Source organism: Pseudorca crassidens, chromosome 9 (genome assembly GCF_039906515.1).
Source record: "Pseudorca crassidens isolate mPseCra1 chromosome 9, mPseCra1.hap1, whole genome shotgun sequence".
Taxonomy (NCBI): domain Eukaryota; kingdom Metazoa; phylum Chordata; class Mammalia; order Artiodactyla; family Delphinidae; genus Pseudorca; species Pseudorca crassidens.
In genome coordinates, this window is record NC_090304.1 from 87,603,584 (window position 1) to 87,891,941 (window position 288,358).

At 37.9% G+C, this 288,358-nt stretch overlaps 2 protein-coding genes across 8 annotated transcripts; one reads left to right on the forward strand and one right to left on the reverse strand.

The window, feature by feature from the left end:
- The first annotated feature begins 39,804 nt into the window (after window positions 1-39,804).
- ZC3H12C (zinc finger CCCH-type containing 12C) lies at window positions 39,805-110,043 on the forward strand. 4 transcript variants are annotated; one of them, XM_067750962.1, is made up of 7 exons: window positions 39,805-40,259; window positions 45,029-45,111; window positions 73,699-74,447; window positions 92,773-92,912; window positions 99,262-99,496; window positions 102,003-102,109; window positions 102,747-110,043. In XM_067750962.1, the coding sequence occupies exons 2-7, from the start codon at window positions 45,079-45,081 to the stop codon at window positions 104,141-104,143; spliced, it is 2,661 nt and encodes an 886-aa protein (XP_067607063.1). In that variant the 5' UTR covers window positions 39,805-40,259; window positions 45,029-45,078; the 3' UTR covers window positions 104,144-110,043. The 4 variants fall into 4 exon arrangements, with proteins under 4 accessions (XP_067607063.1, XP_067607065.1, XP_067607066.1 ...); XM_067750961.1 differs by lacking the exon at window positions 39,805-40,259 and adding an exon at window positions 40,429-40,486; XM_067750964.1 differs by lacking the exon at window positions 45,029-45,111.
- A 14,120-nt stretch (window positions 110,044-124,163) lies between these two features.
- On the reverse strand, window positions 124,164-226,466 carry RDX (radixin). Of its 4 annotated transcripts, none has more exons than XM_067750967.1 (17): window positions 226,228-226,466; window positions 212,684-212,754; window positions 198,410-198,493; window positions 186,483-186,578; window positions 185,687-185,961; window positions 180,122-180,205; window positions 179,768-179,914; window positions 178,527-178,623; window positions 177,505-177,668; window positions 172,021-172,151; window positions 159,935-160,095; window positions 158,190-158,282; window positions 154,459-154,701; window positions 153,350-153,510; window positions 145,365-145,566; window positions 127,522-127,619; window positions 124,164-124,550 (listed from the first exon to the last, which is right to left on the reverse strand). In XM_067750967.1, the coding sequence occupies exons 2-17, from the start codon at window positions 212,693-212,695 to the stop codon at window positions 124,538-124,540; spliced, it is 2,061 nt and encodes a 686-aa protein (XP_067607068.1). In that variant the 5' UTR covers window positions 212,696-212,754; window positions 226,228-226,466; the 3' UTR covers window positions 124,164-124,537. The 4 variants fall into 4 exon arrangements, with proteins under 4 accessions (XP_067607068.1, XP_067607067.1, XP_067607070.1 ...); XM_067750966.1 differs by having other exon boundaries at window positions 124,164-124,785; XM_067750969.1 differs by lacking the exon at window positions 145,365-145,566 and having other exon boundaries at window positions 226,228-226,460.
- Between the last annotated feature and the right edge of the window lie 61,892 nt (window positions 226,467-288,358).

Below are 288,358 nucleotides of genomic sequence, written 5' to 3' on the forward strand. Positions count from 1 at the left end.
ACAATAGTAAAGATCAATAAAACTAAAAGCTCGTTCTTTGAGAAGATAAACAAAATTGATAAACCATTAGCCAGATTCATCATGAAAAAAAGAGAGAAGACTCCAATCAATAGATTTAGAAATAAAAAAGGAGAATTAACAATGGACACTGCAGAAATACAAAGGATCATGAGAGATTACTACAAGCAACTATATGCCAATAAAACGGACAACCTGGAAGAAATGGACACATTCTTAGAAAAGCACAACCTTCCTAGACTGAACCAGGAAGAAATAGAAAATATAAACAGACCAATCACAAGCAGTGAAATTGAGACTGTGATTGAAAATCTTCCAACAAACAAAAGTCCAGGACCAGATGGCTTCACAGGCGAAATCTATCAAATGTATAGAGAAGAGCTATCCTTCTCAAACTCTTCCAAAATATAGCAGAGGGAGGAACACTCCCAAACTCATTTACGAGGCCACCATCACCCTGATACCAAAACCAGACAAAGATGTCACAAAGAACGAAAATCACAGGCCAATATCACTGATGAACATAGTTGGAAAAATCCTCAGCAAAATACTAGCAAACAGAATCCAAAAGCACAATTAAAAGGATCATACACCATGATCAAGTGGAGTTTATCTCAAGAAGCAAGGAATCTTCAATATATGCAAATCAATCAATGTGATACACCATATTAACAAAAGAATAAAAATCATATGATCATCTCAATAGATGCAGAAAAAGCTTTCGACAAAATTCAACACCCATTTATGATAAAAATTTTAGGATAAAAATCCTCCAGAAAGTAGGCATAGAGGGAAGTTACCTCAACATAATAAAGGCCATATATGACAAGCCCACAGCCAAGAAAGAAAAAACACCAAAAGCAACCTTTTATAAGAATACTTACAGAAACCCTATTTATAGTAGCCAAATAGTGGTAACCCTCTCAAATGTCCATCTACAGGTGACTGGATAAAAAAATTGTGGTATATTTATACAATGGACTATTAGTCAGAAATAAAAAGGAACCACCACCTTCACAAGCAGCAACATGTGCAAATCTCACAGATATTATATTGAGTGAAATAACTTAGACACAACAGAATACATGTGGAGTGTTTCCACTTAAATGAAGTCCAAGAACAGGCAAAGCTAATCAACAGTGCCAAAGTCAGAAAGCAGTTGCCCCTGATCAGGAGAGGAATTGACTAGAAAGGGGTATGAGGGAATCTTCTGAGGTCACAGTCTTATATCTTATTTTGGGTGATGGTTAAATGGGTAAATGCAATTGTCAAATGTACTGAACACTTAAGATTTGTGCATCTCAAGATTAGTGTGGGTACATCATACAGCAATTTTTTTAATGTGACTTTCTAAAAAAAAAATGTATTAGAAAACTAGAAAAAAAACTGGAAGGAAACTTCTTTTACTTGATAGAGTATCTTCCTGAAATAAACATCATAAATAATAGGGAAACATTAGAAACAGTCCCATTAAAGTCAGAGGTGAAACAAGGATTCTTAACACCACTGCTATTCAACATTATCCTGGAAATGCTTGTCAAATAATACTACAAAAAAAGAAATAAGAGGTAAATAAAATGGAAAAGAAGACAAATTTCCCATTTGCCAATGATTGTCTACCTAAAAATTTGAAAAGAGTCAATTGAAAACATATTAGAACTAATAGGAACTTTAGAGATGATCAGACATAAGATCAATATACAAAAATCAATTTCATTTCTGTTTCCTTAATCTTTTCAAAGCACAATGAAAAACTATTCCATTCACAACAGAATCAAAACTACAAAACAGCTATGAGTAAACCTGTCAAGAAGAGTAAAAGAAAACAACAAAGAAAGCAATAATAAGAAGTAAGGATTTTTTTTTTTAAAGACCAAACTAAATACAAAATTTGTAAAGTTTCTGGATGGAAAAACTCAAAATTGTAAAAATATCCATCTTTCCCAATTAATCCCTTAGCTGATGCTAAGTTTCATATGATAAAGAAAATATGAGTTAATAGCCAAGATTTAAAAACAAAAATTATAAGAAGAAAGCACTCTTCCAAGATAGTCTTTAAAATATTTTGAAGCTACAGTAATAAGATTAATGTGATATGGATTTAGAAATATATAGATAAATAAAACAGAATACAAAGTCTAGAAACAGACTCATATGTAAATAGGACTTCAGTATATTCCATAAAAGTGGCATCATAATCAGTTAGGAAATGATGTACTCATTGAAAAAATAGTATTAGAATAAACATCTATTTGGAAAAAATAAAACAAACCGGACCTTCACTTTAACTTACATAAATACAAAATGGCAAATGTAATAGAAAGCTAAAGGTGAAAAACAAATTTAAAAATTAGAATTAGAAAAACAAAAAAATCAATTTTGAAATCTTAAAATTGAAAAGGCTTTCTTAAATTATAAAACTCCATAATTCGAAATGGGATAGATTGATGGATTTAATTAAATAAAACTAAAAACTTCTTAATATGAGGTTTGCCATAAAGTTAAAACACAATACCAGTAGAAAATAATAGAACATAAAACAAATAGAGAATTAATATTCAATCCACATACAAATCAAAGGTTGTATAAAGGTAATTGTCAGAAGAAATCTAAGTGTCCCATAAAAACCTATCAAAAGTTGTCTGGCCTCTCTAGTAATCAAGGAAATACATTTTAAGATAATATATTTTAAAAGATAATATTATATTCCTCCCATCAGACTAATAAGAATTTAAAAGATTTATAATACCTAGTATAAGCAAGGAGGATGTGGGAAAATAGTTACTGCTAGTAGATAAATTGGTAAACTCTTTTTGGAAGGGATTTGGCAGTACTTAATGAAATTTTAAATGCATATACCTCTGGTCCAGCTATTTCATTCCTAGGAACTTAATTTACAAAAATTTTGTACATGTGTACAATAAATACACATTAGGATCTTCATTTAGTACTATCCAAAACATTTAAAAATATAGCTACATATTAAAAAGGAAATTAATAAGCAAATACTGTAGTTAAAAAAACCATGAAATAGTCATGTGGAATGTATTACTATTACTCTAATGAGGCAGACCCGATATTCTGACATGCAAAAATCTCACATGCATAGTGCAATTTGTAAAGCAATGCATATAGAATGAGCCCACTTACACATTTTAAATATATATATCTAGGGCTTCCCTGGTGGCGCAGTGGTTGAGAGTCCGCCTGCCGATGCAGGGGACACAGGTTCGTGCCCCGGTCCGGGAAGATCGCACATGCCACAGAGCGACTAGGCCCGTGAGACATGGCCGCTGAGCCTGCACGTCCCGAGCCTGTGCTCCGCAATGGGAGAGGCCACAACAGTGAGAGGCCTGCGTACCGGAAAAAAAAATATATATATATATATATATATATATGGTGTAAATATTCAGAAAAAGACTGAAGGATATACTTCCAAAAGTTATAGAGGTTATTTCTGGGAAAGGAAGTGTGATAAGTAAGGAGAGACAGCTTCTAACATTTGGTTCTGTGTATTTTCTATTGTTTGACTCTTTTTTTGTTATACCTCTTTTATTAGATTGGACTATTTGAAATTGCTTATTTGGCCATTTTAACCTACAGAAATATAAACTTCATAAGATTCAGTTTAATAGAGTAAGAATTTTTGGTGTATTGCCTGTGTAACTAAAATAAATGGATAAGAAAAGAAAAGAGAAAACTAGAATATGTATACACTCCCTCAGGACTGAGTTAAATGAGCAGCATTAGCCAGGACTCTAAGAATTTATGAGAAGCTGTCCGAGAGAAGGGCCACCGTCGGTCACTTCTCATTTAAAATGGCTGCCCATTCATCATGTTGTCCTTCCGGCTGTTTGTCCAGGAGTTTTATAACCTTTTCAGCTTTGGAGAGACATGCCCTCTTGCCTCCTCCCAGACCCTGGGACGCTGCCTATTGAGTGTGACAGTGGTTCCAGAACAACGTGTTCCTCTTTGAACACATCTTGACATTTTTGTGTGCGGGAAATAAAAATACCACATTTTACAAGAAGCATTGAGAAATGTGATAGTCACTATTTCTACACCTCCATTAGTAATTTTCTAAAATAATCCTGAATTCAGTGGCGTGTTACTGTAAAAACAGTGACCCAGGCATCTTTTTTTTTAAGCCATTACCGAAAACCCCATTAGCAATCTTATTTGAATAGATTCAGCCTTTTCCTGTAACCACTACAAACAATTTTAAACCAATCCACCTTTCTTCTTAATTGAATATAGAATTGTTAAAAGCTTCATTTATTTTTTAAACCATGCTTTTTTATGATCTTTGCACTGATTTACAGAGAATATATCATCTTAGTTAAGAAAAGAATTTCTCCTAGTCTATTGAAAGATGACAGGTATAATCACTTTTAAAATTTTTACCAAAGTAAATTTGAATAAGGTCTGTAGGTTAGATAGTAGTATTAGATTGATGTTAATTTCCTGATTTTAAAAATTACTCTGTGGTTATATAAAAACATATTCTTGTTTTTAAGAAATACACACTGAAGTATTTAAATGTAAAGGAGTCAATATATCTCAATTCTAAAACATATCAGAAAAAAATTATACACTCACTTATAGAGAGAACTATAAAATAAATAATAAAACACGTGTGGTATGATGTGAACATCTGGGTAAATATGGATAAAAAGTAAACAGGAATTTTTGTACTATTTTGCAACTTTTTAAAGTCTGAAATGATATTGGAATAAAGACTTTTTTAATCTATATTTTCTCCCAAAGTGATCCATGGATTCAATAATGATAACAATTTCTACTGCCTCTCAGTGCCTCTGTGTGCCAGGCATTGGGGTAGGCCTTTACAATTCCAGTCCCTGGGAAGTGACACTATTATCCTCACACTCCTGAACTTGTGAGGGCCTTGGCTAGGAGTTCAGCAATGCTGTCCTGGGCCTGTGGTCAGCCCCCGATCTATGGCTTTAGAGGCTGTTCTAAGCCTGCACCACTCTCTTCAAGCCTCCTTCCTCCCTCACTGCCCTAACACCCTCCACTCCCTCAACACATTAATTCATTTCTTTGCTCATTATGCAATTATTTCATTTCTCTTCTGTGTATTCTGAATCTCTTCCTCTCAGCTGACCCCCCTCAAGCCATACACTCACAGTGCAGTTACTCCCATCCTATTTAAAAAGTCCATCCCTAACTCAGTTGTGCTTCTCTGGCTTCCACCCTCTTGTCTTCCTTTCACAATCAGGCTTTTGAAAAGAATAATCTGTATCTCCAGCCCTTCTTCATTCACAACAGTGGAAAGAATCTATATCCTACACTGATTGATTTTTGCCAGTTTTTTTGGTATAGGCTTCTAATAAACAGGGAATATTTTAATTGAAAAAGATAGTGACAGTGTCTTCAGGAAGAAAAAGACAGACTTTCTCCTAGGTATGCAAAACACACAATGAATCGAACAAATATCTCCTGGGTACCTATGTACAAAGTGCTCTGTGAGGGATTAGCTACTGGATGTTTAAGAGAAGAGTCTTGTTCATAATCTATTTCTGGCTATAAATATAAATCTCACCACCAGAAACAAAATAGATGCTAAATACAAAGATTCTTAAAGTCGTGGGATACTATCAAATAATCTCAATTTTTCTAGGTCAAATAAGCTACTGGCAACCAAGGACAAGGAAAAAAACCTGCTGCCAGATGAATCTGAGCTCTAATTCTTTCATCACCAAAGGATAGTCAAGTATTGTTCTCACTTAGTCCTAACCATACCCAGAGAAAACCATAATTCAAAAAGACACATGTACCCCAATGTTCATAGCAGCACTATTTACAATAGCCAGGACATGGAATCAGCCTAAATGTCCATCAACAGAAGAATGGATAAAGAAGATGTGATACATATATACAATGGAATATTACTCAGCCATAAAAAGGAACGAAATTGGATCATTTGTAGAGATATGGATGGACCTAGAGAGTGTCATACAGAGTGAAGTAAGTCAGAAAGAGAAAAACAAATATTGTGTATCAACACATATATGTGGAATCTAGAAAAATGGTATAGATGATCTTATTTACAAAGCAGAAATAGAGACACAGACGTAGAGAACAAATGTATGGACACCAAGGGGGAAAGGGGTGGGGGGATGAATTGGGAGATTGGGATTGACACATATACACTATTGATACTATGTATAAAATAGCTAGCTAATGAGAACCTACTGTATAGTACAGGGAACTCTACTTAATGCTCTGTGGTGACCTAAATGGGAAGGGAAATCCAAAAAAGAGGGGATATATGTATATGTATAGCTGATTCATTTTGCTGTGCAGTAGAAACTAACACAACATTGTAAAGCAACTATACTCCAATAAAAATCAATTTAAAAAAAAAGAATGCTTAAAATCCAGGACAGTTTGAGGCTTTGCTTGTTCCTTTGGGTTCAAAGTATCCAGTAGACCCCAATCTTGAGTTGAATGAGCCCCTCCCCATTGCCTTCTCCCTCCAGGAGGGGACTGTAGTTAGTTTCTTCACCATTCCCTGAGGGTAAGGCTTCATTCCCTGAATCTGGACACTTATCACTATACAAAGACAACTTGGAGCTGCAGGAACAGGGGGCAACATTCAGCATTGTTAAATGAAAGGATGAATGAATGAATTGTATCTCTAGTATCCAGCACATAGATGAAATTTTAGGAGTATTTCTTGAATGAGTAAGTAAACTCAACCCAACAGATAAAAGTCAAGGCAGAATTCCTGGCCTTGCAATTATAATCCCAACCTTTCCCCACTGCCCTCCCCCATTCCCAAGCTCACCCCATTACTTGGAAATATTTGAGGAATCAGCAGAGGCTGAAGACCAATTGATCATGTTTCAACTAGGATCATTTCTAAGCTAAATGCAGGTAAAAGCAAAGAACTTGCATAGCCAGCTCAGAGGTGTGGGTGATGGGGAGCTAAATGCCATGAGACAGTCCTGCACAGTTTTTCTCAGTTTTTAGTTTTATTTACCCATTCATTCAACAAATAGTTACTGAAAAATCATTGTAAGCCGGACAGTTTTCTAGCCACTGGGGGCAGAGCAATGGACAAGCCAACAAGGTTCTTCTTTCATGGAGTTACCGTTTCATTCATCCAAATGACAAATAATGACTGTGCCAAGCCGTCTATAGGGCAGTGGATATACATTCCTGCCTCCAAGAGCTTTACATACATATATATATGTGTGTATGCCCAGAAATTAACAAACACTGATATATTGGAAAGTAGTAAATCCTGGGGCTTTGGGCGCAGATACTGAAACAGGAAAGGGGATGGGAGTGTGGATAGAGCATGCGGTTTTAAATAAGGTGCTCAAGGTTGAACTCACTGAGAAAGTGATACTGGAGCAAGTCCTGTAGGAAGTAAGGGAGCAGGATGTCCAGGGAACAGCATTCCAGGCAGATGAAAGCAAATGTAAAGGCGCCAAGTTGGGAACACTCTTGGTTTGTTCAAGAAACGGCAAGGAGCCTAATATGACTGAAGCAGAGTAAATAAGGAGGAGAAATGAGGTGGGGGCAGAGGGAATTATGTTGGGTCTTGTTGGCCATTTTAAAGATTTTTCCCTTTCCTCTGAGACAGGAAGCCATCAGATGATTTTTAACAGAGGAATAACATGATGTGACTCAGGTTTTAGCAGGATCACTCTGGCTGTTCAGCTAAGAACAGGCTCTAGTGTGGCAGGGAAACGTTGTGATATCTGTGGGATTTTGTAAGCTGATAGTGAAAATATAAGAAATGATGCTCCAAGGAGAAGAAGGGATAATTTCTGGGAAATGTCCTTGAGTGGGCAAGAGGGGGATGGCTCTGGTACCCAAGTGGAGGAGCTCCCAACACAGGTTTCACCAATAGTCATGGGGGGAAGCCAGAGTTTATGGGCATAGATGCATGTAAGTGGGTAAATGTGATGGTGAGAGCTTGTGTTATTTGTCTCACATTTTCCTCAATTTTTCAGTGAAGTGGGAAGCAAGACCATCAACTGAGAATGAAGATGGAGTAGGCGGTATTACAAATTTGAAGAGAAAAGAATCATCGCTACACGAATGCATTTTAAAATAATCCCTTAAAAAAACTCATAATACACGTAATACTAAAATTTTGGCTATAGATGTGGTTCCAGAAAGAAAAGATGAAAATGTTTTTACACACACACCATATGTAAAGCCATCTGAGTGCAACAACATGTACAAACCAAGTGACATGACTTGGCACATTTCCATGAAACAATGAAAACGGTAAGTCAATTCCCTAATTCTATTGAGATTTGAATCAGGTAAACATCTCTTTATTACTGAAGTCTTTTAAATTTAGGTCATTGCATAGGAGTGAAATACTGGAGTGTAAAACACGTGTCCAGAGTTAAGCAAGTGAGAAACACTGGTTTAGGAGCAAGATTGCAGGGTCTGTCTCACACCCCACACTGAATTTCAGCCACCAACTTCCTTTCGAACTGATTTCTGTGTTGTACCTCCCCCAGAGGTGAGGAACCTGGAATTTCCAGGGTTGTTTCACCCCTCCAGTCCCACTACAGGAAAACATGCTTAGAGTACACTCAGTGCCACTGCTGCATTTTACCAACTGGGTAAGACAACTTTGTGGTGTACCATGCAAAAAATTAAGGTGAAGTACAAAGCCAAACACACCTGTCTATTAAACATTTTTAAACCCAGAACATTTTAAAGCATGAGACACTCTCTTGGTATCTTGGGAGACTGTCTTCCAGCTGAACTTTTGACAACATTGTCCAACGTCCAAGACTGCTTGTTGGTGCACCAAACTGGGCTGTCGTACTGCTATGGCCTAGGGTAGGGACTCAACTGTCCCACAGCACAGAGAGCATTTAGCCAAGAGGACACGTGGGCATGGTGAGAACCAGCAGTGAAAGGGGAGGGCAGAGGCCACAGGTCCTTGCTCTGGGTCATCAGCAATCTGCAGACTTACCTTGGAAGTAAGTGGTCTCATCCTGGAAGCTTTGAAGGTTTGTCCCCACATGGAGATCTTAGCCCTAGAATTGTTATCTGTTTTGCATTTTCACTTTCATTTTTAACCCATTGGATTTAAATTTTTTAAATTTCTCAATCTCTTGGCTTAATTGCATTATTTTAACATTATTATATTTATTTTTGAAATATCTTCTTGGCATATGATGGTTTTCTTTTGCTTTAATTATATTTAGTCTGTTTTACCTTCCTTACTATTCAATTTTTGCCTTTTAATATTTTTAACAATATTCAAAAGCCTATATTTTATCTAGTTTTCTAGTCACTTTTAATTCTCTTACTACTTTTTATAATAGCTATATTTCTGTTTGTCTCTTTTCTTAACTAGTTGCAGGATTGCTTCTGATTTCTTAGCATTGCCTGGGGGTTCCCCTATTTCTTCCAGTTTTAACAGCCACTTTCCACCCACTCTACACACGCCCAAACGCCCAGCTGAAACCTTTAACACAGACAATTCAGAAGACCCAGCAGCCACGATTCCTTCCTCAGACAATAAAGTTCCTATTCTAGCTGCACATACTAGCACATTTGGAATGATGGTTGCTTCTCACACTGTGCTCTGTGATGTCCTTCTACCATGCATGGTCTCTGCTGTACAAATCAATGGATGGGAGCCAGACCTGTGGAGGATCACTACACAGCAGAAGGGAGAGGAAGGTGCCAGGTTTCTTCCAGAGAGGTACCACAACATGCTGTCCTCAAGCTTATTTTAACAAGGGGGAGTCTCAAAACTTAAAACAACTCTGCTAAGAAGTCACATTATGGACCAACAGAACCTTCAAAATATACTCCCTCAACTTGTTATAAGTAATATAATTAATCTAGACAGGGTGGGATGATAAGTGTCCATGATAAAAACAATATATGATATGATGCTGTTCATGTATGAATTTATATTTTTATATATACTCCTATAAAGATACACAAAAACAGTGATCACCAAAAGTTAATGATGGTTATATCAGGGTAGTGGAATTTTAGATGAACCTGACTTTCTTTTTTTTCTTTGTATGTTGCTTGAATTCTTTAAGAAGAGCATGTGCTACTTTTATTTTATATAAATTTATTTATATATTATATCTGTGGAAATAAAGACCAACCAAATGAGTAAAGCAAAGCCTATTTATTCAGAGCTTGCTATAGCAAAGGCGTGAACTACATCACTTGTGTTAGGCTCAGAGAGACTCAAAGGCCGGCAGAGGAGTGGGAAATGTTATAGCGGCGAAAAGAGAAGGCTTCAGGTGTGCCCTGACTGAAGGCTGTGGGCACAGGGAAGCTGTGGCTGGGCTAACTAAGACTGGGGCATCCTTTGAGATTGGTTAGGGGTGCACATTTGGCTTTCTCAGGTTGGTCCTCAGCTGGACGCAGGGACAGAAATCAGGGAAGCCATTAGTTATTCATCAAGTTCTGATCATTTTGGAGTGATTGTTAGGCAAGTTATTGTTTAGCTTCCTGGATTACCACTAGAGATAGCAAGCTGGCTTCCTGCAAGACTGATTTACAGTGGGCTGGCTTCCTAGGCTCATTATTGTAGATAACGGGGTTGGTATCATGGGCAGGTTGCTGCAGGTAGTGAGTCAGAGTTCTATTTGTATTTATGGTCTGGCCATTGGCTGTTTGTATATTCAGTCTCTCATACTTTACTATATGTATAGATAAATATAGTTATACTTATTGACAAACATATTTTATATAATACATTTTATATAAAAATAAAGCTATCTAACTGTGAAAAAGGTAACAAAATTATCTTTAAATAAAGTAGACAAATGAATGGTATAAAGGAGAAAATGCCTCCTCTTCTTAGCCCTTACCTTAATGTAGTATTGGTTCCAAAAACTATTTATACACATCATCACACTATCAAAAATAGGAGTTTATTAAACTGAAATGGGAAGGACATTCCTACTTCTATAGGAATCTTTTTTAACTAGAAGGACTTCTAAATTCCATTTCCAATTGCACTAAGTACATCCTGCTGATAGATTGATAACCCCATCACCCTTCTACAGGTGTTTGCTGAGGACTATTAGGCAGCAGGAATGAACCTGGCTTGGTTAGCTAGGTAAAGGGCAGGCAGTGTGCTGAACTGGCCTGGAAGCACCGTGATCAACCATCCTAGTCACTTGCCCCAGGTCCTCTCATTGAGGAAGTTAAAGGTGAAAAACACCCCAGATGAGGGTAGTTGGGGCAAGGGAGTTAGCAAACAAGTAAGCCAAACACTACGGCAGAGCTGCGCAGAGCTCCTTAAATAATCCTAGGGTCACTGGGACATGTCTTTTCTTTGCAACTGAAAAGAGCAAAGCTAACACTTAACCACTCAAGAAATAGATGATACTTAAAATTTTTGAAAGTATTTCATTAAAAAATGTAAAATAGGGCTTCTCTGGTGGCACAGTGGTTGGGAGTCCTCCTGCCAATGCAGGGGACATGGGTTCGTGCCCCGGTCCGGGAGGATCCCGCATGCCGCGGAGCGGCTGGGCCCATGAGCCATGGCCGCTGAGCCTGTGCGTCCGGAGCCTGTGCTCCGCAACGGGAGAGGCCACAGCAGTGAGAGGCCCGCGTACCGCAAAAAAAAAAAAAAAAAAAAAAAAAGTAAAATATCAAGATAGGAGGCCCTATGTTTAGTTTGATTAACCAATGACAAAGATGTGTTTATTGACAGTTTTCCACCGTACCTCTTTCAAAAAAAGATACTGGAAGCACAAATAAAAACTGTCTGAAAGGCCTATATCTTCCAGCTTTATAATTCTAAAGGGACCTTGTATGTCTCGGGTTCCTCAAGTGTCATAGACTCTAAGCTGTTCTCAAACTGAACCTGGTCACTGGTTTTGCAATTCATCTGAATATACCTCTTAAATTGAAGTTTAGGGTGACCCTGCTTTGTCACAGAGCCATTTAGTACTTACTCCACTACTGACTATGTAACATTCTCATCTCATAGAGAAATCAGAAAAGAAAAATTTAAGACTGTGGAGTGAATGTCTGCTTGAGAATAAGTTTGCATTGTTTTCCTTCTGTTCGCCCTGAAGACACCTCTTAAGAAGGGGTGGGTAGAGATTTAGTACAGCCACACTTAGGTCAGGGCAGGACTGTAGGGATTAAAATTAGGCAGCCTACACATATATACAATGGAATATTACTCAGCCATAAAAAGAAACGACATTGAGGGCTTCCCTCAATGGGTGGCGCAGTTGTTGGGAGTCTGCCTGCCGATGCAGGGGATGCGGGTTCGTGCCCTGGTCCGGGAAGATTCCACACGCCGCGGAGCAGCTGGGCCCGTGGGCTATGGCAGCTGAGCCTGCGCATCCGGAGCCTGTGCTCCGCAATGGGAGAGGCCACAATGGTGAGAAGCCCGCGTACCGGAAAAAAAAAAAAAAAAAGAAACGACATTGAGTTATTTGTAGTGAGGTGGATGGACCTAGAGTCTGTCATACAGAGTGAGGTAAGTCAGAAAGAGAAAAACAAATACCGTATGCTAACACATATATGTGGAATCTAAAAAAAAACAAAAAACAAAAAAATGGTCATGAAGAACCTAGGGGGCAGGACAGAAGTAAAGACGCAGACCTACTAGAGAATGGACTTGAGGACACGGGGAGAGGGAAGGGTAAGCTGGGACAAAGTGAGAGAGTGGCATGGACATATTTACACTACCAAATGTATAACCGATAGCTAGTGGGAAGCAGCCGCATAGCACAGGGAGATGAGCTCGGTGCTATGTGACCACCTAGAGGGGTGGAATAGGGAGGGTGGGAGGGAGGGAGACACAAGAGGGAAGAGATATGGGGATATATGTATATGTATAACTGATTCACTTTGTTATAAAGCAGAAACTAACACAGCATTGTAAAGCATCTTTATACTTCAATAAAATGTTAAAATAAATAAATAAATAATAAATAAATAAAATAAATAAAATTAAGTTAGGCAGCCTGGAAAGGAGGTTGTTAGGATTTAGGGCAACTACCTTTCCAAGGGGTACATGGGTAGTTAGAGTGGCCATCCTTAGAAAGGAGAGTAGAGCCCCACTGACTGGTAAAGAAGGTTAGAGAGCAAAGCGGTGAGGTCACTGGGGACAAGGAGAAGGACAGGACGAAAGAGTTGTGTCATAGAGAAGAGCAGGCACCTCCATTACTACTGCTTACAACTCTCAGTGCCCTGTCATTGCCCTTTCCTTTGGGCAGCTTGCCTCTGGACCAAGCTACATGAGCTCAATATAGGCTGTGGTTATTTATGTTCACACAAAATGAGGGTAGGCACAAGTGGTCTTCTGAGAAGTCAGATGATAACCTTCAGTAGTATGTGTTCTGACCCCACTTCTTTATAATTTATACATTCATAGCTTGAAATTACACTTTAGATGGCCTAGAGAATGTCCCCTTCCATATATAATAAGAAGACAGGTATCTTCCTACATGCTATTAACAAGGTTTTATTATGAACAGGGAATGGATTCATAATCAATTGGTCCTTGAGTCTATTGCCAGAAAGAGAGGCTTGGTATTAGTTATGTGAAAGCTAAAACACATTGTCTTTGATAGTCTCCAAAATTAACTCCAAAGTTTAACATAAAATAAACACCATAAATTAATTTGATTCGTTATCTAGTGATACATTTTGTTGTTAATTTATCTTAAAAAATATCACAAGAAAGCAACTGAAAAGCTCTAAAATCCATCTCTTCCTCTTTATCAGCTCTGCCACTCATTCTTCATGTTTCTTGACTGGACAACCATAAATGAGTTCTAACAAGTATCCTTGCTTCTGGTCTGCCTCATCCTGGCTACTTTCAATGAACTCATTCTGCCCATACAGATGTGTGAAAATATAAAAGTCCCACCACTTAACAGTCCCAGTGTAGGTTCCCACTTCCATCCTCGGAATTCACTCAAGCTGCCTCCTGCTCCATGTATTCCAATCTGGTACCCTTTGCTCTTGTCTCTTCTGGATTTCTGACCCCAGCTATAATGGTTTCCTTTGGACAATTCTACTCCAACTCAACTCCAGTATCTCTCTCAGACAGAATCCTGATATTCACCTCATATCATTCTCCACTTAGCACTTGGGTAAGAGATACCTCTAACCCTCCCCACACCAGTCTTTTAGCACCTATGCCAAGGGAAATTGAAAAGTTTCTAGTCTTAATTTCTTCATTATCTATCCTCTAAACTGAAGCCAGATTCATCTCTCTAAAATTAAACATGATGTTTCCTCCCTGCTTAAAATGCTTCAGCGGCTCCCTGTGGCCTGACTTCAAGAGATAGTACAAATTCCCCGTGGCAAACATGGTGGACAAAGTCCTTTGTGATGTTGCCCCAACCACATAATTGTGGTGCACAGACTTAGTTGCTCCATGGCATGTGGGATCTTCCCGGACCAGGGCTCGAACCCATGTCCCCTGCATTGGCAGGCGGATTCTTAACCACTGTGCCACCAGGGAAGCCCTAATCATTTGTTTTTAATATTTGTCTTCTCACTAATTGTCTTTGAATCTCTAGTTCCTTGGATAGTACCTGACCCGTAATTATCATTGAGTGAAGGAACTAATAAATGAATTAATGAATGTTAGTGTAGATCCAAAACACATTCTTAGAAAAAATGTAACATTACTTTTAGATGTATAACTCTACCAGAGTTGAGTAATATCACTGATTTTTTTATGGTGAAAGAGAAGAAAAAGAAGTAGGCATTCTCCAGTTTGAACAATATTTTGTGAGAGTTTCTCTTGGGACCCTGGTGATTCCTGCACATTCTCCAGGAATTCTGAAATAAAAGAGGTTGTAATGGAAAAGAACAGAAGGAAATTGAAAGAAACTCAAAATGATAGCAGCTGACGGTTTTGCCAGGTAAAAACATTAAAATTTTTCTTTGATAACAATTCCAAATATATGAGTTACTAAGAAAAACATATTAACCAACCAATATTATACAAGTTAGGAGGGAAGGAAAATTTGCATCCAGTGATGTAAGTCTGTAGATGATGCTATGAGGAAACATCATGCTGGCAGGCAGGCAGGACATCAGCCAGGAAAAGATGACACTGTAGTATTGTTATTATTAGTTGAGTTTTTCAAGGGGTTCATAATTTTGCTGCTGTTGTTGTTGTTGTTTTCTATCGTAATGAAGGAAAAAGAAGATATTTTTGTGTGGCATGAGAAGATAAATAGAACCTGAGACCTGTTTTACAATGTACATAGCTGATTATATATGCTTTCGATGGGTCTACTGAATTTTTTCTTTTTTTAATTCTGAAAAGTTGGATGGGAGGAAGAAGTTTCCTCCCCTCCCCTACATGTCTCAGATGCTTTTGATTCTCTGATCTATTTCCATGTAGAGATAGAAATGATTATCCAAGAGTGTACTGAAAGAGCTTATATATTAATAATAGGATAACAATATGACCTCTATTGTTTTTATTTTCAAAGCACATATCGATCTCAACCAGCCACAGAGACCACTAGCATATCAGGCACTGGACAGAGAAGGCAACCTCAGCATTATCTACCTCCTACTCAGCTCCTATCAAGAGCCTCTCTGAGAGTGGTATGATTTAGAAATTATCTTTCATGATATACAATCCCTCTGTTCTTCTATGGTAGAAGATATGTTACTTTGTTACTGCATTGAATCAAATCAGACTGTCAGATGAGATGTTTATCAACAAAACCTGCAAGAAATAGTGATATTAAATCCCCTATTTGATTTCCCATAAAAAAATAAAATCACTGGAATCATTAATGACCATCCTTAACAGAAACTTTCATGTGCAACATTTCTTAAGATAAAAAGAAAAAGTAATAGGACTAAGAAAATCTCAGTTACTCTGAGAGATATTGTGTATGATTCCTCCTTCCTACTAAGTGAAGTCAAAATTTCAGCCCAGTAGCTTACTTCTCCAGGTCCTCTGAGCCCAGTTTGCAGTAAAAGCTCTGCTAGTCATTATCAGGTAATATGGCCACTCCAGCCATAATTTGTTATCTCTTGAGTTTACAAGCCACCTTCTCCATTTATTCTTGCTTTTCCTCTATTTGCTTTAGGCTTAAGCCTTTTTTAGTGGTAATTTCTTAGTCTTATTCTTTTATTCACTCATTCAACAAAATGTATTGCCGTGTATTGAGAGCCCACTATGTGCCAAGTCTGGGAGCTCGTGATTAAGACAGAAGCAGTCATGGAGTTTACAATCTAAGCTAGGAATCAACTCACACTAAGTTATTTTGGGCTCTTTTACAAACTTATGATCTCTCTGTCAAAAATTCCAGGCTCTTTGCAACTGTCTCATCCCCCATGTTGGTCTCTCTGAACCAGAGGGCTCTGCAGACACTACCAGACGCATGGCCATCAAGGACCTGCGTAGCAGAGTAATACAAATTTCCATTCTACCCGTGTGCAGCCCCTGACCCCAAGTTCATAATGGCCTTCTAGAAAGAAGCAATTTAACATAGGTGCAGATTCTGCCAGAGGCTACTGACTTTTGAGGATATTCTAATTCCCATGATACGATCCTTGTCTAAACCTTCCCGACTTCCATTCCTTGCACACTAAGCTTAATCAACACAAAACTACCCCAGTTCCCTGAACACATCATGTCTTTCAATTCTCCACATCTTTGCAAATGTTCCCTCTCACCCTTCCTTTGCCAACTTGTCTATCTGACATAGTGCCATCTGTCATTCAGATCACTGCTTAAGGAATGCCTCCTCCATGATGCCAGCTGTCCTCCCTCCTCCCTTTCTCTTCTCCTTTCCCAAAGTAATTCCTCCCTCTTCTGTGCTGGATAGTTACAGTGCAATGGTTTCTAGCTTAGTCTCTGAATTCAAATTAACCTGAGTTCATCTCCTGGCTCCACCACTTAGCAACTACGTGATCTTGGGCAATTTATTTAACCTTACTAGGCCTCAGTTTCCTGATCTGCAAAAGGGGACAATAATAGTATCTATCTCATAGGGTTGTTAGAATTAAATAATATAAGAAATTAAAAGTATTTAGGTTCTGACATATAATAAGCACTTTTACCATTGATCATATCACATTGGGTTGTAGTTATTTATTTCAGTTTCACTCCACCCAACTAGACTAGAAGCTTCTTAAGAGCAAGAATCATGTCTTATTCATCACAGGGCCTGACATACAGTAAATGCACAATAAGTGGGTTTTTAACTGAACCTAAAAGTGGCATAAAATGTGCATAATTCTTTGTAATTTAATGCAATTCAGATGAAGGACTTTTAAATAACTCCTACTGTACTAACTGCAGTTAGAGAGCATCCTTCTCCCACACCCTCTTTAAAATTTCCTACTCCTTTATGGCTTAACATCAGTCACTCAACAGTTATCTATCTAGTGCCGACCATGTGCCAAGCAATGTGATAGGCAGTGGAACTTTCTTAGTGAACATGAAGCAGTTCCAAGCCTCTAGAGAAGAGACAGACAAGTAAACCAGCTTACACAATAAAGTCCCGTGGGAGTCACAGTGGGATAACATACAAAATGCCATGGGAAAACTTAAGAAGAAGCAACTATGCAAATTTTGGAGTCAGAGAAATGAAACCTGGCTGAAATTCAGAGTGCAGGGTCTTTGGGAGGTATACTCTTTACCCACTAAGTTAATAGTTGACCAACCAGCTGCCCAGGGGCACCCCTGGTCCAGAGGCACCCTTCTCTTAATATTAATGACAGGTTCTAGGGTACTCGGGAGAGCAGTACCTTAGGATCTTGGGCAACCCTAACTTCCTTGCAACATTACTGCCTAAAGGATATTCAGCCTTTAGATGGTGATATAGTTAAATGCAAATACATTGTGAAAAACACGAGATGCCTGGGCCAGTATCATCTGGAGCCTCCCAGGCCTCATAGAATTCACTGCAATAAGTCTTCCTGTTTTAAACAACAACATGTCTCTTCTTGGAAAGATCCAGGTTTTTTCAAAACACCTGTTAAAATTATACATGCATAAATTATTTTACTATGGTCAGAAAGATCTTAATTCTTTTTGCCTGTAATCTGTGCTCTACATACAAAACATTCTGTGACAATCTCTAAGTTCTTTCATTAAATAAAACATTTATTGAGGTACTATGATTATTATCATTACCCCAAGGGTTAGCATAGCTTGAGTTTTTAATTCTTTGTTTCCTGACTCAATTATCACACACTCAGTTTTCCCACACCTGTGGGTTTATTTATGCAGTGAAGTAATTTGGGGGAAGTGTAAATACACCGAAGAACATAAAAGTCAACAGAATCCCTCATCAAAGATTAAAACGGCTTTTGGCTGTAGCTTAAGGGACTCCATTCTGGAACTTCCAATCTGTTTAGCAATGGTCCCTTCCTTTGTCTGAGAAGCCCACTGGGGCAGTTCTCTTTAATGAACGCTTTTTCCTTTCCACGTGAAGTATACCACTCCCCCCCCCCACTCCATTTCCAACAGAATATAATTCTAGATGTTGAATTTGAGTTAACTGAAAGGTTGAGTTCTAGATGTCGGGCAGAACTGGATTTGAATTCTGCCTCCAAATCATTAACTAGCGGTGTGACTTTGGATAAGTTACTTAACATCTCTGAATCTAGTTTTCTTATCTGAATAGAACTATTATAAAGATTAAGTGAAATAACATTTATAAAAAGTTTAACTACACATTGTTCTAAGTGCTTTATATGTATTAACTAATTTACCCTTTACCAGGTGTCCATCCCATAGGAGGCTTAGGGATAAATATCATGTGACCACTTTACTGTGAGTTCTACCAAGCCCACATCTCTCCTACATGCCATATTCTGTACCTGCCAGTCACAAAATAAAGGCAGTTTTTCCTGCCGTGGCCAGCCTTGACATGTTACTAACCCTAGGCATCCAGCCCTGACCCCTTCTGAACAGGGCCTTCAATGTGCGCAGTGTGTCTGCTTGGCTCAGATAGGCAGCCTGCAGCCCTTCGCACTAGCTGCTAATGCATCTCTGCATTTTAATCCAGCAGAGCTGGCTTTGCTGACATTAGGGACATGATGCAAAGCACAGCTCTTTAGTTTCCAAATGAATGAAAAAATGGCACATTGGAAGAGAGGCTGGCCACAGCATCTAGCTAGAAAACAATAATGACTCACAGGAAAGACAAAGACTGAGTAAGCACCAACGACAGGCCACTCATCCCTTCAACATCACTCTGGGAAAATATGGTCTCACTATGGAACAACCAAAAACATATAGACAAGATCTCCCAGGCTTCTGAGGATAGTCTAATTCCTACCTGGCTTATACACTGCATAACTTCTAAATTAGCTACACTAGGAGTTGGGAGAAGATGTACAGGGACCATGGATATTAGAAATATTTACATGTGGCATGTATCTGCATCATGACTGGCACTGCTAATCAATTATGAAATGACTATTAGACAGCTTTGATAAGAGAACTTGTTTACAGTCTGGATGTTGGACCACAAAATATTCCACTGGTGACAAAAAGAGATTGAAGCTAGTTTCTGTATGTATACACTCTCAGAGGTCTGGGCAGAAATCTAAAAAAAAAATCTGAGAATACATAAAATATTTAGTGTGATACCCTTTCCTTAATGATGTTGATGATGATTATCACCACATAATGCTACCTAATCATGGCATACTTTAAGTAAGAAAGTATCTTATTAATACATAAGCTTTTCTTTTAACCTATTCATTATTTTTATGGGTGATTATTCAATATATTAACAATTATCTTTGTGCAACAAAAAACACGTCATAATTTTTAATACTAGTAAATGTTCAAAATTTTGAACTAAGCAAATGTTTACATAATATCCCACAGGGGAAACATTACTTTGGTAAAAGGGTCTAATGAATCAGTATTGCCTTCACTTTCTTTGGGATTTCTCAGGAATTGCCAACAAGTACTGGGAACAAAAAGGGTATGTCTAGAAGACTGCTTGTGGTATGCTAAAATATCTTGAATTAACTAAATCAAGAATTTGTTGACCAAAACCAAGCATTCTTAGAAAACAAACCTTGTATACACTTTTAATGTTTTTGGCTCCCCAGCATCTAAACCTCTTTGCTATGCATGAGAAACCTTATGAGACAGAACCCACCTTCCACTACAGAAGCTCAGCACTCCAGGTATTGGCTTGGCCAGCTAGACTGCTGCTGGCACATGGTCTAGATTCCTCTGATTGGATGCACCCACCTCAGATTTTGAACCAGGACCAAAGAAGGAGGAAGCTCAGAGTCCATTCTGAATAGATTAATAATAGCAGGGACAGAAGCTGCATTCGTTTTCCAAAGCGCAGCGATTCCAGGCCACCTCCAGTGCCAGCATCAGGTTGAAAGCAGGGCAAGCTGTGGCGTCTGAGCCTATCATAGGGACAGTGATATCTTACTGGGATGCTTCTGAGATGTAATGTTGGACATGGTTCCTGGTTCTATCACTTATAAGCCCGGTTTTCAAGCCCTTCTGGAGGTTATATCAAATACCAAACATTTTAAAATAATTTTTTTTGTGTAAGAATCCTGACTATTTTGTTATATTTATTTTTAAATATTTTAAAATATCGAACTCATTACTCCAGCTATATGTGGTAGCTTGAGAAGGGGGTGGGCAGTTGGTAGCCATTGCAAAAACATTTGCTGGTAGTCGGGAGCATTATCACTTTGAATTCCAGAATGTACCTTCCAGGTGGCAATGACTGTGCACAAACATGTGATGTGAATCAGCATTTAACTGTTTTCTCTTACCTGTTCTAGAGCCCTCACACCACACTATGGCTCCCAGTCTGCTCTTTCTCTACCCCCAAATGGCCCACTCAGGGTGCTCGACTGGGAGTAATTCCCATTCCCATTCACTGAGAACAGCATTGAAATCCTAGGTCCACCTTTTGTTCCGCTGGACTTTCCCTCATTTAGTTCATTCTCTTTCCCCTTTCTTGTCAGAGTTCCTTAGTACAATATTCTGCTTCTTTGAAGAAGAGCTTTAACTAGCTCTTCTACCCCATTTCATTCTACTTCTTAGGAGGTAAATTCATAGCAGTCAGTTGTGCATGTGGAGACTGTCCTTGTTGGCGTTACCCTATTATCTCTCATTAGCATTAAAGAATGTCTTCTCTCCGTACCTCTGAAAGATGAGAGAATCTTTTGTGGGAATTTTACCTTTGTTCTATTCTCAGAGAGTGGTGTCACTTTAAGTAGTATCTTAACAAAATTTTCAGCAAATAACTTAACTATTCAATTGAAACCATCTCTCCTTCTAAGCAAAAAAATGTTATTTGGGACCTAGCTGATTCAAGGTGGTGACAGTTCACATAGAGCTTTCCAAAGCTAGCATCTGTGAAATCATGAGCATATCCACTTGATGAAGGAGAAGTTAGATGTTAAAGAAAGTTACTAACTTGCTCAAAGCACAGAGCTGGTTCAAAGTGGAACTGAATTGCTGGGACTCAAAACCCAAGCTTCAAACACCCTACTTTTCCTCTACATAACTGTACTTCTCAACTATTAGTCTCATTTGTGGTGCCTGCCACACCCAGAACCCAGAACCACTTCTAGGGGAAATTGCCCATCTTGAGTCCCTACTGACAGGGCAGCCCACAGCCACGGTGGTTTGATCATACCCCTCTCTGGCCTCCACTAATTGAACAGGGCTGGGCAGCTGACGCAAAGAAAGCCAATTCAACAGACTGATCGGCAGTCTATGAGGTTGCCTGAGACAAAAAGTTTTGACTCAACAGAGGTGACCTGAGTCAACCAGATCCTAGCTGAGTCTTACTCCTTTTAACTAAGAAGCCTAATTGACTCAACCTTACTGTAGATAATTATTGTATACATTATTCTAATTAACACATTGTGTGGAACAATCTTGTTCAATTTTCTTTTTCACCACTCTCATGTAAACATGTCCTAATGGAACAGGACATCACATGTTGGAAGTTCCCAATCTTTTATCCTCTGATAATTGCTTTTTTCTAGGAACTTATGTTCTGTGGATTCCTTGACCCCACAGTATTGGTCCTCTCTCTACTTTTTGGTCTGTCCTTCTTCTATGTGCTAGGCAGCATTCCTAGTGCTTGACACAAATTTTCTTATTTAAGGTTCATAACAACCCCATAAGGTAAGCACTATCAGTATTTACATTTTACAGATGAAGGAAGCGAGACACAGAGGTGGTGGTTTGGATCAGGGTGGCAGCAGAGGAGAAAAGAGAGCAGATTAACAGATATAGTTTGAAAGTGGGACCAACAAGGCCTGGCCACTGGCTTACATGTGGAAGTGAGGGAAGGGGAGAATCAAGAATGATACTGAAGCAACAGGGTGAATTATGCAGCCATTTGTTCAGCCTCTTTGTCATCTCTAATTGGATGTTCCAGAAGCCCTTCCAGAAGACAAGGTCAACATGTCTAAAACTGAATTTTATTAATAATTCTTTCCATAAGACCTGCTCCTATTTTTAATATTTTCTTTTTCAAAGAGTGTCACCATCACTGTTATTAAATGACAAGTACTTTATAGAAAGTGATGCCAATGAGAGAAGCAGTTAAAAGTACAGTTTTAGATCCTACTATAGTGAAGATCCTTCTAGTGTTCAAACTGTTTTCTCCAACTTACTAATATATTTACTAGACTTTTAGCTCCCTCATTTGATCGTAAGCTTCTCAAGGGCAGAGATTATGTCTGTAATTAGAGCTAACATTTACTGAGTATTTTCCAAAGGTCAGAGCTGTGTTAAGCATTTGGCATGCATCATCCCATGTAGTTCTCCCAACGGCCTTATAGGCAGGGAATAGAGCACAGTGGTTAAGAACGGGGGCTAGACTGCCTGGGTTCAAATCCTGACCTTGTCACGTGATTTGGGGGAAGCTACTCAACTTTTCCATGCATTGGTTGTCACACTGGACTCTGGGAGAACAGAGGAGGGACATGTAACTCAGATAGATGAGATCAAAGACAACTTTCTAGCATGAAATGAATCGCTGAGCTGAATCTTTGTTCACAAGGGTCAGAGTGTTGCAGGCGGAGAGAGCAGCCTATGTGGAGGCCCAGAAGTAAACAAAAGCATGGAACCTGACTGTTTTAAACTGTCAATGCAGTTTCCCAAGGACAAGGAAGGGTCACAAACTCAAATACCTACAAGAACCAGGCAAGTAAGGTAAGTAAAGAGACTGGCCAGGGGTAAGATAACAGTAAGGTGTGAGATCTGGGCAAACAGGAGAGCACAGGACTCACCTATAGGGGCCCAGCCTCTGCTCCTGCCAAACTCCTTCCTGCTCACCAAGCTCCACTACACTGCCCTTCATTCTCTGCCGTGGGAACCACCGAGCTTATACTGCCTCCAAGCTCCTTCACTTTCTGTTTCCTGTAACTGAACGTCCGTTCTTTGCATAGCTGGCTCTTTTTGCATCATTTCAGTTCAAATGTGATTTAAAAGAGGTCTTCCCTGATGCCCACCCACAAGCCAGTCCCAGACCTTCTAGTGATTCATTCTAATTTATTTTTTTCAGAGCACTTGCTACTATGTGAAATTATTATACTCCTTTGCTTATTTGTGGATTTTGTGTATTTGTTTAATTATATACTGGGTAAGTAATATAAGTTCTCCTGGAGCAGGAAACCTTTCCAGCACCTAAAACAATAGCTAACACAACAGTAAGAGCCAAAAAAAAAAGGCCATTTATTCATTTTGAATACATAAAAAGTGCTTTTATTGTGCACCTACTCAGTGCCAGGTCCTATAGGCTGCAGAGATTGAACAAACATCAGAATGTAGGTAGTAGTTAATGCCAGAGGAATGGGTGATAAAACCCAGGACGTGGGTCAGACAGGAATTCTTTGTAGGAGTAGACAGAAGAAGAAATATCCCGAAGATACTGATCAGGGGAGATAAGGGGGAAGCAGGAGAGAAATGGTATCACAGAAGCTAAAGGAAAACAGAGTTCACAATGTAAATCACAACTTGATTAGATGATTTGCTGTTGGCTGATTATGATGTACAGTAGATACCTAGATAGCTAAGACTCCTCTCATTACATTGTCTCATTATTGTGCCCATCTGGGGACTTCTGAAGCCTCACTTACTTATCTACTGTCTGTCTAGTTTTCCTGTAATATATCTCAGTAGTGATGCCATGTCTGTTCTCCTTTTACCTATTCAAAAACACTTTCCTGCATTCTCATCTTCAAATAAATAAATTTCCATTTATATATTCATCCTACCTGGAGATACTGAAATACATATATATATATATATATATATATATATATATATATATATGTACTAAAAAAATAGGCAAGGTTAGGGATGAATAGTGACCAGAATGTATATGAATGAAGGATATATGTGATATTCTAGATAAGGTGTTATGGAATGGCTTCTCTAATAATTAGATGGCATTTGAGCAGAAATCTTAAGGACATTAGTGAATGAGCCTTGTATATATTTGGGGAAGAATGTTCTAGAGAGAGGGAACAACAAAAACAGAAAGAAGTCCAGTGTGGCTGGTGGAGAATGAGTGGGGGTGGGGGTGGGTGGAAGAAGACAAGGGGTTGGTAGTGAACAGGATAGACTGAAGGAAGCAGCAACTGCTTTCATCTTAGGGACTCTCCAAGTCTGCCTTAGGAAGTAGGGTGCAACCAGCGCCCAGCACACAGTAAGTGCCCAATAAACATTTGGTGAATGAATGAATCCCTCAGGTGGCAGAGAATTATTTGAGATCTGCATCGTGGAGAACACAGCTGACTGAATGAGCCCCTAACTCAGGCAAGTTTGTCACTTAATTATATTTATATTAGTGTTTTCTCTAGAATTTTTTCAAATGTATGTCTTACCTTTCCGAGAAAATATATATATTTTTTTAAGTTATGGACCATGTCTTTTCTGATTCCAACTTCAGTGCTGGAACTCAAAAAAATAAATCAGGAAAGGCAGTGGAATGTAGATATATAATGGAAGAAAAAGAAAAAATTATAAAGGGTGGTTGGTTATATCTGGATGATGGGATGAGAGATGATTTGTATCTTTGAAACCTTATGTTTTTATGTGTCTTAAAACTTTCTACCATATACATGTATTCTTGTTATAACTTAAAATGATACATTAGAATACTACAAGGTACTAGCTATTAAAGCCAGTGAAATCCACCTCCATTAACCCTTGTTCAAGATCCATACAGCTGAAGTATTTGAATCTCAATTTCCCTATTAGTCAGCTACATATATTTAAAAAGTCTTGGAGAGAGAGACCTTCAAGATGGTGGAGGAGTAAGATGTGGAGATCACCTTCCTCCCCACAAATACATCAGAAATACATCTACTGATGTGGAACAACTCCTACAGAACACCTACGGAACTCTGGCAGAAGACCTCAGACCTCCCAAAAGGCAAGAAACTCCCCATGTACCTGGGTAGGGCAAAAGAAAAAAGAATAAACAGAGACAAAAGAATAGGGACGGGACCGGCACCAGTGGGAGGGAGCCGTGAAGGAGGAAAGGTTTCCACACACTAGAAACCCATTCGCGGGCGGAGACTGCAGGGGGCAGAGGAGGGAAGCTTCAGAGCCGCGGAGGAGAGCGCAGCAACAGGGGTGCGGAGGGCAAAGCGGAGATATTTCCGCACAGAGGATCAGTGCCGACCGGCACTCACCAGCCCGAGAGGCTTGTCTGCTCACCCGCCGGGGCGGGCGGGGCTGGGAGCTGAGGCTCGGGCTTCAGAGGTCAGATCCCAGGGAGAGGACTGGGGTTGGCGGCGTGAACACAGCCTGAAGGGGTTAGTGCACCACGGCTAGCCGGGAGGGAATCTGGTAAAAAGACTGGACCTGCCGAAGAGGCAAGAGACTTTTTCTTGCCTCTTTGTTTCCTGGTGCGCGAGGAGAGGGAATTAAGAGCGCTGCTTAAAGGAGCTCCAGAGACTTGGCGCGAGCCGCGGCTATCAGCATGGACCCCAGAGACGGGCATGAGACACTAAGGCTGCTGCTGCCGCCACCAAGAAGCCTGTGTGCAAGCACAGGTCACTCTCCACACCACCCCTCCTGGGAGCCTGTGCAGCCCGCCACTGCCAGGGTCCTGTGATCCAGGGACAACTTCCCTGGGAGAACACACAGCGTGCTTCAGGCTGTTGCAATGTCACGCTGGCTTCTGCCGCCACAGGCTCGCCCCGCATCCGTACCCCTCCCTTCCCTCCGGCTTGAGTGAGCCAGAGCCCCCGAATCAGCTGCTCCTTTAACCCCGTCCTGTCTGAGCGAAGAACAGATGCCCTCAGGCGACTTACACGCAGAGGCGGTGCTGGATCCAAAGCTCAACCCCAGGATCTGTGTCAACAAACAAGAGAAAGGGAAATCACTCTCAGCAGCCTCAGGAGCAGCGGATTAAATCTCCACAACCAACTAAATGTACCCTGCATCTGTGGAATACCTGAATAGACAACGAATCATCCCAAAAGGAGGTGGACTTTGAGAGCAACTGTAGACTTGGGGTTTGTTTTCTACATCTAATTTGTTTCTGGTTTTAGGTTTATCTTAGTTTAGTATTTAGAGTTTATTATCATTGGTACAATTGTTTATTGATTTGGTTGCTCTCTTCCTTTTTATATATATATATAGATAGATTTTTTTTCCTTTTTCTCTTTTTCTGAGCATGTGTATGCTTCTTTGTGTGATTTTGTCTGTATAGCTTTGCTTTTACCATTTGTCCTAGGGTTCTGTCTGTCCTTTTTTTTTTTTAGTATAGTTTTAGCACCTGTTATCACTGATCATAGGTGGATTTCTTTTTTGATTTGGTTGCTCTCTTCTTTCTTTTTCTTTTTCTATTACTTTTTATTTTTTTATTTATTTTATATTATTTTTTATTTTAATAATTTTATTTTTCTTTCTTTCTTTCTTTCTTTCTCCTTTTCTTCAGAGCCATGTGGCTGAGAGGGTCTTTGTGCTCTAGCCAGGTGTAAGGCTGGTGCCTCTGAAGTTGGAGAGCTGAGTTCAGGACATTTGTCCACCTGAGACCTAATGACTCCATGTACTATCAAACAGCAAAAGCTCTCCCAGAGATCTCCATCTCAACACTAAGACCCAGCTCCACTCAACAACCAGCAAGCTACAGTGCTGGACACCCTATGCCAAACAACTAGCAAGACAGGAACACAACCCCACCCATTAGCAGAGACACTGCCTAAAATCAAAATAAGGTCAGAGACACCCCAAAACACAGTCCTGCCCACCAGAAAGACAAGATCAGCCTCATCCATCAGCAAACAGGCACCAGTCCCCTACACCAGGAAGTTTACACAACCCACTGAAAAAACCTTAGCCACTAGGGGCAGACAGCAAAAACAACGGGAACTACAAACCTGCAGCCTGTGAAAAGGAGACCCCAAACAGTAAGTTAAGCAAAATGAGAAGACAGAGAAACACACAGCAGACGAAGGAACAAGGCAGAAACCCACCAGACCAAACAAATGAAGAGGAAATAGGCAGTCTACCTGAAAAAGAATTAAGAGTAATAATAGTAAAGATCATCCAAAATCTTGGAAATAGAATGGAGAAAATACAAGAAATGTTTAACAAGGACCTAGAAGACCTAAAGAGCCAACAAACAAAGATGAACAACAAAATAAATGAAATTAAAAATTCTCTAGAAGGAATCAATAGTAGAATAACTGAGGCAGAAGAACAGATAAGTGACCTGGAAGATAAAATAGTGGAAATAACTACTGCAGAGCAGAATAAAGAAAAAAGAATAAATAGAATTGAGGAAAGTCTCAGAGACCTCTGGAACAACATTAAACGCACCAACATTCGAATTATATGGGTCCCAGAAGAAGAAGAGAAAAGGAAAGGGACTGAGAAAACATTGGAAGAGTTTATAGTTGAAAACTTCCCTAATATGGGAAAGGAAATAGTCAACCAAGTCCAAAAAGTGCAGAGAGTCCCATACAGGATAAATCCCAGGAGAAACATGCCAAGACACACATCAATCAAACTATCAAAAATTAAATATAAAGAAAAAATATTAAAAGCATCAAGGGAAAAGCAATAAATGATATACAATGGAATCTCCATAAGGTTAACAGCTGATCTTTCAGCAGAAACTCTGCAAGCCAGAAGGGAGTGGCAGGACATATTTAAAACGATTACAGGGAAATACCTACAACCAAGATTACTCTACCCAGCAAGGTTCTCATTCAGATTTGATGGAGAAATTAAAACCTTTACAGACAAGCAAAAGCTAAGACAATTCAGCACCACCAAACCAGCTCTAAAACAAATGCTAACAGAACTACTCTAGACAGGAAACACAAGAGAAGGAAAATACCTGCAATAACAAACCCAAAACAATTAAGAAAATGGTAATAGGAATATAAATATCAATAACTACCTTAAATGTAAATGGATTAAATGATCCAACCGAAAGGCATGGACTGGCTGAATGGGTACGGAAACAAGACCTGTATATATACTGTCTACAAGAGACCCACTTCAGACCTAGGGACACATACAGACTGAAAGTGAAGGGATGGAAAAAGATATTCCATGCAAATGGAAATCAAAAGAAAGCTGGAGTAACAATTCTCATATCACACAAAATAGTCTTTAAAATAAAGACTATTACAAGAGACCAAGAAGGACACTACATAATGATCAAGGGATCAATCCAAGAAGAGGATATAAAAATTGTAAATATTTATTCACCGAACATAGGAGCACCCGAATACCTAAGGCAAATGCTAACAGCCATAAATGGGGAAATCGACAGTAACACAAAAATAGTAGGGAACCTTAACACCCCACTTTCACCAATGGAAAGATCATCCAAAATGAAAATAAATAAGGAAACAAAAGCTTTAAATGATACATTAAACAAGATGAACTTAACTGATATTTATAGGCCATTCCATCCAAAAACAACAGAATACACTTTCTTCTCAGGTGCTCATGGAACATTCTCCAGGACAGATCATATCTTGGGTCACAAATCAAGCCTTGGTCAATTTAAGAAAATTGAAATTGTATCAAGTATCTTTTCCAACCACAACGCTATGAGACTAGATATGAATTACAGGGAAAAATCGGTAAAAAATACAAACACATGGAGGCTAAACAATACACTAAGAAACAACCAAGAGATCACTGAAGAAATCAAAGAGGAAATCAGAAAATACCTAGAAACAAATGACAATGAAAACACGATGACTCAAAGCCTGTGGGATGCAGCAAAAGCAGTTCTAAGAGGGGAGTTTATAGCAATACAATCCTACCTCAAGAAACAAGAAATGTCTCAAATAAACAACCTAACCTTACACATAAAGCAATTAGAGAAAGAAGAACAACAACAACAAAAAACACCCAAAGTTAGCAGAAGGAAAGAAATCATAAAGATCAGATCAGAAATAAATGAAAAAGAAATGAAGGAAACAATAGCAAATAGCAATAAACCTAAAAGCTGGTTCTTTGAGAAGATAAACCAAATTGATAAACCATTAGCCAGACTCATCAAGAAAAAAAGGAGGAAGACTCACATCAATAGAATTAGAAATGAAAAAGGAGAAGTAACAACTGACACTGAAGAAATAAGAAGGATCATGAGAGATTACTACAAGCAACTATATGCCAATAAAATGGACAACCTGGAAGAAATGGACACATTCTTAGGAAAGCACAACCTTCCTAGACTGAACCAGGAAGAAATAGAACATATAAACAGATCAATTGCAAGCACTGAAATTGAGACTGTGATTAAAACTCTTCCAACAAACAAAAGCCCAGGACCAGACGGCTTCACAGGCAAATTCTATCAAACATTTAGAGAAGAGCTAACACCTATAGTTCTCAAACTCTTCCAAAATACAGCAGAGGAAGGATCACTCCCAAACTCATTCTGTGAGGCCACCATCACCCTTATTCCAAAAACAGACAAAGATGTCACAAAGAAAGAAAATTACAGGCCAATAACACTGATGAATATAGATGCAAAAATCCTCAACAAAATACTAGCAAACAGAGTCCAACAGCACATTAAAAGGATCATACACCATGATAAGTGGGGTTTATCCCAGGAATGCAAGGATTCTTCAATATAAGGAAATCAATCAATGTGATATACCATATTAACAAATTGAAGGAGAAAAACCATATGATCATCTCAATAGATGCAGAAAAAGCTTTCAACAAAATTCAACAACGATTTATGATAAAAAAAGAAACCCAGAAAGTAGGCATAGAGGGAACTTACATCATACAATAAAGGCCATATATGACAAACCCACAGCCAACATCATTCTCAGTGGTTCTCAATGGTTCTCATCATTTTCAACAGTGAAAAACTGAAACCATTTCCTCTAAGATCAGGAAGATGACAAGGTTGTCCACTCTCACCACTATGATTCCACATAGATTTGGAAGTTTTAGCCACAGCAATCAGAGAAGAAAAAGATATAAAAAGAATCCAAATCAGAGAAGAAGAAGTAAAGCTATCATTGTTTGCAGATGACATGATACTACACATAGAGAATCCTAAAGATGCTCCCAGAAAACTACTAGAGCTAATCAATGAATTTGGTAAAGTAACAGGATACAAAATTAATTCACAGAAATCTCTCGCATTCCTATACACTAATGATGAAAAATCTGAAAGAGAAATTAAAGAAACACTCCTATTTACCACTGCAACAAAAAGAATAAAATACCTAGGAATAAACCTACCTAAGGAGACAAAAGACCTGTATGCAGAAATCTATAAGACACTGTTGAAAGAAATTAAATATGATACAAACAGATGGAGAGATATACCGTGTTCTTGGATTGCAAGAATCAACATTGTGAAAATGACTATACTACCCAAAGCAATCTACAGATTCAGTGCAATCCCTAACAAACTACCAATGGCATTTTTCTCAGAACTAGAACAAAAAATTTCACAATTTGTATGGAAACACAAAAGACCCTGAACAACCAAAACATCTTGAGAAAGAAAAATGGAGCTGGAAGAATCAGGCTCAACCTATACTACAAAGCTACAGTAATCAAGACAGTATGGTACTGGCATAAAAACAGAAATATAGATCAATAGAACAGGAGAGAAAGCCCAGAGATAAACCCATGCACATATGGTCACCTTATCTTTGATAAAGCAGGCAAGAATATACAATGGAGAAAAGACAGCCTCTTCTATAAGTGGTGCTGGGAAAACTGGACAACCACATGTAAAACAATGAATTCAGAACACTCCCTAACACCATACACAAAAATAAACTCAAAATGGATTAAAAACCTAAATGTAAGGCCAGACACTATAACACTCTTAGAGGAAAACATAGGCAGAACACTCTGTGACATAAATCACCACTAGATCCTTTATGACCCACCTCCTAGAGAAATGAAAAAATAAAATAAACAAATGAGACCTAATGAATCTTAAAATCTTTTGCCCAACAAAGGAATACATGAACAAGATGAAAAGACAACCCTCAGAATGGGAGAAAATATTTGCAAATGAAGCAACTGACAATGGATTAATCTCCAAAATTTATAAGCAGCTCATGCAGCTCAATATCAAAAAAACAAACAACCCAATCCAAAAAATGGGCAGAAGACCTAAATAGACATATCTCCAAAGAAGATATACAGATTGCCAACAAACACATGAAAGAATGTTCAACATCACTAATCATTAGAGAAATTCAAATCAAAACTACAATGAGATATCTGCTCATACCAGTCAGAATGGCCATCATCAAAAAATCTAAAAATAATAAATGCTGGAGAGGGTGTGGAGAAAAGGGAACACTCTTGCACTGTTGCTGGGAATGTAAATTGATACAGCCACTATGGAGAACAGCATGGAGGTTCCTTGAAAAACTAAAAATAGAGCTACCATACGACCCAGCAATCCCACTACTGGGCATATACCCGGAGAAAACCATATTTCAAAAAGAGTCATGTACCACAATGTTCATTGCAGCTCTATTTACAATAGTCAGGACATGGAAGCAAACTAAGTGTCCATTGACAGATGAATGGATAAAGATGTAGTACATATATATAATGGAATATTACTCAGCCATAAAAAGAAATGAAATTGAGTTATTTGTAGTGAGGTGGATGGGCCTAGAGTCTGTCATACAGAGTGAAGTAAGCCAGAAAGGGAAAAACAAATACTGTATGCTAACACATACATATGGAATAAAAAAAAAATGGTTATATAGAACCTAGGGGCAGGACAGGAATAAAGACGCAGACGTAGAGAATGGACTTGAGGACACAGGGAGGGGGAAGGGTAAGCTGGGACAAAGAGAGAGAGTGGCATGGACATATATACTACCAAATGTAAAATAGATAGCTAGTGGGAAGCAGCCACATAGCACAGGGAGATCAGCTCAGTGCTTTGTGACCACCTAGCGGGGTGGGATAGGGAGGGTAGGAGGGAGATGTAAGAGGGAGGAGATATGGGGATATATGTATATGTATAGCTGATTCACTTTGTTATAAAGCAGAAACTAACACAACATTGTAAAGCAATTTTACTCCAATAAAGATGTTAAATAAAATAAAAATAAAAAACCTTGGAAAATGCCAGCTCCTGCTTTTGTACGTAAAGAGTTGACCACCAAGACAATACAAGTAATTGTTTAGACTCAAACCTACCAACTCTCTAAAATGTTCTTGCAAACACATATTTTAGCAAAGGAAACACAGAAGGTAGCAATAATACATTCATCAGGAAAGTGTCTTCTAGTAAACAAGTTGTCCTTGCCAAAGTTTACAGAACATTTAGCTGCCTCCTGTAGTTTTCCAAAATAAAGTGACAAGTTCCTGAATTTCTCTAGCAAGATTGCCATTAAAAAGCAGAAACTGCCAAAGACAAATAATTCTCACTTTTTAAAATAGATGCTTGTAAAAACAACCCAGAAGTCCTAGCCCTTCTCAGTAAAACAGGGGTCTGTGTATGAAACTAAAAAAAGCAGAGGAAGTCACATAATAACTGAAGAGTTAGAGAAACATTTCAGGGGAATACTGACGTTTCAAATTAGGTAAATATTTGGACGAAAATGAAGGGCCGTGAGACATAGTAATAGATAAATGGGGACTTCCCTGGTGATCCAGTGGTTATGACTCCAAGCTCCCAATGCAGGGGGCATAGGTTCGATCCCTGGTGAGGGAACTAAGATTCTGCATGCTACATGGCACAGCCAAAAAAAAAAAAAAAAGAAACAAAGGAAGACAGAAACAGATAAATGGCTGTACTATATCCAAAACTGTTAAAAGGCATCAGATAGTTCCAGTCTATTTATCTCTTCAGCCTAGATCATCTCCTGCCTGGGCCTGTGGCACTCGCTTGTGGGTCCCATCGCTGCCTGGCTGGACTCCTCATTTCTGACTCCTGGATGATCTTTGGCTGAATATCCCCTGGAATGTCCACGTTCAAACAAAAATAGCTGACAGTGTAAATGTCCCATTGATTTCTACTCTACGGATGGAAGGGAGTACCTGGAACCACCTAGGTTACCCATTTCCTCTGTATTCCTCAGACCTTAGCGTCTAGGCTCACTCACCCCTATCCTAGACTCTGAAGCCACTGTAGACTCTAAATCAAGGTGACTCTCCCACCTCAGCCACCCAACTCTCCAGCATACAGTGACTCAGCAGCAAACTTGCTCTGTTTATAGTTCTGCTCTTCCAGTAAACTGCAGCCCTAATTATGCAGCTATCTCTTCTATTTTATTGTTATGATATTTTGTTATGATATTTGTTATGATATTTGGGGAGATTCCTTCATTTTAATTTGTTTTCTGGTTGGTTATTTTTCTTTTTTCCTTCCTTTTGTTTTTAAGCCAACCCCTACCTTGTTCTGCTACTTCAGTAGTTGGTTCCTTGCCTTGTTTCTCCATGCTTAAGTAGTTTTCTAATTCCCCAGTTGCTTTGAGGTTTGAATTCTGCTTTGCTTGCTCTTTCAGATACTAAGGCATAAAACTTGGTTCCCCTGGCCATGTCTTTACTATGTCCTAACAGATTAAGGCCTAAATAAGTAGCCACAGGCTGGAGAGTCACTGGGTGTTATGGTCCCCAGTTTCAGTAGTCTAGAACCAACCCAAGTGCCTTCTACATGTCAGGTGCAGGAGAACTGAGGACACTGCAGGGAACAAGACAGACAGAGTTCCTGCCTTTGTGGAGCTTACGTTCTGATGTGAGGATACACAGTAAAATAAATAAGCAAATACAATCCTAGGTGATGAGTATCATGAAAAAAACAAAAAAAAAAAACAAAACCTGCTTCATCTGCCCAGGCCTACTGCTGACTTGTGATGCCTGCAGCTTATAGGAACTTCTCCTGCATCTGCTGATGAGAATGTCCCTGAATGTTTCCCTTAGTTAAAGCAGTTCCCATCAGAAATCTTCACAGAATCTGAGTTTGGAGCTTTTGACAATTACTTGTTATAAAAAAAAAAAAAAGTGACCCGTCCCACTAACGCTGGCTGGGAATCCTTTAGCAATTATGGGATCTCCCCTTCCACACGATCACAGGACTCTTCCCCTAGCCTGGGAAGCCCCGGACTCCACACGTGCAACTCACAGGGCTCCCTCAACTTCTTCTTCTCTTTCTCTTCCTTTTCAACTATTAAAAAAAATAATATCTGCTTATTTATAGAATCAAATAGAAAGGTGTGGACGATAGTACCCATCACCAATGAGTAGACTTAAAAGACTTTTTTTTCAAATAGCTAATTCAAGTATCCAATTTAAAATTCAAAAGCCATTATTGGGTATAGACTAAAAAGTGAATCTCTCTTCCGCCATTTCTTCCAAATCATCCAGTTTCCCTGCCCAAGACAACACTTAGCAGTTTCTTGTGTGCCCACCCAGAGATGTTATATGCATGTATAAGCAAACACAGAGACATTCTTTGTCTTTCTCACAAATGGTAGCATACTATATATACTGTACCTTACTTTTCCAATAAACAATGCGTCTTGAAGTTTATTCCATACCCATAGAGCCACTTTACTCTCTTTAATAGGTGAATGGCATCCTAATATATGGCAACACTGCAACTTATTTAAATAGTTTCCTATTAATGGACTTTTAAATTGATTCTAATTTTTTGACTTTGTAAGTAATACTGCAATTAATAGTCTTGGATATAGCCTTTTAACATAAGATGTACTCTAACCTGAAATTTCCATAATTATGTTTCCAACTACCATCTCAGTTTTGTACATTTGTAATTCTATATATCAATTTCCTTATAAAACAACAGATGCTTTCGGAGGTGATGAGGATGTTTTTGGTACACTTAAAATTCCATGCTGAAACAAAAATTTTTAAACTTCTGGGCAGGGTGAACTACAATGACAGGTGTGATCCTTGTCAAGATGGCAAAATGTCACCTAAGGAGCATTTCTTATTTTAAGTGTTTACTGTTTACAAAATTTCTACATTGGTCAAATATGGTGAAATTAGGGCAGCCACACTGTCTGGCTCAGGTAGAAGAACAAGCACACAACTGTATGACACAAGCGTATTGAAAACCTTGCTGCCTGGATTCCCACATGCTGAAAACCAGAGTCATGCTGCTAGTATGGAATCCTGTGGTAACTCATCAAAAGAAAGAAGCCCTGGGATTGGCCAACAGCCTGTTATCTCGTGCCGTCTAGTTCCTTTCCCCAAGAACTCAGTACTGAAAAGCAACTCTAACCAATCACTGAAGCACATGGGCAAGAGTGTGTTGTATCCTTCCATGTCCGTCTATATAGATCATGTGCTTGGGAAGTGGTCATTTAGGGTAATAATATTAAGGAAACATTACATTTCATGGGCTGTTGGAATTAACCAGAACTTCTCTGAAAGACAAAAGAAACTGTGAATGAAAAATCACAGTAGTCACCTGGCTATGTGTGTGAAGCTCTTCAATCAGAGGAAATCAAGTGCTGGACAAAGAGCTGGAGAGGAAGGTGCATCCAAGGGACTATTGACATCGCTTTAACTAAGGTAAGTGTTTTGGCATAAATGATAAAGTGGGAGACGTGAAAACAAGAGAAATAATTCTCTTGCATCACCAAGTGTAACCAGTGGGTCCACACATTTTTCAATCAGAAAATTCCTAAGGACACCACTAGCTCTGGATAGAACTAGAAGTAGTTTCCAGGGTTGTGTGCCAGTTTTGAACCTGAGGGTGACTTACGGGCCATCACTTTTGAAGCTCCGAGAGGTCTTAGATAAGGTGGCTGAGCAGTTGGAAAATCCAGACTGAGGCAGCCAAGTAAGGGGTGATGGGCACCTGAAACTCTGTCTTTTAAGGTTCAAATGTGAATCTCAGTGTGAGGTGGTCTACTTGGGAGCTACATTTTAGAAAGAAGTGCTGACATTGCAACCATTCTCCCTCCCACCTTCTGCTCACAGCCCGTCCTTTCCAAAGCATTTGCTTTTAACTAGTGAGGCTATTCCAGGGCTTTGCCTGTTATGGCTCCATAGCCACTCAAATTGTTTAATTATGTGCAACTCGAAGTCACAATTCTAGGTCCAGACTTGAGTTTACAACTAAAATACAAACAGGCTATCCAGAATTGGTAATAGCAAATGTGCCATACTTGCCTAAAGCCTATTTCGAAGTTTTAGTATCAGACATTCAAAAATTTGATCCTCATTTTCACCATTCCCAAACTGAAAAGTGGGGTCAGATTCAATGATCTCTTAAGTTTTCTTTCATCAGTCTGACATTCTCTGAAGCATGAAATTTCTTTCCTATACATTTTCTTTTCCTTTGAGTAAATAGAACTTGGAGTAAAGAGAAGAGGAATTCCCTAATGCTCATTTATCTGAGATTGAAATTTTCTTTCAACTCTGGTTTACTTAAGATGAAAACCATAGTTGGTTATTGTTATAACAGCGACCATTTAAAGTGTTCATACTTACTCTCTCAGTAGCAGATAAAAGCCTCATTTACCCAACTCCCTGCCTTTTCTAGATAATACTATGAAACATTTCCACAAGCATATCCCCACTATTACCACAAATACATGCCTAAAACCAAATTCCTCTAAACATTTTCTCAAAACAGTAATTCTTCTATCCCTAACTTCCCTTTTTTCCCAGTTGGTGATATTACAGGTTTCATATTCACACCCCCAAGTCATTTTGGACTTCTCCCTTTTCTTAGCTTCATCTCCATCAAATGTATCCAATCATTTACAAAGCCTCAGTGATTTTTTTTAAGTCACAATGTCTCACTAACTGGTCCCTTCCTCACTTCCCTCATGATTTCTTCATTATTCCCTGTCAGTGCTCCCATAATGGCCTTCAAACTTGTTTCCCTGCTTCAAGCCTTGCCTTTTCCAAACTATCCAATAACCAATACAATATTGGGTTTACTAAATTGGGATATTCTCCATGTTACCTTCTGTTCAAAACCTTCACAGACTTCCCAGTGTATATAGGATACATTGAGCTCAAACTCTGTCTCTGTCTGTCTGCCTGTCTCTGTCTGTCTCTCTCCCTCTCTTATTTGCAAATCTGTGTAATTTCCTAATTTTCCTTTCCAGCTTCTTTTATCCCTATTTCCCAGATTTCCCTGGCATTCTATTTTTGTTTATGCTGTGCCACTCAAATGCCCTTCCTTATCCTCTCTGCTTATCAAAGTACTATTCATCTTCATTATCTAGCTTAAATTTCCCCTTTTTGAAACCCAGAATAATCTTCTATGTCTTTCCAACCATTCCAACCTAAAGTGATTCCTCTGTCCTCTGAAACTTCATTGCATTTATTACCCGTGACACATATTTAACAGTTAAGAATTCTCTTGCCTTCTTAGTTTTCTTTTAACTTTCATATGTTTTTATCTCCCAACTACATAGTAAGGTAATTAAGGGCAGTTACTGTATCATTCACATAATGAGTCCTGAATTGTAGGGTTAGAATGCCTGTGTTTTAATCCTTGCACTGTTATTTACTGACCTTAACCTTGGTCTCAGTTTTCTCATTTGTGAAATGGAAACAGTGATAGTTATTTCCTTGTAGGGGTTTTGTGGGTGTTATGTGAGAGAATATAAAAGTGCTCAGAATAGTACCTGGAACATGATAAGCACTCACTAAATGTTAGCAACTATGATAGTTATTCATACTTCTCACTTCCAAAGTTCCTAGTATAGTGCCTTGGCCCATAACCATGCTTTATCAATATTGAGTGGAATTCAGCTGAGTCAACTGAGGGAAATAAGTAGACTGTGTGGGTGGTACATTGTGGAATAGGGGAACTTCCTGGTCTCACTAAAATCATGCCATAGATTCCGTCACGTATTGTTGTCAGCAAGCCAGCCTCTTTCTAAGTCCCTGCCACTCCCTAATACTGCTCAAGAGGCTTCTGAGGGTTTGGCTCAGTGAACAGGGAATTCTTTCCCGAGCATCCCTCCCTTCCTGCCAATTCAAACTGACCTGGCTGCAGACAGAAGGTTGCCAAACTTCCTAAGGTGGTACTAAAAATGTGGACCAGAGAATTCTCATATGTCCCCCAAAAAACCTACCAGTCTACTATTTCATTTACTAGGCTCCAAGACTGGCCTGCTGTAGTGGAAAGCAGGCTCAGTGAGATGCTCTCCTTTCATCTCGCAGTGTCAGCATGCCATGGACACCAGCCAGCAGGATGCTCTCAGCTGGGACCCCATATCATCCATAGCTAAAGAGCAACAGATGCTGGCCAATGAGGCGGGGACATCTATGCTGCTCAACTGAGCCATAAAAGCAGGGTTTTTTAAAATAGAGAAACTATAAAGTTTAAACCCCAGTAAGCATCACGGATATCACTACCATTAAGCAGTCCAATCAGATTCAACTGATCCATGCTTAAAGCAAGTATGCCCTCATTAAAAACAATTCAGAGAGGCAAGAAATAACTTTGTTAAGGGTGAAAAGTGTGATCAAAGGTGTGAACTCAGGTCCAGTGAAACAAATATGTGCTTTGGATGCAGACAGACCTGGGTCCTTCCTATGCAAGCTGTATACTTTTGGGAAATTTTTCTAATCTCAATATTCTGTGGGATAAAGGGGATTATAACACCTAGCTCAGTTGGCCGTGGTGACACTTAAACGAGTTAATGCACTTAAAGCAGCTGCCAGGTCTGTGGCACGTGGTAGAGGCACAATCCAGGGACGGAGATGTTCCTTTCCCTCTCACTCCAAAAGCAGATGCATCCTGCCCAAGGCTACGAGTGACGCGCCTGGTGACAATTCCACAGGCAGGTGAGTGAGATGATTTGAACATTTCTGAAATGTTGGCCTAGATTGTGCTGGGTGTTGGACAATTCACAAAGTAGAAGGGCCCGCTGCTCTCAGTGCTTTCACACTTGCAACTCAGGAGCCCACCTCCGTGCAGAGGGCTCTCCTCCCAACCTCCCGAAGGAGATCTGGATTCAACTTGACTTTCACCTCAATTTGGACATGTTGCCACTTCCAACAAGGCCAGTTTCCTTACTGAAAGAAGTCCTTCCCCTGGGTAAAATCCCAACAGCTTCATTTGTTTAAATTCCCTTATTGGTCTTGCTAATGCCGGGTGTGGTTTTTCCTCATTACGGAATACTGATAACAAGCAAACTAGCACGGGAAAGGAAGGCAGCCGCTCGATTCCCTTGCTGCCCAGGGAATGATCCGTGGTACTGCCGGGTGGAGGAGGCGTAGCTGAGCCGAGAGGCGCCGCCGGCCCGGGCAGGGGGAGCGGAGTGGGGAGGTCGGGACCCCTGGGCTGGGCCCGAGGAGAGGCGGAGCGGGAACCTCCCGCGGCCGCAGTGGCCCGGCCAAGCCCGACAGGTTCCAGCAGCTCCCCTCACCCCTCCCCACGCCTCCCGGGTTTTCCCCTGGGTTCGGGGTTTCCTGTTTCAGTTCTCGGTGATCTCCAGCAGCAGGTGCTGGTTTGCCAACCTCAGCTCCAGACGAGGCGAAGGAGGAGAAGGAAAAGAGGAAAGGGGAGGAGGAACCGGCGCAGCGGCTGCGGCTGCCGCTGCGGGCGGGCGAGGGGCTAGGGGCGAGGCGACAGCGGGAGATCCAGGCTCGCTCTCCCCGCGGAGCAGCGGCGCGGGCGGCGGGCCGAGCCGGGGCCCCGGCGTGTGGCCGGTGTGCGCGCAGGCGGCATGGGGGAGCCTCCCACTCGCCCCGCGCTCTAGCGGCGGCCAGAGGCTGAAGGAGAGGCGGCCGCCCGCCGGAGGGTCCCGGGGCGGCCCCGCTTCCAGGGCATGTGGTGATGGCTGATGAGAAGAGACTGAAAGTAGGTTGAGCAACAGATCCGGGTGCGCGCGCGTGGGGGTCGGGGGGGCGAGTGGTGCCAGCTGGGGGAGGGGGAGCCGGGGCTGCGGCCGGCGCGGAGGGCGCGCGGGCTGGGCGGGCGGGCGCGGCGCCGAGCGGGGAGGGCCGAAGTGGCTGCTGTCGCTGCGGGCCCCGCCGCCGGCTCGCCGCTTCCTCGCGGGGCCGGCCATGCCGGGTAGCGGCCCCCAGGTTTGTCGCTCGGGAAGGGGGTGGAGGGGCGGACAGCGGCGACAATGGCCCTGAGGGAGCTGGGCGAGGGGAGGGCCGCGGGCCGGGAGGCCGCGCCCGAGCGCCGGGCGGAGGGGCCGTGGCTGGGGCGGCCGCGCCGGCGGATCTCCAGGCCCAGGCAGGTCGGGCCGCTGGAAGTCGAGTCCCTGAGCCCCGGCTGCTCCCGGGGCTCGGGCGGGGTCGAGCGAAAGCCCAGCGCATCCTCCCGGGCGGCAAAGCCGGCCCCACCGGGGATCTCGGGCGAGGGGAGGCCGGTCTCTCCGGCCCCGCGGCCTAGGGCTTCGGTCCACTCCCGGCCGCCCCAGGGCACGGCCGCCGAACATGGAGGCGGACCCGGGCGCCCCGGATGGAAACGGACCCACAGTCCCTCTCCTGAGGCTCAGACCTCGCGCGCTGGGAGGCGGGGGGGGGCGGCGGGGGGGTGAGGCAGCATCCGACAGCTCGGATACAGCCCCAACCATTAGCTTTTATTATCCATCCCTCCAGCCAAACCCCCAGGCGGGCCGTGGCGAAAACCCCCCTCTGCTCCCGCGTCCCTCCTGCAACCCTCACCCCTCAGTGTCCAGCCAAATTCCCATTTTCACCCTGCGTTCATTTAGCCGGACCGGTCCCCATGTTTAACTCCCTACAAAGAGGTGTTACAAATGTAACTTGGAGAAATGAATCCCGCATTTCCTCCCTTAACTGTCTCGTCCTTCACCCCTTCAAGACCTTAAAACCAGCCTAAGCTTCCAAGTACTGATCACCCTAACTGGATTTCTTGCTGTTTGGGTAACCGTTAACAATCCTGGTCTGTGCTCTGTGTTTTGTGATAAAGAGAAGAAATACTAATCCAGATTTAGGGAAAGTTTTCCTGTTGGTTGCAAGAATGTGTTGGAATATCCCCAGGCCCATGAGGCGCTTATTGATTCAGATTTTTTTTTTTTTTTTAACCATCTTAGAATAGTTGCAGAGATACTTGGGGCTCAGTATATTTAGAAATTTGGGAAAATTCATCAGTTCTTCACTTATTTCCTCATGTAGTTTTTCTAATGTATATTATAAACAGAAAACAGTGGATATGCCTAATACAAGTTTTTGGACCTTGGAGAACCACAAGAAGTGGGAATGTAATGTGTTATATATTTTTTAAAGTCTTAATATATTTAGGGTATGAGGGTATGACTTCCATTTATTTAATCACATATGCAATTAATTTTAGTCGCAATTTCTCAATTTTGGTGTTATCTGTTGTTCGAATATAAGGATAACTTCACCAAGTATTTGTAAAATTGTCTTACTGTTGATAACCCCAGGAAGATGCTTATTTCAGACTTGCCTCTCTATTCACCTGCTTTCTTCCAATTTGGCATTTGGATTTTAAGTTACCTTAATCTGTCTACTTGAAGATACCCTAAACATCAGAATCGTTTGGTAACTGTGTATCTATGATTTGAAATGTTTGAGTATTTTTACTTAGTTTAACAATGGATTTTGCTTTCAAAGTAGGTTACATTTCTACCTCTAGCATCTGGTCATCACACAAGTACTTAAACTCTATATGTAAAGTAAAATGAACTTTTAAACAAAACAACAGCAAAAAAGAGGCCACTATTTTTTTAACCTGCTTTTAATAATGGAAGTCTAATGAACTAGTTTATTATAATGGAAAATATTATAGGAAACAGAAACGTTTGTATGCTGATGGAAGTTTTTATTAGTCATTTCCTTTTACTACATTTTTGTTTTAATTACTATACTAATAAAATTATCCTATTTTATATTACTGGTTTCTCTGGAGCTATGTTTTCATGGATTACATCTGCCAAATTGAACCCCAAGTGTTCAATAGATATAGTGTTTTTTAAGTATTTTTCTCATTCTACAACTGGGTTACCTTGTCTTCATTCTAGCACATCACAGTGTTCTCTACATTAATTTTAATTACTGTAACAGATGTAAAAGTGTTGCTATCATTTTATAGTTTTTAATACCATTTTTATATCATTTTATACCCTTTTAGTGCTTTCAATTGCTTTTCTACATATATTCAAAAGAATTCTACTTTCATTCTTATTTGATAGCAGTTTTAAAGAAGTAAACGTAAGATTTTAAGTAGGAGGGTTTTTTTTTTATCATTTTAGTATTAGAATTAGAATGTAGGATTGTAAACTAATTGACAGTTATTGCTCATGTGAGACTGGTAAACTTCTATTACCTCAGCAAATAATTATTTAGTATCAATCTAGGTGCTGTATAAGGACCCTGACCTCTAAAAGAAGAGAGATTATTAACAGAGAGCACATAAAGCTAGATGGAATATTCTACGTGCCATAAGCAAAGAAGTAGGAAATTCAGGCACTGAGAAAGGTGGCATGCCAGGCCTTAAAGATGGGAGTCATTTCCAAATGGATACCCTGAGTCAAGGAAAGCAGGGAGTAGGTGATCCAGTGTGTCTGGAGCATTCCCCGGATGATAGGAGTAGTGGATGATTAAGGTGGCAAAGATGGTTTCAAGGGTATAGTTTTATTGGAAAGAAAAATATTAAGTAAGAAGGTCAGTGAATAACAGAAGCATATTAAATCAGGAATTCAAATTTAAGCCTAAAATATCGTGATTCTGGGGTTCAAAAATACCAAATGTTCTTAAAAAAATTTGTGTTTTAAGTGCTGATATGCCTCCTGTATGATCATCTCTAGGTCCATCCATGTTGCTGCAAATGGCATTATTTCATTCTTGTTTTATGGCTGAGTAATATTCCATTGTATAAACATACCAGATCTTTTTTATCCATTCATCTGTTGATGGACATTTAGATTGCTTCCATGTCTTGGCTATTGTAAATAGTGCTGTAAGAACCATTGGGGGTGCATGTATTGCTTTGAATTATGGTTTTCTCCAGATATATGCCCAGGAGTGGGATTGTAGGATCATACGGTAGCTCTTTTTTTAGGTTTTTAAGGAACCTCCATACTGTTCTCCATAGTGGCTCTACCAATTTACATTCCCACCATCAGTGTAGGAGGGTTCCTTTTTCTCCACACCCTCTCCAGCATTTATTATTTGTAGACTTTTTGATGATGGCCATTCTGACGGGTGTGAGGTGATACCTCATTGTAGCTTTGATTTGCATTTCTCTAATAATTAGTGATGTTCAGCATCTTTTCATGTGTCTTTTGGCCATTTGTTTGTCTTCTTTGGATCTTCTGCCCATTTTTTGATTGGGTTGTTTTTTTGATATTGAGCTGTATGAGCTGTTTATATATTTTGGAGATTAATCCCTTGTCGGTTACATAATTTGCAAATATTTTCTCCCATTCTGTAGGTTGTCTTTTCATTTGCTTCATGGTTTCCTTTGCTGTGGCACACTGTATTTTGGATCCAGTGGCATAAAGATAACTTTCAGATCTGTGATGTGGAGATATCAATTCCATCTTTGGTTTTTATAGCTGACATAATAATAGTTATTGTGTATTGTGCACTGATGTGCTAATGTCATGCTTATGCTTGCTTTTATTATCTTCATTCTATAGATGAGGAAACTGAGACACAGAAAGTTTAAATAACTTGTCCAAAGTCACACATCTAGTAAATTGCAGAGGGAGTTTGAACCCCTGAGTCTGACTTTAAAACTCATGCCCTTAACCACTGGGCAGTTCTGCCTTCCTGTGATACTATTTTTAGTTCTGTAAAAAGTGTGTCATTGTGTGTATGTTTGTATGTTGATACACATTGTTTCAAAATTAAGAGATGCATGATGATTCTTATGCCCAGTGAACTGGCATAAAGTAAAGCCCATAAGCAGATGTCTGAACACTCAAAGCATTCTGCCTTTAAGATAAATTATCAGATCTCTAAAGGTAGATAGCAAATAAAAATCCCAAGTTCTTCCTGCTTGCCTGGACATTATTCCCCTATACCGCCTCATCTTTTGCCTGGCTCACACCTCATTATTCAGGCCTCAGCTTAGATCTCACTGGGTTTACTCCATTGTAGGTTAAGATTGATAATAGAGGTGACACTTACTGTGCCAAGCACTGTTCTAAGTGCTCTACATATATTAATGCATCTAATACTTACTGTACTCCTGTAAAGAAGTATTTCAATACTTTTTTTTTTTCTGATGAGGAAACCAAACTACAGTGTGGTTAAATAACTTGCTAGAGGTTTCACAGTTAATGGCAGAGCAGGTGTCCCAACTTAGGCTAAGTATGAAATATTAAGGTCTCTTTAACCTAATACATGTTAATATATTATTGTGAGATTTAAACTATATAATAGAATCATCTCTCTTGGGAGTTTATAGAGCTTGGTGCCCCACCTTTCCATCCCCATTTAACATTCACTAAGGATTTTCTCATGACATTAAAAATATTTCAAACATTTTCTTCCTAAGAACATATCATTTTACTTAATCATTCTCCTATTTCAGTTAGACATTTGTTTTCCCCCAGTATTTCAAAATCATAATGCTTTAGTTGAACATCCCAGTAATTTTTCTTTTTTCTGCATCTGTGTTCTTAGGATGGATTCCTAGAAGTAATGATCAAAGAGAATAAGCTTTAAGGTCTTTGATGGCCAAAAAGTTTTCCAGAAAAGCTGTATTGGTATGTACACTTGTCAGAAAAGCGTGACAGAGCTGATTTCATTCCATGTTTGAATTAACTATTAACTGTAAAATTTTTTGACAGTTTGTTAAATGAACATTAATATCTAATTTTAATGCTGACTTTTTTCTACTTATATTTTAAGATATTAAAGTAGGCAGGTTGATTAAGAAGAAGCAAAGAGAAAAGTAAAACCACCTGGAATCTTCTTACCGATAAATAACTTCTGTAAATATTTTGATAAACACTCTCCTATTTTTTCTTCCTGTAGTTATACTTTACAGAGTTTTTACTTGAGTTTTAAATTTAAAATACAAGCATTTTCTAATTACCCATCTTTAGGCAAAATTATTTGTTTACTCCCCTGTGTTTTCAAAATACTTTAAATCCCTCTATAACACTTGTATATTTGGTGATAGTTAACTGTTTCTTCTTTATTTCTTTTTTGCTTTCTGTGTCTCTGCTCTTCATCTATATAACAGAAAAAAAAGTACTAGCTAGGGCATAGATTTGTCATAAGGATTAACTGATAATACAAAATACAGTGCCTAGGATCTTCTTTATCTCGTTTGTAGTCTTTAGGCAAGGACTTTGGTTTACACTGTTTTATCCCAAGTCTTCTACAGTGTTTAATACCTAGTAGATACTTCATGGATGTGTTTTTATTGTTAAAGGCCATAGAGTATGTTCTTTAAATGGACCTGCTGATGTGGTAGGGTGAACAAAAGTCAGTAGATGGCTATGAGATGATTGCAGTAATCAGTAGAGCAAATAACACAATTTGTGTACCCAAACATTTTAAAATTAACTTAGTATGTATGATGTGATTTCTTGAGTGGTCACATGCATTTACCCTTATCTACCCCACTTAGCTGGGGAAGGATATTATAAAGGCAAATTTCTAGAAGTTAGTCTTAAAGTCTTTCAAGAACAAAACATTTTAACTATTTTAAATGGAAAAATTTAAATACATGGATTATATTTTTCTACCTTCAAGTAACATGTAGCCTATAACTTCACTTATTATGAAGCATAATAATAGCTAACATTTATGGGGCACTAACTTTATGCCAGGTACAGTATTAAGCACTTTACTTACATTATCTAATTTAGTTTTACAACAATTGTATAAAGTTTATACTGTTGTTTTGCCTATCTTCCAGGTGATAGAACAGGGGTTATCAAGATTTCTTATTTATCCTATCTAAATAACAATGCTTGTTTTGCTTTTTTTTTTAAAAAAAAAAAAGATGGTGAGGACAGCAGAACTCAATGATTTCTGTTGATGTATATTAATGATTTTTGGTCTTCTTTCCTTGCTGTTAGCTGTTCCTTGCTGATGTTGTCACTTCTTCCCTCTAATTTGAAGAAGATAACTGCTATGGACTGTGAAACTGAATGACAACAGCTAGTATTATGGCTAACATAAAAGTATTTAGGCAGCAATTAAAGGCCTTTAGGACTCGCAGATTGTCTAGGTTGGAGAACTGAGAAATTGCACTTTCAGAGAGTAGTTGGGGCCTCTAACAATCAAATAGACCTGGGTTTGAATCCCAGCTCTGTCCTTTACTGGCTGTGACCTTAGACAAAACTCAGTTTCTCTTTGATTTCTTGTACTTTGCAAGTTGTTTTTAGTGATTTAAGCTAATGAGTATAAAAAGTGCCTGGCACATAGAAGGCAGTGAATGTTATTATAAAGTGACTTAGCAGTATTCACTGAATTGATTAGACAGAGATTTTGTTTGTTTGTTTTATTTTTCTGTCTACTTATTCACTGGCTCTTAATTGTGTTCTGGGTAATTGGGCTTACCAGATGAAAAATACCTAAAAAATCAAGTTTACTTTTATTGCTTTTAATATGTAAGTTTATATTTTAGATTTTTCAAAGGGCTTTTAAATTTATTACTTCATGTCATTTAGGGTGAAGCTAAAATTAGTTTCTGTTCTTTGTTCTTAGTCATCTACTCATTTCCTATTCAAAATTACATGGGCTTAATTTTATCCTTTATTCTGTGACTTAGTCTGTTTCACATCTTGGCTTTTACTTTATAATTTATTTTTATTATTTTGTATACTTATAGGGAGCAGTTCTCCCATATAATTGAGGCTGCCTCCTCATTGTTGACTTAGACGTTTTTTAAGTCATCGTTTCTTTGAATTGCCCCACTGAGTTGGCGATTTTATGTATTAGATACTTCTTGGAATTTTGCTGTAATTGTAAATGATTAGTACAGATCTAAAATGCTGGAAGTGTGCAATAAATTATCTATTTTGATAAAGTAGGCATTATTTCTATTTTTGCTAAGATAGAAAAATGCCTTAAGTAACATAAAAATTGTGTTCATAACGTTATGTTAAAATTAGCAATATCATGCATAGGAAAAAATAATTTTAAATAGGAGAGATGTTTTCCAAAGTGCATTTCTATTATTTTGACTACTTCGTTTTATCTTTTAAAATTAAATTTTGAGTTAAATATTTTAACATTTATTTTATCACATTTTTAAAATAGAGAAAAAGTTAAAGTGATAGTGAAAAATCATATATAATTCTCCCGTAGAGAGAACTTAAAGTTTTGGTAATGTTTTCATTTTTTTTTAATCTCCTAGTCAATATAAACACATCCTTTAAAAAATTTGTATGCATATGTAGTTTTGTTTCTTGCTGTTCTTTCAATATACGATGTTTTCCTGTATCATTAAATATCCTTTTAAAAGATTATTTTTATTGGGCTTCCCTGGTGGCGCAGTGGTTGAGAGTCCACCTGCCGATACAGGGGACACGGGTTCGTGCCCTGGTCCGGGAAGATCCCACATGCCGCGGAGCTGCTGGGCCCGTGAGCCATGGCCGCTGGGCCTGCACGTCCGGAGCCTGTGCTCCGCAGCGGTAGAGGCCGCAGCAGTGAGAGGCCCGCGTACCACAAAAAAAAAAAAAGATTATTTTTATTGGCTGAATGCATTCAACACATTCAAATACTGCAATTTAATCAAGCTCATATTGTTGAGTATTTAGAGTATGACCAATATTTTTATTGTTATAGTGAACATGATAAATGTCCATGTATATAGATCTTTGTACACATTGATGAATATATTTTAAACAAATTCCTAGATGTGATCATGCAAATTGCCCTCTAGAAAAGTGGCACCAATTTATATTCTTAGAAATGCATGTGTGTCGCTCTCTGCACCCATCACAGTTTCCCTTCACAGCCTGTCTTTGTTAATTTGATAAACAAGAATGACATAATAGTGCTAAGAAGCTCCTTCAGTAGAGTCAGAGAGATTGAGTTTGAGTTCCTGTTCTGACGCTTGTGTGATCGTGGGCAAATTTCCTATATTTTCCTAAGCCGCAGTTTCTTTGTGAAATTGTGATGATAGTACCTATTATCATGGTAATATCATATAATATCATGGTTGTGGCTATTAACCAATAATGTACATTGAAGTATAAGCCCTTGAGAGATGTTAGCTGTCATTATTAATTATGAATGAGATTTCACCTCATTATATTCTATACTTGGTATGCCTATATTTTATACCTTGTAGTGGGTGGTATAAAGGAAAGTTAGTCAATTTTAAATAACCATCTTTTATGTACCGTTAGTTATATTGTAGTACTTAGTTCCAATACTTTTTCAGTTGACTGTCTTGATTTTCAGGATATATTATAAGTGACCCCCAAATAATATAAATTTTAAAAAATATTTCAACTTTTTTTTCTTGTCTTATTGCATTGGTTGAAACCATAGAACAGTGATAGTAGGCATTTGAGCTTATTTCTTATTTTACTGGGTCTTTCTCCCTGTTATTTCATTTTTTAAATGCCAATGGCTATTGTTTCCTGACATAGGTGTCCCCTGCTTATATACACATATTCCTGCAAATATCTATAAAAGCTAAATGTGAGAAACTTGAAAATAGATTTATATATTATGGGAGAATTCCTTTAAATTGTTAAATTCCTAAGTATCTTTTAGGCACATCTTCAAAACTATATTTTCAGCATTTGACTCATGTTCTCTTCTTTTTAAATTGAACATACAGTCAGTCAGTTTAAATAAGGCTAAATGTCAGTAAGGCTGAAATTTTGCTGCTTTCAACCCACTTAATGATTCCATCCTTGTCTCAATGATACAGACTTTGAGACCCACTTTACTTTTCAGCATTGTCTGCTATTACATTATATTTATAAAATACTAGTTAAAGTAAATGAAACAAATTTGCCCCTTGGAATAAAACCCTTATTCAAATAAAGTCTTAGGGTCATAGTCCCAGAGCCCTCCTTACTCAGCTTCTGAGGCATCTTTCAGAAAACTGTTTAAAAATGACTACCCCCCAAAAAAGATTCAAATAATTTACAAATCACAAATATGACAGTGCTACTGAAACTGAAGTTTTCAGGGGCTAGCAGGAAACCCACCCTGTGATATCGTAAGGTTTTTGTTAAATAATTTTTGTACCAAAGTCCTGATTTAGCATGTTTTAAAAAATGATTAAGTATAGCAACATATACTGTATGAAGATATGGTATTCACAGATCTAGGTAGTGTCTTTCTATTGTTGGGTTACTAAAATTTGAATCCTGGACTCTCTTCTTTTTTGTACAGTTTTCCATCCATGCAAACTATATTTTTAAATACCATCTGCATGCTAATGACTACCAAATTTTTATCTCCAATACTGACTTCTCTCTTTTACCCAGCTGTCTTGGGACAGCTCTACTTGGATAGCTATTAGTATCTGAAACAAAATTATCTAAAACAGAATTTTTGTCCTTCCAAATCTGTCCCTTTCCAAGTCTTCCCCACTTTAATAAATGTTACTACCATCTTCTCAGCTGCTCACACCATAGATCTAGAAGTTCTTGATTCTTCATGTCTCTTTCATCTTCCACACCCATCCAAGTACCCATAAGTACCCATCAGTACTTATGATTAAATGAACTGAATTAACAGTGTTCAATATTAGAAAAATCTATTATCATAGAATGAAATCTACTGGTTAAATGTGTATTGTTATAATTTGAATATACTATATAACTTACCTTTCTTATATTTAGAACTCTGTATAAAGTATAAGTAAGATTATACATATATTTGATTAGTTTTGGTGCCATCTTTGTTAGGTTTGGTCATAATTAGGCCAGCCTCATAAACCAGTTGGGATGCTTTCCATGTTCTTAGGTGCCCTAGAATAATCTCAGTAACAAAGGATTTTGCCAGAACACACCTACAGAAAAAATGGGTATAGCATTCTTTGTCAGGAATGGAATAGAGGGTATAAATCTTTAACAAAGTTTTTATTTCTTCCATGGTTATTCACTTACAACCTTTTCTTAAGTCGGCTTCAATTATGGATTCTTATTTATTGGCATAAAGATTTATGCAAAGAAACCCTTCCATTTCATTGAACATTATATTTGTATTGTTAATTTGTAGAGTTCCTTAACCTCTTGGTCACATTTTTAGGAAGTTATTCACTTATTCATTTATTCATTCATTCATATTTAGAACCAGCTCTCCATTATATTAACCATTTCTACATTTTTTTGCTTCCTAATTTACTTATTTATGCTTTTAATTTTATTACTTTGCCTACCTTTATTTTGGCTTGTTTGCTTATTTTAACCTTTCTAATTTAAATGTTTAATTCATTTATTTCTTTTTTCTATTAAATACATTTACACCATTAATTTTTTCATTGAGTATTAATTTGGCCACATCCCATAGGTTATAATTCTATTGTCATCCATTTTTAATGTCCGTAATTTTATTTTTTATTTTTCTTTAACTGCAGGGTTATCTGGAAGAGAGTTTTAATGTACAGATATTGGGAGTTTTAGGGTTTAAAAAAATTTTTGTTATCAGATGCTGACTTCTCATTTTTGTGTCTCATAGTCAGAGTATACTTCCATTCTCTATGTTTGAGTTTTTCCTAAATGCCTTGAAAAAGTTGGTCTGTCTAGTGCAAATGTCCTCTGTATCTTATCTTTGAAGTCAAGAAATCCCTAGTAGGGTTTCCCTGGTGGTGCAGTGGTTGAGAGTGCGCCTGCCGATGCAGGGGACACGGGTTCATGCCCTGGTCTGGGAAGATCCCACGTGCCGCAGAGCGGCTGGGCCCGTGAGCCATGGCTGCTGAGCCTGCGCGTTCGGAGCCTGTGCTCCGCAACGGCAGAGGCCACAACAGTGAGAGGCAAAAAATAAAAAATTAAAATAAAATAAAAAAAAAAGAAGTCCCTGGCAATTACTCTGTGAGTACTTCAGATAAGGGCCATTTTAATTGTTGTTGCTGTTGTTGATTAAATACACATATACCCTGGAGTTTAATGCCATCATCATCATTTAAGGCCTGTGGATAAAAGAAGTAAATCTAAAGCTTTAGATTGTCAGGGCTTTTTGTCATCTTTGTGTAAGGATAGGATGGTGTAACTTTCAAAATAAGCTGATCTCTAAGTTTGTTTGAAAAGTATTTGTGTTCCTTAAATGGGGCATCTCTGCCTGCAGATCTCTACATCTCCTTGGCCCTTGTGTGCTCCCTTCTGTGTGTGTTCTAGGATTTCCTGGAGTTGGAAGTTGAGCCAGCAGCTCTGTTTTTCCATGGGCCCCACTATGCTCTTTACCAGTTTATAGTATTTCAGGGTGCATCTTTCAAATACTCTCACCCCCAAAATTGTAAAGCTTTGGAAATAAAAATTAGTTCTTCTTTCCTGACCTGTTTATGGATGGGATGAATACATTGGCCAAGAGAAATGACAGAATTTTAGAAAATACTCCACATTCTTTAAAATGGATGGTGGACAATTCTAGTGATCCCTATAAGTAAGAAAAACAAAATGCTTTAAATTGCTGCTCCTTTATTTCCCATTAAGTTCTCTATTTTTCAGTGTTCTTTCAGGTCTTTTGATTATATTAAATAGAGGCTCTGCTAGGTCCTAAGGTCTTTAATCCCTCCCTTTTAAATAAGAACCTCAGTAGGGAATCAGAGGCAGCTAATGTTTGAAGTCAAATACTGATCCACAAATTAGAAAAATTTTCTGTACTAGGAGAGAGACTAGGTTTAGAGTATAGGTAGTGTAAGTGTGATTTTGAAAAAAAAAATCAGGAGTTGGCTTATAAGAAAAAAATTCACAAAATTAATTCTGTGAGTTTGGTTGATGTAGAAAATTTTACTGCTAGCCTAGGTGGCTGGGAAGCATGTGCCAGGTTGACAGCTGCAACTTAGCTTCTAGACCATCCCATGCTGGGAAAGCACCTGAGTGAAGATGTGGCAGGTAGAGAAAACACTTTGGAATTCCTGAGTGATAGCCAGAAGCCAGAATGCCAATTTGGCAAGAGTGCTACCAGGTGCTGAGTCTTGGGCCTGAGCATTCCTCAAAATAACACGTAGATCATAAATGTTTATTTCCCACTTTGAGAGCAAATGAGTACTTAAGTCTTATGTGCATTTTAATAGATTGAATACTATTTTATGATAAACACCTAATATAAGCTAATCCAGTTCAACATGGATTTATATTTGATCAAAATCCTGAAATAATTTTCTTCTCAATGTGTGCTAACCTCTTCCGCAACTTTTTGTATTATCTCTTAAAAAATAATCAGAATTAGAAGATAAAATAAAACAATCAGTTATTTATTTTAGAAATACTGGGTCTAGGGACTTCCCTGGTGGTCCAGTGGTTAAGACTTTGTGCTTCCACTGCAGGGGGCATGGCTTAATCCCTGGTTGGGGAACTAAGATCCCACATGCCAGCATGGCATGGCCAAAGAAAAAAAAAGAAAAAAATAGAAATACTGGGTCTGAAGACTGATTAATTTGTTTTATTGCTAAATCTTTGCTTTCCAATAATGTAGCTTTTTGCTTACTAAACCCAAAGGCTTAAGAATCTCTTCCAAGAGTCAGAAATGCGGTAAGTTGGTTCTGTCCTCCCTGCACCCCCTTCTCTCCATGCACACGTGTGCATATGCACACACAAGTGCAGAGGAGGAAAGGTGCCGACAAGGAAGGAGGTCCAGAGACCAGGATTACACTAAGATTCTTATATTTAAAAATCTTTCATCAATCGTTTTATCTAAATAAATAGTCACTTGGTTTAACAAGCCATCCTTAGAGCATCCATTGTACTTATGCCCCTTCCTCAAGAATCTTTCATACTTAAATATTTAATAATTACTTTTATCATATAAACATCACAGTACCCTCAATGATCTTTCTTTTGGAGTTTTGATTTTTGCGGGAAGGGAGACTGGATGGAGCAGCTAGGATGGGAGTATCTAGACGGCCAAATGGCAGCATTAAGCCTCTAGGTATCTTGAGAGCTGGGAAAGAAGACTGGAGATGCGTTAGAAAAGGAGGCAGAAGAGCAACAAGAACGCACTTCCTGCTCCTGAACATGGGCAGTTCCCTGCCAGCTGTGCTTGTCCTCGCCTTTCACTCTTCACCCCAGTCAGTCCTGGCCCTCTGGGTCTTGTGGAGGCTGGGAAAGGACTGCAGGGTTGAGGGTGGTAGGCTGGTTAATTTTGACCGAGAATTAGAGGCTAAAGTAGAGCCAACATTTGCCTCATTGAACCAACTCTGTTTTCCCAATTCACTGCTATTCCTTCTTTTTTTTCCTCTAAGTTATTGTCCTTTTATTTATTCCCAGTCTTTCATTCATACATAGGTGGGCATACCTTTTTTCTCTCCTGCCCCATTAAATCCATTCTCCTGGTTTAAAGTTCTTAAAAGAAAGAAAAAAAAAACCCTTAGCCTCCCTACCCACCAAAATATCTTTCTATATCTTATTCCTTTCCTGCCAAACTTATTAAAAGAATACATATGCTGTCATCTCTTCTTCAGCACACACTTACTCCTTAACTGGGAGTTTTTAGCCTGTGTTCTGTGGTTCCCCAAAGGGTCCATGGATAGAATTTGGGCATTCTGTGATGTTGGATGGGAAAAAATTTATGTATTTATATTCATATCCTCTGATTGAAATTTACCATTTCCCTCAATTATGAATGTAAGCAACAAGTCCAATTTTAATAACAGCATATATGACTGTGTCATCCATAGAAATCATAAATGTTTCCCTATCATGTTACAGTTGAAGTAAATACTCTGAAATATCATTTTTACTTTTAACTACTTCAAAATCATGGTAGTTATTAGGTCTGCTGCTATATCTTATTTAAATGTGTTAATAAAAGACATATTTTACTATATCACATTTTTACATATTTTGATGACTATTTTAATATAATTGGCTTCTTTGTAATGCAGTCTCTGCTTTTGCTTTGTGCATTTAAAAGCATTACTTCGAAAAGAGGTGTATAGCCTTCATTAGACTGAGAAAAGATCTATGGCATAAAAACTTGTTTAGGAGCAGCTGCCTGTTCACCCCACCTGTCTTCATATCTCCAAAACAGCTCCCTCAGTGGTCACTAATCACCTTTACCCAATGTCCTCAGTCATTCTGCAGTGTATCTGTATCATTTGGTGCCATCAGTTATTTTTTGTTACTCCTTCCTCTTTTGTCTTTAGTATCAAATCCTTACTGGACCCATTGGCTCATCTTAGAAAATATCTCATATTTGTTTCTTTTTTTCTGCATAACTTTAGATACCAGTCACCTTTTGCTTAGACCATTATGTATTATAATACCTTCCTAACTTGTCTTTGAGTTTCTTGCCCCCTCAAACCTAATAGAGCTGGAATTACCATCCTAAAATGTAGTTAGAAACACATCATTCACATTCTCAGAAACTTTCAGTGGTTCCCCATTACCTTTCTTTTTTTTAAATCAATAATTCTAATTTTATATTAGTTTTATATTTAATTTTATATTGATTTAATTTATATATAAATTAATTATTATTTAATTTATTTTAAATTTATATTAATTTTATATTTAATTTTATATTGATTTAATTACCTTTCTAAAATGTGGGTAGAAATACACTATTCCCTTTTTCAGAAACCTTCAGTAGTTTCCCAATAACAAAGTTGAAACACTAGTATGGCATTCAAGACTTTCCATGAACTAAGTACATCCTAACTTTCTAGCCTCTTCTACAGCAGTATTAATCTCACAGTATTCTGTATATTTTATCATCTTTCACGTCTCTGGCCTTTGATCCTGTTTTCTCAAAAATCCTTTCTTTCCGTACCTTACCCCACTCCCCATCTTGCCCTACCACAGACACATACACCATAGTATATATAGGAATGTGTCATCATCATCATTCTGTTCTCAGCTTATATGTTGCCTCTCAGAACCTTCTCCAATCTGAGCCAATGTCTTTGTCTCTTGTATTCTATGATATATCACTATTAATAGCATTAATTTTGACATGCGCTATATTTTATAGGTATTCATCTATTTGGTTTCTTTAGTAAATTTATATTCCTTAGGGTAGCAACCGTATTCATGTTTGTACCCTCTCTCATCTTCTTCACTTAATGTCACTTTCTCATAGTAGGCATTCAAATAAATGTTTCTTGAGTGAATACATTAATTCATTGAATACTGGCTTAACCTCTGATTTAGCTTGATTGGGTGACCATGGACCAGGCTGCTGTTGTCCTGCGTTTCATCAGAGTATTACTTTCAAAATGTATTAGTTGTACACATTTTAAAATAGAATTTGATCACCTAGCTAACATCTGTAAAAGTGCCATAAGAACTAAATTACTCTGTATTTAATGATATTACTATCAAGAAAATAGATTCCTAAGTCATAGGATTTTTTTCCATAAAAGATTTGTTAAATAACAATTATTTAAAGGAGAAAATTATTATGGCTTTAATTTTTTGATAGTAACTTACAGATCTTAAGAGAAAGCTAATTCTGAAAAGTATACTAATTTATTACTTTATTAAAAGTTAATGAGATTATGAGAGAGGTGGGAGCCGATGGCTGATCTTTGTCTACAGCCATTTATTTTAAAATAAATTTGCACAGTCCACAATTTATATTGTTAAACTGAAAGAAGTATTTTCTCATTTTCCATAAGAAAAACCTTTGTTTCCTTTCAGGTGCTTGTTATAATTTCTTCTAATTTTACTTCCATTTTCTCCCACATCCCTTCACTTCTGCCCATCATCAGATCAATGTATTTCTTCTAAATTACTGATTCCCAGCCATTTTTATACTCATGTTCCTTACTAAGCTTTCTACCATTATCTTCTTTTTTGAATATTTTTTCCTCCACTTTTATCAAGATATAATTGAGATAAAGCATTGTATATATTTAAGGCCACAGCATAGAGATTCAACTTACATACATCAAGAAATGCTTATCACAGGGCTTCCCTGGTGGCGCAGTGGTTGAGAGTCCGCCTGCCGATGCAGGGGACACGGGTTCGTGCCCCGGTCCGGGAAGATCCCACATGCCGCGGAGCGGCTGGGCCCGTGAGCCATGGCCGCTGAGCCTACGCGTAATGCTTATCACAGTAAGTTTAGTGAACATCCATTATCTCATATATATACAAAATTTAAATAATAGAAAAAAAAAATCTTTCCTTGTGATGAGAACTCTTAGCACTTACTCTCTTAACAACTTTCACACATAATGTGCCGCAGTGTTCATTATCTGTATCATGTTGTACATATTACATCCCTAGTACTTATTTCTCTTATAACTGGGAGTCTGTGCCTTTTGACCACCTTCATCCAATTCCCCCTCACCCCACCCCCTGCCTCTAGTAACCACAAGTCTGATCTCTTTCTATTTTTTGTTTGTTTGTTCTTGAAGTATAATTGACCTACAACACAATGTTAGTTCTTGTTATACAACATTGTGATTTGATATTTCTGTACTTTTCAAAACAATCACCAGGGTAAGTCTAGTTATGATGTGTCACCGTACAAAGATACTCATAGTTATTGATACTATTGTCTTCTAATTATCCTTATTAGCCAAAGTATTCCATGACACTTAAATCTTGAGTAGTTTTTCTTACAAAAAAGGATAGGTATGTTTGGCTTTTCCAAACTAAATGTCATTCCCCTTTCCCTCTGAGAAACATTGTTCTAAATTATTTTATTAATTTAACAAAATTCATGTTCTGAGATCAGGAACAAAGGCAGAACTTTAGAATTATATTAATGAGAACATAAAATAATGAAAATCAGATTTTCTATTGTTTTGTACTGAAATTTCACTTTTAGTATAAACTTTTAAGATAATAATATTTACTATGTGCCAAACACTGTTCTAAGTTATTATATATATTACAACCCTGTGCTGTTGGTGTTGTTATTATCCCCATTTTATGGTTGAAGAAACTGAAACACAGCAGTTGTGTAATTTGTCCAGGATATTTGGATACTTTTTGGGAGAGGGTGTGTTGTGGTGTTGGTTCTTATATCCATAAATTATAAGATCTCTCTCTTGCTCATCCTCTTTTCTTTGGACCCCATGCTGGAGTAAACTCTACCCTAGAACTTATAGTAAGGGGTCAGGTACACGTTTCAGAATACCAGTAAATCAGATATTAGAAATAGTGCTGCCTGTATAGGAACACGTGGCCCAGTCTAGTCTAATTCCCTTTGGTACGTGGGGCAATTGGTTTGTCATTGAGAAAAAGTTTGGATGGAATACCATACCCCTTTTCTAACATCAGCAAAATAGTAGTACCCAAATGTGGCAAAGCAGATAAAGAAAATGACAAGCCAGTCTTATGATTATTGATGTAAAAATTCCTAAGGAAATACCAGCATATATAGTATAATCCTCCAAAATGTAATAATGTTTCTATATTAGTAAATCTGTTAATGTAGTTCACAATATTAGTAACTCAAAGAAGAAATTATGATCATCTTAATATATCATTTTAATGCAATACACATTTTTAATTTTTTTCTTAAATCTTTCATGAGGAGGAAAACATATTTCTATAAGTGACTTTTTAAAGGCTACATATTGTGTTGTGTGTAAATGTATAGTTGTATATAAACTTATAATTACATACAGCTAACACACACTGAGTGCGTACTGTGTGCCTGGCACTGTTCCAGGTGTCAAGTGTTTTACATGTATTAGCTCATTAAATTTCAAAACAACTATTTATATGTGTGTGTGTATTTTATTTTTTAACAGATGAGGCATGAGGAGGTAAATTTGCCCAACGTGATAGATGTGTATGTTTTATATGTATATGTATGTACAACCTAACCAGCCATCAATATAATGCTTAATAATAAAACACTAGACGCATTCCCATTAATATCAGGAATGACACAAAATAACCATTGTTAACATTACAATGTAATTGACAGAAGTATGAAGCAAGAGATGTAAAAATTGGTAAGGAAGAGTCAATCTGATGATTTTACATTATTATATATGCCTGGAAAACCCAAGAGCCTCAGTGAAACACTAATAGAAACATTGAGTTCACTGAGATACCTAGTTCACTAAAGTTTTATGTACAAGAATAAAATAATTATTTTTTAGACACCAACAATAACTAGTTAGAAAATATAAGGGAAGAAAAAAACCTCCATTCACAGCAAGAACAAAAGCAAAATATTTTAAGACAAGTTTAAAAAGAAATTTATAAGCCCCCTACAAAGAAATCTAGGAACTGTATTGAAAGAGGAAATTTCAATCAATTATTCTTGATTAAACAATATAGTAAATCAGTAGTGCTTTTTAAGCAAGGATTACTACAACACAATCTCCATCGAACTCCCAACAGCAGCTTTTCTATTAAAACTTGTCAAACTAATTCTTAAGTAGCTGGAAGCATATACATGCAAAAGATTCTTGTATGATTCCCACGCTGTGTAAAGTTTTGAGGTGCGTTGCCCTTCAAAGCTCTGCATGACATGGCTGGTCTTGACCTTGACCTTTCTGACCTCATTTGCTGACTCCTCCCCTTGCTCACCTGCCACCAGACATACTGGCCACCTTGCTGTCCTGTGGACGTCTCTCATCTCTGGGCTTTGTACTTAACCCTCCCTCCTCCTGTTACACATTCCTTTCACTTCATTTAGGTATCTGCACAAATACCACCCTATCATAAAGGCCTTCCCTGATTAAAAGTTTCTCTATAGCATTTACCATCACCTGACGTGTATTTACTGTTTACATTCTCTCCCTCTGTGAGTTTGGTGAGAGAAGAGACTTGCTTTGTTCTTGCTGTATCCCCAGCACCTGGCACCTAGGAGGTGCCCATTTGCTGAATGAAACTGGCATTAAAAATTACAGGTAAGATCACTAAGAGTTCTGAAGAGAGGATGAAATTACAGTCAATCTTGTTTTTCTTGAACAGTTTACCCTTGAACATCACAGGCATTAGGGGCACCGACCCTCTGTGCAGTCAGAAATCCGAGTATAACTTCACAGTTGGCCCTCCTTATCCAGGGTTCTGCATCCCCAGATCACCAGCCAAGAATCACATAGTCCTTATGTATCTGTTGAAATAAATCCACATTTAACTGGACCCATGCAGTTCAAACCCACTGTTGTTCAAGGGGCAACTGTAGTTATGTTCTATGAAGTCACTGCAAATACTGAACCATTGCTTCTAGAGGAAATACGGGATTAGGTTCCTGCAAGCCTCCGGTCAGAACATTTTCATGGACCAATCAATACATAACCTTGTTGTACATGCAGTACTGTTTAGAGACACTTTATTAAATATGTACTGTTGATTCATTAACACTGAACTCACAGCCAACAGCACTGTAACTCGTGCCTGAACAAAGCTTACCTAACACGCATATTTCTCCACAAGGCACATCACAGACTTCTTGCACTTAGATAACACTTCAGCACTAGACTTGGGGGCCATTTAAACAGCAAATTCACCAACAGAAAGCACAAAAATGCAAAAATCATAGCACTAACAAGCCCTTTTTAAGACACTTGTTTCAGCATGAGGGCTTTGTTCAGCCTCCGCTGGAATGCCTGTCTGGCAACTCAAATGTTCCGCCTCTCTGCACATGCACGTTGCCGTGGGGCGACTGTAAAGCACCGCGAGGATTTATTGGGGTTACAAATAAATTTTAGTGAGTAGGCAAATTTGCAAGTACAGAATCCACAGATAACAGGGGCCAACTATACATCATTTTTTCAATAAATATTTACTGTGTTTCTGCTATGTGCCATGCTCCCAGAGTTATTTACCACTCAGACATTTATCAAGTCCTAACCTTATGCCAGGCCCTGTGCAAAACTCAAATAATCCAAAGATAGGTTTAACAGTGTTCCGGGGAAGGTTTCATGGCAGAGTTGGGGTTTTAGCTGAATCTTCAATACTAATAGATAAGATTTTAACCCGTGAAACTATGGAGAAAGTTATTTTAGAAGAAAGAATCTTAAACTTGGCTATACATTAGAATCACCCAGACCAAAAAATAAATAAATAAATAAATAAACATCTCTAGGGATGAAACTCTTACACCAGTATATTTTAAATCTCCCCAGAGGATTCCAGTGTGCAACCAAATTAAGAGAACCACTGCTTTAAATCCTTGTGTTTGGCTGGAGTGTAGGTTATGTGAAGGGATGTAAAGAACAAATAAATCTGGAAAAGAGATTTTGGCCCAGTTATTGGAATGCTATCATTTAGCACATATTTATTAAGCACCTGCTGTTTGCCAGGCACTCTGCTAGTTGCTGGAGATACAGCAGAAAACAAAACACAAGAATCTCTGGCCTGTTAGAGTTTATAGTTGAATTGTTTTGGCAGCTGTTTAGGATGATTCATAGTCTAGATTTAACTTATAGTATATGATGATTTGCATTTAGAAGGAATCTTATCCTAAATGCTCAGAATTCTAAATTTAATGTCTAAATTACTATATCATCCTCTGATATGAATAGAACTCTGTAAAGAAAAATTGTGTTGTGAACTTCTGTGCTAATTTGACTGAGCGTTTTCTAACACAACCATTCGTTTTGTTAGCCTCTCAAAGTTTTTCAGTTTCTTGCACACTGGGACAATTGTCTAAACCAGTAGAATGAGGACCATTGGAAGTACTAACTCAAGCATTTCATTTTCTCATCTTATAGGAGCTGGTATGTAAGGAACTATTATCTGTCTTGATTATTAGCAAGAATTTATACTTAGATCAAACTTATAATTAACAAAGAACTTTTATTGGGTCATAATTTGCTGTATACCATGTTTTATATATTTTTTCTTGAGTTCCTTTACATTTAATGTACCATTACACTGTCTTCTAGACCATTAGCAAGAACAGAGACCTCTAATAATAGAGTCCTCTTTTAATTCTGTCTGATACAATTATTCTTTATCGCCTGAATCTGTCAATGTCACTTAAACTTTTGGTCAAGAAGTTTTGAGTTAGTTTGCTAAATAGAGTTATTTAATACCCGAAGAAGAATAAGACATGCACCGTCCTCAGCTGGTACACTCAGCCTGAGATGAAATGATGTGCACACATGAGCACGTGCAGGTGGGAAGTGAGGGGTGCTGTCAGGAGTGAGAGGTACAGTACTGTGGCATCAAAAGGAGAGATGGGTTGAGTTCTGACTAGGCTTGGAGAATGATGTTGTAAATCTTATCATTATTGTCAGAGACAAAGTGCCATTTAACTACCATCCAGTTGTGTTATAATGCAGAGAATGTGTCTTACATATATTTTATATAAAATTACACAGTTTGGGGGCTTCCCTGGTAGCGCAGTGGTTGAGAGTCCGCTTGCCGACGCAGGGGACACGGGTTCGTGCCCCGGTCCGGGAAGATCCCACATGCCACGGAGCGGCTGGGCCTGTGAGCCATGGCCGCTGAGCCTGCGCGTCCGGAGCCTGTGCTCCGCAACAAGAGAGTCCACAACAGTGAGAGGCCCGCGTATCAAAAAAAAATTACAGAGGTTTGGTCAGCTTTTCCTCAGTTTCAGTTGTACTTAATATAACTGTGTTTTGTTAACGTGGATGATATCATGTGCTTTATACTTCTTTTAAGATCATCTATGTCCTTTTTTCCTCACGAATTTTCTCTATCCTGCTCTGCCACACATTAGCTGCTTTAGCAACCTAGTACATCAGCATTTTGGATGTCATTTGTATTCTCTGAGCTTTTCTAAAATTTCTCATTCCTTGAGTATTTACAAGTTTTATAGGAATTGAAGATCATCTTTTTAAAAGACTTGCTTGTTTATTTGAACTTTTAAAAATACTAAATGGGGGGAATTTCCTGGCAGTCCACTGGTTAGGACTTGACACTTTCACTGCTGTGCGCCCCCATTTGATCCCTGGTCAGGGAACTTAAATCCCGCAAGCTGCCAAAAAAAAAAAAAAATACTAAATGGGAAGCTAATCATTGGGAAATATTTGAAAATATAACCCAAATAATGATATGGGTTATATTGTCACTTAAAGTGACTATAGAAAAGTTTCTTTGTTTTTAGACCACTGAGAAGAAATGCCGTTTTTGTGGATTTCCTATTTGCCTCTGAACCCTGGAGAGAATTGAAAGATATCTGCTCTTAGTGATATGACACTGAAATATTTTTATAATCAAACCCTAAGAATTTTGACTTGAAGAAGCATTATCTTCTTTCTTTGTCACAGAATTGTTTTTTTTTTTAACTTTATCCCTTTATATGTATTTTTAAAGTGGTCTGTTGAGTTAATTTATGTAAGTCTTTTCATCACCTTTTTTTCCTTAATAGTTCTTTATATCAAAACTTATTATTATTGAATATTGTTTGAGGGGGTCTTTTTCCTGCCTTAGTTCTGAACCAATTGAGAAATAAACAAAGGAGCCAGGTAGATGGACATCAAAATAGCAGCTCTTTTTTTGATGGAGCTATTGCAGAACATGACAGCATAAAGGATTTAGCAACATTGAACCCCCAAATTAGAAAGATGTAGTCATCCAATCTCAGGCAGTGCTGGAGAGCAAAGCAACTGTGTGCTGTCTGCACCTGGGCAGATCCCAAGAGAAATGTGCAGAGGAAGGGGCTGCACTTTGCTTACACAACTCCTCTTCCCAGACTTACCCCTCAGATAAGTCATCCTCAAGTGAGGCGGAAGAGGCCAGAGCATTACTCCTAGGGATGCCACTCTAGTTAGAAAACTGAAGCCAGAGAAGGAGACTGCAGGAAAAGACCTCTCATCCCTGCCAGGCTTGAGCTCACTCAATTTCACAGCTGCCTTGGATGTTGAAAGCAGCCCCAGTGGCAGAGCCAGGGCTACAGGAACATTGCAAATCACTGCAGGCTCTTTGATAAGCTCACCCTGTCACAAAGAGAAATAAAAACTAGCAGGGAGCATTTTGTTCATATGAATGCCTGCATTCAAATTTGCTGGAGCCTGTTTTTTACTGGTCCTGTTTTTCACTCAGATGTCTTCTAGATAGCAACACACTGCTGGGTACCATATAGGCTTTTTTTGCTGTGTGGATTATCAAAGATTAAATGGATCTGCCCTCAAGAAGCTTACAGCCTGGTTCATAAATAAGTGCTATATTGTGCAGTACAGACTATTAATGTTATAGAAGTTCAATAAAAACCAGACTGGTCCAAGAAGATTTTTATGGAAAAATAAGCCTTGAGCTGGGCTTAGAACAACAGATATGATCTGGGTAGGTGAGGCTGTGCAAGAGAACACTTGGGTGAAGGGACAGTTGTTTCAGCATCTGTGACTTCACTTTTGCTATTCCTTCACCTTAATTGAAGTGGAAAATAAGAATACAGGGCTAGAGGAGCCCCGGTTGTAAGAATCTTGAAAACAAAGCAGAGGACCAGAGATGTGATCTGCGGAGATTTTTTTTAAACCTAAGCATGGTGTCATTGAAAATTACTTTGGCAGGGATGTACTTAGGGGGTATTCAAGGAAGGAGATAAATTAAGAAATGAAAGTAATCTAAGCCTAAGGAAATGAAATATATTAAAGCTCTCATGCCCATCTGATTTACTAAATATAATAACTTTCAGAGGTTAGAGTTAGTGCCTGATTGATTTTGCTCCATTCTTTTACACCATGTGTATAAATTAGGTTTTTGGTTGGTTGTTTTTTTTTTTTTAATCAAAAATAATGAGAGCTTTTGGTTAAAAATTTAACCTTTCAATCTTCTGGGGACAAATGGGAAAATTTGATTTAATAATCTTACTTCTATGGAGGTGTTTTAGGATGAAAAGAATTGTAGATTGAAGGAGAATGAATCCATATTAGGAGAAAGGTACCGGGAAAATTTGATTTAATGATCTTACTTCTATGGAGGTGTTTTAGGATGAAAAGAATTGTAGATTGAAGGAGAACAAATCCATATTAGGAGAAAGGTACCGGGAAGGCAGCTTGGATCACTGCTGACAAAGAGAATTGATTCCAACACTAGCATCAAAACCCACGTGTGTCACATTCATACCTCAGCAAACAGTTGAATTTTCAAATGTTAGAAAAGCCCTTGACATTGACAGATATTAGTGTTATCACTAAAACCACACTGTCATAACTGTGCCCTGTGCTCAGTCATTTATTGCAGTGACCCAGACAGCCCAGTACAGCTGTTTGCATTTTCTCTGCAGTGGGAAGTGGACCAGGGCCATGTGATTAAGAAAGGCAGGCAAGGGCCTCTTTTCACCTACAGATGTTTTAATGTGCTTAACGTTATCCAATACTAGCAACCAAGATAGTCTAAATACCACAGCAGGATCTGATTAGCTTTTTCAGATCACTGCCTTTATTTGCTGTTTGCAAAAAAGCTTAATCCAGTGCTAGGGATCAGGCTTCCTGCTGAGCTCTTGGGTAGTTTTCTCTCATTCTTTGTGTTCACAGTGGCAGGAATTAGTGAGAAGATTCCTCCTCCTCCTGAATTAAAGCTATAAAGTAGTAACTATAGTAGCAAAGGGGTAAAAAGAAGAAAGAAAGCCCAAGGGAAAGAGGGACTGTCTATTCATACTAAAGAGTGTCTTTTTTATATACAAAAGGGAAAATATTTTAATGTAAATTCATAAATATTGACCTCGCTATCTCTAGTCAGTACATAACTTAAGTTTTATTAAGTTTTAGTTGTAACTACTTTGCATGAATATGTCATATTTTTCATCTTAATCTTATTTAATCAAACTCAGTTTTACCAGAAGTACATTTACTAACCATACTAGTGGACTTGATTTATCTTTCTTACTTTTTTCAGAGTTGATGATACCTTTTTACTCATGAAATTAAAAAAAAAAGAAATGACTACCACACCAACAAAAAAATAATTTCTAACTTGATTTTTGTGATGTTCATATGCTTACTCAAGACATAAAATTTGAACTCTATGTAATTCACATTATACTTTGCAATAAACTATAATATTAGAAATGCTTTATCTTGATCTTTTGTGGGCTTATGGAATTAGGCTATGGGTGTAACTATTGCAAAAAACATTACTGTAACCCTTGGCAGAAAAAGAATAGTTCTTCCTTTAGAAATTAGTTTGGCATTCAGAATCTACTAATTACATTTAGTTTAAAAATACTTTCACAGATTTTTAAATTTTCTAACATTTTTGGAATAACATACTTTCATGGAATATTAAGCTCTTTTTGAGGAAAAATATCTATAGACAAATGGTGATCTACAAATACCATACTTTGTATTTTAGTTTTCTTTCTGGAAACAGCAATAATTTTTAGGCTTTTAGTAGGCATAAGGAATGTTTTTGGTGAGGTAGCTGAAAAATTTTAACCATTTAGAGTAGATTTCTCTCTTATTTTGTAAATAGAGTACCTCTCATTTACATTTGACTGGGCACAATAAGGACATGCCCAAGAGTCCCCACCAATATTAACTTTTTTTCTAAGTATTGTCACATGGTCCTAAATGTGAGTAGCCTCTGTTTTTGTGTGTGAGAAGAGAGACTGATTTAGATTGTTTGAGATTGTTTGGGGTGCTTTAACCAAATTTTATACCTTTAGGGTACTTGATTATATAATGGGAAAGCCCAGGCTCTGCATAAATCAGCCTATCTCAGAAAATTGTATTTTAAGAGGAGCTTTTTCCTTCACTCTTTTAATTTGCACTGGAATGAAAAGGGGAGACGTGTGTGTGTGTGTGTGTGTGTGTGTTTGTGTGTGTGTGTGTGTTCTACATCACATAAGTAGGTAGTGAACCACTTTAGATTGCCTTTTTCTTTAGTAAGGAATTAGTCTCACAACACCTGATGGTGTTTAAATTTTGATTGAATTTCCGTAATCAGAGGTCACTCAAGATACAATTTATGCAGCTCTCAAAAGCAAGTAGTCCATAACATTATAAATACTGTAGTCTGGAACTTTGAAATAAATCAGGGATGACAAGCTTCCTCACTGACAGAGCTGATTTTTGTATACTCATATCCTTTAAAAATATTACAATGTTTCTTCTTTGTAAAGTTAACCTGTTCCTGAACTGAAATTTGAGTATTACATCTTACAAATTTTATGAAATATAAATATAACAAATAACGTGTTGTATATTAAAACATAATGAACGATTTTGCTTTTATTTAACTACATGATTAACTGGTATCCATAATAAAATAATTTTACACTGTTATTTGGCATAAATAAAGTGGGTCGTTCTGGTGATTTTAGGTTGAAGTTAAGTAGTTTTGTCTAAATATTAAGTTTAGATGACTCATTTGGCACAAAGTTGGCCAAGCTTGTTTTATCTTATGAACTTTAAAAAAATCAGTTCTGTTTGTACGCTTTTAAACCTTTTTCTTTTGCAATCTTATTTTCATCATCTCTTTTTTTGTTTGTTTTATTCTCTTGCCACAAATGAACCAATACTTACAAATATTTTATATTTCCCAGTATTTCCAGGGAAGTAGCTTTGCTATAATCTGTCTCATTTCACCAGTAAATCATTTATTAAAGAAAAGGGATTGCTGCAGTAGTTAATTGCTACTTTGACACACCTCGTTTTCTTTATTTCTCAGAAACAAAAAGCTAATAGACTAGAGGATAGCCTTGACTTTTTGGAAACATGCAACTTTTACTACTTTATAATATAATTGGTTTCTTTGTTTTGTTTAAAACCAAGGAGGAAAAGCTGGTCTGCCCAAGCCAGGTGTTTTCTTGTTGGCAGCCTGCTCCCTCATGGCTCTGCTCTCAAAGAGCAGCTGCCTACTACAGCTTTGTATGGCCTATTGTTGCCGCACACCCCTCGTTAATACACATGCTGCCCGGGGCAGACCCGAGAATGACATCAACTTGCTTATCTTAGAAACCTGCGAACCTGACGCAGGGTGCTGAGGTTGGCTTGCATCTGCCTGGCCGACTAATTGTGAGCTTTCTGGCCTATGATTGGTTGTTATTCCACTCGGTAATAGGTTAAGCAAAGACATTGCCATTCCATCTGTTCACCCATTCATTGTTCTTCTTGCTTGCCTGGAAGTCTGCAGCTAAAATTGTGTTAAGGAGTTACTGCTGAAGCTGCTACAGAAACCAATGTCTTTGTATTTTCCTGCGAACGTGAGTATATGTGCTACTTAATGCCTTGGAAGTTAAACTTTGCCAAGTATTCAGGATATTAATTTGAACTCTGTTAAGGATAGAATGCACCTCAAATGAAAGCCTACAAATTATTACATAGTGCCAAAATACCAGAAAGTTAAATTCTTTCTGTAAAATATGTCTGTGAAGCAGATTTTTTACATTTTTATATTCTGGAGTTATATAAATAATTACAGTTTCATAAACATTCACAAGGCATTAAGCATGCCATGTAATCATTTGTACTTAAAGATAAGTTATAGTGTGTTCTGATATTTTGATAAACAATGAATTTAGATTTTATCTTCTTGTCACATTCTTAGGTTTCTTAAGGTGTCACTGTCAGACCTAGGTGCTGTAAAATGATAGTAAGATTTAATAGATTTTTCCATTGTTTTAAAAATCTAGCTTGGGGAGATGGATTGCTATTAGATGTTTCAGCTTGTTTTAATTATGATGATTAAGTATTCAACTGCTTTGTCAGCAGTTTCAATACTCATGTATAGTTTACAATTTCTTCTCTCCCATCTTTATTTTTTATTTTTTATTTTTTGCTTGCATTAGTTTCAGATATTAGATTGAAGATGTCACTTGGAGAACTGTTGCTTTCAAGAGATCTGTAATGGGGAAGGGAGGAGACAAAGACTTTCATCTATCAGTTGGGAGGAAAAGAAAGAGCATAAAGGGTTAAAAAGAGGTTTTCATTTCTACCACATGCCCTATTGTGTGAACATATGCATAAGTCTATTGAAAGTTTTCAGAAGATGGGCAGGCCACCAGTTGCTGGTCTCCTGCAGTTCCAGTAGACATCTGTTGCCCCAGAGCATTAACCAATCTGTTCAAAGGGACATCCTTCTTTTGTTAGCTAGAGGGATGCAGACAACAGCACTCACTAAAATACAGTGGTAATTAAATACACAGAGACTACAGCAGTAGGTATTTATTACATATTCATTATTTTATTTTCATTGTTCTCATACTATTACCATTTGGATAACAATCAGAACCCACTTTATGGCATTGTAACTTGATGTTACAAACAAACATTGATTTAACAAGTTTATGGTCTAATATTCTTGATAATATGATGCTTTTTAGAATATAAAAAAAATTTTACTGGATTTGAGATGAAGGATTAAGTTATCTAATGAGAGCTTTCAGAAAATCTCACTAAATGGGGGAATGTTTGTGTATGCAACAAATTTCTAGTAAATAGCCTTTATATAATAAAATCTGCTTTCAGCTAGTATAAAGCTTTTTGGCAATTAAAATAATTGGTTACACTTTATCATCTATAAATGTCATCTATAGCATGACATTTTAGTTCTTTTTCAACATATAGTATTATTTGATTTTTTACTTATTAGACCTTCAATAAGAAAAATTGTTTTAGTTTCTACAATATTTGGAGGAAATCTAAAGCTCTGTAAGTACAGAAATCTGTTTTCAGACCAATATATGTTTGCTCAGTACCTTTTGTGTTCATGAATATAGTGTAAAGGCCAGTTATAATAGGTCTCTGATAACCTAAAAGTTAAGCCGTATTCTTGGAGTTTTTTGATAACTATGGGAATATAAACATTGACCTACTTTGTGTGTGAAACTTTGTCTAGGCTGCTTCATGAAATGAGGAAAATTACTCTTGTTAATAGTTGATTAATTTAAAGATTATTTATATGCGTTTGTATTTCAGTAAATGGCAAAACTTAAAAGTCTAATTTAAAAATTTAAGAAGAAAAGTGTTTTCTCCCTTGCATGTAATAGTAAATTTTGTGTTGTTATTGTAGTCTTTGCTAATCATTTTCAAAGTTATATTGATCATTTTTTTATATTGTTCATTTTTAAGGCACTGAACAAAAATAAAGATCACATACCATTCTTTGTTCTAAGATGTAATAATTCCTTGTAAGTTTTACACATTACATTAAGTAGTACTGCAGCCTATGAAGATATTTTTGTCAGCTTTTATATCTTAAGACTTTTGTCAGCTTTTAAATTTAATTTTTTGGTTGAATGATTGCAAAATATTGACTTTTTTTTAGTGCCATATTAATTCAGGGCAATCTTTTTTTTTTTAACATCTTTATTGAGTATAATTGCTTTACAATGGTGTGTTAGTTTCTGCTTTATAACAAAGTGAATCAGCTATACATATACATATATCCCCATATCTCTTCCCTCTTGTGTCTCCCTCCCTCCCACCCTCCCTATCCCACCCCTCTAGGTGGTCACAAAGCACCAAGCTGAGCTGATCTCCCTGTGCTATGCGGCTGCTTCCCACTAGCTATTGGTTTTACATTTGGTAGTGTAAATATGTCCATGCCACTCTCTCACTTTGTCACAGCTTACCCTTCCCCCTCCCCATGTCCTCAAGTCCATTCTCTAGTAGGTCTTCGTCTTTATTCCCATCCTGCCCCTAGGTTCTTCATGACCAATTTTTTTTTTTTTTTTAGATACCATATATATGTGTTAGCATACAGTATTTGTTTTTCTCTTTCTGACTTATTTCAGTCTGTATGACAGACTCTAGGTCCATCCACCTCACTACAAATAACTCAATTTCGTTTCTTTTTATGGCTGAGTAATATTCCATTGTATATATGTGAAGGGTGATCTTTTACAAATTACAAGTGAATAAGGAAGCACTTTAGAGATTAAAGTTTTAAAAACCAAATCTTTACCATTTGAGTCAATAAAAGTAAGTTATTTCAAATTTATATTATGTAGTGGAGAAAATATATGCAGCTTATAGGCCTGGTAATTGAACTTATTTGTCCTTATAGTCTGTTGGTTTATAGGAACTAAAAATTATTTAACTGCTTGTTTAGTACAAGATGACATTGGTTACCTCAAAGAAAGTTATCCAGTGAAATCTGGAAAATGAAGAGAGGCCTGTCAGTATGAAAAAAAAGTTCAACCAAAATATTTTAAAAGAAAAGTTATTTTGGGCTTCCCTGGTGGCGCAGTGGTTGAGAGTCTGCCTGCCGATGCAGGGGACATGGGTTCATGCCCCAGTCCAGGAAGATCCCACATGCTGCAGAGCGGCTGGGCCCGTGAGCCATGGCTGCTGAGCCTGCGCGTCCGGAGCCTGTGCTCCACAACGGGAGAGGCCACAACAGTGAGAGGCCCGTGTAACGCGAAAAAAAAAAAAAAAAGGAAAAGAAAAGTTATTTTGCCTAACAAAATTAGGTGTACATTTTTTGAAGTAGTGTAAATCAAGCTTACACTTATACCTAATATTAGCTCACTTGGAAACATTATATTTAAATAGTATATATAAATTATATGAATTATCACAAGTTCAAGGTGTGTGGTATTCACTAAATACATTTGAATACAAATGAGTTTTATCTAGTTTAATATTATAAAAAGCAAACAATGGATAATCCCATTTTTCTCCCTATTTAATCATTATAGCCATATAATAAAATTACATAGAAAAGCAGATTTACATAGTGTCACCATCACTTTTTTAATATTAGAGTGAAAGTGATACTGAAAGATTTAAATATTGGGTTGGCCAAAAAGTTTGTTCAGTTTTAGGTAAAAATAGGAGACATTTTTCATGTTCATGAAGAACTTTATTGAACAGCGTATTCACTAACTGAACGAACTTTTTGACCAACCCAATACGTTTTTAGGGTGGATAATTTTCAGTTTAAAAACTTTATAATATCTGGTTTTGCTTCTTTGAAAAATGTGAAAATTAAGAATTCACTATTCTTTAAACATAACATTTCATTCTAATGTTCCCCACCGGCTGTATGTTTCAAAAAGTATTAATCTTGTTTAAAACAGTCCAAAAGAAAAACACTACAGCTCAATATTAAAATAATATTTCTTAGTTCAATTCAGGGGTTTGGTCAGTGAAAAATTATCTCACAACAGCACTTATGCAAAATCCAAACTTTTCAGGGGAGATCAAAAATGTTGCCCGTTAAATACACTTCCTGCAGTCAGAGCAGATTGTGGGGTTTACAGAACAATGATGTCGGAGCTTCCAGATTGGTTTGGCAGCTGCATTGTTCTCAGAGGGTAAACCAGACGCACTTAAGTCCCAGTCTCTTTTATAGGCTTTTGTTCATACCAAATTATTCTTTTACTGTGCTAGCATTCATGATGGCACGTTAAAAGAGTGCCGCTTAGCAACCAGCTCTGGTTGCCAGGCAGCCCAGCTTCCAATAGGTTTTCCTTGTTTAAGATACTTTTGGTGGGAGCTCTACCAAGGCCACAGTGCAGATTTTTCTTTTTAACTGTATCCCTTTATTAGGATGCTGTTGTGATTTGTTGCTTGCATTATGGTGTCAGTATATTACAGTAGTTAATAAATCACTGAGTATTAAGATTTGCTTTCAAAACTGCTTCCTTTAATTCTAATAATTGGGCTCATGCATATCCATATTAATAGAAAAAAAATTGAAATGGTTACAGCTTCATAATGGAGCAGATGGATATAGAGGTCTCCCAAGGAAAATCTCTTTTTATCAGTTGTGCAGTCAGGAGCCAGGAGAGTGTGATGTTTCTTTAAAACTAATGAATGCTATATTAGTAGAACAATGATGTTAAATTTATCTGTCTTCTCAAGGGATAAAACTGAAGAAACTCCTGTAGAAGTGTGTAGGATTTCTACACTGAAGGAATTTTAAGTGTACTGTTATCAAGTTAAAGATTCCATGGTCTCTTCTCTATTATTTACCATAGTTAATACAATTTATTTCATTGTATAGAAATGCTGCACTCTCTAATAAGTTCACTCTAATGCATTCAAATGTGCAACTTCTTAGAAAATCACTTAGCATTTTCTCTTAACATTTATATAATAGCTCCTTTCTAGTGTAAATAAGATGTTGAGGAACTGTAGAATAAAATGTTTTTCCAATTTTCTTTTTTAGGTTATTTAAATAGGTGTTCTATGACAGTCTCATATTCAGCTACCACTGGCTTACCAATGTTATCCATGCGTAGAACACTGGAATTGCCTTAATAAGTAAACTACTGATGTGCATGTAGTCCTTACAATGAAGCACAAGAGAAAATAATTTTATTTTGCTAACCTATTCCTGGTAGAGAAATAACAATTATTCCCAGTAGACTTTTAGGAAAACAGTAAAACAGCCAAAGCCTTTTAAACAGTAAAAGCATTCTGTAGGGGGAAAGTAGAATAAAAGATGACTTTTTAACCAAATGCAGATAATAATTAGCTAATCACCTAATATAATACAGAAGTATTTTCTGCCATAAAATTCAAGAAATTAAGATAACATTTATTCAGTGTACTTAATTATTTGCTGCTAATTTTATTTAGCAGCAAATATAATTATAGGAATATTCCATTCCTATGCTTTCTATAAATGTGCATAGAATAAGAGCCGTTTCCCCTGGAATGAAATAGACTGTAGTCCCTGGCACTTAATAAGGGTAGCACAGTGTTGTATTCTGTTACTGTGTTCAGGATTTACAAAATAAAGATTATTAGGGCAAAACTATTCATCTCTTAAGTGGAATATAATTCACTTTGTAATTATTTCATTCTTTGTTGGCTGTTGTAGAATGTGTGCTCTTTCATCGCAGTAGTACTCTAAATCATTTTTGAAAGTCTTTAAATTGTTGTTACGCTTGATCCAAATTAATAACTTTTAAATTACAATAAGTTAATGTTTTCCTTTTCACATGGCTTTCTCTTTAAAATAATTTTTGCAAATTTTTGTGAATTATTTTAGAGAAAATGTACATAACCTGTCATAGCACATCTAAAACAGGGTTTTTTTAAATAATATTCTGTGTGTCACTATAGAAACATAGGCCTTCTAACTGTGGGAAAATCTCTTCCATCAGGATTGAGAAGCAGCATGATATAGTGGGGAAAGCATGGGTTTCGGAGTCAGACAAAACTGGGTAAAAAATCCAGTTCCCCTACTTATTTACTTTGTTGCCTTGGAGGGAATACTTAATTTTTCTAATTCCAAACTTTGTCATCTGAAAAACAGGACATGATACTATCTTGGAAGGGTGTTATAAGGGATGAGAGGATGTAGACAAAACAAAGTTGATATTCAATAGTTTGGTAATTCTCTCCCAACTTCTTTATTGAAATAGAAATGATACTGAAATATCATTCAGTAGACATGAAATTCTAAATATTTTACATTTTTCTCTAGGAATACGGGGTGCTTTGCATTCAAGAATACAGAAAAAACAGCAAAGTGGAGTCAAGTACACATAACAGCTTCATGGGCTTGAAGGATCATCTGGGGCATGACCTAGGCCACCTTTATGTGGAGAGCACTGACCCACATTTAAGTACATCTGTACCTTGGTCAATGGTAGAAAAACCAACAATGGATAAAGTTAATTCCGGGAAGGAAGAAAAAGAGGTGTCTGAAGAGAATGCGAGCTCTGGTGACTCTGAAGAAAGCACAAATTCTGATAATGAGTCAGAACAATTGAGTAGCATTTCGGTAGAGCCATGCTTATTAACCAAGACTCACAGACAACTATGTAGGTCTCCGTGTTTAGAGCCTCACATACTCAAACGCAGTGAAATTTTGCAAGACTTTAAACCTGAAGAGTCTCAGCCAACCAAGGAAGTGAGGAAACCCCCTGATGTGGTGCGAGAGTACCAAACAAAACTGGAGTTTGCACTGAAGTTAGGTTATTCTGAAGAACAGGTTCAGCTTGTGCTAAACAAACTTGGTACCGATGCTTTAATCAATGATATTTTGGGAGAACTTGTCAAACTTGGAAATAAAAGTGAGGCTGAACAAACGGTTAGTACAATTAACAGTATAATGAGGGAAACGTCTTCCCTGGAATCTCAGCGGTCTGAATCTCCGATGCAAGAGATTGTAACAGATGATGGGGAAAATCTGAGACCAATAGTTATCGATGGCAGCAATGTGGCGATGAGGTAAGTGGGGAAATCTTCACTCATTATTACCAAACAATCTTTAAAACGTATTTCTAATTTTGTGACTGTTTCTTTTCTAACAGTCATTAACGTCAAGGTTGTTCTGCATCCCAACATTAGCTTCCATATTTCTAATTGTGTCTCTCTTAGTTCTCTCTCTACTTCCAGAGCGGTCAACCACTCTTACCTCATTTGTCCCTAAATAAAAGACCTCCTTTTCCCTAGTTATGTCTTTTTTTTCCCCCTCATCTGGTAAATTACTATGGTATAAAAATTAGCATATATTCCCGGTATAGTGTTAAACATTAGTTTTAATTGAAGAACTTGAGTATGATCATATTGAATAACTTTGGAACCTAGAGAGATAAATGGCCTTTTTCTATACAAAGTCAAATAACCATAAGATAAAATCCCAGTTCTTTGAGAAAATTATTTTTATTGGTTTCAGGAACAAATCAAAGCCATAATTTCAGGAGGTTTTTTGTTCCATTTAAGAAATGTAATTCAAAAATAATTTTTTAGGAACTAGGGGGGAAAAAAAAAGCAAAGCTTCCAGAGAAATTTTTTTATGGATTTTGATGGCTAAAAACGTAAAGTGCATCTAAATTCAATTAGTATATAGTTAACTGCCCACAGTGTTCAGAATACTGTGGGGATATAAAGATATGGAAAGGCATCAGTTCTTCTTTCAGAAAGCTTAACATTTCATATATTGTTTCTCAAGGTGACCTGAGGATAGCTATCAAAGAATCATCTGGGGAACTTGTTCTAACTAGTGTACATTCTAGAGCAGTGCTGTTCAATGGAAACGTGATGTGAGGCACATATGTCATTTAAAATTTTCTGGCACCTACATTAAAAAATTAAAAGAAACAAGTGAAATTAATATGAATAATATATTTTATTTAGGTTAATATAGCCAAAATATTATTTCGATGTGTGTTCAATAAGAAAATTGTTAATGAGATATTTTTGCATTATTTCTTTCATATTAAGTCTTAAAATCAGATATCTTACACTTATAGCACATCGCTATTCAGACTAGCCATACTACAAGTGCTTAATAGCCACATGTAGCTTGTGGCTACATATTAGACAGTATAGTTCTAGAAACCTACCAAGTCCACACACAGACCTACCAAGTCTAGATCAAGGTGTAGCCCAGCCATCTCCTTTTGTAACAAATACCCCCACTAATAATGATGCCTACTAAAATTTGAGAACCACTGTTTTTTAGGTGATAGCAGCATTTCTGCATAGAGTATGAGAAGGACCAACTTGTAATCCTCAAAATAATACTGCTTCCACCTGATGGAAAGGTTATCTTTCTTTCATTTATAAGCAAATGAGATTTGCAGTATTTAAATTACTTGTCCAAAGTAAAACATAATTCAAACCCAAATATGTCTGACTTCAAAGTCTATACACTTTTCCTCATAATGAAAGGTTAAAAACAAACTGAAAATGTTCAGGCCAGATCTTCCAGGGCCTTCAATGCCAAGCTAGAGAATTTAAACTTGGCTCCAATCCAAAGGTAATTGAAGATTTTTGAGGAGGGTAATGTCAAGAGTAGAGCTGTGCCTTAAACTGATAATCTGGCCATGATATTTAAAGTGGACTACAGGAGATAGGAGATAAATTTGAATGCAAACAACCCTTTCTAAGGGAGTAAAAAGGGCCTTAAGTGTCATAGAGGTATGAAGTGTACATACAACCTTGAGAAGTCCTTCAGTAAAATAACCTCTCTGTTGTCTAATCTTTCCCAAATTTAGCCATGAAATGATTTTTTTTTCTTGCAATAATCCAGAACTAGTGAACAGTTACCTTAGAGTGATAATGAGTAAAGCCAAAACACCATGGAATCGCCAAGCAAGAGAGTAATGAAGGAAGGTAATAGGTCCTGGAGAAACACCTACAACCATAGCCATATACCAAAAGCACCAGAGAGGTTCTTAAAGGGCTCAACTCTTGAAGAATCTGATTCAGCGGGGTATAGTAGAGCCCAAATAACTATATAGTATTTTTAAAGTGCCAAGGTATTTCTGATGCATAGCCAGTGTTAAGAACAATTCAACATGGAAGGTGTGGATATCAATAGGTCGGGAGGTAGAAGAAACTGATGATCCAGGGAAAGAGTAGTGTGAAAAATACCAGTCTTGGAAAAAAGTTTAGTGCTAGTAAAACCAAGAGACATACAAATGCCATCAACTCAAGGAAGCGGAGGCTTTAAGGAGAGAGTATCCTGTGGGTAGAACTGAAAAAAAGATACAGGGACATGACAGCCAGGAAATCATTGTCTTCAAGAATGCCATATGGTGTTAAAGATAGAAACCCAGTTACAAGATGTCAAGAAATGAAGGAATAGAGCTAGACTGTTATTCTCAAAAGTTGACAGAGGAAGGGAAGAAAGAGGAGTGAGTTGAGAAAGGATTTTTAGTTTTATATAGAACAGAACTATATAAGCTGAGGGGATGGGGAAAAAGTCTCCACAACAGCAATAATATGAGAGTTTAATTTTTGAAGCAAAGTTCTCTGAAGGAGGAGACAATCAAAATACAAATAGAGAATTTGGCATTGGAGGTAAATACACTTTGGGGTAGTCAGAAGAACACCTTGGAGGGGAAAAACAGCATCAGACTTATAAAACTTAGAGCCCATAGAAGTGAATTTTTTTAATGGATATCATTTAGATAAATGATGTCATAGTTGGAGCAACTCACATGACTGAAACCTAGTTCCCAGTGGCAATTGAAAAGTACTTGGATAACTGAAAATTTGCATAAAACTCTAAACTTTACTTATCCCACATGATGAGATACAAAAATAAATGGCATAATTAAGGCATTTCAAACAATCTACTATATGTAATTAGAAAACACTTCCACCCCCACGCTATTTTGGCCCCAGTCTGTTTCTTTTGCTGTAAAGACGGGACAATGCACATCGTATGTTTTAATCTGACATGTAACCTGAGATGCTTCAGGCATTGCAGGAGAGAACGAGTTGACAGGAAATTTTATTATAGCAGCGTTATACTGTCAGTCACAATGAAATGTCGTACCATGTCCATAACTTTGAAAGTGCCAGAACTCATGGAAATGCATAGTAAACTTTTACATTCTGCCACTTACGAGATCTACGTAAAGTAATAAAAGTCAGTTAGAAATGCATATCTACTTCAGATTCAAAATCTTAATTTAACAAAATGCAGAGAGATTTTACCCACTTCCTGTTGCATAAAATATAGCAAACATGCTTTTACTTTTTTTTTTTTTTTTTTTTTTTTTTTGCGGTACGCGGGCCTCTCACTGTTGTGGCCTCTCCCGTTGCAGAACATAGGCTCCGGAGGCGCAGGCTCAGCGGCCATGGCTCACGGGCCTAGCTGCTCCGCGGCATGTGAGATCCTCCCGTACCGGGGCACGAACCCGTATCCCCTACATCGGCAGGCGGACTCTCAACCACTGCGCCACCAGGGAAGCCCCATGCTTTTACTTTTAAGTTAACGTCGTACTCATGTTACTTTAGCAAACCTATTATATAATAAATTTATATACATCATAATAAATTATAATAGGTAAATGCGAGGATGAGTTAAGAATAGAGTACTATTTTATTTCCTTTCTGATTTCTCAGGCAGATATATTCCACATATAAGAAGAATATATTTTAGTTTCATTTAAATGCTAGCAGTGGAACTGATATAAATGATTCTTTAGACGTAAATTAAAAGTAGGAAAGAAAGGCATTTTAGTAAAATTACCAAAATGGACTTTAAAAAACAATTAATTCTCTACACACTACCTTTGTGATTCTGAGTAACTTGTTTAAACTCTCCAATCTCAGTTTTCAGGATTGTAAAAAGAGGAACTCACCTTGCAGGCTTGTTATTAGAATTAAAGATAATTAATACCAAGTGCCTGGCATGTAGTAGGTGCTCAGTAAATTACAGTTATTATTACATTAAAGAGCTAGATTCTGTATTTTAATCCAGAACATAATAACTAATGTAATGAAAACTTAGTTCTTCAGATTTTTTAAAATAAATTTATTTTTATTTTTGGCTGCGTTGGGTCTTCATTGCTGATAGTTGTGGTGAGCGGGGGCTGCTCTTCGTTGCAGTACACGGGCTTCTCATTGCGGTGAGCAGGGGCTGCTCTTCATTGCAGTGCACGGGCTTCTCATTACTGTGGCTTTCCTTGTTGCAGGGCATGGACTCTAGGTGTGCGGGCTTCCGTAGTTGTGGCTCACGGGCTCTAGAGCACAGGCTCAGTAGCTGTGGCACATGGGCTTAGTTGCTCCGCGGCACATGGGATCTTTCCAGACCAGGGATCGAACCTGTGTCCCCTGAATTGGCAGGCAGATTCTTAACCACTGCGCCACCAAGAAGTCCCAGCTTTTCAGTTTTTTTATTCAACATTTAACAAACAGCAGTTTAGCAGTCCATCCTATGATCTATAGGTATATTTTAATTCTTTATGTTTATATCATCGATTGTTTTCAATGATTTCTATGGTTTCATAAAGAAGACTTGGGCTCTTAGATCTGGGTGATGCCAAAATTGCCCAGGGACAAGCCATGTAACCGTAATATACAGCATAGATCCCAAAACTGCAGGAATCCTGTGTTGCTTTGCAGGAAGCATGCTTCTACTTTCAGCTTATTAATATCTCTTAAAAATGTGCCACATTGATAGAAGTTCTGGGTAAGTTCGTTGAATAAGCAATTCATTCAAAATTGACAAATACCTAGACTGTAGTCTAGCATAATTTGTGATAGCATTTCAATGTGAGGTATAAGAGTAAAGAGGACATAAGTATTCAAAAATAGAAAACAGCAAACTAATAAGTTTAGATAAAGCCCTAAACTTTTGCACAAAACTACTTGGTTTTTGAAATATGAAACAGAATAAATTTATATTTAGTGGAACTGGACTAACTAACAAGTACTGACAAGAAGCTGCAGTTAACTTTAATTCTTAAAAAAGCAAAAACAAAAAAAAACTCTCAGTAATTTAGCAAATTGGTCATTCAACAAATAGGCTTCTTTCCATACTAGGGCAGATACTTCATAATATAATTATACTGTGAAATGTATACTCCAGATATAGAAACAGAAACAAAGCATAAGTAATACTTATCATATTTCTGAAATGAAATTCTCATGATATTGTGATTTTTATTTCCTCCAAGTAGCTTTACAATTCTTCAAAATCTGATTCTATTAAACCTGAGGTAGTTTAGCAATGGAGTATAGAATTATTCTCTATCCACATGTATCCAATAGTTTAAATTCATTTTTCCTTAAGAAATTCCAGTGTTTTAATTTACCCATGGTTTTAGGTTCAGATGACTTGTTCTGCCATTAACAAAGTACCATCTTGTGAGCCATCAGGGATGGGAGTGTAAGTTGGATGTTGTTGCTCTTGGTTTCCTAAACGTCCTTGATTTCTTCAGTATGCTTCCATAACATAGTCACCTGACTTCATAAAATTATATCTCCATATTTCTACTTCAGCTTCTACCAAATATGTGAAATAAGAGTGGTGAACAAGAGAAAACCCAGAGCCTCATCACTACCTCTACACTATGTGTAGCACAAATTCTCCAGTTTCATGGGATGGAAGCTAGGCACACCAGCCTTCTCTTTTTGATATGAACAAACTATTGAGATCCTCCTCACCCTGACTCCCCTGTCATTGCAAGTCCTCTCTCGGTCAGTGAATCCAGGCTTTTGGTTTTAGATAAAATCTCCTAACTGGTGGGTAGGCTTTATTGCTGCATGTTTGAGCAGAGTATTAGGATAGATATTTTGTTTGCTAAAAATCTCAGGTGGACCACTTTTGACCAATAGGATCCATGCTTGTATTGCCTCTGTGTTAATGATGGGGGACCACGAAAAGAATTTAAGCAAGGGAAGAGTGGCATATCATATTTACCTTTAAGAAAGTTCACTCTGTAGAGAAATTTAGAGAAGGATTTGAGCACTAAGACTGCAGACAAGGAGACCTACTTATATTTGAAAATATATGCAAAAGTTAAATTGTGGACAACTCCTGGAAAAAGAAGAATATTGCCTTTGTATACCAGTCTAATGGCAGAGAGTACATAAATAAAACAACCATCTGCTCGACCCCTACCCCTCAAAAAGACTCATGTTGGAAACCAGCTGGTGTTGTATAAATCTGAATCTTAACTGGGGTGTAGAAAAGCACTCCAGGTAAATCACTGAAGTCATTTTCTTAAAGTTTGAACAGAAATCATATATAGTCAGATTATAGAGTCAAAATATGAACAGAAAAATGCCCAAGTTGTAACAACTTTTCTTTATATCAAGAATTGTGGGCTAAGCCTATATATTTATAAAATATTAGCAGAATTTAGCAGTCTGTATAAATAGGATTTATTTATCTAGATTAATCTTTTTGAAGGTACAAAGGCTTTTATGTATCTAATCTGGTTTGTGAAGTTGTATGGACTTGAGAACTGTTTTCAGTGTGAATTAGAATATTGAAGACCATCTTGCCTGGGCTCCAAAACTTGCCTTCAATTGTTTGATGGGTTTGCTGTTCTGTTGCCTGTTTACCATTTTAGTACAGCCCTGTCTCACAGTTAATAAAATCCTCCAGGACACCTAGTCCAAGTTTTTGGTTTAGATTACAGGTGTGAGACTACAGCTTGCCAGGGTTCATTCAAATTTGGTTTTGGCTCTCAACAAAAATGTATCAAAATTATGTGCAGTAGATCTGCATGGTCCAGTACGGTGACCACTGGCCACATGTGGCTGTTGAGATTTTCAAATGTGTCTAATCCAAATTAAGATATTCTGTAAATGTAAAATACATACAAGATTTTGAAAACTTAGTACAAAAATATATGAAATAAAACAACTTTTATGCTGAATATGTATAAAAATGATCAGTTTTGATACATTAAGTTAAATGAAATATATTACTAAAATTAATTTCACCTACTTTTTAATTTTTAAGATGTGCTATTCTAGGTCATTTTAAATTATATTTGTGGTTCACATTATACTTCTATTGGGTAACCTCTCAGTGAAATGTTTTTTAAGTTCCAACTTAGTGGGGGCTTAACATCAATTAAAAGACAGCCTGATTTCCCTCTAGATGAGTGTCAGTGTCATAGGTACTACTTACAGGTTAGTTGGCAGTGTCCCATTTCTCATTGTTTTAAAGAAAATCCTTAGGTAATATGAAAGGAATCAGAGAATCAGAACTAGTTTTTTCTGTTGTTTGAATATATCAGTGTGGAGTCTGACAAAGACAGATGTTAGTTCTGTTCCACTGCATCTCTTTATAACCCTAAGTATATACTTCTACCTGTCATCATTAATGAATTTTCGTAGACCAATGGTCAATAAACTTTCCTGTTATCTCAAATATGCTTATTTAAACCCTAACCTAGGAAATAGCAACATTAATAATCCTATTACATAATGAATAAAGTTAATTATAAATCACCTAACTAGTGATTGTAAGAAATGGGAAAAGTCACCCAATTATAATAGGAAAAAAGTGATTCGAGTTTTACGTTTCCTACCTGTCTTAATATTGAAGACATTATTACATCTACTTAACAGGTATGTTCTGTTCAGCATCTTTAGACTAATGACCCACTTGGATCTAGATTAGCTAGATGTGCTTCCTATTATTGATTTTGGCTTCAAATTATGGACCTTATAAGGTGAGGACATCTTTCTACTTTCCTTTTTCCTTATCCTTTCCCATTCTCAAAATTCTCTTGGCCACACTGCTCTTGTGTCTGTACCAACTGGAGGGTAATAATGAACTTTCATGTTAAGACTTCGACTGTAATTTTGGTGTTGAAATTTTCATTGTCCTAAATCAGTAATTTTCAGACTTTTATTTTCCTTTGAAGCAGTACAATCCTGCAAATCTTAAAAGGAAGCCCAGTATTTAAAACAAACAAAAACATAGTATCGTTTGAATTGGAGGGTATAAGTGAGGGCTGTGTTTCCCAGTTAAAAATTCCCTTCATTGTTCCCTAGAAGGGCCTCTGGGATTTCTGTTTGGAACACAACTTGATAGACCTGATTAAATTATCTGTAAGAAGGGAGTTTATCTGTAACAAGGGATTTAGTTTTCTGGGTATATTGCATCCTGACCACTAGGTTTAGTTTCAAAGTGATCTTGGTGTAGTGGGAAAGAGATCAGAGATTAAAAGTTCAGTAGCTATAAGAGTAACAAAATAGACATAAATCACTCATTATGAGCCTTCAATATAAAAGAAAAAGTTCTAGATGCCCATGAGTCAGCACATGGAATTATAGATTCTTAAATACGATATGAAATTTAATTAGACTACAATAATAGGAAGGAAAATATTCTCTTATTTCCATATTGAAGATGATATCCAGCTGTACTCCTGTTTCCTTGCTTAAGGGAAATGGGATAGATGTAGGAGAGTTTCTTCTTAACAATCATTAAACGTTGCTAATGCATTAGTATTTGAAAGAGTTCTTTAAAATTAAAATCTATTTTCATGTATACGACATGGGTTATGTACAGTCAGGCCTAAAAATTGAAAAACTAAGTCATCAAGTATTTGAAGAGCACCTAGGTGTATTAATAATTTAGTGTTCGATAAATATTATTATTATTATATTAATATAATATAATTATATAAGCTAACTATATCTAAGCTTAAAGGACTTTGGTACTAAAGATTCAAATACGGTTTTCTAGTTTAAAATTATACATTTGGGCTTCCCTGGTGGCGCAGTGGTTGAGAGTCCGCCTGCCGTTGCAGGAGACGCGGTTTCATGCCTGAGTCCGGGAGGATCCCAACTTGCCGCGGAGCGGCTGGGCCCGTGAGCCATGGCCGCTGAGCCTGCTCGTCCGGAGCCTGTGCTTCGCAACGGGAGAGGCTACAACAGTGAGAGGCCCGCGTACCGCAAAAAAAAAATTTAAGAAAGTATACATTTTACTCATACTGTTCACTCTAGGCACTTCACTGACAAACTTGTATCCTTATCATTATATGCAGTTTGATATAATGACCCATTAAAGTCACAGAAGTTTTATAATCATACTTGAATCTTCCAGTGAAGGGTGTAGCAAACTTGTAGGTCAAGTTTTTGATTTAAATAAAAGATGATATATCAAAGGTTATAAAAAAGCAATGGATTGTTTTTTTGAGTCCCCTGATACCTTGATCTCTTTCTGTTTTTTTAAAAAAAAACTAAAACTGTTTAGTGATCTCCACATATCAAACACATTGATCTAAAAAATCACAGTTTACCATCAGTAGTGAGATTAAAGCTATTAAAGATTTACTGGTTTCATTTTCATTCCAAAGCAAGCTCTTTTCCATTTTCTAAAAATTAGGACCAAAGGGACATGAGAAAGTGAAGGCACTAATATTTATTGAAGTCTTCTATGTGCCAGGCACTCTGCTCAGTGGATGTTACCTTGTTCAGTTCTCACAACCCTGTAATGTAGGTGGGATTATCTCCATTTTAAATATGAGAAGATTGAGGTTGAAAATAAGTAACTTGCCAAGGTCACACAGAAATGTACTAAAGAAAATACTTAAACTCATGTCTAATTCCAGACACTGTTATTTTCACTGTGCTGGCCTACTCATGAAAAGCCATCTCTGTTTAGTAGTAATGCTAGTAGTAGTATAATAGTACTAATACTGTCATAATAATTAGTAGTGCTAATTTACTATTAGTAGTACTAAACATGCCATTCTAGGTATGATTGTTACAATTAGATTTTAGATGAGCTATGGAAAAACTTTTTAAGAATGGCTTTCCTTTGATCATATAAGGGATAGACTTATTACATAAATATAAGAAAATAAAAATCATTTATGATTTCCAAGGTTCTTTGCAAGCATTATAAGTAATATGTTAATTCAAAGCAAATACTCAAAGTTGAGCAAAATCAAATTTGAGGAAATAAAGATAATTGACAAAAGACTCATTTCTCTTTTTTTTTTTTCAATGCCATGAAAAGAATTAAAAAGAAGTAGTCCCCTTTAATAGATGCCTTCATTCCCTTGTTAGATTTCTCCATGTTTTTCAATTTGCTCCTGTCTACCACAGGAATATAACAGTTATAATTCTAAAATAACCCTTTCTATCCTGTGGTTAACCTAGTTAATGATATGTGTGTATATAACTTAACAAAGTATATAATACATGAAATTATGTTTCCTAGACACAGCAAATGGAATGGTTCGCCCATTATCCCTCTCTTCTAGGTCCTGTATTGAGGCAAGCTACATTAAAGTGTGTGGTTCCCTGAATTTTTCTCTGCATTACAAAATACACCTTTGTAAATCCGTTAACCATCACAGGTGACTAATTTAATGGCACATAATAAGCAAGTGTACTTCAGTTCTCTCGTGGGAAGTATATATGATGTTTTTATAAGATTTAGCAAATATCATATGAGTTTGAGTGCTTATGGAATTGCCCTTCTGTTGAAGACAGAAAAGTAGAACTGAGGGGTTTTCAAATTTGTTGCAGTAGTATATATGAAGAGATTAAAGATAATCCCATTAGATACAAGACAAAGTGAATTTACAGAATAATAAAGTTATGATAGTGAAAATCTTATGAAGAATATGTTTGTCAAGAAAATTTGTGTTCATTTTAGCTCCCTTAGTTTCCAATTTCTAGTTCACTAGAAGGTGCATATGTCTGAAACTCCGAGTAGGAGTCCCTGCATAAAAGAAATGGGGCTTCAGTTACCCCAGTCCAGACCTTAGTAGCCCTTTTCACAGCTTGCAAATTAATTTCATCTTATTGTCTGGAATAAGCTCTGCAATGAATTACAGAAATCTGTTTGGGAAGTTGCAATGACTAATAAATCAGCAATTAGTTTTGCACGTGGCATATTAGTTGTGGGATATTAGAAAACCTCTCATTCAAAATTTGCCCCTTAGCATGGCAGACCTCTAGCACATATTTACTCTCAGTATAGATAAGCACATATTCACTAACTCAGGTGGCTTGTCTCCCAGGAGCTTCAAAAATCCTCTACCTGGAGTCCAGAATATGGTAGCCTTTAGTTTATACAGGAGATCTCTTCCCAACAGATGAACAGCATTAAGGGACAAGAGAGGCATGTTCCTCCAAGAGAGGACCTATTTGCTCAGGAATCTCAGAGGAGAAAGAACAGGTAGAAGGTTGTCCAGAGATACCCACAACTTATATGTTTTTCTGGATGTAGGTGAAACAAGAGAGGTCAGTAGAAATTGCAGAATACATGCATGGTTCCAGTATCTACAAGAAAGGACAAGAAAATATTAAGGCAGGAAAAGGAAACATATAAGGCTTTTCCATTCCCAGCTCTGAAGCTCCTCTATTAAGTCAGTTTTGCTCATTAGTTTGCACCATTTGCTAATTGTTTCCTGTCTGATTTCAAGTGGAGAGGGGGTGTCTCCTGATGGAGATGGTAAAGTTTTATAGGTAGCGTCCCTTGTATCTTCCTCAGTCTCTAGCTATCTTCTTACAATAGTAACGTACTGACTTTTCATTGGCAACATCCTATCTTCTTACAATAGTAAGGCACTGACTTTTCATCGGCAAGTCCTATCTTATTTGTTGGTAGCCCCAGAAAAGTATATGCTCCCTGTGTGAATAAGTAGGTAGGTAACACTGCAATCTTGAGTTTCTTTTTGGCTTCACCTTTCTCCATTTTTTCCCCCAAACTGGATTACTGTTGCCAATACCTGAGAAACTGTCTATTTTTTGACATACAGATACCTTTTCTTTTACTTGTGCTTGCAACAAGGCTACCACAGAAGTGGAGAGGATTAAGAGTCTATTCTGATCCACCCCTGTATCCATCCCCATTCATTTAGAAAATGCCTTGGTGAACCACTGATGGAAATCACTGGGGGACTCATGCAGGAGCAGCACTGCAGCTTCTCTCAGGCCATCTTTTGCAGAAAGACTGCAAAGTCTGCCATCAGCAGTACCTCGCAATGGGTGTCCTAGGTTTGAGGAGCAGCCAGAGTTGTTGCGGAAGGTGCCTGAAGCCATGACACTCCATTTGCCCCATCACATCTGTTCCCTTAGTCAAGCAGACTCACCTAAGGCAACATTCCAAGTTACAGTCAGTGTCCATCCTCACACACAGGGTTGCAAACTGAAAACATGCTGTAGAAAACCTTGGCACATTTTTGCAGATCTTTCCAGGGCACTGGAAAATAACTCTTAAGATGGATATCAGCTAGGGGGAAGGGATGTGGTACCCTTACCACATCTGATCCACCCAGCAGTACTGGATAACTTCTGAAGGGTATTTGAATCCCTGTAGCTCCAAAGGGAGGAGGCTGATTTTTCTCTACACTGAGATGAAAACTAAGTTGGTTTGTATGGCACTATAGTTTCAGGCTCATTTTGCAATTTAAAAGCCTGACTCCTTTTGTTTCCCCTTCCCTCCAAGTTATCAGGGAAACCATTTGCCAACCTGATGCCTTAATTCTAAGACAGTTTCTTATACAGATTTTCAGACTCCTTGCTCCTTCCTCTTAATCATTTCTGCTTCCCTAGCTATGTTTTGCATGTTGAGTGTAGGGGGAGTCTTGGAGGTGGAGTCCATACCAGAACATTCAAAATAAGGCTGGCAATTCTCCCTCTTCCAAAGGGAAGTTATCCCGGGATCCTGAAGTCCCTGGGAACCATCTGTCCAAGAAGGCATCATCTCCTCTTTCTAGGTCCCAGAGAAGGCAAAGAAGGTGAAGGGGGGTAGAAGGAGCAGTAGCAGAGAAGTGTTGAGAACCTGGAGAAACAAAAAGGTGCTTTCAGTTTCTTAATCTCTTCCTTCAGTTTTTTTAATTCATTCTTACTGGCTGTCTAGTTCATTCTTTCATTTATTTCCTGAGATCCAGAGATACCAATAACCCTTTTATTTTAAGTAGGGTTTTTCTAAAAATCTGTGTAAATATACCAATTTGTCTACTTTAAATGAGCCTTCCTCTGGCCATTGCAAAGCAGGATTTTTATAAACATGCCTATTCAAAACATGACAGAGTAAAGTAAGCCCTTTAAGAAAGAGACCTTCTGGCAGGCTCCTTATATTTTCTACATTAAAGCCAGTGTTGAATCACACACAACCTTCAAGCCTCTATTACCCATTTTGCTCAGCAGGAACTCAGAATTAGCAGTGAGAGTTTGGCATTTTCCCTGGGAAACCAAACCCACTGAGCCAAAGTAGTCAAAGGAACACTTTTTAGCAAACATCCAGGGTCTCCAACCTAATCAATGGTGGCTACAAACCCTGTAACAAATTCACCAGCGGGACTCACTTGAGGTATACCATCCTTATTGCCAAACTGTTGAAATAGGAAAGAAATTGAGGCCCACAGGAACATGCCAATTCATAAATATAGAACTAGCTGTTTTTACTACTGAGGAAAAAAACCCTAAATGCATGCAGATACAGCCTGTAAGATGGCTACAGAACTATAATGAATTTTCTTCTCTATTTGTGGAATTAGAGCTACAGTTTGTAAACATCATCCTACTCTTTTAGTAAACACTCAACAGACAGTTAATTTGCATCAGTAGCTACATTGTGCTCACTCTGACATCCTGTTTTTCATATTTTTTTATATCAGGCTTACTCTTTTTATAATTCTTTATCAGAGCCTCCTACCCTTGCCCCTTATATAGTAACCAGCACATATGATTAGTCACATCCTTCAACACGCCTCATAAGGTTAGGTCAAGTTCAGTCTCCCCCAGCCTCTCCCAGTCTGTAAGTCCCACCTGCAGTTTGGAGCTACCTGGTAGTTTTCTGCTCAGGCTTTCACTGTTACTAGGGATGATTCTGGGCCTTGGCAGCTAGCAGGGACTTCCATGCCAGCAGCAGCCATTCCAGGGATTTCCTAGCTGGCATTCATTTGTTTGGCCTGATCAGGAGAGGATTGGCTGGGGAAGTATTGGACATGCAGGGACCAACCCTACACATCCCCACTTGCCTGCTTCTTTCTGTCCCACCCATAGAGAAGACATTAGCCTGCCCCCATGTGAGATCTGAGGCTGGGCCAACTGCTGATTGCTTTAAATCTGATTTCAAGTTACTATGGGGTTTTACTCTACCTGGATGTGGAATTACTATGTTTGAGAGAAAACACGCCTTCACCTTTATAAAGTATTGCCAAATTGCTCTCCTAAATAGTCATACCATTTATACTCCCACCTGTAATGTATGAGTTCCTACTTTCACACATCCTTGGCAACATCTGGTGTTTGCAGACTTTTATTTTTTCCAGTACGATGGGTGTGAAGTGGTGTCTCACTTTAGCTTAATTTGCATTTCTTCACTGTTGAGCATCTTTTCATGTTTGTTGGTCATTTGGGTTTCCTCTCTTGAGGATTCACTGTTCATATCTATTGCCTTAAAAAAAAAAATGGTTACCCTTCTCAATGTATAGGAGTACTTTATGTATTACGAGTACTAGTCTTTATCAGTCCTATGTATTGAAAATACCTTCTTCCAGGCTATGGCATTTTTATGGAGTCTTTTTCATAAAGAAGTTTTATGTGCTCAAATGTATCATTCTTTTCCTTGATAGTATGTGATTGTGTCTTCTTTAAGAAGAATCTCCCTATCTTGACATGAATATCTCCTTTAATTTCTTCTAAAAAGTTTTACAGTATTTTCATTTTTAAATCTTTGAACTATATACAATTTATTTTTATGTATGGTATGAGGTAAAAATACAATTTTATTTTTTCCACATAAATAATCAATTGCCCTAGTACCATTTGTTAAATGATCCATCTTTTCTTTATCTGTAATGACACTTTTATGATTTATACACACCTGTGTGTATGTGTGAGAGAGAGAGATCTTAGGCTCACTTGTCTGTTATACTTTTTCTGTTTTTTTTTAATTTTTGCCAGTAAAACACCAATTGGATTTCTGTAGTTTTATGCACAAGTATTGATAGCTAGTGGGGAAGTTCCTCCTCTTTTGTTCTTCAGAATTGCTTAACTATCCTTGGCCTTTTATTTTTCCATACTAATTTTAGGATCAGCTTCTCAAGTTCCATAAAAAAAAAACCCTTTCAGGATTTTTATTGGGATTTCAGTGCACTTATAGATTAATTTGAGAATTGCCATCTTCATACATTGAGTCTTACCATCCATGAAACTGGTATATTGTTCCTTTCATTTAGGTCTTCTCTTACTCCCTTTAAAACAGGTTTTCAATTTTCATTTTCTCTATAAAGCTCTTGGGATATCTTTTCTTCTTTAGATCTGTTTCGTTTTTGTAACTATTAAAAATGGCGTCATTTTTCAAATTAAAATTTTCTTTTTTTGCGGTATGCGGGCCTCTCACTGTTGTGGCCTCTTCCGTTGCGGAGCACAGGCTCCGGACGCGCAGGCTCAGCGGCACAGCCGCTCCGCGACATGTGGGATCTTCCCGGACCGGGGCACGAACCCGTGTCCCCTGCATTGGCAGGCGGACTCTCAACCACCGCGCCACCAGGGAAGCCCTAAAATTAAAATTTTAAATCGGTTTACTGGTGTATAGCAACATCTTTAATAACGTATTGTCAAAGAACATTGTATGATAGATTCTTGATGTCTGTTGAAATCTGTTCTGTGGCCTAGTGCACAGCCAATGTGTTCTTGTTCCATGTGTTCTTGAAAAGGTTTTCTCTTTAATTTTGTACAGGGTTTTGTATATGTTCATTAGGTCACCTGTAATCGATTATTCACTTGTCTGTATTCTTACTAAATGTTTTCTGCTTCACCTGTCAATTAGTATTATTGTGGATTTGTTTATTTCTTCTTGTCATCCCGTGATCTTTTGCCTTACACTGAGTTCACAATTATTATAGCTTCCTTGTGAATTGTTCCCTTTTTACTATTATGTAATAACTTTTTACCCCTGGTAATGTTTCTGCCTTAAAATATATTTTTTTCTGATATTCATAGAATTTTCTGTTGGTTTACGGTATGAGTAAGGCAGCAGTTAAGGATGTGTTTAGCTGCAAATAACAGAAAATTTCACTACAATTTTTTAAACAAATGTTGGGGAGGTATTTTTTCTCAAATAACAAAATCAGAGATTGATGTGGGTCCATCAACAGTTGATATGGTTCTATTTGCCATTCACAGTGTGGTGCCTCTCATCCTCTTGCTTGCGTTCTCCCTAGGAGGTTTTGTGGGAAGGGGGTGCGGGGCTGTGGGCAGAGGGGAAGAGCAGATAATGGGAACGACCTGTTGTCAGTGTCGCACATGGTATCATACCTGGGTTAGCATCTGTAGAATCTTAGTCCCATGTTTGTAAGTGGTTTGCTGTTTACACACAGTTTATGAAAGTTATTTAGTTAGAAAGATGGAATCTTCTCTTTCTACAGTAAAATGTGATGGTTGTCTTTACCAAGTGAAATCACCTGAAAGAAAATGCTTATGCAGTCCTCTCTTTAGAGCCAGAAGCAGTTAAATTCTTAAGTCTCAGTAAACCAAATGTCATAATGACTAGCAAAGCATAATACATTTAGATCTCAAAGCATTAATGCAAAATAAAAATATACTTGCGTCTTAGCAAGTTGAGTTTTGTATTTAGGAATAATTAGTATATATATTCTCATGAGAGAATGCCATCATTTTTTTATTTTTTATAAATTTATTTATTTTATTTATTTATTTTTGGCTGTGATGGGTCTTCGTTGCTGCGTGCGGGCTTTCTGTAGTCGCGGAGAGTGGGGGCTACTCTTCACTGTGGTGTGCAGGTCTCTCATTGCGGTGGCTTCTCTTGTGGAGCACGGGCTCTAGGGCTCTCGGGCTTCAGTAGTTGTGGCATGCAGGCTCAGTAGATGTGGCTCGCAGGCTCTAGAGCATAGGCTCAGTAGTTGTGGCGCATGGGCTTAGTTGCTCCGCAGCATGTGGGATCTTCCCGAACCAGGGCTCGAACCCATGTCGCCTGCATTGGCAGGCGGATTCTTAACCACTGCACCACCAGGGAAGCCCCAGCCATCATTTTTTATATTTCTTCAGAAGACTGCTTAAATTTCAGTATTTTCCATGAAACCTAGCATCACTCTGTGTCATTTGCTGCGGCATTGTTGAAGCCATCAGGTATCCCTTCTTTCCAAGAAAATGTGCCTCAAACTCCCCCTTCCCTTATCCCTTTCTCTGAGACTTTCAGTGCATCTGATTTCAACTCTAATGTTGCCCCAGACCATTAGGACAGGTCTATGGAACATAAACAGTTTCTGAGGTTTGCATTTATAGCCTTCAATACCTATAAAGCAAGTTGGTCTATTTCTGTTTTGTCCTTCAAACATGAGTAGTCATATTTAGATAGTTTTAGTGCTTCCCAGGGGACCACTAGAACAGTATATTAATATACCTAATGTTTGATTTGTGCTAAAAGGTAACAGAGCATTTACTTACCTTATTCCATTCAGTGCACCTTAGCCCAAGAACAAAGAATATCTATCTCCATTATAGATAAGAATGGAGCCTTCAGTGCTCAAACTGTAAAAAAGTGTACTTATTGCATTCAAAGCAGAAGACTGTTTCTTTTAAAACATTAGAATAGTGTTACTTTGAATTATTAGGTTAAAGTACACAAGCAGAGCCTGGTGCTAGATAAATATTTATTGAATGACTACACTTTTAGTTGGGCATTTTCTTTTAGGCACTAAAACTGCTAATCCAATTTTGAATGCCCTTTTGTCATCATTAATCCTTGTGCAACACAATATTGTTAAACAGAAACCAGGTGTCTTTTCACTGAAGGACGGAAAATGTTTCTTGTATGAGATTAAGCATTGAGTTTTTCACTTGAGTGCATGTGTGTATGTTGTTTTACATTGGTCACCTGATAAATTTTGTGCATTGCTTAATCACTGGATTGAAATATACACATAGGAACTCTTGAAAAGGAAGAGTTTTTAGAAACTCTTAAGTATTCCATTCCACTGTTTTTACAGATTTTTTTTCTATGTGACTTCTTTTTTACATTTGACTGAAATTACTCTCATTGTGGCTGAGGCCTGTTTTTCCCTCTCCTATCAAAACGAGCTTGTATCTTTGTAACTAGTTAACCTTTACAACCTCACATTTGAAAACTCAGTTTTCTTTATTCTTCACACAGTAATCATCCCAGTTTTCTTTTTGTTCTTCACAGATTTTTCACTCCTCGGTTATCTTAATGTTTCTCTGAGCCCTAAAACTCTATCTTAAATTTGAATTTCTTATTAATATTTTAATTATGTTATCACATCTGTTTACAAATTTGAATTAATTGAGTCAAATTTAGGTTTTGTTGTGTTTTAAGTGTTCTAAAATAATCTTTTAGCCATGGAAACAAAGAAGTCTTTTCCTGCCGAGGAATAAAATTAGCAGTGGATTGGTTTTTGGAAAGAGGCCACAAGGATGTTACCGTCTTTGTTCCTGCTTGGAGGAAAGAGCAGTCCCGACCTGACGCGCTCATCACAGGTGAGCCCGCAAGCTTCCGTGTGTACCTGAGCCAGTGTCTTGCTGAATAATCTGTGTGTCTGCTTCTGTTTACTAAGTTTGTGTGACTGCCACATTCACTTGGGTGGAATATTAAAGTATTTTCGAGTTTAAAAACTATTGGGTTATGTTAACTAAACAGTAATTCTTGCTACATAAGCCAGTTCTTTTTTTTTCATTTGGAAACTTTTTACTTCAAATTTTGTAAAAATTCTGACTTTTAGAGACATGCTAGGAGTCAAGAGGCCTAGATTCAAATTCCAACTGTGCTAGGTACTGTCCATGGCACTTTGAGCAGCACATTGACCCTCTTTGGACCCCAGTTTTCTCATCTGCTGTATGAAATTAGGTGGTAATCAAATTCTAGTGACTGCAGATCAATAAAGACCTGTGAGATCCTGGGAGCATGCTGTCTGGTGTCAAGTAGAGGAAATGACTCGATCCCAATAAAGTATCAGTATTTTGCATTATCTTGTAATTTTTAAATGTATGAGTTTCAGGCAGAGGTGTCCCCTGTAACTGTTAATTATTGCTGCCCAACATTTTGCTCGTCAGTGATTCTCAACTGGCACCCAACCCCTCCTGCCCCTCTCTTCCCCAACATTAACAAAACTGAGGAACCTGTGTGAAGAAAACAACAGCACTTGTCAAATCAATGCAATCCCTATCAAATTGCCAACGGCATTTTTCATAGAACTAAAAGAAAACATTTTACAATTTGTATGGAAACAAAAAAGACCCAGAATAACAAAAGCAATCTTGAGAAAAAAAAAACAGAGCTGGAGGAATCAGGCTCCCTGACTTCAGACTATACTACAAAGCTACAGTAATCAAGACAATATGGTACTGGAACAAGAACAGAAATATAGATCAGTGGAATAGGATAGAAAGCCCAGAGATAAACCCATGCACCTGTGGTTACCTCATCTATGACAAAGGAAGAGAGAATATACAGTGGAGCAAAGACAGCCTCTTCAATAAGTGGTCCTGAGAAAACTGGACAGCTACATGTAAAAGAATGAAATTAGAACACTCCCTAACACCATACACAAAAATAAACTCAAAATGGATTAAAGACCTAAATGTAAGGCCAGACACTATAAACCTCTTAGAGGAAAACATAGGCAGTACACTCTTTGACATAAATCGCAGCAAGATCTTTTTTGACCCACCTCCAACAGTAATGAGAGTAAAAACAAAAATAAACAAATGGGACCTAATTAAACTTAAATGCTTTTGCACAGCAAAGGAAACCATAAACAAGACAAAAAGACAACCCTCAGAATGGGAGAAAATATTTTCAAACAAAGCAACCGACAAAGCATTAATCCCCAAAATATACAAAGAGCTGATGCAGCTCAATATCAAAAAAGCAAACAACCCAATCAAAAAATGGGCAGAAGACCTAAATAGACATTTCTCCAAAGAAGACGTACAGATGGCCAGCAAACACATGAAAAGTTGCTCAACATCACTAATTATTAGAGAAATGCAAATCAAAACTACAATGAGATATCACCTCACACCGGTCAGAATGGCCATCATCACAAAATCTACAAACAATAAATGCGGGAGAGGGTGTGGAGAAAAGGGAACCCTCTTGCAGTGTTGGTGGAAGTGTAAATTGATGCAGCCACTATGGAGAACAGTATGGAGGTTCCTTAGAAAACTAAAAACAGAGCTACCATATGACCCAGCGATCCCACTACTGGGCATATACCCTGAGAAGACCATAATTCAAAGAGAGACATGTACCACAGTGTTCATTGCAGCACTATTTACAATAGCCAGGACATAGAAACAACCTAAATGTTCATCAACGGAGGAATGGATAAAGATGTAGTACATATATACAATGGAATATTACTCAGCCACAAAAAGGAACGAATTTGGATCATTTGTAGAGGTGGGGATGGACCTAGAGACTGTTATACAGAGTGAAGTAAGCCAGAAAGAGAAAAGCAAATATATATTAACGCATATATGTGGAACAACCTAAATGTTCATCAACAGAGGAATGGATAAAGATGTAGTACATATATACAATGGAATATTACTCAGCCATAAAAAGGAACGCAATTGGATCATTTGTAGAGGCGGGGATGGACCTAGAGACTGTTATACAGAGTGAAGTAAGTCAGAAAGAGAAAAGCAAATATATATTAACGCATATATGTGGAATCTGAGACCAATGGTATAGACGATCTTATTTACAAAGCAGAAATAGAGACACAGACATAGAGAACAAACATATGGATACCAAGGGGGAAGTGGGGGGGTGGAATGAATTAGGAGATTGGAATTGACATATATACACTATGATACTATGTATAAAATAGATAACTAATGAGAACCTCCTGTATAACAGGGAACTCTACTCAGTGCTCTGTGGTGACCTAAATGGGGAGGAAATCAAAAAAAGAGGGGATATATGTATATGTATAGCTGATTCACTTTGCTGTACAGTAGAAACTAACACAACCTTGTAAAGCAACTATACTCCAATAAAAATAAAAACAAATGGAGTGACCACCCACCATGTACCCCAAGGGAAGATTATTTTATTTTTATCTATAATTATTAAATTTTATTAAATTAGAATAAGAATCCATAGACAAGTTATGGTGGAACTCAGAGCCATGGAATCAGACCCTAGCCTATATAAACTGTAGCGTGGGAGGGGTGGGCATAATTCAGTTGGCCGTACCAAGACATTGGATAACTCTTTGGAAAAAATATACATATTTAGATCCTTATCTTACACCATATAATGCAGATGGTTGAAGAATTAATTGTCAAAAATCTCCATTAGAGATTATAAATAGTCTTTGAGTGGCTGGGGAAGACCTTTCTAAAATTAAAATTTTAGAAGAAATTGTGAAAGGAAAGATAGATTTAATTGGATCAAACTTCTGTATTTTGGGACGTTCTCTTAACAATGAGAAAATTTTTTTATTTGCTTAAGAAAAAGTACAACAAATAAACAAAGAATCCATGTCCTGAACATATAAAGAGCTCCTACACACTGATAAAACAGTATATAATTGGTAACGTAGTAGGAATAGACAGTTCACGGAAGAATGCAAGTGCCAGATAAGACGAAAAAGTGTTCAACCTCATTAGTAATTAAAGAAATGAAAAAAAAATGAAAAAAAAAAGAAATGAATATTTTAAAAACTGTTATTTTTTTACCCATCAAATTAGCAGGGATTTAAAAACTGATAATACTCAGTGCCCGGAGGGAGTTACTCCTATACTGATGTGGAAATATAGATCATTACAACCTTTCAGGAAAAGTTTGATCTTAAAGTGTAAATACTTGGATCTACTAGTTCCCCTTCTAGGAATAATTCCGCAGAAAATAAACAGAGGTACAGGCAAAGATTTTAGACCACAAATACATCCAGTACAATATTAGTTAGAAAAAAAAATGGAAGAAAAACATACATTCATTAGAAGAATGGCTCAATAAATAAGTATATATCTATATGATAGAATATGTAGTATTAGAATATTTAGGCAGAATTTTTAATGATCTCAGGAAGTGCTATCTTACGTAAAAGGCAGCCTTTGTTATTGTGTGTGTGTGTGCACATATACATACATACATACATATATACACATGTGTATAGAAGGAAAAAATACACAGAAAATGATTAGAAGGAAATATGCCAAAATATTAACAGTAATTGCCTCTGGGTCATGTCCTTATGATCTCTTATTTTCTCCCTACTTCTTACTTTTTCTTACTTTCCCAATTTTTTACAGGAAACTACAGTACGTTAATAATCAGGGAAAAGATAAACTGAAAAAGAAAAAACAATGTTTAAACACGTAAATGAAAGCTTCTTGAGTGTGAAAGGAATATGAGATCAAGAAGGGAAAATGGTACTACTCAGTGTGAGATGTGGCTGAGTTTAATTTTTAAAATACCAGCACGCCAGGTCTCTGGAACTCATCAGTATGCAGTTTACTTTGTAAAATGTGTACCACTGTAATCAGAGGTTGTTAGGTGTTTTCTCCCCCAGGTAATAATTCTTTTGACTAAAACCCTCAACCAGATAATGCCTGGTAAATTGAATAGTCCAGTCTGTTTTCACCATACCAAAAAAGAAACTTGATAAGAAATATTTTAAAGTTCTCAGTATAGATTCAAACTAGCGCGTTAGCCAGGCTTCCATTGATTGAATAAATATTTAACAAGCAAGCACGAGGCTATGTATCAGGTACTGTGCTAGGAACTAGAGATTCAGTTAACTTACCAGCTAGACTGACTTCATATTTATTTAGGTTAGGACTATTTATCCCAATTAATTAGCACTAATTTTCTTCCTAATTAGTGTCCTTTTAACCTCCTTAGCTGGTAAAGAAATGCAAATTAAGCAAGATGGTGATGACTATTAGGCCACCACCTCACTCCCCCAGTCGCTTCCAGGATCCAGGCATATCCTATACAAATAAACACAAATAAAGGGCCACGGATTATGCATGAACATGGACAGTGAATAAACTGGAAGCCCTCAAAATACACATCTTTAAGTAGCTTACATATTCCTTTCACAGACATTTATTGAGGATCTACTGATGTGCTAATATGTCCTTGTGCTGAGTGCTGATGGGCACACAGATAAATGAGCCACCTGCCCTCAAAGTGTTTGTTAGGGGGCACACAAAATAACTATAATATGGCAAATCCTGTGGCTGAGACTGGGCTTTTGATTTTGTATTGGTTTTCTGTGATTTTCAAAAGATTTTCAAAAGAGATCAATAATTACACGCATCTATTAGGCAAAATCAAGTTGAAGGACACAGTGTTTATTGAGAGCTTGCCCGGCACTCTACTAGGTGCTTTTACATGTGATAACTCATTGACTCCTCATGGCCTACAATCTGCATTTGAGGACATGACAGAGCAGGTTCAATAAGACCACGATTGCCAGATAGAGAAAGTGGCAGAACCTGAGATTTATCCACGAGTTGCTGACTTTGACATTCATATTTCTTCCACTTCTACTCTGCTGCTTTCCTAAACCAAAGTTCTGGTCTTAATGAACTCATTTGTCTGGAACGTCATGAAGTCTGTATGCCAAGCTGACCCATGTCACTCTTCCTTCCCCCTTCCCCCGCACCCTGCTCATACTTCTCTTGTGGCGATCACAGCCCCTGCTCTCCCAGTTTACAGGCTCGTCCGGCCCAATAACTTGAGGCCTCCTTGAGGAGAAAGTGTTCTTCATCTTGAGGGCCATTGACACTTAGACAGCACATACCATAGAGTAGGCATGTAGTGATCATCTGCTGAAAAGAGAGATTTTTTTTTTAATTAGTAACTCCAGTTAATAAGCATTGAGGAGAAGTGAGCCTTTGTTTTAAAAAATTCATGACATCTGTCAGCTTATACCCAGCACTCTGTGCCAGAATTTACAGGGGTGGGAAGTCAGGGAGTGGAAAAGCAAAGGTAGGAAGGAAGGCATGGTGAGGAGAGAATTTTATCATTAATCAAAATATGAGTTCTGGCACCTTTTTTTTTTAAAAAAACCACTAACAAATCAGTAGAATTAGAAAGTACTGAAAGAGTGTGCCCACCAAAGAGAAAATGGGCATTCCCCTACCTGTCCATATTTAATCAATGTCTGTTTTCCCCATATAATCACTTCTAATTTCTTATTCACTCAGTCCAGCCCCACAAGACTGCTGGCCTTTGTTAGCACCTGCTTCACAGGAAAGGACACAGAATGCAGAATAGCCATGTCCAGAACAACAGTTCTGACCTCACTGCCTGCTTCCTTTTTGAACCTTCTGCATCTTAAGACTCTTCCCTTTGCTACCTCCACCTCTTCTACTTTTCAAACTCTCCCACCATCACATCCACTAGTTAGAAAACGAGCACTACAGAATAAACAAATTTGGGGGAAAGAATCTGTTGCTCACACCGGAACCCAACACACCTGCTTCATTAGGATGGCGTAGTGCTAGGGATGTGTGAGAAGTTGGTTCACAGTGTAGAGCTGCGGGCTCCAGCTATCAAGCAAAAGCTTTATGTAATGAAAATCAGAATTTGCTCAGTCATGTTCAGGTTTTATGCTTTTAAACTTTTCATGTTTTTCAGGTTCACTTTTTTGGCTATTTTTTAAACCTTTTTTATTGAAAATCCTGAAGAAAAACTATTACTGGGAGTTACAAATTTGCTACATCTACAAACTGTAAATCATAATCCCTAGTTAAGTGGTTACAGGTATCCAGTTCATGTTATAAACACTCACTTTGTATGAAGGTTGCGAGATGTGTTTTGTATGTACTTATTACTGAAATTCTACCCTGATTATTCCTGCAGATCAAGAAGTTCTACGCAAATTAGAGAAGGAGAAAATCCTGGTGTTCACACCGTCCCGGAGAGTGCAGGGGAGGCGAGTGGTGTGCTATGATGACAGGTTCATCGTGAAGCTGGCGTTTGAGTCGGATGGTATAATTGTATCCAATGATAACTACAGGGATTTGGCAAATGAGAAACCAGAATGGAAAAAGTTCATAGATGAGCGACTATTAATGTATTCATTTGTCAATGACAAGTAAGTAAAACCACTTACTTACAGTAACACTGCTTCCCTGAAAATATAACTATCCCTGGGCAGCTGCTACAGAAGCCCTCTCTCTTTGCCACTGACCAGACCTAAGACAGTTTCTTCCAACCACTGATGTCCCCACTAATCCTCAGTGAGAGTAAGAAAACGGCAGGGTCCTGCCTCGGGAGGCCCTGTGTGAGTCGCAGGCTGCCCTTCCCCATAAGTGACTAGCAGAGCAGGTCTTCTGCGGCTGAGTGACTGGGAGTAACTGACACTGGGAGACTGGCCATCTTCAGAGGATGCAGATGTAGAACATACTGACCGCTAGAACCCTGCCTTTTGAAATCGACTTAGAGCATTGAGAACTTACTTCAATATACGATTTTTGAAATATATGATTTTTAAAAATTTAAAGCAATATAAGACTAGTCACGATTAAGTTGATGAATGGACAGATGACATGAACAAGATTGTCTCCTGAGAAATAAGTACCCAAGGATCAGTTCACCCACACAGTTCAAACCCATGTTTTCCAAGGGTCAACTGTATTTACAAATATGTGGGAAAGGCTCACCTGTTGATCATCAAAAATGCAAACTAAATCTACGAAGAGTATATTTTTTCACCCATTTAATTCATAAAATTAAAAAACTTTTTTGCATATGCCTTACGCCGATGCAGGGGACACGGGTTCTGCCCCGGTCCAGGAAGATCCCACATGCCTCCGCGGAGCGGCTGGGCCTGTGAGCCATGGCCACTGAGCCTGCGCGTCCGGAGCCTGTTCTCCGCAACGGGAGAGGTCACAACAGTGAGAGGTCCGCGTACCACAAAAAAAAAAAAAAAAAATACCCTCTCAAACCAATAATCTCATTTCTTAGAGTATATAATGAGGAAAAAAGGAAGCCCAAATATGTTCATTTCTGTATATTTATAATTGCAAGACTTCAAAGGCAACTAAAGTTACTATAGAGAAAACAATTAAATTGCAATACATCTCCTAGTGGAATATTATTCAGCTATTCAGAATTATGATTATGAAAGCTGTTAAGAAACATGGAAAAATATTTATGTTAAAAAGACAAAGCATAAAATTACATCTGTGTTTGTAAAGTGATATGTACATACAGGAAAATGACTAAAATGCAACACGTAACTGGAAAATAATTGTGTTAAGATTGTAGGATTGAGTGATTTTGTCTTCTATTTTTAAACTTTTCGTGTTGCCATATTGTTTTTATAATAATCTTAAACATCATAGTTGCTAAGTGTTATTACTCAGGCATGTTGACACTCCCTTAATAGTTCAAACATTATTCACATTTTATGGGTAAACACTTGGTTTATTTCATGTTCAAACAGTGACATAACTAGTAGTCAAACTGCAATCATAACCTTGTTACAGTATTCATGCCATGAATTCTTGCTTCCATTGGACAATCAATCCAAAATAATAAGTTTATTTCCGTAAGATTTTTTTCTATCTCAGCTGAGAAGTACCTTATTATAGGGGGCAGAGAATGAATGTGGAATTAGACAAATTGAATCTTGACTAGGCCATGTGAACAGAGATAAAAATACTCAATTCATCTAAGCCTAGATTAGAAAAGTGTATTCATCTGTAACGTGGAACTAACACTTCAAGGGTAAATTGTGAGGATGAGATGTAGTGACGTGTGCAGGGTGTCCAACATGTACTAGATGTTTGGGTAGTTTCAGTCTTCCCGTTCCTCTCTCCCACCTCTCCCTTCTGTCCCTCAGCTGATCCTCCTGGCGCCCACCTGCCTCATATTGCTTCACAAGATTAATGTTCATAAAACTTCTCCTAAAATGTCATTGTAGTCATTTTCTAAAGTCCTTACAAAATTCCAAGACTAAGAAAAGGAAGAATTAATTAGAACATGGTAGGCTCAAAACTTACTTGAATTAAAACAAATACAGGTTCAGCTTGAAACATTTTAATTTTGTTTTCATTAAGAAAAGAAAACTTCCTGTACTGTTTTTTTATCCTATCAATGTTTTATTATCTTTTTAAATTTATTCATTTATTTTTGGCCGTGTTGGGTCTTCGTTGCTGCATGCAGGCTTTCTCTAGTTGTGGCGAGCTGGGGCTACTCTTCGTTGTGGTGTGCAGGCTTCTCACTGTGGCGGCTTCTCTTGTTACAGAGCATGGGCTTTAGGCGCGCAGGCTTCAGCAGTTGTGGCACACAGGCTCAGTAGTTTTGGCTCACAGGCTCTAGAGCACAGGCTCAGTAGTTGTGGTGCGTGGGCTTAGTTGCTCCGCGGCATGTGGGATCTTCCCGGACCAGGGCTCAAACCCGTGTGCCCTGCATTGGCAGGCGGATTCTTATCCACTGCGCCACAAGGGAAGTCCCTATCCTATAAATGTTGAATCAAAATACTTGGATTAAAATTTCAAAAAAATACCTTGGGGTGAATAATCTTTACACTCTGTCTTTAGAATTAAATTGTCAGCCTCCTACTTAGGTATAATTTTGTATTATATCCATGACAGGTTCATGCCCCCAGATGACCCTCTTGGCAGACATGGTCCAAGCCTGGATAATTTTCTGAGGAAGAAACCTATTGTTCCTGAACACAAAAAGCAGCCTTGTCCATATGGTAACTTTCTTTATGAGTATTTAATACATGCCTTTAGAACACAATATATTGTTAAACTTTTGCTGTTAAAAATAAATTTGGATGGCATATAGTATGTGGTTCTTTTGAATGTAATTAAATTTAAGAAAAAGTCTATGTGAAAAAATTATTACTTTTACCTAGCTGGGTTCAACACATATGCATTTCCCTGAATTAAAACATGGTTTTGGTTAACTCTACATGAAGTAAGTTTTCAGGCAGATAAAAATTTGGAGTTCTTTCATCTAGCTACACATCAGATTAGCTTGGTTTTTTCACATCACGGCAGTACATTATGTTCTGCAAAACAGAATGTCCTACTGATTGCAGAGTCATAGTGGAAGAGAAGAGGCAGGTAGGAATTAAGGACACAGGGTATTAACCAAAACTCTGGAGGTGATTGTTACTCATTCAGCCAACTTTCTTATTGCTCTTGATAGTGCCGACGGGGGAAGACTGAAAGGCGGCATTTCTCAGAAACAAGTAGCGGAGTAGCAGTGAGCACAGCTTTCATTTCTGCCCTTGTTTCTTCTTCACGTTAAAAGAGCAGTGCCACACTGGGTGTCCAGGGTCTGATGGAATGAATGGCCCTTTGCCTAACTGATTTTACTCTTCACAGGAAAGAAGTGTACCTATGGACACAAGTGCAAATATTATCATCCAGAAAGGGGCAGTCAGCCTCAGCGGTCAGTGGCTGATGAACTGCGTGCCATGTCTAGAAACACAGCAGCCAAAACTGCAAATGAAGGAGGACTGGTGAAAAGCAACAGTGTCCCCTGCAGCACTAAAGCCGACAGCACTTCCGATGTTAAGCGAGGTGCTCCAAAGAGGCAATCGGATCCAAGCATAAGGACTCAAGTCTACCAAGACCTAGAGGAAAAGCTTCCCACCAAAAACAAACTGGAAACCAGGTCTGTACCTTCCTTAGTTAGTATACCGGCTACTTCTACCGCAAAACCCCAAAGCACTACATCTTTAAGCAATGGCCTTCCATCTGGAGTTCATTTCCCACCTCAGGATCAAAGATCACAGGGACAATATCCTCCAATGTTGATGGCAACCAAAAATCATGGAACGCCAATGCCTTATGAACAGTATCCAAAATGTGACTCGCCTGTCGACATCGGATATTATTCCATGTTGAATGCATATTCAAATCTGAGTATCTCAGGCCCACGAAGTCCTGAAAGGCGTTTCTCCTTAGACACAGACTATAGGATAAGCTCTGTCGCCTCTGACTGCAGCAGTGAAGGGAGCATGAGCTGCGGGAGCAGTGACTCGTATGTGGGGTACAGTGACCGCTCCTATGTCAGTTCTCCTGACCCGCAGCTGGAGGAGAATCTGAAGTGTCAACACATGCACCCTCACAGCCGCCTTAATTCTCAGCCCTTCCTGCAGAATTTCCACGACCCCTTAACCAGAGTGCAGAGTTACAGTCACGAAGAACCAAAGTACCATCACAAACCTCCCCTCCCACACCTGGCCGTGCACCTGCAGCACGCCGCCGTGGGGGCCCGGTCCAGCTATCCTGGCGATTACCCGTCTCCTCCGAGTTCAGCGCACTCGAAGGCACCACACCTGGGGCGGTCCTTGGTGGCCACGAGAATAGACAGCATTTCTGACTCTCGGCTGTATGACAGTTCTCCTTCCAGACAAAGAAAGCCTTACACCCGCCAGGAAGGGCTGGGAAGCTGGGATAGGCAGAGCTACGGGATCGATGTGTACGGCTACCGGCAGACTTATTCTTTGCCTGACACCTCCACGCAGCCGTGTTACGAGCAGTTCACCTTCCAGAGCCTCCCTGAGCAGCCGGAGCCCACCTGGCGCATCCCGTACTGCGGAGTGCCGCAAGACCCCCCCAGGTACCAAGACAGCCGAGAAAAGATTTATATCAACTTGTGCAACATCTTCCCACCTGACCTTGTGAGAATTGTCATGAAAAGGAACCCTCACATGACAGACGCCCAGCAGCTGGCTGCAGCCATTTTAGTGGAGAAATCACAGCTGGGTTATTGAAAGATGATGCATCTTTGTGGTGTTTAGTAGTTTTTTGTTCAGCTCAAATGCTGAGGGAGGTTTGCTACAATAGCACATGTGATCTCCTTCTCAGCAAGGAGGTTATATAGTATCCATTTATGTGAAATACTGTATCATGGAATCTGTATGTATAGCCCCACATAGTGGAAGTATCACGGGATTGCTTTACATTCAAACTTTTTTTTAATATTTCCTTTTTAAAGCTATATCCTTGGCTGGAGATTTTTCCAGTTTGATTTATTAGATGTATCTGTGATCTTTGATATTAATCTTTGGTGCATCAGGGGTTTATATGCAGCACTTTTTATCCTTGTTTCATGTTTTATTAACTTGGTGTTTGTCTATCAATTGCAAGCAATTACAATACCTTTAGAATGTTGAACATTTGACTAGACCTAGCAAACTATTTTTTCAAGCCAAGCATAATTGGAATCTTTTACAGCTTTTTAAGTTATTTTTATTTGGGGAAAGTGGGCTTCTTTGTGCTATAATCATTATTTATAGAAACAAAGATATACTACAGTACTGACTTTATATTTTAAACAAAATGAAAGTTACCAGTTTATGTTGAAATGGGTAACAGTATATATTAGAATGATTTACAGTATGGCACTTTTCGTTGTTTTATTTTCGTTTGGATTTTCTGTGTTAAGTAATTTGTTAATTTAATATGGTTGATTTAAAGGAAAGCAGATGCAATCAATGGAAAAAATTGTTTCCATTTTTTTTTTTTATAAAAAAGGCAAAAGCCATCAACTGTTACAGTTTAGAGCTTTGTTATCCAGCTATGATGTGCTTCTGGACAGTAGAAATGGAATTGAATTCCTAGACTTCCATTAACCTGTATTTTTTAATGTGTTTGTCTTTTTGTTTTGGGGCACAATACTGGATAAAATAACCCTTTTGCAGTACTTGCCTGTTTTTAACGAATCTAATCATTCTCAATGCAACTTTTTTATTTAATATACCCTTTAGCTTTCCTGCTATTTATCAAGGCTGGCCTGAGGTGGTTTTATGTGTTGAGGATATGCAACATTTATTGATACTGCACTATAGAAATGGTGATGCAGGAGTTGTAAATGGTAACTTAAAATTTTTGTAAAATACTGTATATTTTCCATTTTCCTGAAGGTAGTTTTTTGGGGGGGCCTGTTATATTATTAAGGCCAGATTCTTGCCACAAATAGTGTAGTTTTAGATACAGACTAAAGTCTGTTCTCGTATTAGTAAGGGATATTTCTGGTTTCAAAGTCATGGGTTTTGCTGAGCGTGGATTCGTTTCTGTCGCTGGTTAGAAGAGAGATGATGCAATCAGTGGCAGACAATTGTGTGACTGACACGACTTCACCGCTGCCTCCAGTTTTTGAGTTTTACTTAGTGTAACAGACGCATTCCGATCTGTTTCTGGAGTGTGCCTAGATGCCCTGGTTATCCTTATTATTCTACCTGCTACAGTTTGAAGTAAAGCCCTGAAAAACCAGAAAGTACCTTTTACTGTTGATACAAATTGTATCTTTTTAACTATAAGAACTATTTTGATTTGTAGATCTAGTTAAAACACAGATGTGTAACTATGATTAGACTTTTGGGCAACATTTTATCCCTTATTTAAATACAAATTTTTAAAGTAAAATTGAGGTCTAGAATAGGGTAGAAAATAAAAACAATTTAGGTAAATAAAAGTGTCTGTCTTAGTTTTATATATTAAAATATATTAAATGAATTTATTGGCATTTTCTTTCTCCTAAAACTTATCTAGCGTGAACTTAACTTAAAATAAAGGTAAAATGCTGCCTGAAAATAACGTCCAAGCACCTTTGACTAGGACAACATTTTCACTACTCGTGTGACACTGTGTGTCGCATGAAGTAGGATTTGGGTTACAGTAAATGCTTCTAAAAGGCATTGTGCATATTGACATATCCAATAATCTGAACCATGTTCAGCAAACCTAATTCAGGAAAGTGGGGTTCACAGTCGCTGCTGCCGCCTGCTAGGTGAGGTGCTCCTCGCTGCGCCCGCAGAGGATACGGGCACGGCCGCATGGACCCACCGAGGCGTCCTCTGAGCGACCTGCTCACTTGTGAAATCGTTCTCCTGATTTTGTCGGTCACTCTCTGTAACAAGTTTAATGTAGATGCTAACCCAGTGCCAAAAGTAGAGTTACAAACGTGGAGTACCTTTCATCTCAGTCTTATTCTAAGCTTGCTTTTTTTTTTTAGTATGAAATCATTTTTAAATTGTACAAGTAGGTTTTGCTTCCATTTTCTTAATTTTTGCATTTGAATTATTTGAAGATTCTGCCAAATTTTATGAAATTTCTTTAAATGAGGTCTTCGGTGAAATGTGTAACACACCCTTTAATTTGACCTCCTCATGTCTGTAGCTAAGTAGCTCTCATTGCTTTCCGGATTTTAGACTATGAAAAAACAGTGGGGCTTGCCGCCACGTGGCCTGACGTGAATAGCTCTGAATAGTCACGCTGAAATCCTGCAGTGTAGTTGACTGTGAGTTAAGAAATAGTTTTCTTATGTCAACAGGAAATTTGTCCCACCCCACCCGCGCTTTTTTTTTGAAGCACCGATGTTGCTTTCAGAGCTTAAGAATGAGATATTTGGCTGACTTTAGATGCAGCAATTTCTTAATTATCTAAAGCAATAAGTAAAAGGATCCATCATTAATTAAATTCAGAGCTGATCCCAAAACTTCATTTTAGCCAAAACTTTCACCTTAATCGTATCTTCAGACTTGCTAACAAATAACCGGAGAGAGGTATGTTAGTAAGTAGTAGAAGTGGTCAACTGATAGAAGAGGAGGATTCAGATTGGAATATTCTGCCCCTGAATAATTGACAGTTGACTGTTTTACACAGTAACTAGCCGGTTTGTTGTCTCTGTGTCTTAGTACAGAGGGAGTAGTACCCAACTGGCCAAATTCTGGCCCTTAGTATTTCCTCCTTTCTTGCATGTGACATCTAAGTTTTCAATTTCCTTTTTGTGATCACTGTATCCTCATAGAGTTTGTCATTGACCTAAACATTTGAAAGAAATGCACACCAGTATAAAATATTTGATACTGGTAGAAACTTGAACTTTGTGTTTTTATGAAAATTCATTTATGAGAATATGTAATATAACTAAAAAGAGTGTTTTTATATATATATACATACATGCATACATATTTGTTAAGAAGTATTAAAAATGGGAGAATGTTACGCTTTTGATGGCTAAGTTTTCCTTAATTAAACTGTTTCTTTGAGTTATGGACAACCAAGTCTGGAGTCTGGATGACCAATGATAAGATTTAGAACCACTTGAATGGAAAGCAACTCTTTACTGGCTTTATTCCTGGTATTTTTAAAGAATTATTTTGATAATTTTAATAGAATGTGTAATTTTAAAACACAGAAAAAAAACTTAAAGTAGTATTGCTTATACAGATAATTATTTAACATGTCTTTTATGGACGTATCTATATGTATATAGACAGTAATATATTTATAAAACAAATATACTCTATGTTGTAGTCATTAGTTTGTAATAGGTGGGAAGATGGCCCTGGATATGTTTGTGTGTGTTTTGAAAACGCTTGAGCTGTTTTTCCCCTGACTTAATGGCATATACCCTAAGGGATATTTGGTTTTTATTATTCTTTTTGCTATTCAACTTCCTTATTCAAGATAAAATAAGATGTACAGTTTCCCGGCCATTCTGTTAGATGTGGCTCATCCATTTTATTATCCTCCAACTCCTGGAAAATTCCTGAGTGACCTGGAATCAAACAGGTTATGGCCAGAGAGATCAGTTATGTTCCAAATATGTTAAACATGGGAACTCAGCTGGGATGTTGAGCTTCTTTGGTATACACCAACAAATAAAATGAAGTATAAAATACATGAACTACACACGTGCATTTGAAGAAGAGAAAGCAGAGTGTTCATAAAAGTAGAGAAACATATGCGTTATTTTAGATTGCTCTGGGAAACCCCCTAGGGCAAGGGTTGACAAGCTTTTTCTGTAAAGGATGGGATAGTAAATAATCCAGGGCTTTGAGAATCATATGGTCTCTATAAACCACTCACCTCTGCCCTTACGGTGTAAAAGCAGCCACAGAAAATATATAAGTGAATGAGTGTGGCTGTATGCCAATGAAACTTTATTTTACAGAAAGGGGCGGCAGGCCCGATTTGGCCTGTGGGCCATAGTTTGCTGATTCCTGCCCTAGAGGGAGAAAAACAGGCATGTTAAGCAGTAAATCCTGAAATATGTTAACGTAAGAAATAATAATTATATTTTAGTTGGCATTCAAAGAAAATCCGTTATTGATGGCCTTCGAAAGATTTGTGAGACAGTCACATATGAAAGCATCTTAATCCACTTATGTTTTTCGCCTGGTCACACCCATTATTTATTAGAGATATTTCTTGTGTTTAACCACCCAAAAAAAGCATTGTGTAAAAAGATGTTGTAATAATTATTGGAGTTTTTTCATGACCTTTCTATTTCTACTGATAAATGGGAATCCTTACCTGCCTTTTGTTTTTTTAAGGGCCTAATGGACCAAAAATTCTGTTGTGTTTTGAAAATTAGCATATAATTGGCCATAAAATATTGTAAAGACTGCATTTATCAGTTACATTTTTCTGCTAGTTTTTGATTTCTAAAAAATGACAGATCAAAAATGGTTTTAAAGTAGATCAATATATTGTAAGTTTACATACTGTAACTTTATTCTGTAAAATTAAAAATTGTGACTAGTGTAATTGTGAGTGCACTTGCTGTATTGTGACTCTCTTTATAGGAAACAAAGTGTATCCCTGCTTTCTCTGTCCAAACCTTTAGTATAGATTTTTTTAAGACACTTTAGGACTGTCCTTGGTGAATGATATTCTTAACATTATCCTGTGTGATTTTTAAATTCATTGGAGTACACACCACTGAGCATGTTCATTCACAGTGCTTCATAAATTGTGTTAACATCGTAATATCATTTCCACCGGAACAGTAAAGTTTTGAACATTGCCATCCACTTAAGTAATTATACTTTCTTTTAGGATTGGAATATAACTCTAGCTTTTAACAGGTGTTTACTGTTTTAAATGGTTAATTTTTTTTCTTTAATGCCTTCTGTTCACCTGCTTTCTGCTTCCGTTATAATAACACTTTCGTGTGTTGGAAGCAGCTTTTTCCCTAAGGTCTTTAGTCTTTAAAGGATTTAAAAACAATTTAAGGTTTTGACCACTTGACAATTGGGCAGTAAAAAAAAAAAAAAAAAAAAGTCTGTGCATGTTTCAATTCAATTTTACAGAATGTGTAAAATTTTTTAAACCATGTACCCAATTTGCCAATTTTCTGTCCAGATATTTCAGGTGAATAACAAATTATTCATTAAAGCTTTTGACCCCTTTCTTGAAGGAGCTTGTGCCTCAAGGGAAAAAGACATTGAAGAGCAATGGTTTGTTTTTATAAAGAATATGTTTTAGATTTCCTAAAGTTTTTGGAAATTATAAACGTCCCAGCTAATACACACATGCACACTTCCGCAGAGATGTGGACACGGCATTGCCAGTGAACCCAGTTACTGCTTTTATCTTTTCCTTCTAGGTTTTCTCCTCCCAAACCAGAGTTGTTTGCTGAGCGTACAAGTTCCAATTTGATCCTTCAAACTTTTCTTATAAGAAAATAAGACAAAGAATATGTTTAGAGCAACCGTCTGATAAACTGATGTGATTCTATTTATCCTATGCCTGTTCTGTGTGTTTGTGTAATGGGATTTTTACAACTCCAAAAAGCGGTATTTTAGACCTACTGGAAATCCGAATAAAAACAGCTATGTGATTCTGCCACTGAGAAAAAACATTAAAAAATTCACTTTTCTTATGGTGGTTTGTTTTTGTTTCATGAAAAACTGGACATGCAGCAGCACAGACACCACATAAGTAAAAGCGTCCTTCCCTAGTCCCACGGCTGGCCTCCCTGCGTTCAGTGGCTAGTGACACAGGCGTCCTCTGTAGGACAAGCACACATTCAGTATCAATGGTTATGTTAGAACCGTAATTAATTCATATGAAAATCGAAATTAAATGCCAAAGACAACTAGTCCTACCTTACGGTTCTAATCATTTCCATCAGTGAGTCTTTGTTTTATAGATCTTTCTAGTTTCTGCATCTCTTCTTGCATGAATCAAGTTTAGTATCTTACTAATGCTGCCCCCAATAGGTTCACTTCGTTTCTTTTGTGACCTCCTAGGAATTTTCCATTTCAGATATGGTCACAATTCTGAAATGATCTCACGATCTGCATGCTTTAACATACTTATGTCCTGTGTCAGTGTAGAAGAAACCATTTTATTTCAGATGACAGATCTCTTTCCCTCGATGCTTTTCAGACTTTTGCTTTTCTTACTTTTTTTTTTCCTAAAGTTGCTATTTGCCATAGTCGGGTATTCTCTTTTTTCCCACTTAAACTGTTTAACTGGGGTCTTATGCATCTAGGTAACTTATTTCCGCTTTGTCAGCAGATTTGATTATTGATGTTCAGCTGTGGTTGGCAGGGAACTCAGCAGATCCACAAGAAGTATTAGGTGGGAGAATCTGAGCTCAGAATATTGGAGAATATGAGATTAGGCTACAGTGCTGACTAGAGCTAATAGTTTATTTCTCCCCCACCTAGTAAGTACCTTTGTCTAAAGAGGAAGGATTCATACACATTGATGAATCAAGTAACGTTTGGGAAGAGGAGACTGTAAAAAGCAACTGCAATGGTGAATTTATTCAAAACAAAACAAAATGCCTCTAGTTGGGCCTCTCATTAGTTAAAGTATGTACTTTATAGCATTTATGCCCTCAGTCTTTGATGCTGTTTTTGAGTTAATGATGTTCATTTGGTGTTTTAAGGCTTTTATAAGGATTTTTTTTAGTCTTTCAACAGTTTAAAGAAGGTTTTCTTTTAAGATCTTTGAAGGAACCTTTTTAAAAAATGTATTTCTCTCTACATGCAACCATCAACCTGGGCATTAAGAATACAGCCTCTGGAGGCTTGATCCCACTGCACACATCCTACAGGCAGAGACAGGCAAGTTACGGAGGTAATAATGGCCCAAACCCTAGGTTTGTTAAGACTAAATGAGTCAACCCTGTGAACAGGTAGATCCATAGTGTGCATTTAATAAACTACAGCCATTGTTAGGTGAACGCGAGGTGCTTATACATAGTCGTTTTCAGATGTTTTCATGAGAGCCTTCCTATCTATACGTTATGTTGCAGAGGAGTTGGATTTTAGCCATCAGTGTAATATATATTCCATGCCCACAGGCCTTTCAGGAGTGACATTTTAAAGAGTTCTTGGCACCCAATGTCCTTGCTACCCCTGTTGTTAGGCCCTTCTTGGCTCAAGGGTATAATATCTTAATGGGGAAATAAATGGAATAACAAAAATAACAATGATAAGACAGAAGTCCACCTTTCCAGAAGCTCACAGTTCAGTAGGCTGTGGGCCGCATGACTGACCCCCCTCTGAGCTCCAGTTTTGCTCCTGAAGATGACACTTGGCAGACCTGTGTGCACCCCTCTCCCCTGACCTGAGTGGAAGGGGATGTTGGTCCCTCACTATCAGAATCTGCAAAGCCAGTCTGGACAGAGAAGCCGGTGCTCTGTGGTCTCAGGTGGATGATGCACATTTCCAGGGAGGTGTCAGATGAAATTGGGTGATTGTTTTCAACTTATTTCCTCCTGGTTTATAACTAACTGCTGCTCTTAAAGTTGGAGAGATAGGGCTGGTGGGGAGACCACTCACATGTGAAGGTTTTAGATTAACTACGGATAAGTTAAACTAAAATCCCATGAAATAGGCATGATCCCTATTTTAGAAATGAGAAGACTGACTTTAAAGCACTTGCTCAAAGGCAAATGCCTCTCTGCATGCTTCCAAAATCCTTTTTTCTCTTTACTCTGCTGGAAGACAGTAATAGGAATGGGCCCATGATCATCCTTGGTGTGTATTTTATTAGAATTTGGGTCTGAGGAATGATCACCAGCGGCACTGTAGCTGCACATTCTTAAACATGCTGACTTACCTGGGGGCAGGACAAGGCCCGGAAAACTGAACTAGAACTTTTGCTCCTCTGCTTCACTAGACCCCCCCCGACCCCGGCCACCTTCCACGTTCGTTCGTGTAGCTTAATGACAAAGATGGCTCTTGCGTGGGAAGGAAGTTTACCCAGAGAGCTGCCTGTCCGGAGGTCTGTGAGGACAGCCCTGGCCCAGGACCCAAGCTAGCTGCCAGGCTCAGCGCACAGACCTGCAGCCTCTCCAATGAGCAAGACTAATGGGTTCTGTGGTGGAAGGAAGCTGTTTTACAGTCTGGACCCCTGCCTTCACTCCTCAGAGCTCTTTGTAGGCCTCGAGAGTAAAAGGCAGTACATTCATTTCTAATGTTTCCAGTCGTGCACAGAGCCCTTCGCGGGTGTCTTTTGAGAAGCCCCATTTCGCTTTCAGACTCCTGACAATGCCCTCTGCACACACAGCACCTTTTATGTGAGGCAGCTGCCATTTGCATTTCCCATGCTTTCTATTTGCACAAATTCAGCATGAGATTAGAAACAGAAAAGTTTAATTAGGTGGTTGAACAAATTCCCTCCCCAGGTCCCCAGGAGAGCCAGATGAGGGACAGAATACTGAAAGAAGGGGAAATAAAATATTGCTATGCACTTCCGGTCCGCCCGACCCCTGGCCTCCCGCGCTCTGGTCCCGAGGCCGGAGCGGCTAGGCTCAAGAGCACAGGGCGCCCTCCACCCTCGGGCCGCTGGCACCAGACACTCGAGTCCCGGGCACAGGTTTTGTCACCACCTCAGCCTTCAAAGCTCTCCGCTCCCCCTCCACTCTCCAAAGATGTAATTATCATTCATTTCAATAATTGTTTCAAATACGCATATGAAAAGAGTAAGGGAGATAGCAAATACAATTTTGTAAGTACATGAAATGCCATTCAATAAACTCTAGAGATTTATTGGTTTGCTTTGTCTGTTACCAAATTAACGAGAGCATGACAAAGCACCTTGCACAGTTGTGAAGGCAGCACACGTTACAATGCTGTAAATTATAAAGCAGGTGAGGCAGGAGATAGATGGGCTCCAGGTTAGACGTTTACAACTGGCCTTCTATTTACATTTCATGGGGCAGGAAAAGTGGGCTTCAGGCCGGACACTTAGAACTAGGCCCCTGCTTGCATTTCCTGACACAGGAGGTAGGTGGGCTCCAGGTCAGACATTTAAAATCAGCCTCCTGTTTGCTCTCTTGAGATAGAAGCAAGGACAGAGAGACAGGGTAAACAGCCAAGCTTTGTCTCTGGTAGACACCTTAAGATAACAGTCATGGTGAGAATAAAGAGGGGCAAAACCTTGTTTGAGTAAAGGATCAAAGGATCTCCGCTTCCCCCCTCCTTGGTGCAAGGGAGACACTACACATGCGCAGAAAGACTCCTTGGGGGTCAGGGAACAACTCCAGGCCGTGGAGACTCTTGCCTCTCTCAGACGCCTACACATCGGGATCCATCTTGGCTGAGAGGTGCGTGCGCACCTAAGGGGAGGGTCCTGAGACAAATGGGGGCGGGGGGCGGTGGCTCGCGGACAAAGCAAGATGACTGGCCAGAAGGGAGACGAAGGCCCGAGAAAATGCCCCCTTATAAAGGACTTAAACTTCCCAAAGGAGCCACTCTCTCTGAGTTCACCCGTGTGTCTTTCCGCATGTACTCTGCTTTTCCAATAAACTTTTTACTTTTCTCTTTACCTTCTGCCTCCTCGCCTGAATTCATTCTTGACAAGGCAGGCAAGAACTAGAGATCCAGGCCCTAGCTGCTGGCCCCTGTGGTCTAGTTGTTAGGACTCCCGGTCCTGGAACTAAGCTCTTGCTTCCAGCTACCGCTCACTGTTACTTGCTGCAAGCTGCCGCTTACTGCTGCTTGAGTCTGAAATCACAGGGAGGGGGGTGGAGAAAAATGCACTTCCTAGTCCAAGATCAACTTCATGGATTATGTGGAACTCGGGCAGGCGGGGAGCTGTGGGAGGGGCGAGAGAGGGCCTGGACGAGGCCACCGGCCCAAGGGGCAGCGTGGGTGATAGGGCCACCAGTCCCAGGCTCTTACGGGCCCTGGAGCAGAGCTCTTGCCTTCACACGCCCTGCCCTCTCTTCCTGCTTCTGAGTCACCCAGAAAGGTGAGCATCCTCAGCTCTGCCCCCTCACCCTCCCCAGCCAGAGTTTGCCTGGGGACTGAGATCACCAGGTAGCCGTGGGCCTGGGGAAAGAAGAAAGAAGAGGATGGTGACTGGCTCCGAAAGATCCCCCCCCATCCCTCGAACAATTTAATATACAGAATTCTGATGCCACTTCCCAGATTGGGAGTGGGAAATGCCAGGTGGTTAAAGGGAAGGTTCAGGGAACCTTTGAATCTAGCCACAGGCTCTAGTTCTGTCGTTAAAATATATGTGCATTCAAGGATCGAGCAACCCAGCTCTAGCGGCCCGAGCAGAAGTTAGAGGGCAGTCGCCACAGCCCGCTTGCTCAGGTCCTGGGGAGCCCTGTGGGTGTGGTTCCAAAGTTGCGGCCCATCTTGCAGGTCTGTGTATTCACTTAAACAGGTAGCAGTGTCATCAGACTGCCTTGCTGAGCCTCCTTTGCTGAATAGGAGGCACAAGACAATTTCCCCTGCTCTGCCTGGGGTCAAAGTGCAACACCTCCCCAGCTACCACCGGTAAGCTCTGTCCACACGGCACTCCCCTCGAGAGACCCAACATTTCGGAGGCTAACTGTACGGTCCCAGGGGAAATGAAATAGTTTTGAGACACATTGGGTCTTTTGGGTTGTAAAGCAAAAACTTGTAGTTGGCAGTAATACTGTGCCTAGGGCCTGGGGCAAAGCACAGACGCTAACAGCACAGAGAGCTGGGTGGAGGGAACCAGCGAGAGGGAATGGTGAGAGTCCAGCCACTCTGGCCTGGGGAACAGCGGCGCTAAGTCCTGGGCGGGAAGGTGCAGGGAGGGTAGGCGTGGGCAGAGCAGCAGCTTTGGAGACACACAGACCTGGCTGCCAACCTAGTGCCCCGTTGCCACACTTACAACCCTGAGCAGGTCCTTAATCTCGAGGCGGCTCAGCTACTTCCTCTATTAAAAAGGGGGATCTTTTTACCCACCTTCCAGAGGTGTCAGTATAATCAAATAAGAACTAGAACCTGGGACATAATAGTGGCTGAAAGACGTGAATTCCCTTTCCAGCCAGAGCCCTGAGCCTGGCCCCAGCCTCCCTCTGCCTCCCCCACCACCCCCAAAAGCTTGCAGGGCACACACAGCAGCTCTGCAAGGCCTCCCTGCCACCCTTTCCAGATCTCACTTCATCACCTCCTGCCCAGCCTCCCCACTGTGCTGGCTCAGCCTCTAGTAACCCCGCTTCCCTGGTCGGCCTCTCTATGCGGCCCCCCTCAGATCCACCCCCTCCCTGTAGCCAGACCAGAGTTAACCAGCACTTTAGAAGCCCTTGAAGCCCCACACCCGACACGCACACACTTCCTGTGTGACGCAGCCAGAACTCCTTACAATATTCAGAGCCCCCGTCACAGTGATATCCAGTGCACCTCTGTCCCCCAACACCCACCGTGACCACTGACCCTGCAAAGTGTGTACTACAAATGCTTTCATTCCTCTGGGCTGTGTCCTGCAGGCTCCTCCACCTGGACAACCTCCCAGCAGACAGGAAAGCTTCACAAAGAAAGCAACCTTGCACCTGGGTCCCAGAGGTCGACTGCTTTGGGGAAGCAGAAAATATAAAAGTCAGAAGAAACTGACCGGGCGGGGAGACGTGACAGAGCAACTTCCGAGGACAGAAACAGAGAGGTTCAGAGCGGCCGAAGGACTGAGTTCATGGAGAGGAGAACGGGAGGCCAGCTTGTAGACACTCAGGGTGGGGGCCTTTAAACTGAGAATGGCCAGTGGGGGGCGCGAGCCTGGTGGGATGCCGGATGCACACGCGTGGGCACAGCTTTCTTGTGGTGCTTTCCACTGACCGCCTCCTGCCAGGGCCGCACCCCCTAATCAGGTCATGCCTGGCTCCTGAAGCCATTCGTGTTTGAGGTCCCCGCAAACAGGCAATACCTGGGCCAGTAGAAGTACTGAAGATTTTGACACAGGATCACGATCTTGGGGAGAAGGCTGAAACGATGGGAAGGTCGGCAATGGGGAGACTGCTGGCTGCAATTGCCTGCCCGCCCGCCTGAGGGTGGAAACAAGGCCCGTTCAGTGGGCGGGAGCGGAGGACGGCTGGACACGCCTCTGAAGCCCAATCAAACTGGGCCCTTTATGCGGGTGATGCTGACAAGGGCATTGCCGCGTGGGCCTTCATGACAGTAAAACCCTGCGCCTGAGGCAGAGTAGCGACTAATGCCACACCCTAAAGTCCTGCGCTGGCCCAGAGCGGCTGCCCAGCAAATGTCAGTTCCCTGGCCTATAAATTCTCTCTAGAACATTAAGGCCTCATCGTCCCAATTCCACTTTTGCCCACAAACCTGCTCTCCACAGAGCAGCCAGAATATTCTGTATATATATTATAAATAGAGACAGTCACTTCCCTACTGAAAACCCTCCCTAGGGCACCCTTTATCCTTAGGCTTCTGCACACCGCTCTTGACGAAAGCTACCCAGTTGCAAAATTTGAGGTCAAATGTGTAGATCTGCCTTGTCCTTCGGGTCCCATCATTCTGTGTGGCAGCCAGGTCAGACTACACCCGGTCCCCTCAATATGGCCAAGGACTTCCTGAACACCTCCAGCTTTGGGCCTGGACTTGCTCCTCCCGCACTGCACCTTCCAGAATCTGTGGGCCAGAACTGAGGCTGCTCCCAGCTGGCACGCTCTCCCATCACCTCTGGGATGGCAGGTCCCATCCTCCCTTGTCACCCACTCCCCAGGCCACTTCTTGGACAACAAATAGCACCATGATCACCCTGGCTCTGCTCTGTGGGACTGCAGCCCCTGCACTGGCCTTCTAGCTACTTCTATAGCTACAAAACTAGGCACCCTCCTATCTCAGGGCCTTTTGACTTGTGCTTCCCTCTGCCTGGTTTATCCTCCAGCTACCTGCATGGATCCTCTCAATTTCTACTCCAGTGTCGCCTCCCCAGGGAGGCCTTCCTGACCACCAGTAGAACTGCAACCCCGGCGCTCCCTCAGGGACATGGCCCATCTCCATTTCTGCGCAGCCCTTCTCACTACGTAGCATGTTTACTACTCATCTTCCTCAGCTGGAAACAGAATTCCAGGAAGGCAAGGGCTTGATATGTTTGGTTGCTCAATACGTGTGTGATGAAGGAACAGATCACATTGCAGGCATCACCTGGGAGGGAGCCTGGCTCTACCTGAGTGAGCACTGCTCAGGTGGTGGCTGGGACCCAGGCTGCACACACTCAGGGGTGCGGGGCTGCAGGTTCAAACTCTGAAGCCATGAGCTACTTGAGGTTGGCCCCTTCCACTGCCCTGGTCCTGGGGGGACAGGAGGTCGGGGAGCTGGAGCCTCAGGGCTTGGCCGGCAGTGGGGTCAAGGGCTCTGTGCCCTGGGGTTACGATACGTGTATTTGAAGGGTTTCTCACCCTTCAATGGACAAAGTGAGGACACAGCTGTGCAGTCCAGAGCTGAGCTATCATCTCCCAACAGAGCGAGGAAAGGGAGGTGTCCAAGGCCTGGTCACCACACAGACGAGGGTGACATTTACCAGAGCAGAGTCATTTTCTTTTTTTTTTTTAAATTAATTAATTATTTATTTTGGGCTGTGTTTGGTCTTCGTTGCTGTGCGCGGGTTTCCTCTAGTTGCGGCAGGCGGGGGCTACTCTTCTTTGTGGTGCGCGGGCTTCTCACTGCGGTGGTTTCTCTTATTGCGGAGCATGGGCTCTGGGCGCGTGGGCTTCAGTAGTTGTGGCATGTGGGCTCAGTAGTTGTGGCACATGGGCTCTAGAGCAGAGGCTCAGTAGTTGTGGCGCACGGGCTTAGTTGCTCCGTGGCATGTGGGATCTTCCGAGACCAGGGCTCGGACCTGTGTCCCCTGCATTGGCAGGCAGATTCTTCACCACTGCACCACCAGGGAAGCCCCAGCAGAGTCATTTTCCATCAGCTCCAGCATCCCCAGCAGGAGCCTGAAGAAAAGGGCAGCTTTTACTCCCAGGCATTGTTAGTCACCTCACACCTTGGACCCATGGGCACACGTGAGAGTGAACTTGATGACTGAGTACAAACACTCCCCACGTGGCCATCTGTAGGCTCTAGGCCCCCCCCTGCCCTCCCAAAGCCCACTCTCCCCCCCGCCCCCCCACTCCTGGTGGCTTCAGGACAAGGACAGAACATGGGAAAGGTAGCTGGTGGGATAAGGCACAGCAGCTGGGCTTGCTGCTTGAGCAGCTTTCCTGGAGGACGAAGTTGCAGCTTCCAATTCTACCATGAATTATCGGCGAGTGAGGCACCACTGGGCCTGGCCCTGGTGCCAGGGGAAGTGGGAGGCCAGGGACCCCTTTCAACCACTCATTCTGAGACCACTGCCTGGGGGACCCAGCGGATGATCCTAAACAGTTGTCAGATGAATGAGTGAAAGAGCCGCCTTCTCTCAGGTGACCTTGTTCCCCATTGTCACGCACAAATGCTCCTCGACACGCATCCCAAATTCTTCATTTCTACCTTCAGGTCACCTTTTGGGCCAAGTGAACAGGCTCCCCAGGGTGATAGGACTAGCACTGCTGCATTAAATTAAGCCAAAGGGAACCAAAAATGGGTTCTGAGGACCAACAGACTTTATTTGTGGAGAAAAAAATGTGTTGTAAAAATCAATTTATTCTTTTATAAAAAGTACTTTCTGGGACTTCCCTGGTGGTGCAGTGGTTACGAATCTGCCTGCCAATGCAGGGGACATGGGTTCGAGCCCTGGTCCGCGAAGATCCCACATGCCATGGAGCAACTAAGCCCATGTGCCACAACTACTAAGCCTGCGCTCTAGAGCCCACAAGCCACAGCTACTGACCCTGCATGCCACAACTACTGAAGTCCACATGCTCTAGGGCCCGTGAGCCACAACTACAGAGCCCACATGCTGCAACTACTGAAGCCTGCACGCCTAGAGCCCATGCTCTGCAACAAGAGAGAAGCCACGACAATGAGAAGCCACGACAATGAGAAGCCCGTGCACCGCAACGAAGAGTAGCCCCCACTCACCACAACTAGAGAGAGCCCACATGCAGCAACAAAGACCCAACACAGCCAAAAAAAAAGTACTTTCTATTGTTTATAGAAAGTAAAGCCCAGAGAGGTTAAACGAGTTACCCAAACTCACACAGCAGAAGATGGCAGAGTTGGAATTAGAATGAGTCTCACTTCAGGCCACAGAGGCCAGTCCCCTGTGAGGACAGGAAGAGTAATGACTCACACTTGCTAACATGGGCTCCTTGGTCCAGCCACCACACTGGAAAAAGGTGGTGCCAAAGAGATGCGAGAGGTTCAGGGTGCAAGAGGTCTGTGTGTTCATGTTCCAGGGCCCCGGCTCCTCTCAGGGGCCCCTGAGGTCAGTGTTGCCCTGTGTGCAGTGAGGGTCTGCAGGTGAGGGGCTCCACCCAGACCTGCTGTCCTTGAGGAGGAGGTTGGGTAAACTGTTCCTGTCCCCTTCTTTCTCCACCACCACTCCATACCCTGGTCACCTACTTCATTTCTTTTAGTGGCCCCCTCGAAGGGACAGGCCACAGGCCACAGTCCAGCCTGGCTGTCTTCCCACGCCGTCGTGATCTGCTGGGAGTAACGCAAGATCCGTGCACAAGGGAAACAGCAGCAGGGACAGTGGAGCTCTCAGCAGGGGGGGTCTGGCACTCCTGGGGCTGGGTGATTCTTTGAGGGACCACACTGTAGGATGTTTACCAGCATCCCTGGTCCCTCCCTGCTAGATGCCAGTATCTCATACACATCCGCAGATCCTAACAAAAAAGTCTCCAAGCATTATCAAATGTCCCCTGAGAGGCAAATTGCCCTGGTTGAGAACCAGTGGTGTAGAGAATATAAATATTGTAGGATAATGCAGAGGAGAGGGAGCGTGGTGAGTGCCCGAGGGCAAAGGAGGACAGACTCTGGCCTGGAAAAGTCCAACCGAACAGCGTAGCAGAGATAGTGACGCTCACCAAATATTCCCTGGGCTCCCCTACTTCTCCCAGGCCCCCTGGAGCTAAGAGGGGCCATGTGACTATTTCTGACCAGTGAAATACGAACAGAAGAGACACGTGTCACACCGGGGCAGGTGGTGGGAAGCCCACATGGGGGTCCCCAGTCTCTACCCGCCTGCGACAGTGCCTAAGAAACCATGTGTTCTGCACGGTGCAGGGAAAACCAGGTGCCTGCAGAGACGCGGGGAGCAACGTGGCCCCAGATGCACACAGAGCAAGGGACGAGCCTCAGAGGCCTGGGCGTTGTAGGGGACCAGGCTTGAGCCCCGTCCATTCTGACTAATGGAAACGGGGACAAGAGCCTGCGGGAAGACCTGGGGGTGAGAAGCCCAGCTGTGACAGGTGAAGGCGGGCCAGGAATGCACAGTGGTGAGCAGGGCACAGCCCCATAACAGTGGCCGGAGGGACCAGAGTGAAGTGCCGAGAGGTAAGCAACAAGGCACACTGGACGCATGTGATTTTTAAGAATCCATGAGTCTGTTGAGTAAAAGAAACCATTCACTGAAGAGTATGAGCAGAATGACTGCGTTTATATAAAGAACATAGTAGTAAAACCTAGCTCTCCTGTTAGAATTCAAGACAGCACTTACCCTTGGAGGAGCATCTAGTAACAGAGAAGCACAGGGGTCTCTGGAGGGAAGAAATGTTCTCTTTCTGGTCTTGTGCTGATTCCACTAATGCATTCACTTTGTGAAGATTCTTCACACTGTCCACTAAACTGCAAATGTTTTTACTTTATATTTCAATGAAAAGTTTTTTCAATGCAGTAGCTTCAGCATTAACAAGAAGTCCCAGTTAAATGCTGATTTGTGCACGGCACTCTGCAAGGTTTTATCAAAGGAGAACCACACACACATCTTGGATTCTGTTTTTAAATCCGCATTTCAGGGCTGATTTATGGCTGGCATTGAATCATCTTGTGTTTTACTTAGAACAGAAATGAGTATAATCCATAACCATTTGTTCCTGCCCAAGGCTGTGGGCTAGAAGACGACACTGATTTGCGAGAATTACTTATACAGACCCAAGAGTGTTTGCTGGCCCCAGTTGAGTGAAGGGCGCCCGGCTGACCCAGATAGCCTTGAGAACATTCAGTTCTAGGGTTTAACAGGACCAGTAAACAGAACTCCTTCTCCCATTCTGGCGCCCCCTAGGTCTGTAAGTGTGGTCCCCGGTCCAGCAGCCTCACCTGTGTACTTGGGAGAGGTGCACGTCTTTGGGCGCCACCCCTGACCTGAGAATCAGACACTCTGGGGGTGGGGCCAGCATCTGTGGTTTCACAAACCCTCCGGACGATAATCACGCTCATAAAGTTTAAAGTAAAAAGCACTGGGTGAAATCAATTCAGAATTAAAGCAAAAGAATGAGCAGGTGAAGCCCACAAGATCACCTTTATCATTGATGAAGCTAATGCTGGGAATCTAGGCTTATGCCTAAGGCAACTGGACTCCCTAATATCGAATCCCAAATGAGACAGCCACCCCTCTCCTGTGGGAGCCCGGGCCTGCCTCAGCAGAACTAGGGCATGGAGGAGCTGACAGTCATGTGTGCTTCCTGTGGACAGAGAACAGGACTGGGTACACGGCTCCTCTCCAAACTCACTGCTCAAGCAATCCGTCCCACCTGCCTGGAAAGGAAGGAGGGGGCCGAGGGGGCCAAGAGGACGGGAGTGTTGTGCTAAAGAGTAGTGTCTGCCCACCAATGCGCTCCTAAGAGTGGATGTGGATTATTCATGACTGGAAGAGATCAGCTTTTCTCCCTTTGGGTGGCTACACCCCTGTCAGCTTCGCTTGACCAGGACTGAAGTCCAGCAGTTCACAAGGGCCTGGTGGGTGTGAGCAGCTCCTGAAGAAAAGTGGCTTCTGGTTCTGAGGCTTCAAGTCCCCACCTGTCCGTCCCAGCACGCAGTGTAGACAGCAGCCTTTCTGCCCAGCGCAAAAGCAAGCCCAGGAAGAAATCCAGCCAGTTTCCTCTCCCATGGGAAGTGATAGCTAAACATGTTTCCTCAGAAGGGGTGCGACGAAAATGGTGCTTTAACTTGTCGTTATCTTCATGCATTTCTTGTTACCTGAAAATAAGCGATCTTCATAACTCCCCTCTGCCTCTCAGCTGCCCATCTATGCCATCCCATGACCTTTCTCTTTAGCATTGAAAGTAGGCTAACTCCCTTCCCTTTCCAAAGGAGGAGACTCAAAGAACAGAAAGGATCTTAGAAATCATTTAGTCCAAACACCTCATTTTCCGGCAGACGCGTCAAAGGCCCAGGGCATTGAAGTGACCTATCCAGGGTCTCAGTCACGACCCATGCCCAGGCTTGACACCCACTGGCTGAAAACCCTCAACCCTCCACAGCTCCAGGAACAAGCTTATGAACTGCTGGTTATACGGCATTATCTATAATTATGTTTATATAATCGCACTATAACCAGAAGCAACTGATAATCTGTCCTTTTTGTGTGTGTGTGTGGGACGCGGTCTTCTCACTGCTGTGGCCTCTCCCGTTGCGGAGCACAGGCTCCGGACGCGCAGGCTCAGCGGCCATGGCTCACGGGCCCAGCCGCTCCATGGCATGTGGGATCTTCCCGGACCGGGGCACGAACCCGCATCCCCTGCATCGGCAGGCGGACTCTCAACCACTGCGCCACCAGGGAAGCCCATGTCCTGTCTCTTTTTTAATAGTTTCCCCCTGTATACCAGTCCGGGCCAGACCAGTCTGTGTGTGGAAGAGGTCTGTACGGTGGTAGCACATGGGAATTTGCTGTGGCGGCAGCAGCCCACACTGTGCCTTCTTTACCTGTTGACCTTGAGCCTCAGGTTCTCTGATGGATCTGCTAAAAGGTGAAAGAACACACCTGGCATGATTGTTCAGACAGTTACCTGACCAGTGGTTCAAGGACCCCAACCAGATGATTTCCTCAAGCACTTCCAGTCTGTAGTAATACATAACACGCAGTCTTTCGGGTGCTGCCTGTGAACCTTGGCCACAGGACACCAGCTTCTGGCTCCACTGCATCCCCAGGCCTTAGGGCTGAATGGTTCTACACCACCTGCCGCTTATAATCGAGGAGAGGCCTGGCAAACAGCAATTTGATAAGAATCACACGAAGTTGTGTGGTTATCTTTTAAGTTATAAAAATGCCTGATAAGCAAAGATTTCAAATAAATTATGAGAGCAGTTTGGGAACAAATATTTCTTGACAGTAGACAAACAGCATTTAAAAAGTTTATTTGCTTATGTGTCCACTTTAGAAGGGCACTGTTTCTAAAACAACCAGACTTACTTAGTGCCCTCGAAAGACATCAGGGACAGATGGAAAATTCAATATCATGTTGGCATATTTTGTGTGGTTTTTCCGAAAATCTTTAAGGGGTAACTTTGTGACTGGCAGGTGAGTACCTGTCATATAATCCAAGCACAATACATTCCTGAAGGATTTAAGAGTGACTATAAAATAGCTGACTCCTGTTGCAAATTGTCACCCAATCCTCTAAGCTTCAGTCCTCAGACATTCAAGCCACCTCGGAGCGTCAGGAATAGTGCAACCTAGTGAATTAATAATGTGGCTTCATGTCCCAGCTCTGCCACCGCACCCCTCAACCTTCTTTCTCCAAACACTGGCCAATTCCAAGCTAACACTTTGTGAAATCAGAGAAGATGAGAAACTGAGAAGGGGCAGGCAAGCCCGCTGGTCAGTAGGGCAATTCCTCGAGAATGTGATATTCACTGCCTACCATCGGTGTGCAGAATCAAGCGGAAACTAAATGCCCCAGGCTGATGTTAGAATATATTTATTGCTACATTTATATATACAGTTATACAAACAGCCCAGACAGGAAAGGGAGTATTGCAACAATTTCTCCAGATGCCACAGATGTGTTCCAGGAAACAGAGCTGCATACCACTGATTTTGCTCTCAGTTCGAAGCCCAAAATAAGTCACATACATTTTTTTTAAGTGGAAAGTTCTTGGAAATTCTCTCCGCATATCCCTCTTTACAAGCTAGTCATGCAGAAAACAAGTGGGTTCTCAGAAGCCTGGGCCTTCAGGCATCTGTTGCGGGGATGGTACCTTGAAGACAGGATGCAGAGGATGCTGGCTGAGGACTGCCAGGTGCAGTGCCGAGTTCCCACGTCCTGGCCCATCTCTCTAAGGTCTGTCCCTAGGAAAGGCAATCGAGAGAGGTGAGGAGAGAGACAGAATAGCAAGAAAGGGAAAACCAACAGTCGACCGAGGTGTGGAAAGAACCACCAACAAGAGCCCTGATTGAGGGAACATTCATCCATCGGGTTTCAGCTGAGATTATGGACTTTGGGGGATACAGACATTCAGAACATCAGGCATGTCTTAGTACGACCTTATCCTAAAGCTCGCCATGTGCGTCAGATGCCAGGGACCTGCGTGAAGACACAGAAAGTGAACAGGAAAGTTAGGCAAGAAAGAAGAAAACTGAACTTTTAAATATTACCATGATAGGGTTGAAAAGGGCACGACCCTGATCACCTTTCCAGTAACATGTAGCCAAGACAAGAGTTTACTACTGAATTATGAAGGGGGATGGAATGTCACCAAGGAAACACGATGACGTACAAATTGCACCAAAACAAAGGTGGTTCCACAGGCTCTACACTCTGACCTCAGCCTTGCTAAAACTATTTTTGGTCTCAAAAGGAATCTAACATGGTAGGTATTGCAATGCTCAGATCCAGAATCATGATGTGGATATGAGATCATGGTATAAACATACTCCCCTTCATGTCACAGTCTTATAAGCCTTTGTGACGTGAATCACAAGAGAAGTAAGCAGCCTGTGAGGCAGGTGTCCCCAAGGGATTGGTCACCTTATTTACACCAGCTCTGTCTTACCCACCTCAGGCTACTTCCCCCTCAACCCCCCGACCCCAGGGTGTAGGAAAGAAGGTCATCAGATCAGGTCTAACTCAGCCTCCTAAGCTAAAATCAGCCTAGCACCTCAGAGAAATGACAAGGCCTGAAGGTTGAGAGCAAGAAGCCTGTGGGTCTGGATGCACCAGACAACCAGAGGCCTTTGGGGTTGATTCATGATTTGGATACAGCCTGACACCCGAGGCTGTAGGGTATTCTATCCCTGAAGAAACCAGCCAGCTGCAGTTCGTCCATGGCTATCCTTGTAATTCCTCGCCACCATAATCCCACGGGCCTGCCCAATCACAAGCAAGAGGGTGAGGATTCTGATGGAGAAACCCTCAGGACAGTGGGAGTAGGACCGGAAAACTGTCAAAAGTTCCTGTCTTTTTTCTTGGGTCAATAACACTACAATCAACTAAGGAGGGGGGGCCCAGCTGTTCTTCTGAGGCTGTCAACTATGTGACTTTTCAAGCTGAAGGATGCAGCGATTGCCAACTCCCTTGATCCTTTAATAAATTCATCTTTGGACAATTCAAAACCTCTGTCATTTGATCTTGACTTTTCTGGTAAGTCATGCAGAAACTTTCTTTTCCTACTTCTGATGGCAACAACAGAGTCAAACTCACTCAAAGGATTTGCTCTAAAAAGCAAAAACACTAAAGGGTGAAAATCAATGAGGAAAAATTGCAAAACATCAGGCAAATTTCAGTTGGAAGGATCTTACCAATCAGCAAACAAAATAGAAAGAGTTACATAAATGCCTGCACTGGAAGAAATGATTTAAAGATGAATAGCTAAGAACAGTATTGTTTGTGGCAATCTATGGATCATTAAGAACATGTTTTAACCAAGGATTTTAGCTCAAATATCAAGAATAAGATTAACTGGATTCTATGGAGTCACAAACACCCCTTTCAAAACCAGTGAAAGCAAACAATGATGGATGTGTCACAAGGACTTCAAGTGGATTTTGAAACAATGAAAATATTTTGGTGATGTCATGGAATGTCAGAGATTCTTGCATGACCTTAAACTCGTTTCACAGCAATCCAAAAGTCAAGGTCATTAAAAAGAATGCAATAATGCCATTTGCAGCAACATGGATGGACCTAGAGATTATCATACTAAGTGAAGTCAAGTCAGACAGAGAAAGACAAATACCATATGACATCATTTATATGTGGAATCTAAAATATGATACGAATGAACCTATCTACAAAACAGAAACAGACTCACAGACATAGAGAACAGACTTGTGGTTGCCAAGGGCGAGGGGGGGTGGGCAGGGAAGTATTGGAAGTTTGGGATTAGAAAATAAAGAAATACAGAAATAAAGTCAAGGCCAAAGAAGCAAATCATTTCTAAAAGTTCCCCAGCCTAAGTGAACATATATCACCATTTTTCTACGTCACATGAAAAGAACCTAAAAAATAATATTGTTATAACAGAGTTATTCCACATTTTAAAGTGTTATCTAAAATATATTCCCATATAGCTAGAGATTGGTTTATAGAATTGTGGGAGGTTTAATCAGCAAGTTGGGGGAACTCAAATGTACCATTCAAGATCTACAAGATAAACCACATGGCTGTAGTTTTATTTAGAAATGGGATGGGTCAAAAAATCAATTAAAGAACTTTGAAACAACCTCTTATCATGATAATCACGTTGATCAACGATTTTTAAATATTTCCAAATTGAGATCAATGCATAATACTAATCTGGCTTACGAACCAATTCTGGATTTTTTCTACTTAATATATAGGTATGGCACTTCATTTTTAAGTAGATCTGAACATTTTTTTAAATAAGAAAAAAAAAACCTTCTAGCAGCACACAAGTGTCATATGTGTGAGCTTGCACTATAATACTCTACATCAAGGGGGTTCTTTCACAAAGGTAAGCAAACAGTCTAAAGCAGCGTGTCTAATCAGCTCACCAAGATTATAGGTAAAATTTCATTTTAATAAACTCTATCTGACCTCAGTGTTCTTGATTGGCAAAGAGCCAAAGAGATGCAAACAACTGAAAAAAAATCTGGAGGGGGTGGGATTAGGTGCTGTAATGGTAGGGCTGGCTCTGGGTCAGCTCTTTTGACTGGCATTTCACTAGATGAAAGGCTCTGGGCTGTGGATTAACAGATTCAGGTTTTACGGGGTCCCGCCAGCATTTTTGCAGTGGAGAGGGTATGGCAGGTCTAATGGGAAGGTGGGCTAGCCCTGGTCAAGGCTGCCAGCTGTACTTACCCAGTGAGGGAGGGAGCCTTCTTCCTAACTGTTACATTTGCTTTATACTGCTTTGGCAAGAACGCATCTGGAACAATGCATACAGTTTGGGTCCCCACCTTTTAAAAAAGACATCAAAAGGTTAGAAAGCGTTTAGAACACAGAAGGAAGCCAAATACTGTAGTACAGAAGCCAGAAGCACCCTTGTCACCTTGCATTATGTAGAGCCTTCTACGTAACCAAATTGCCAAAGTAATCTCCTTCCTAATCTTTAACCTCTAACTTTTTTCAATCACTTTTGAATCTCTACTATTACAATGTGGAAATAAGAATAACTTTAAATCTCCCTTTTGAAAAGATGCTAGAATTCTAATAGTTGCAGCAGCTCTGCACAAACTAGTCATTTTCATAAGACTACCAGATCTCAAAGCCATCAAAATCTTTTTAAGTATTAGAGTAATGCTGAAGATCAGATTTTATATTTTGAGGTTCTCTCTTGATTAAAATATCTTTCAGGCACCAACCAGACTTAGGTACCAAAATACTTCCTGGTGCCTACTTTAAAATCAACACTTGCTATCTATGAATAAGCAATGGCTCAATATACTGTACCTGCCTACTAAGACTAGGGTGAGTAAGACAAACACACAATCAAAACCACCTCCCCTGCAGCCATGTTAGCACTGCAGCGGCTAAAGAGATCAATTTCAGCCCTACTTTCTCTGTTCTGTCTTCTTCAGCTGACTCACCTGCCATTCTCAGACATAGCCCTTAGAGACACCAAAGACAAAAGTCACAATTAACTCCAAAAAGAAATTGCTAAACCAATGAAGCTTATACATGTGTTAGTTTTCTGACTGGGGAGAATATTGTTTACAGTATTTTCTATGCTTGAGAGTTAAGCAATTGGAAATGGTAATCTCTATCTTATAAATGTGTTACACATCAAAAGGGCATCTGTGGTGGGCTGTTTCCTATGGAAACCATGTTATAGATGATCAGTTTGGTTTCCAAGCAGTTTAATGCATAATGAAAAACTGAGTCTTGCAGCAAAATACAGCAGAACCCTCACATTTTGATAAAGGAACACTGAAACAAAGCAGTTTTATAATTTTTCCTTAATAGTGAACTTTGATGTTAAATGGGCAGAATTAATTAGAAGGTGATTAAGTAGTACTTGAATTTAAGAACACTTTAAAAAGAATTTTAAGTATTTTCAAGGCCTTTGAAGGTTAGCAGAGCTGGCACTTTATTGTACCAATTGTCATTTTAAAATGTATTGCTGTATCTTTTACCCTAGTAACCAGCACTATTCTCATCATTCTTAACCATAATTGAGGTAGATTTGCAGTACCCATAAAGGAACAAAAGGGGAGAGAGAAGAAAAAGGACGGAAAAGAGAATGATTGGCATGAGTATACTGAAAAATATTTGGAGGAGCAAGAGAAAGGAGGATGGGGGAGTAAAGTGAATAAATATTAAGGTATAAGAGAGAAAATAAAGTTAAATGAGGGGTTACAGTGATAACAGAGGAAACTACATGCAGTTGCCTAAGAGAAAGGTAGCAAAGAGACATCATCAGAAATGTTGAAAGTTTGCCACCAGGTGGCGCCATGAAATTAAAATACCTCTAGAAAACAGCAACCCTTGTTGGAGGGGCGGTGAGTGGAAGATACATACAAATCAGAGGGGCAGGATATTCACAATACAGGTGACTCAGTGTTCGTGGAGTGCCAAACCACAGGTTAGGACATACATCATATCAAGTTATCCCAGGAACGAAACTTGGTTTAATATTAGAAATATCTATTAATTCAATATGTTAACAGACAAAAAAGCATACACATATTATCACAATATACACAGAATTTGCATTTGATACATTTTAAACACCCTTTTGATTTTTAAAAAAACTCTTAGAAAAACAGGTGTATATATATATAAAAGGAAGTTTCATTAACCCGATAAAGGTCATCTGTCAAAACAGCAAACATGTCATGGCACACGTTAGAAGCATTCTTGTTAAATCAGAAATGAGGTGCACTTATGTTCAACATTGTACTGAAAGCTTTAGTCAAATCAACTCAGTAAGATAAGGAAAAGAAGTTATATGGATTGAGAAGACAAAGAACTGTATTAAGTGTAGATGACTATTTATGTAGAAAGCCCAAAAGGCTTCACAAATTATGAGAAAAAATAAGAATTGAGCAAGGTTCTTGAATATAAGGTCAGCAAACAAAAATCAACTTCATTTTTATATACCAGCCACCAATAGTTTTAAAATTAAGTACTAAAAAGATAGTAAAAATAAGATGCTTAATAATAAATCTAACAAAAGAAATAGATGATCTAAATGGAAAAATTTAAACTTTACTGAGAAGTATTAAGGAAGACATAACTAAATGGAGAGATATTACATATTCATGACTAGGAATACTTAAATATTGTACAGATATAATTTTTTTCCAAATTAATCTATTAATACATTTCTATCAAAACAAGGTGGAGAAACTTTTAAAGAAAACAGGAAAAAAGAAGTCACTTCAAAGAGGAGACATGAAAGGCCCATAAATTTAAGAAAAATTCTGAACTATATTAGTAATCAAGACAATGCAAACTAAAAGCACATTTTAAACCTATCAAATTGGCAGAAAGTTAAAAAAGTTAGTGATATTCAAGTGTGTTGAAGTCAGTGTGGGTATAACCTTCCTTTGGAAAACAAGTTGCTGGTTACACAGAAAAGTTGAAATGCCCCTGTAACTGAACAATTCCCCTCTCTAGGTAGAGATACTGTTGCTCACACTACTAGGAAATATGTTCAAGAAGATTTCAGGCTATACTGTTTGTAAAATAAAAAATACTAGAAACAATCCAAGTGTCCATTATCAGGGGAGTGGATAAATTATAGTGCATTCATAAAACAGACACCCTCACAGCAGCGAAAATGAATGAACCACAGCTATATTCATCAAAATGGATGTGTGTGTGCGCATGTATGTAAAGTAGGTAAAGTTCACAGGCATGCAAAAGGAGACATTATATTGTGGATACAAACAGTTAAAATCAAAGAAGAGGGAGACATGATAGAGAAGGAATACAGAATGCCTAAGTTACCAGCAATGTACTATTTTAAAACGGATGCATGAGTACTTATATATATATTTACATGTATAATACTACATAAGAATATATACTATATATAATAACAGATTTCTTTATATTTCTCCTAGACACTGTTGTAAAACAATCTCTAGTTTGTAAATGTTTAAAACTTTCAGAAATTGATGGAGGAAAAATACTACAATAGACAGGGAAGTTATAAATTTTGTTCCAATTATCTTTGGTCTTTGAACCATTAGAATTTTGAAGGTCTCAAATCGTCTAGGTAGAGAAGTCAATAGCTACTCCAAGGACACTGAGTAAAAGAAGCAACTGTATTATTCCCACCGTGTCTGACACCCTCATCTCTAAAAGTGATTCTCAAAGTGTGGTCCCAGAACAGCAGCATTAGCCTCACCTGTTAAAAATCCAAGTTCCTAGGCACCATGTAGACTTACTGAATCAGAAACTTCAGGAGGAGCCCTGCAATCTGCATTTTAACAAAGTCTGCACGTGATAATGATATATGCTAGTTTGAGAACCACTGCTAGAAGTTTCTCAAATGTGTAGGGAAATCTCTTCATTACTACAAAATAAGACCCCTGTACCATGAAATAAACAATCTAGACAGCTGAGAAAGCCACACTGCTGGCCCTTGGAAGAACGTAACTGTTTTTAAAATCCTTTAATTCAGAGGTCAGCAAACTATGGCTCATGGACCAAATCCAGCTCCCCATCTGTTTTTGTAAAGACCATGATTTAAAAATTAAAAGAAGATAATTTTATGACATATAAAACTGTATGAAAAAATAAAAAATAAAATAAAATTGTATGAAAGTCGGATTTCAGTGTCCATGAATGAAGTTTTACTGGAAGGCAGGCGGCCAGGCTCCTTCACTTACATACGCCCATGGCTGCTCTTGTGCCAAAACAGCAGGGCTGTGTACTTGTGACAGAAACTATTTGGCATGCAAAGCTTAAAATATTTAATATCTGGACCTACCTTTAGAGAAAAAGTTTGCCAACTCCTACTTTATTCAGTAATTACAATCTACTAACCTTGAAGCAAAATATAATCATAGTGATTTCCTCTTAAATGTACAATTTTCCTTTTAATTCCACAGGCAAAAATCTAATAGTTTAAAAGAATTCTTAGGAAAGTCAAAGCAGAACCATTTTTATCTACAAGGTAAATCAAATAACCCACACAGAGCATCTGGAGAAAGTTGTTAATTATGCTACTTTCTCTCTGTCTTCAATATTGTAATGTGACAAAAAAAATGACTGGTGAATTTTAATGAAATACTCCATCACGTTTAGTTCTGTAAACTAGTTTAGCAATCTCCTCCACAGGCATTTCCTCAGGTGTTTCACTTAAACTGTGAGCCTGTCTCAAGGCTGCACTGTGACTTATTTCTCAGGCCTCAAGCTGTGGCCACCTTCCTCCCTGGCTCTGTCCCAGGCTGAAACTCTCCAGGCAATCTGATCCTCAACCTCTTGAATTTTTTCTAGACCAAGTTCAGTTCTTATCACTGAAGTCCTGCTCACCAAATTTCTGAAATATTTTATTTAACATCTATTAACTAGCTCAAACAGCCTATTTCTATACATATCCATCTTCACTTCTCAAATTGCATTTTTTTCTAGATTTCTAAGATCCCTTGAGCACAGACCCTTCATTTGATTTCGAGGGCTTTAACACTCAGTACAAAGAAAAGGATGCTTTCTCACCCCCACAGGTATAAACTGTATATTTCAACTTCAAATCTTTAAGCTATACCCACCTTTTCTTGAAAATGAGAGCACTAAACTCTTCACAGGTTGGCGTTACTAGCCCACACCAAACAGTGGAATAAGTCTGGTCCCCAATTTGATGGGGTTTGATCTCCAGGTCACTGTTACTCTGTATTCAACATAATATTTAGAGCATTCTTCTTTGGCCTCTAAACTAATGAATACATTCACTTTAAGTTATGCAGACAAGAAAATCCTCTGAAGGGCACCGTCATGTAAACATGTCTCAATCGCAAAGTTGGCGTTTTGTAGTTTCTAAAAAAGTGTGGGGGGAAGATTTCAATTCAAAGAAACCCAAACCCAAATGCAGACTCTGCCACTCTGGTGGTCTTTGGGCAGGTTACTGAACTCTAAAATGGGATAGTGCACCTACCTCCAAGGACACCTGCAGCATTTATGACATTTTTGTACAGATTAGGAAAGTGTGTCCCTTCCTCCAGGCACAGGTGAGGTCCCAAGGTGCACGCTTATCTGGTACACACTAAATTTTTATGTCTGTCCCTCCACTTCTGCCACTATGCTTGTGTGAGCTCCTTGAGATTTGGCTCCTTTCCAACTTCATCTCACAAACAACTCTCCCCTGGGCTCACTTAGCTCTGGACATACTGCCCTCCTTCCAGTTCCTTGAACCAGTAAGCCCTTTCTTGCCTCAAGGTCTTTGCATATGCTGTTCTCTCTACCTGGAATGCTTTAAAGCAAATCTTGTAAACTGGTGTCTAGTGGGCCACTTCCAAGAGAGCAGATATATTGTTTGGCTTGCAAAACATTATCTAAAATTTTTTAAATAGCTGACGTGTAAAATTTGAGAGATTTCACATAAAATTACATTTCTACTTAAATATTTAAAGCATTATTCTTTGGATGCTTTTTTAAAAAAGCTGTTTGCTGGCTTATCTTGGAAAATCAAAATAGCACTGCTTTGAGGAGCTGCCGCCCTCTTTAGACCCGGCGGGAAGATTCCCCCACCAGGCCCAGTGTGCTCATTTGATCCTTCTGGGCATTTGCATTTGCCATCTTGATTTAAATTTAAAAAGCTAGGCTTCTCTTTTTTCAGGTGGCAACTTATATGCCAGTTCCTCACAGAGACTTTTTCCGACCTTCCTATCCCCGATTATCATCCTATTTTCCCCAACTCAGTCCCTTGTTTCTTTCACAGCATTGATACAAATTTGCTGCTTTTATAGGTCAAAGATGGTTGAATATTAGCAATTTTACATGATTCAATCTAATACGATTCACAACTTTTAAATTATTCTGCATGTGTTTCATGACTTACCATAGAAAGTAAGTCCATTAATAAGGATCTAGTCTTCTTCACTATTATATTCTTAATGATTAGTAGGTACACAGTACCTGGAAGGTACTAGGCACTAAAATATTTGGATGAATAAATGCAAGGACTCCTCCTACCAAAATTTCCTTAGTAGCTCCAGAACATACACAAAACCCATTTTTACCTATCCTGAGGTACCTAGAAGTAGCCCAAGTTATAAGTGGACTTTCCTAACCCACAGCCCAAGGCAGTCCTACTATACCCTGCTCAACTCTAGAGCTGGCTTTAGGCCCAGACTTCCATCAGCCTCTGCTTACATAGCTGACACCCCTGGTTCTAGCACTGGAAATGACTCCTAAGGTATGATTTTTTCCTGGAACCCCTGTGCAAACCAGCATTGAGACCACCATTGGACATCCACTGAGATGTTCCCTCAGCCCTAAAGGGAAGCTGGGGGAAAATTGTACGTGTTCCTGAGATAAATGCTGACAATTGCAATAACCTCTACATCCTTGGAGATGTTAGCAAGGGGTCTGCTGTTCCCCAGATCTTTGTATGTATCTCTTGTCTACTTGTCTGTCACACTATATCTTAACTCTTCGTTTCTTCCTCTAGACTATGAAAGTTTTTAAAAATTATTTATGAATCCTCAGGACCTAACTTCAAGTACTTAACAAATGCTTAGTGAATGAAATTATTTGAATGGATTAAATCATTCAAATGCTACATGGTGCACCCCTAAAAGGTAAACATGCATACAGATTTTCACTTACTAGGTAAAATTTCATGGACTGGAGCAGGGCTGTGGGGTGGGGTTCATGCCAGTGTCAGCTTCAGACATCTGGAGCTGACGGAGGACACTACGAGAAAGAACACTTTCCTGTTCTGTGTTTGTGGAAAACACTTCCCAGAAGATACTATACAGTTAAGCTAAGCAAAAAACTAGTGTTAACTCCAAAGCAATTGCTCTCTTCAATGATTTTCTTACTGCCAAAGCCAGTGTACATTGAAACATTGTAACAGACCCGTTTCCTATGGCTTTGGTGGTCACCCAGGAGGTTTAACTCTGCCCTGTTGTGTTTCTGCAGCTCTCTCCTGAACGTACTCTTCTTGCTTTGGCCAGCCCTTAAATGTTGGTGCTCACCAGGGCTCTGTACTAGCTGTTCTTTCCTTACACTTTCTCCTTGGGAACTCTTATGACGTTCCATCAGCATTCCAAACTTGTCCAAAAAAGCATCACAGGCACATCCACACCTGCTTCCCCTCATGATTCCCCAGTGTTTCATAGCACCACCTTTTGAATCTCAGAGTTTATACTTTCTCAGTACAAACAGGCAGTTCCAGCACGCTCCAAGTCTTTTTGTGCCTGAAGGTATTTACATACATAGCTCCCACTATCTGGATAGCCCTCCTATCTTTGCCCCTCACGCCCTCCCACCATTAAGAATAACTCATTCTTAAAGGCTTGGCTTAGGAGTCATCTCCTCCAGGAAGCCTTCCACCAAGACTAGATGCCTTCCTCTGAGCTCCCAGAATTCACCCACTTATTCATTTAACAAAAAATTTTGAGCTCTATCATGCACCAGGCATTGCTCGAGGCACTGAGCACATTTCATTGCACAAAACAGCAAAATTCCTGCCCTCATGAAGCTTACACTCCAGTGGGAAAAGACAGATAATAAACAATACAAATAGGTAAAAAAATATTAAAATATATATATTAAAATATTAAAAATATATATAGTGTGTTGGATAGTAAGTGCTATAAAGAAAAATAATTAAGAGACATGGGTAGGGAATACTGGGGAAAGTGTAATTTTAAATAGGGTAGTAAGGGAAGGCCACATTGAGGTGACATTTAAGCAAAATCCTGGAAGTGGCAAGGAAGTGCATCATAAAAATACCTGGGGAGAAAAGGCATTCCAGGATGACGTAACAGGAACACAGGCTAGTTTAGAGAATAACAAGGAAGCCAGTTGACCTCAATTCAGTGAGAAAAGCGGAAATCAGCAGATGAGGTCTGAGAGTGACAAGGAATCAGATGATCTTGGGCTCTGAATGACCACTGAGAAGGATATAGCTTTTACTGAGATGGAAAAGGTCTGGAGAATTTTTGAGCATGACAGGATCTGACTTACCTTTTTAAGGCTACTGTCTTCATAGACTGTAGAATATCAAGAGAGGAATCCAGAAAATCCATCAGAAGGCTCTAGCAATAATACAAGCAATCCTGGTGTGTGGAACAGGGTGACAGCTGTGGAGGATGTATGAAATGGTCATTTTTTGAATATATTATATATTTTGAATGTTGGGCCAACAGGTTTGTGGTTGGAGCGGGTGTGGGTTATGAGAGAAAAAGAAGAATCACATTACAGTCAAGGTTTGGGCCAGATCCACTGAAAGGAGGGAAGACGAAGGGGAAGACTGAGACAGGAGCAAGTGGGCAGGGGGTGGGAGAAGACCTCAAGTTTGGTCTGACATAGCAAGTTTGAGACGCTTATTAGATATCAAAGTGGACATGTTAGGTAGATAGTTGGATATACACATCTGGAGTTCAAGGTAGAGGGTTTTGGCTGGAGATTTGAGTTTTTAGCATACAGATGGTATCTCAAGCAACAACACTGGAGGAGGACACTAAGGGAACCAAGTGTAGACGGGGCAGACCTGGGCCTTGGCACACTCCAACATTAACAGGTTGAGGAGAGAACATTACTTACTCATACACACACATTATTTACTTCGTCTACTGGGAGTAGACCATGAACTCTTTACTGCTCAGAACAAACCATGTCTATTTTATCTCTACATACTTAGCAGAGGGCCTGGCACACACTCAATAAACATATGCTGAGCAATACCATCTAAAGAGAATCACAAATAAAATTCTTAAAAGGCAAGAAGACATAAAAACTGGAATCCAAAGGACTGGAGTATAAATACTAATACCCACACTACTGACAGATGAACAAAAATATTATGAAAAACAAAATGACAGAAGTTAATAAACACCTTTAATATGCCAAGCTGTAAACAAAGTACTCCATGTATATTATTAGTCAATGCTCATAAAATCTATAGTGTTACTCCCATTTATCAGATGAGGAAACTGATGTTCAAAATGGCTGAGTGGCTTCCTAATGTCACACATCTAAGAAAGTGGCCAGGCCACAATTCAAACCCAGATGCAATTAACTCTACATCGTGCTGCTTCACATCTATTCCAAACACTCTAAATGCCAGTCAGACTGCCTGTGTATCTAATGTGCTCTGGACCAATAAAACCTGGATCTAAGTATCTACTGTAAAAAACAAAAACAATGGCTGAAAAAGCAAGAGAATCTGGGAAAGGATCCCTGAACCCTTAGAATGCGGATAACCATGGGCTATGAAGTCTGTAATTTCACTTGACAATTTCTGAGTGTGCCTGAAAACCTATGCAGAAACAGCAGGGATCAGAACTCAGTAGCACCAAGCAGCTGAAAGAGCAACAGAGGGATGGTGAACACTACAGACTGAGGACCTAGACTTTATGAGCCTCTCTGGTACATCAGCTTAGAATTTACTGTGAATCTCAGGGAACAGGGGAAGAGAGGGAGACTGCAAACCACTAATATCAGTGTTTCTTCTATCTGATTAACATGAAATATCATTAGCACTTTGAAACTAATTAGGCTATACCCCCCAAAATATTTGGTGCCCAAGAAAATCACTTAAGAACCAAAAGTTTATAGGTACAAGAGCAATATCTGATCTGAAAAGTGAGGTGTGAAATCAAAGGACATTTTCTTAAAGTCAGAAAGAAAGATCACATAATAGGATGAATTAAGTTGATCTACCTCCTTAAAAATCAAAGAAAACTTTGATATTCTTTGAAATAATTTTCCTGTTGCTTGGTGTCATGGTCGAGTGTTTTGTAATGATCTGAGCTTGTCATTTTCCATTTTAATAAAGGTAAGCAAATGAAAACTCCACACTGAGGAAATGGTGGTACTCAAAGGAAATTAAAAACCAAAAAGCTACCAAAGTACCTTTAGAAAGGTACTGACTTTCTTCTTTTTTAAAAATAGCATTTTCTGATTATAAAATTTGAAGAAGTCAGAGAATTTTTATATACTGGCAGATCTTTTACACTTGAGCCCTCAAAAGTGAAACATTAAAGCCATTATAGCTATGTCACCTTTTAAACCTGAAATACAGAAATCCAATTTATGAAAAGGAAAAGTGCCCACTTTTCTTATAAAAGTGTTTCACTAAGCACATACTACTATTTAAATTTTTAAAATGTAAAAAGTGCACCTACATCATTTAAGTAAAAACTTCCTAACACAATATCTTAAACAGGATAAAACAAAAGCAGTGTTTGTTCAACAATACATGGCAGTATTGTATATAAAGCAAAGTAAAAATATAAATGTTCATCAGAAGTTACGGGGCATCCACATAATTAAATACTGTGGTATTTTTGTACTTATATATAACGATTTCCAAAATACACCATTCAGTGCAAGAAGCACAACACTGTGTATACAGAATGCTATACCTTATGTAAACAACAATAAGTATACAACATATGCATGCTTCTACATGTACAGGTAATTTCCAGGAGGCACAAGGTGAAAAAAATAGTTACCATTGGGGAGAGCTGCAGGGCTAGAGGACAAAGCAAGGAGGCTTACTTTTTTGTGTTACCCTATTTTTATCTATTGAATTTTGTTTCATGTTCACTTATATATTTGTTAATTTTAATGACTTAACCAAGTTTTTAAAAAAATTACACTTCAGTCATAAAGTAGCTAAGTATGACCTAAAGCACCTTTAGTATTTGGCAACTTCAACACATAACATGATAATACTGGAAGCCAATGAAAAATATGCTTTTCTTAAAATAGCTATAATACCTAATTTCTAGTTTTTTAAAAACAATTTTCTTTATGCATAGCTGAAAGTTGTTTTTTTAATAAAAAAGGAGGGACTCTGGCAATAATAGTTATTTTAATGCTTAAAATAATCTCCAAAGAAAATAACCAGGTACTTCCCTGGTGGAGCAGTTGGATAAGACTCCACGCTCCCCATGCAGGGGGCCCGGGTTTGATCCCTGGTCAGGGAACTAGATACCGCATGCATGCTGCAGCTAAGAGTTTGCATGCCACAACTAAGGAGCTGGCAAGCTGCAACTAAGGAGCCATGGAGCCACAACTAAGGAGTCCATCTGCCACAACTAAGACCCGGTGCAACCAAATAAATAAATAAATAAATATTTAAAAAAGAAAGAAAGAAAATAACCAAAGGGGAAAAGAACAATCCTTAAATATCCCAGTTTTCTGAAGCTCTGCTATGATACAAACTATTGCTATATACATTTACAAAAATCAACACAGACAATTAACCAGCGTCTGAGAAGGAAATTCTACCTGTACTGTTTGAGGTAATGGGTATCCTGATATTTACTTAAAGTAAAAAAATAATTTATAGTAAAAACATGGTAAACTTAGTGGCAAGTTAAATAAGTAATTAACAAAAGGGTTATAAGAAAACTTTAATATTAAATTACATTTCAATACTGGCTATTCTAATATAAACCATTATTGTTAGGGTTGCTTACATTCAATAAATTCTATTATAAGAAAACCAGACACGTTGATATTAAAGAAAATGCAATTCTTTAGTGGCAGAGAACCAAGTTAACATTAGCTAGCCTACCTAGTGATTAATTTATAACTTTGATGCTCCCCAGCAGCTGTAATTTTATAAATGAAGAATATATTTCCCAGCCTCATTAATCAAGTCAATATCATGCTTCTTTGTATGCTAATTAGCACCTACTAATAACCTCTCATTTTAACTCCTGAACATTTTATCTCAATTTTTCTTTTGGTTTTTACTACTTTTACTTTCTGTACCTTAATTTGAGTCCACGTCCCAAGTCCCTAACTACAATTTCCTTGACACAGTCACAGGGTCACATCTATCTCCCATAACTCTACCAGTGCTTTGCATAAATAGCAACTGCTCTGTAAATCACTGGAAGAAGGACTGCATCTATGAATGCATATGTATGTAGGTATTAATCTTATTACTTTATGGGAAAAAATCCATAAATCTTGTAATGCCTAAGAACTAAGGCATAATTGCTCAAAAATAAGGTAGTGGAGAACACTTTCCTACCTGTATACATCACATCAGTAATCTAGAAGACATATTGGTTTCCAGTCTTCCTAATGCTTGAGAATATTCCTAAAACATTAATGCCAATAATCTCCTCTAAAGATAAAACTATTTCTCCAATTGATATATTTTCTATACATTTTGATTCAAAGCCTTTGATATAGCCTATGTCCCCCCAATTCATTATAAACATTCTTAAAACATCAGCTTATACTGAAATGTAATGTGGCCCAGCACATTAAACTAGATTATAAATTATTCAGATGGTTAGGTTCTGGGTTCTAATTTCATGTTTTATACTGTTTGATACTCTAATTTTTACAAAATGGAGGTATTCTCTTAAGGTATTTTAAGAATACATATAAACTGCTAAATAGTAGTGATGTAATTTGATTTTGACCCTACCAACAAAAACATTTTTCATAGTTATAATCAACTACCTTTTAAAGATTTTAATATTTCTTGAAAAAAATGATAGTTTAATCAATGTAAAAGTTCTAAGAAACTAAAATGTGCTATCATGCAGTACATTTGCAAACATTAATTAAAGAATTTAAAAGAAAGTAAACATGTTTGATTATGATTTCCTTTTGCATACACTGATTTTGTCTTTTGATAGAAAGTACTTTTAAAACACACAAATTAAGAAGTTGCAAAATTCTACATTTAATCTACATACCAATGATAAACCACCATATTTTAAAGTTAGTGGGGAGGAAAACCATTCACCTGTAACTTAGATGACCAAATTGCTTGAGGAAAACAGGCAAAATAAGCAAAAATAAGGGGAAAAAAAAACCTAACATATCATTTGGGCATAAGCACATGAATCAAATCTAGCAAGAAAGTTAAGTTGATGAGCATAATCAAATGATTCTCAACTTTAAAAAACCTACAGAAATTTCCAAAGTAATTTGTTCAAAGCTGTCACAGCCAGTGAATAGTTAATTGTGTGTATATATTCTGAGATAATCTTCATTGAGTTGTGTTCTGATGAATATAACACCCCTTCATAATGATCTGAAAGAACTTTTTTTCCCTAACTCCTTAAAACCTATTTCAAAAAACCCTTCAAGTTTCTTCCAGTCACTACATTATTAGAATCATCTGAGAGCAAAAGGATGTTGATAGAACTGTTGTAAGCACACTCTGCAGTAATAGTTTTTCGACTATAAACAAGTATTAATAATTCAAAAGTACATGGATATTAACATTTGGTCATTACATTTTAGTGACACAATGAATCTGGAATCTAAATGTCTGTATCTGATTCCAGAGAAATGCTCTGAAACAGACAATCTAATTCAGAACTATGAAACTGCTTATAAAACTAGAGCACAATAGAGTACAACGACCTGCAATTAGAACTCAGAATCAAATCCATTTGTTCTTGGGTGTCTTTAATTTCTAGTTCTCTTTTTGTGCCACTAAAGAACGCATTCTTAAAAGGTCACGGATAAAACAGAGGTCTTAACTGTCCTCAAAAGAGGTCATTTGGAAAATAAGCAGAAGGAAAAACATTACTACATATAGTGAACATGAGAGCAAAATACATCTACATATTTCCTTTACTCAAAAGGTAGTAATATCATTCCCATGACCACAGATTTTCTTCAGGCTAATTACATTATAGCACTTTCTAGTATACTTTACATAGCAGCATGAATTTTCCTTTGGAGCAAAGTTTAGTTATTATTCCCTTTTGTAACTGCATTCCCAAAGGCACCAGATGTCTTCAAATCAAACTAAACCACCTCAGCAGAGGATTAAAGACTCCATAAATTCCTGACCCAATCTACTCTAGCTTTATCATCCTGCAGTCAATACACAGGAAATTACATTTTCTATTGTAGTCAAGACAGTGTACTTTTCATCTCTCTAGACTTCGACCATTGTACATAATCTCTCTTCTGTCTCTTTAAAAAACACAAGACTAAAAGCACAGGCATCAAAAGAAAAACAGAAAAATTAAACTTCATCAAAATTAAAAACTTATGCATCAAAAGATACTATCAATAGAATAAAAAGGCAACTCACAGAATGGAAGAATGTTTGCAACTCACGTATCTGATAAGGGACTAACATCCATAACATACAAAGAACTCCTACAATTCAACAAAAAACAATTTAAAAATGGTCAAAACATGAATATACACTTCAGCAAATAAGATACAAATGGTGAATAAGCATATGAAAAGATGTTCAACATCAGAGAGAAATGCATCATAGGGAAATGCAAATCAAAACCAAAATGAGATACCAGTTCACCCACTTGGATGGCTATTATCAAAAACAAACAATAAAGGGACTTCCCTGGTGGTCCAGTGGTTACGACTCAGCCACTGCTGTGGCCTGGGTTCAATCACTGGTCGGGGAACTAAGATCCCACAAGTGGCACAGCCAAAACACAAACAAACAAACAAGCAAACAAAAAATAAAAATTGTTGGTGAGGATGTGGAGAAATTGGCACCCTTATGCATTGCTGGTGGGAATAATGCAGTTGCTGAGAAAGACAGTATTGACAGTTCCTCAGAAAATTAAACACAGAATTACCATATGATTCAGCAATTCCATTTCTGGGTATATACTGAAGAACTGAAAGCAGTAACTCGAACAGATACTTGTACACCAACGTACATAATAGCAGCATTGTTCACAATAGTCAAAATGTGGAAATAATCCAAATGGCCATTAACCAATGAATGGATAAAGAAAATACGGTATATACATACAACTGAATATTATTTAGCCTTAAAAAAAAAAAAAACAACTCTGATACGTCCTATAATGTGGCTGAACCTGAAAAACATTGTTACGTGAAATAAGTTTGACACAAAAGGACAAATATAGGAGTCAGTCCACTTATGTGAGGTACCTAGAATTGTCAAATTCAAAGGCACAGAAATTAGGATAGTGGTCACGAGAGACTGGGAAGAGGGAGGAATGGGGAATTAGTATTTAATGGGTACAGAGAATCTGTTTGGGATGATGAAATGTTCTGGAGATGGATAGTGGTGATGGTTGCACAACAATGTGAATATACTTAATGTCACTGAACACTTGAAAATGGCTAAAATGGTAAATCTTACATATATTTTAACACAATACAGTAATGAAGATTCAACTGAAATCTCCCAACTCCACTGAACTTCACAGTACTTGATACAGATTACTAATTACTATATACTGACTGGTTTGTCAATTGGGTATAAAATGAGTCTTTCTATAAAGTTAGAAAAACTTCTAAATTAGGCACTTTATTTTTTGGGATATCTTTAAATACTGATCAGTGTTTAAAATTTGACCTATAAAATGAAAATTAAGCAATTTATCAGAGAACAAGCATACTTGAGAAACTGCTGTGTATTCTTATTCTCTATCAGTTGCTTATTTTCCTCTATTGCTCTTTATGTTGTAGTAGTCTCCTTCATGACACAGTGTATCATTTTATCCAAATCAGCTAAAATTTAAAAGCAAATAATTACATAAATGGAATGATGGCATATAAGACTCAAATGCTAGATCTGAATAACAAAGACTTTTCAGTATAAACAAAAGGAAAGGGAGGGAGAAGGTAGTACTGCTTTAAGAGTCTAAGACATACTTGCATTTCTAGGTCTAAAACAAAGGGAAAACATTTTAATTTAACTTGCAAAAAGTTAAGAACTATCACGCATACATTGTAACACAGCACAAGAAGAATTTGATATAACAAATCCACATTTTATCAAAAGGAATTTTTCCAAGGATTATTACATAAATCTCAGAAATTCTGATCCCATGTTACCAAGATGTACATTTAGCTATATAGACTTATTAAAGATAAACTAAAACCAGTAAACTACTTTTAGGAGCAAACTAACTGACATGCATAATTACCAAAGTGAACCTAAATTTTAAAAATGTTCATTAAATGTAAGTGAATAATTAAAACAGAGTAATAAATTACAAGGATGGAAGCAACTGACTAGATATAAGCACAGAGGAATCTGGGCATACAAATAACATGAGTCAACAAAATGTGTTGCCATCTTAAAAGAAATCTAGTATTGTAACAGATTATTGCAAATGATCCAAGAAATAAGATAAATATTTGAAGTTTCACTTTTTAAGATAGTCCAAAACAAAGGGTCACTGTCATTCTAATCTTGCTTCTATATCCTAGAATATAGAACATACTTAATAAAAGTGTATTGGCTAAATGACGGTCATTAAATAAGAACCTGGAACCATTAGTAGCTAGGGAACTCAAGCCAAATATAAACCTGAATTTAAAAGATGTGCCATGGGGTAATTAATTATCTTAGTCACAATCATTAACCTTAAAATTCTGTGAGGAATAATGATGGATAGATACTTCAACTCCTAAAGCAGCATATGTAACCTCAAATCAGAAAACTCTTGTTATCACAGTTTAAGAGAGGTTGAAGTATTGAGGCAACAAAGCAAAAAGTCATCATCTTTCCAGAGGGAAAACGGCAGCTCTTAAAATCACTAAAGATAGAGATATTAAGAAATAGGTCCAGGAGGGCAGACAGCAGAAGCAAGAAGAACTACAATCCTGCAGCCTGTGGAACAAAAACCATATTCACAGAAAGATAGACAAGATGAAAAGGCAGAGGGCTATGTACCAGATGAAGGAACAAGATAAAACCCCAGAAAAACAACTAAATGAAGTGGAGATAGGCAACCTTCCAGAAAAATAATTCAAAATAATAATAGTGAAGATGATCCAGGAAGAAGAATGGAGGCAAAGATTGAGAAGATGCAAGAAATATTTAACAAAGACCTAGAAGAATTAAAGAACAAACAGAGGTGAACAACACACAAACTGAAATGAAAACTACACTAGAAGGAATCAATAGCAGAATAACTGAGGCAGAAGAACAGATAAGTGACCTGGAAGACAGAATGGTGGAATTCACTGCTGTGGAACAGAATAAAGAAAAAAGAATGAAAAAAAAAAAATGAAGACAGTCTAAGAGACCTCTGGGACAACATTAAACACAACAACATTCGCATTATAGGGGTCCCAGAAGAAGAGAGAGAGAAATGACCTGAGAAAATATTTGAAGAGATTACAGTTGAAAACTTCCCTAACATGGGAAATGAAATAACCACCCAAGTTCAGGAAGCAGTGAGTCCCATACAGGATAAACCCAAGGAGAAACACGCTGAGACACATAGTAATCAAACTGTCAAAAATTAAAGACAAAGAAAAATTATTGAAAGCAGCAAGGGAAAAACGACAAATAACATACAAAGGAACTCCCATAAGGTTAACAGCTGATGTCTCACCAGAAACTCTACAAGCCAGAAGGGAGTGGCATGATATACTTAAAGTGATGAAAGGGAAGAACCTACAACCAAGATTACTCTACCCAGGAAGGATCTCATTCAGATTTGATGGAGAAATCTAAAGCTTTACAGACAAGCAAAAGCTAAGAGAATTCAGCACCACCAAACCAGCTCTACAACAAATGCTAAAGGAACTTCTCTAAGTGGGAAACACAAGAGAAGAAAAGGACTTACAAAAACAAACCCAAGGGCTTCCCTGGTGGCGCAGTGGTTGAGAGTCCGCCTGCCGATGCAGGGGACACGGGTTTGTGCCCTGGTCCGGGAAGATCCCACATGCCGCGGAGCGGCTGGGCCCGTGGGCCATGGCCGCTGGGCCTGTGCATCCGGAGCCTGTGCCCCGCGACGGGAGAGGCCACAGCAGTGAGAGGCCCGCATACTGCAAAAAAAAAAAAAAAACACAAAAACCCAAAACAATTAAGAAAATGGTCATAGGAACATACATATCGATAATTACCTTAAACGTGAATGGATTAAATGCTCCAACCAAAAGACACAGCCTTACTGAATGGATACAAAAACAAGACCCATATATATACTGTCTACAAGAGACCCAAAACAGACTGAAAGTGAGGGGATGGAAAAAGATATTCCATGCAAATGGAAAGCAAAAGAAAGCTGGAGTAGCAATACTCATATCAGATAAAATAGACTTTAAAATAAAGAATGTTACAAGAGACAAGGAAGGACACTACACAATGATCAAGGGATCAATCCAAGAAGACATAACAATTACAAATATATATGCACCCAACACAGGACCACCTCAATACAAAGGCAACTGCTAACAGCTCTAAAAGAGGAAATCGACAGTAACATAGTAATAGTGGGGGACTTTAACACCTCACTTACAACAATGGACAGATCATCCAAAATGAAAATAAATAAGGAAACAGAAGCTTTAAATGACACAATAGACAAGACAGATTTAACTGATATTTATAGGACGTTCCATCCCAAAACAGATTACACTTTTTCTCAAGTGCGCAAGGAACATTCTCCAAGATCGATCACATCTTGCGTCACAAATCAAGCCTCAGTAAATTTAAGAATTTTGAAATCTTATCAAGCATGTTACTAACTACAACTCTATGAGATTAGAAATCAATTACACGGAAAAAAACGTAAAAAACGTAAAAAACTCAAACACATGGAGGCTAAACAATATGTTACTAAATAACCAAGAGATCACAGAAGAAATCAAAGAGGAAATCAAAAAATACCTAGAGACAAATGACAATGAAAACACGACGATCCAAAACCTATAGAATGCAGCAAAAGAGGGAAGTTTATAGCTATACAAGCCTACCTCAAGAAATAAGGAAAATCTCAAATGAACAATCTAACATTACACCTAAAGGAACTAGAGAAAGAACAAACAAAACCCAAAGTTAGCAGAAAGAAAGAAGTCATAAAGATCAGAGCAGAAATAAATCAAATAGAAACAAAGAAAACAACAGCAAAGATCAATAAAACTAAAAGCTGGTTCTTTGAGAAGATAAACAAAATTGATAAACCCTTAGCCAGACTCATCAAGAAAGAGGGAGAGGACTCAAATCAATAAAATTAGAAATGAAAAAGAAGTTACAACAGACACTGCAGAAATACAAAGCATCCTAAGAGACTACCACAAGCAACTCTATGCCAATAAAATGGACAACCTGGAAGAAATGGACAAATTCGTAGAAACGTATAACCTTACAAGACTGAACCAGGAAGAAACAGAAAATATGAACAGACCAATCACAAGTAATGAAATTGAAACTGTGATTAAAAATCTTCCAACAAACAAAAGTCCAGGACCAGATGGCTTCACAGGTGAATTCTATCAAACATTTAGAGAAGAGCTAACACCCATCCTTCTCAAACTCTTCCAAAAAATTGCAGAGGAGGGAACACTCCCAAACTCGTTCTATGAGGCCACCATCACCCTGATCCCCAAACCAGACAAAGATACTACAAAAAAAGAAAACTACAGACCAATATCACTGATGAATATAGTTGCAAAAATCCTCAACAAAATACTAGCAAGCAGAATCCAACAACACACTAAAAGGATCATACACCATGATCAAGTGGGATTTATCCCAGGTATACAAGGAGTCTTCAATATATGCAAATCAATCAATGTGATACACCATATTAACAAACTGAAGAAGAAAAAACATATGATCATCTCAATAGATGCAGAAAAAGCTTTTGACAAAATTCAACACCCATTTATGATAAAAACTCTCCAGAAAGTGGGCATAGAGGGAACCTACCTCAACATAATAAAGGCCAATACGACAAACCCACAGCAAACATTCTCAATGGTGAAAAACAGAAAGCATTTCCTCTAAGATCAGGAACACGATAAGGATGTCCACTCTCACCACTCTTATTCAACATAGTTTTGGAAGTCCTAGCCACAGAAATCAGAGAAGAAAAAGAAATAAAAGGAATACAAATTGGAAAAACAGAAGTAAAGCTGTCTCTGTTTGCAGATGACATGATACTATACTTAGAGAATCCTAAAGATGCCACCAGAAAACTACTAGAGCTAATCAATGAATTTGGTAAAGTTGCAGGATACAAAATTAATGCTCAGAAATCTCTTGCACTCCTATACACTAATGATGAAAAATCTGAAAGAGAAATTAAGGAGATACTCCCATTTACCACTGCAACAAAAAGAATAAAATACCTAGGAATAAACCTACCTAGGGAGACAAAAGACCTGTATGCAGAAAACTATAAGACACTGATGAAAGAAATTAAAGACAATACCAACAGATGGAGAGATATACCATGTTCTTGGACTGGAAGAATCAATATTGTGAAAATGACTATACCACCCAAAGCAATCCCCAGATTCAATGCAATCCCTATAATATTACCAATGGCATTTTTTACGGAACTAGAACCAAAAATCTTAAAATTTGTACGGAGACACAAAAGACCCCGAATAGCCAAAGCAGTCTTGAGGGAAAAAAGCGGAGCTGGAAGAATCAGACTCTCTGACTACAGACTATACTACAAAGCTACAGTAATCAAGACAATATGGTACTGGCACAAAAACAGAAACAAGATGGAAAGCCCAGAGATAAACCCACACACCTATGGTCAACTAGTCTATGACAACGGAGGCAAGGATATACAGTGGAGAACAGACAGTCCCTTCAATAAGTGGTGCTGGGAAAACTGGACAGCTACATGTAAAAGAATGAAATTAGAACACGCCCTAACACCATACACAAAAATAAACTCAAAATGGATTAGAGACCTAAATTAAGACCGGACACTATACAACTCTTAGAGGAAAACATAGGAAGAATACTCTTTGACATAAATCACAGCAAGATCTTTTTTGATCCACCTCCTAGAGTAATGGAAATTCAAAAAAAAGCAAATGGGACCTAATAAAACTTCAAAGCTCTTGCACAGCAAAGGAAACCATTAACAAGACGAAAAGACAACCCTCAGAATGGGAGAAAATATTTGCAAATGAATCAACAGACAAAAGATTATCCTCCAAGATATATAAACAGCTCATGCAGCTCAATATTAAAAAAACAAGCAACCCAATCAAAAAATGGGCAGAAGACCTAAATAGACATTTCTCCAAAGAAAAGAAAGAGATGGCCAAGAAGCACATGAAAAGCTGCTCAACATCACTACTTATTAGAGAAATGCAAGTCAAAACTACAATGAGGTATCACCTCACACCAGTTAGAATGGGCATCATCAGAAAATCTACAAACAACAAATGCTGGAGAGGGTGTGGAGAAATGGGAACCCTCTTGCACTGTTGGTGGGAATGTAAATTGATATAGCCACTACGGAGAACAGTATGGAGGTTCCTTAAAAAACTAAAAATAGGATTACTATATGATCCAGCAATCCCACTACTGGGCATATACCCAGAGAAAACCATAATTCAAAAAGACACATGCACCCCAATGTTCACTGCAGCACTATTTACAATAGCCAGGTCATGGAAGCAACCTAAATGCCCAGCGACAGATAAATGGATAAAGAAGATGTGGCACATATATACAATGGAATATTACTCAGCCATAAAAAGGAACGAAATTGGGTCATTTGTTGAGACGTGGATGGATCTAGAGACTGTAATAAAGAGAGTGAAGTAAGTTAGAAAGAGAAAAACAAATACTGTATATTACCGCATGTATGTGGAACCTAGAAAAATGGTACAGATGAACCAGTTTTCGGGGCAGAAGCTGAGACACAGATATAGAGAACAATTCTATGGACACCAACGGGGGAAAGCCGCAGGGGGGTGGGGATGGTGGTGTGATGAATTGGGCTATTGGGATTGACATGTATACACAGATGTGTATAAAATTGATGACTAATAAGAACCTGCTGTATAAAAAAATAAAATTAAATTTAAAAAAAGATAGGTCCAGTAGGAAAAAGTGGGAATTAAGATTATTTAATTGGAAAAGCCATGGAAGGGAGGGTGATAAGCTTTAATATATGAAACACGATCGTGAGCCAAGTTTTCCTTGCGAACAGTGTAGAATGTGAGGAGTCATACTGCCTTGACATTTTATGAAGTTATCATATCTGCTGAATCACTGTGCTTTTGAAATGTACTAGAATATTGTCATTCTACATGATAAACCACATTAGAATATTTAATAGATTATCTCCTAGTTAAAAAAAGAATGAAGTACAGAATAAGAAAAGCTAAAGTTCTGTTCATTTAGAACAAACTTAAAGAAAAGAGGACTGTCTACCAGTGTAGTTCCATATTTTAAACGTTTCCCCTTATTCTTATTAAATACATCTAAGCTTGGGTTTACTAATCAGTTCACTAAATTAATTCTAAAGGCAGTAATTCCTATACTTCAGTTTTAAGTTTTAGATTTTAAAAGACTATTTTCATTATGCATACATAAAATGGGATACTGTGGGATCTAAAAAATCTTTTATCTTCAATTCTAAAAATATCACCAATCAACAGGTAATAAGAACTGAGACAGAAAGTTATGTGCATTTTTTTTTAATCACAGCACTAACATTGGAACTCTTTCCAATGATAACCAGGAGCGAGTTCCAATACAGTGTAAGATATAACTTTCTAAGTGCTAATTCTAGTTCTTAAAAAAAGAACTCTAATTAGACATAAAGCAAAATATTATACTACGGAATTCCCTTTTCTTTTCTAACAGGACCAGAATAAAGAGATCACCACCTGTCTTTGAGAATAGAAATAATAAAGTGACAGTTCAATATTACTGTAAACTGAGAAGACAACTGGCTTTTACTATGCTTAAAACAGATTTATCACTTGTTATTTAAGAAGAATAATCTTTATAATAAAATTTAGTAAGAAGCACTTAGTATACAGTTCTTTAAAGAACATTAGCATTTTAATAGTGAGATTAATCAAGGACAATGAAACTGCTTCTTCCTTAGGAAAACTAAACACTATACAAGAAAAGCAATGACTAGAAATCTTAAATGATTTTCTATTATGAAAAGAGTCAATTTAATTTAATGATTTAACTTTTCTGGAGAATTATCACTATTACTTCCATACCAAAAGAGATATATAATTTGGGGGAACGAGTAAATGTATGAGGATTCTGAATTTTTTCCTATCCACTTGTTTTTAAGATGTAATGATTTATGGATCTAATAGAAATTATAATATTCAGGAAATATACAAGAAATCCATGTTAAATAACAACAGTGAAGCATGAAACATGAGCTTTTGTCACTTTATTGTTAACCAATGAATGTTATCCAAAATTATAGATGTAACTTAATTGTACAACACAAAATTATGCTAATAGTATAAGCCTGCTGGAATTTACCAAATACTCATTATTTTTACATTGCTATATGAACATGTGCTTCTCAAATGCTAATAATAAAAGTTATAATTGGTTTAATGAAAACCCATATTGCAAATAGTTGTTCCTGTTTAGAAAAATTCACACAGCTTTAAAAATGGATTAAATCCATTTTAATTCTAATCTACAAATAGATTATAAACAGCAAATATAACTGGTAATTTTTCAACACTGATATCAAACTGATGTAGGAATGGTAGTGCACACAATTCAAAATGAAGCAAATTAACAAAAATCCAATAAAAATCCAAGTTTTCACCTATTATGGCAATTACTTTAATGCTCTGGAAGAGTGAACACATGCTTTAAACCATGAATAGTAAGGCTTATCATCTGTTCCTCTAATGTGCTGCAAGGAGAAATGTCCTCTTCCACAGTGTTTTGAAGCATGTGCACAACCACCGTACAACAGTCACTTCAAGGTTAACCAGTTATCTTTTGTCCTACTAAATCCAAAAAATATATTAAATGCAACCTTTCCTTTTCATAATGTCTGCCCAGATTAATCCTTTTAAAGTCAGCAAAATCAAAAAAGCACAGAGATATTTTCAGACACAACTTGAATCTATTGTGCATGAAAAATGTCTAACAAAATGGCAATTTTAATAGATAAATGTAAATTTGAATGCATAATACCAAATGGAAAGTAGCTGAACCACACAGAGAAAACAAGGCTTTCCTTATCTCCAAATCTAAATGTTTTATAATAAAGAAAATGTTAGAACCTGTGAATATTGAACATCTTTCAAACTAGAAAGATTTCTTTGTAAAACATAACTGAAATTAATATAACCTATAAAATTATAATTTCTAAAATAGAATTAACTAACCAAATTTAAGTATTTTTAGTTAGATTGAAAAAAATAAGCACAATGATTTAGAAACCAAATATGCTAAAATGATTATGTAATAATTACATCAAGGAATGAAGGTACAAACATTCGTCGTCATATGCTACAAGGGCAATCTCTCTCTCTCTCTCTCACACACACACACACACACACACACACACACACACACACACACACACACACACTTCCTTAGACATACAACACCCCTCCAGGAAGATAGTATATCAGTGAGCGCTAACAATTTTAATACAAATCAGAGTCCCACAGTTCAGTTCAACAAAAAGGCAGTTAAAATTTAGCACTCTAAGATATTCTGAAGGAAAAGGAGATCTCAAAAATATTCCTTCATGATTGACAGTATCACTATGTATTATAAAACATATAGCTTACACACTTCACTGTGTTTGAACGACCAGTCATCACAGGTATAGTAGTGAGGTAGTATTACTGTCCCCTCCTCGGGACTGCTGTTTTCATATGCTGCCCTTCTAGCAAGGTCCAGGGTTTTATTAATGATGATAATCAATTACCAACAAATGTGCTTTTTCTTTTATTAAACATCTGTTTTTCTAAATCAATCTATGAAAGAATCTTTCAGAGACAACTGTTATTTGCAGTAGTGTTTCATCAGTAAACTTTCCTAGGGAACTACTTACTACCTGCTGTCTATACCTTTGTAAGATCAGTGGGCAAAGAAAACCAAATGATGACAGGAGATGAAACACCAATCAATTCAGCTGTCAAAGATGATCGTAATTAAGTAAGCAAATAACAAATATCCAATAATGTTATTAAATTGGGATTTAAAAAATTAACCACTAGCTGTACACTATACTGTTAAACATTCTAATCCTTTTCATGATTCATAGCCATCTTCTACACAATGATGAAAGACTGTCCACCCTGCCACCTATGCTCATTTTAATCACTGCCAATGATCTGTATAGTGGCAGCGCTATGGTTACAGGGCACATCAAGGTATGAGAAGTACACACTGAGGAAACATGAATGAGAGAGAATGTGGAAATACATGCAGCTAAAATATGGAAGAAGAAAAAACAGAGTGCCCTACCTAAACACTCATTAAGTCACCACCATCCTTTAAAATGTACAAAGTGCTTAAATCATACATACACATTTGTCAGACATGATAATTAGTGTTAATCTTCAACAGAAAAAAAAAATGGAAAATGAAAAATGTGAAAAAGGAGGTGATGGAACACTGTTCTCCATTCCTTGGCCCAAAAGAAAAAGAAAACCAAGCATGATATCACACTGCCTTAATGTTGAAAAGCTCCCCTTAAATGTCTTTTAGCTACCACAGTCAAACTGGTTTAAGTGCTTTGGCAAGGTGAGATGCATTCCATCACATCTGCAAAGGCCTGCTTTTCTCTGTTGGTGGTTCAGCTTATGAAGAACATGTATGCAAAATAACAGCTCTCACATTGCTTCAAACTCATCAATACGTTGCTTTGTATTGCCTTGCCGAATCTGTCGCAGAGTCTTGTACTTATCACGGCCTGCTTTAACATTCTCAGCATGAAGAACATCATTTTGTGTTTTCTTGGTTTCATCTCTGGCTTGGGCTAATTCTGAACTTAATGCCTATGTTTAAAAAATAAAAAGTATGACCATTATTAACTTTTTTTTTAGATTTTAAAAACCTATGAAAGAGGTTTAAAGACACAAAATACAAATATAACAGATCTCTGACTTTTTAGTATATTAAAATTTCCACTGCGAAATCTTTTTCTTTAAAGTGTTTACGTTTGTTGTACTTTTAGTAGTGGTGGGGGGTAGTGGTTAGAGAGGAATACCCATGGTCTTTCATTTCTACACTCCGCAACCATGATGAGTTTGTGTATTATTCTAAATTTCCTTGAACTTTCTCATCTAATACTTGAAATGACTTACAAAAGGTTCAATATAGCTGTTATTGAATGTTACTGTAAGTTATAAATTCTATACCATGAGAGAAGTTTTCTCCAAAAGTCTTAATACATTTATTACAACTATCACCCCATTTTATTAATATTTAAAGATTTCATGAATTTAAAAATTAGAGAACTGATTCTATTAAGTTCTCTAATAGGTGTAACATTAAAATTTACTATTTTAATCTAATTATGTACATTTAATATACTGACCTTTTGCCATTACAAAATCTCAACAAAAAAAATCAGATTATGTAATGTCATACAGGTAGTCTATTAAATTATCATTTCTTTTTAATGTATACTGTTTAAAAAAGAAATTTGTTTTTTAAACAGTATTTTATGTTCTACTTTTAACATGGCTCAAGTTATAATTAAATAATAGCTTACTAATTAAGGCTTCATTACACAAGGCTAACAAACATCTGGTGACAGGGACATACAACAGAAAATATGAAATAACGTGACTGTAGGCCAAGTACTTACAAACCAATCACAAGGCCAGCTAGAGGTAAAGGCTTCCAAAAATCAAATGTTTCTTTTTTAATAAGTTTGTCTTAACAAATGGGGAAAATGCAAATTATATTTAAATGTGCATACAACTGCAAATTTTAAATACCTGGAGTTGTTTTTTAACACGCTCATTTTTTTGCATTTCTGTTATACGTTCCTCCTCACTTCTATGGTTCATTACCCCATCATTTGATAATTCAGCACTAGCCTCAGCATTATTCTCATCATGTTCATCATGTTCATTTTCTGTTGGAGGAATGACTGGTGGTGGTGGAGGTGGAGGAGGGGCAGACATCACAGTCTTTAACTCTTCTTTGGTCTTTTCCAAGTCTTCCTGGGCTGCAAAAGCCTGAACATAAAAAATAAGTTTATCAGCAAGTTACTTTGAAAATTGGTAATTAAAAGAATCAAGTTATCCTGGGACTTCCCTGGCGGTCCAGTGGTTAAGACTTCGCCTTCCAATACAGGGGGTGCGGGTTCAATCCCTGGTCAGGGAGCTAAGATCCCACATGCCTCGTGGCCAAAAAGCCAAAACAGAAGCAATATTGTAACAAATTCTATAAAGACTTTAAAAATGGTCCACATCAAAAAAAAAAAAAAATCAAGTTATTATCCTTTCTTTCTAATATAAACTATATTTCAGGGTAATGAAAACAGGCCCTATTGATAAAAGCTTATTACATGACAGAATTAAAGACACCACTGTGCAAAACCCTAATAAAATTATTAATTCTGGCAAGGATTATCAACTGTTGCTAAAATTGTTATACAAATAGTTGATGAGAAAACGGATATAAGTATAATGCCAAAGAATTCCACATCGAATAGATTACGTTTTAGCAACGATAAAATATAACCAGACAATGGAGGAAACAGACTGTTATTACTCTAGTCCAACGATCAATTAAAACAACTAATGGTGGGTTAATCAGATATTAAATGTCTTCTGATATAATATAACAGAAAGTATCCAACGTCACCAATTATCTGAGTAATTCTATTGTGCTTGTTTGTCTGGAAAAGTACTGCTTTACACTGTTGTCCTGGTGTAATTATTAACAACACCCCCTTTCACTCTCAAAAGTGTTCTAGTTTGGATGATAAATTATCTGAAAGTCTCACCTATGAGGCATCATAGCCAGAAATTTTTAACTTGAATCCTTCAAACTTTTAGGTTTATCTTCCAGCTTACAAGAAATATTGATGATAAAAAGACAAGCTGAATGACACCATAAGAAAGGAATTAGACAAATACAGGAGGAGGGACAATCTGTGGGTCCTTTTAATAAACCAATATCATAAAAAAAAGAACTGTCCTACTTTAAAAGAGACTTAGAGCAAACAGATGCAATGCAAAGTCCTACTCTGGACACTGGCCTGGCAAATTAGCTATAAAAGACTTTTTGGTTCAATTCTGAATATTGTCTGCCCAGAAATAAACCCACACATATATGGTTAATTAACTTACAACAAAGCAGCCAAGAATATAGGTTGGGGAAAGGACAGTCTCTGCAATAAGTGGTGCTAGGAAAACTAGAGAGCCACATGCAAAAGAATGAAAGAGCCAAGATATATATGGAAGCACCCTAAGTGTCCATCAATAGATGAACAGATTTAAAAAAGTGGTATAAATATTAATATATAGTAAAATACTATTCCACTATAAAAAAGGAATTTTTTTAAAGATTTTTTTTTTGATGTGGACCATTTTTAAAGTCTTTATTGAATATGTTACTACAATATTGCTTCTGCTTTTTTATGTTTTAGTTTTCTGGCCCCAAGGCATGCAGGACCTTAGCTCCCCAACCAGGGATTGAATCTGCACCTCCTGCATTGGAAGGCGAAGTCTTAACCACTGGACCACCGGAGAAGTCCCAGGAAATCTTGCCATTTGCAACAACATGGATGGACCTTGAGGGTATCATGCCAAGTGAAATAAGTCAGACAGAGAAAGACAAATTACCATATGATCTCGCTTATATATAGAATCTAAAAATCAACCAATCAACCAACCAAACAAACAAAAAAAACGAGCTTATGGATACAGAGAACAGACTGATGGTTACCAGAGGCATAAATGGAAGAGGAATTGGAGAAGGGAGTTAAAAAGTACAAACTCCCAGCTATAAAATAAATGAGTCATGGGGACATAATGTACAGCATACGGACTACAGTTAATAATACTATATTCTATATTTCAAAGTTGCTAAGAAAGTAAATCTGAAAAGTTTACATAGCAAGAAAAAAATTTCTGTAGCTATATATGGAGATGGATGTTAACTACACTTACTGTGATGATCGCTTCACAATAGATACAAATATTGAATCATCATGCTGTACACCTAAAAATACATTATATGTCAATTATATCTAAATGAAAAAATTTTGAATATAGTCTAATATTAGATGAGATGAAAACTGACTAAAACAGAACAATATGTACAGTATGATCTCACTCTGGACATATAAATGTGTATGTATACACATATGCAAATAGGAAAAGATCCTGGAAGGATATGCACTACAGTGTTAAAATAGTGATCCCAGTTAGCAAGAATGTGATTTTTCTTTTGCATGCATTTTCTAATTTCTACAATTCACAGGATGTGCCTCTGTGATATGTTATTTTTATAAGTTTATGTGTCCCTGACGTTCATAAATCATCCCTAAAAGGGAGCTATACAATTCTAATAAAGAAAGTAGTATTAACAAAAAAGTTAAGTGTTTTTCTTTTTGTAGAGTTCCATTGACATATACATATATACATAACTCTCAATACCAAAAACTTCCCTATGAAATCCGAAGTGCTACAAAGAAAATTTAAGAGGGAAACAAAACTGCTTTCTGTAATAAGTACATTTTGTCGGAGAAAAATCAGAGAACTATATACCTTTGAGTGTAAAAAATTGTTATTATTATAGTTCCATTTAAGAGTTAACATTAAAGTTTGAATTAAATTCTCATTATCTTATATTCCCTACCCCTCCAAATAAAGCCTAATTTTTCACTTTTATGCCATTTCAGACAACAGTGGTTTCATCTACTTAGGAACTCAGAAATCTCAGTATCATCTTCATTGCATTCTTCTAATTCAACTTTACATCCAATCATTTGGTTGCCATGCCCCTTTGAGTCTACCACAAAATGTCCTTCAATAATTCCTGTTCCTCTTTTTTCTCAATGCCACATCCTTAGTGTGAGTCATTAGCTCTTAAGTAATCCTGCCCACTATCCCAATCCATCCTTCATGCTGATTACTAAGCTGTTTTTATGAAACCATGCTTGATCATGTTACAATCCTGTTTTGAAATCTTCAGAGCCCAACGTCTACAGATATTTCTCAGCATCTTGCCTTAGCAGGGCATTTATTTAAAGCCTTTCACAACTTAATTCCCTCTCTAACTTTCTAGCCACAACTCTCAAAATTTCTGAAAACAGACCCTAAGTTTTGCTCACTTACTAGTTGACCTCAAATCTGTCATGTGCTTTTATACTTCTTATGCTCATTCAATTCCCTCGATCTGGAATGACTTCCTCTTCAGTCTCCATCTTTTCTACCCCCAAATTGAATGTATTATTCAAGAGCCGGCTTAAATTTATAAGGGTTTCCCCAACACCTGCCTCATTCCCTCAGAAATTAAATATTTCTTCTGTGTTCCCAAAGTACTTAGCTTATTATCACTAGATTAGTATTTACTACAGTACATACACATTCATACAGAGGTACCTCTCCCCCTCTAAATCATGACAGCAACTTATATTTATCTCTATAATTTCCACATATGGCGGGGTACAAAATAGATGTTCAATAATTTATAGTGATGAACAAATGATTACTTTGTGTTGCCACTCAGTAGCTTCCTCCTCCTTTTTTTTCTTGGCTTCTTCTAGAAGCGCAATCTTGGCAGTGAATTCGGCAAGTTCTGCTGCCTAAAATAAACAAAACAATTACAAATACTAAAAAGTAATATATTTTCAGTCATTTATATTAAGTCAAAAAAGCTTTAATGTACATGGACTGGTTTTTTTGGTCATGCCGTGCAGCTTCTGAGATCTTACTTCCCCGACCAGGGATCAAACCTGTGCCCCCTGCAGTGGAAGCTCAGAGTCCTAACCACTGGACCGCCAGGGAATTCCCACACGGACTGTGTTATATGTTTTTCATAGACAGTCTTCTGTTTAAAAAAAGGAACTATTTCTTTAAGAGCATAAATATCTTACTTGTACTAGGTATAATGAGCTAATGAGACAAAGTGAAAAAAATTTTATTATTCTATATACACGTAGTTATTCCTGTTTTCATAGCAGGAACCTAGGAGCTATTTTTAAACTTTCATCAATAAACTATCTCTTAGGGGCTTCCCTGGTGGCGCAGTGGTTGAGAGTCCGCCTGCCGATGCAGGGGACACGGGTTCGTGCCCCAGTCCGGGAAGATCCCACATGCCGCGGAGCAGCTGGGCCTGTGAGCCATGGCCGCTGAGCCTGCGCGTCCGGAGTCTGTGCTCCGCAACGGGAGAGGCCACAACAGTGAGAGGCCCGCGTACCACGCAAAAAATAAAATAAAATAAAATAAACTATCTGTTAAAGCCTACAGAAGGAAAAAGAATTCTATTTACATAACACTTTATAATTTAAACAGCACTTTCTTAATTCCCCAACAATACTATTAGGTGGTATTATTCCTTTTTTCAAAGGGAGCGATCTGAGGCTCAGAAAGACCCAAAGACACATAGCAAGTAAATGCCTAAACCAATATTTAAATCCCAAATCTTCTAGGTGTCATGCCTACTCCTCATTATTTGCAAGTCCATTAAATACACAAAAAACCCCAATCAATTATGATCTATCTTATAGTTAGCCTACGGTTATCTTATAGGGTTTAGAATATACGTAATTGTCAACTTATCTAAAGCAAAACATGCCAGTGGCTTAAACAAAATCTAAGCAAATCAGAATCTTTTGTTAGCAACAGGCTCCATGTATCTTTTATGGTTTTATTTTTAGGTTTCCTTTTAAAAGAAGAAATAATCATTTTAGGCTTATTTCCACACTTCGTTATTTCCACACTTGTCTCTTTGGTTTGCTTTCCAGAAGGTATAATATACTTAATTTTACAAAGGTGTTTTTTTAAGTTTCCATTATTTGAACTTATTTTATTGGCACTCATTAGCAAACAAAATTTTACTGTTGATTTTGGATCTATTACAACACACTTTTGGTAGTGGCTGCACAATACTGATCATTTATTTACTGTACTAAATACTGCAACCTCCAAATTGTCTATTTTTACACTGGTATTTCATTTGTCATGATGGGTATTCCTCTGAATACAGAAAATGGTCCATGTGGTCTATGGTTTTCATAATTCTTTGTTATTCTACTTACTGCTTTAAAATACATTCGAATAAAAAGATACAAGTTCCTTGCAGTGAGTGCACACATACCACAGTGCGGGGATTTGAAAACATAATTAACCAACACCTTTGTGCTCAGAGAATAAACACTCTGAAATTGCGGAACCGATTTCGTCCATGCTTTTGTCTGAATTTTTCTTTTCCCCTAACAGAACCCAGGTTCCCTACCAGCTGCTCCTGATTCTTCATCTGGTCGGCAGCCTGTTTTGCTATAGCAGATTTGGCCTCTTCAGCAGCTTGACGCTCCTTTTCAAGCCTTTCTGCTTCTTCTTTTGCTCGTTTTCGTTCCTGGTCCAGTTCTAGAGCTTTTCGAGTCTGTTCTTCTAGTTCTGTCAAATATATGTATCCCCCCAAAACAATGATTAATTCTAATTTTCTCATTATCAAAAGAAGTCAAAATAGTAGCAAGGAATCTAATCTGTACAGTTTCTTAAAATTAGCACATATGCAAATGAACATTACCTCGTTTTTAACTTGGCAAAAACCTAATAACTTTTAAAACTCTATTACACAATTCAAAAATGCAAAGAAATGAAAATTCTCTGTAATTCAAGTTATGTCATAAAGCTAGAAGCACATCCTTTATTTTATTTTTAAAAAAATACCCTCCATGGGCTTCCCTGGTGGTGCAGTGGTTGAGAGTCCGCCTGCCGATTCAGGGGACACAGGTTTGTGCCCCGATCCAGGAAGATCCCACATGCCGCAGAGCGGCTGGGCCCGTGAGCCATGGCCGCTGAGCCTCCGCGTCCGGAGCCTGTGCTCCGCAACGGGAGAGGCTACAACAGTGAGAAGCCCGCGTATCGCCAAAAAACCCCCAAAACTCTCCAAAAGGGAACCCTCCTACACTGCTGGTGGGACTGTAAGTTGGTACAGCCACTAAGGGGAACAGTATGGAGGTTCCTTAAAAAACTAAAAATAGAACTACTATATGACCCAGCAATCCCACTCCTGGGGATATACCCAAAGAAAACCATAATTCAAAAAGATACATTACCCTAATGTTCACTGCAGCACTATTTACAACAGCCAGGACATGGAAGCAACCTAAGTGTCCATTGACAGATGAATGGTAAAGATGTGATACCTATATACAATGGAATATACAATGGTACCTATATACTCAGCCATAAAAGAGAACAAAATAACGCCATTTGCAGCAACTGAGTGAAGTAAGTCAGACAGAGAAAGACAAATATCATATGATATTGCTTATATGTGGAATCTAAAAAAAGGTACAAATGAACTTATTTACAAAACAGAAGCAGAGTCACAGATGTAGAAAACAAACTTATGTTTACCAGGGTATTTGGGGGGGGGGGGCGAGGAGAAGGGATAAACTGGGAGATTGGGGCTGACACATACACAATACTATATATTAAATCGATAACTAATAAGAACCTGCTGTATAGCACAGGGACCTCTACTCAATACTCTGTAATGGCCTATATGGGAAAAGAATCTTAAAAAAAAAGGGGATATATGTATATGTATAACTGATTTGCTTTGCTGAACACCTGAAACTAATACAACATTGTAAATCAACTATACACCAATGAAAATTTTTTAAAAAACCTCTCTGAAGTTTTGACATAAACAAACTGCCATCTGTTTCAAAAGTCTATAAAATAACACACTTTAAAACTTAAATAAGTTTTTACTTACCTAAACTAAGTATTAGATAAGTAAACCCAAGACATTAAGACTTAATACTTACTGACTCAAATAGGAATTTTGATGTGAATTATATGAATTACTGAAAATTTTGAGTTATTAGTACATATCCATTCCTCAAGCATGAAGACAAGTAAGTAATATTTGGAGATAAATGAGGTGAATTTTAATCCATAAATGTACAGATCATAAAGTTAATTCTCTTTTCTTATTCTAATGAGTTGAGAAAGGAAAATATTACTAGCACAAAGCCAAAAGATTTGAAATCAATTTGAAAGTACTAATTTTAAGTATTATTCTGACAATCTTTGTTCAATAGCAAGGACATTTGTGACAGAAGACAAGAGAATATCATCTATTAAGATGGGTGCAATGTCCTACAAAGAATGACTCTCCCTTTCTGTATACTTTAGAAAAAAGGAAAAACTGAAAATCTGTATGTCAAAAGATTTGAAAGCTAACTGTAACGTACAAGTCACCTTACTGTTCTTCATTTTGTTGTTCTTGGTCAGAACTAATTTAAGTAACTGCAGTTAAGACTTGGGAGGTTTTGAGAAGACTGGGAAGAAAAATGACTTTAAACTCTAGATAAAATGTAAACTTCTACGCGACTATTTGGCTATAAAGATGAAAAGTGTATAATGAAGGATGTTACTGAAGCTAAATTCTAGGATTATTCATTTTAGTATATGTCTTCTAAAACTTGGACATCAGAGCTAGCCCATCTAACTTTTTTAATGATCATTCTTTCCATCTGGCTGACTAATACATAAAATAAAGCTCACAGAGTTCACAGCTGTATCCTCCTTCTAAACAAGCAAGCAAATAATAAGAAAAGTTTACAAATGAAAACGCCTTATTTTCTCTCATAATAAAAATTCTTTCTGTACTATGAGTCAATAAAGAAAAATAAGCCTGGGTTACAAAGTTAAATTTCAAAATACTCTTTATTTTCTAACAGTTTTTTGGTACTAAGTATTAATTTGAGGAATAGTAGACGGAGCAATGGTTGTTTTGTGGTATATTAAGAATTACACAAAACTCTAATTTTTTTTAATGTTGAAAATGTACTGAAAGCTTCAAATCTACTCTAGTCTCTAGTCTAGAAAGGAAGGTTTTGAAGTGCCATATATCCCACAATGATCTCTTTCTTTCCTCTCCAGTTAACTATGATTGGCAAACTATGGCTCAGTGACCAAACCCAACCCAATGCCGTATTTTTGTAAATAAAGTTTTACTGGAACACAATCTCATTTGTTTAGGTATTGCACATGACTGCTTTCATGCTGCAATGGGAGAGTTGATAGCTGTAACAGACCATGTAGCCTGCAAAGCCTGAAATATTTACTATCCAGCCTTTTAAGAAAAAGTTTGTGAACCCACAAATTAGAATATTTCAGGAGTTCCCTGGAGGTCCCGTGGTTAGAACTCAGGACTTTCACTGCTGTGGCCTTGGGTTGAATCCCTGGTCAGGGGAACTGAGACGGAACTAAGACCCCTCAAGGTCCGTGGCATGGCCAAAAAAAATATATACATTTCTATGAAACAAACATCCCTCCAGACCTTGGATCCAGTTAGAAGCCCTTGAGGAGAAGGATTAGATGAGAAATGTGAATAGTATCAATGTTTTGCCTATCTGGGTCAAAAAAAGCAAGAATCTACAATTTTTGAGGTCTGGCATGTGAGAAGAGAGTACGAAGGAAATCTGGCTTCTTTTAGAATCTCAGCTCTTTCAGGACAAAGGTGAAAGGTTACAAGAATAAATTGTTTCTCTCATTAACAGTACACAGTATATTGATGTAGATGGTTATGGAAGTTAATTAAGTGTAGACCAGGGAAGTTATTCTAAGTTCAAGCTAATAAAATTTGTGAAAGCTTCCCTTTCTCAATCAGGTTTGAACACAAGCATCACTTGATTTTGACAGGTCTAAGACTTGGCAAGCCAAATCAACTCTGACGTCACCCCCAAGGGCAAAGATTGGAAGCTATAAAAATTGTAACAGTATTAGTAAAAAATAATAATAATAAAAAAATATCTCAGAAGATTATAGATTTTTTTCTTCCTCTTTCCAGTCTAGGGCAATAGTTTATTTTTACCCTGGGAAAAGAACTAATACTATTACAAAAAAAAAAAAAAAAAGCAAATAAAAGTTCTATTATCAAAATTCTTAGAAATCATAGAATTAAGAATATGATTACAAATTACTTACTGAAAAAGCAATTTTAGAATACCTGTACTACATCTAAGCAATGGTAACTGAAAACAGCAAGGTGCAAAAGGATATATGTACCTTTTGTTTAAGAAAGAAGTGGAAGTGGAGAATTCTGAGCCAGATTAAAACCCTGTAAGGCCTCAGGCATTGAAAAATTATATCTAGTGCCTTAGTCCCAGCAATCAAACTAAAAACAATACAAAGTCATAAAAAGATATAAGGAAGGCCAAAAATGTTTTGCTTTTTCTAATGACCATTTTGGTACTTTTAAAAAACATTACTCAAAATGAAGATTTTAAAAATATATATTATACATATTTATTTATATAAAAATCTATATTTATATAAATGTACTTATTTACATAAATATATTTATATATTACTTTTTTTTCTGCCCCTGCTTGGCAGATGACAGAAACATGTGCGTAGACAGACTGCGTATTGGGTAATGCAGCCTGGGAGATGATTAGGAAATGGTCAATCCTACTTCTTTCTCTACAGTGTCCATATGCTGAAGAATTTACAGATCTGCCCAAGACAAATGTTCTTGGGGTTTTACACTAATGTAAGCCCATGGAAATCAAGCACAAGAGAGGGGCAGTTCATACGTATCTGAATAGAACCAGTTTATGAGTCTCATTCATGGCTATTCTTATTCTGTACCCATTTAGAGTCAAAGCACTTGGGCCACTGCTTATTTTCTTTATTTGATATATTCCCTCACTTCCATGTCTGCCTGTCCATTAAGTAAATAGCACATGTTTCTCATATGCCAGTGTTTCTCAAATGGTTTCTATCAGAATCTCCTGGATGACTTGTTAAACTAGATTGTTGGGTACCACCCCTACAGGTTCTGATTCAATAGATGTGGGATGGAACCAGAGAATTTACTTTTCTAACAAGTTTATAGGAGATCTTCTGGTTGCTGTTCCAGGCAGTACAATCTAATATGCCAATTTTCCACAGCCAAACAATTAGAAAATAATTGAGACAATAAATTAATTTTTAAATTCACTGAAGTAGGCACAAGGAAAAATTTTGTAAATGTAGGATACGTTCATTATGAAGGGATAACCAGAGTAATTGGGGTGGGTGGTCTTGCTTTTGAATAAAATCTGAGATTATTGCCAACAAAAAAAAGAGAAAGAAGTGGAAAGAAAAACATATCTTTGTGTGTATATCATGTATTTGCTTATTTTATATGCAAAAAAAACAGGTATATAATATTCCCAGAAGAGTGGAATAGAGGCAGAGCCTGTAGTATTCTATCAGGCTAAGAAGACAGAGATTTAGACTTTGGGGCTGCCAAAGCATCCAAGGCTTGAAAGGACAAGATCCTGAAAAGGAGTAAACAGAAAAGTCTCAAAATCTATGTGTACTTCCCCTCAAGACATTTGCCAACTCCTAAAATGCACACATACGGAAACAAGCAAAAGCAGCTGTAAGAGGGTAAAGAGGTGACCAGAGAGATTAACACTCTCTTGCAGCTTGGGAGTCAAAGGTTGGAGTTCAAGGCCCTCTAAGACAGAAGGGCCCCAGTAAATATGCAGTCTTCCAGATGACACCCCCAAAGGGCTAGACTAGCAATGGGAAAACCAGAAAGAGACCCATCGTTAACAAAGCCTGAAACCCAGCTCAACTCTATCCAGGTGATCTGCACATATTCTGACCATCAAAAGCAAATTAAATCCTCTCTAAAGGAAAATAACACCATCCAAAGTCTCTATAACTTTTCATATACAATGTTGGGCATTCAATCAAAATTACCAGGTGTACCAGACAGGACCAAATGAGCCCCTGACCCCCTCCCCCCACCCCAAAAAGGGAAAACAGACTATAGAATAGGCCCATAGATTATCCAGACATTGGAGTTTGCAAGCAAGGTCATTAAAATAACTATGATTGACACTGCTCATCTAGGAGAGGTGGAAAAAAAGCAAAGCATAGGGAAAGAATCAACGGCCAGAGGAACACTTACAATAACGTAGAAACAGATGTTCAGGGGTCCTTCAAACCCTCTGCAGAGATGCCAAGGGCCAGAGTCCCCTTTATAATTATAAAAGTTCAATTTATCAATCTTTTCCTTATGGTTATGAACACATTCTCTCCGTTACTACCTTCTAGAAACTTCATTCTACCTTTAACATTTAGGTTCACAATCCACAGGCCCTCTATAAAGAAAAACCAGCTAAAAATTCAGGAGCTCTTTGACAGGGACCCAAATACACTACTAATTTTATTTTAGCAAAACAGTAAGCCAGTGCACTAGAATCATGCATTGAAGGAAAAAAAAAAAAAGCCCCCTCCCCACCTCAAAAAAGATAAAACATTTCTAACCACCAAATAAACAGCAATACTGCAAATGTGAAGAGCATGTGAAGCTCCTCCTGTGGCTGAGAATGAAAGCTTAAAGGAAGAAAATCTGAAAAGACCAGACTTAGGCAGCGGTGGGAAACCCAACAGAAAAGCTGTATTATAAATGCCAACTTAGAAGATAAATCAGAGTTACAGAGCTTGTCATCACATTGAGAAACTGTTATCACATCCTCAATCCATAGAGGTTTGCAGCAAAGACATTTCAACAGCTGATCTTCCTCTCCTGGATTTTCCATCCCCAGAACTTCCTCTCCAGGAGCTCTCTATTAAGAAAAGGATTGTGAATAAGTAGAAAAGGAAGCTACCAGAGATGGGAAGAAAGGAAAAGTATAGTTAATACAGCAAACAAAGAGAAAACTACCAACCCAGGGATGATCCAGGAGGTGTATCACCTAGCAATACCATGGGAGGAGAGGGTTTATTCTGTGAAATATGCAGAATATTCAGTTTGTTGACTTAAATGGAGAAGTCCAGTCTTGGCAGATATTAAACTCTTCTGGAGACTTAGTTTGTCCTGTTATAAACTAAATGGCTCTCTGTATTAACTTTTTCAAGTAATTATTTTCCTTTTCTCAATTTCAGGATTATAATTTATGAAAATATATAATGTGTAACAATTAACAACTAATACCATAAAAGATAAAAGATAAAGTTAAGTAACATGGGAGCCCAAGAGTTGCCTTGTCTTTGAAACATGCTTCCTACCATTTTATTATATACCTATGACTTATTTATGACACATCAGTTAAAAATCTTTTTAGGTACAACTAGTAACTGAACACTGTGGCATTGGCAATAGGATAGACAAATAGATAAGTGGAACAGAAAAGAGTCTAGAAACAGATGCATACATATAGACTTCTGGATTTGTGACAAAGGTGATGCTATGTATGGTACAAAGTCTTTGCAATAAATGGGTCTGGGTCAGTTAGAAATACGTACGGGAAAAAACAAACCTTGACTCTTACAAAAATCACTTACATATGGACTGTGGACCTAAATGTGAAAGGTAAAACAAAGTTTCTAGGAGGTAGTAAACAATAATACATTCACAACCATAAGGAAAAAGAGTGATAAATGGAGATTAAAGTTAAGACTGTCTTTTCATTAAATGACACCATTAAGAGAGTAAAAAGGTAAACCACGGAGAGATGTTTTTACAATACATGTAAAGAACTACTACAGATCAATAAGAAAAAGAAGAAAATCCAATTTTTTTTTTTGAATGGGCAAAATAAGTGAAAAGGCACTTCACAGACAGCTATAAGCATTTGCTAAGGTGCTCAAAATCATCAGTCATCAAGAAAATGCACTGTACTCATTGTATTCACCAGAATGGCTAAACAAACAAAACAAAAAAGAAACCCTGATAATGAGTGGTGAATATAATGATGAAGATGTAGAGCAGTGGTAGGAATGAAATTTGATACAACCACTTTGGGAAACTGGTGGCTGTATCTACTATAGCTCTATACAGCTGTGATCCCTAAATTCCACTCCTAGATGTGTACATCCCACAAACTAGTAGGTATGTACACCAAGTGCTATGTTCAAGAATGCTCATAGCAGCCTTATTTTATAACAGCCCCAAACTTGAAATATTACAAATGTCCATCACCAGTAGAATGCATAAACTGAGGTAAATACATGCAATAGAATATTACACAACAATGTGAAAAAACAAACTACAGCTACCTGCATAAGTTTGAGCAAAAAGAAACCAAAAGTACACATAAATTCATTTCTATGTAGTTCAAACATAGGCAAGATGATTCTAAGGCATTACACTGAAAGCACAAGCAATAAAAGCCAAAATAAATAAATAAATTGGACTTCATCCAAATTTAAAACCAAATTTAACACCATCAACAAAGTGAAAAGATTACCCATGGAACAGGGGAAAATACTTGCATATCATATATCTGATATATGATAAGGGATTTACACACAAATATTAAAAAAAACTCTTATACATCAACAACAAAAAAAAAACATGATTGAAAAATAGGCAGAAAATTTGAAAATACATTTTTCCAAAGAAGATATGTAAATGGCCAATAAGGATATGGAAAGATACTCAACATCATTAGCCATTAGGAAAATGCAAATCAAAACCACAATGAGATACCACTTCGCACCCATTATCATGACTATAATCCAAAAGATAAAGATTAACAAGTGTTGGTGAGGATGTGGAGAAAACATGCCTTGCTGGTATGAATGTTAAATGACATATAATTGTTTTAGAAATCAGATGCATATGTCCTCAAAAAGTTAAACATATGACCCAGCAATTCCACTCCCAGGCTTATACCCAAAAGAAATGAAAACGTACAGATACACAATAACTTGTACACAAATGTTCATAGCAGCATATTCACAATGGCCAAACAGTGGAAACAACTGATGAAAAAGTAAAATGTAGCATTATACGCATAAAGTCCTTGATACATGCTAAAACGTGATGGACCCTGAAAACATTATGCTCAGCGCAAGTCACAACAGATCACATTTTGCATGACTGCATTTACATGAAATGTCCAGAAGGCAAGTCTATAGAGATAAAAAGTAAATTAGTAGCTGCCTAAGGCTGAGGGAGGGAGAATTGGGAATAACTGGGAGCGACTGCTAACAGGTATGGGACTTCTTTCTGGGGTGATGAAATTGTTCTAAAACTGTGATGGAGGCTGCACAACTATGCAAACATACTAAAAGCTATTAAATTGTACACTTCAAATGGCTGTGTGGTATGTAAGTTGTATCTCAACAGAGCTATTAGAAAAAAAGGTAAGACTAAACCTCATGATGATATAAATCAGAATGATATACATCTGGGGTGAAAAAATGACTGCAAAGGGACACAAGGTGGGGTTCCCTGAGGGCAGGTAATGTTCTCTATCCTGTTCTGGGTAGTTACAAAAATAAATTCACTTTGTAAAAATTCATTGAGCCTTACACCTAAGAGGTATGCACATTATTATACCTATGAAAAAATTTCAACAACAAAAAACTTTAATATAACTTTAAATATCAAAAAATCTCAAAAAGCTAAATTAGGGATTATTTACCTCCATTTTAGAAATTAGGAACATAAGGAAATCTAGAGGCTAAAATGACTTGCTTATGGTCATAAGTTAATGACAGAATTAAAGCTTGGCTCCTATTTGTAAACAATGCATACCTAAACCCCTCCTACTTACTATTACTACTTTTATCACATTATCCTGTTTATCTCCTTCACAGCACTTTGAACTACATAAGATGATTTTTATTATCTGTTAATTTTATTACTCTGTCTTTCCTCAATAAACTGTAAGCTACATGAGAGTAGGAAACTTATCTGTTCAATACTATATCCCCAATACCTAGAACAATGCCTAGAGCAGTACTGGGTGTACTTATTAAGTACTAGGTGTTTAACAAGTATCCAGAATGAATGAAATCACTATACCCCCAACTCTTTCCTGTGGTTTGTCTTTGTGAAGGTGGAAATTCACTTTGATATTTGTTGCAATAGTGACTAAATGCAAGTTTGGCTGTATTGTATCTCAAATATAGTCACCAATATATCTTAAAGATGGTTAAAAGAATGATAAAGGAAGCTAAATAATTTAACAATGATGAATTATGGCAATGCAAAATGTCAGAATGGTTGTATTTAATGATTTATGACATTTCAAATAATGACTTCAATAAAATTTTTTTCAAGAAAATGACAATAATGAAGTATGGAAGTTTCTTTTCACAAAAACTTATGGGTTTATCTACTAAATATCATGATTTAGATATGACCAGAGTTACTGCATTTGAATGAGAATTTAGCATAAATTACAAGACAACCATGCAGAGTTTAGGACAGCCTGGAAAAGCTGTATTATTAGAAAAACAAAACAAAACAAACTGGATGTCCTTTGCCTTAGGATGACTGATTTGAAACTGTCTTGACAGGCATGCTCTATATTCTTTCTTATGTTTTATCTTCCTTATATTTTTTGGTGCTTCTTTACTTGAGTACTTTTCTGTATGTAAATCATTAATATTTTTATTATACATCCTAAATAAATAAGATTGAAAGATTTAGTAAATAGCTATTCTCTAAGAAAATGTATTATGTAAATGAAAAAGTACTATCCTTCAATCTTCTCTTTAAAATCAGAGCACTATCATACATTTCTTTAAACTTTCCTTTTTTTAAAAGAAATTATTTTATTTATTTATTTTTGGCCGCATTGGGTCTTCGTTGCTACTCACGGGCTTTCTCTAGCTGCGTTGAGCGGGGGGCTACTCTTCGTTGCAGTGTGCGGGCTTCTCACTGCGGTGGCTTCTCTTGTTGCAGAGCACGGGCTCTAGGTACGTGGGCTTCAGTAGCTGCGGCACGCAGGCTCAGTAGTTGTGGCTCACGGGCTCTAGAGCACGGGCTCAGTAGTTGTGGTGCACGGGCTTAGTTGCTCCGTGGCATGCGGGATCTTCCTGGACCAGGGCTCGAACCCGTGTCCCCTGCATTGGCAGGCGGATTCTTAACCACTGTGCCACCAGGGAAGCCCTAAACTTTCCTTTTTTAAAAAACACACTTTAGTATACTCCAGATTTTTTTTTTTTACACTATTCTTCCTCTAAGAGTATTGCTCGTACTCTTCACATGGTGCTTAGCACATGTTACCTCACTTTATTAATATTTTTAATGTATACATCTCATTTCTGTCAACCACACAGGCTTCACTCCCACGCATGCTATGTATCTGTCTTTCGAAAACACAGCACAAAGTAGGCGCATCACAAATGTCTGCTTTTTTAACTGATGAAAAAGCACCTAGAGTGGGAGAAACAGCATCAAGTTGGAATTCAGGAAACAAGTTCTACCCTTGTGTTATGGTCTGCAAATAAGTCTCTACTATCTCTGGGCTTTAAGCTAAATACTTTCTAGGTCTTTTCTAGCTCTGAGAAATAAGGCTTCTAATGAGTCAGAATAAAATCCAGGGTTTTTTTTTTTCTATTTCTTCTCTTAGAAATATTATTTCCAATCATCTTGCAATTGGAATGATCAGTTTGTGGACTTATAACAGTCTTTGTGACTTCCTCCGCTAGCCACCCATCTGCAAGTTATTCTACCCACTGCTCAACAGCATCTCCCCACCACGGTAGGCTAATGTAAGGAATGAAAATAAACCTTAACTAAGATCATTAGCTATTTCCAACAGAAGTGAATGGCTGGTCCTACTAGTTGTCAGAAAAGCAGGTATTAATTTAATTTTATAAATAATGTAGATTTTCATGTTATCCCCTAGATCTTACTGCTTAGGAAGGAACATAACATCCTATTTTACTCAATATCTTTTTTCTTTTGTTCTCCCCAGTATTTCTTGTTTGAAATTAGTATATTCTAGAGTTCCTTTATATAAACCACACTCTCTAAATCCAATGTATCCTTTCTATATATACACTGTAGCATTTTGGTTACCTACTGCCTAGGTCATAGGTTCTTCCAAACATGTTACCGAAAACAAACAAACAAAACACTTCTACTATGTGTTGTGCATTATTTTTAATATACTGAAATTAAATTTAGAGACAGTTCCAGAAGAGTTTAAATAGTCAGAATAGCTTAAAATGCCTTTAATTACCTAGATGCCTTGAAGTTCTTACATATCCATAAAATGCTTTTGTTTAAGTACCAGAGAGTATTGAAAACGTGTTTTTGTTTATGGAACCCTGAATAGTGATAGGAATAAATTACTACATACAGGCATTCATAATATATAAGGGTACACATAAAAATATTTGAGTGCTTAAGTAAATGAAAGACAAAGAATATATGAGCCTTGTATAGTTGAATGTGCCTTAAACGTGTTTATGATGTAATTCCACCAAGTATTAAATTGGCAATTAAATGTAATTATTCTAGATAAGACAAATAAGATTTAACAGTAGTAAGAAATACTATTAGCTGATGACAGAGCAACAATTTTGAATCCAGAGTCAAAAAGAAACTTTTACCTTTCTGGGCTTTCAATGTCTGTTCTTCAATTTGCCTCAGACGTTCCATTAGCTCTTCCTTTTCACGTTCTATTCTTTCCTTTTCCTTTTCTGCTATTTCTCTTTTCTTCTTTTCATTCTCTAATTGCGCCCTTAAAAAGAATTACAATTGTGCTTTTACAAATTAATATATGCAAATATTCATATGAAGCCTAAGTACTAGCTGTGAATCAACTAAGAAACTACAGCATAAATATTTTAACAGTCCTCATTATACTCAGATTTGTTCAAAACTCATATAGTTAAGAATATAGGACTACACTGTTACATACACAATTGTGAGGTTGCAAAAAGTTTAGTCAATGACTGTTTAAAATGAACTCTTGACAGTAAATTACATGTCAGCACAAAAGGAGTTAACTGCACAGCTGCTATACCCAAGGACATGCCTTCTTTAGATTAGCAGGAGCCCTCCACTGGGGGAAGTAACAAAGGCTTGAAGGGAGTAAACAAGGCTGTTTCACTTTAAACAGCAAAATAACCTGGGAGGGCAACAATTTTCAACCATTAACAATTAATTAATAGAAGTTTAATTTCTAAGGTAGTACCAACTTATGCTTAGATACAAGATGACAAACCAGTTTAATCTCCTTTGACAAATTCCTTAGAATGACAGTACATACCTAAATATAGCCAAATTCACTCATCAAACATCTACCAAGGGCCTACTGTGGGTCGGACTCTATGTTGAGGGCCAGAAGTATAATGATGAATAAGAGACCCTATGTTAATTATCAGATAATACTGTCTACTTTAATGGGAATAATTTTCTCTCGTTAAAAAAAAAATTGATTATGACTTCATCTGACACTTATGTGAATATACCTAAATATTTCTAAAAGACATTGCTGCCATTTGATGTCAGTTCTGAATTTCAGGCCCAAACCATGTAGTTTCTCAACCTGCAGTCTCTGATAAGCTTACCAGCAAAGTTTTATTATCAATTCCTTACTCAATAAACCTAAACTTAAAAGTTCCTACAGCTCCTAGTACCTATACGCCTCCAACATGAAAAGAGAATCAACCCAGTTTTGGGATAAACAGGTACAGTTGTGGCAAGCTGGCAAGAGATAGACCCTTAAGTGTAAGGGTGACCATACCTCTCCAGCTGGTTTTAATAAATCCTCACAGCATTTAATAATCTAGGGCTTGGAGTTCATTCATGTGAGAGGAGCTCCACCTCTGTTCTAGAATTCCCTACAAGGTACTTTCTCAACAGCCAGGAGTCAGTAACTAAGCACCCCTCTGCCGCCAAGACTTGGACTCACTCTGCAGCACATTCACCTCTTTCTTCCTATCCTATTCAACCTGTAAGAGTATACACAGGTAAAGAGTTGGGAGCCCCCACCCCTCTAGAAGACAGGGGAGCTTGAGGTTTAAAGAAATGTTCGAGTTTCCCAACTTCCTTGAGCAAAGCAAAGGCCTGGTGGCCTCCGCAGAGGCTGCTGACCTTTCTGTATTCTTTAGAAAGCTGAAAAGGCAGGCTTGTCTGTGAAAGCAAGAGCACAGTACTTTTCAAGGAATTGCTAAGTATAGCCAAGAGCTACTTTTTTCCGTGCCAGGCTGCTACTCTAAGATGTTGAATAGCCTACCCCCAACATTCCCCAGCCTCTGCTCAATCAAATCCAGTGTTGCCACTGTTCTCCAAGACAGTTAGTTACCTTCCTCCCTCCCTCCCTGAGGGCCTGAGACACTTTATGAGGACTTACACCACAAAACAGATCTCAAGACCAAAGGCTGTAATAATATTCCATGAACTCAGAACCTTTCAGGTACAGCTCTGGCACACAGATGGCCCCTTCTGGAGATAGGCACTGGTGTTATTTAGCTTTTCCCTATTGATGTTTCATTTGTTCATCCTCAAGGACAGAGGTAAAGGAGATATGGAAGCAGGAAATAAGACAGAAGGTAACAAGCAAGTTGGGGGGAAAATTTAGTCTTTGTACTGAAAAAGGGAATAAATGTATAGCCGATATTTAACTTGACTATAATATTTAAAGCATTTTGCAAAGTTTACTCTGCTGCGCTCTTATGAGGCTTGTGTCTCGTATCTTTTTTTTTTTTTTTTTGCGGTACACGGGCCTCTCACTGTTGTGGCCTCTCCTGTTGTGGAGCACAAGCTCTGGACGTGCAGGCTCAGTGGCCATGGCTCACGGGCCCAGCCGCTCCGCGGCATGTGGGATCTTCCTGGACCAGGACATGAACCCACGTCCCCTGCATCGGCAGGCGGACTCTCAACCACTGCGCCACCAGGGAAGCCCGTGTCTCATATCTTAATAAGAATTCTCACCTGACTACAGCCATCACCAACTAACATCCCATTCAATTAATACAAATGCCTTTGGCTCTCCACATTTCTTAGTGATACCTAGTTTTTGCAGGCCTGTCTTGTCTCCTTTATGAAATTGAAAAAGCTTGCTTCTCCCATAAACCTTGTTGGAGGAACAAACTGGTCCATTCACAGGCCACTAGGCATGCCGTGCATATCCTTATCTTTACACATTTGCTTAGGTTAGCTTCATCTTCTGAAAATCTTACCCCTGTCTCTAACTCTCAAAATGAAGTCCCACTTTCCCCATGAAGCAAGCCTCTTGTGATTACTCTAAACCACAGATGTAAATATTTTTACTTAGAGTTTGGATTTGGAAACACTCATTTGACCAAGCTGTTCTATTTTAAGAAATAAATAACACACTAATAAACTATCAATTCTCTGTACTAATACGCCAAAAGTATTTTAAAATATATTACTTTTTAAAGACTATCAGATGGCCTCAATTACATTTTTCTTAAAGTGAAGATTAAAACATATTCAGACTAACTTCTCAAACTAACTTCTATTCAGACTATGTATTAATAATATTAAGAATTATTTACTGCTACTATTTATTAAAAACATCAGGTACTTTGCTAAATGTTTCTATACTGACACTAGTATTTCTCACAAAAACTCCTGAAAGTAGGACTATTATTTTCATAGTAAGGGCAAGAGAACAGTGGGTCAGAAGTTACTTTTTCAACAAGTGTCAGAAGAGAATTCACACCCAGATTTATTTAATTCCAAAGCCTGTATTCTTTGCATGACACCAGCTGAGTCCTAGTGATACAGGCAGCCAGCCATGGCACAGAATATCCCATAGCTAACCTACAACTGACATGTAGGTATCTGGCTCTAAACTGTAAACTCAATTCAATTTGGATGTAAATAACTTAAGAACACAGACTACAGGGACCAATAACCCATGGAAAATAAGATCATTTTCACTATATGAAAAAAAGTTATCAGAGTTATGGGGAGAGAATATGGCCACACATGCCAACGTACTGTAGGGAAAGAGGCCTCTTGCTGCCCCTTCCCAGCTACTGTTCTTGCCCAAGAGATTCCAGCAGCACAGGCAGCATACCTCTGAGCATTCCCCCAAGTATGTCTGCTGGCTACTTTGTCATTGGGCTTGACCAAAATTGTTTCCACAAATACAGCTGTCATTTCTCTCTGACCTGTAAAGCAGGGAATAAATGAAGACTTGGAACGCCATTTCTGAAACACTGCCAATCCCTATGTGGCTAGACTAATAAAAAACATCCTCTAGGCATTCAAATGAATTAAACAATTACTGAATTCCTACTGTGTACAAAGCAGTCAATAAATGCTTGCTAATGAAATGCTGGAACCTTTCATGGAATCCAAGAAAGGAACCATGGGGTTGTTACTGTTTAAAAAAAAAAAAAAAAAGAAAGAAACTTAAAATCTTCCACTTTCATCTAGACCTTAGAGTAACTAAAATATAGCACCATCACCAAATGGTGTTTATTAATTACACTACACTCCTCTCTATGTGTGAGAAACAAAAGACAAATAGACAAATATATTTACGTTAAGAATGTAAATAATACATCAACATCATAGACAAGCAGATTGGTCAGGACATATTACGGCTTGATGAGTATGAGATATAATTTCTCATTTAACTCAGATAGGAGACCTTAGAGGGACCGGAAGGGAAGCAAGGAAGAAAGAGAGGGGGAGGGGGAGGGGGAGAGGGAGAGAGAGAACGAGAGAAAGAAAAAGTTTTGCCTTTGAGAGAGAGGGAAAGGCTATGCTGCATAAGAAAAGAGAGAATGTAAAGCCCAATACAGAACTATTTTAAAAAGTAGGTAAGACTAGAACTACAATGTGATTCTAAGCTACATGAGAGCAGTGAAAAATGATAGAGCCCAAAGTAACATTCCAACTTAGCATCTTTAATGGTGGGGTCAGGAATTACTGGAAAGTTTCATGCCTGTATAAAAAATGTTTTGTGAAGCAGTAAACTTCTCTAAGGCAGACAAATTGAGGGGAGCAATGTGAATTACTAAAATATCTGAAATACACAGAACATTTAAGAAAAAAATATATCTAATACAAACACTAAAAATATAGGTAGCAAAATTATATCTGGCAGAAGGCCAATTTAATTGCTGGATTCAAATCATGTTATTGTCAACATGACATATGTTTTAATATATATATGGTTAGGGGTCATCAGTTTTTTTTCTTTAGGACCTACTCTATTCTTAGATTATTATGTTATTCTCCAAAGATTTCCTCAATAGAGGTTAACTTTAATTTGGTCTCTAAATTTTTTCAAATAAAGCATAAAGTCTAAATTAATATAGAATCAGATTTAGGAATTATGTTGCTGGACCCAGTAATGTGGTTCCAGGGTCGACAAGGAGCTTATTCAGTATTTTTACATTTCAAAAATCTCAATTTAATATATTTAACACCTTTTTCAAAAGTCTAAGTGAACCATGGTTAAAAATATCAGTGTCATTGGTAGGGAGTGCTATTGTTATTCAGCTCTGTATAGTAACTGTTCACTTCAGTTCTACAATGTCACTGACACTGTTTCAAAGCAAATACTCAGCACATTCTTACCCTGAAAAATTAAGACACACAAATCACAAGCAAAACAAACTTGAAAATTTCAAACTACTACATCCATACCAAAGTCTGTCAGTAAAAAGCAAGCACGATAAAAGAAAAGCACATCTATGGAGTCATGAAAAGCCATTTTCTCAGAAATATTTGTCAAAGATTTCTAACTTGAAAATTATACATACTCATTTTAAAAGAGGATAGTGATAATACATCCTGCCATTCAATTTTTTTTTTAAATTTTATTTATTTGGCTGTGCTGGGTGGTAGTTGCAGCACACAGGGTATTTCCTTGAAGTATGCGGGATCTAGTTCCCCAACCAAGGATCGAACCCTGGCCCCCTGCATTGGGAGCAGGGAGTCCCAACCACTGGACCACCAGGGAAGTCCCTGTCATTCAATTTTAATAACAATGAATCTAATGTAAAAATGTCAATTTAGAGTATGTCAAAGAAACTGATGAGGATTCTTAAATTTTAGATAACCTATTCCTATCAATTAAAAATGAAAGGCTATAAATTCCATACCTTTCCAACTGCTTCTGATGTTTCTCCTCCCTAGCCTGAGCCTTCATCTGTTGTACCTCAATAGTATCAGGTTTCCTTCTTCGCATGTATAGTTCATGGTTTCCCATGCATAAGGCCAAAATCCGCTTATTGATTCTCAGACGAGGTGCATAAAAAACAAAATCCTAAACATAAAGGAGCCCAAATTTAAAATCTTCATGAAGGACAGTCACTCTCACAATAATCTGTACTAAATTTCAACCTGTGCTATGACTTCTAATGTCATATTCCATATAGTTTAGAAATCATAAAATTTCTTCACTCCTCATGTATATGCCATACTTTCACATAACTGGTTTCTCACCTTTTCATTCCCTACCAGTTTTGTGGAGAAGCTAATGTTCTTACCATCTCAGTGCATTAAATGTCATTTATTCTTTTTTCTTCTCCAAAGAAACTATGAGCATCAGAGGAGGATTTTTTGTTTGTTTTGCCTTTTGCCATTAATCTCAAAACTGGACCTTTGTTCAAGGCTGTTAAGCTTTTTAACCTAGAAATGTTCTCCATATCTTTGTCTTTCCAATAACTGAGTTAAAATACTGGAGTATACTTGACACTAGAAGAATCAAAAAATCTATTTAAATATAAATATTTCTTAAGTTCAAGGTTTCAAGTTATGAAAATACAAAGTTCATAATGCAAAGCTCTATAAACAAGTTAATTTAGAGTAGGGCAACCTCTACTAATTCTAGCCACCAACATGTTTTTGTAAAATAGGAATGCTGATTGTTTTCAACAAACTCCTAATAAATATTACCTACCTTATAGTTAAATCTCGGTTAAAATAAAACTCTAGTAATTTACATGTTGTAAAAAGATTAAAACCTTGTATTCTTAATGTTAGTTCATCATTGGGAAAGTTAAACTATGAAAAGAGAATATTCCTCAGAAGCAATTCAATAAATGAACAATGCCATTCTTCAAGTGGTATCATAGCAAAGTGGCAGAAATTTAGAGTTAATACATAAAAGAATTTTACTTACAGGTGCCTTTTTGTCAATCGGCTTTATAACAAATTTTTTGTCATTAAATGAAATATTTCTGATTTCACTCCAGGGAAAACCAATTTTAGGTGTTAACCTTAAAAAATGAAAGCATCCCTTAAGATGAATGTATTCTCATTATAAAAAGAAACTGAACCATTCCAGTTAAGTCCATAGCCCCCTTTGTCCATAATCCCCAATCCCAATCCCTCCCATCCAGAGCTAACCCCTCTTTCACATTCCCCATCTTATCTGTAGTCATAACTATAATAGGTACTCTTACAGAAACTCATTCAAAAATTTTCCAAAGGAAGAAAAAGAAGAAAAGATTTCATCCACAAAAATTACTCTTTAAGTCATTTTTGCTTTTCAATCAAAAATTTCAAAATTTTCTCTTCTGAATGATATAGCATTTTAACTTGCTTTGTAATATATGAAAAAATATACCAGAGTAAAATTAGTAAAATCCTCTCTTTCGGAGTTATTCTATTTGCTTAGGAATGTGTATTTTATTAGATACTTGTAAATAATGAAAATAAAATTCTGGAGCCAACTCAGAATAAAAAGAAACGTCTTAGGAGAAGGCATTACTGCCACAGACTTGGACGCTTATGTGATATGGTAAATTAAAGAAAGGAATAAAGCAATTGTAGCTATCATTACTGAAAAGTGCTCTAAGAGCCTGACATATATATTCCTGGTCAATTTCAAGGTAAAATTACACTGTTCATTATGCATGATACAGGAAGAATATTCTACTTCACTGATGTCTAAAAATATTCAAAACAATTCCTATAAGATAAATGTTCAAAGAAAAGTGTTACAAAATACAATAAATTATACACCTATTCATTGTCTCACTGCTCCTGATGTATACATGTTAATATCAATTTCAACCTACATGCCAGGCATAACATTTAAGGAATCACTCTTTATCTATGCAAGAACAAATTTTAATTAAGTTACTAGACATAACTCACAAGACATCAAGAAGTACACTTCAAATAAAAGTCAATCATTCTGTTTAAAAAAAATACACTTGAGAACTCTGAAACTGCAAGATGTTGAGAAAACAGATATATGTTATCTGAGAGCCTATGTGGCACTAATGAATCTTTTAATTTGGGAGGGAAAAAAGCAGTTAAGAGTAATTTAGCCTAAAAAGAACTTTACAAACATAAGAGCAAAGCCATATAGAGCAATGAATAATGACTAGTTCACTATGCAACTAATTTACTTACTTGTCATCATGTTCATAAATATTCAGACCCAAAGCATCAACACCTAGCCACAATTCAGTTCCCTTTTTATTTTTTATTTCAAAATAGTTGACTCCATACATTTCTAGATCCTGTGCAATCTTCAGGTATTCCATCATAGAATCTTCCCTATTGAAATAAAGCTAATTTTAATATATATATAAGTAAAAGTAATACCAAACAAATTACAAAAACACTCTGGATTAAAATTTAGTGCTTTATATTTATTTATATAAGCCAAATAATCTGTTGGGGATAATCTGATGTGATAATAAATGTTATGGAAAAAAAACTTTAATTTGAGAAAAAATACTAAGAAAATAACCACCCAAATACCTTAGCATTCCTCTATGTTCTTCATGCCAGTTCTGTATTCTTTCTTCCCACTGTTCTTTTGTCAGTTTGTGTTGTTCCAAAACACTGCAAGGAAAAAAAAATCTATGAAAATGCCTCTAAGATTCAAATATTCTTTTTAAAAGTCTAGAATCATTCAGTACCTTAACTGTGGTGGTCACACAAAGCTATACACGTGATAAAACTGCACAGAATTAACAAATATATACATACACACAAATGACTGCAGTAACACTGATGAAACCTGAATGGGGTCAGTGGATTGCATCAATGTCAACATCCTAGTTGTGATACTGTACTAAAGTCATGCAAGATGTTACCATTACGGAAGGCTGGGAGAAGGATACTCAAGACCCAGACCTCACTACCGTTTTTTACCACTGTGTGTGAATCTACAACTATCTCAAAATAAAAAGATTCTATGATCCTGAAACTATTTTACATAATATATGCTTTTAAGATAGTTATGTGGCTAGTTTATGGGAATTCAAATGTTTGAAATGAGTAAAATATTGGGCCAAAAAAAGGGAAAATGACTTCCTCATGATTAATAAAAAAAAATTAGACAAGAACAGACTGAAAATCAGAATTCTTGGGTCTTAATTCTTCTATGACTCTATGTATTTACTTTCTTTGCTGCTAAATTTAATTTTGTTATTTTCTATCAGTAATACTTTTATATAAGAAGTATACAAGTGAAAAGGCATTTTTTTCACCACCCCCTCAACACTTCAAATAATTTATTAGTTTCTTTTGTATCCTTCCAGTGTTTCTTCTGCAAATGTAAGCAAACACAAACATTCTCATTTTCAACGACTAATATTTTAACACCAAATGAGCAAATTCAGCATGCATATAATTTACCTGTTGTGTTCACTATCCCACTATGTATTTCTATTCTCCTTGGGAATTATGATGATAATTATCCACCTTTATTGATGAATACTCAGATCCTATTATACTGATAGCAAAAGCTGTGGTATTAAATTTTTTTTTTACTATGTAAAAATTTTAAGGTAAACCCACAGATTTCTTAGCAGCATAAAGGAGTCTTGGGATATAATCTTCCCTTGGACAAGTTGCTCACTATTTAGAGTGAATTCCTTAATGGGGCCTCAGACAGACCATGATGTTTTTACTACACACCATTTTTAAGCTCTTGCTTTTGAGGAGATTTTTGTCTTCCTCTTTACAGCATTTAAGTTTCCACATTTTTCTTGTCTTTATACTCTCTCTTGCCATCTGGCCTCTGTGCTCACCAAGAGGCAAGCCTTGAGGGCATAATCAGTGCAGCCAATTGCAGATATTACAATGTTAACTAAATTTGAAGGTATGGATTAATTAAATTAAATGTCACTAAGATTTATGTTCTAGCTTTTTATATTCTGCATTTCAAATCTCATTCGTTTGCATTTTGTGTAATGTGCTTGTATTATTAATCTGCATGACTGGTTTGCAGGTATCCAAAAATTCCCACTTTGGAAAAGGATCTGAAAAAGAATGGATATATATATATGTATAACTGAACCACTATGCAGTACACCTGAAACTAACACAACATTATAAATCAACTATACCCCAATATAAAATAAAAATTAACTTTTAAAAAAAGAGATAAAAACTAAAAAAAAAAGGAAAAAAATCCCATTTTTTTTTCCTTCTGTCCAGGAAAAAGGAGGAGATCTTCACGGTAAGGCTAATCTGTCCCACCTGGCTTTAAATCTGTCTATTTGGGACTTTAAAAGACTTATTCCTCTATTTTCTCAGGATCTTCACTCCATCATTTATTGTCCCCTGCCTACACATATTACCAGATACAGGCATACCACAGAGATATTTTCGGTTCATTTCCAGACCACCACAAGAAAGCAAGTCACACAAATTTTTTGGTTTCCCAGTGCATATAGAGATTATGGTTATACTATACTGTAGTCTATTAAGTGTGCAATAGCATTACATCCATAGAGACAATGTACATACCTTAATTTAAAAATACTTTATTGCTAAAAAATGCTAACCACCATCTGAGGCTTCAGGGAGTCATAATCGTTTTGCTAGTGGAGGGTTTGAAATATTGCGAGAGCTACCAAATGTGACACAGAGACATGAAGTGAGCTAAAGCTGCTGGAAAAAATAGTGCTAAAAGACTTGCTTGATGCGGGGTTGCCATGAACCTTCAATTTGTAAAAAACACAATACCTAAAGCGCACAATAAAGCAAAGTACGAAAAAAGGAGGTATGCCTATATACTTATTTGTGTTAAGAGGGCAAAGATCACATCCATGTTGCTCACCACTTATGCCCAGTGCCAGAACAAAAGAGGCAAAAATCTGTAGAGTGAATAAAGGAATTAATTCTTTTCCATCTTTTAAAGAACATGTCTATAAACTCATGCTTCCCTCCTCTTAGTATTTTTCTTTGTCACAGCCAAATTTCTTTCATAAACTGTTCATATTCACCATCCTTCATTTCCATACCTCACATCACCACCCCCAGTCCACCACAATCTGGCTTCAACTCCCAACAATCTGCTGAAACTGCTCTTATACTAGGGATATTTCAAACTCAATAGGTTCAAAACTGAAATCTTCCTCCTCTGAAATGTGTTCCTTCTCCTCTTACCTTGAAAAGGTATTACAAACCACCCAAATGCCCAAGTCAGAAACCTGGTACACAAAAACTTATGTATATCTAGCTCTTTCTAAACGAGAGGGATACTATCTGGTGGAGCTGATTATTCCTATCAGCAGACTACTAAACTCTACTGTGGGAGAACAGATTGCTTATCTGGGTTTTTCAATACAAGAATTATAAACATCCAACAAAATCATCAAATTATTGTGTTTGATTTAGGTTCACCAAATAAGCTGATTACTAATTTTCCCCCAGATACTTAGTGATAAAAGTTTGTTATATACTATGCATGGAATAAATCAATGACTGAAGGTATCTTCTCCATTCTAAACCAAAAACTTAGTATTCTAACTTTCTAAGTCTCTTTTAAACTTAGATAGCTTGAATTAGTCCTCCTTAGACGAACAACTTGAAGGACACCTGACTGGACCCTCAAAGTTAAAGACCAAATCTTTTTTTTTTTTTTTTGCTGTACGCGGGCCTCTCACTGTTGTGGCCTCTCCTGTTGTGGAGCACAGGCTCCGGACGAGCAGGCCCAGCGGCCATGGCTCACGGGCCCAGCTGCTCCGCAGCATGTGGGATCTTCCTGGACCGGGGCACGAACCCATGTACCCTGCATCGGCAGGCGGACTCTCAACCACTGCGCCACCAGGGAAGCCCTAAAGACCAAATCTTGAACAGCATGTGCTATCTTCCTTCTTCTAAATAGAATGGGTTACAGCACATATGCATGTAAAAGAAGTTAAATTAATTGTGTTTACGTGATTCCAGTATCAAAAAATATTTTTTTAATCACATGACTATTAAATGTAAGCCAATTACTTCATCTGGTACTCACCCAAACAGCAATCTGATCTAACACTGAAAGAACAACTATGTTATACTTGTTCAGATAAAACATGACTATTTTATGAACAATTAACAATTTTAAGGGTAATTTTGATTATATAACAGTTACCTTATGTTCCGATTTAAAAGCTAATCTGCTGGCATTTTACTATATATAAATTATACCTCAATTAAAATAAAAACTTTTAACTGAAATGAAATTCTACTGTACCAGTAATCAGTTACTCAATTTAGTGCTTAAAAAATCTGAGAAAAGGAATTTTGGGCTGGAATAATCATCAAAAACAAACAGAGACTAGTAAGTATCTCATATTCCTGATTCTTTCAGTGAACAACATGCATTATTTTACCTTCTAAGATAACTATTATTGTTGTAATATTAAAGAGCAGAACAGTATAACATTTAATAATCAATTATTAAAGCTATTGTACTTAAGGGTACCTATAAAGCATATAACAACAGAATATAATTTATTAGCCAAAGATAATCGTTAATGCTTACAACCAAAGGAAATTAATTAAAAGTAGACAAAGTTTTGTCTTCCTTCATATTTAGTACCTATGAAAAAGAAATTATACCTAAGGGCTTAAATACTATGAGGAAGTGATAGAGAACTGAAATTTTAGGTTAATATACAGTTTTGCCTTTAAATAGAAATTTTGAAATTCAGGAATCTGAGCTAAGAATTGTAATAACTTCTCTGGATTCTAAAGAAAAATCCCCAAGTACATTCTAATATCAGGGTCATGTACACTACTATAATTCAGAACTGAGATATTTAAAAGTAACATTTGATGTACTTTCTAGATTTTATAAATAATACTACCAACTAACACTTGTATTCACAATTAAAATTGTAAAGCATACAGTTCATGAACTGTAATCAAAAACAGTAAGGTTGACAGAGCACAACTGTTATCCCCAGTTTGCAGATTCAGACACTGAGGCTTAGAGAGTTTAAGTTATGTACTAAGGCCACAAAATTAGCAAAGGGTAGAATTAGCATTCAAAACCTAGGTCTTCTGCTAATGATGTTTTCCATGTTTTCCATGCCATGCTACTTTAAAATAACTGTTATATTGAAACCGAGTCCCCCTAAACCAAGTTCTCTTACTGCGTTTTTCATTAATCTCTCTATCCAAAACTTTATTCCCTTTCCTTGTCCCCTCTGACCTCAATCCTGTGCTAAGTAAACACTAATCAATCAAGTCAGATGACTAAAGTTGCTAATGTCCTACTGTCGCTAACATTGTTAATGTACTAAAGTTGCTATTATAGATATCATCATTAGTGTACAAACTCAGGTTGTTTCTCCAGGGCAAGATGAGCTAACAGACCCTCAAGCCACAGACCACTAGTCAGAGAATCTTAAACCACAGACTTCTGACTCCCAAACTGTCACAAGACAATGATTAATTCTAGCCTCTTTGTTCTTCCCCTTTAAAAAGCCCCTAACTCAAAGACCAAGTGGCAGTGGATCTGAGGCTTGTCTCCCACTCCCTTGCTTGGTACCCTGCAATAAATGTTACACTTTCCTTCACCACAACCAGGTGTCAGTAGACTGGCTTTCCTGCCTGGTCTGGTGAGCAGACCCGAGTTCAGCAGAGACAGCAGTATGCTGCAGATGAGAACAGAGCCCTAGACTAGGAGTCTGAAAACCAAGTTTTAAAAGTCTTTTGAAAAGTTAGAAACTTAACTTTAATTCTGCGGAGGAAATATAGCCTGGCACTTATTATTTTCAAAAGCATTTATTAAGCAACTATCTACCTGTGTGAGAATTTTTACTAATGAGCAACAATAGTCATGTCTTCCTCAAGCCCAAATTATCACTGCCTCCATTTATTGCTTATCTTGTGGGAATGAGAAGAGGCAGAAACTTTAAGTAATTACAGAGTATATAAATCTATGTAGCTTCTGGGTCATAACTTTTAAAACTATACACTCTGATCCAGCTGGCAACTTAAAAATCTAAAACAAACAACAACAACAAAAAACACAACCATTTACAAACTTCTAAAATATGATTTTTCAGAGACTATAACATAAAAGCACGTTTCACTTACCGCTGGGGTAGGAGTCTATCATTAGCCAGGTAGCCTGGCTTATGAATCTCTTTATTAAAATCTCCATACTTGGCTTGGACAGCATAGGAAGCCAAAAGAACTGCAGTTTCTGGTGGACAATATATCTCATCATTTAAGATAGCTTCTTTAACTTGCAAGAAGAAAAGTCTCTGGGTTATTTCTTGAATTAATTCTTCAGAAACATCTTCAGGAAAGAATTTAGCTCTAAATTTGAACTGCAAAGGATTCTCTTTTTTAACATCTTGCTGTGTCACCTGAAACAGTAATTTCAAGTACTGTCAAAAATATTAAGTTCACAATAACTGACCACAGTCACATAAACTTCTCTTTGGAACAAAGTAGGATGTAAAACGTAAGTATGATTCTAAATCTATTAAGATTCTAAACCCGTAAAAAATGTATGTGTGAAAAAGATTCTATGCTCATGAATGCGACCGGTAGTTCACAGATCCTAACTAATAACTAAATTGAAATTTCTCTTGAGAAGCTTATCCTTAAGATGTTTAAATTAAGGTCAAAGTACTAAGTAACACCTCATAGTATTTTTTACTTCTGAGTTTTCAAATAGCAAAAATGAACATTTCTGTTTTCGAAGATGGTAAGTTGATGGTACCTTACTAAATTAAAAGACATGATACCTCTAATGATTCACAGAGATAACTGTAAAAAGAAGCTTGAACTCCGTCAGACTCTGAGCTTTTCTGGCACAAATTCATGACCATGATAACTTCAAAGAACCTTAATTATTAGCTGGATGTTATCATACATGCTTTACCTTTTTATTTAGTTTAAGCCATGTAGAATAGCCCTTGCTGTCCACATACTGCAGCCCAAAAAACCAGACTTCACGCAAACCAACCGTTTTCACCACCTTAAAAAAAAAAAAAAAGCCAATTTCAGTTCAACACTCACATTATAACTGGATGGCACTATACTTCAAAAGAAGAACAAAACTACACAGAAATTATAGGTTTATTCTTTTGCTACAGAAAAGATCTTTCCTAAACTTAACATAGTGATTAAAGGAACGTTTCTGAAAATTTAAATTCAGGTTTTGTTTATTAAATTTTGTAGTGTCATTTCAATCTTATTTGATCCACTTTTTTGTATGTCCTTTTCCTTCTCATCTCCCATCATGACCCAAACATAAAAAGAAGAATCTGGGGAACAGACACAGAGCTGTCATAATCCCACTTTTCCTATTTCAGTTTAGCACCCCACCCCCAAAACTATACTATTAGGTAGCCCAGACAATAGTATCATTTTGGTGATAAGAGTCTCTGAGGACATGTAAATGCCACGCCTCAGGGTATCCAGCTGCTGATTTCACCCCCATTCCTACTTCCCTTCATTCACCATCATATATTCTATGTTCTACCCTCACTGAGCAAAAAACCATCCTTGGAACATGCCATAAATTTTACATTTCTATACCTTTGGTCGTGTTTCTTCCCCTGTCTAGAATGTTTCTTCTGTACTTTTACCACCTGTTAAATAATGTATTCCTCAAGGCCCAGCTCAACTAACATGCTTCCGTGAATGAAGCTTTCCTATCATCTAGATAAAATTAATCACTTGATCATTGATAATCCCATAGTACTTTACCTATACTGCTATTTGAACATTTATTTTATCATAATTAACTATTCTTAGTAGAGTGTCTATTTACCCTCCTTGACTGTTTAAAACTAAGAGCAGAGATTACTGCCTTATTCATCTTAATATCCATGTCATCTCCAAGAATGATTAGCCTGTGGTAGGTACTCAGCAGTATTAGGGTAAATAAAGTGGTAAACTAGGATTATTAATCTACACCTAGGATGAGGCCAACAAAAATATATTTTTAATTCTATATTTAAAATAAAATGAGGGAGGTGAGAGTTTAAGATTTTAAAAGCTTTACAAAAAGATTCAACATTAGTTCTTAAGTAATAAACATTCTTGGTTTAAAATAAACAATAAATATTTCTTTTTACTTTTTTTGGCTTTAAAAACCTTTTTATTATTGAAAACTTCAAACATATACAAATAAACAGTTAGAATAGTACAATAGTGTAAATGTACTCATCAGTCAGCTTTAATAGATAGAAACTCATGGCCAGTTTTGCTTCATCTACAGCACCTCTCCCCTCTCAGATTGTTTTGAAGCATATCCCAGATACACCATTTTATTTGTAAATACTTTACTTTAAAATTCTTAAACATAAGGAGTCTTATAAAAACAAAAATAAAACATTACAATACCATTATCACACCAGAAAGACTTAACAGTTCCCTAATATGCTGAAATTTCTGTGGCTATTTTTAAAATATATATATTTTTTTACAGTTAATTTATTCCACTTAGGATCTGAATGAGATTTACAAATTGCATTTGTTTATCATTTTAAGTCATCTTTTAGAATTGTTTTATGTTGTAGTAAATTTGTATTGTAACAATTTAAAACCATGTTTTGTTCATTCATACCCTCAGAGAGTTGTAGAATCTTTCATTTTTTAAACCATAGTTAAAATACCATTATTCACACCTAAAAAAATTAGCAGTTATTTCTTGCTATCAAATATCTAGACAAGTTTTTCTTGTGAATTTTTCTTAATAGTTGGCTTCTTGAGCCACAATCCAAACTCCACACTTTTTATTTGATTGGTGTATCTTTTTTTTTTTTTCGGTAGGCAGGCCTCTCACTGTTGTGGCCTCTCCCGTTGCGGAGCATAGGCTCCGGACGCGCAGGCTCAGAGGCCATGGCTCACAGGCCCAGCCACTCCGTGGCATGTGGGATCTTCTCAGACCGTGGCACGAACCCGTGTCCCCTGCATCGGCAGGCGGACTCTCAACCACTGCGCCACCAGGGAAGCCACGGTATATCTCTCTTAATGTTAACTCTTTCTTACAGTTTTCTCTTTAGTTTTTTCCCTTTCTATCTTATTTCTGTATTTATTTTTTCACATCTTTATTGGAGTATAAATGCTTTACAATGTTGTCTTAGTTTCTGTTGTACAACAAAGTGAATCAGCTACATGTATACATATATCCCCATATCCTCTCCCTCTTGAGCCTCCCTCACACACTCCCTATCCCACCCCTCTAGGTCGTCACAAGGCATCGAGTTGATCTTGTGCTATGCGGCAGCTTCCCACTAGCCATCCATTTTACATCATGTAGCATATATATGTCAGTGCTACTCTCTCATCTCATCCCAGCTTCCCCCCACCAACCCCCGCCGTGCCCTGAAGTCCATTTTCTACGTCTGCGTCTTTATTCCTGACCTGCTACGAGGTTCATCAGTACCGCTTTTTAAAATTCCATATATATGTGTTAGCATACGGTATTTGTTTTTCTCTTTCTGACTTACTTCACTTTGTAAGACAGACTCGAGGTCCATCCACCTCACGACAAAGAACTCACTTTCGTTCTTTTTATGGCTGAGTAATATTCCATTTTTTTATGTGCCACATCTTCTTTATCCATCCATCTGTTGATGGACATTTAGGTTGCTTCATGTCCTGGCTATTGTAAACAGTGCTGCAATGAACATTGTGGTACACGACTCTTTTTGAATTTTGGTTTTCTCAGGGTATATGACCAGCAGTGGGATTGCTGAGTCATAGAGTAGCTCTATTTTTAGTATTTTAAGGAATGTCCATACTGTTCTCCATAGTGGCTGTATCAATTTACTTTCCCACCAACAGGGCAGGAGGGTTCCCTTTTCTCCACACCCTCTCCAGCATTTACTGTTTCTACATTTTTTGATGATGGCCATTCTGACTGGTGTGAGGTGATACATCATTGTGGTTTTGATTTGCATTTCTCTAGTGATAAGTGATGTTGAGCATCTTTTCATGTATTTGTTGGCCATTTGCATGTCTTCTATGGAGAAATGTCTATTAAGGTCTTTTGCCCATTTTTTGATTGTGTTGTTTGTTTTCATGACATTGAGCTGCATGAGCAGCTTCTATATTTTAGAGATCAATCCTTTGTCAGCTGCTTCATTTGCAAATATTTTTTCCCATTCTGAGGGTTGTCTTTGAGTCTTGTTTATGGTTTACTTTGCTGTGCAGAAGCTTTTAAGTTTCATTAGGTCCCATTTTTATTTTTGTTTTTATTTCGCTTACTCTAGGAGGTGGGTAAAAAAGAATCTTGCTGTGATTTACGTCATACAGTGTTCTGCCTATATTTTCCTCTAAGAGTTTTACGGTGTTTGGCCTTACATTTAGGTCTTTAATCCATTTTGAGTTAATTTAGTGTGTTCTAACTTCATTCTTTTACATGCAGCTGTCCATTTTTCCCAGCACCACTTATTGAAGAGGCTGTCTTTTCTCCATTGTATATTCTTGCCTCCTTTATCAAAGATAAGGTGACCATATGTGTGTGGGTTTATCTCTGGGCTATCTATCCTGTTCCATTAATCTATATTTCTGTTTTTGTGCTGGTACCATACTGTCTTGATTACTGTAGCTTTGTAGTATAGCCTGAAGTCAGGGAGCCTGATTCCTCCAGCTCCTTTTTTCTTTATCGACATCGCTTTGGCTATTTGGGGTCGTTTGTGTTTCCACACGAAATGTAAAATTTTTGTTCTAATTCTGTGAAAAATGCCATTGGTAATTTGGTAGGGATTGCACTGAATCTGTAGACTGCTTTGGGTACTATAGTCATTTTCAATCCAGAAGCATGGTATATCTCTCCATCTGTTTACGTTATCTTTGTTTTCTTTCATCAGTGTTTTAACAGTTTTCTGAGTACAGGTCTTTTGCCTCCTTAGGTAGGTTTATTCCTAGGTATTTTATTCTTTTTGTTGCGATGGTAAATGGGATTGTTTCCTTAATTTCTCTTTCTGATCTTTCGTTGTTGGTGCATAGGAAAGCAAGAGATTTCTGTGCATTAATTTTGTACCCTGCAACTTTACCAAATTCACTGATTAGTTCTAGCAGTTTTCTGGTGGCACCTTTAGGGTTTTCTATGTATAGTGTCATGTCATTGGCAAACAGCGACAGTTTTACTTCTTCTTTTCCAATTTGGATTCCTCTTATTTCTTTTTCTTCTCTGACTGCCATGGCTAGGAATTCCAATACTATGTTGAATAACAGTGTTGAGAGTGGACATCCTTGTCTTGTTCCTGACCTTAGAGGAAATGCTTTGTTTTTCACCACTGAGAATGATGTTTGCTGTGGGTTTGTCATATATGGCTTTTATTATGCTGAGGTAGGTTCCCTCTATGCCCACTTTCTGGAGAGTTTTTATCATTAAATGGGTGTTGAATTTTGTCAAAAGCTTTTTCTGCCTCTAGTGATACGATCATATGGTTTTTATTCTTTAATTTGTTAATATAGTGTATCACATTGATTTTTTTGCCTATACTGAAGAATCCTTGCATCCCTGGGATAAATCCCACTTGATCATGATGTATGATCCTTTTAATGTGTTGTTGGATTCTGTTTGCTAGTATTTTGTTGAGGATTCTTGTGTCTATGTTCATCAGTGATATTGGTCTATAATTTTCTCTTCTGTGATATATTTGTCTGGTTTTGGTATCAGGGCGATGGTGGCCTCATAGAGCGAGTTTGGGAGTGTTCCTCCCTCTGCAATTTTTTGGAAGAGTTTGAAAAGGATAGGTGTTAACTCTTCTCTAAATGTCTGATAGAATTCACCTGTGAAGCCATCTGGTCCTGGACTTTTGTTTGTTGGAAGATTTTTAATTACAGCTTCAACTTCATTACCTGTGACTGGTCTGTTTATATTTTCTAATTCTTCCTGGTTCAATCTTGGAAGCTTGTACTTTTTCCAAGAATTTGTTCCTTTCTTCCAGGTTGTCCATTTTATTGGCATATAGTTGCTTGCAGTACTCTCTTATGATCTTTTGTATTTCTGCGGTGTCAGGTGTAATCTCTCCTTTGTCATTTCTAATTTTATTGATTTGAGTCCTCTCCCTTTATTTCTTGATGAGTCTGGCTAATGGTTTATCAATTTTGGTTATCTTCTCAAAGAAACAACTTTTAGTTTTATTAATCTTTGCTATTGTTTTCTTCATTTCTATTTATCTCTGCTCTGATCTTTGTGATTTCTTTCCTTCTAGTAACTTTGGGTTTTACTTTTTCTTCTTTTTCTAGCTGCTTTAGGTGTAAGGTTAGATTGTTTATTTGAGATTTTTCTTGTTACTTGAGGTGAGTTTGAATTGCTATGAACTTCTCTCTTAGAACTGCTTTTGCTGCGTCCCATAGGTTTTGGCTCATCGTGTTTTCCTTGTCATTTGTTTCTAGGTATTTTTTTAATTTCTTCTTTGATTTCTTCAGTGATCTCATTCTTTAGCAGCACACTGTTTAGCCTCCATGTATTTGTGTTTTTTACTGTTTTTTTTTTCCTGTAATTGATTTCTAATCTCATAGCATTGTGGTTGGAAAAGATGCTTAATACAATTTCAACTTTCTTAAATTTTCCAAGGCTTGATTTGTGACCCAAGATGTGATCTATTCTGGAGCACATTCCATGTGCACTTGAGAATAAAGTATATTCTTCCGTTTTCCAGTGGAATTTCCTAAAAATATCAATTAAATCTATCTGGTCTATTGTGTCATTTAAAGCTTGTGTTTCCTTATTTATTTTCTGTCTAGATGATCTACTGGTGTAAGTAGGGTGTTAAAGTCCCCCACTATTGTTGTGTTACTGTCGATCTCTCCTTTTATGGCTGTTAGCATTTGCCTTATGTATTGACGTGCTCCTATGTTGGGTGCATAAATATTTATAATTGTTAAGTTTTCCTCTTGGATTGATCCCTTGATTATGTAGTGTCCTTTCTTATCTCTTGTAATAGTCTTCACCTTAAAGTCTATTTTATCTGATATGAGCATTGCTAATCCAGCTTTCTTGTGATATCCATTTGCATGGAATATCATTTTCCATCCCCTTACTTTCAGTCTGTATGTGTCCCTAGGTCTGAAGTGGGTTTCTTGTAGACAACATATATAAGGATCTTGTTTTTGTATCCATTCAGCCAGTCTGTGTCTTTTGTTTGGAGTATTTGATCCATTTACATTCAAGGCAATTATCGATATGTATGTTCCTATTACCATTTTCTTAATTGATTTGGGGTTGTTTTTGTGGGTCTTTTTCTTCTCTTGTGTTTTCCACTTAGAGAAATTCCTTTAGCATTTGTTGTAAAGTTGCTTTGCTGGTGCTGAATTCTCATAGCTTTTGCTTGTCTGTAAAGCTTTTGATTTCTCCATCAAATCTGAATGAGATCCTTGCCAGGTAGAGTAATCTGGGGTGTAGGTTTTTCCCTTTCATCACTTTAAATATGTCCTGCCACTCCCTTCTGGCTTGCAGAGTTTCTGCTGAAAGATCAGCTGTTAACCTTATGGGGATTCCATTGTATGTTATTTGTTGCTTTTGCTGCTTTTAACATTTTTTTCTTTTTATTTAATTTTTGATAGTTTGAGTAGTATGTGTCTCAGCATTTTTCTTTTGGGTTTATCCTGTATGGGACCCTGCATGGGACTTGACTATTTCCTTTCCCATGTTAGGGAAGTTTTTGACTATAATCTCTTTAAATATTTTCTCAGACCCTTTCTTTTTCTCTTCTTCTTTTGGGACCCCTATAATTCCAATGTTGGTGGGTGCATTTCATGTTGTCCCAGAGGTCTCTGAGACTGTCCTCTATTCTTTTCATTCTTTTTTCTTTATTCTGCTCCCCGGCAGTTATTTCCACCATTTTATCTTCCAGGTCACTTATCCGTTCTTCTGCCTCAGTTATTCTGCTATTGATCCCATCTAGAGTATTTTTCATTTCAGTTATTGTGTTGTTCATCATTGTTTGTTTCATCTTTAGTTTTTCTAGATCCTTGTTAAACACTTCTTGTATTTTCTCCATTCTGTTTCCAAGATTTTGGATCATCTTTACTATCATTACTCTGAATTCTTTTTCAGGTAGGTTGCCTATTTTGTCTTCATTTATTTGGTCTTGTAGGTTTTTACCCTGCTCCTTCATCTGTAACATATTTTTTGTCATTTCTTTTTTTTTTTGATGGGTAGGGCTGTATTCCTATCTTACTGGTTGTTTGGCCTGTGGCGTCCAGCACTGGCGTTTGCAGGCAGTTGCGTAGAGCTGGGTCTTGGTGCCAAGATGAGGACCTCCAGGAGGCCTCACTCCAATTAATATTCCCTGGGGTCTGAGGTTCTCTGTTAGTCCAGTGGTTTGAACTCGGCGCTCCCACCGCAAGAACTCGGGCCCAATCTCTGGCCTGGGAACCAAGATCCCACAAGCTGGGTGGCATGGCCAAAAAAAAAAAAAAAAGAGAGAGAGAGAAAGGAGCAGTACAATAACAAAGAATAAAGATAAAAATATATTAGGAAAAATAATAATATAATTGAAACAAACTGCAACAAGGTAAAACTAAACCACAACAGCAAAAAAAAAAAAAGAGGTGGGGGGGAACAAGCCAAAAGGAGCAGAACAACAACAAAGTATAAAGAATAAGATAAAATTAGAAAAATAAAAGATTTATTAGAAAAAATATAAATATAAATGAGTCAGCACCAAGGTAAAACAGAACCCCAGTCTAAAAGAAAAAAAAAAAAAAAGAAGGAAAAAAAGCCTTGGTTATGGGGAGCAGAGTTTAGTCGGGGGGTGGAACTTAGGCAGGGGTGGGGTTTAGGGTGGAGCAGGGGCCTAGTTGGGGTGGGGGGTGACGTTTGAGCATGGGGCGGGGTCTAGGCTCAAAATATATATATTTTTTTAATTTCATTTTTTATGTAGCAGGTTCTTATTAGTTATCTAATTTATACATATTAGTGTATATATGTCAAAAATCTAAAAACATATCAGGCTTTTGGTTTCAAGAGAGCAAACTGAACCCTTCAGTTTACTTTCCCTGTTTAAAAATTTCACTGGCATGACACATGCAAAAAATTAAAAACGAGAAAAAAAAATTTAGCTGTGCTAGGAAAGGTTACCACGTTAAAAAAAAAAAAAAACTGAGAAATTTCTGAATGATATAGGATACAAAGACCCACACTGATGGCAAATGCCAATCAATGCCAAACAACCAAAACTTTTTTTTTTTAATTTTTATTTATTTTTTTGGCCGCATCTGGTTTTCATTGCTTCATGTGGGCTTTCTCTAGGTGCTGCGAGCCGGGGCTACTTTTCGTTGCAGTACGCAGGCTTCTCATTGCCGTGGCTTCTCTTGTTGCGGAGCACAGGCTCTAGGCGCGTGGGCTTCAGTATTTGCAGCACGCAAGCTCAGTAGTTGCAGCACGTGGATCCTAGAGAGTGTGGGCTCCAGTAGTTGTGGCGCTCAGGCTCAGCAGCTGTGCACAGGCTTAGTTGCTCCGTGGCATGTGGGATCTTCCCAGACCAGGGATCAAACCTGTGTCCCCTGCATTGGCAGGTGGATTCTTAACCACAGCACCACCAGGGAAGTCACAACCAAAACTTTAATGTGGACAAAAGAGACCCCAGATAATTCAACTTTGGCAAAAGATAGGTTGTCCCAACAGCTCCACAGAAAACATTCCAGCTCAGAGTGGCAGGAGTAGGAAATGTCAAGAGCAGCAGAGAGAAGTGTACCAAAGCGCAGGCTTCAGCTTCTGTTTCTAGGCTTTTTGTGATTCACAATGCTAAGTAAAAGGGGGATTTGCCACAGTGGGGCACAAGGGACAGTCTCTTAGCAAACTTCAGACTATCACACACAAACCAGGAAAAATGAGAGCACAGTTGTGAAATTCCTTAAGAGGCCCCATCTTTCCCTACCTCTAAAAGTGTTCTAGGAAACTTTAGATCATGAACTTACAAGTAAAAACATACTTGGGCACATAACTACATTATATGTATATTTATTTAGAAGTTATACAATGCTCTCACACTAATATATTAGCATATTTTTAAAAAATAATTTGGAAGAGGAAAGACAAAAATATAGACAAACATTTTAATATTTTTTCTTGCATCCTAACAGATCATGTTGAGTACTCCTTGGGGATATTACTATTCTAATCCCACAAGCAGAAGCTGGAAGAGGAGGCCAGTGAAGAAAGAGTCAGCAGGGAGCAAACCAAAGGACCTCAAGCACTCAACTAGAGTCCTCCACAGGGCAGATGGCCTCAAGCTGACATCCTAATCAGAAGTGAGGTTTTGTTACAGGTGGATTCATTTGAGAGAACTCCTACCCCTAGGTCTGCTCCTGGCCTGACCCTGAACCTACTGACCTGAAAGCCCACCCATATACTCACTACACCCAAGGTAAACGCCTGCTTTTAGATCCTAGCATTCTGGCTCTCATTATCAGGAAATAGAACAGGGACTACAAGAATTAATTGCTGAGAGAGCCCATACGAGATAACAATACTCTTTAATTTAGACCTCTTCAATTACAATATGAAATGTGTATAGCAAATACTGTTCTAGTACTTTAAACAGAGTCTCAATTAGTTCTCACAAAAACCTTCTGAAGGAGTAATGTTATTATCATCCTAATTGTACAAATGAGAAAAATGAGGCAAAGAAAGTATTTGTTTGTGTGAAGTCAAAGAGCTACAGCTGGGATTCTACTACAGGCAGTGTGGTTCCAGAGCCCACACTTTTCAACTACTACATATTACTGCATTATAATAAATGTAATTTAATTTTCCCTCGTGTCCAAACTAAAGCAATTCTGCTTAGTAAAAAAACAAATATTTTATTTCTCACTATCCAATACCAAAAAGGCCCACTTGCTGGTTCATTTTTGACTAACACAAAACATTTTGCTCACTATAAATAACATTTCAATATGCTATGAAGTAGTAAATGCTAACTGCATCTATATTTTTATTCAAATAAGACAGACTATGTATTTACAAAACAGGAGACCTAGAAGAATCAACAGAAGTGAATATTAGTTCACAAAAGTAAAATATCTATATCGTATGGTGCATGCAGCTTCCTATGTTGTTGTCTTAAAAATTTGCTCACTCACACCAAAAAAAAGCCTTTCATCTTCCAAACAGACTTTATCAGGGCGTTCAAGTTCATTAATTATCTAATCAAGAGATTAAGTTTACTACTTTGTCAAGAGAAGAAACAACTTCCCAGGAGTTTTTAAATTCTATTTCATCATATTTTGGATCAGTAGCTATCTAATATGTTATTTATTGCTGTAATGCCAGCAACTCTCTCTCCCATATTCTAAGGTCAATAGTAAGCCTGATCACAGACTATTGCTCTCCTGCTCATATGTATCAATAAAAGTTTATGTAAAAGTTACCTTCCTCCTTTTTGCAATCAATTCACTTCTTAACCACTTGACCTCTGGTCACCAATCTCATTCCTCCTTTTCTCAATGAAACTTGATTACTTACAACATTATATACAGCATTACCTAGGGAGCCTAAACAAAACTACTAATAGTTTAGAGCAGGTCCCAGACTAACAGAATCTCTAGAGGTGGTTTCCAAGCATTGCTTTTCTTTTTTCCTCTTGAAAGCTCCCCAAGGTGGCTCAAATGTGCTCTCAAGAGTGAGAAAAAAAAAGACAATATCAGTAGTCCAAGTTCTTTAACACGTTCTAACTCCAGGCTAGCGTATTATGAGCCGACAACATCAAACTGCTGTCAGGTGCCTGTTTATAGCCTGTGCCTTTGCTCCTGCCATCCCCTTGAAACCAAGTTCCCCTAAAACCGAGTTTAGGATTAACCTCTCTATCCAACTTTATTCCCTTTCTTGTCCCTTCTGACCTTAATCCTGTGCTAAATGAACACTAATAATCAGAGTCAGATGACCAAAACTGCTGTTGTTGATATCATTAATGTACTAAAATTGCTGTTGTATCATCAGATATCATCATTAATGTACAGCTTACTTCTCCAGGGCAAGATAAGCTAACAGACCACCAAGTCATGGACCACCTGGCTAGCAAATCATAAACCAGAGACATCCTTTCTTCTACGATTAAGAAATGTCACAGAAAATGTCACAAGATGATGATTAACCCCAGCTTCTTTGTTCTTTCCCTTTTAAAAAAACCCTCTAACTCAAAGACCAGGTTGGAGTGGATCTGAGACTTGTCTCCCACTCCCTTGCTTGGTGGCCCTGAAATAAACCCTTACTTTGCTGCAAACTCTCACTTTCAAGAGTTTGGCTTTCTGTGCTGCGGGAACACAAGCCCATTGCTTGGTTACACCCGCTGTCTAGGATCTCCACCTATTCCACTCACGGACTATGGAGAATATCTTTTTTTTTTTTTCTTCTTTTATTTGCGGTACGCGGGTCTCTCACTGTTGTGGCCTCTCCCGTTGCGGAGCACAGGCTTCGGACGCGCAGGCTCAGCGGCCATGGCTCACGGGCCCAGCCGCTCCGCAGCATGTGGGATCTTCCCGGACCGGGGCACGAACCCGTGTCCCCTGCATCGGCAGGCAGACTCTCAACCACTGTGCCACCAGGGAAGCCCTGGAGAATATCTCTGAATTCCTTTTAGTCCTCGTTACAATGATTTGCATAACAGATGTTAAATAAATACCTGCTAATAATTATTTTTAAAAAGTCCTATCTCTCAAAATCTAGGAATGAGAAAAACTATCCCCTACAGTTGTTCAAGACATTTGAACAGGTACTGTGAAATATTCCAAGTGCTACATTGTTGCATTATAAGTTAAGGTAAAAAAACACAGAAAGAAGTATGCAGTAGCATCCACACTATGGTGTCAAAATTACATACTTTATTTGGTAAATGATACCTGGTCAAAAAGCTGTTTGCCAGTTGTGTTGGGCTGAATGGCAAATTCCAGCTCAGCATCCATTGTTGTTACTCTTACATTGATCTGCAATAAAAAACAAAGGGAAAATCAGTAGAAAAGAGAAAATACTTTTATCTGATTTATAAAATAAAGTGGTATCATATGTAGGCAGTAAAAAGCAACTCTATAATGTACCTAATATTTTCTTTATTAAAGTGATAGTTTGATTTATTTATATTTGTTTTTGATTTATTGAAAACATACAGTAGGCACGAGGACCTGCGCTTTTCATTTTCTTATTTAGCCTCTGCAACAATACTAGGAGATATGTGCATTTCTATAGAAAAGTTCATTTCTACAGAAAAGTTTCCATCATTTGCCCAAGGACACATGGATATCAAATGGCAGGGCAGAGATATAACTCCAAATTCTTTGAATGTCATTCACTATTCCCTATTTCTTTCAATATAAAAATCAAATATTTAGTTTTATTTAAACTGCAAATGTATTATTCTTCACTTTATAAAAACCATACATCTATTGCCTTTTATTTGCTAAACTTTTTTAAATTCCAATTTTTGGGTGTAAATACCTTTCTAGTTGGATATCTCACCAAAAACGTAACATGCCTTAACCAAAATAATTTTTACTCCAGAATAGCGTCTTCACCTAGAATTCACCATGATATGGTAAAAACCTATCTTTTTAACTCACACTATTAGAACTCTAAATCAGACTTATTTCCCCTTACATTTTACTCATGCTAACAACCACATGTACCTCCACACATGTACTTTTATCTGAAATACCTTCTCTAATCAAAAAAATCTTATAGAGCTCCTTCTTTAAAATAATCCTTTAGGAAATATTAATACACATAAAATACTTGTAACATATATAGACAATGAAGCATAACAAAATAAAACCCACTGTAACATAACAATAAATATATATTTGGTCTTCATCCCGGTTCCTGGCAGAGCTCCTAAAATCGCTGGAATTTCCTGAGTGATAGATGTGAGAGGAGGATCTTTTGTTATTCATAATAAGCTCCTTTCAACCATAATAGAGTTTATGTTAATGAGGTGACTCCAGACAGGCCCTAATAGCTTCAGAATGGAGGCTGGTAGCCAGAGAAACCAATCACATGATTAGAGGATTGAACCTTTTAGACACCCACCCTGACTGCCCAGGAGGGGAAAGGCTGGGGAATGAGCTGATCATCAATGTCCAATGATTTAATCAATCACACCTATGAAATGGAACCTCCATAAAACCCTAAACGAAAGGGTTCAGAGAGCTTCCCTGCTTCTTCCTGCTGAGAGGGTGGTGCACTGCAAACTCCACAAAGACAGAAACTCCTTCACTCGGGACCCTTCTGGACCTCACCTTCTTCATCTGTTTCATTTGTATCCTTTATAGTACCCTTCATATTAACTAGTAATAGTAAGTAAAGTGTTTCCCTGAGTTCTGTGAGCTGTTATATATAGCAAATTATAGAATCTGAAGAGGGGATCGTGGGAATCCCCAAAAGTTAGCCAAGTTAGACAGAAGTGTGAGTCACTTGCACTACCTGTGATTTGCTTCAGAAGTCCAGAGCAGTCCGGTGGGTCTGCGCTAATTCTGGGTAGTTGTGTCAGAACAAATTAAATTGCAGGACACACAACTGGTATCCACATAGAATTGGAGAACTGCTGGGTATGGAAAACCCACACATTTGGTATCAGAACATTCTGAATAAAGAAAATGTTTTCATTTTTGGTGTCAGAACATTTTGAACAAAGAAAAGGTTCTCCTTTACCCATAAATCTACCATTCAACTTAAAAACTAGAAATGACAAAAAATGTCACCAGTGTATTTCTTCTTTGTGAATTCCCTGACCCCAATGCCCACAGGTAAGTACTAACCTAAATTTTGTGTTTGTCATCCCCTTAGCTTTTTAAAAAACAATAGTTCTGTCACAAATGTAGGTATCTATATGTAAAATATTGTTTAGTTTTTGATTTTTAGCTGCATAGCTGTATTAAAATTGTATAATACTTGCTAATAAAGTCCTTCTTGATGTGGGCAATGATTACATATATATATTTTATGAAAATTCATCAACTACACACATATAGTCTTTTGCATATGTATATTCTATTTCAATAAAAGGTTTAAACAAAAATTTTTCTACACTATAGTTTGCCTTTTCACAATTATATTTCTAAGATTCACTGATGTTTTTGTGAGTAGTTGCAATTCATTCATCTTTATGTGACTAGACAGTAATTCATTTACCATTTTCCTATCGATTGACATTAAATTGTTTCCAATTTTTTGGTTATTAAGAACAATACTGCTATGAACATTCTTCTACATGTCTCCTAGTGCATGTGTCTGAGTTTCTCTAGAAGTATAACTCAGAATTCCTGGGTGATAAAGTATGCATAGCTTCAACTTTACAATGTAATGCTGAATTGTCTTCCAACATGATTGCATCAATTTACACTCCCATAAATAATAATTCCTGCCGCTCTATATTTTCACTAATAGTGGATATAATCGGATTTTTTAATGTTTAACAATCTAGTGGGTACAAAATGGTATCTCAATATGGTGTTAATATGCAGGTTCTTGATCCCTAATGAAGTTGGGAACTTTTTCTTATGTGTGATATGCAGAATTTTAAGACAGCCCCCATGATCTCCTCGCCCCCACCCCCACCTTACTCCCATGATTATGTTAACATTACAAGACAAAAGGGATTTTGCAGATGTACTTAAGGTTACTAATCAGTTGACCTTAAGATAGGAAAATCATTGTGGGTGGGCCTGAGATAATCACATGATTCCTTTAAAAGCAAAGAGTTTTCTCTGACTGGGTGCAGAAGTCAGAGAGATTTAAAGTGTGAGAGGACTTTGACATTAAAGAGGTTCTCCACTGCTGAATTGGAGGGGGCATGAGCAAAGGACTTGTCACACACACCACACTCTAGGACTAAGAGAGACCCCTGGCCAACAGCTAGCAAGAAAATGGGGACTTCATTCACCAGTAAAGAAGGATAGATCATTCTGCAAGGCAATGGATTGTGCCAATGATAGGAATGAGCTTGAAAGAGAACCCCAAACTTCAGATGAGAATGCAGTTGAGCTACACCTTGACTTCAGGGTAGTGAGACCCTGAGCAGAGAACCCATTCATACCATCCCATATTTCTAGCGTATAAAACTGTGAGATAATAGATGTGTGTTGTTTCAAGCTACCAAATTTGTGATAATTTGTTATAGAGCAATAGAAAAGTAATATAATATGCTTATTGACCACTCTGTCTCCCCATCTTTCACAATGTCTGTTCACATGTATTGCTTATTTTCTATTGGGTTGTCTTTTTCTTACTCATATGTGGGAGATCTTTATATATTCTAGATATTAATCCTTTGTCAGTTACTTGCATTACAAAGAAACCTACTAGTTTGTACCTTGCCCTTCTATTTTATGAAGAGTCCCTCTCTATGATAAACATTTTTAAAATTTTAATGTTGAATTTATCAATGTTTTACATGTAGATATCAATTTTTTGCCATATTTAAGAAAATTTTTAACACAACACTGTAAATCAACTATACCCCAATATAAAATTTTTTTTAAAAAAAGCAAAGAAATCCTTCCCTAGTCTGGAGTCATAAAGATATTCTTATATTTCCTATCAAAGTTTTGTTTTTCATAGTTTGTCTTCAATGATTTTTGCTTATGACTTAAGGTAGAAATCCAATTTCATTTCCTAATCCCCAGAGGGATAATAATACAGTGATTTTAAACATCCAAACATGATGTATATTGATTACTTCATTCACTCTCCAAAGACTGCACTGTCACAAATCTAATGTCCATAGGTATGGGTCTTATTTTGTGCTATTCTGTTGTACTGTTCAATTGAACTATTCTGCCAATACCATATTGTCTGAATTACTGTATCTTTAAATAAGTCTTGATATCTGGTATGGCAAGTCATCCCTTATTATTTTCAGAACTGTTTTGGCTATTCTTGTCTCTTTGTTCTTGCTCTTGACTCCACATATAATTATAAATTTTTCAAAACACCACATTATGATTTAAATTGGAACTACACTAAATTCATCAGCCTCTTGGGGTAAAAAATGACATCTTTTCAATATTGACTCTTACTATCCAAGTGTATGGTTCTTTCTATGCATTGATTTAGGTCTTCTTTAAGATCTTTTTAAAAAATGTTTATAATTTCCTCCAGAAAAATCATATTAATCATTTAAGATATCTTTCTCCTATGGTTTTATAGCTATTATAATTATAGGTTCATAATCCCAAGATATCCTAAATGCATTGAAAACTCTAGTTTATTAGCTAATTTCTAGCAAAAGCAATTGAAATAAGTCCACCTGGTGAATTAATTTATCCCACTTCAAATGGATATTCACACACCAATCTATAGAAATACTGATGTGATGCAACAGACCTTGATGGAAATTTCATAACACTACTTATGCACATAATACATTGTATATTCACCTTTCTAAAATCCAAAGAATTCCAACTACTGAAACTCATCTAGCTTAAAGCGTTTCAAACACAGGGTCATAAATATGATGAAGTATCTTTCCAAAATTTTTTCTGGTTTTACTTCTGTAGAAATGCAATTGATTTTTATATTGATCCTTTTATCAGCTCCCTTGCCAACTGTTAAAATGTAAATTCTTGTATCTATATAAACCAGGTGTCAGAAAACTTTTTCTGTAAAGGTACAAATAGTGAATATTTCAGGCTTTGCAGACCATACTGTCTGCTGCATCTACTCAATTCTCCTGCTATAGCAGAAAAGCAGTTATAGATAATTAACAATGAGCATACTGTGTTCCAACAAAACTTTATAGACATTGAAATTTGAATTTCATATAATTTTCAAGTCATGAAATATTACTATTCTTTTGATTTTTTTTTCAACCATTGAAAATGTAAGAATCATTCTTAGCTTGAAGGTTGTACAAAAACAAGTGGTGGGCTGGCTTTGGCCTATGGGCCATAATTTGCCAACCCGATATAAATAAATACCTTAACATCTTCAAAGTGTTTCTTCCTTTCCAGTACTAGAGTTTTTAATTTTTCTGCACAGGCTTTCTGTTCAATGTTGAACAGCAGCAGTGAGAGTGTGTACATTTTGTCTTGTCCCCGATCTTAAAAGAAAAGCTTCCACTGTTAAGCAAATTAAGAATTACTTTTGTTATAGGTTTTCTTCGATACTTAGCTTAAGAAGTATTGGTTTTTACTTTTAAATCATGAATAGTTGTTCAATTTTAGCAACTGCTCTGAATTTATTATATGATTTTTCTCCTTAAAACTAACCATGATTGTAGCAGAGACTACTTGCTGTTTGACCACCAAAATCTAACAGAATTACCGTTTGACATGGCTACTGAGCTACAAGAACATTTCTCAATGTCTCTTGCAATTAGGTATGGCTATGTGACTAAGGTCTCACCAACAGAACATGAACAGAAGAGACAGACATAAGGCCACTTTTCAGCCTAGTCATAAATAGTGAGCATGCTTCAGTAGTTACGGGCTCTAGAGCAAAGGCTCAGCAGTTGTGGCTAAGGGCTTAGCTACTCCGCGGCACGTGGGATCTTCCTGGACCAGGGCTCGAACCTGTGTCCCCTGCGTTGGCAGGCGGATTCCTAACCACTGCGCCACCAGGGAAGCCTTATATATAATTTTTAATCCTTACTCTTAGGAAAAATAAGTGTTCTCCACTCAATTATTCAGACAGTTTTCCAAACTACTTTTAACTTTCACATTCCTATCAGAAATAAGAGTTCTAGTTGATCCACATCCTTACAGCCAAGGTATTATCAGTCTAATTATAGCTCCTCTGGTAAATATAAAGTGGAATCTCACTGTATTTTTAATTTATGTTTCCCTGATAACCAAAGATATTGAGGATATTTTCAACTACTTATTCGCTATTAATATATTTTCTTTTGTGAAGTAGATGTTCAAAGTTTTTGTCCACTTTTTCAAAATTGGGTTGTCTTATTGAGTTCTAAAAGAATGCCATACTGCAATTATTTTCCCCCAATCTGCCTTGCCTTTTTACTTTCTTATTGTTGTCTTTCAAATGGCAAATTTTTTTTGATTAACCCATTTTATTTTTTTAATTTTTTTAGGTTCAATGGCTTAAATGAGGTATAATTTTTTTTAACATCTTTATTGGAGTATAATTGCTTTACAATGGTGTGTTAGTTTCTGCTTTATAACAAAGTGAATCAGTTATACATATACATATGTTCCCATATCTCTTCCCTCTTGCGTCTCCCTCCCTCCCACCCTCCCTATCCCACCCCTCTAGGTAGTAACAAAGCACCGAGCTGATCTCCCTGTGCTATGCGGCTGCTTCCCACTAGCTATCCATTTTACGTTTCGTAGTGTATGAATGTCCATGCCACTCTCTCACTTTGTCATAGCTTATCCATCGCCCTCCCCATATCCTCAAGTCCATTCTCTAGTAGGTCTGTCTTTATTCCTGTCTTACCCCTAGGTTCTTCATGACATTTTCTTTTTCTTAGATTCCATATATATATATGTGTGTTGGCATACAGTATTTGTCTTTCTCTTTCTGACTTACTTCACTCTGTATGACAGACTCTAGGTCCATCCACCTCACTACAAAAAACTCAATTTCATTTCTTTTTATGGCTGAGTAATATTCCATTGTATATATGTGACACATCTACTTTATCCATTCATCCGATGATGGGCACTTAGGTTGTTTCCATCTCCTGGCTATTGTAAATAGAGCTGCAATGAACATTTTGGTACATGACTCTTTCTGAATTATGGTTTTCTCAGGGTATATGCCCAGTAGTGGGATTGCTGGGTCATATGGTAGTTCTATTTGTAGTTTTTTAAGGAACCTCCATACTGTTCCCCATAGTGGCTGTACCAATTCATATTCCCACCAGCAGTGCAAGAGTGTTCCCTTTTCTCCACACCCTCTCCAGCATTTATTGTTTGTAGATTTTTTGATGATGGCCATTCTGACCGGTGGGAGATGATATCTCATTGTAGTTTTGATTTGCATTTCTCTAATGATTAATGATGTTGAGCATTCTTTCATGTGTTTGTTGGCAGTCTGTATATCTTCTTTGGAGAAATGTCTACTTAGGTCTTCTGTCCATTTTTGGATTGGGTTGTTTGTTTTTTTGTTATTGAGCTGAATGAGCTGCTTGTAAATTTCGGAGATTAATCTTTTGTCAGTTGCTTCATTTGCAAATATTTTCTCCCATTCTGAGGGTTGTCTTTTTGTCTTGTTTATGGTTTCCTTTGCTGTGCAAAAGCTTTGAAGTTTCATTAGGTCCCTTTTGTTTTTATTTCCATTTCTCTAGGAGGAGGTGGGTCAAAAAGGATCTTGCTGTGATCTATGTCATAGAGTGTTCTGCCTATGTTTTCCTCTAAGAGTTTGATAGTTTCTGGCCTTACATTTAGGTCTTTAATCCATTTTGAGCTGATTTTTGTGTATGGTGTTAGGGAGTGTTCTAATCTCATTCTTTTACATGTAGCTATCCAGTTTTCCCAGCACCACTTATTGAAGAGGCTGTCCTTTGTACACTGTACATTCCTGCCTCCTTTATCAAAGACAAGGTGACCATATGTGCATGGGTTTATCTCTGGGCTTTCTATCCTGTTCCACTGATCTATATTTCTGTTTCTGTGCCAGTACCATACTGTCTTGATTACTATAGCTTTGTACTATAGTCTGAAGTCAGGGAGCCTGATTTCTCCAGGTCCGTTTTTCGTTCTCAAGATTGCTTTGGCTATTCGGGGTCTTTGGGTTTCCATACGAATTGTGAAATTTTCTGTTCTAGTTCTGCGAAAAACGCCAGTGGTAGTTTGATAGGGACTGCATTGAATCTTTAGATTGCTTTGGGTAGTAGAGTCATTTTCACAATGTTGATTCTTCCAATCCAAGAACATGGTATATCTCTCCATCTATTTGTATCATCTTTAATTTCTTTCATCAGTGTCATAATTTTCTGCATACAGGTCTTTTGTCTACTTAGGTAGGTTTATTCCTAGGTATTTTATGCTTTTTGTTGCAATGGTAAATGGGAGTGTTTTCTTGATTTCACTTTCAGGTTTTTCATCATTAGTGTATAGGAATGCCAGAGACTTCTGTGCATTAATTTTGTATCCTGCTACTTTACCAAATTCACTGATTAGCTCTAGTAGTTTTCTGGTAGCATCTTTAGGATTCTCTATGTATAGTATCATGTCATCTGCAAACAGTGACAGCTTTACTTCTTCTTTTCCAATTTGGATTCCTTTTATTTCCTTTTCTTCTCTGATTGCTGTGGCTAAAACTTCCAAAACTATGTTGAATAAGAGTGGGCAACCTTGTCTATTCCTCATCTTAGTGGAAATGCTTTCAGTTTTTCACCATTGAGGATGATGTTGGCTGTCGGTTTGTCATATATGGCCTTTATTATGTTGAGGGAAGTTCCCTCTATGCCTAATTTCTGGAGAGTTTTTATCATAAATTGGTGCTGAATTTTGTCGAAAGCTTTCTCTCCATCTACTGAGATGACCATATGGTTTTTCTCCTTCAATTTGTTAATATGGTGTATCACATTGATTGATTTGCGTATATTGAAGAATCCTCGCATTCCTTAAATAAACACCACTTGATCATGATGTATGATCCTCTAAATGTGCTGTTGGATTCTGTTTGCTAGTATTTTGTTAAGGATTTTTGCATCTATGTTCATCAGTGATATTGGCCTGTAGTTTTCTTTCTTTGTGACATCCTTGCCTGGTTTTGGTATCAGGGTGATTGATGGTGGCCTCGTAGAATGAGTTTGGGAGTGTTCCTCCCTCTGCTATATTTTGGAAGAGTTTGAGAAGGATAGGTGTTAACTCTTCTCTAAATGTTTGATAGAATTCGCCTGTGAAGCCATCTGGTCCTGGGCTTCTGTTTCTTGGAAGATTTTTAATCACAGTTTCAATTTCACTGCTTGTGATTGGTCTGTTCATATTTTCTATTTCTTCCTGATTCAGTCTTGGCAGGTTGTGCATTTCTAAGAATTTGTCCATTTCTTCCAGGCTGTCCATTTTATTGGCATAGAGTTGGTTGTAGTAATCTCTCACAATCTTTTGTATTTCTGCAGTGTCAGTTGTTACTTCTCCTTTTTCATTTCTAATTCTATTGATTTGAGTCTTCTCCCTTTTTTTCTTGATGAGTCTGGCTAATGGTTTATCAATTTGTTTATCTTCTCAAAGAACCAGCTTTTAGTTTTACTGATCTTTGCTATCGTTTCCTTCATTTATTTCTGATGTAATCTTTATGATTTCCTTCCTTCTGCTACCTTTGGGGTTCCTTGGTTCTTCTTTCTCTAACGGCTTTAGGTGCAAGGTTAGGTTGTTTATTTGAGATGTTTCCTGTTTCTTAAGGTAGGATTGTATTGTTATAAACTTCCCTCTTAGAACTGCTTTTGCTGCATCCCATAGGTTTTGGGTCGTCATGTCTCCATTGTCATTTGTTTCTAGTTATTTTTTGATTTCCTCTTTGATTTCTTCAGTGATCACTTCATTATTAAGTAGTGTGTTGTTTAGCCTCCATGTGTTTGTATTTTTTACAGATCTTTTCCTGTAATTGATATCTAGTCTCAAAGCGTTGTGGTCAGAAAAGATACTTGATACGATTTCAATTTTCTTAAGTTTAACAAGGCTTGATTTGTGACCCAAGATATGATCTATCCTGGAGAATGTTCTATGAGCACTTGAGAAAAATGTGTATTCTGTTGTTTTTTTGATGGAATATCCTATAAATATCAATTAAGTCCATCTTGTTTAATGTATCATTTAAAGTTTGTGTTTCCTTATTTACTTTCATTTTGGATGATCTGTCCATTGGTGAAAGTGGGGTGTTAAAGTCCCCTACTATGAATGTGTTACTGTCGATTTCCCCTTTTATGGCTGTTAGTATTTGTCTTATGTATTGAGGTGCTCCTATGTTGGGTGCATAAATATTTACAATTTTTATATCTTCTTCTTGGGTCGACCCCTTGATCATTATGTAGTGTCCTTCTTTGTCTCTTCTAATAGTCTTTATTTTAAAGTCTATGTTGTCTGATATGAGAATTGCTACTCCAGCTTTCTTTTGGTTTCCATTTGCATGGAATATCTTTTTCCATCCCCTTAATTTCAATCTGTATGTGTCTCTAGGTCTGAAGTGGGTCTCTTGTAGACAACATATATATGCGTCTTATTTTTGTATCCATTCAGCCAGTCTGTGTCTTTTGGTGGGAGCCTTTAATCCATTTACATTTAAGGTAATTATCGATATGTATGTTCCTATTCCCATTTTCTTAATTGTTTTGGGTTTGTTATTGTAGGTGTTTTCCTTCTCTTGTGTTTCTTGCCTAGAGAAGATCCTTTAGCATTTGTTGTAATGCCGGTTTGGTGGTGCTGAACTCTCTCAGCTTTTGCTTGTCTGTAAAGGTTTTAATTTCTCCATCAAATCTGAATGAGATCCTTGCTGGGTAGAGTAATCTTGGTCGTAGGTTTTTCTCCTTCATCACTTTAAATATGTCTTGCCAGTCCCTTCTGGCTTGCAGAGTTTCTGCTGAAAGATCAGCTGTTAACCTTATGGAGATTCCCTTGTGTGTTATTTGTTGGTTTTCCCTTGCTGCTTTTAATACGTTTTCTTTGTATTTAATTTTTGACAGTTTGATTAATATGTGTCTTACCGTGTTTCTCCTTGGAGTTATCCTGTATGGGACTCTCTGTGCTTCCTGGACTTAACTATTTCCTTTCCCATATTAGCGAAGTTTTCAACTATAATCTCTTCAAATATTTTCTCAGTCCCTTTCTTTTTCTCTTCTTCTGTAACCCTTATAATTCGAATGTTGGTACGTTTAATGTTGTCCCAGAGGTCTCTGAGACTGTCTTCAGTTCTTTTCATTCTTTTTTCTTTATTCTGCTCTGCAGTCGTTATTTCCACTATTTTATCTTCCAGGTCACTTATCCGCTCTTCTGCCTCAGTTATTCTGCTATTGATCCCTTCTAGAGTATTTTTAATTTTATTTATTGTGTTGTTCATCGTTGCTTGTTTCATCGTTACTTCTTCTAGGTCCTTGTTAAATGTTTCTTGCATTTTCTCTATTCTATTTCCAAGATTTTGGATCATCTTTACTATAATTATTCTGAATTCGTTTTCAGGTAGATTGCCTATTTCCTCTTCATTTGTTAGGTCTGGTGGGTTTTTATCTTGCTCCTTCATCTGCTGTGTTTTTCTGTCTTCTCATTTTGCTTATCTTACTGTGTTTGGGGTCTCCTTTTTGCAGGCTGTAGGTTCGTAGTTCCCGTTGTTTTTGGTGTCTGTCCCCAGTGGCTAAAGTTGGTTCAGTGGGTTGTGTAGGCTTCCTGGTGGAGGGGACTAGTGCCTGTGTTCTCGTGGATGAGGCTGGATCTTGTCTTTCTGGTGGGCAGCTCCACGTCTGGTGGTGTGATTTGGGGTGTCTGTGGCCTTATTATGATTTTAGGCAGCCTCTCTGCTAATGGATGGGGCTGTGTTCCTGTCTTGCTAGTTGTTTGGCATAGGGTGTCCAGCACTGTAGCTTGCTGGTCATTGAGTGAAGCTGGGTGTTGGTGTTGAGATGGAGATCTCTGGGAGATTTTCGCTGTGTGAAATTACGTGGAGCTGGGAGGTCTCCTGTGGACCAGTGTCCTAACGTTGGCTCTCCCACCTCAGAGGCACAGCACTGACTCCTGGCTGCAGCACCAAGAGACTTTCATACACATGGCCTGCCCGCGGTCCCCACGACTGTCGTGGCTTCGGCCACCGGGGCCCCTCCAGAGCTGGCAGCCTCAGGGAGGCCGCCTCCCCCCAGGCTCCGGGGCAGTTCCGTGACGGCAGAGGGACGAGACCCCGAGCCAGGAGTTCCTGCTCTACGGAAACGTGGGCTCCTTTCTCCAAATAGCAAACTTTTTAATTTTGATGTTCAATTTTTTTTTTAATGCTTCAAACTTTCTGTGTACCATCAAAGAAATCTTTGCCTACACCATGACTGCAAAAATGTTTTCTATTTTCTTCTAGAAGTTTTATAGTTTGGGCCTGTTAATTTAGGCCTGTGATCCATTCAGAGTTAGTTGTTTGTGTAAACTGTGATATAAGAGTCAAGATTCGTATTTTTCTGTATGGATAACTCTTTGTTCCAACATCATTTCTTGAAAAGAATTTAATTTCCCCATTGAATTGTGTGACAACCTTGTGTGTGGAGATGTATATTTGTTCCACTGATCCTATTATCTAATATTTTAATGCCACACTGTCTTATTTTTGTTGCCTGAAAATAAGTGTTGAAATCCAGGAGTATAAGTGCTCCACCCTTGTTTTTTTTTTTTTATTTATTTTTTAAATAAATTTATTTATTTATTTTTGGCTGTGCTGGGTCTTTGTTGCTGCGTGAGGTCTTTTCTCTGGCTGCAGTGAGTGGGGGCTACTCTTCGTTGCAGTGTGAGGGCCTCTCACTGTGGTGGTCTCTCTTGTTGTGGAGCACGGGCTCTAGGCACGCGGGCTTCAGTAGTTGTGGCTCACAGGCTCTAGAGCTCAGGCTCAGTAGTTGTCACGCATCGGCTTGGTTCCTCCGCGGCATGGGGGATCTTCTCGGACTAGGGCTCAAACCTGTGTCCCCGCACTGGCAGGCGGACTTCTAACCACTGTGCCATCAGGGAAGCCCCACCCTTTTCTTTTTTTTTTTAACATCTTTATTAGAGTATAATTGCTTTACAATGCTTTCTTAGTTTCTGCTGTACAACAAAGTGAATCAGGTATATGTATAAATATATCCCCATATCCCCTCCCTCTTGCGTCTCCCTCCCACCCTCCCTATCCCACGCCTCTAGGTGGTCACAAAGCACCGAGCTGATCTCCCTGTGCTATGCGGCTGCTTCCCACTAGCTATTGCTTTAGCTATTCCACATAAGTTTTGGCTCTTCCATAAACATTTTATAATCAGCTAGTCAATTTTAACCAAAGGGATTCAACTGATTAGAATTACATTCAATCTATCAATATATTTGGGGACAACAGACATTGTAGTAATATTTTCTAGACATATCTATGACCAACGTTTATTTTTGTATATATTTTGGTCTTTTTAAGTACTTATAAGTTTTCGGCATAGAGATCTTGTACAGCCTCTGTAAAGTTATTCCTAAATACTTTATGTTTTCGATGCTATTACAAATGGAATTATTTCATTTTTTGAATTTTGCTGCTAGTATATAAAACAGAAAACTGATTTTTTAAAAATATAACCTTATGTCCAACAGTCTTGCTAAATTCTGTTATTAGTTCTAATAGTTGTTTTGTAAATTCCAGGTTATTTACATAATTATGTCATCTGCAAATAGAAAAATTTAATTCTTGCTTTGTATTGATTATGCCTTTCACTTCCTTTTATTCTTCTCTCCCTCCAACAATGCACTTTTTTACCTGCTAAATGTTTAAAAGTAATTCGAAAGTGACATTCATGCCAGAAAATTCAAATAACCACAACCAATGATTTTCTTAAAAAGATAACTGGCCGAAAAATTCTTGAAAAAAAATCCCCGATTTTGTTAGATGAAGAAAAGTACATTTATCATAAGATAAAAGAATAAACCTTAGTCACAAATTATATAATTATAAAACTTAATAAAATGATCACATATATACCATTAAATCAAAAATCTAGGACTATATATAATATCAGCACTGGTATCACTAGCATCAAAGCTAGAATTATGAGAAAATTAATACTGCATGGATCCTTCTGACCTCTCATTATTTTCTCCTGTTTAACACTAAGTTACTTTTTACTAAGCACTGAATGTATATGTACCAGGATCTTCTAATCCTCACCAGACTCTCCAGTAAGTAACTAATTATATCTCCATTTTATATGTGAAGAAATTAAGAATTGGAGAGATTGAACTAATCTAACAAAGGTCAGTCAGGTTAAGTGGCAGGGCAAGGATAAGAACTAAGTTTGACCCCACAACCTGTAGTAATCTTAATTACAGTGTCACCTAAACCTCTTCATCACTGGCCCACATAACACCATACTCTAGCCACATTAATCTAAAGCAAACAACAGTAATATCAGTGCTTTTTTTTGCCCCCAAAACTCTACCATAATACTTTGCCTTGTTTCGAAAGGACCTTAATGCCACTGATATTTTATTAAGTAAGCAGTGTCAGAAGTAATAAAATACACTTACTGGTTTCGGCATTTTCCTTCTCTTTTTGTCACCCTCCTTAAAAATTCTTCACTTTTATGAATTCTGTTCTTCTGTTAAAGAAAAGAAAGCATAATTGATCTATTATCTTTTTATATAGTAATATTTTTGCTTAACAATATAATTTGTATAAAGAAAACTTTAAACTAACATTTTAAAATGTTACAATTAACATGGAGCTCATTTTATTCTAATTTTCAATGTCTTCTATTATTCACATTCTTTTAAAGTACTTATATCTGTGATTTAAAACAGCACACATCTCAAATAACATAGTATAAAGCATCTCAATCATCAACTAAAAGTTTTAATTTAATTACAGACAACACATAGCAAAGGAAAGATTACTAAGGGCCAAATGCTTTCTCTTTCTGAGTCAAGTTTGCCCCTATACCCAGACTGGTAGAGAAGAGGGACGGCAAAGAAGAGAACAGATAGATTCAGATTCTAAAGAAATGAATTCAGGAACACTTCTCAACCTTTCTTCTGTACTGCCAAAGACAAAAAAGTAAATACTGATTAATGTAAACTACAAAAAGATAACTTTTTAAAGAAAATTATTTTTCCTCCTTGAAAATTTAAAAGTCCAAGTAGAGACAAATAACATTAAGAGTAACTTTTTCACCTAAGGTAGATAAAACAGCCATAGTCTGCACACTAGTAATCTGCATGCTACTCATCAGCAAGCTAATGGTCTTCACGGAAATACAGAATTGTCCTGAAGACCAATGTTAAATTATATATTCTCACGCTCAGGCAAAAGAAGTAAATCTTAATCCAGGAAAAACAATGGACTATTTCAGGGTAAATGTTCTCACAAACATCTAACAAAATTGGATTTTCCCCCTACAAACCTACCAAAAGATGTAACATTTTTAACCATTTAGTTGTCCAGAAAAAAATGATTATCATTCCAATTTGAAAACCTATAGTAAGAAATATATTAATTACCTGAAAATCAGCTTATATAAGTAATATCTTTGCCAAGAAATTTTATTCATTACACTATCAACTAAATTAATATAGAATTACTTTTGTATTTTAAAAATATATTATCAATTGCTTTTTAAGATACTATTATTAATAAAACTGAAAATTCTCCAAATTGAAATAAAAACAAAGGATCAAAGTAAGGTCGTTTCTCTAAATTTTAGCCAATCACATGTCAATGAACCTCTCCCCATACAGGGAACTGCATCAAGAGAAATTTCTCATCTAATACAATGGGCTATGAAATTCAGTTAGAAGTATTAAATTCCTCATTTCCTAACTCTTAGCTAGGAAATGATAGATAAATATTCCCTACCTACAATCACCTACCTTCATGAACCTACCTGTACTTCAGTCCTATCTTCCACTTCTAAATCCTCTTTTCACCCCTACTATCAAATTCATCTCAGGTCTTAAAACAGCCTCAAAAACCAACCTTTTACATCATTTATAAACTAGTAACTCCCAAATCTGTATCTCCAGACTTGCTTGGCTAACTTGGCTTGCTCAATACCTAAATGATACCTCAAATACAACATGGCTAAAACATGGCTTAAATCCCTACACCCCACAGTCAAATCTGCTTTTTCCGCAAGTTTTGGTGACATATTTCTATAAAGTTATTCATAGTATTCTCTCATGATTTTTTTTATATCTCTACTACATCTACAGTTATGATCCCCTTTCCATTCCTAATACTGTTAATTTTTGCCTTAGCTTTTGCTTGATTAATCTTGCCAGAAGTTTGCTTCATTTATTGGTCTAAAAACCAGCTTTCAGTTTTGTTGATCTTCTTGTTTCTTTTATTTTTGTTTTGTTAATTTCTGTCCTTTTTCTCATCATTTTTCTTCTCATTAATTGGCTTTTACTCTGAGGCTCATATTCTAATACCTGAAATTGAAAGTTTACCTAAGTAATTTCCAATCTTTTTTTCTAATAACATGCATTAAGGTCACAAACTAAAAATGTCCCACCATAAGGTAATTCCAAACATGAAATGATCTCCCTATTTTGCCAGTGAGACTATTTTCAAGTAATTATCATCTGATTATGTAAAATAATCTAAATTCCTCACACACGAGACATGAGCATCTATATCAAACTTCTGAATCACAGTAAATTTTCCAGATTACATAAAGTACTTTTTGAATCTATCACTAAAATTAACATTTTTATCCCAAGCCACAATTACCCATTTATAGAAAACATTAGTAGGACGTTATTTTTTCCTATTTGTATTGTTGGAATATATTTTAATATCCACAGTATAACTAGATGTGTTATTTTTAAGTGACTTAAAACCAGATCTCCTCTAGACTTCTTAGCCTCTTTTTTTCACTTAAATCACTTATCAGATGAGCTCCATGAGCTTTCCAAACTGACATGTAGTAAAGGCATTTCAGGTCAATGTGCCTTTCTTAAATAGTACTTCCATGCTCAAGAGAAAGAGAACATCTTGCAATGAGACAGTTCCTATGAAACAAGTATAAATCTCCTTTTGGAGGGAATAATTTTGGGAAAAAATACCTTATATTTAAAACTCCAAAAAAAAAAAAACTCCACTATTTTTCTAAGTATCACTTTAGTGGCTTCCCACATAGGTTTTTATATATATTTTCATTACTGTTTAGCTCTAGGTGTTTCAGTTTCCAATTATGATTTCTACTCACTGCTAATAAGTTTTAAATTTTCAAATAGAATGGTCAGAGGCCTGGGGGCAGAATGCTGTCTTTTTATTATTTATTTCTAAGTTTACTATATACTCTAGTCAAAGAATTCATTAAGATTTCCTTTATGTTTTGTGCTTGGTCAGTTTCATTTCTTTTTTTTTTTTGCGGTACACGGGCCTCTCACTGTTGTGGCCTCTCCCATTGTGGAGCACAGGCTCCGGACGTGCAGACTCAGCGGCCATGGCTCACGGGCCCAGCTGCTCCGCGGCATGTGGGATCTTCCCGGACCAGGGCACGAACACGTGTCCCCTGCATCGGCAGGTGGACTCTCAACCACTGAGCCACCAGGGAAGCCCTCATTTCTTTTTGATTTTCCCAGCTATAAATGAAAATAATGTATGTTTTGCGTCTGATAAGTTAGATCAAGCCAGAGTAAGTATTTAATGTTTTGTTTATAGCCTCTCTACTCTCAAAGTTTAGTCTAGTTAATCAAATAGAGAAAAAATGTATTGAATTTTCCCAACTCAGATTGTGGATGTTAATTTCTTCTTATAAATTGCCAGTTTTTAATTTATATGCTTTTAGGCTATGTTATTGAGAAAAGGTTTAGAATTATTATATCTAATGAATATTTCCTTTTTTCATTAAGTAGTAATTTAATTGCATATAGAATTCTAAAGTAACTGTTACTCCTTCAGCATTTGGAAGGTATTAGTTTTCTTCTGGCATCTGTTACTGATGAGGAGAAGTCTGCTGGCAATTTAACTAATTTCTCTGAGGTAATATGCCTTTTCTCTCTGCTTTCCTTTAAGATTTTGTGTGTGTGTATGTGTGTGTGTGTTCTTCAGATTTGCTTTTATTTATCTTGTTCAAGATTTGGTAAGCGTCCTTATTCTGAAGACTCATGCTTTTCTTAAATTCTGGAAAATTATTAGCCATTGTCTCTCCCATTCAGCAATTCTTATTAAATACATACTGGATATCTTATTCTCCAATCCATGCCTACTCTTTCACATTTTCCCTCTATTTACCTCTCTTCAACATTCCTCCACTCACTAATTCTCTGCAGGTGTTCTTAATGGTTTACCTGTGCACTAGTTTAAATTTTCAGTGATTATATATTTTAATTTCTAGAAATTCACTTTTGGTCTTTCAAAAAAAACTTTAATGCTATACTATTTTATAATTTGTACTGAATCCTACTTTTACTCCTATTTTACAATTTGTATTGAATCCTCCTTTTACCCCTATAATGTTTATGTCACTATAAAATTTTCTATTTCCAGTTCATTATGACTTATTTCTTTATGGAGTTGGTAATTTTGGACAGAAATCTCATGTCTCTAACCCACTCACTCCCCAGTGTGGGATTCCTGCAAGCCCTGAGCTGTCTATGTCTCCCTATAGAGGTATTTCAGGTTTGCTCCTATAAGCGTACAGTACCAGGAATTTTAATTGTCCTAGATCAATTTTTACATTACCTTCTTGATTTAGCATTCCCATTACCATATCAGGCCCCATGGCCACACCCTAGAGAAGTTAGCAGATACTCAAGAGAGCTTGCTCATGTACTGATCATTCTTGTTTGCTAAACCATTTGGCTGCTCTGCCCTTCCTGTGCCATCTCTCACTGGTAAGGAAGAACAAAGGGAAAAAGTGAACACTAACTGGATGCCAGACTATAAACTAAGTTACAGCACTCAAATTACAGAAAGAGTACTCATCAAAAGTAGGACCAGCTAGGCAGGTAAATAAGCATCATGTACGTCAGGTTTTGCAGAATTTCTTAAGTTTTGTATTACTCAAATACTGGAACTAAATAAAGGTAGAGTTTTTTCCTTTTCCTTTAAGAAATATTTATCCTAGTTTTCTATATTAGAGTTACTTCAAGTTATACTCTATAGAAAAGGACCTTTCAAGCAAAATAATCCACATTAAAGTTTTAGGTTTAATATGAGTGCTCTGGTGAAAAGTACAAATATATCCCAGGCCAACATATACAAAACCAAGTTTATACACATTAAGCTTTTAAAATCTCCAACAAGACTAAATGATCTATATGAACTGTGGGGAAGTGAGGGGCCTAACAAAAAGCCTTTGCAAATAAGGATACGGTTGACTTCTAAAAGAAGCTTCTAAAAATGTGTATTTTCAGACCAGTGTTCTCTCCTAAATATACCACAAATAAATAAATATAAAACAAAGTAATCTGTACCAAGATGTTCTCAGCAGTACAAAGATATTATAACAGCCAATGATTAAAATCAAAATCACAATTAATGCTGAAATTATGTGATAACAAGGGGGACAAACTGTGTCAACATTTACATAAGGATAAGTGAAAAGTAAAAAAACAGGTACCCTTACAAAGGATATTTGGATATACAGAACTGAGCACTTAATACTAATCAGGGTCTTATTTTTGTTAAGTTACTAATTTTAAAAATCAGGTAAGAATTTTAAAAATATATTTCACTAAATTGTCTATATATCAGTTTATGCATAAGATCTCATGACATACATAAGAATTCTACCTTAAATTTTTTAGGATGAAGCTGTGTATAAATGTAGTTAAAACCTAAGTTTTTAGCCAATTTAGTGATCATTAAAAAATATTTATATCACGATAATATTATTTAACCTCAATAGTACATTTCTAGTCCTCCTTTGATTGTATTAGCATATTTTTTTCCTTAAAAATGGCATCTGTTAGTAGTAGAATGGACAATTTAATAAAATGTCACATGAAAAGCCAAGGTACCTAGATATATGTCCTGAGTTTGTACCTCTAACTGGTTCATCTTGAAAACTGTGTTTCGGTGCCTTCTTTTCTTCTCTAAAGAAATGACACCATATAATCACCTAAATCGCTGTATATCAAAGATGTATAATAAATATCAACTCTTCTCCCCTCTACCCTCATAATAAATAATTATTGAAACAAAATTTACTCCTTCCTCCCCACTCTTCCTAATTTTCTTAAAGTGGTCTTACCCTACCTCTTTTCCACACTGACTCCCACAGAACCAATGAAGCACAGTCACGGCAAGCAGTATTAAGAGATGCCACCAGCATATATATATCCCATTTCCAGAAAACGTATGAATACGTACTTAAACACAGTGCCACATTTCTCAGACGAAATATTCACATAAAACATTCTCTTTGTCCTTTAACTCTGAGGGTGACCCTTAAAACAGCCTCTTTTCTGCAGTACAATGGAAAAAACAGCCCTCGCTTAACACCTTGAGCTCTATTAGTCAGTGACACAACAGACTCTCCCCACCTGTCAGGTGGTAAAACAGGTGTTAAGTCTGTCCATACTGGGCCTACAGTGATGCTTCAATAATTTATACCAGGCTGCCTAATTTTACTCTTAAGAATTTCTTTTCCCCAAGCCTAACTGTACTTATTTTTCTGTCTTTTGAGACACCTTCTCTGAACATAACTGTGGTCTCTCTGCAGTCCTCTGCCAACTTCCTGTGGGTTTGGGAAGCAGGGTAACAAAGAGAAGTATAAACTGAATTAATAAGGTAATTCTGGCGGTCAAATTAACAAAATAATGGCATCTACAAAAAAAAGTTCTTAATCATTATTTTCCCCAACATGGGCCCCTCTGGTAAAGCCTATGAACCCCCTCCTAGAAAAGTATTTTTAAATGCACAAAATAAAATACACAATATTACATTAAAAAAAAAATCAATCATACTGAATTATAATATCAAAAATATAAAAAGCACAAATTTATAATACAGTAATATATATGCTTCTTTGTTAACCTTTAAATCACAATATCTACCAGTGTATCTAATAATTAAACTTTAAGTAATAATGACTATTAAATGTCAATTTGAGATCTGCAATAACAGTTATTCATCATGAAAATACCTGCAATTTCTATTAGAAACAGTATCTGCTACTGCTGCCCACATTCGTAATGGAAGAAAACGTGTAAATAAAGATGCAATTTTTTCACTATTCAAGTTCACAGACCCACAGTTTTAAAACCTCGAATATACAAAGAACTACGCTTATTAAATTTTTTAGCTCTGTTAAGTACTGAATTTAATAGCAATAATAATGTACTTTTACCTATATAATGCCATGTGACTCCACAAGTGAAGCAGAGGACAAGAATTTTTAGTTCCATTTTGCAAAAAAGAAATAAGGCCAAAAGCAAGGATAAGGGTAGTAAATGGAATTATTTGTAGAATGCTCACTCTTCAGCCACTCTACCTACATTATCTAATCTTCCTAATAACTGCCATTCCTCCCTCTGCCCAAGATAAGTATCACAATCCCTTGTTCTTCTAATTAAGGAAATTAAGATTCAGATAAGTCACTTGCCCAAATAAGGCTAGTCAACAAAGTCAGAGGTCCTTCTAAATTCAAGTCCTGTGCTCTTTTGGCTATCCTACTCTGCCTTCCTCTGACATCATTTTAGACAAGCTCATTCCAATTACCAGAGCTTTTCAAGAAGTTAAAGCTCTATCCTCTGTTGTTTTCAGGTCAAAAAGACTACCTCTAAAGACTTGTTGTAAGTGCACATTAATACTGGTATAGTCACCTCTGTAAATTAATATCCTGTAAGGGTGACATGCAGTTCTAAATAAGGTATTAAGTGCTTGCTTTTGTAAGAACTGACTTTTGTTCAAGGAAATAAAATATTCAACTTTTTTTTTTTTTTTTTGCAGTACACGGGCCTCTCACTGTTGTGGCCTCTCCCGTTGCGGAGCACAGGCTCTGGACGCACAGGCTCAGCGGCCATGGCTCACGGGTCCAGCCTCTCCGCAGCATGTGGGATCTTCCCGGACCAGGGCACAAACCTGTGTCCCCTGCATCCGCAGGGGGACTCTCAACCACTGCGCCACCAGGGAAGCCCATATTCAACATTTAAAAGCAATACACACGTTACTGGAAATGCAAAGCAAATTTCCAGCACTTAAAACAAATATAAGGCACAAAGCAAAGTTTTACACTGAATTTAAATTCTTTTCTAAATGAATTTTGTAAATTTAGAAGAAACACCATACCTGTATTGCTTCCTAGGAGGGTATAAAAACAATACATTACCATTTGCAAAAATTAAGTTTAAATGCTAAAAGGTAAGAAAACTAAATCCAGTCCAATTTCTTCATCTTACAGTTAAGGAAACATCAAAAATTCATATAAGAAATGATTAAAAATGAAAAAACAAAGATAGGTTCATGTAAGTCACCTAGGTAGAAGGAAAGAAGAAAAGTCTCAAACTGACCTGAGGAATTCTCACAATTCTATATATGTTTTGAAACACTAGATACTACAGTAGCTTATTTTCAAAACAGAATAAAGTTAATATGTTTCTTAAATATCTTTAAAATTAGATATTTAACGATATTTCTTAAATATCTTTAAAATTAGATATGTTTCTTAAATATCTTTAAAATTAGATATTTAAAGATATTTCTTAAATATCTTTAAAATTAGATTATCTTTAAAATTAGACAGTATTCGCTCATGCAGTCAATAAGGCTATATGGCAGTTCTATCATTAAGTTTCTAACTTTCGAGATATTCAATCCCCCTTTTGAGAAATTGGAATGGTGTCTGGCTCACAGTAAGGCCTCAGATGTTTGTTGATTTTTTTGGTAAATTAAGTTCATATATAATACTCACTTGATTATTATCAAGGGTAATACTTTCCTCTCATCTTTTACATTGTAAAGTGAGCAAACTAGAAAGCAATAGGCTATAAGAGACAGCAACCGTGAACGTGGTAGGGGAAAAAAAAAAAAAAAAACTCCCAATGAGGTCTCCCAAATACAGGCCTTTATCGCCTCTACCTAAGTCTCTTTCAATAATCTCATTTAATTTGACAAGCAGGGCTCCCCTGGTGGCGCGGTGGTTGAGAGTCCGCCTGCCAATGCAGCGGACACGGGTTCGGGGCCCCGTCCGTCCTGGAGGATCTCACATGCCGCGGAGCGGCTGGGCCCGTGGGCCATGGCCGCTGAGCCTGCGCGTCCGGAGCCTGTGCTCCGCAACGGGAGAGGCCACAGCAGTGAGAGGCCCGCGTACCGTAAAAAATTAAAAAATTAAAAATAATAATTTGACAATCAAATTAAATTTAAAGGCCACCTAATTTGACACATTTAATAATATCTATAATTATCATGCTGCTTGATGATTAGATGTAAATAGTAAGCACTTTAGGTATACAGTCATCCCTTGGTATCCACAGGGGATTGGTTCCAGGACCCCTCTGCAGATACCAAAATCTAGGGATGCTCAAATCCCTTACACAAAATATATGTACATTTATATACATACATACATATATATAAATATAAAATATATTTGCATATAACCTACACACATCCTCTCATATACTTTAAATTATCTCTAGATTACTTACAATACCTAATACAATATAAATGCTATGTAAACAATCGTAAATACAATGTAAATGCTATGTAAATACTTGCCAGCATGTGGCAAATTCAAGTTTTAGTTTTCAGAACTTTCTGGAATTTTTTTTCCAAATATTTTCAATCCAAGGTTGGCAGAACCCACAGATGTGGCGTGTCAACTGTATATACCAACTTTGCTTAATAACCAAACTAGGTTTTTATAGTTTCCTTAAGTCTAGATTCTAGAGACAGCTTAAATATCAAGAGCGCTCATGATGTCTAACAAAGTTTAGTCCATCCCACACACTCAATAAAAGTCAAAGGGTGATTAGATTCAATTAACCATGGCTGAGATTTCCTATGTCCCCATTCTCCCTTTTATTAATGGTCCCTCTATTATACTCGTACCCACATCATTCTGAGTACTAACAGGATTTTCAGTTACAATTTAATTTATCAAAAGGTTATTAGTTAATTTACAGAAACAACAAGAAGTTTTGGGTTTTTTTTGAAGTACAAAACAAGAAACACCCAGAATTCACATCACAGAAGACTATGCTTACAACACTGTTACACTGAATATGAACTCCAGTTTATACACACAAAGAGCACTTAAGCAAAAACAGTTTATGGTATACAAAATGGCACAAGTACATTCCCATTAGAGTGTGACGTTCTCATTATCTTACTGAACAAATGCAAAGAATATCTGGCATATGATTATAAATGTCTGAATGTCTGAATAATACCTTAAAGCAGGGGTCAGCAAATATTTTCTGTAAAGGGCCAGGTTAAGTAAACGTTTTAGGTTTTGTGGCCCATACAGCCTCTGTTTCAACTACTCTGTTGTTGTAGCACAACAGCAATCATAGATAATATGTAAACCAATGAGCCATCATGTGTTCACATAAAACTTTGTTTACAAAAAAGGTAGTAGGCTGAATGTGGCCTTCAAACCAGTTTGCTGAACTCTTCTCCAAATGGTTAACAGTAAAGAGAATATCATTTTCAAATAAATCAACTTTACTAGAACCCAAAAGTTTCTTATTTCAAATGTATGTAAATTATGTAGAAAAGCAGAAAAGGAACCAGTGTTACTAGAGCATCCTATTCATATGCATAGCGTATTTACATATATAACTAGCCTCTATAAAATGTACTTTAGAATTCTTCTAAAAGGTAACTGATACTGAAATAGGAAAAAAATAACTTTGTGAATTTGCAAGAGTTTCTATACATACTGGTTATTCAAAGAAAAAAAAAAAAAAACCTATACAACTACTAACCTGAAAGAACCTCTCTCTTCCAGGAAGTTAAAGCTAGGATTCACCATTAAATGGAACAAAGAAACAAAGAACTGAATCATATGGACCATATTTCCTTTCCAAACAGTTCCCAGGTAAAAAGCTACATATATAATAGGGACATTTCACTACCCAAAATCATAAACCCTTTTTTAAAGGACACCACTTTTCAGTGTCAGTTATATACCATACCCTAGAAGAAAAAAAAAAAAGTGAATTCATCTTCAATCATTAATCAAGAAAATTTGCACATGTACATGAACACTTGAGATTACCAGAAATTCCATTTTTATTTCATTCAAATGATGAAAATCCGAGAAATACTAATTACTTAATGCTCAACACAGTAATAAACACCCTTTCAATGTTTGTTACAAAATAATCTTATTTTTAAAGACTTTAAAATTTCAAATAAGGGATATATATAAAGTATATGTTTACCCTTGCATAAATATTGGCATTTTCTATATACTACAAGGAATAGCTAATAGCAATTACCTCTGAAAAACAGAGACCCAGACTGGGAGAGGTGGTGGGGGGAGGGTTCTGGGAAGCTGGGGAGAACTTTTACTTTTTCCTTAACATCTTTCTGGGTTTTTTTAACTTTGTCATAAAATTTATTAGTTTTATAGTCTTTAAAAATGGTTTAAAATATGTTCATTATAAATTAATATTGAAAAATATACCAGGAACTAATATGAACAGTAAAGGCAGGATTCTTCTGAAAGAGGCTAGAAATTCTGGAACTCTCTGGGGTCAGACTGACCATTTCTATCACGCAACAGGTGAGGATATACTTGCTGCATAAGTTAGGGAAGTTCCCTGAAGGCCTTTTAACACCATGAGGTTTAAAATAACCTTGTAAAGCTGGAGTCTATAGCAACCCAATCCAGTTCCACTAAATCCAGTACCCCAAGGATAATATCAGGGTCGTGAGAAGTGCCCACTAGCTCCTAGTCTGCAGGAGGTCCAAGCCATCCAAGAAAGGGTGACTTCCTCAACTTCCCAGATTCACAGCAATAGCACGATATGATATTAACTCTACCCTATCAAGTATGTTCACCAACATGGCTACCTTCACAATCTTAATAGAACACATTTTTTTAGGCTTTGGTCTTTGGGAAATATTGGTTAAAATTTGCCATTTTTAAATTGTACAAGTTGAACTGAATCAAGTTAAAAATGGAAGAAAAAACAAGACTCCCATCATCATTCAAGATTTTAGGCTCCATTGTATTAGACTGTACACAGATTACATTAGAAGATTGAGAACTGAAATTAAGATAAAAGTACATAAAGACTTTCATTTCAACTGCCTGCCAAAGATAAAAATGAATAATAAAATCCAATTCTGCTCTTGGGAATAGTGAAGCAAAAAAAGAAGAAATAAGCCTTGTTCTCTCCCTGAGACTGAGTTTTAACAAAAGAGAGAAAGAACAGCAGAATCTGTCATTTCTCACCGCCACAGAAAAAAGGGTATCAGTTTAATTTCCAGTTAATACAAATGTCCAAAACAAAGGACAGACTAAACATACTTTCCCCACGCTGAAATTAATTACATTTAACTTCTGAGCCTCTCCTACATGCTCTGCCATGCTTGGGAATACAGGAGTGAACAAAACAATGTATAATCCACTAGGGCAAGAATTTAACATTCCTAAATGCCACAAATTTTGTCTCATTTAAATAAAACTGTAAAGAATTCCAATGTATGTCTATTCATTCCTCACTAATAATGTACTGTTTATTAAATCCCATCATATATTAAAAAAAGTGGTTTAGCAAAATAAACAAAGTCAGTGCAATCAACTTTACAGGATACCATTAACTTCAAAATGTTTTATTCAATACATTTTACCACATTTGAGGTAATTAGTCTCTGGAAGATAAAGCCCACTGGTTAAAGTAATGTAATACTGAAAATTTTTTTTTTAAATGCAATCCTGAATATTAGTCTCTCTTCTTAAATCCATCGATAATAATGCTGTTATGGCAAATGGATTAAGCCATTATTTATCCAGCAAAATGAACGGGGCAATTGTTCATTCAGAGCTCCGTCCGAAATATAAAAGAGTATTTAGTGTTCTAAAAAATGTATGCTCCATAAACAATAGACTGCAATGTCTAAGTCCAAGTGCTCGTTTATCAAATAAATTCTTATTATCTTGGGTTTTTACATTTACATCATGCCCGTCTTAGTGCCACAGAACTCATTAAAATGTCTTCTACACAAATCTCAACTGTATTTTAAAATGTATCTTTGATGAAGTTGACTTTTAACCTATTTCCAGCCTCATTAATAACCACTCCTTAATGGTAAAGAACGCTAAATACATGTTGTGAATGGTTAAAGAACCATGCCACATCTGTATAAAAAGTGAAGTGCTCTATTTAAACTGCAATAATGCAGTGCCCCTCACCCCCGCTTTCAAAGTTAGCCCAGGAATTAAGTTTACAACCCTTTAAAGGAAGGGGGGACTGTAATGTCTTCAACTAGTCTACTGGGGTCTAAGATACTAAACTGGGCTGCCTCAAAGGCCGAAGAAAGTTATGGGGCTCGGAGGCCGCCTTCAGCAGTAGAAGCAGCAGGTAGAGCCGGGGCCAGAACTGCGGCCCTCGCCGCGCGGGTGCGGGTGGCTGAGGGCGGTTCGCGCCCCAAACCCCGTAATGCAACATCCCTTTGCCACCAGGGCGGAACACACGTTCTCTAGTAATTCAACACCCTTACTTTCAAACTGGAGGCCGGGGAGAAGAAGTTGTAAAAAATTCCTTCCCTACATGGCAAAACGTAATTTTTCCTAGGCTTAAATCTGTATTCTCAAACTGCCTAGAAGGGACGAGCCAGGCCGAGCCCGGGGCCGCACCAGATCGGCGGGAACCCGACCGAGCTCGAGGCGGAGGGGGTCCGGGGCGGACGCTGAAGGCGGACCCACGCCCGAAGGGAGGAGAAGCGCGCACCGGCGTGTTCAGGCCGCAGCCACGACTCGGGCAGAGCCTCGCGGCTCCCGCGGCCCCGGATGCGGCCTGGCCAGCCGGGCTGTTAGGGCAGCGACACCGCGGCCCTCGCGGCGCGGCCGCCGGACAGCACTGGGCCCCGAAACTTCTCGCCGCCACCTCAGCGTCTCCGGCGAAGCCCGGGAACGGGAGTGGGGGAAGGTAGGGCGCCGGCGGCTTACCCCGAGAGTGGGCGGCTCCTTCCCGCCCTGCGTGTGGCCGGGGCGCTGCGCGGCGGCGCCGGGTGTCGCGGCTGCGGCAAGAAGGTAGAGGCGGTGGAGGGAGCGATGGGCCGCGAGAGACGAGAGGCGCCGCCGCCACCGCAGACAGCTCCGCAATATGGCTGCCTGGCGGCTCCTCGGGGGAAAGGCGGGGCTGCCCCACGCCCCCCGCCTCCCCCTGCCGGCCGGCCGGCCTCGCGCTGCGTCCCGAGCAGCAACGCCGCAGTCGCCGCCGCCGCCGCCGCCGCCGCCGCCGCCGCCAGACCTCCCACGCCCCGCCCCCGCCCCTCCCAGCCCCGCGGGCTCGCGGCCGCCCGCCGCGCGGAGCGTCGCCTGGGGTCCCCGTCCCGGGCGGGGACGCGCGAGGGCGGGGCTGCGGCTCCAGAGCCCCGAGGGAAAGAGGGAGAGCGCGGGGGTGGGGGACTCCTTCCGGGGAGGACTGGGCTTGAGCTAAGCCCGATGCTCAGGGAAGAAGAGCCGCCCAACCCGGAGCTAGGAGTGGGCCCGCCGCCGCCCCTCGATGGGCGGAAACTTGAAACTCCCGCTGGTGCCAGAAAACTCACCGAGGGCGTTTCTATCGCCCCCAAGGAGGAGTTCTTCCCCGAGGGAATCCAGAACCGAGTCGAGCGTGTTACTTTGCTGTTCAGCTTGAAAATCCTGGACCTGGAGAGAGAAAAAGACCTGCCTTAGAGGAATTTATGCATGCAATAAAGAACTTTACATTATTTTTGCAGAATTTACCCAACTAGAAAAACTTGCTTTTTCAGGGGCAATTTTTAAACCGCCACCGAAACCTCAATGGATATGGCCCCAATCAAGAGTGCACATTTTTATCCAGGCAAGGATATTTGATAAATTTTTATTATCTCTGGCATTCTTCTGCAGTTGGAAGAAGTCGGTTAAAAGGAAAATGTTGGAAGTGGGACCCCAAAGAGCAGCCAAACCTAAATTATCCTAGACTTTGTGAAAGTTAGGCATTTGATCATGGTGTGACTCTAGCCCACTGACTTTAGTGGTCGGGACTAGATAGACTTCTGGTTCTGTCATCTACTTCCAAGCCCCTGTTATTTTCTGCTGGGATCCAAAGAGCAAAACTTGCTCTGAGTATAGAAACAGAAAGTGCACAAAATCAGATTCGCCGAGCTTGCTCTGTTTGCAGTGCTTTATATACTTTTTATTAATAAACTTTAGATTCAAATAAAACCTCACGAGTGTATTTAACTTCTATAGAACAAATAATTCATATACTTCCTGCCTTAGCATTTGCTTTCCCTGAGACAATAGCTTTTCCAGGAACTCTCTCCCCTGATTACTTTCACTAAATTTACTCTTTAGTGAGTTTCCACCATTGCCCTTTGAGACCTCTCTGAACAATTAAAAGCCCCAAGAGTTAACTCAAAGGCCTTTAGATTCCTCAAGAATGGGAACCAGGTGTGTACTTTTTTTTTAACTATAAGATTACTCCCTGACCTTCTCCCTGGGGTGCAAGAATTATCCAGGTGATTGTCCAGCCTTCCACAACAAGCTGCGTGGATAAAGAGTCAAAGTATTGTGTGAATTCCTAGATAGTACACTAATCAAATATACTTTTGCAACAGAAAATGAAGCATTCATTATCGTTTGTCACATGCCAGGCACTGGTGTGAAATGCTTTACGTGACTATTTCTTTTAATAATTACAACAACCCTGAGTTTGGGGTAAATATTATTATTGACCTTTTTAAAAAACCGATGAATAAAGAGAGCCTCAAAGGAGTTAAGTAGGGACATCCCTGTTGGCACACTGGTTAAGAATCTGCCTGCCAGTGCAGGGGACACAGGTTTGAGCCCTGGTCTGGGAAGTGTGCCACGACTACTGAGCCTGAGCTCTAGAGCCCGCGAGCCACAACTACTGAAGCCCACGTGCCTAGAGCCCATGCTCCGCAACAGGTGAAGCCACCGCAATGAGAAGCCCGGGAACCGCAACAAAGAGTAGCCCCTGCTTGCCGCAACTAGAGAAAGACCACGGGCAGCAACAAAGACCCAACACAGCCTAAATAAATAAATAAATAAATTTATTTTAAAAAAAGGAGTTAAGTAATCTGCTTGATGTATTATAACACAGCTAGGAAGTTGCAGAGCTGTGACCAAACCCAGTATTATTTGACTCCAAAGCCTTGATTTTATCCTATACTCTTCAACAGCAAGCAGACCAAAAATTGTAATACTTCAGTCAGCTATCATATTAGTAAACATTTAAGTAAAGGATAATATTCAGTGCTGGTGAGATTAAAAGGGTGCTTCCAGACATTGTGAGTGGGAGTGTAAACTGAAACAACCTATTTAGAAACAGTTTGGTGCTGTGATTCAACCTAAAAAAAATTCATACTCTGTATCTGAGATTTTATCTGAATGAAATAATCTGAAATAGAGCAAAAGTTTTGTTCATAAGGTGTATGTCACAATATTATTTATAAGATGCAAAAATAAAGATTATGGAAACTAAATGTCTTAAAAGTAACCATAAGTACTTTGTAGCATTTTAGGTAACAATTTAAAAAGTATAGTATTAAGTGAAGAAAAACCCCACAAGTTATGAAACTAACCATGTAGTATGATCACATCTATGTTTAAAAACAACAAAACAAAACTATGAAGTGTTAGAAAAAAGGAACAATTGAAACCCAGAGTTGTCTCAGGATGATGTTTCTATGGGCACCCCTCCCCCCCCCGCCCCTTATTCTATTCTTCAGTATTTTCTGTATTACTTTTGCAGTGGAGAATATATATATATAAGGCTTAATTGAAATTTTTATTTCTCAGTTTAATTCCAACACTTCAGATTTTAAGGGGTAAAATCACATTTGCTAAAACTACTTTTTTTAGAAAAAATCTGATGAACAATCTATTACTAAGTCTTCCATGCTAGAATCCTGCTCTACTCCACCACAATATATTGGCTAATTCTGAATTCTGGGATTCCGATGATTAGTTATAAAGCATTTGTCTCACTAGCACGTATAAGTCTTTCTTAAAAATGAAGAAAATTCAGTTTTGCAAGTACGGTTTATAAATGGAAGTTTTTTTGTTTTTTTTTAATCTGGAACTAACATTGAGTTCCAGGCCTTTACTAGTTTGAATAACACTTGTTCGTCTCCCTCTAGATTCAGTAACGGGAAAGGCAAACAAACAATGCTGTGTAATATGTACCATAATAAAGATAAACACATTATTGTCAAGGAGACAGAAGAGAGGGTAATTAACTCTGCCTAGAGAAGAGAAAGATAAGCAGAGAAGGGGAGAGTAAAGGAATGAGTAGAAGTTCCCTAAAAGAAGTGAGGGGAAAGGCAATTAGCTTGGGAGACACAGTGGAAAGATGGCATTGATGTTTAGACATAAGAATATTTACAAACAGAGACTTCAGAAAGGTAAATTGAGGTCCGTTCGAGTTCAGAATTTGTCCTTCCTCCTTGAAGAAATAGGAGTCCGTAACAGGTGTTCTTTTTTTGTTTGTTTGTTTTTAGTTTGTTTGTTGGTTTGTTGGCCATGCCATGCAGCTTGTGGGATCTTGGTTCCCAGACTAGGGATCGAACCTGGGCCCTAGGCAGTGAAAACACAGAGTCCTAACCACTAGACCACCAGGGAATTTCCATAATAGGTATTAAGAAGAGGAATAATGTGATCTGATTTATGTTAGCAAAGTAACTGGCAGCCGTGTGGATTGCTTGGGAGAGAGGTTCAATGACAGTGAAAGTGGATGTTGAGATTCTGAGGGATGCCTTATGTAGACAGTTTTGCCTCTAGCACAGGAGGATGAGGGTCTGAACTTGGGAGGTTTATGAGGATGAAAAAGAGGAAATAGAATCTTTCAAAAGATTTGAGAAGTAAGAGAAAAGGAGAAGTGAAAATGTTTTCAGGGTTTCTGATGGGTACCATTAAGATAAATGCGGATTGTAAAAAAAGTAGAACTGAGAGATGAAGATAATTAGGCAGGTTAGGAAGATGCTGACTTTTAAGTGTCTACGGGCACTCTAGGACTCAGTAACTGGAAATATATGAACTATAAGTACAGCAAATGAGATATCCAATAAATACTTGTTAAAGAAATGAACATAGATAACATGCTAAAATAGGCCTTTCATTTCCAACTATTTCTTTGGAAAATATAGTTTCGTTCAAACCAAGGATTTTACTACAGTTTAGAATTAAATTAATCTGGAGCACCATAACATACTAAAATATTTTTCCATCAAAAAGTTTTATTCACAGGAATTCCCTGGTGGCATAGTGGTTAAGAATCCTCTTGCCAAGGCAGGGGACATGAGTTTCCCTCGTCCAGGAAGATCCCACATGCCGCAGAGCAACTAAGCCCGTGTGCCACAACTACTGAGCCTGCTCTGTAGAGCCTGCGAGCCACAACTACTGAGCCCACGTGCCACAACTACTGAAGCATCTGTGCCCGTGCTCCACAACAAGAGAAGCCACCTCAATGAGAAGCCTGCACACCGCAAGGAAGAGTAGCCCCCGCTCACCACAACTGGAGAAAGCCCACGTGCAGCAACAAAGACCCAACACAGCCAAATTAATTAATTAATTAATTTAAAAATGTATTCACTATTTTTTAAAAGCTACAGCAATGTAAAATCACTATTTTTAAAACCTATACATAGAAAAAATACAAATGTGAATCTTCTGTTGTAAACTGTGGTATTTCATACTATTCACACTATCTTGCATATTTAAGTACATATTCACAATGTGTTCACCAATATAACAGACCTCAGTAAAAACAGGCAAAGTAAATAAAACTATCTTATCACCTGCTTTGTATACCTAGTAAGCCATACAAATTTAACTGCTGATATAAGCTATAAAATTTCAGTACAGTCAATAGAGGTTTCATGTCCAATGTACCCAAACTAAGAGTCAAGAAACCACAGGTGGATTCCTACCTTTACTCTCTCCCTATCTAAGATTAAATTACATAGGTACATAATTCATAATGTGATCACAGATATGAGCATGTAGTCTTCAACAAAGACAAGGTAAAAGTTATTGCTTAATCCTCTCTGCTTAGGTAACAAAGCCAATTTAGTTCATGATAAACAGCAATAACATTTCAGAGGTAAGTAATAAATGGAGTGGAAAGTGTCCAAGTGAGGAAATCTATAACCTTGGCTTTATTCCCAATTCCTACCAACAAGTTGCTAAGTGACCTTGAAAGAGCCAATGGACTAGTCTGTACTTTACTTGCAAACAATGTTAAAAGAGGGAGAATGTTATATACACCTTTTGGGCCTGTCCCAGAGATTGTTTTAAGGCATTGTAGATTTTCAGAACTAGACAAGGAGCTCAAAAAGCACTAAATCCCCTCCCCAGTATTACTGTGAAATGGCCAATCCATCCCATCAGCAGTGGTTTCCTGCCACTGACTATGTGAGATTCTAGGAACATCTTTTTCTTTTTTTCTTTTTCTTTTTTTTAATGGACTCAGTTTTCTCATCTACTAAATAAGGGAGCTGGATTAGACAGACAATCTGTAAGCTTTCTTCAAGCTCTAAAATCCTTCATTTCTGACTGTGATTCACATATAAAATATTTGATTCTCATACATAACAATGAGTAATTTCTAGAATTCATTATGTATTTTACAACATAAAGCATTTACATGGAGGATCACTTACCATGATATTTCACAATTTTTGACTCAAATATCCATTAGTTTATGACCCATTAAGCTTTGTACATTGTTAGACTTTCCTTGCCTCATTACAGAGCTATAAATAAATAAATGATAAATATTCGCCCTGAACTTAGCATTGAGTATTCTAGGTAGCTGTTTTCTAGTTTATAACACAGTAGTTTTATTTTAATTTAAACCTATACAACAGTGTTATTTACTGTCAAGGAAAGGTACCCAGCACTTTGCAAAGTGTCAAGATTTAAACTTTTCTGTGGTAGTTTTCAAATATAACCACAAATTATTTGATACCCATCAAGAGATGGGGCCTAATTTCCCTTCCCAGGAATGTGGGCTGAACTTAGTGACTTGCTTCTAACCAAAGAATAAAGTGGAATTGATGGCATGTGACTTCCAAGACTACATTATAAAAGGCACTGCAGCTTCATTCTGGCTGGTTCTGTGTGGGATCACTTGCTTTGGGGCAAACCAGACACCATGTGATGAGGACACTCAAGCAGCCTTGTGGAGAGGCCCATGCGGTGAGAAATGGAGCCTCCTGCCAGGATCCCATGAGGAAGTAAGGGCTTCTGCTTACAGCCCTGTGAGTGAGCCACTGTGGGAGCAGATGAATCTTCGAGCCCCAGTCAGGCCTTCAGATGACTGTAGCTACTACTGACATTCTGAATGCCACCACCTGAGAGACCCTGAGCAAGAACCACCAGCTAAGCTGCTCCTGAATCTCTGACCCCAGAAATGGTGAGATAATGTCTGTTGTTTTGAGTCACTGAAGTTTGGGATAATTTTTTTGATCAACAACAGATAACTAATGTATTTACCTATAAGGAATTTCTACTCTAATTAGGCCACTCCTTGTTTTCAAAAAATGATTGAATTACATAACACAATCACACAATTTTACAGTAGAACTGGACAGGACTTTAAAGTTTGCCTCTTATTTTGCAGAAACAGAAATTAAGATCTGCAGAGTTTGTCTCGCTCAAGTCTGGTGTGCTTCCATTATTCCCTATCTCAGCTAGAAATGCAGGAGCCATCCTAACACTTTCCTTCACCTCCTTCATACCCAGCCTGTTACTATTTAATCCTGTCGCTTTTACCTCCTCTTGTGTCTGTCCACCTTTTTATATCTATCCCACTCCCAATCGGGTCACACAACAGTTATCTCTTCTGGACTCCAGCAGTAGCCCCCTAACTGGTCTTCTCACATCTACTTGTGCCTCCTACAATTAGTTCTCGGTACTGAATCCAGAGTTAATTTGTTGAAAAAATTATGATTATCTCACTTCTTCCCATCTCCCTGCCCCTCCCGACCCCACACTCATTTGTTGATTCCTATTGCCGGTCATTGGTTTGCACTTGTTCTCTGAGCTCAAGCCACTCTGGCCTATAATTCCTAGAATATGCCTGATGTCCCACCCAGGGTACTGAGACTTTGCATACACAGTTCCTTCTGCCCCATTCACCTAGTTGACACCTAACCATCTTTTAGATGTCCATCACAATCAAGCCTGTACTGACCACCCTACTACCCTGGTCCAATCTCCACGTAACTTTTCTTCACAGTGTTTAATAGCAGGTACATTGTTAACACGTAGATTTTTTTCAAACTTGACGTCTGTCCTCTTAAACTACCAGTCTAAAAATGTAGATACAATGTCAATTTCTTTTTACTCTTGTATCCTAGCACTTAGCATGATGTGCAGAACATTATAAGGTGGCCAAGAAATATTTGTTGAATGAATGAATGAAATCACCCAAGAAGTTAGTGTGGGACTAAAATCCAGGTTTCCTGACTCCAAGGTTTAATGTTATTTACAACACCTGCTGCTCTCAATTTGATGTATTCAACTCTAAGTACCAATACAATACATTTATTAAGTGCAAAGAAAATCATTGACATTCTTCAAATATTGTTTTTGGCAACACTAGTGATATACAATATCTAGGCATAGTTACTGTATTATAATGACAAAGCTGTCATGTAGACTTATTTACTTTGTGACTTTGCCACTTATTTCCTGAAATACAACTGTGATGGTTAATTTTATGTGTTAACTTGAAGTCTAGATAGCTGGTAAAATAATTGTTTCTAGGTGTGTCTCTGAGCATGTTTCTGGAAGAGGTTAACATTTGATTGGATAGACTGAGTGAAGAGATCTGCCCTCACCAATGTGGGTGAATCATCCAATCCATTGGGGGTCCAAATAGAACAAAAAGGTGAGTGAAGGGTGAAACCTCTCTCTCTCTTTTTTTTTTTTAGCTGGAGGTGCATCTTCTGCTCTTGGATGTCGCAGCTCCTGGTTCTCAGGCTTTTAGATTCTGGGACTTTTGCCAGCAGTCCCCTGGTCCCCAGGCTTTCAGACTCAGACCATATTACAACACTGGGTTTCCTGGCTCTCCAGGTGGCAGATCGTGGGAATTCTTCATCTCCATAATCACATGTGAGCCAATTCCTATTAAAAAAAAAAAAAACTCCTCTTATACATATCTCTATATATCCTATTGGTTCTGTTTCTCTGAGAACGTTGAGTGAGCAATACAACAACCATTACTTAAAATAACTAAAACACAACTTGTACTATAAATTGCTTTACACAATATGAAATTTATTAAGTTAGTAATTGAATGTATGAATACTTTTTTTACACAAGAAGCTAACATACAATATAAGTTTAATGATTACAGAAAAGTTGGAGAGACTGTCTGAATCAGAGTTGGCTATTGCTGATAAATATCTAGCTGTTATGATAACTATGTGTGAAGAAAAGGGACAAACTCTAGGCCCTCTGCAAATCCACTTAAGTCCTTGATCTAGTCCAATTATTAGTCTCTGGAGTTCTTTTCAAGTCACTGCGTTGTGCCTCTGTTCCCTTCCTCAAGACTCCTTCTATAGGCATTGTAGTGACCTGATTCCAAAAAAGGGTACCTAGTGTGGCACTGAAGCATTGAGGTAGTGACCACTCGACACTCTGACCGACTCTCAGTTGTAGGGTAAACATGATGGCTTCCAGGGTGCAGGTACAGGGCATTATGTAAGTTCTTCATGGGAAACATAACAGAATGACATTCCCAACTAGTGAAGGACCTTTGGTTCAAAATTATGGTGTAACTAATTTGGAATTTGAAAAATGTCCCCCACCCCACCCCCGTGGAAATGATTTTGAAGGGTGGTTCAGTTCTGAAGCTAGTCTGCAGAAGCTTATTAAAATGTAATGTAACTGGACCCACAGTAATGTGCAACCAACTGAGGTTTGTAATCATGTTTCCATTGGAATGTATATTGGAGTTTCAACTTGAGATGAAAAAAACATATCCCTTTTTTGACAGATTGAAATTCATTCATTCATTTATTTAATCTGTCACTCAATCACTGAACATTTATTTAGCATTGGCTATGATGCAGGCTCTGTTCTAGGTGCTGGGAACCCAAGATTAACAAGACTACTTTGCCCCCGAGAAAGTCAGTCTACTGGAAGGGGTAATGTCAAAGCAGAAAATTACAAAATAATTTGAAAATTACTCTAGCTAAGCCCTCTTCCCAGGCTTATATATTCATTTCCCGCTTAACATCGCTACTTGGTACTCAGGAATCTCTCAAACTCAACATGCCCAGAGCTGAACCCATCATCTTCTTCATTAAACTTCCTTTTCCTCTTTCCCTTCCCCCTCCTCCTCCCTCTTTTCCTCTTCCTCCTTCTGTATATGTTCATCTCAATTTGTGAAACCATCTTCCGATGAGACATCCATCATAGAAGCCTAAGAATAATCCTGAATTCATTCAACCCCCACATTCCATCAGTCATCAAGTCTTACTAACATTATCTCTTAAAGAGTCTTCTAGCCCACTCTTCCTCTCTAACTCTGCTACCTACCACTGTCTGAATCCAGGATACTGGCAAGCCTCCTAACTAAAATCCCAGACTAGGGTTCTTTCTCAAACATATCCTTCATAGAGTGCTATTTCTTACGTTTTCTAACTAGAGAGCTTAGCACAGGGCCTGACCCACAGTAAGTTCTATTGTAATTAATGTCATGTATTCATGCAGATGAGAAGCATTGACAGGCCAGGTTTCTGAATGGGTAGCATTCTATTTGTTTTATGTTAGTCTGGAATGTCAACATTCTGGTAACTCAAAGGTGATCGGGTCACTGGATATCTGGCTTATATAATCTAAATTTGCGAGAGGTAGTATAATGTAACGGTAAAAATTTTGGCCTTTGAATCCAGTGCTGCCATGTAAGGAATATAAAATGACACTTGATGTTATTTTTTCTTCCTTTTTCTTTTTTTTATTCCAAAGAAAGTCAATTTTCTACTGTACCAGTTAGGATTAAGCTCAGCAGAAACTGACTAAAAGCCCCAAATAACAGTGGTTTTGAAAAGATAGAAACTTCTCTCTTAAAATGATATCCAGGTAGGCATTCTAAAGCTGATGTGGTGTCTTCCCAATCACCAGGAGCTCCAACCGCAGCCTTGTTATCTTCATGCTCCACCATCTTCAACATGTGGCTTCCAACTCATGGCAAAAGATGGCTGCCCCAGCTCCAGCCATCATATTTACATTAAAGCCAGGAGGAAAGGAGAAAGCCATTCCCATTCTTTTAAAGGGATTTTCCAAAGTGTATGTGTGTGTGCATCTTATTAGATTTTATTATATACATTACATATTATTATAATGTAATATATGTTATTATTATTATATTTATATATAAATAATAATATTCATTGGTCAGAACTTAGTCATATGACCAAGTATAGCTGCAAGAGAAGTTGCATACTACAGGGTTTACTCTGGGCAACCATGTATTTAGCTACAAATTAAAAATACTATCTTATATAAAGGAAGTAACAATGGATAGGATAAGTGTCTTAACATGGGTTCCCCAGAAAGCAGAGGCTGAGACAAAGTGAATGGGCTCCCATTTACCGCGGAGGACAAAGCCAGGAGATAAGGAGTGAAAAGAGGGTGAGTGAGGCAGGGAAGGAGGGAGAGCCAATGTCAGAGTCCTTATTGAATTGGCCATCACTTTGTATCAAGCATAACTAACCACTTGATCTTATATGGTAGCCCTCAGAGAGGAGTGTGAATGACCACATCTCAGAACAGTGTGTCGAGGTGAGAAAGAAGGAGAAATTCAACCTCCGGTTCCTATCTCCTGTCATCTGAGATTCATCCCATCAGGTATTAACCTCCTTGCAATTCCAGCTGTTTGCCTGCATGCTGTATGGGTCCCAAGACATCTCATGCTTCAGCATCAATAGTGGAGCTTCAGCAAGAGAGTCAGTAGGCGTGTGCATGGGCATGAGGGGAATCATCATCACACGGCATCTGCATAAAGTCAGAGTGCATGCAGAGCTGGTACTGCAGCAAGAGCTGGGGCCAAACAAGAAGTCGAAACCCTGGAGACAAATGAGACTGACAGATCTCAAGGGGCATCTGATGCAACAAACATCCAACAGTCTCTCTGCCCCACTACTTTAAATTGGGGTTAACCTCTCACTGACAAAGCCAGTAAGTCCCTGGTACACATGCCCCAAAATGAGATACTTATACAACTGAATTTGTAACAACAATAACATTTAGCAACCACCTGCTCTAGACCAGGTAGTCTGCTAAGAGGTTCGTATGTACTATTTCATTGAATCCTCACAACAAACCCAGATGGAAAGTATTATTCTTTTTCTTTTACTATTTTTTTTTGCTCTTAATTTTCTATATGAGGAAATGAATGGACATATTAACATAGCTAGTAATAGCATATTAACATAGCTAGTAACATAGCTAGTAATTACTAACATAGCTAGTAATTAACATAGCTAGTAATAATTACATAGCTAGTAGCTAGAAACATAGCTACTAACATAGCTAGTAATCACCCAAGGCTTATTTGGGTGATCTCCTGAGGCAGGGCTTCTCTGAGGCAGAGCATTAATAATGAGAAAGTTGCAAAATCAGTGAGGGATTAAAAGAACATATTTTCAGGAAAGGAAACTTTATGATCTTAAAACACATGTCAGTATCTGATAGAAAAAAAAACTAATGATTTTTTCTTCTGTGCTGTAGAGTACATCCATCTATTCCTACCCAGAAACTAGCAGTGCCTTTGGTAGCAAAGTTCCCTGCTAGTGATAATTCCTGAGGACATGTCTCCTCTCCAGGCCTGGCCCTTTATTCATCCTTTTCTCCCAGATGATCCAAGTCTGACCATAGCTTTCTTCTGGCATCACCCCTCATTCCCCAGCCTGAATTTTCTTCCCTCTTTGACTCTGAAAACAATATAATTGTTTATTTCCTCCCTTCCTTGTCTATATGCCAGCAAATGACTCAGAAAAGTGTTTCTAAGGAGTTTTACAGCTTTCAAAAGAAGAAAAGAATCTGGGGGGGAGGTGGTTAAAATAGCATCACAGAGAAATTTCAAACTTATAAGCACTCATTTTTCCTTAGAATGTAAACCTAACTAGGTCAGACTGTCTAAGGTTTCTTCTCTTTTCTGGCCCAACATTTTGGTAAAAATTGGATCTAGACAATCCAGTTCCTTGATCTCTTATCTACCCTCAGCACTGGAGCCTCTGAGGCCTCCTTCCTTGGCTAAGGAAGACATCATTCTTTCCACTCAACCAAATCTCCTCTATAAATCTGTATGGAAAAGAACAGAAATACTGAGGAAGGGATGAGGTTGACAAAGGCTCAAGTGTGATTTATTCAAACTTCAAAGAAAATTCAGACTGCTCATCTTCACATTCATCTCTTCTTTCTTCACACAGAAAGAAGGGCTATTCTGAGCATAACATCCAAACCCAAGGTGTCAATCTCCTTTATTGTTGTTTTATTCTCCACCTTTTTTCTTGACTCTGAGATAACAATCATTTGTTCATCCAGCAAACTTTTGTAAAGAACCTGCAAAGCACCAAGCACCATGAAAGGCAGCAGGGGTAAGTTACTTGCACCTATCATTTCAATACTACCCTTCATCATTTCAACACACTTTTATAACATACTGCAATTTCTAATGAATATACACATTATTTACTTTTAAATCACATTTTAGATAATTTCTCTAAGCATGTTTCTGTAGACCTCATTCATAGTATATTTATTCATTCTTTGGCCTCAAATAGTATAACTTTTTGTCTGCTTCCTTACCATTTTTCTTTCCGAATACCCCACCAAAAACTGACACTGGACCCATGGACCTTGGCCCAGCCTGGATTCTCTCTGTAGTGCTTACCCACCAGCACCACAGACTGAGCCTACACCATTTGCTGAGTGCTGGACCAGCAAGGACAATCATTTGGGTGAAGGTCAGAGCTGTTAAAGACCCCAAAGACTCAGCATTCTATAGAATGCACAAAAATGAAAACGCCCTAGCACTTGATCTTTGTCTTAGTTTTCTTCCTGATATAACACAGTTTAAGAAAAAAACAGGAAATATTTCTGGATTGCAGATCCTAGAATGACTCTTCATGGCTTTACGTATTCATAGTCTATATTCATATTCATAGTCCATAAAATTTATACTTGATATCTATAGCTAAGTAATTGTTACTTTTCGCCAAGTGACAATTCTCTGCTGGAAAATAATAAAACATTAAGAAAAAGAAAAATAAATTTATCATTTCACAAATTATGCCTTAAATTTTTACTTATTTTTGTATCAGAATCAGAAACTATAGATATATGAGTTACAATGCAATGCAGTGTTGATGAATTTGACACTACTTGTCTCATAAATGTAATGCTTTGGTTTTTACTTTTCTGCAAAACTGACTCATGTCTTTTAAGTAGGATGTCATATCAAAATAATAATTTCCTTGAAGGAATTTCCTTGTTTCCTTAGACAATGGGTACGGGGCGAATAGTGTTAAAATTTAAAAGCTCTAGACTTCCCTGGTGGCGCAGTTGTTGAGAGTCCGCCTGCCGATGCTGGGGACGCCGCTTCGTGCCCCGGTCCAGGAAGATCCCACATGCCGCGGAGCGGCTGCGCCCGTGAGCCATGGCCGCTGGGCCTGCGCATCCGGAGCCTGTGCTCCGCGACGGGAGAGGCCACGGCAGTGAGGGGCCCGCGTACGGGGAAAAAAAAAAAAAAAAAATTTTAAAAGCTCTGTAAGATTCAATACTTTGGAGAATATTGTAAGATCAGCTCTTTCACATACTTTTATATACTTCCAGTGGGATGTGAGTTGGTACAATATTCCTGAAAAACAGTTTGGCACCATGGGTCAGGAGTCCTAAAAATATTCATGCACTTTGATCATTAATCCATTCTAAGAATCTATACTTAAAAATTAGGACACGGTTTAACACACACACACATACAAAGATGTTCAACACAGCATTATATAAATTAGTGCAAATTTGAGAACAACCTAAGTGTCCCTATGCAAGAAAAGTTAAATAAATCATGGTATATCCATACAAAGTAACATTTATTATACAATAGAAAAATTGCATTTTTGGAAATTATATAATTACATGTAAAATGCTTTTAATGTAATGTTAAATTAAATTCAATATACAAAACATTACGTATAACATAATCCCAATTTTAAAAAAAATATTATTTTCATATATGCATGAAGAAGTCTGAAAACAAAATAACAGCTGTTATTCCTGAGTGGTCAGAAATATATTTAATATTTTTTTCTATTTTCCACATTTTCTAAAGTAACTTTTAGTAATAAAATGTTATTAAACCATGTTTAGACTCTTAAATATAACTTTAGCTTAACTACATAAATAAAGACTTTAAGTATGAATTTTGAAATGTTGGGTCAAGCACATGCGCTTGGGTTGCTAACATTACAAAATTCACAAACAAAGGGGTAAAAAGAGCAATGTTTACAAAGCATTTCCCCTCCAGCTTTATTGAGCTACACTTTCTGTACAATAAATTGCACACATTTAATGTATAAAATTTGATGAGTTTTGACATATTGAGCCTCACAATCCATCACCATCACCACAGTCCAGATAATGAATACATACCATCCCCAAAAGTTTCATGTGCCCTTTTTTCCATCCATTCCTCTCTTTTCCCAACCCAGACCCAGGCAACCACTGAATCAGATCTTTGTTGCTATAGTTTGCATATCCTAGAAGTTTATATAAATGGAATCATTCAGTGTGTATTTTTTTTGGTTGTGTTTCTTTCACCTTAGAATAATTATTTTGAGATTTATTGATGCCATTGCATGTATCAATGGTTTGTTGCTTTTCATTATTGAATAGTATTTCATTGTGTGGATGTATTGTAATTTGTTTTTCCATTCAATTGTTGATGAACGTTTGAGTTGTTTCCAGTTTGGAGCTGTTACAGATAAAGCTGCCATAAACATTTGTATATAAATTTTATATGGAATATATTTTCATTTCTCTTGAGTAAATACCCAGCAGTGGGATGATTGGGTCAAATTGTAGGTATATGTATAACTTTTTAAGAAACTGCCAAACTGGTTTCAAAGTGGTGGCACCACTTCACATTTCCACCAGCAGTGTATGAGAATTCCAGTTGCTTTATATTTTCACCAACATTTGATATTGTCAGTCTTTTTAATTTTAGCCATTTTAGTGGATGTGTAGTGATACTGCATTGTGATTTTAATTTGTATTTCTCTAATGACTCATGATGAGATTTTCATGTTCTTTTCACTCATATATTTTCTATGCTAAAGTGTTCAATTATTTTGCCCATTTTTAACAAAAGTTTCCATTTGATTGGTTTATGAGGTATTTTAAAATTCTGAAGTCCCATGCATGGTAAAAGTTTTGCAACGATTTTCTCCCAGTCTGTGACCTGCTGTTTCATTTTCATACCAGTGTCTAAAGAGCAAAAGCTTTTTATTTTAAAGAAGTCCATTTACTAATTTTTTTCTTTTCTGGTTCATGCTTTTTGTGTCATATTTAAGAGCTCTTTAACAAACTAAATGTCATTAAAATTTTTGTCCTATGTTTTCTTCTAGAACTATTATAGTTTTAACATTTATATTTAGGTCTGTAACATATTTCAAGTTAATTTTTGCACATGATGTGAAGTAGGTTTTGAGGTTCATTTTAGGGGTTATTTTTTTAGTACTATTTATTGAAAAGATTTTCCCTTCCTCATTAAATTGCCTTGGTACCTTTGTGGAAAACAAATTGAATCTATTTCTGGACTCTCTCTTTCATTACATTGATCTAAATGTCTGTTTTATGACAATTCCTCACAATTTTGATTGCTGTAGATTTATAGTAATTTTGAAACCAGGTAGTGTATATCTATTAACTTTATTCTTTGTTTTTAAAATTGTTTTGACTATTCCAGGTATGTTGCATTTTCATACAGATTTTAGAATCAGTTTATGAATTACTATAGAAAAAATAATGCTAATATTTTGACTGGAATTTCACTGAATCTACAGATCAATTTGGGAAGAATTGATATTTTAACAATACTGAGTCTTCCAATTTAGGAACACACTGCATGTCTCCATTAATTTGAGTCTCAGAAATGTTTTATAGTTTTCAATGTATAGGTCTTAACATGTTTGGTCAAATTTATTCCTAAATATTTTTTGGTGCTATTATAAACGGTATTGATTTTATACATTTCTTTTTTTTTCAAAATAAATTTATTTATTTTTTGCTGCAGTGGGTCTTTGTTGCTGCATGCAGGCTTCCTCTAGTTGCGGTGAGCTGGGGCTACTCTTCGTTGCAGTGCATGGGCTTCTCATTGCGGTGGCTTCTCTTGTTGCAGAACATGGGCTCTAGGTGCACAGGCTTCAGTAGTTGTGGCACGCTGACTCAGTAGTTGTGGCTCACAGGCTCTAGAGCACAGGCTCAGTAGTTGTGGTGCATAAGCTTAGTTGCTCCGAGGCATGTGGGATCTTCCCGGACCAGGGCTCGAACCTGTGTCCCCTGCATTGGCAGGCGGATTCTTAACCACTGCACCACCAGGGAAGCCTACTTTTATAAATTTCAAGATGAGATTGTTCTTCACTAGAATGTAGAAATATAATTGATTTTTATATTGGTCTTGTATCCTACAATATTACTACATCCAATAATTAGTTCTAGTGGCTTTTTTGTAATTCTGTAGATTTCCTATAGGTGATCGTGTTTCCTGCAAATAAAAACAGTTTTACTTCTTCCTTTCCAATCAATGTGCCTTTTATTTCTTGTTTTGGCTTTATTGCACAGCCAAAGACCTTCAGTACAATCTTGACTAGAAGTAGTAAGAACAGATATCCTTGCCTCACTTCCAATATTAGGGGAAAAGCATTCAATATTTACTATTAAATATGATGTTAGCTGTAGGTTTTTCATAGTTGCCCTTTATAAGACTGAGGAAGTTCCTTCCTATTCATATTTTGCTGAGAGTTTTGTTAATGATATTGAATTTTTAAACATTTTGAGCATTATTTGAAGTTTGAGCAATTACTTTAATATTAATTTTAAAATTTGCACCAAATACACACAAGAGTCATGTTTAATATTATTTATAAAATTTGCAATGGATTTATAGTATCTCTAATTTTAAAAAATGAAGAATTTTCTCATTAATATTAAAAATCAAATTTTTGACTTCTTTATGGCAGCTTTAGTAATAAATAGAACATTAAGTGATTTGAGGTTGAGGTTTTCTTTTCACAGTCAACAATTTAAATTTTAGTTCCATATGTTGTGACAATGAGGAAAGTTAATTACTCAGCAGTTACTCCAATGTGCTAATAAATACAGATATTTGGTTTCAAAAACACATGTGTGACCCTAGAATTATACGTTACAGGTGATGCCTGGGTAGCAGTGCTGTCTTTGCTTCGCTCTCCTCTTGATTGTGTGGAGACCAGGCTGCAGTATAGGCAAAGCGACTCTCCTCATTTATTGCAATGGGGCATCACAAGTCACATATTTTAAGGGATTTAGACTCAGGTAAAGTCAGCCTTGATGTAGACTACGACAGTCAAAAGAGAACCATTGAAAATAAAATTCCCCAAACACCCAGACTCAAAAAGCTGATACCAAAGTCCCATTGTTTATCATAGGTGCATGATGTACCATTTTATGAAAATATGCAAAGATATTATCATAAGTTCTAGACAGATTGTCAGGAAATCCTCTTTTTAAAAAAAGAAAGAAAAGAGCCACACCTAATTTACTATTCTTTGGAAAAATCCATTGGTTTGTATGATAAACATTAAAATAGACTTATTATACACCTGGCTAGGTGCCAAGCCATTCTTCTGTGAACACTGAGATAATGGACCTTCATTGTTCTCTGTGTTATCGCTGCCAGTTCCTGTCAGACTGGTCCTCAGCAGTTACATGGGCTTCTGCCATTTATCAAAAGTCTGAGGCTTAGAAATCTTTCTCTACTTGTCTGAAACAACAATTCATTTGTTTAACAAACATACATTTGATGAAATTTGCAAGGTTCACATGTGACTGGTAAACTGTAAACAGAGAAAATGTGTAAAACCATATTGCTTTAGGAAAACTTATAGACTTGGCTACATTTATCTTTGGTAGAGACATTTTCTCCTTTCTTTGATTTGACAATGAATCATTTTAGATTTCACTAAAGTAAGAACTTTCTATTGTTTAAAGGCAGTCTTATTTGGTAAAACATAAGGTAACGAACTCCAGCACACACAGTTAGTGACAGTGTTACAAAATTATATAACCTTAAAGCAAAAAGGGACCTAATTTCATTTAGCAATAAATTTCCATGTTAGCTTTGTTCTTCTAGAGATGAAGATTTCACTGTGTCCTTTGGTCTTCTTTCTGCCATTTAACTTCTATACTACCAGGATCATAAAGTTATTTTGCTGATTTTTTTTTTTCTATTTTAAGCACAAAATCCTCCAGTTCTGCCCTTTTTAGAAATAAGAACTGTTTAGTCAATTAGCCTCTGAGCTAAACTGCATTTTTACAAATCTCTAAATGTGCATTTATAAATCAGTGATAACATCAGCTCAGTAATTATCCTATGTAAACTTATAAGTGTGTTTTCTTTTGGTTTGGTTGTGTGAGTATATTGTAGACTAGACTGCAAAGGAGGACAATGAAAATAGGAAGACAAAGACATAAGTCTTGCATTCAGTTCCTAAATTCACTTTGGAAAGCTATTTTTGAAAAGTGAACATCAGAAATAGAAAGTGAAAAAGAAGAAGTAGGGAATTCCCTGGCAGTCCAGTGGTTAGGACTCTGCACTTCCACTGCAGGGGGCATGGGTTTGATCCCTAGTCAGGGAACTAAGGTCCTGCATGTTGCATGGCATGGCCAAAAAAAAAAAAAAAAAAGTAAAAAAGGAAGTAGGATTGTAAGATATTTATGTATTAGTTACAGAAAATGTTAATGGGTTTTTGTTAATGTCACATTTTATTTGCTTAGATCCTGCAGAAGAGATTAAGAAAAAAAATGTATAAAATTCTAACACAAAGGAGGAAAAGGTTTTTGTTTTTAAACTAGGAATAGATTTTTTAAAAGTCTCTCACTCTCTGGGCAATTTTGGAATCGTGAAAGCAGCTGTGTGTCCCTTACAGGGTATCAGGCACTCTCTGTCAGCAAGACAGGGTGAGCTGGAAGGCAAGCTGGGGTTGCCTGCACTTTTCCTGGCTTCCTTCAAGTTCTTAAACATACTAAGATTTCACAGCAATTTTTGTCAATGAGTTACATTTCTCATTTCTAGGGTTGAGCCCTGATGCTCTGCTCAAGACCATAGCCTCCCAGATTCTGTTCCCTGGGAAGGGAGAAGGAAGAAAGGACAGGGCAGAAACGTGCTGGGATCAGGTGAGAGGGTTTAGTTTCATGATAATTTTTGACCTGAGCAGATGTGGGGGGTTGCTTTTGAACTTAGCCACTGTCCATAGATGGGTGCCCACAGATAGGTCAGACAGGTCACCAAACCTTCCTGTTTTGGTTTTCTCTTATATTAAAGGCACTAACTTTATTGTGGTCACAACACACACTTATATCAAATCGTCCTGTGGTACACCTTAAGCTGACACAATGTCAATTATATCTCAATAAAGCTGGGAAAAGATAAGTAAGGGCACTGAAGACTACTTATTTCAGAGGAAGTTCTGAGATAAGATGACAGGATTTCCCTGTGAGAGAAGATAAATGCTTTTCTTTAGGATAATAAACATTCCACAATTCCATAGAGGCAATGCTTTATTTGTTCCTCCTGCCCTGACAATGGGAAGTCACAAAGCCTCATTCACCTCTTACCCAAGGTCGTCATGCAAGCACAAACTTCAAGGAAAAGGATAAAGATAAGGTAAAAATCCCTAGGAAGGAGGTAGTAGTATAACCTACTGTTCAGAACTTTTCCACATCCTTCTTCCTTACTTTTTGCTCTGCCTCAGATTCCCTGGCTCTGCCGCCACTGTATCTGCCTCTGGAGCATTTCCATTATTTATCCTGATTTAGATATGGGAGATCAGTTTTTCTCTGGGTTCAGCTGGGACTTAGTTGGAATTGGTTGGGCGGGGGGAGGTGGCGGGAAGAACTGAAGGAAAAGAAAGCAAATATGAGAGCAGAGAAATGGATAGGTTTACAAATCCCAGATTTTTTATCCTAATCTCACCAAGGTTCAGCTATAGCCTGGTTAGATTGGCACTGTTTGAGGAGCTTACCCAGCTTCAATTCTTTTTCCTGGCCTCCACGCTGTCTGGCCAGATAGGGTGGAGGCTAGATTGAGCTCCTTGGATTTCTGGCCCAACGTCACTTTGGAAAAAACGATCTCTGGTGGAATCTCAGGAAGGATTTTTGGTTCCTCCGGAGCTTGCCTCTGTGTCTGTTCTCTAGGATCAGCTCTCTGGCTCTCAGTTCCAGCTTGGGGCTCAACTGATTTTCCTTCACACAAATCCCAGAATATTTGGCTCAGCTTTGTTTCTCTGTCTTTCTAAGTAGAAAAAACATCTTCCTCCCTGATTTGCAAGGATTCTGCCCCTAATCTTCAGGCATTTGGAATCAGCTCCAGCATTCCTGTTCATGTTTACGGCTCTGGCCCTTGGAAATTCTACTTTTGCTCTAATCCCTTCCTTTCTGCTTGGCTTGTCTCAAGTGAGTAGTTAGGGCTGGGTTTACCTTTGGGTGTGATATAGTACAATTTCTTCATTTTACACTAAGTCAATATCTGAGCTTCTCTCATGTAGCTTAGGTGGCCACAGTCCCCTAGAGCTTTGTCTTCCTCAAATGATGAGAAGCAGATATCTTCTCTATTTCTGTTTGAAAATATACACATCACTCATGGACCTCACCACTTTGTGGGAGCACACACACACACACACACACACACACACACACACACACAGTCCTGATCACCAGTGAGGAAAGAGGAGTTTTCCCACCTCCAAGATTTTTTTCTGCGAAGGTTTAAAATCCCTGAACAAACAGTTTGGGAGCCCTGGCTATAGTTTTTACACCAAACAACTGAGCTTCTAGAGGCTTACATGGGGGTCAAGCACATAGGCTCTGGAAGCAGGCCATTGGATTTGAATATTAGCTTTGTTACTTACTAGCTAGTTAACTATTGGCAAATTACTTATCCACTTTGTGCCTTAGTTTTCCATCTGGAATATGGAAAGAAACAATAGCAACTACTACTATGGTTATTGCGACCATTACTTAATACCTGTAAAGCATATAGAACAGGGCCTGGTACATCGTAAGTACTTGGTAAATGTTAACCCCCATTATTACCACTGTACAGGTCTCTTGAATAGATAAAATTTTTTTAAAGTAATGGTTGGTATAGTGGTTTTAGCAGTAGGACTGTAACTAAAATTTAGAGATTAGTTAAGGGTAACTCCAATGAACGAAAATGGACTGTGAGAGAGGATCCTTACTTGAAATGTTGAATAACTGTGTTTCAGTTGTAGGTACAGGAACCACCCAACATTTCTGCCACATTTTGTATTTGTGCTAGTATTCTCCTGTCCAGGAAAGTACCCACCAAAGTTATTTCTGTTTATGACTGGTTCTGCAGTTCAACTAGCTCACTACAAACTCAGATTCCATCTAACATGGGGCTGGCCTAGTCCCATGCTTAGTGTCAACAGGCATGCATATCCAAGGGATTCCAAGAAAACCTGTTACAAAAGATCTAACAATCCTTCTTATGGGATAGATCAAGTGGTCTTACCCTCTTCCAAAACAAATCCAAATACATCTTTCATCAAAGCCAAAACTCAGATGAGAAGGTTCACTTCCTTAGTATGAATAGATTCTAATGTAATAGCATCAATAACAGGGCTGAGCATGTTCCAATACAAATATACCAACCAAAATGTGAAAAACAGACACTTATCAGCACAGGATCGGTATAATTTCTCATTATAACAGCGACTGGCGACTTCCCTGGTGGCGCAGTGATTAAGAATCCACCTGCCAATGCAGGGGACACGGGTTCGAGCCCTGGTCTGGGAAGATCCCACATGCCGCATAGCACGCACACCACAACTACCGAATCTGAACTCTAGAGCCCACCTGCCACAACTACTGAGGCCTACATGCCTAGAGCCCGTGCTCCGCAACAAGAGAAGCCACCTCAATGAGGAGCCTGCGCGCCGCAATGAAAAGTAGCCCCTCTCCCTGCAACTAGAGAAAGCCCATGTGCAGCAACGAAGACCCAATGTAACCAAAAATAAATATATGTATATATAAAAATATATAAAACAAAAAAACAGCGACTGTACATATGCAACCAAATATGGAGTCGCGCTTCCACATGGGAAAGAATGAATATGCATATGAGAATTTCTTTGAATCATTTACCCATCACTTCCTTCCTCACTTTTCCCCTTCAGATCTATGATGCTCTTTCCCGGAGCAACAGCACAGAACTTTTGGTTACAAAGATTATAGATTTTTTCCCTCCCAAACCCCCTTATCCACCACTATTTCAAGGAAGGTCATTAGATTAGTCTAAAAGGACTTCTTTTTTTACCTTTCTGTTTTTCTTTTTTCCTTCCTTTTAATAAACCTATGGATTTTAGGTGAAAACATTCAGACCTTCACCATTAAGTATCATGTTAGCCATAGGTATTTTATAAATGTTGTTCATCAAATTAAGGAAGTTCCCTTTTACTCATAGTTTGTTGGCATTTCTATCATGAAAGGGTGTTGGATTTTGTCAATTGCTTTTTCAGTGTCTAGTGAAATGATTACATAGATTTTGTCCTTTATTCTACTAATATAATGTATTTCATTAATTGACTTTTGAATGTTAAAGCAATTTTACTTGCTTGAGGTAAACTCTACTTGGTTGTGATGCATAATCTTTTCTATACTTTGCTGAGTTCTGTTTACTAATATTCTATTAAGAATTTTTATGTCTATGTTCATGAGAGATATTAGTCTGTAGTTTTCTTTTCTTGTGATGTATCTTTAGTATCAGGAAAATGCTGCTTCATAATATGGTTTGGGGAAATGTTCCCTCTTCCTCTACTTTATGATAGAGTTCCTATAAGACTGATATTATTTCTACTGTAATGTTTGATAGAATCCAACAGGGAAGCCTTCTGGGTCTGTGATATTCTTTGTGGAAAGGTTCTTAATTAAAATTCCATTTATTTACATGATATAGATCTTCAAATTTTCTATTTCTTCTTGAGACAGTTCAGCTGGCATGAAGTAGTTTGTAGTATTCCTTTTAATTTCTGTTGGGTCTTTCTCATTTTTGATTTAGGTAATTTGTGTCTTCTCTTTGTTTACTTTGTCAATCTAACTGAAAGTTTATCAATTTCGTTGATTGTGTTAAAAAGTCTACTTTTGGTTTTACTGATTATTTTTCTATTGTATCCTTATTTTCTATTTCATTTCTTCCTTTTTTTTTTTTTTTTTTTTTACTGTGTTGGGTCTTCGTTACTGCATGCAGGCTTTCTCTAGTTGTGGTGAGTGGGGCATACTCTTCAGTGCGGTGTGCGGGATTCTCACCACGGTGGCTTCTCTTGTTATGGAGTGTGGGCTCTAGGTGCGCAGGCTTCTGTAGTTGTGGCGTGTGGGCTCAGTAGTTGTGGCTTGCAGGCTCTAGAGCACAGGCTCAGTAGTTGTAGTGCATGGGCTTAGTTGCTCCGTGGCATGTGGGATCTTCCCGGACCAGGGATAGAACCTGTGTCCCCTGCACTGGCAGGCGGATTCTTAGCCACTGAGCCACCAGGGAAGTAAGTCCCTATTTCATTTATTTCTTCTCTGACTCTTTATTTTTTTAATTCCATCTATTTACTATAGATTTGATTTGCTCTTTTTCCAGCTTCTTAAGGTGAAAACTTACATTATACATTTTAGATCTTTCTTCCTTTCTAATAGCAGCATATAAAGCTACAAATTTCCCTCTAAGTATTGCCTTAGTTGTACTCCATAAATTTTGACATGTTGTGTTTTCATGTTTATTCAGTTCGATATGTTTTCTAATTTCCTTTGTGATTTCTTCTTTGACTCATGATTACTTAAAAGTGTGTTGCTTAATTTCCAAATATTGGAGAGTCTCCAAATTTCTTTCTGTTGTTGATTTATAATTTGATTCCATTGAGGTCAGAGAACATAGTTTGTATGATTTCAATAATTTTTAATCGATTGAAATTTGTCTTATATCCTAGCATATGATCTCTACTAGAGAATGTTCCATGTCTTTGAAAAAAACATGTATTCTGCTGTTTGAGTAGAGAGTCCTCTATATATCAGTAAGACCAAGTTGGTTGGTGGTTCTGTTCATATCTTCTATATCTTTACTAATTTTCTGTCTATTTGCTCTATCAATTACTTTGAGAGGAATATTGAAATCTCAAACTACAATTGTTGAATTGTCTATTTCTCCTTTCCATTCTGTCAGTTTTTGCTTTATGTATTTTGTGGCTGTTTGTAGGTGTTATCTATTTACAATTGTTAACTACTCCTGGTGTATTGAACCTTTACCATTATGAAATGTCCCTCTTGGTCTCGAGAAATACTTTTCTAAAGTATATTTTGACTGACATATCCAGTCCAGCTACCATATAGTTTCTGTTTGCATTATCACCCTTTTCCATACTTTACATTTTATTTTACCATTGAGTCTTTGAATCTAAAGTGTGTCACACCTAGACAAAGAAAGAGAAAATCTTATCCATTTTTTCTCTTTGTTCGGATATAGATATCTTTGTGTTTATCTTACTTAGGATTATTTGTGTTTCTTGGATCTATAAATATTCATTTTTCATCAAATTAGAGTTTTTGGTCATTATTTTTTCAAATATGTTTTTCTGTACCATTTGATCTTTCTTTTTTGGGGGGGATTCCTATTATATGTTTGATGTTATCCCACAAGTCTTTGAGACTGTGTTCATTCTTCCCATCTTTTTTTTTTTTTTACTCTGTTGTTTAGATTGAACAATTTCTTTTTTTAAAATTAATTAATTAATTTTTGGCTGCATTGGGTCTTCGTTGCTGTGTGTGTAGGCTTTCTCTTGTTGCAGCGAGCAAGGACTACTCTTCATTGTGGTGCGTGGGCTTCTCATTACAGTGGCTTCTCTTGTTGTGGAGCATGGGCTCTAGGAACATAGGCTTCGGTAGTTGTGGCTTGAGGGCCCCAGAGCGCAGGCTCAGTAGTTGTGACACACGGGCTTAGTTGCTCTGCAGTATGTGGGGTCTTCCTGGACCAGGGCTTGAACCTGTGTCCCCTGCATTGGCAGGCAGATTCTTAACCACTGTGCTACCAGGGAAGTCCCCAGACTGAACAATTTCTATTGCTCTATTTTGAGTTCACTGATGCCTCCTTCTGACATCTCAGATCTGCTGCTGAGCCAATTTAGCAATTAAAAAAATTTTAGTGTGGCATTTTTCAACTCTAGAATCTCATTTTTAAAAATAGTCTATATTTCTCCATTGGTATCCTCAATTTGTTGAGGATATATATTTTATATATATACATATAATATTGTCACAATATTTTAAAAAATTATTTGAACTTATTTATAATAATATCTTTGAAGTCTTTTTATGATAAATCCAACATCTGAGCTCACTAAAAGTCAGTTTCTGCTGATTACTGGGGGTTTTTTTTGTTTTTTTTTTCGGTACGTGGGCCTCTCACTGTTGTGGCCTCTCCTGTTGTGGAGCACAGGCTCTGGATGCGCAGGCTCAGCGGCCATGGCTCACGGGCCCAGCCGCTCCGTGGCATGTGGGATCTTCCCAGACCGGGTCACGAACCCGTGTCCCCTGCATCGGCAGGCGGACTCTCAACCACTGCACCACCAGGGAAGCCCTGCTCATTACTTTTTTACTTTCCTGCTTCTTTGCATATCTCATTTCCCTTTTTTTTTTTTTTTTGTAAAACTAGACATTTTAGCTAATATGTTGTAGCAACTATGGATTTTGAGATTTGTCGGGGGGTGGGTATCTCTCCTGGACTTGAACTGCAGATTTCTTCTTCCCCGCAGTATGCAGCTGTTGATATGTCTGCTGACATTTTCATTGCAATTTTTATTTCTTTCAGCCTAACCTCCTAAGGTTTACTTTTGTATTTTCATGACTTAGTAGTCAGCCAGTGATTTGGACAAAGTTGTTTCCAGATACCCCAAGCCTATAAGGCTTCCACACTCTGCTGATCCATTTGTGTGGTGATTGGGTAGGGCATTCAAAGCTTAGCCAATTGTCAAGTGTCCCTTGGCTTTTGCTTTCTACTGAGCTCTCTTGTGTCTCCTTTGTGTGTATGTAGAGTTTCACAGTCATCCAGAGATGTGTGAAGAATTTATTTAGCAGATATGAGATGAGTAATTCTTCAGTGGTGTCACATGCAGTTGCAGAAAGAAGTAAAAATCATAAAGGCATAAGGCATTGATGGACTCATAAAGAAGCATGCTTGGGAGAGTAAAAGATGAAAACATTGCTAGTTAATATAACTGAAAAGGGACCACCATGAAGTCACTTAATCAACTGGTAAGGAGATGGTTTGTGTGTATCTCTTAAAGTGTTAGGCTTAGCTTAGCATATTATGACCTAGTGGGTCCTATACATAGAGTTTAATTTTTTATGTGGTATAAAATGTCCTTCAAGATCTGGCCCAATGTCTTCTTATCAGCCTCATTTTTCATGTCCCATCATTTTCACTTCTGCATGTAGTCCCACACATCATTTCATATGCCTCAATTACTTCATATGTCTCTGTTTGTCTCATCATTTAAGACCCAGAGAAAATATTATAAATTTTTGATACCATTTCTGATTTCTGAAAGCCAAGTATACTCTTCCCTGTGTGTTACAAACAAGAGGGAAGGAAAGAATGTTCAATAAATGATGGGGTTTTGGCTTGCTCTGGTACAGAGTAAGATTCAACTTATATCCTCATCTCCTTTCATACACCAAAATAAATATCTGATAGACATTTTTTAAGTGAAATATAAAAAAAGATAAGGGGGATTTTGGTTAAATATGATAGACTGAACAAAAGAAAGGACTTCTGACTTTTCTCTTCAAAACTCACTAAAATCACCTAAGTTCCTACTTAGGTAAGAAGGTAAGTGAAATAGTCTCAGCCTTTGAGCCTTTGAGTTCCAGAAAGATTCAAGCATCTAGTCTTCAGCAACCTTTGAAGACAGGGTACAGGGTTGGCCTGAAAACAGAAGGATTGGTTGAAAGGAGCAGTTAGTATACCCAGTTCTCCTCCTCTATTCTATGACCCCTCCCTCGCTTGTGCAGAAAACTGGAGCAAAATTCATTCTCTGGAGAAACTGAACCAGAGAGGCTTTGAACTCTGGAAAATGAGGCATAGATGAAAGTGGGGGTGAGCCACCAACATATTGAAAAGGGCAGGTTTTGGAGGTGTCAAATTAAAGTCTTAATAATAATTAGTCCTCTGTCTATAGACCAGCTATTCACCTATCTATTCTGGAAATGGTGAACCACTTCTGCAGACGAGCTCTGGTCCAGACCCTCTGGCAAGCTTACACACCATGGACAGGCTGTGTCTTTCTGTGGTAGCCATGCTCTCTTTGAAGAGGTCTCATGTCTCTGCTCAATCTCTTGTTTCTACATTGTTCACTCTTTCTTAGACTACAGCTTCTTTTTTGTACTTGCTACTTATGGATATTTGAGTCATCTTTACCCTTTTTAATAGTTAACTACCTTTTATTAGTTAACAATTCTTTATTTTAAGTTTCCCTTGCTCTAATTACTGGCATGGTTTCTGTCTCCTAACTGAACTCTGACTGCTATAGAATTCATATCTGGGGTGGTCCCAGGAGACAGACCCAAAAAGATGAATTTGGGGATTGGGTAATGTGTTGGGCTTCTTGCCAATGGGAAACAAGATGCTAGTAACCCATGGAATGCAGCAACATTACAATTAACTTATCACCTCTGGTTAATTAAGTGCCAGTGAAATAAGTGTCGTGGGAGTCCACGCAGCTGTATTTGACTATTATAGACTCTTCTGAGTGCATTGTAGTGCTTACAGAATGAAAATGAAAATCTCAGGTTCTATAACACTTAGTTAAAATCATGATCTTAGAACAACAGAACTATGACATCTTTAAAAGAAGCTCAGTTCTTGTCGCTACAGAGCTGATGTTGAAAATCAAACATAAAACTTAATAATGTGGGTTGCAGAATTATAACATTGGTTAAATTTACAGCCTCACTAAGTAACTCATGTGAAAATTAGGGCATTGATTGGGACATTATGGCACCCTGAAACTTGATATGAGAACATCTAGTTAAACTCATATGAAACTGAGAATCTAAGCCTCCCTTAACCCCAGTCATAGCTTTCTATCTTATGTCTGAGATTACTAGTCTTCCTGTGATAGTCTTACTTCAGACATATGCTTTACAAGGGGATATTCTTTCTTCTCAATACCCACCACAATCACTTTCTGTTTTCATTATACCTATAACTATGGTCAAATTTCATCATATTTCGAAGGGCCAAAACATTTATGGGAGATAACAGATTGCACACCAAACCAATTGCAAGATTTTATGAATATGTTTCAGCAGAAACTGGGGAATGTGTGTGGAAATGGATTCTAAAGGTGTTAGACTAAAGAGGGAAGATATAAAAATAGGCTAATTAAATTAATGTGGATGCACTTACTGGAGATTTCAGATTTAATATGTTAATTCATGCAGCTGTAGTTGCCTCTAGTAACTTACCTGATGGATTTACTGAAACCTGGACTGATTGGTGACAATGAGATTGAGATGCCAGAGCTTCCCTGCATGATGTACAGAAGGGAACCCAAAGGTTTAAGGAGATAGGAAGGTTGGAGTGGATTTATTATGTGTGACCAGCACACCTACCATTAAACTACAGTCCCTTCTAAGTCTTGGCACACTTCCAGTGGTACCTGTCCCCCAGTTTGAAGTCCCTGATGTAGAGATTATTTCAAGACACTGGCTCTAAAGGGAAAAACTAAAATAGTAACTCTAGAGGGATGCAAAGTCAAGAGAGTTCATTTTATTTGTTTGTTTTTTTAACCAACATTCTTAAATACATTAAAGAGGCAGGTAGAGGAGACAACAGGGAGAGAAAATGAAAATCCAGGCAAGAGGTTATATAAATACATCATAGCACATGTCAAAAAAATATAGTCCTGAGGATCATATTTGAACATGGCAAGATTATAACTCCAGGAATTAATCTGTTGCTTTCTGGTTTTCCTCCCTTCCTTTCCATACTCTCATTGGTATTGGAGGACACTTTATTTTTCTTCCCCAGAGCACTATGATAGCTATGAGTTACCCACTTAGTGAGGCGAAACAAAAGGTCAAAGAAGGAAGCTGTGGAAGCTTTATTTTCTAGGGCTTACATGAGACTCTGGTTGGGGAAGGCAGGGGAAAGAGTGTAGAAACTAGGTTTGGAAAGATGAGGAAAGGACACTTTCAGCCTGTGAAAACAGACTGGATACAGAGAAGCTTGCCACCAACAACCTGCCCGTGGCCCCGCCAGCCAGTGCTGCAACCTCCCACCCAGTCCTCCTTGCCTGTGTTCAGCCTACCCTGTAGCGTTCTTATACACTAGTGAGCCTCCTCCTCTGGACACCTTGTGATAGTGGTAGAGGTGGTGTATCTCCTTCCCAAGGTAGGATGGAAAGAACCAATTGGAAATTTCCTTATGCACTGGGCTAGAGTGGATATTGGGTCCTGTTATTTGTGTAGGTCATAACTGTGTTTTGGACAGTGTTATGGTGCTGCTAATCTTTTACACAGAAACAAGTTAATTGTTTCTTGAGCTCCTATCTGTAGGTTTTCAGTTGTTTTTATTTGTTATGGACTGAATGTTTGTGTCTCCCTGCCCCCAAATTCATATGTTGAAACCCTACCCCCTGACGTGATGGTCCTTTGGGAGGTAATTAGAATTAGATGAGGTCAAGACTGTGCAGCCCTCATGAATGGGATTGGTGTCCTTATAAGAGTCACAAGAGAGCTTGCTTTCTCTCTTGACTCTCCCATGTGAGGGCACAGTGAGAAGGCAGCCACCTACAACCCAGAAGAGGGCTCTCTCCAAAACCATGCTGGTACCCTGATCTCAGTCTTCTAAGTCTCCAGAACCGTGAGAAATAAATGTTTGTTGTTTATAAGCCACACAGTCTATGGTGTACTGTTATATCAACCTGAACTAACTAAGACATTTTTAGAAGTAGTGATTATATAAGCCTGGTGACTGGGCTCAGGAGTTAAAACTTGGAACACCTACCTTATGAGAATTATGACTTTGGTCTCATTGACACATAATCCTATAATAGACATAAACAAACAAACAAAAATTTACTTAAATCTTGGAGGCTTATAGAGCTATAAATTAAGGACACAGATATTTAAAAATATATAAATACTTTTTTTGATATGTATTACCTTTGAAGTATGACTGATGACCTATGTGGAGACATACAAAAGCAACTAAAAAACAAACAAATAAATACAAGCAAAGATGTGTGAATTATATATTTGCAAACACTGTACCGTTTCGAACAAGGTCTGTGAAGACCTATTCACTTTCTATCTCAAATATATTCCAAAAAAACGAATCTGTCATCTGCCTGAGAATTGAGGAACACATACATTGATTACGATATACCTTTGGGACTCTGTTGGAAGCATGGCTGCATTCTCCTCATATTGTACTTTTCAGTGTCAGTTCAAAAAATAAGTGCCATAAATTTGGAAATAATGTTGGAATATATAAGTTGTTAAGTGTCTAATAGTAGATCTTAGGCTTTCAGGACTCTTAAAATGCTTCTGCTCTGTTTGACTGAAGTTTAGTTTAATACATAGGCCATTTTTACAAAATTTGGTACCAACATGTAAATAAGCTTCAAATGAAGAGCTAAACAATAAAGTCAAAATACATGTTTTGAATCATTTTTATATTCATTAGTAGTACTAATGATGTTATATAGGCCAAAGAGGAAGGAACACTCCCAAACTCATTCTATGAGGCCAACATCACCCTGCAACAAAAACCAGACAAGGATTCACACACACACACACACACACACAAATAAATTATAGGCCAATATCACTGATAAACATAGATGCAAAAATTCTCAATAAAATATTAGCAAACTGAGTTCAATAATACATTAAAAGGACCATACACCATAATCAAGTGGGATTTATGCAGGGATGCAAGGATGGCTCCATATCCACAAGTCAATCAGTATGATACACTACATCAACAAATTGAAGAATAAAAGATCCATTTCAATAGATGCAGAAAAACGTTTTGGCAAAATTCAACATCCACTATGATAAAAACTCTTCACTAAGTGGATATAGAGGAACATATCTCAAAATAAAAGAGGCTGTATATGACAAGCCCACAGCTAACATCATACTCAATGGTGAAAACCTGAAAGCATTTCCTCTAAGATGAGGAACAAGATCAGGATGCCTACTCTTGTCACTTTTCTTCAACATAGTGTTGGAAGTTCTAGCCACAGCAGACAAGAAAATGAAATAAAAGGAATCCAAACTGGAAAAAAAGAAGTAAACCTGTCACTGTTTGCAGATGACATGATACTATACATAAAAAATCCTAGACACCATCAAAAGCTACTAGAACTCATCAATGAATTTGGTAAGGTTGCAGGATACAAAATTGATATGCAAGATACAAAACTGATATACAGAAATCTATTGCATTTCCATACATTAACAACAAACTATCAGAAAGAGAAATTAAGAAAACAATGCCATTCACAATCTCATCAAAAAGAATAAAATACCTAGAAATAAATCTAACTAAGAAGGTAAAAGACCTGTACTAAGAAAACTATAAGACACTGATGAAAGAAATTGAAAATGGCCAAAAGGGAAAGATATACTGTGCTCATGGATTGTAAAAAATTAATATTGTTAAAATGACCATAATAACCTAAGCAATCTGGGTATTAAAATACCAATGGCATTAGATTAAAATATCAATGGCATTTCCCACAGGACTATAACAAGTAATTGTAACGAATAATTCTGTGTGGAAACACAAAAGACCCCAATTAGACAAAACAATCTTAAGAAGAACAAAACAGGAGATATCATGCCCCCTGATTTCAAACTATACTACAAAGCTAAAGTAATTAAAACAGTATGTTACTGGCACAAAAACAGACACATAGATAGAACCTAATAGAGAGCCTAGAAATGAACCCACACTTACATGGACAATTAATTTATGACAAAGGAGGCAAGAATATACAATGGGGAAAAGACAGCCTCTTGAATAAGTGGTGTTGGGAAAACTGGACAGCTATATGTGAAACAATCTACCTGGACTATTCTCTCATGCTATATACAAATAAGCTCAAAATGAATTAAAGACTTAATTTGAAGACCTGAAACCATAATACTTCTAGGAGAAAATATAGGCAGTACACTTTTTGACATCAATCTTAGCAATATTTTTTTTGATATATCTCCTCAGGCAAGGGAAATAAAAGCAAAAATAAGTAAATAGGGCTACATCAAACTAAGAAGGTTTTGCACATCCCTTCCCCATTCATAGTTATATTGCACAAAAATATAAGAGCCTGTAAGTAAACAGGAGGCCTGGTCCTTAATCTACATAGTTGCTGGAGGCTACACTTGATCTTTCAGTACCACATGATGCCATTTTCAATTGCTCCTCAGTATTGCTTCACTGGGAAAGTAAAGAGATACACTTTACAATGATCTTCTCTACTGACCACAGACTCAGCTACAGAGGATCTTACCTCTGCTCTCAGAACTGTAGTAGTTGGTGACACGGGTAACACCCACCTGAGGTCCTACCCTTCTAAGGCACTGGGTAGTAGCCATTCAAGGACATTTGTAGAATCTGTTTCCCATCCTTCCCAGTCTTGCAACGCTCTCTCTTCCCCCAGACTAGATCCCCCTCTTCTCTTAAATAAGTCAATTCTGTCCTCCAATTAGCCCACATTAAAAAATAAAAACATCTTCCATGAGCTCTTCCATGGTGACCAAAAGCCCTATTCTCAATTTACAAAGGCCTGGGTTCTTTCTTTAGAGGGGACTATGGTGTGGTGGTGAGGAAGTTTCTTTGTATCACTTAAACTTGCATTCACCCACAAATAACAGGAAAACCACCTACAGTTGCTTAAAAGATAGAGATTCATTTTTCTCACTTATCAAGAAGTTAAATGCTGGTCTTGGTTCTCTAAGTCAGTGATGTCACAGTGGACACACCTATGATTTTCCTGACTTTTTCTTTCAAGGTTACAAGATGGCACTGCAGATCCAGCCATCAATTCTGCATGAGAAAGAGGAAGAATAGGGTAAAGGGAAAGAGGCAACAACACTGGTCTCATCAGTTTTCTTTTTGCAGGAAAGTAGAATCTTTCTCAGAATCCCCTCTCCCTTGACCAGTAGGCTCCAGGGGCATCCCATGGACCAGCACTGGGTCCTAGGGCCATGTCTAAATGCAAAGAAAGATGGAAAAGAATGTATCTTGCTTTTCAGGCTGTATAGTAGGAGGCATAAATGGATGGGTGAGAGGTTTGGGAATGGCTTGGTAGGAGCCATTTAACATTATCTTCCACAACCCCTCATTCTTTCCTGCTGAGTAGGAAACAAGGCAGTCAATTTCTCAAATACAATATGCTAGCACTTGTACCATAGCAGTTTATTACATAAATGTGATGCCCAGACACTGCAGATAAGAGCCACTGTACTCCAGTAGGTCACAGAAAAGGAGGAGCAGAGCATATTGTGCATCAGAAATGAGGGAAAAGTGGCCAGAGGACAGCCAAGTGTTGGAAGAGTTAAGAGTGAAATGGGAAAGAAGCACAGAGACGTTGATATAGAGAAGCACACAGAAAATGACAGCCTGAGGCCCAGCACCCACAAGGCCCAGGTCACGAGCAGAAAGGGAAGAAATGTAGATGCTGCAGACCAGGCATCACACTTGAGTGCACACTGAAGAGCATATACCTTGTTGGAAGGGATTAAGGGATTCTGAGGGCCAAGTCAAGTTGATACTGTTTGTTACTCTCGTTTTGATCTTACCATATACCTGGATTGGAGTGAGGAAACGTATTACACAATTAAATTTGATATATCAATAAAGTTGTACTTGACAAATATAGTTCTTTTGTCATTTTGAAAAGAAGATACTTTGTCATAAATAAGAACTATCTGGTGGTTGAGAGGTCAATGAGACTATAAACACAGAAGTCAGAGAAATGAAGATAAATTCTCCATTCAATTCCATATTCCAATTCCATAAATTACAATTCTTTTTATGCTATTAATTAAATTCCTTTTCTTCACATAGGCTCAAACCATTAGGAATCGTACCTGTGTGCATGCACATGTGAATTCACATGTATTCACTTACAACAAAATCTTCTTTCTTGTTCCCTTTTCTCTTACCAGCTAATTTATCAATTCAACAGTTATTTTTAGAACACCCACTCTTTCCTTCTACACCTTTTCTACTTCTTGCACTGCAAACCTAAAGGGAGTCATAATGGGAATTACAGGTGGTGGTTTGGGTTGAGAAGATATAACAGAAAACATATCCACTCTGGATTGATATGTAGAAATTTCACTCCCCCATCTCCCCCACCTCCTCCACACCCTGCATCTCAGGTCCTAGAAGCAGAGATCAATAATAAGCTAGAAGGATTCATTACATGTCTAGCTCTACCGCTATCATGCTGGGTATGTCACAAGACTTCTCTCTGTTTCATTGCCTTTTTATTAAGACAAAACTGGTATTATTCCTTTCTTTCCCCTTTTCCTTTCATCTCTCTTGTCTGACTACGTAACAGATCTGTTACACAGATAAATGAGATATTGCTGGTCACATTTCTCTGGGAAAAAGCAAAAGCAAACTATACATGAAAAACATTTTTCTTCAATAGAGCTTTTATGCCTACCACTAATGGGTCAGCTCAGAAGGAGGGATGTGCAACTGTCTTGAGAGTATTAGAGAACTCTGTTATGCACATTTGTGAGCTGCCTTTTCTATTTATAGATGTTAACCAGAACGCATGATTGCTTCATTTACTGGCTTCCCTGATACCTCACTCTAAGTTGCATAACTATGTATGATATCTTGACATCCCCTGTAATTTTCCTTTTTACTATCATCACATTCACTTATTTAACCTACATTTGTAGAGTACTTAGAATGTGTCAGACACTCATTGTTCTAGGCATTGGAATACAAGAGTGAATGAGGCAAAGTTTACTGTGCTCTTGAATCTTGAATCTCTTAGAGAGACACAAAATACACACACACACACACACACACACACACACACACACACACAATGTCAGGGAGTGATAAGAACTAGAAAGAAAATAAAGCAGGTCAAGAGGATCAAGAGAAGGAGATGGAGAGGTTGTGCTGTTTTAGTAGTTTAGTTTAGTAGTAAGGGAAGTCCTCTCTGAAAAGTTAACATTTGAATAGAGACACATATGAACTGAAGAAGAGAGCCTTGTAATATCTAGGTGAACGATATTCTAGGCAGAGGGGCACAAATGCCAAGGCCTCAAAGTGGGAAGGTAAAGAGCAAACTCCAGGAATAGCAAGAAGAGTAGGAAGGAAGGTGAGCGAAGAGGCAGGAAAAGACCAGATCGTAGAGTCTTGTATGTCATGGTAAGGATTTTACTCTAAGTGTCATGGGGAGCCATGGAAAGGATATAAACAAGGAAATGACATGATGAAACTTTCAAAAGTCTCACTCTCACTGTGTTGAGAATAGAACAAAAGAGTGGAATCAAAAAGATGAGTAGGGAATCTACTGGAGTAATCCAGATGATCGAAAATGTTGTCTTGAACTAAGATAATACTGATGAAGGTGGTTGGAGACAGTAATATTGTGATATAAATTGAAAATAAATCCAATAGTGTTTTCTGGTCAGTTAAATAAGGAGTATGAAAGAAAGAAAAATTATGGCCAGTTCCAAGATCTTTAACCTGATGAACTGAATGAATACAGTTTCCATTTAATAAAATAGTGAACAGGAGGGGAGAAATAGATTTTTGTGGAGTGGAGAAGGGAACAAAGTTTCCTCTAAGAGTTCCGTTCAGGACGGATTTAATTTAAGATGCTATTAGATCTCTGAGAGGGGGCATTGAGTAGGCAAATAGACATATAAAAGTGTCAAATTTAGAAAATATGAATGTAGCAGTCATACCAAGAAATTGGGGACTTCCTTGGCTGTCCAGTGGTTAAGACTTTGCCTTCCAATGCAGGAGGTGTGGGTTCGATTCCTGGTCGGGGAGCTAAGATGCCTCCTGGCCAAAAAACCAAAACATAAAACAGAAGCAATATTGTAACAAATTCAACAAAAACTTTAAAAATGGTCCATCAAAAAAATCAAAAAAATCTTCAGGTCTTCCCTGGCTGTCCAGTGATTAAGACTTTGCCTTCCAATGCAGGGAGCCCTGTTTTGATCCCTGGTCAGTGAACAAGAGCTTGCATGCCGCAACTAAAAGATCCCGCATGTTGCAACTAAAGATCCCGCATGCCACAACGAAGATCCCACATGTGGCAATGAAGATCCCATGTGACCAGCACAGCCAAATAAATAAATAAATAAATATTTTAAGAAAAAAAAGAAATTGGACATCCATTAAAGAAATGTTTAGAAAGGAGGGTATGATCAACTGCATCAAATGTTTTGAGAAGCTGAGTAAGTTTGACTGAGAATGGACAATTGGATTTAGATCACCATATGAAGATCAGTGGCGATCTTGACCAGATGAATTCAATATATTATTGGGATCAAAATCCTCAGAGTTCTGATTAGACATGAAGACTTGTTATAGCAATCTCCCCGGCTAGTTTGTAAATTTCATGAAAGTACAGATGATGTCTCTTTTAGTCACTGTTTTGTCTCCATTGTTTGGCCCAGTGCCTGGAGCATAGTAAACACTCCACAGATATTTGTGGAATATTCCAGTCTGTTCAGATTATTTCAAAGGAATTTATTGTCAGGCATTCCCTTGAGGATGTAGACTATTAGGGGACTTAGTGGTGATTATAATGGAGTGGAAAGGGTAATTTATAAAGTCATTAAAGGACCACTTTTTAATTTTCTTAAATATTCACTTTCTAAGTTTAAAACGGTGAATGTAACCAAGAAATTCCTGATATTTGGTAACCTGAGATTTAAAAATACATGCATGTTTTTACCATTATTTGGTGCATAAAGTAAAAAATTAACTTTGAGAGAAGTCATGAGGGAGAAACAGAATTTCTCCTATAGTTATTTTCCTGAGAAAGGAACGTAAGCATTTCAGTGTTCAGAGAGCTGGGCCTGTATCTTTGAGCACATTTCCTATACATGCTCACTCAATTAGGCAACAGTATTGATTTTAGGACAGGTAACACCTAAGATTACCCATTTGTTCATATTAGCTCAGATTCTCCTTTTCCCTAAATTCCTGGAAACAAATTAAATACCATGAAAAACTCAGCAATTTTTTTCTCAGATCACCAGGGAACATTTGGCAAATTACTGCTTTAGTGCATAAAATAGCTTCTACTATCCCCAAAGCTTAAATGTGTCTTCCCAATGGTAGCTAATTTGCTCTGAGTTTGTGGATTTAAAAATCTGGCTCAATGAGTAACTACATAGAACAGAAAGCTGGATGTGAGTAGCTGCATGACCAGTGGAATCATAATTAAAATTAGGTCAACCAGAAACAAAAATGATTGAAATATTCTCAGGAGGAAATAGAGACCATTTGGAGAGGTTACAAGACTCCTGTCATGTAAAATATACTTCTGAAAATGATGGTTGGTAAAAATGAAAAACAGTGTTTTTGAGAAAAAAGGAAGGAAATGGAAATTTCCCAGAATTTCACTTGCTATTAATATACAGTGTGTTTACCAAGAAAGTTATCAGACCTAGGGAAATCCCAGGGAAAGGAAGAAGAACTGGTCAGTGAGTGATTGAAGTTTGTAACAAAAATGCAAACTGTGAAATACAGCAATAGTACTGAACTCCTCCTAGCCTTAACTATCACTGAAACTGAAAATGCACTACAGACTATGTCCTGTGCTTGTACAACTTCCTCTTGCCCTTGGAACAGAAAAGGGAGAGGAGAGTCACAAGGTCAGGTCCAAAGGTAGAAAAAGGCTCATTGGTTATTACTAGGATCTTTTTGGACACACAGGCCTGGTAGCTTTCCCCCTTAAGTGTTGAACCTGAAAAACAGCTGTATTTTACATGTTCTAGAGGACAGAATTAATTCTGGCTCTTTCCAAGTGCTTGTGGGTATAAGCTTTAGTTATTTAGGGCAGAGTAAATCTAGAGGAATATTTGTTCCCTTGAAAGTCTATGTACAACCAGAGATTATCACAGTAAGTGAAGTAAGTCAGAAAGAGAAAGATAAATACTATATGATATAACTTATATGTGGAATCTAAAATATGGCACAAATGAACCTATCTACAAAACAGAAACAGACTCATAGACATAAAGAACAGATTTGTAGTTGCCAAGGGGGAGCCGGGGAGGGAGAGGAATGGACTGGGAGTTTGGGGTTGGTAGATGCAAACTATTACATTTAGAATGGATAAACAACAAGGTCCTACTGTATAGAAAACTATATACAGGAAACTATACTCAATATCCTGTGATAAACCATAATGGAAAAGAATATAAAAAAGAATGTCTATACGTGTATAACTGAGTCACTTCGCTGTACAGTAGAGATTGCCACAACATTGTAAATTAACTATACTTCATTAAAAAAAAAAAAGTCAATGGTTGAGAGTCTATTCATTCTCAATCTGCCTCTAACACTGGCGATTCAATAGTTTCGTCCACAGGCATTACTGAGCACCTACTCTGTGCTATTCTCAGTGCCAAGACTTGGAGTTAAAAAAAAAATTTAATAGCTCTTTATTGGAGTATAATTGCTTCAAAATACTGTGTTAGTCTCTGTTGTACAACAAAGTGAATCAGTCATATTCATACATATATCCCCATATCTCCTCCCTCTTGTGTCTTCCTCCCACCCTCCCTATCCCACCCCTCTAGGTGGTCATAAAGCACCAAGCTGATCTCCCTGTGCTATGCGGCTGCTCCCCTCTAGCTAACTATTTTACATTAGGTAGTGTATATATGTCGATGCTACTCTCACTTTGCCCCAGCTTCCCCCTCCCACCCCGTGTCCTCAAGTCCATTCTCTATGTCTACATTTTTATTCCTGTTCTGCTACTAGGTTCATCAGTACCATTATTTTTGTTTTTAATTTTTTTTTTTTTAGATTCCATATATAAGTGTTAGCATACGGTGTTTGTTTTTCTCTTTCTGACTTACTTCACTCTGTATGACAGACTCTAGCTCCATCCACCTCACTACAAATAACTCAATTTCGTTTCTTCTTATGGCTAATATTCCATTGTATATATGTGCCACATCTTCTTTATCCATTCATCCGTCGATGGACATTTAGGTTGCTACCATGTCCTGGCTATTGTAAACAGTGCTGCAATGAATATTGTGGTACATGTCTCTCTTTGAATTATGGTTTTCTCAGGGTATATGCCCAGTAGCGGGATTGCTGAGTCATATGGTAGTTCTATTTTTAGTTTTTTAAGGAACCTGCATACTGCTCTCCATATTGGCTGTATCAATTTACATTCCCACCAACAGTGCAGGAGGGTTCCCTTTTCTTTCCTTTTTTTTTTTTTATACATTTATTTATTTATTTATTTTTGGCTTCATTGGGTCTTTGTTACTGTGTGTGGGCTTTCTCTAGTTGAGACAAGTGGGGGGCTACTCTTCATTGTGGTGCACAGGCTTCTCACTGTGGTGGCTTCTCTTGTTGCAGAGCATGGGCTCTAGGCACATGGGCTTCAGTAGTTGTGGCACGTGGGCTCAGTAGTTGTGGCTCGTGGGCTCTAGAGCACAGGCTCAGTAGTTGTGGCACACAGGCTTAGTTGCTCCGCGGCATGTGGGATCTTCCCAGACCAGGGCTCAAACCCGTGTCCCCTGCATTGACAGGTGAATTCTTTTTTTTTTTTTTTTTTTTTTGCGGTACGCGGGCCTCTCACTGTTGTGACCTCTCCCATTGCGGAGCACAGGCTCCGGATGCACAGGCTCAGCGGCCATGGCTCACGGGCCCAGCCACTCTGCGGCACATGGGATCTTCCTGGACCGGGGCACGAACCCGTGTCCCCTGCATCGGCAGGTAGACTCTCAACCACTGTGCCACCAGGGAAGCCCCAGGAGGGTTCTCTTTTCACCACACCCTTTCCAGCATTTATCGTTTCTAGATTTTTTAATAATGGCCATTCTGACCTGTATGAGGTGATATCTTATTGTAGTTTTGATTTGCATTTCTCTAATAATTAGTGATGTTGAGCATCTTTTCATGTGCCTCTTGACCACCTGTATGTCTTCTTTGGTGAAATGTCTATTTAGGTCTTCCACCCATTTTTTAATTGAATTGATTGTTTTTTGATATTGAGCTCCATGAACTGTTTGTATATTTTGGAGATTAATCCTTTGTCCATTGCTTCATTTGCAGATATTTTCTCCCATTCTGAGGGCTGTCTTTTCATCTTGTTTATGGTTTCCTTTGCTGTACAAAAGCTTTTAATTGTTGTTAGGCCCCATTTGTTTATTTTTGTTTTTATTTCCATTACTGTAGGAGATGGGTCAAAAAAGATCTTGCTGTGGTTTATGTCAAAGAGTGTTTTTCCTATGTTTTCCTCTAAGAGTTTTAGTGTCTGATCTTACATTTAGGTCTTTAATCCATTTAGAGTTTATTTTTGTGTAGGGTGTTACATAGTGTTCTAATTTCATTCTTTTACCTGTAGCTGTCCAGTTTTCCCAGCACCACTTATTGAAGAGGCTGTCTTTTCTCCACTGTATGTTCTTGCCTCCTTTGTTGTAGATTAGGTAACCATATGTGCGTGGATTTATCTCTGGGCTTTCTATCCTGTATCATTGATCTATATTTCTGTTTTTGTGCCAGTACCATACTGTCTTGATTACTGTAGCTTTGTAGTACAGTTTGAAGTTGGGGAGCCTGATTCCTCCAGCTCTGCTTTTCTTTCTCAAGATTGCTTTGGCTATTCGGGGTCTTTTGTGTTTCCATACGAATTGTAAAATTTTTTGTTCTAATTCTGTGAAGAATGCCATTGGTAGTTTTATAGGGATTGCATTGCATATGTAGATTGCTTTGGGTAGTATAGTAATTTTCACAGTATTGATTCTTCCAATCCAAGAACATGGGACATTTCTCCATCTGTTTATGTCATGTTTGATTTCTTTCATCAGTGTTTTATAGTTTTCTGAGTACAAGTCTTTCGCCTCCTTAGGTAGGTTTATTCCTAGGTATTTTATTCTTTTTGTTGTGATGGTAAATAGGATTGTTTCCTTAATTTCTCTTTCTGAGTTTTCATTGTGTATAGGAATGCCAGAGATTTCTGTGCATTAATTTTGTATATTGCAACCTTACCTAATTCACTGATTACTTCTAGAAGTTTTCTGGTGGCATCTTTAGGATGTTCTACGTATAGTATCATGTCATCTGCAAACAGTGACAGTTTTACTTCTTCTTTTCCAATTTGTATTCCTTTTATTTCTTTTTCTTCTCTGATTGCCTTGGCTAGGACCTCCAAAACTATGTTGAATAAGAGTGAAAGCCCTGGAGTTTTAGAGGTGAATTTGGTAAGCAGAGACAAACATGTAAACCTATAATGACAATAAAGTATTAAAGTACTCCTACATAAATAAGGAGCAAATGATCAGTCTTTTCGGGCATATACTTGTGAGGCTTCAGAGAGGGCTGTTAGGTGGAATCTCAGATGGTAGTAGGTGAGCAGCATGGAAGGAGGGGGAGGTAGGGGACAGGGTGCAAGTGGATGGAGGTGGGATATAGCCTGACAGATTGAGGGATTGAATAGTGAAATATCACAAAGCAGAAAGAGAGAGGTGGAGAGAGTTCCAAGGGCCAGGAGGTAGGGGATGGAGAGAGACGAGAGAGCAAGATGATAAATAACAGATGGTATAAACTTTCTCTGCAGAACTATTTGTAAGCAAGAAGATGCATCTTCCTCTCTGAACCTTGAACAGACTTTGTGCTTTTTTTTTTAAAATTTTTATTGGAATATAGTTGATTTACAATGTTGTGGTAGTTTCATGTGTACAGCAAAGTGAATCAGTTATAGATATACATATATCCTCTCTTTTTTTGATTCTTTTCCCATATAGGCCATTACAGAGTATTGAGTAGAGTTCCCTGTGCTATACAGTAAGTTCTTTTTTGCGGGGGGGGGGGGGTTATTTATCTATTTATTTATTTTAATTAATTTATTTATTTATTTTTGGCTGCGTTGGGTTTTCACTGCTGCATGCAGGCTTTTTCTAGTTGTGGAGAGTGGGGGCTACTGTTTGTTGTGATGCGTGGGTTTCTCATTACTGTGACTTCTGTTTGTTGCAGAGCATGGGCTCTAGGCACATGGGTTTCAGTAGTTGTGACACATGGGCTCAGTAGTTGTGGCTCGCAGGCTGTAGAGTGCAGGCTCAATAATTGTGGTGCATGGGCTTAGCTACTCTGTGGCATGTGGGATCTTTCTGGACGAGGACTCGAACCTGTGTCCCCTGCATTGTCAGGCGGATTCTTAACCACTGCACCACCAGGGAAGTCCATACAGTAGGTTCTTATTAGTTATCTATTTTACATATATGTGTGTATGTGTATATGTCAATCCCAATCTCCCAATTTATCCCTCCCCCTCCCCTTACCCCCAGTAACCGTAAGATTGTTTTCTACAACAGTAACTCTATTTCTGTTTTGTAGATAAGTTCATTTGTACACTTTTTTTTAGATTCCACGTATAAGCAATACCATATGATATTTGTCTTTCTCTGTCTGAGTTACTTCACTCAGTATGATAATCTTTAGGTCCATCCATGTTGCTGCAGATGGCATTATTTCATTTTATGGCTGAGTAATATTCCATTTTATACATGTACCACATCTTCTTTATCCATTCCTCTGTTGATAGACATTTAGGTTGCTACCATGTCCTGGCTTTTGTAAATAGTGCTGCAATGAACATTGGAGTGCATGTATCTTTTCAAATTATGGTTTTTTCTGCCCAGGAGTCCTGGATCATATGGTAGCTCTATTTTTGTTTTTTTAAGGAACATCTATACTGTTCTCCATAGTGGCTGTACCAGTTTACATTCCCACCAACAGTGTAGGAGGGTTCCCTTTTCCCCACACAGACTTGGTGCTTAAAATGGGGCTATACTGACATTAAAGTTAATCAGTTCTGAGATTCATAACCCAAAATACATTTATACAATCTTGAAAATACAAAACTGATTCTTTGCCCTCCACTTGTTCTTTAGCTGGTTAAGGTTCTTTACTAGTGGAGGTGACTCAAATTTTCATTTCAAAGGGATCTAAGCACATAGTGGCCTTGCTTGTGTAGTGTTACTAGTGTGTTCCCTACTGACTTTTAACACTGACTATAGAGTATGTGGTGGTGTATCTGGGGATCACCTCTCTGCCCCTGTTATGCTATAACTCACTTTCCCTTTATAGACAGAGTTAATTGCCCAGTCTACACTTGAACTTTCTTTTCTGTCTGTATGCCAAGATATGAAAAAGGAAGAGTTTCATTTTCCAGTTCAGTGGAATCTTTAATATGTCCCTTGACTGAACCTTTTTTTCCTTGGATTCTAAACCCAAAGACCATTGCTCCTTCCAGGAAGGTGGGCAATGAAATGTACTAGTGTAGTGTGCTAGTGTCTTACATCAGAGAAGAGCCATCTGAAAACCAGTCTGGAACAGCTTTTTTAGTCAGCAACTCACAGGGAGTCCCCACAAGGCCACGTGTGAGAGCTGGAGGAGGGTCCTTTTCAGCTCGTAAAGTCCAGGCAGTATACTCTGTCATACCAAGACTACTCAAAGTGGGGAATCCCACCCTGGGTGGGCAGGGCAGGGATCTGATGCTGGGACAGCCAAGTGTCAGGTTTTCAAACCCTCTTTCACTTAAACATTATAAAAGTATTTATCTAAAACTTTTTAGTACTCTAAATCTTTATTATATCTGAAAGTTCAAGGTAGGGACCCAACTTTATTTTTTCTCCAAATGATTAAACTGGTTGTCCAAATAAAACATTTTTTTTCATCATTTTATTATATAATCAAATCATATTCATATCTAATTCTGTATTCAAATATTTTGTTTTAGTCTTCCTCTGTCTATTCCTGCAGAAGGATACCGATAAGCAGTAAATACTGCAGTTTAAATAACTGGTAAAATCCTCCCTAATATTCTTCTGTATTAACTTCTGTATTAGCTATTCTTGTGCATTTTTATACTTCCAAATTTTAAAATTGTTTTCCCAGGTGCCAAAAGAATTCCATTATAATTTTATTGAGTTGTAATAAATTTATAGGTTGGTTTTAGGAAAAACTAACATCTTTACAATGTGTGTCTTTCAAGCCAAGAATATGACATGCCTCTTTATTTATGTAAGTCTTCTTTTTCACTGGACACTGATTCTTAGTGATATGAACTAGTTTCTTCTCAAGAGACTAAACTTTTTTGTTACTAATCTTGCCGTGAGAAGCAAGTTCAACAAAATGAAATCATTTCATGTTGGATCACCAAGTACTCTTAACAGTTAGCATAAACACATGGGTGTATTGTTGAAAACTGTGTTGTGATGATTAACTATCTGAGATTCCAGGTTGGGATTTTTTTCAGTTGAATATAGAGGGATGACCAATTGAAAAAACTGCTTGCAAAATTCAAGACATCCAGAAGCCACCAATGTGTATTTTTATTATTTGCTTATGAAGTTTTCTTTTTTTGAAAGACTGTCATCATTCCAGAGCAAGGATGGAGGCTATAATGTTATCTTGGCCACATATTTGTGGCACATCTGAGAATTGTTTGCATAAATGCACTGGCTAGAAGCCACATCTACGATCCAAAACCTACTCTAATATTGACAAGACAATAAAGAAGAGTGGTGCATGCCAAGTTATTTAACAAAGCTTGCCAAAGAAGTCACCATGCCTACTTCCTTTTTCCTTTGTGTATTCAATGCCTAACACAATGCCTGATGTATAGTTAGTGACTAACTATTTATTGAAGGAATAAATGGAGTGTTCAGCAAGGATTTATATGTATGCTTTTTAAGGTGAAAATTTGAAGAGTGTAATTTGCTGCCAGCTTGGCTAACTACCATCCCCTCTGCCTCCATGGCAGGACCAATAGCTTCTGGATTGGTAGCTGAGACTGTTGAGACCTCCTGCCTTTGCTTCCCTAATAACTGTTTCCAGGGCCTGTTTTTGGAGCCTGGTCAGCTGCTCCCAGTCCACCTTCCATTCCAGTGGTGGGTGTTCCCCAAAAGCTGGCTTCTGTTTTCCTTCCCACCAGGCTTCCGTTGCCAAAGATCATTTGTGACCCATACCCACCCAGCCAAGTCCCCAAATCTTGAACAACCACACTGACATTTTGCTCTTGGCACTGGAATCAGAGAGTACCATGTTACAATTTGAGTGCTGGAATGACAGTTTAATGACAGACTTTGCCTGATCTCCTTTTTGTAATGAGTAGGCCAGTGGGCTAGCATGAGTCAGTCATAGCCAGAATGAGGCCATGAAAATACTTTTTACCCAGGGTTGCAGATATGAGTTTGTGAATAAAAATGATGTTGAGTCAAAGAGAACACACAGTGCAAGAGAAGCATGGCCACCCAGGTAATCAAAGCTGGGGGAGTCTGTGACTGGTATTAGGAGCTGGAATCATGGGCCAAGGGATTAGAAACCAGAGAATATTGAAGGATATATCAAAGATATCCGTGGTCAAAAGCTGAGCTTTTGTGTACTCTCAGAGATACATGACATGGGCAGTCTGAATTTATTTAAATATCCTAGAGTGAAGCAGATATAATGGAAAATGATTGTTAAAAAGGCTATTGCATCTAAGTGAGAATTATTAAAAGACTAGGAGAGTCACAGTGGGAACAGAGAGTCCAGGAACAGATTCTAAAGTCATTTCAGAGACAGAATTAGTGGGAACAGATGGCTGTATGGCCAAAAGTTATGAATTCTAGAGGTATTAGTTGAGGGAGGGAGAAAGTGCAACTAGAAAAAACTCAAATGATAGAATATGGTCCATAAAGATCAATAGGCATTGTAAAATTCAGAAAGCGCAGTGAGCACTACTATGGGTCCTTTTAAAATTGACTGTTTAAAATACATTATCATTTTTGTCTGTGACAATTCTGTAAGAGTGACATCCTTTAAAATTACTTCTATTTTAACAGTTCTGAGAGTGTAACTTACCCAGGTTTATACAGTTTGGAGGCATATCTCTAAGAAGAACATAGGGCTTTTAATCTCCATGTCCTGCTATTGGACTTTACTCATATTTGCCATTCAACCCTCAGGGTCCCAGTCTAACTCAGAATTTTACACACACACACACACAGAGTCTCCTAGATTTTAAACTTGATTTCTGAGACTAAAATTAAAGTGATTTCTCTATTATCAGTACTTCCAGAGATAGATAGATGATAAATAGAGAGATAAATATATAAATATTGTTAAATGTTTTTGGAACAAGGGAGATGACTTCAATGTTATGCCTTTTTTAGCAACTCTAGAGTGACAAGACCCCTGGTACCTACCTCCCTCTCCCTCTTCCTCCCTCCCTTCACCTCTTTCTTCCTTTCTTCTTCCTTCCAATTTTTTTCCAGCAAACATTTATGAAGTGTTAATGAATGTCAGCTCATGCTGGGCTCTGAGAGTTACAAAAATAAAAAGACTGGGTCCCCTAACCTCTAGAACAGGGGGAGTCAAATTTGCACGAGCCCTCTCAGAGAAAAATCAAGGGTGCTTGAGGGGGATTTGAGTGCTGAAGAGCCTGCACTCAGTCACTGGGAGAAAAAAGGATAAAGGTTTTTCCCAATTCTGGCAGGAGCAGCCTGAGATGGGGGAGGGCAGTGAAGGACATGTGTCTCCTCTTGGGATGCAGAGTCAAGGTCCTAAGAGTACAAGAGAGGGTTGTGTGACACAGGCAGGCAGCAACCCCCGCCCCCCCTCAACAGTACACGGGGGCTTGTGAACTTGAAAGAGTCAAGTGATTTCTTTGGCAGGCCAGCAGAGGTGCAACCGTTTAGAGGTCTTATCATCTGAAATTGGCTGACAGAGCTGTCCTACTTAGGAGGAAAATCTTTCTTTTGGTTGTGGAAAGAGCTGGAACTTTTAGCAAAGCTAAATAGATTTCAATTTTGTCTCTACCACTTACTAGCTGGGCAGTCTTGAGTAAATAATTGCTGTGAGCTCTGGTGTCTCCATCTGTGAAAATCCTAAGTGATAACAATGAGTGATGCTGTTTATTGAATTATGTGAATTGTATTTTAATCTTTACAAGAACCCTATGAAATAATTATTATTTTGATTCCCATAATTCAGATGGGAAATTGAGGCTTAGGGAGATAGAGTACATTTTCAAAATTTACGTATCTAGTAAATGGCAGAGCTGGAATTTGAACTTATGGCTTGACTTAAAGCCCTATGTTCCTAACCATTTATACTCTTCTGTGTCTCTCCCAAGGATTTGTATGAGGAACTAGGTGAGATCAAGTGTCACTGAAATGTTGGTAATTAATTTGACTATTAAATGCCTGACTGTTCTGATACTTACAATCTTAGTTTTATCTAGATAATAATTTGGGTCTATGTATTTATACTATTTTTTTCAAGCATAAGTACTTTTTTTAATTAAAATATTTTCCCTTAATTTTTATATTTTTGTTGTTTAGTTTATTTTGTCATATAGTTGCTTTTTGAGGAAAGAAAAATCTTTTGAACATAGGAAAAATGGTTAGAAATAATTAGCATACTCTTGTCAGGTTAATTATACATTGTCAGGTTAATGTATACCTTTATTAACTGTGATTATCCATAAATAGTCATTCTTTGCTTGATTCAGCTGTGACCTGGGAAAAGATCACGTGACTGCGAGTCTGGGAACCTGGGTTCTAATCCAAGGTCTGAGCTCATCGTCCTGTGTTTGTCTTAGGCCAGCCACCCTCTTTGGGCTGCTATTGCTTCATGTTAAAACAAGAGGATTAGATGAGATGGCTGGCAAAGTCCCTTGCAGCATTAACAGGCTACGATTCTTTGTAATTTTAGAAGAGGACATAGTTCAGAAGAATATAGTTTTAAATCAATTTCTGTTGTAAGACTCTGGGTAATAATATATGAAGGGACTCTAAGCAAGTGATAGATGAGAAAAAGAGACCGAATTAAAGATATTTGACTAGATAATTTCTAAGTTCTTTCCAACTTTGAAATTCTATCATCCAAATAATACAATATTGTAACCTCAGAGCACTTTGTAATATTTCAAAGGACTTTCAATTGATTTATCCTTTCTGATCCTCATAGGGACAGTATGAAGTAGTGAGGAGGGAGATTATATCCACACTCTACAAATGAAGGAACTAAAGATTAAGTGGTGGCCTCAGGTCACTAGGCTATTTGGGGACAGAGCTGGGACAGAAAGGTTTTCTGACCTGAGCTCTGTCCACTTCACCACAGCATCCCTGACTCAATAAATATTAAGCATTAAAGAAGCTTGCTTAATACAAAATGCATTTTATTCTAGTTTGACAGATGAGTAATGCTCAGTGATGAATTCATTTTTTGAAAGTGCAAAGTTTTTAGTTCATCAGTTTTTGAGTCATTTGTAGGGTCAAAAAGTTTAGGACACACAATATTTGCAACTTTCTCCAATTTGAAATCAGAAAACCTGGATAGTGGGTTTTACTTTTTCTTTTCAACTTAAAAAAGTCAAGTAAGTAATATGCTAAACTCTCTTTCACCTAAGAACTTTTCCTAAAAACTGTGAATCTTTGAGGACATTTAGCAACTATGACTAAGCAACATATATCTATATTAAATATTATTGCTGTATTTGTGGAAAAGATTAATTTAATATGTTTTCACTCTTTAAAAATATTAATGTATTTAATACTGTTGAAACAGTTTATTATTATTCTATGGCAGTTTTATACACACATAATAAGAAAAAAATTTATCAGTACAGAAGAGTATAAAATGGATATGTAGATAACTAATAAGGTCCTACTCTATACAGGGAACTCTACTCAGTACTCTGTAATGACCTATATAGGAAAATAATCTAAAAAAGAGTGGATATATGTGTATGTATAACTGATTCACTTTGCTGTATAGCGGGAAATAACATAACATTATAAATCAACTATACTCCAATAAAAATTTTTAAAAACTAAAATAAGATGGATATGATATCCATACCATTGCAGACTAGGTCCATTCTTTAGAAACAAGCACTGTTAACAGCTACTGTTGCTAGATCATGCCACAGTTACCACTATAATTTAAAATAATATGCTTACAGCTTCATTTCTCGATTTGGCAAATTTAGAAAGTATGTACTGACTCCCATCTAGGAAAGATGAGTAATTTCTTATGTTCATACTTCCTCCCAACTTCTCTGTATCCCTCCATCACCTAATTTGTGTTACTTATATTATTTATAATATAATTATATTTCTAATGTTTCAAAAAATTATATTTAAATTATTCTTTATAACTTTAAATAATGTGCCTATACTTCTACTTCTGGGTTTATTTATTAAGAGAGACTTTTTTGATTCCCAGTTATGTAAGAGAGTCCATCTCTCAACACACCTCTAATGTGCAGATACATGTATATGTATCTACGTGGTCATATTTTAATATATTTATATTCTGCTCTGTAATTACAATTAAGTCTTCTGAAGAGTAAAAATGTTAATCCATATAAAGCACTCAGCACAGTGCCAGGCGCATAGGTCCTCTATAACTGCCAGCTATTACTATCAACTAAGTTGTGTGGATGAACCCTCATTGAGAAGGAAATATAATCTTATTTAATTGAAAATTTGCAGCTTAAATGAGATTATTCTAAACTTGAAGAACTTAGAGATCCTTCCTACCTTCTTTCCTTTACTCTTTTTCTTGCTTTCTGTACTTCCTCTGGCTCATATTCAGATAGCATCGCTTCCTGTTTTCTTTCTTGGACTATGATTTGTTGGATTACTTCTTTAAGTTCTTGTTTTGTGTTGTGTAAGAAATAAGTTCTCTGAATTCTTAAATGTCTAAAAATGGTCTTTTTTGCTTAGGCAATTTGCTACCTGGCTATAACAAACCTCCTCAGAAGGGCCAGGTCCAGACCAGTTCCAACTAAACTCAAGGAATGAGATTTATTTTCCAAGATTTATTAAAGTTTGGGTGTTCACTCTTCCTCCTACTTCTAATTGGGTCTGTTGCACCAAAACAGTGGACCAAGGGTCAAAGATCTTAATCATACAAGACTCAGATCCAAGACCTGGAACTCAGGAATATTTCCAACTCTGTGTCCATTCCCCAAACAGAGACAAAACTGTGCCCTGTTTCAGCAGGAAGTAGCCAGAGCAATAGTCATCCGCTCTCTCAAAGGTTTGGGGAATGTTAAAACAGAAGTGGAGATTGAAACCGAGTTTACCTGCCAAGTTTATGATTAATCTCTCTATTCAAAACTTTATTCCCTTTTTGTCCAATCCTGTTCCCCTCAGGATTGAAGAGTATCCAAAAAAGTGGGGATGGAGAATTGGAGCCAACCAGGACCCTGAGGGACCCCCCTGGGTACAAAGCCACTCCATGTCTCTTGTTTTTAGGGCTTTAGTCTCTTAGGCCTTCCTTGAGTTCCAAAGAGCAGAGTGAAGAAGTTAGTGATTAGAGAAGAGAGGGAATGCAGAAAGAAAGGAAAAGCAGTCAAGCAAGAAAAGTAGTGATAGCTTAATAAATAGTTCAGTGATACAACAGAGTCACAGGATTCCTAGTTCCTCCTCAAGGGATACACATAACAACCTGACACATATCTTTGAGTTGTTCTGCAGGAACTAAGATCCCCTCCACTTGGTGGAGGATGGTGACTACAAGCTGATCACAAACATTTAGACCCCAGACTGGTTGGAACAAGAAGGTTGATGATTAAGATTCCTGAAATATCACTCTGTTACCTCACCACCAACCAATCAGAAAAATGTCCACGAGCTGATCACTACTGGGTGACCCTTATGCCAAACTTTGCCTTTAAAAATCCTTGCCTGAAAGCTATTGTGGAGTTCTGGTCTTTTGAGTATGTGTTGCCCGTTCTCCCTGATTGGCACCCTACAATAAGTGCTGTACTTTCCTTCACCACAGTACATAGATAGATAGATAGATAGATAGATAGATAGATAGATAGATAGATGTCTTTTTTAGCCCTCACATTTGATTGATAGTTTGGCCAGATTTAGAATACTAAGATTCCTTTTTTCCCCTCAGGATTTTGGACATTTTGCCAATAGAATATAAGATCCACCAGGGCAGGATTTTGGTCTGTTTGATTCATTGATTTATCCGAAGGATCTAAAATAGTGTCTAACACACAGTATATACTCAATATATATTTGTTTTATTAATTAGTTGTCTTCTGGTACTAGTATTGCTGAAAAGAAATTGGATGACAGTCTGATTATTGTTCTTTTTTATATTTCCCGTCTTTGGAAGCTTTTAGGATTTCTTCCTCTTCTTAGAATTCTAAAATTTCACCATAGTGTCTAGATGTGCTTTTGTTTGTTTTTCCTGCTCTGTAATTGGTGGGCTTTGTCAATCTAAAAACTCTTTAGTGTAAAGAAATTTATTTTATTATCTTCTTGACTATTTCTTTTTCTCCATAGTCCCTATACCTTCTAGAATCACATTTAGATAAATATTAGATTTCCTATTACTAACTTCCATGTGTGTTCATTTTTTCTCATATTCTCTGTCTTTTTATTTCCTTTACTTTATCTTCCAGGTAACTAACTTGATCTTCTATTGTGTCTATATTATTTAGCAATTCCACTGAAATTTTAATTTTTAGTTTCTAAGAACTCTTTCAAGTTCTCTGATTGTTAATTTTTATCACAGACTATAATTGTCTTAAAAATGCAGTAGGTTATAAATTCCGCTGATGACACAATTAACATTTTTATTGCTCTTATTGGAAATGTTTTAAATATTAATTTTCTTAATTGACTAATATAGGTATTAGGAATGTGATTGATTTGTGTGTGTTAATTGTGTGTTTTGTTTTGTTTTAAAGAAGATATTGGAAGTAGGAGTTTATTAATTTATTTTATTTATTTTTGCTGTGTTGGGTCTTCGTTTCTGTGCGAGGGCTTTCTCTAGTTGTGGCAAGCGGGGGTCACTCTTCATCGCGGTGCACAGGCCTCTCACTATCGCGGCCTCTCTTGTTGTGGAGCACGGGCTCCAGACGTGCAGGCTCAGTAGTTGTGGCTCACGGGCCTAGTTGCTCAACGGCATGTGGGATCCTCCCAGACCAGGGCTCAAACCCGTGTCCCCTGCATTAGCAGGCAGATTCTCAACCACTGCACCACCAGGGAAGCCCCATGTTTTTTAAAAAATTCTCTTTAACCACTTGGATTATCTTTTTCCTTCAGCCTCAGTTATTTAATTTATTTTTCTAAGTCTTTCACTTTTGCATTGTTTTTTCTCACAAGTTTGATGTTCCCTGCTCTCCATTTATATGAATGAATTAAAAACTAAACAAACACCTTAATTTAGTAGAGGTAGCTTGTGTGGGTTTCCTCTTCAATTGTTTAGATTTGTTTCCCCAAGAAGCTCTTGAATAGAATGACTGACAGCTTTTGTATAAGTAGGTGGGGTTTGCGGACAGGAAAGCTTCTCTGTAGGGCCCCCTGTGGGCAAAAAGCAAGCAAGCAGGCTGGGGGAACCAGAAGTTTCCAGGTGGAGTGTGTGGAGGTGCATTTTGAGTCTGATTTAAGTACAATGGACTCTGAGTTTATTGCAGAGATTCAGAATTTCTTCATTATCATTATCCTTTACACCTTAGGCCACAAAATCCTCACCAAGAACCCTCTCTGAGGTGCTGGCTTGCTTCCTAGAGGGCAATGGGCTGGCTTTTAGCCCAAGGGCAAAAGTCTCAGCTGCCAAGCTCTGTTTGCACAGGTCAAAGGAAAGTGGCTCAGCTGGCCCTAGGCACTGAATCTAGTTCTTTAATGAGGCCACTTACATAGCCCCACAGCCCATCAGCATATTGTTGACTGAGTGTGAGCTCCCATCTGGGGCCCCCTTAGGAAAACACATGCTTGTTTCTTGTGCCCTGGCCTGAAGTTTTCCATACACTTTCTCTCAGTCCATCCATCTGCTTTCTGTCTTTCAGAAATTTCTCAAAACTTCTTATCTGCTGATGACACTATTTCTTGTTTCCTATTCCTGTTATTATCTCATTCTCTTTAAAGACTTTTTCTGTCACTTTCATGGGAATATGGGAGGTAGTAGAGGTAAATGCATGTGCGTAATCCACCGTTTTGTGTGTGTGTGTGTGTGTATTAAAACGTGTTTGAAAAGCAAATGCAGTAGCACATCCAGTTAATCCTTTGGGGGAAGATAGAGTCCCATAAATTAACAGATGAATTAAACTCTGAATTCCTTAGTTTATTCAAATGTTTTGCCCAGTTTATGCTTATTGAAAAACATAATGCTGAACAATGTGCCAGAAATTACAGTTATAAAGTCTGAAAGTTAAAAAAAAAATAAAGTGATATTTTAGAATTATTTTACAGAATTAGTTTTACCCCAAAAGGAATATTTGGTCATTGTTGCTTTTCCAGTCCCCTTACTTTTGGACTTAGACTTGAGTACCCCAAGTCCATAGTAAATTTGCGGGGCTACTTGCCAAGGTATTGTTTTAGGCACGATTTGGTAAGGATTGCTGTTCAACTCATATCCTCTGGCCTATCATTTGGATTCTCCTGATTCAGATTTATTTCCTTAGAAATTTCTTAAGTGCTTAAGGACAAAGTGTTAAGACTAAGAAAATCAAAAAACTTTTTATTATAAAAAGCAGAATCCAAACTCTGAAAAGAGCAATATGCTTAACAGTAATAAATCTGTCAAATCTGGGCTCTACCAGGTACGAACCCTGCACCCTGGGAAAATGATTTAAAGTTTCTAAGCCTCACTTTTCTGAACTTGAAAATGACCATAATAAAAAGTATTTACCTCACAGGATACCTCATATGTTTTGAGAATTAAGATAATGTACATAAATCCCTTAAACAGTCCCTGACTCATTAGATGTTAGCAAACATTATTAACATTCACAAATAATTCAAGTCTATATTACAGAACAGTTCTGGAATAAACATCCAACTTCTTCTTGTTAAGATATTGGTAAAATATAGGAAAATATTTCTTACTTCCTCATTCCATATATAGGCATTTTTTTGGCAATAAAATACATATAACATTTACCATTTCAACCATTTTTAAGTGTACAGTTCAGTGGCTTTAAGTATATTCACATTATTGTGTAACCATCAACACCATCCACCTCCAGAACTCTTTTCGTCCGAAAAAATTGAAACTCTGTACCCATTAAACAGTAATTCCCCATTTCTCCCTCCACCCCAGTCCCTAGCAAACATCATTCTACATTCTGTCCCTATGAATTTGACTACTCTAGATGCCTTGGATAAGTGGAATCATACAATATCTGTCCTTCTGTGACTGGCTTATTTCACTTAGTATAATGTCCTCAAGTTTCAATATAGCATGTGTTAGAACTTCATTCCTTTTAAAGACTGAATAATATTCCACTGTATGTATATACATTTTGTTTATCTGTTCATCTGTTGTTGGACACAGGTTGCTTTCACTTTTTGGCTATTGTGAGTAATGCTGCTATGAACATGGGTGTACAAATATCTGTTCAAATCCCTGCTGTCATTCCTTATGGTTATATACCCAGAAATGGAAGTGCTGGGTCATATGGCACCTGACCTTTTTATTCTCACTCTTCTCCTTTGGTGTCCCATGCCAATTTGCATTCCTGTATTTGAGGGATTTATAAATCACACACCAGATTTGTTTTCTGTCTCACAGATAAACATGCTGATGCATCTTTTCAAAGAGCAGAGATGGGGTCCCTTTCCTGAGCCAGCACAGAGTCCACCTGCACTGTCCCACTGCAATGACTCACCTGGCAGATCTACTCACCATCCCACAGGCTCCTCTGGGGACCAGGAGTCACGCTGTGGCCCTGTTTACTTGAGATGGGAGAACCCTTTCAGCTAGCCATCAGAAATAGCTCTGCAAGGACTACCCCTCACTACTCCAGGAATAAGAAATTGGTTAGGAAGCGTTTTACCTTTCCCTGAAAACTCACTGCAATTTAACAGTGCTACAAATGGTCTTTGAATACCTGAAATGTGCCAGATGTGTGCCAGGCAACAGGGGTGCAAATGTTTGTGAGGCTTGGCCTTCCAGTTTAGTGGGGAGTTTATAGTTATCCTTGCCACATCCCCTCTGAATTGATTATAACTAGAATGTCTCACTCACAGTTAAGAAATTAAAGAGCTCAGTGATATTGGAAATGTTTGGATGCGAGATGACACAAGCCCATCAGACTTGGAGGATAAACAAGGTTTTTAAAAATACCATGTTCATTGTAGAAAATTTAGAAAGGCTCAAAGAGAAAAACAAATTCACCTGTTAATTGTTCTACTACCCAGAGATAATCACTGTCAGCATTTTGAGGAATATCTTCCCAGTCTGTTTTACATTTCCACAAATTTGTAACATGCTTTTAAACTTATTATTATTATTTTGCATAACAATACTTGGGCGCATTTCCAGACCATGCATTTCGTCAATATATATTTAAACATTTTAAGAAATTTTTCTTATGAAAAGGGAAAATAAGAAATCCAAACATTACTGTTGAACTGATCCTCAAGGCTAGACAGATAGACAGTATAAAAAAAATGCAGTTGCTGCCACCTAAAGGAAAAAAGCTAAAAATACAGAAATGACATTTTAAGATGATGTTTGATGTATTAAGCTGCGATACTAAGGAGGGCTAATTATGTTGTTCCTGTTTTTTTTCTTCCTTTTGCCAGTTTGGTTTTTCCCTCCCTTTAAAAAATTATTCATTTGAATAGGTAACACATTTACTAGCATAAATGTTTAAATAACAAAATGGTGTATAGTGAAAAGCAGGTCCTATCCCTGCTTGTCTGATCAAAGTTCCCCTCCACAGAAGCAGTCACTATTAGCAGTTCTTTGTGTATCTTTCCAGAAATTGTAGATACACAAGATTTAGTGTTTGTGCATGTGAATATATTGATACATATATTTATTTTCCCCCCAAAGTGGTAGTGTTTTGGACCCACCTCTCCCCACTGGGTCTGTTTTGTTTTCACTGTCTGGTTGTTCATGTCATCGTTTATTGTTTGGCTTTTTTTAAAGCTTGCATTGTACTCCATTTAACCATGATCTGTTTAACCAGCCTCCAACTGACAGATACTTAGGTTGTCTCTGTTTTGCTATTTCTTGTTCAGTGATGTGGGAACTTCTTTATACATAAATCTTTGTACCTGTGTCAAAAATATGTACAGATTAGAATCCTAGAAAGGAAATCATTGAGGCTTTTGACTTCTTACCCAGCTCCAACTCTCCCTGCTTTCCTCCCTCCTCTTTTCCCAAAATAATTATATTGAAATATCTAGTTAGGTCAAAAGTCAGTGTTTATATAATTATGACTATCAAATATTATTCACCACTGAACCAGATAGTATATCATAATCATATCTTCTTCTTGTATAACCTTGTTTTTCCTGCCATTCATAATTGCTAACCCCCTTACTCCTGGCTAAATTGCTTAGTTTTCTACATATCATCACTTTTTTCCCCCAGATGATCTAACAGACTTGGCAAACTCTTAGTAATGATTTTTCCCCCAAATGCTCAAACGCATTAAATAATCTATCAGTTCCATATTTTCCTTAAATGACTCCCCTTCACACTTGCACAGGCCTCTGTTCTAGGGATGGTTGCTTGCCAGGCGTGATAAACATCCATCATCCTAGGACTTCCCCTTTGCCACTCTCCTGGGCGCATCCTCTGTTTTTTTTGTTTTGTTTTTTTCTGGAGTCCGTGTCTTCCAGGGTCTTGTTCACTCCACATTGTGTTGAATTATGCTTTTTGGTAACTTCCTCCTAAATGATGCGTTGTGGGCAAATTATTCAAAACTTGCATGTCTGAAAATGTCTTTATTTTCCCCTTACATTTGGCGGGAGTTTGGCTGGATAGAAACTTTTCAGTTATAGGCTGTTTTATCTCAGAATTTTGAGGGTGTTGCCTTATTGTCTTCTAGTATCTTGTATTGCTGTTTTAAAGTCTTATGCCAGTCAGATTGCTGATCTTTTGTACATGAAGTGACGAGGTTTTATTCATTCGGGAAGCTTTCAGAATCTTCTCTTTATTCCCAGTGTTCTGAAATTTTAGGATAATGTGGCAGACGTTGCTATTGGGCCATCAAAAAGCATGCTTTCCTTCTCGGCAGAGAGGGGTGGTGGGAAGCCCAGGTGGCCCTGCGTGGCATCTCCCAGCACCCCTGCTTCTAGGAAGAACATTGAGACCAGTTCTCTCCAACAGAAGGAATGTCAGTGGTACTGACATGGTGGTGAGATTAGGGGAATGCACTGAGGTTGGGGAGGCCAGAAAGAGGGATGCACCTCACTCTTGGCTGACCAGTATCAAGCAGGGGATGGGGCAAGCGACCCAAAGTCGCATTCTTACTGCCAGTCTCCTCCAGTTTCAGCCCCAGTCCCTGCTCCCGCCCCTGTGGGGTGCTTGGTGACCCTGAGCTGACAGCTCTGGGAGAAATGACTCCCGGCTTGTTCACAGCCCTTTCTCCTGGCTCTTAGGGTTGCAGTTTTCTCTACTCTGATGAGTAAGTTGCCTCTCATTCATTTTTCCATCTTCCAAAAATTTATGGAAATTCTTTTCTGCTGCTCTCTTTATCTTTATGAGTTGTATCATTTCCCCTCCCTTAACTGTTATTTTGGTGGAGTTTGGGTGGATCCAGAAGTGTATTCGTTTTCTAGGGATGCTACACAAATTACCAATAAACTGGTGATTTAAACAACAGAAATTTATTCTCTCACATTTCTGGAGGCCAGAAATTTGAAATCAGTTTCACCGGACTGAAATCAAGGTGTTGGCAGGGCCACATTCTTCCTGGAGGCTCCAGGGGAAAATCTGTTCCTAGCCCTTCCAGCTTTTGGTGGCTGCCAGCATTCCTTGGCTTGTTGGCTGCATCACCTCAATCTCTGCCACTGGGATCACATTGCCTTCTCTAATGTGTGTGTGTCACACCTGTCTCTTCTCTCTCCTATAAAGATGCTTGTTGTTGCATTTAGGGCCCACTCAGATAATGCAGGATAATCTCCCTATTTCAAGGGCTTTAGCTTAATCATATCGTAACATCTTTGTCATTTAAAGTAACATTCATAGGTTCTGGGGATTAGGACATGGACATATCTTTGGGAGTCGTTATTTATCCTACTACAGGGAGAAAAGATAAAAGCATATGGTCAGTCCACTGTATGTAATGCGGATTCTTTCTATGCTTTCTTTCAGTACCTTTAGATTTTCTTTTGTACATTTACATCTTTGATCCAGTTGGAATTTGTTTCAGAATGGAGCTTCCCTGTTATCCCAAACACTAGTTATTAAATATTTTTTCTTTCCCCCTTAGAGAGGAAACAGAGGTGAGTAGCTCTTAAGAGAAAAAAAAATAAAACACTCACATTTATTTTTCTGTATTAAAAACAAAAGTATTTTTTAAAAAGTAAAAAAAAAAAAAAAAAAGATACAGTTTTGGAGAAATTACCTTTCTCCTTTGGATTGTGGAGACTGTGAGTGACATGCCCATCTGTGCATGGAGAACAGAAAGCCCCATCTCCTGTATCACTCATCTGATGGGAACACCCCAGCCTCAGGCAGCAGGATACAGTATTATAGGCATTAGCATTACTCCTATAGACAAACAACAGTGGGAGAATGGTGTGGGGTAGGAAATGATACCCTTAGCTTCCTTCTGGTTTCCTAGCCTCACAAGGAACAATAACAATACCCTTTGAGGCCTGCAAGCCTGTCCCTGCAAAACATGTAATGGGTGGTAAGAAGACAAAGGATACCAGGTCCCTAGTCTGACTTCCCAGGAACCACAGGCTTGGCTGCTCCCCAACCTGAACCTGAACAAGTGCAAAATGTTCACATTTTCATCCCATTTCTGACACATCCTGGGGCAAATAGCCAATTGCCTCCATAGGGGTTTTTGTGTAGGCTATGAATAAGGATTTTTGTAACTCTGTCTTCTTTTAACTTATTTAAGGAAAGTTTAGAGTATGCCAGGAATAATTGTTTTCTTTTAAAGCCCTGTAATTTAGTTCCTTTCTGGACTTTGTATGTATGAGTCTCATTTTGCAGCAGTGCCAGGAGATGCAAATAGAATATTATTTCTGAAAACTTGAGATTTTAAGCTGGGTCTTTTATTTCTATTTGTTAGTTTTAGTCTTAATTGTGACATTCATATTATTAAAAGAATAACAGATTCATATCACATTTTTGTTCCAAGTACTAATGCAACAAGTTGCTTCTCAATTTCACACTATTTCTTTTATATATGGGTTATATAAAAGAAATAAGGAGGTTGCCCTCCCCAACAGGGCAAGGTTCCTCTCTCTCACTCACACATACACACATATTTCTGGGATCCCAGATCTTTCTCTATAGGTGATACAGATTTTGGGGCATTCTAATTTTTTTATTTGTTTTTTTACTTTTCATACCTTCTCAGTACCCCTCTTTGTCTAAGTTTGACTGTTTTTTACATGTCCTACACCCGATCTTCCTTCTTGTAATAGTACAGCAACTCAGTCTAATTCTGTATCTCTGTTTAGAGTGTGCCCAGAGAGTGAAGAAGGGATGTGGTGAGTTGAAAGGAAGCATGAGCTACAGACAAAGAAAGAAGAAGAGGGAGGTATGGTGAGAAGGGATAGTGGCCCTTAAAGAAGATCTGGGATCTTCTCCTTTGAAATTTGAACCCAATATCAGAAAGCACATTTGATTTTGAAATGTATGGAATGTATGGGGTGCCTAGCACATGAGCAAATGTCAGAGCAGTAATAAAAGTTAGGGCCACAGCCACTTTTCTTGCATCTCCTATTTTTTTCCTTGGCTTTTTGTGAAAACCTTGGCATAATGCACTATTGCTTAGTTTACAAACTATTTATTTATTTATGAAAGCTGCTAAGGTGAGAGCAGAGGTTTTAGAATCAGAAAGACTTAGTTATAATTCTTAGCTTTGCTATGTGCCCTTGGTCAAATTATGAACCTATTAAAGCTTTAGCTTTTTCATAGTGAATGTTTATCTCATGAGAGATAAAGGAGAAAATGTAAGTAAAAGCCTTAGTATAGTGCTTGGCACTTGAACCAGTCCAGAATATCAGTTAATTCATTCAACAAATATTTATAGAAGGTTTCCTGTGTGCTGGACTGTCTGCTGGGTGCTAAGGATGCTGTGGGAAATGGAACAGATGAGGTCCCTGACCTCATGGAGCTTATATTCTAACAGAAGAGGCAGATAGTAAACATGCAAACAAATAAATGAAATAATTACTGGTGTGTGACTGGGAACAGCAGAGAGGACCTGTGTTAGCTGAGGAAGTCACAGACGGCTTCACCATAGCCTGAGGGGTGAGAATGAACCAGTGGACCCAAGAGTTGTTTAAGGCAGGGAAACTGAATCACTGGTTAGAGATTGGGTTCTACTCGCTGTCAGAGGCCATCAGGGCAAGGTTCCTCCTTGCTTTCTTATGGCATTTGTCCTTCTATAACCCTGGACACTGAGAATAGGCTCAGACTGTGCCTGTGACTTTCCTTTCTCATTTATCTTCTTATCCAACTGAAATTCAGTAGCCAATCATTATAATCACCTCCTTGAATATACCCTAACCTCCCTTTTCCATCTCATGGTACTTTATTCCCTTGGCCCACCCCAACCTTGTTAAATCCAGGTATCAACCCTATGCCCTTGTCTGCCCCCATTGAGTGTAGCAGAAGAACAGCATGCAACCTCATTGACTGGTCTCACTTTACATTCCTGGAGGCCCTTATGCAGCCCAGGAATCTTATGAAATTTCCCTGGTTCTTCTCTCCCCTACTCTCCTCACAGGTTGATGAAGAGATAGGATGGAGCATTATGATCCCTGCCCTCCCCCACCAGCTGAATAAGAGAGGGACAGGCCTATGATTCCAAGCTCTTTTAGCCCCAGCTCCCCTTCCTGCCACTCTTTCTTCACCAACACCATGTCATCTCACTCCCCAAAGCACAGCTCCCCTCTCTTCAGAAATGTATTCTAATTCAGTCACACCCACAAAATCTGTTCAAAGAGTCAAGGGGGAAGGTGACTCTTGGTGGTTGACAGGAGCTTACAGCAAAGGAGTGCAGGTACATAAGACAGGGTCATTTTTTACTAATTGCGTCGTTAACCTTGAACTAATTATCAATTTCTGCCTCTGAGGTTTGCTGTCAGGAAGATCTATGGGAGACCATCTTAAAAGTGGTAGAGTACTAAGTGCATCCACAAACTATAATCCAATATTTGTAATTCAATAGATTTTATTAGCATCACAATGTTCACATTTTGAATAAACTTTATGTATCTGGTTATTAATCAGTCAGTAATGGGAATCACAAGACTTCTTTTACACTTTTTTTCTTTCTTTCCTTCTAGTACACATGTGTTTACCATAAAACCACATCCCTATGGCTTTAATTTTAATACAAGGACTAGCCCTATAATTTTAATATAAGTACTAATTTTTTATTTCTAATCCAAAGGGTGTCACAAATCCACCTCCATCCCATCTCGGTTCCTAAAGTTCAAAGTTTTGCACACTTGCAAAAACAAACCCTTGGTGTTCAAATTAAAATCAGATTTGTTTTCTTTCCATTGCACATTGCTTTTCCCTGCTATATACTCTATGAGTTCATTGAGTTCATTTCAGGCT

Coding starts and splice junctions, on each gene's coding strand:
- RDX (XM_067750966.1), bottom strand. Junction 177,669..178,526: donor CGATTGACAAAAAGGCACCT/GTAAGTAAAATT, acceptor CTTTATGTTTAG/GATTTTGTTTTTTATGCACC. Junction 154,702..158,189: donor CTACTGAGTGGCAACACAAA/GTAATCATTTGT, acceptor TTTTATGTTCAG/GCTTTTGCAGCCCAGGAAGA.
- ZC3H12C (XM_067750962.1), top strand. CDS start 45,079: ATGGCCAAAAAGTTTTCCAGAAAAGCTGTATTG. Junction 45,112..73,698: donor TTTCCAGAAAAGCTGTATTG/GTATGTACACTT, acceptor ATTTTTCTCTAG/GAATACGGGGTGCTTTGCAT. Junction 74,448..92,772: donor GGCAGCAATGTGGCGATGAG/GTAAGTGGGGAA, acceptor ATAATCTTTTAG/CCATGGAAACAAAGAAGTCT.